This window comes from Oncorhynchus masou, chromosome 18 (genome assembly GCF_036934945.1).
Source record: "Oncorhynchus masou masou isolate Uvic2021 chromosome 18, UVic_Omas_1.1, whole genome shotgun sequence".
NCBI lineage: Eukaryota > Metazoa > Chordata > Actinopteri > Salmoniformes > Salmonidae > Oncorhynchus > Oncorhynchus masou.
In genome coordinates this window covers 62,452,453-62,738,195 of record NC_088229.1, presented here as the reverse complement: position 1 = coordinate 62,738,195, position 285,743 = coordinate 62,452,453, and the positions used below count along the sequence as shown (strand labels likewise).

Sequence of the window (285,743 nt, the reverse complement as noted above, 5' to 3'; positions counted from 1 at the left end):
ACACTCGCACAAAGTGGCAATGTATGGATGGGTACATACATTAGGTGCTGGCGAGAACCCATAGCTAAATTCATGCGGTAGAGTGTGTCTAGTAAGCAGATAAAGACGGACAACAAAGCCTGAGATAGATGAGATTCAAGGTGTTGCCCAATGCACATTGCTGTGTCAGCTACACTCTTAAAAAAGGCTTTCAAAAGGGATCTTTGGCTACACCCATCGGAGAACCCATTTTGGTTTGAGGTAGAACCCTTTTGGGTTCCTTGTTGAACCTTCTGTGTAAAGGGTTCTACATTTAACACAAATGGGATTTTACCTGGAACCGAAAGGGTTCTTCAAAGGGTTCCCATGTGGGGACAGCCGAAGAACCCTTTTAGGTTCTAGATAGCACCTTTTTTTCTAAGAGTGTAGCATCACAACAAGGTGGGGGGAAAGGAGGAGTATGGAAGAAAACAGAAGATCGGGGTCAAGCCAAACGAAGACATAATGATCGGTGAATATCAGAGGCAGCGAAGACAAGCAAAGATAATCAAGACCAAAAAAAGAAGAAAGTAAAATGAAGACAAGTAAAGAGGATTAACCTTTGCCCTGGATACACTCCCACAGTCCCCACGCTGACAGAGAGCTCTCCCTCCTCCTGTTGAGCTCTGGGCTGAAGGTGAGTGTCTTCATTGGAACGTGATGAGAGTTTGCTGGGATGGCCTGGCAGCTGACCATGACAGAGCTTACAGACTCCAGCCCCCTTACTGACAATCACACACACACACACACCATAGACAGCCTGTAGGGCCCCACACCTTTCATCTCAGAATGTAGAGAATATTGCAGAAGGTAGGCAGTGAGGAGTATGTTTCTACCAAAAGGAGGGTTTTGATATTGTTTTTGTGTGAGTCTGACAAACAGTCAAAAGGCAAAAAGAGTGTATACGTTATCACTTACATCCAAACTTGGCACAGGACAAAATGTAATATTCTCTCACTGCTCTTACAAGCGATCACATGTGACACAGTGCCATTGTCGACTGGCATGTGTGTACTTTCATGCACATGCATAGTGCAGACTTCCTTACCAGCTTCCCCAATCTAATGGAACCACACCGTTAACAGAACAACCCGGTGTGGTTGCTGCAGTACCACTCCTCTCTCTTTCTCTAGCCCACTGTCCTCTGTGTCAGTACTGTCCACTTGACAATCAGACGTGCTGAGATGTGCCGGCGTTGGAAGACGTATTACAGGGTTAAATGTTGCGTAGCGTTTTGGTTACTGCGGCGAGTATCGGTCCCGGAGCAGCACTCTCAGATGGTCCGCCATCGGGACGGGGAAATATCGTCTGAGGGCACGGTTCCTGAAACCGCAGCGCCGTTTCTCACTGCAAATGGAGGAATGGAGACGGAAACCGCAAGCCTGCAGCTGTTCAGCTGGAAGAGAAAGGACACTTTTCTCAGTTTTAAAGGCAAAGTGTGTCAAATGGAGGCTTTTACGTCCAAAGTCTAAGAGCTCTGCTTCCTTAACCACACTTAGGGGTCTATTCAGTCAGACATCCACATAGCTGTTGTTTTGGCTAGTCGGAGGTGGAACTGGGTTAGAGCTTTCAAATCCACAAGTGGCTCCTGGCATTATACCTAAAGCGGACATTGCCATTAACTGCACGGAGTTGCATTAAGGGAAATCCCACGCATCCCAGACGAGTTCCAACACTGGAATGTGAGAAGTAATCTACACCTCCATTAGCCTGATAGAAATCCTCTTTTCATTTAATGATTTTAAATTTGAGCGTCATAATTTCTATATATCCTACACTTTCTCGTTCTGAACTTCTAACGTGAGTGGGACGGGTGTGGCTTCGTGACAATGATCAAGAGTAGCTGCTCACTGATTTTGACAGCTCCAACACAGTTCACCTCCGACACCGTCAAAACACTAGCTAGGTGGGTGTCGGCTATCGCAGGTTAAGCTTGATCTGATTGAATCTAGGCCAAAGTTACATAAATCTTTTTTTAGCCTGATAATAAATATTTCCATGTATTTGATGTTCTTACCCCACGTGTCAAGGGGAGACACTGGAGGAGTGTGGACATGGGAGGAGTGTGGACACGGGAGGAGTGTGGACACGGGAGGAGTGTGGACACGGGAGGAGTGTGGACACGGGAGGAGTGTGGACACGGGAGGAGTGTGGACACGGGAGGAGTGTGGACACGGGAGGAGTGTGGACACGGGAGGAGTGTGGACACGGGAGGAGTGTGGACACGGGAGGAGTGTGGACACGGGAGGAGTGTGGACACGGGAGGAGTGTGGACACGGGAGGAGTGTGGACACGGGAGGAGTGTGGACACGGGAGGAGTGTGGACACGGGAGGAGTGTGGACACTGGAGGAGTGTGGACACTGGAGGAGTGTGGACACTGGAGGAAATGGGGATATTGGATTTTAGAAAGGGATAATAGCCAGCATGTTATCCAATCTGTGTAGTATATTTGGCCATACATTGGAAAATATACAGCACTTATATTTGGGACCTCACGTCCTACCACAAATTGACATGTATCCAGGCCTCAGCGAGGTCATAGATAATACGATGCAGTCCATACAGTCTGGCGGTTTAGGATTCCATCTCTTCCTAATGATTGGCCTAATTCATGTGTATATTCTATGTTATTATCGTCCTCTCGTCTGGATGAACCGAATCTCATCCTCTATTTATTGACATGACTCTGCTTTCTCTTCCTGTCCTTCCCTCTCTTGGTTCCCGCGCATGCCCGGCGCATGTTAAAGACCAAGATGAAAGGGGTATATATGTTTGGTCATGCTCCATAACTGACAGAATAAAACAAACAGACTATCTACTCCTTGTTTAAACCATCCTTTTGCCAGACCTGTTTCAGCTGTGTGTGTGTGTGTGTGTGTGTGTGTGTGTGTGTGTGTGTGTGTGTGTGTGTGTGCGTGTGTGTGTGTGTGTGTGTGTGTGTGTGTGTGTGTGTGTGTGTGTGTGTGTGTGTGTGTGTGTGTGTGTGTGTGTGTGTGTGTGTGTGTGTGTGTGTGTGTGTGTGTGTGTTAGAGCTCTGCAAACAGTCCCAATCCTCCAACCCCCATCTTCTTGTGTGGGATTTGCCTTCTTTAAGGCTGGTTAGCAGGCTTCAATCAGACTAATCCAAATTCCCTATCCACCCAGCACATGGCAGACTATCAGATTCACTGTGATAACATCACATACAGTAGGATGGTTATACAGTGTTTTGAGTCTTCTGCAAACACGCGCTCCAGTTTGTACATACTTCAGCTGACTTCCTCAAGTGGTTAGTTTGGTCAGCACGGTGCCCAACATACCTGTAACTAAACACACACATCCTCAAATACCTCTGATGATGAGTTTAGGTGTGTGTGAGTGGTTTGGTTTTACTCTCCTTGTGTGTACCAGAAGTCCTCACAAGGAGAGTAAAAGTGGGGACATTTCGCCAATCCTCATAAGGAAAAAGGCTTTTTTAGGGTTAGGGTTACAATGAATGTAGGGGTTAGAATTAAGGATAGGGTCAGGGGTTAGGTTTAGGGTTAGCAGTTAGGATTAGGTTTAGTTTTAGTGTTAGGAGTTTGGGATTAGGGTTAAGGTTAAGGTTAGGTTAAGGGTTAGGGTTAGGTCCTGTGGGGAAAATAGATGTTTGGGTCCCCACAAGGATAGTAAAACAAATGTGTGTGTGTGTGTGTGTGTGTGTGTGAGTATGTGTGTTTGTTTGGCTTTTTTGTGGTTCATAGACCTACTTTGTAGAGACAAGTTGCCCGTCATTAATGAAAACATTCCATGGTTGCTATAGGGACTGTTTTGGTGGTGGGCTAGGATTCCACCATTCACTATCCGAAAAGATGAGTACTTTTCCTCTGCCACAAAGTAGACACGCTATCCTACAGTCCTGCAATACACTCCTGCAACATGTTCACATTTATGGTATACACACATTACATACATTACAATATTGTAATATGTTACAACACATTACAATAACGTGTTACAATAACGTGCCCAGCATACAACAATGATGCAGACTACTTACTTTTCAGGACCCAGTATTAAAAACTGAACAATACTTCACACCTTTAAAATCAGAATACACTTGCGTCACACACATCAATAAAATGCCCCAAAATTTGGAACAGAGACACACTCAAATGTTGAAACGCTAACGGATGCAGGTGAACATTTGCCAGTAAAGAAATATGAAATCTCATAAATTTTTTAAGAGAAAGCGAGGCCCCGCAGGCCCCTCCCTCTAATGGGGATGGAGGGTTTTTATTGGCGTGTTAAATGTGAGTGTCAGCCGAACAGTGGCGGCCCGTCCACAACAATACAAGGAAGAAACCTCTAGTGCATAATTGAATGACAACAGCTGATCAACAAGCGCCAGTCCATAGCTGGCTGCCTGGTTCCAAGCGTCAGCATCATTAGACGTGCATCAGTCACTCTCACTTCACTGAAGCCAGGACATCTCCTTATCGGAGAGCTTGTTGGGGCTCCTCATCGATCCATAATGGCAGACACATCGCCACCTGTTATGTTGGGACTGGAGCGACTGGGAACGGAATGAAGTAGGAAGTAAGTGGACATGGCAGTGTTCTGTGATGTTGGTCTCGCCAAGAGCACATTCTGTCCATGGCACACAGTGATTCATTTCCACCAGGGTTGTTTGATCCGCAGCCACAACAGCAACAACAGCCACAACAGCAACAACAGCCCAACAAGGCAAAGCAGGCAAGTCCCCAACACATCAAGTGGAACCCGATCTCTCCTGGCCCATCTCCAGGCTCATTAACCACTAACCAGGCAGCACATGCTGAAAGGCCCCAATTACTCGTCACCGATCCCTCTGCCCTTCCACCACACTGCCACTTGACCAGGAGACAAGTGTTTGTCCCGTATTAAAAACCCTGAACGTTTACAGAAAGTGTTTTCCACCAAAGTGAAATCATCACCATCTCACTCTTTTTTAACAGGGGAGGACATGACAATAAAAATTCTGGCCGATCGCTGTTCTTTCATCTGGACTGGAACTCTCATTCTCTCCTGTTAATTTCTCCATGGTGTTCAGACTCAGGGTCAGACACAGCGGCTTGGTGCATGGTTGGTTAAGGTCTGGCTGGGAGGCAGTCGAAGACAGATTTATGTAGTTTATGGAGCAGCTTTAGTCATCACTACATACAATGGAGTTGTTCCATGACTGTGATTGGAAAAGAAGGAGTCAATGAATCATAATAGATCACGCCATGCTAATGAACACTAGGCAGAGGTAGCCTACTATTCTAGAATTTTCCAAGGTCCTCTTATCTAATCTGACTAGATAGGCCTCCACTTTAATGCATAATGTATATTAGCTATGTATACAGATACATAGTTTTAGTACAAAACAGTATCACACACCCACATTGGTGGAAACAAGAGCTGGCATGACAAGCCATCTCGTTCACAACAAGAACCCACACACCGCATCGACACTACACCATCCCATAATGCTTTGTTATCCTCGTCTTATCCAAGCGTATTGTTGCCATGGGGACGTCTATATACCAGCCGGGCCTTTGCGTAAAGTGCGGTGAGTGTGCAGTCTGAGGGCATAGAGCAGAGGGGAGAGAGCCATGTACACTCTTAGAAAAAAGAGATCCAAAAGGGGTTCTGCGGCTGTCCCCATAGAATAACCCTTTTTGGTGCCAGGTAGAACTCTTTTGGGTTGCATGTAGAACCCTTCTGTGTAAAACACAAAAGGGTTCTACCTGGAACCAAAAAGAGTTCTTTAGGTTCTTTCTTCTATGGGGACAGCCGAAGAACCCTTTTTGGTTCTTGATAGCACCTTTACTTGTAAGAGTGTAGGACAGGACAGGATATGATACACAGACAGATGCAGTCAGGGATCTTCATGAGGTGACGACCTCGTGAAGCTGCTTGAGAGAATGCCAAGAGTGTGCAAAGCTGTCATCAATGCAAAGGGTGGCTACTTTGAAGAATCTAAAATCTAAAATATATTTTGAATTGTTTAACACTTTTTTGATTACTGCATGATTCCATCGGTGGTCTTCACTATTAGTCTACAATGTAGAAAATAGAAAAAATAAAGAAAAACCCTTGAATGAGCAGGTGTCCAAACTTTTGTCTGGTACTGTATATAATTATTTTTTTAAATGCAGGATGCAATATCATACGAAATGGATGACATAGTACACAATTGGATGACATAATACACAAGAAACAGGGACGGTTTGAGCTTGTGAGCACCACTTTCAAAACAACTGGCTGAAATGATCTAGACGTTCTGGAGAGTCAGGTACTGTAGACGGCTGGGACATGGACAAAGACGGCTTTGTTCCTCTGAGAAATGTGACACCTCGCCAAGCAGGAAGTTTGTTTTTCTGTTCCAGCTCTGAAATGAGGAATCAGAAGCCACAAATGAGAGTGGCGAAGACTGGAAAAGGGGAGAAGACGGGAGAGGAAGAGGCGAAGACTGGAAAAGGGGAGAAGACGGGAGAGGAAGTGGGGAAGACTGGAAAAGGGGAGAAGAAGGGAGAGGAAGAGGGGAAGACTGGAAAAGGGGAGAAGATGGAAGAGGAAGATGGAAGGGAAGAGAAAGGGGGAAGACAGGGAAGACAGGGGAGGAAGAGGGGAAGACTGGAAAAGGGGAGAAGGGGGAGAGGAAGAGGGGAAGACTGGAAAAGGGGAGAAGAAGGGAGAGGAAGAGGGGAAGACTGGAAAAGGGGAGAAGATGGAAGAGGAAGAGGGGAAGAGGGGGAAAGGGGAGAAGACAGGGGAGGAAGAGGGGAAGAGGGGGAAGAGGGGAGAAGAAGGGGAGGAAGAGGGGAAGAGGGGAAAAGGGGAGAAGGGGAGAAGACGGGAGAGGAAGAGGGGAAGAGGGGAAAAGGGGAGAAGACCGGAGAGGAAGAGGGGAAGAGGGGAAAAGGGGAGAAGGGGAGAAGAAGAGGGGGGGAGGAATAGGGGAAAAGGGGAGAAGGGGAGAAGACGGGAGAGGAAGAGGGGAAGAGGGGAAAAGGGGAGAAGGGGAGAAGACGGGAGAGGAAGAGGGGGAAGATGGGGGGAAAAGGGGAGGGGAAGGGGAGAAGAGGGGAGGAAGAGGGGGGGAAGAGGGGAGGAAAGGGGGGGAGAAGGGGGAGAAGACGGGAGAGGAAGAGGGGAAAAGGGGAGAAGGGGAGAAGACGGGAGAGGAAGAGGGGAAAAGGGGAGAAGACGGGAGAGGAAGAGGGGAAGAGGGGAAAAGGGGAGAAGGGGAGAAGACGGGAGAGGAAGATGGGAAAAGGGGAGAAGACGGGAGAGGAAGATGGGAAAAGGGGAGAAGACGGGAGAGGAAGAGGGGAAGAGGGGAAAAGGGGAGAAGGGGAGAAGACGGGAGAGGAAGAGGGGAAAAGGGGAGAAGGGGAGAAGACGGGAGAGGAAGAGGGGAAAAGGGGAGAAGACGGGAGAGGAAGAGGGGAAGAGGGGAAAAGGGGAGAAGGGGGGAAGAGGGGAGAGGGGGAGGAAGAGGGGAAGAGGGGCAAAGGGGAGAAGACGAGGAAGAGGGGAGAGGGGAAAAGGGGAGAAGGGGGGAAAAGGGGGAGAAGGGGAGAAGACGGGAGAGGAAGAGGGAAGGCGTGGAGAGGAAGAGGGGAAAGGGGGAGAAGACGGGAGAGGAAGAGGGGAAGAGGGAAAAGGGGAAAAGGGGAGAAGACGGGGGAGGAAGAGGGGAAGAGGGGAAGAGGGGGAAAAAGGGGAGAAGGGGAGAAGGGAGTGGAAGAGGGGAAGAGGAAGAGGGGAAAAGGGAGAGGGGGAGAAGGAAGAGGGAAAGAGGGAAGAGGGGACGGGAGAGGGAGGGGAAGAGGGGAGAAGACGGGAGAGGAAGAGGGGAAGAGGGGAAAAGGGGAGAAGGGGAGAAGACGGGAGAGGAAGAGGGGAAGAGGGGAAAAGGGGAGAAGGGGAGAAGACGGGAAGAGGGAAGAGGGGAAGAGGGGAAAAGGGGAGAAGGGGAGAAGACGGGGAGAGGAAGAGAAGAGGGGAAGAGGGAGAAGACGGGGAGGAAGAGGGGAAGAGGGGAAAAGGGGAAGGGGAGAAGACGGGGGAGGAAGAGGGGAAGAAGGGGAAAAGGGGAGAAGGGGAGAAGGGGGGAGAGGAAGGGGAAAAGGGAGGGGAAGAGGGGAAAAGGGGAGAAGACGGGGAGGAAGAGGGAAAAGGGAGAAGACGGGAGAGGAAGAGGGGAAGAGGGGAAAAGGGGAGAAGATGGGAGAGGAAGAGGGGGAAGAGGGAAAAGGGGAGAAGATGGGAGAGGAAGAGGGGAAGAGGGGGCGGGAAGCAAAAGGGGAGAAGACAGAGAGGAAGTCCTTCACAGGGGAGAAGGGGAGAGACGGGGTGGATGGGGAAGATGGGGGATGGATGGGGAGGGATGGATGAATGGAGGGGAAGATGGAGAAGACGGGAGAGGAAGAGGGGAAAAGGGGAGAAGACAGAGGAAGGGGAAGAGGGTACATAAGACCTGTAAGGTAGGGGAAAAGGGGAGAAGACGGGAGAGGAAGAGTAGGCATAATGGGAGGGGTTATGTACTGTAGAGTAGGAAGAGGGGAAGAGGGGAGAGGTGCTGGGCTGGCACCATCCTGTCTCAGGAATGTCCTTCACACTGACATGGAGAGATGGGTGGATGGATGGATGGATGGATGGATGGATGGATGGATGGCTGGATGGATGGATGGGTGGATGGGCGTTCATGATACCACACACACGGCACTGTACATAAGACCTGTAATGTACCTTCTGCTGCATTTGCTGTACAGTAGGCATAATGTGATTGGTTATGTACTGTACAGTAGGCATAATGTGATTGGTTATGTATTGTACAGTATGCATAATGTGATTGGTTATGTACTGTACAGTAGGCATAATGTGATTGGTTATGTATTGTACAGTATGCATAATGTGATTGGTTATGTACTGTACAGTAGGCATAATGTGATTGGTTATGTACTGTACAGTAGGCATAATGAGATTGGTTATGTATTGTACAGTAGGCATAATGTGATTGGTTATGTACTGTACAGTAGGCATAACGTCATTGGTTATGTACTGTACAGTAGGCATAACATCATTGGTTATGTACTGTATAGTAGACATAATGTGATTGGTTATGTATTGTAGAGAAAGCATAATGTGATTAGTTATGTATTGTACAGTAGGCATAATGTGATTGGCTATGTATTGTACAGTATGCATAATGTGATTGGTTATGTACTGTACATTAGGCATAATGGATTGGTTATGCATTGTACAGTATGCATAATGTGATTAGTTATGTACTGTACAGTAGGCATAATGTGAGTGCTTATGTACTGCATGTAGGCATAATGTACATTGATTATGTATTGTACACAGAATGCATGGCTGTGAAAGGTTGTGTTTGTAGAGAATGCATAATGTGATAAAGGTCATAAAGAAAACAAACAGTATTACATTCATTGTCACAGATGGAGACAAGCAGAAGCCTATGTTTGCAAGTGCAGACTGAAAGTCAGGACTGAGCACTCCTTTCTCCCTGTTCATGTACTGGATGTTTATTTTGCCTGCTCTAAATGGTCTGATCTTCCCAGTAGATGTACATACATCTGATGCAAGGGATCCTTCAACTCCTGTTCCTATAACTGCTGACTGCCTGCTTGGAGTCTGCCTGCTTGCCTGAAGAATGAGTGTGGAAGGATTTCAACATCCCCTCCCCTACACCTCATCTCATCTCATCCCCACGCCTCATCTCATCCCCCCCCTACACCTCGTCTCATCTCATCCCCACGCCTCATCTGATCCCCACCCCTACACCTCATCTCATCTCATCCCCACGCCTCATCTCATCCCCATGCCCCATCCCCTCACACCTGCCCCTATCCCATCTCATCCCCACGCCTCATCTGATCCCCACCCCTACACCTCATCTCCTCCCGCCCCTACACCTCATCTCATCCCCACGCCTTATCTGATCCTCCTGCCCCTACACCTCATCTCATCTCATCCCCATGCCCCATCTACCCCTACACCTCATCTCACCCCATCCCCACGCCCCCTCATCTCATCCCCACCCCTATGCCCCATCTCCTCCCGCCCCTACACCTCATCTCATCCCCACCCCTATGCCTCATCTCCTCCCGCCCCTAAACCTCATCTCATCCCCACCCCTATGCCCCATCTCCTCCCGCCCCTACACCTCATCTCATCTCTGCCCCTATACCTCATCTCACCTCATCTTTTCTGCCCCCCCTCCTGCCCCTCACCTCACTCCCTCCCTCCCTCCTTCTCTCTCTCTCTCTGAAGAGGTTGAATGTCCCGGATGTGCTGGTCCCCAGGCACCTGTCAGTGTTCACCCAGAGGGAGCGGAGTCCTGAGCCCAGAGTGCTCTAACTGATACCAGGTGACCTACAGGACCACAGGAGCACAGGACCAGCCCACCTGTGTCCTTCTGGGGCTCGCATTACACACAAAACCACATCCCTTTTGTGCTCGGCCGGCCCGCCTTTTATCTCTCTGCATGTACAAACACACACATAAGACCTGGGGTGCGCAGCCGTTCCACTCTCTTTATGAGTGCCGCACAAAAGAACATTGCTCAATTTATGACAATAGGATAGGATTGAGCCAAGCAAGTTGTGAGCATACCAACCCTTTTCCTGTTAGCATTCACAAGAGACACAGTCCTTCTAATCTAACTGGCTAACTGTTGTAGTGCACACATCTGAGCTGACAGAAGTCTCCCGTCCCTCTGTCTCCTTACAGGAGCTGATATGGCGGGCTTGTTTTAAATTTCAAGTGTTAATGTCACATGCACAAGTACAGTGAAATGCCTTTCTTGCAAGCTCTAACCCCAACAATGCAGTAATCAAAAACAAACAAATACTAAAAATAACAAGGTAGAAACAAAAACACACGAGATATAAAAATAAGAAGAACACGAGAAAGTAAGTAGGCATACTATGTACAGGGTCAGTTCCAGGGTCAGTTCCAGTACCATATTCACAATGTGCAGTGACACTGGCGTGGTAGGGTTCAATACTGTAGGTATAAGGGTAAGGTGACTCGGCATCAGGACAGAGAATAAACAGTGTAGCAGCAGGGTGTATGATGATTGTGTGTGTGTGTGTGTGTGTGTGTGTGTGTGTGTGTGTGTGTGTGTGTGTGTGTGTGTGTGTGTGTGTGTGTGTGTGTGTGTGTGTGTGTGTGTGTGTGTGTGTGTGTGTGTGTGTGTGTGTGTGTCTGAGTCAGTATGAAGGCATGTGCATATTATATGGGTGTGAGCGAATTAATTAATGTTTGTATCTATGTAGTAGGATAGATGGAGTGTTGCAATCAGAATCCATCCAACTCTACTTTGATGCTTAAAAGTGGTGGCTCATATATAGGCTACACCAAAACATGTTTTTATTTTTTACCCCTTTTCTCCCCAATTTCATGGTTCCCAATTGGTAGTTACAGTCTTGTCCCCTCGCTGCAACTCCCCTATGGACTCGGGAGATGCGAAGGTCGAGAGCCGTGCGTCCTTCAAAACACGACCTTGCCAAGCCACACTGCTTCTTGACACACTGCTCGCTTTGTTACACTCGTCGAAATGATCGGACCAAGGTGCAGCGTGGTAGGCGTAAATTTTGTCTTTATTAAAAATGAACACCTAAAAACAACAAAAGGAAAACGAACATAACGTTCGGTAGGCTACACAGAGCTGTACAAAAACAACATCCCACAAAACTAAGGTGGCAAAACAGGCTGCCTAAGTATGATTCCCAATCAGAGACAACGATAGACAGCTGTCCCTGATTGAGAACCATACCCGTCCAAAACATAGAAATAAAGAACATAGAGTTTCCCACCCGAGTCACACCCTGACCAACCAAACATAGAGAATAAAAAGATCTCTATGGTCAGGGCGTGACAAGCTTAACCCAGAATCCAGTTGCACCAAAATGTCGGAGGAAACACCGTCCAGCTGGCGATCGAAGTCAGCTTACAGGAGCCCGGTCCGCCACAAGGAGTCGCTAGAGTGTGATGGGACAAGGAAATCCTCGCCGGCCAACCCCTCCCTTAACCCAGACGACGCTGGGCCAATTGTGCAACGCCTCATGGGTCTCCTGGTCGCGGCTGTGATACAGCCTGGGATCGAACCCGAGTCTGTAGTGAAGCAGTGCCTTAGACCGCTGCGCCACTCGGGAGGCCACACACACTAAAACATTTAGTCCCATTCATACTGTATATAAAGTGCTGGTTCCTGTTTACACGAGAAACACTACATCAGGCCTGATCACCGCTGTGAGAACCCTCTTATTCTGTGTTCGTCCACCCATGGCTGCAGGGCTGGCAGTGAGGCTTAAAGTATGTACATATGACTCCTCCGCTTCACTGCACTGTGTTTTTAGAGCAAAGCCAAAGCTGGGTGTATGAAGGTGATGTATAGATATGGTCCTAGGTGTGTTTGTACGTGTGGGTATGGCTACGTGGTGTGTGTGTGTGTGTGTGTGTGTGTGTGTGTGTGTGTGTGTGTGTGTGTGTGTGTGTGTGAGAGAGAGAGAGAGAGAGAGAGAGAGAGAGAGGAGAGAGAGAGAGAGGAGAGAGGGAGAGAGAGAGAGAGAGAGAAAGAGAGAGAGAGGGGGGAGAGAGAGAGAGAGAGAGAGAGAGAGAGAGAGAGAGAGAGAGGGGAGAGAGAGAGAGAGAGAGAGAGAGAGAGAGAGAGAGAGAGAGAGAGAGAGAGAGAGAGAGAGAGAGAGAGAGAGAGAGAGAGAGAGGGAGGTATCCCTGAGGTGACGTGCTTTCTGATGAGTGTGTGTTGGGATTATGTGTGAATCAGTTGAGATTGTTTAGGAGGGAAAAGAGAAGAGCAGTGATAGTTAACTACTGCTTTTTCCCTACTTTTCTTAATAACCTCTGGAATCTCCCCATCCCGGATCCGGGATCGTGACTAAAGCCTCAGGCTCATTAGCATAACGCAACGTTAACGATTTCTGAAAATCGCAAATAAAATGAAAATAATGCGCCTGCTCTCAAGCTTAGCCTTTTCTTAACAACACTGTCATCTCAGATTTTAAAAATATGCTTTTGAACCATAGCAATTGACTAATTTGTGTAAGAGTATGCTAAGCTAGCTTAGCATTTTGAGTAGCATTTAGCACGCAACATTTTCACAAAAACCAGATAACCAAATAAATAAAATCATTTACCTTTGAAGAGACTCTCAGTTACATACCAAATGCGCAGTTTTTCCTGAAAGCGTCTGTGTGTAGGAGAAATCGCTCCGTTTTGTACATCACATTTGGCTACCGAAACGAACCGAAAATTCAGTCACCTACAACGTCAAACTTTTTCCGAATTAACTCCATACTATCGACCGAAACATGGCAAACGTTGTTTGGAATCAATCCTCAAGGTGTTTTTTCACATATCTCTTCATTGATATATCGTTCGTGGAAGCCTGTATTCTTCTCTAAATTCCATGGAAAAATACTTGCAGCTGACTTTTGAGCACCAATTTCGGCGCAGGACACCGGGCGGACACCTGGTAAATGTGGTCTCTTATGGTCAATCTTCCAATGATATGCCTACAAATACGTCACAATGCTGCAGACACCTTGGGGAAACGACAGAAAGGGCAGACTTACTCCTCTCGCATTCACAGCCATATAAGGAGACAATGGAAAACAGAGCCTCAAAAATCCTGCTCATTTCCTGGATGCCGTCTCATCTTGGTTTTGCCTGAGGCTCACGTTCTAGGGCACGCTAAGAAAATATCTTTGCAGTTCTGGACACGTCAGAGTGTTTTCTTTCCAAAGCTATCAATTATATGCATAGTCGAGCATCTTTTTGTGACAAAATATCTTGTTTAAAACGGGAACGTTTTTCATCCAAAAATGAAATTGCGCCCCTAGAGTTTCAACAGGTTAACCATCTTTTCTCTGTCCTCATGTATCTTTATAAAATGCAAGCACACTTCTGACTGCTCTGGTTTTCTAAGTCAAAAGGACAGGGTTGCTTCATGATGTTTCCATGATTTCTATCACCTACATTGGCTTGCGAAAGTATTCACCCACCTTGGCATTTTTCCTATTTTGTTGCATTTCAACCTGGAATTTGTATCACTTGATTATTGTAGAGTTTGTATCACTTGATTTACTCAACATGCCTACGACTTTAAATATGCAAAATATTTGTTATTGTGAAACAAACAAGAAATAAGACATAAAAACAGGAAACTTGAGCCTGCACCCCCCCCCCCCCACCCCCTGCAAGTCTCTTGGGGTATGCCTTTCTAAGCTTGACACATCTAGCCTCTGGGGTTTTTGACCATTCTTTAAGGCAAAACTGCTCCATCTAGTTGGATGGTTTCCGCTGGTGTACAGCAATCTTTAAGTCATACCACAGATTCTCAATTAGATTGAGGTCTGGGCTTTGACTAGGCCATTTCAAGACATTTAAAATGTTTCCCCTTAAACCACTCGAGTGTTGCTTTAGCAGTATGCTTAGGGTCATTGTCCTGCTGGAAGGTGAACCTCCGTCCCAGTCTCAAATCTCTGGAAGACTGAAACAGGTTTACCTCAAGAATTTCCCTGTATTTAGTGCCATCCATCATTCCTTCAATTCAGACCAGTTTCCCAGACCCTGCCGAAGAAAAACATCCCCACAACATGATGCTGCCACCACCATGGTGGTGTTCTTAGGGTGATGAGAGGTGATTTGCACCAGACATAGCGTTTTCCTTGATGGCCAAAAAGCTCAATTTTAGTCTCGTCTGACCAGAGTACCTTCTCCATATGTTTGAGGAGTCTCCCACATGCCTTTCGGCGAATTATTTTTTCTGGCCACTCTTCCATAAAGCCCATCTCTGTGGAGTGTACGGCTTAAAGTGGTCCTATGGACAGATACTCCAAACTCCGCTGTGGAGCTTTTCAGCTCCTTCAAGGTTATCTTTGGTCTCTTTTTTGCCTCTCTAATTAATGCCCTCCTTGCCTGGTCTGTGAGTTTTATTGGGTGGCCCTCTCTTGGCAGGTTTGTTGCAGTACCATATTCTTTCCATTTTTTAATAAAGGATTTAATGGTGCACCGTGGGATGTTCAAAGTTTCAGATATATTTTTATAACCCAACCCTGATCTGTACTTCTTCACAACTTTGTCCCTGACCTATTTAGAGAGCTCATTGGTCTTCATGGTGGTGCCCCTTGCTTAGTGGCGTTGCAGACTCTGTGGCCTTTCAGAACAGGTGTATATATAATGAGATCATGTGGCAGATCATGTGACACTAATTGTGTGACTTCTGAAGGTAATTGGTTGCACCAGATCTTATTTAGGGGCTTCATAGCAAATGGGGTGAATACATATGCATGCACCACTTGTTGTTGTGTTTTTTATTCTTTAGATTTTTTTGGGAAACAAGTAAACAATTTCATTTCACCAATTTGGACTATTTTGTGCAAGTGCACTACATGAAATCCAAATAAAAATCCATTTAATTTACAGGTTGTAATTCAACAAAATAGGAAAAACACAGAGGGGGGGTGACTACTTTTGCAAGCCACTGTATATTGGCATCATTTTCATTGCAATGGGGCTATGCAACTGGGATACGTGATCACTTCAATGTTTGACTGCTGTCTCCTCTCTGGTGCCTCTCACATTAGCCCAGGTCATTCTAGAAGGATACAATCTGATGACTCACACAGAGGGTTTGCAGTGATTATGATGTGATTACTCGCTCAGATATCATAGATGCAATGCCTGTTCAAACATGCAATAAGCCTACCCCAAATGCTCTTGGGAAATGTGGCTTCTGTATTCAGAAGGCTGTATAAACAATTTCTCTGTGTGTGTGTACTTTTGGACATCCTGAACTACAGTGAGATGTCTATTTGTATGATTTGAGGAAAGATGATTTGTAAGCCATAAAAGTCACCCCAGATTTGAGCTGTCATCTAAACGAGCACAAAATGATGACTGACGACCAAAGGACCTTAATAGGTATCATCATCACCAGCATGAACTCTATAGGCCCTACATAATCTGTCAATCACGAACAAACCGTGTGCGATTGCCATTGTTTATTGAATTTTGGTAATCTTCTTTCACATTGTAATCCTGGTTGACAGCTCTTTGCATTTCCCAACACTGTTTATTCAAGCGGAGCGATTTATCGTTCTGCAAAAACCTGTTTGTCTCCTCCGGCCCGCTGTAGCTCCTCCTGCTTCTACCAATGACTACTCTTCAGCAATCGCACTCCTGGGTTGAATGCCCGAGCCAAATGATGTCATCTGATTATAAAAGGAGAAATTTGTGGTTGTTTTCTTTTCCTGTACCGGTAGTAGTTTCTTTTATTGTTTTTAGTCTGAAGAGCCCACTTGGAGCCAAAACGTCTCGTCTGGCCCTTATCGATGACATCATAGTTTAAGTGTTTATTGGTTGATAAGTGCAGCTGTGTGGGAGGGCAAAGGCGAGCAGTTGGAGTCAGGACCAAGTTAAACTAGGTGGTGTAGCTGTCCTAATAATTGGCTACACTTTTCCATTATTATTTTGAACAGAAATCTGTCCAAAGTGATCCGGAAGACTCCCTGTGGAGAATGTAGGTGAATGAAAGCAGCTGAGAAGTAGGTTTATGGACCACACACACACATGCACATGCACACGCACACGCGCACACACACACACACACACACACACACACACCAAAATCTGGGGCCTAACTGGTGCAAAGTACACTGTGTATTCATCCACCTTTAATACATGGGGAGAAATCTGGTTAGTTTGAGTGGATTATTCCCCACCAGAGTTCCTTGTTAAAACAGGCCTGGGAAGGAGCAACAGGGGGAATAACATTGAGGTTGGGCATTTGGCAGCACTACCACAGACACTACACTGAAATACTACCACATGTGCCATTTGTCCACCATGACGCCACTGTAACGTGAAGACAACAATCATGCCTTCCGCAATCAAGGCTGTTGTCTGGTGACAATATCAAACCTAGATAGACAAAGACCTATATCTAAACCAGATAGCCTGATGTGTGCTCAAGAGGTTGCTTCATGAACAACAAATAATCCCAGATAAGGATCCGTCGGTGATGTAGTCTACCTCGCTACAGTGCCAGAGGGCATGAGTCAGGGTGTTGAGTGAGACAGTGAAGAATGAGCTCAGGTCAAGTTAGACAGACAGATGAACCTGATGAGGAGAGAGAGAGAGAGAGAGAGACATATGAAGGAACCTCTGTCTGTTACGTAGTTACCTAACAGGCTGTGACAGGTCAGCCTCAACAGGCTACGTGAGTCACTCACAACTCAAACGGCAGGTAGAACCTGTTGTAGCTGCTGTGGGGATAGGGTATGGTTGTACTCTGTTATACAGTAAAGTACACTAACCTTTAATTCAATGGGGAAAGATACTAGGAGCTTTGATAAATGGACCAATAATGGGTACACACAACATTAACACACTACTACAACATAAACACACACACACCCTTAGGCTATGCGTAATCCCCTGGACTGTGGCTATAAGCCCTGCTGACTCCAGGTGCAAGTCATGAGCTGGAAGTTGGGGAGATGGAGGAGGATGAGATGGAGGACGAGGTGGTGGAGGAAGATTAGGATGAGGAGGTGGTGGGGCAGGAGGAGGTGGTGGAGAAGGAGGAGGTGAAGGAAGAAGAGGAGGAGCTGAAGGAGGAAGAGGAGGAGGTGGTGGTAGGTAGGCAGGCTGTAGCAGCCACCTTGCCATGCCCAAACTTAGTGAGAAGCAGCCTGCGGTTCATAGACCTCCCTTATAATCTCCTCTCTCTCTTTCAGCAAAACAGACCTTTATTTAAGCAGGTTACTCTCGTTGAGCTAAACTATTTTTTTCAAGAGAGACCTGGATTGCTATATATTTCTATAGAGTAGTCTACTCTCAGGACTTAAACTACCCTGTGTAGAATGGCTCAGGTCCTCATCCAGGCATTTGCCCCAGCGACAGAAGGTATTTTAATTAATGAACTGTAAGTCCCTCTGGATAAGAGCATCTACTAAATCACTCAAATGTAAATGTAAAAATGTCCTAGACCTTCATACATGGCCCTCAGAGTCCTCCCATACGGCTGGATGAAAAATAGAGGATGGGAAACAGGGTTCGAGGAGATTTGAGGACGGCCCCATCACTCTTCCCCACAGCTGGACGACCCCTGAGTCTGCCTTTGGTGAAAGGTCATCCTCCTTGGGTCACCTGTTACATTAGCACTCCGCCTGGCCCACACACAGTGGGTCTCGGTGATCCCTGACCCCCCAGAATATACCTCTGACCCTTATCCATGCTGAATCATTAACCTGACACATCTTTGTTTACAAGAGCTAAGAGAAATAGTTGTCTTTCCTGTTCAGGAGGCGAAAATTAGACATTTACTGGTTGCTCCTTGTAATTACTTGGAAAATGCTTTTGTGTCTTGCTTTTTTGGGCAATTCCCCAGAAGAATTGATAGGGTGTAAAAATAGAAACACTCTTTCCTCACTCATTCGTATTTGTGTGTAGTCATATTTTCAACACGATTAACATTTTGTGAAAGGAAAGGTGTAATCCCATTGTCAAGTTGGACCCACTCCCACATGCATCCATTCATGACATTGGTGGAACTGGTCCAAAAAGCCCACATTCTGTTTTTATAAATGATAAGGAGTCTTCACAGTAGGCCTAAACATACTTATGTTTAATTGAGAAAAAATAGAGGGAGGATATAGAAAAATAAATAAAGAACTAGCATTGTATCCCATTCCAGTTCTGCATTGTTGTCTCTAGTACTGGCATATTTTATAATTACGTGTCTGGCGTAAGACACGGCAGGGCTATCCATTTAATCTGCCTATGTAAAGATAATACAATCCTGATTACATTGGGACCAGGAGGGAGAAGAAGGACACAACAGAGAACTGGTTGTCTGCTTGAAAGGAGAGGATCTAAGATACTCTTGTTTTTAATATTATTATGATTGAACTTTTCTCTTTATCTCCCATTTCTAATAAGCAGCTCGGAGCTCGAGTTACAAGCCGGAGAGACGGTCCAGGGAGATTTGGGGTCCTGCCGATAACGATCGGGGAATGCATCAGCATTCCAGGATGCATTTCAAACCATTCCTATTGGATGGATAAAGCCTCTCTTAAAAAAAAAAGGAATTATAGAAAAATCCCTGTCTTAATTTCTTCATGATTTCAATCAGGGCCTCTGCGACAGAGGAAAGAAGAGAAGGAAAAAATCAGAAAACACGAATACATAAGTAAGGTTTACACTGTTAGTCTATACTTGTCGTTTACGAAGGATGTGACAAATCAAATTTGATTTGAGGCCCTTCCCGCCTCTGTGACTGTTAGAACCCATGATGCGCTTGTCTGTTGTGTTTGTCTGACGTTCTGTGTTTTTTCTCTTTTGTTTCGTTCCAGAAAGTTGCGCATCATTCCCCTTCCACATTGGCTTGAGGGGAAAAACACCTCGGAGCATGCAAGCAGAACGGATGGGTTTATTGGTTTTAACCAGGAGTCAATCACACCGAGTAACATGAGCCCAGACAAGGCGCGGAGGCTCGATTGCGAGGACACTAAACGCTGGAAAATGTAGGGAGGGGAAACACCATCTCCCTACTTCCAAACGTCTGATAATCCAGCACATGCTGCTTACTAAAGGGATACTTAGGCTTTTAAGCTTCTTTGTCATTCCCATCCGAGCTTACAGAGTTGGGCCAGGAACATCAAGTCATGTTCATTTTAGTCTGCTGATCCTGAACAAACCATTGTGGGGATGGGAGAACGGCAGTGCTGGGGACTAGTTGTCAGATTAGACAAGTGGAATAAGACACACTCTCAAAAAGAATGATGCGGCTCAACTACTCATTCGCAGTTTTAATTCTGGGCATAAAGATTGGACTCTGTTCTGTATGTGACCAATGTCAAGTCATAAACACATGACAAACCTGTCCGTAACAAACCAATCAAATGTTAAGTTTGACACTTCAGAAAATATTGTATGACTACCTTTGATCATCTTTTCAATGTGCACACCTTTCTCTCTGCATGAGCACATCACGGCACCATGGAAAAATCCCAACCATGCAAGCAGGTGCAGACAAATGAAGATCAGTGCCACACATTGTTTAATCGCGGTTGCCCTCTGACTGTTTGTCTTTCTGTTTCCAATGGGAAGCCACCCTGGATAATGAACCTAGCAAATAGTGATAAGCCTGGGCCAGAGATGATAACAACACCTAACCAATCATACACAGAGATTATCCCTACCCATGACCCCGCAGGCAAATGTGACCTCTATTTCCTTGGCACTGATAAGGTGGGAGAGCTGCGGGACTACTTCTCTCTCTTTCTCTTCCCTCCTCTCTCTCTCTCTCGCTCTCCCAGTCTCTCTTTCCGAGTGACAGTAAAGTGGAGTGGAGTCTAATGTATGACTGCATGGTGAGGGCACTGATACGGACACCAGTATCATGACAGGCAAACAAACTGTTTTAGCTATTTTTATCTAGCTTGTCGCTCACTGACTTCTAAACATAAGAGATGGCTATAATATAAATTATTATTATAATGATTATTCCTTGACTACGATAATACCCACTGTAGCAGTAGGCTACTTCAGCACAACGTTGTCTCAGGGCAGTTTGCATTATTCTGTAAGTAAATCAGTGACACTCCATTTAGTATGATATGTTGTGTTACGTTGCATTATGAATGGAATAGTGGTCGCACAAGGTCATACGAATTAGAGGACGTACACACTGAACCAAAATATAAATGCAACATACAACAATTTTAATGATTTTACTGAGTTACAGGAAATAAGGAAATCAGTCAATTGAAATAAATTCGTTAGGCCCTAATCTTATGTGTTTCATATGACTGGGAATACAGATATGCATATGTTGGTTACAAATACTGTCCCACTGCTCCTCAGTGGCTGTACGATCCAGAACAGGCTCACATTTTTTAATTTTTATCATTTTATTTTACCTTTATTTAACTAGGCAAGTCAGTTAAGAACAAATTCTTATTTTCAATGACGGCCTAGGAACAGTGGGTTAACTGCCTGTTCAGGGGCAGAATGACAGATTTGTACCTTGTCAGCTCGGGGATTTGAACTTTCAACCTTTCGGTTACCAGTCCAACGCTCTAACCACTGGGCTACCCTGCCGCCCCTACATGTCTGGTGAGTATCCAGGCCATGGAAGAACTGAGACATTTTCAGCTTCCAGGAATTGTGTACAGATCCTTGCGACATTGGGCTGTGCATTATCATGCTGAAACATGAGGTGATGGTGGCAGATGAATGGCGCATCTATGGGCCTCAGGATCTTGTCTCTGTATCTCTGTGCATTCAAATTGCCATCAATAAAATTAAATTTTGTTCGTTTTCCGTAGCTTATGCCTGCCCGTACCATAACCCCACCGCCACCATGCGGCACTCTGTTCACAACTTTGACATCAGCAAACAGCTCATCCACGCAACGCCATACATTCTGTCTGCCATCTGCCCGGAAGAGTTGAAACCGAGATTAATCCGTGAAGAGCACAGTGGCCATCGGAGGTGAGCATTTGCCCACTGAAGTCAGTTACGAAGCCGGACTGCAGTCAGGTCAAGGCTCTGGTGAGGATGACAAACACAAATGAGCTCCCTGAGATGGTTTCTTACAGTTTGTGCAGAAATTCTTTGGTTGTGCAAACCCAGATTTTCATCAGCTGTCTGGGTGGCTGGTCTCAGACAATCCCGCAGGTGAAGAAGCCGGATGTGGAGGTACTGGGCTGGCGTAGTTACCCAAATTCTCTAAAACAACGTTGGAGGCGGCTTATGGTAGAGAAATTAACATACAATTATATGGCAACAGATATTCCTGCAGGCAGCATGCCAATTGCACACTCCATCAAAACTAGAGACATCTGTGTCATTGTGTTGTGTAACAAAACTGCACATTTTAAAGTGCACTTTTATTGTCCTCAGCACAATGTGCACCTGTGTAATTGTTATGCTGTTTAATCAGCTTTTTGATTTGCCACACCTGTCAGGTGGAAAGATTATCTCGGCAGGAATGTAAACAAATTTGTGCACAAAATTCGAGACAAATAAAATAAGCTTTTTATGCATATGGGACATTTCTGGGAACTTTCATTTCAGCTCATGAAACACTAGACCAAAAATGTACATGTTCAAATCAAGTCAAATCAAATGTTTATTGTCACATGTGACATTTTTGTCACAGTTGTAGAAATGCAGTAAAATACTTACTTACAAGCCCTTATTAACCAACAATGCAGTTTTAAGAAAAATACCTAAAAAGATAAGAAATAAAAGTAACAAATAATTAAAGAGCAGCAGTAAACTAACAATAGCAAGGTTTTCAGTCATAAGAGATGGTAGCAGCAACATTATGTACAAAATATTTACAAAAAATACAAAAATATTTGGTTAAGAGCCCATGAAACGGCAGCCGTCCTCTCCGGCCCCACCTTTTTTAATGTCTTTTTTGCATTTATATTTTTGTTCAGTATAGTATCATAAGTCTTACCTGGTCACATAATAGCATACATATTGGGGTCATCAACTATATTCAGCGGCTGGGTGATATTTTACTGAGAGTATGGTCAGGGGGCCGGAACATAATTACAAATCATTTGCAGACTGCAAATTGACTGCAAGAATTCCAAACAAATGTAATATTTGACTGAAAGATTTCAAACCTTGCTAACATTTGTATACAATTCCATATTTATCTCTATTATGAGTAGGAATCCATTGGAACAGATTTCCAATATTAAAATCACATTTCTTTGGGGGGTGAAGTGGCAAATAAAAACCATCCATTGGCCACAAGTTGGGGAACCCTGATGTATAGTATTATAGTATGTAAGGTAAAATGACATAGCAGGTTAGTTAAAATGACATAGCAGGTTAGGTGAATTGACATGGCAGGTTAGGTAAAATGACATGGCAGGTTAGGTGAATTGACATGGCAGGTTAGGTAAATTGACATAGCAGGTTAGGTGAATTGACATGACAGGTTAGGTGAATTGACATGGCAGGTTAGGTGAATTGACGTAGCAGGTTAGGTGAATTGACGTAGCAGGTTAGGTGAATTGACATGGCAGGTTAGGTAAAATGACATAGCAGGTTAGGTGAATTGACATGGCAGGTTAGGTAAAATGACATAGCAGGTTAGGTGAATTGACGTAGCAGGTTAGGTAAAATGACATAGCAGGTTAGGTGAATTGACATAGCAGGTTAGGTAAAATGACATAGCAGGTTAGGTGAATTGACATGGCAGGTTAGTTAAAATGACATAGCAGGTTAGGTGAATTGACGTAGCAGGTTAGGTGAAATGACATAGCAGGTTAGGTGAATTGACATGGCAGGTTAGGTGAATTGACGTAGCAGGTTAGGTGAAATGACATGGCAGGTTAGGTGAATTGACATAGCAGGTTAGGTGAATTGACATGGCAGGTTAGGTGAATTGACATGGCAGGTTAGGTAAATTGACATAGCAGGTTAGGTGAATTGACATGACAGGTTAGGTGAATTGACATGGCAGGTTAGGTGAATTGACATAGCAGGTTAGGTGAATTGACATGGTAGGTTAGGTGAATTGACGTAGCAGGTTAGGTGAAATGACATGGCAGGTTAGGTGAATTGAAATGGCAGGTTAGGTGAATTGACATAGCAGGTTAGGTGAATTGACATAGCAGGTTAGGTGAATTGACATGGCAGGTTAGGTGAATTGACGTAGCAGGTTAGGTGAAATTGACAAGGCAGGTTAGGTAAAATGACATAGCAGGTTAGGTGAAATGACATAGCAGGTTAGGTAAAATGACATAGCAGGTTAGGTGAATTGACATGGCAGGTTAGGTGAATTGACATGCAGGTTAGGTGAAATGACATGGCAGGTTAGGTGAATTCACATGGCAGGTTAGGTGAATTGACATAGCAGGTTAGGTGAATTGACATGGCAGGTTAGGTGAATTGACATGGCAGGTTAGGTGAATTGACATAGCAGGTTAGGTGAATTGACATGGCAGGTTAGGTGAATTGACATAGCAGGTTAGGTGAATTGACATGGCAGGTTAGGTGAATTGACATGGCAGGTTAGGTGAATTGACATAGCAGGTTAGGTGAATTGACGTAGCAGGTTAGGTGAAATGACATGGCAGGTTAGGTGAATTGACATGGCAGGTTAGGTGAATTGACATAGCAGGTTAGGTGAATTGACATGGCAGGTTAGGTGAATTGACATAGCAGGTTAGGTGAATTGACATGGCAGGTTAGGTGAATTGACATGGCAGGTTAGGTGAATTGACATGGCAGGTTAGGTGAATTGACGTAGCAGGTTAGGTGAAATGACATGGCAGGTTAGGTGAATTGACATAGCAGGTTAGGTGAATTGACATGGCAGGTTAGGTGAATGTGGCAGGTTAGGTGAAATGACATGGCAGGTTAGGTGAATTGACATGGCAGGTTAGGTGAATTGACATGGCATAGCAGGTTAGGTGAATTGACATGGCAGGTTAGGTGAATTGACATGGCAGGTTAGGTGAATTGACATGGCAGGTTAGGTGAATTTAGGTTAGGTGAATTGACATGGCAGGTTAGGTAAATTGAATTGACATAGCAGGTTAGGTGAATTGACATGGCAGGTTAGGTGAATTGACATGGCAGGTTAGGTGAATTGACATGGCAGGTTAGGTGAATTGACATAGCAGGTTAGGTGAATTGACATGGCAGGTTAGGTGAATTGACATGGCAGGTTAGGTGAATTGACATAGCAGGTTAGGTGAATTGACAAGGTTAGGTGACATGGCAGGTTAGGTGAATTGACATGGCAGGTTAGGTGAATTGACATGGCAGGTTAGGTGAAATTGACATGGCAGGTTAGGTGAATTGACATAGCAGGTTAGGTGAATTGACATGGCAGGTTAGGTGAATTGACATGGCAGGTTAGGTGAAAGGAAGGTTAGGTTAGGTTAGGTGAATTGAGCAGGTTAGGTGAATTGACATGGCAGGTTAGGTGAAGCAGGTTAGGTGAATTGAGCAGGTTAGGTGAATTGACATAGCAGGTTAGGTAAATTGACATAGCAGGTTAGGTGAATTGACATAGCAGGTTAGGTGAATTGACATAGCAGGTTAGGTGAATTGACAGGTAGCATGGCAGGTTAGGTGGTGAATTGACATGGCAGGTTAGGTGAATTGACATGGCAGGTTAGGTGAATTGACATAGCAGGTTAGGTGAATTGACATGGCAGGTTAGGTGAATGACATGGAAGGTTAGGTGACATGACATATTGCAGGTTAGGTGAATTGACATAGCAGGTTAGGTGAATTGACATGGCAGGTTAGGTGAATTGACATAGCAGGTTAGGTGAAATTGACATGACAGGTTAGGTGAAATGACATGGCAGGTTAGGTAAAATGACATAGCAGGTTAGGTGAATTGACATGGCAGGTTAGGTGAATTGACATGGCAGGTTAGGTGTTAGCAGGTTAGGTGAATTGACATGGCAGGTTAGGTGAATTGACATAGCAGGTTAGGTGAATTGACATGGCAGGTTAGGTGAATTGACATGGCAGGTTAGGTGAATTGACATAGCAGGTTAGGTGAATTGACATGGCAGGTTAGGTAAAATGACATGGCAGGTTTGGTGAATTGACATGGCAGGTGAGGTGAATTGACATGGCAGGTTAGGTGAATTGACATAGCAGGTTAGGTATATTGACATGGCAGGTTAGGTGAATTGACATAGCAGGTTAGGTGAATTGACATGGCAGGTTAGGTGAATTGACATTGCAGGTTAGGTGAATTGACATGGCAGGTTAGGTGAATTGACATGGCAGGTTAGGTGAATTCACATGGCAGGTTAGGTAAATTGACATAGCAGGTTAGGTGAATTGACATGGCAGGTTAGGTGAATTCACATGGCAGGTTAGGTAAATTGACATAGCAGGTTAGGTGAATTGACATGTAGGGTAGGTGAATTGACATGGCAGGTTAGGTGAATTGACATGGCAGGTTTGGTGAATTGACGTAGCAGGTTAGGTGAAATGACATGGCAGGTTAGGTGAATTGACATGGCAGGTTAGGTGAATTGACATAGCAGGTTAGGTGAATTGACATGGCAGGTTAGGTGAATTGACATAGCAGGTTAGGTGAATTGACGTAGCAGGTTAGGTGAAATTGACGTAGCAGGTTAGGTGAAATTGACAAGGCAGGTTAGGTGAATTGACATAGCAGGTTAGGTGAATTGACATAGCAGGTTAGGTGAATTGACATAGCAGGTTAGGTGAAATGACATGGCAGGTTAGGTGAAATGACATGGAAGGTTAGGTGAAATGACATAGCAGGTTAGGTGAATTGACATAGCAGGTTAGGTGAATTGACATGGCAGGTTAGGTGAATTCACATGGCAGGTGAGGTAAATTGACATAGCAGGTTATTTGAAATGACATAGCAGGTTAGGTGAATTGACATGGCAGGTTAGGTGAATTGACATAGCATGTTAGGTGAATTGACATAGCAGGTTAGGTGAATTGACATGGCAGGTTAGGTGAATTGACGTAGCAGGTTAGGTGAAATGACATGGCAGGTTAGGTGAAATGACATGGAAGGTTAGGTGAAATGACATAGCAGGTTAGGTGAATTGACATAGCAGGTTAGGTGAATTGACATGGCAGGTTAGGTGAATTCACATGGCAGGTGAGGTAAATTGACATAGCAGGTTACTTGAAATGACATAGCAGGTTAGGTGAATTCACATGGCAGGTTAGGTGAATTGACATGGCAGGTTAGGTGAATTGACATAGCAGGTTAGGTGAATTGACATGGCAGGTTAGGTGAATTGACGTAGCAGGTTAGGTGAAATGACATGGCAGGTTAGGTGAATTGACATAGCAGGTTAGGTGAATTGACGTGGCAGGTTAGGTGAATTGACATGACAGGTTAGGTGAATTGACATGGCAGGTTAGGTGAATTGACATGGCAGGTTAGGTGAATTGACATAGCAGGTTCGGTGAATTGACATGGCAGGTTAGGTGAATTGACGTAGCAGGTTAGGTGAAATGACATGGCAGGTTAGGTGAATTGACATGGCAGGTTAGGTGAATTGACATAGCAGGTTATGTGAATTGACATGGCAGGTTAGGTGAATTGACATGGCAGGTTAGGTGAAATGACATAGCAGGTTAGGTGAATTGACATAGCAGGTTAGGTGAATTGACATAGCAGGTTAGGTGAAATGACATGGCAGGTTAGGTGAAATGACATGGAAGATGAGGTGAAATGACATAGCAGGTTAGGTGAATTGACATAGCAGGTTAGGTGAATTGACATGGCAGGTTAGGTGAATTCACATGGCAGGTTAGATGAATTGACATAGCAGGTTATGTGAATTGACATGGCAGGTTAGGTGAATTGACATGGCAGGTTAGGTGAAATGACATAGCAGGTTAGGTGAATTGACATAGCAGGTTAGGTGAATTGACATAGCAGGTTAGGTGAAATGACATGGCAGGTTAGGTGAAATGACATGGAAGATGAGGTGAAATGACATAGCAGGTTAGGTGAATTGACATAGCAGGTTAGGTGAATTGACATGGCAGGTTAGGTGAATTCACATGGCAGGTTAGGTAAATTGACATAGCAGGTTACGTGAAATGACATTGCAGGTTGGTTAGGTGAATTGACATGGCATGTTAGGTGAATTGACATAGCATGTTAGGTGAATTGACATAGCAGGTCAGGTGAATTTTATAGCAGGTTAGGTGAATTTATATAGCAGGTTAGGGGAATTTATATAGCAGGTTAGGTGAAATGGGTGAAGTTTAGAATAAGTGTTAAGGCAAGGGTGACCTAAAATGCTACAGTTGTCCCGCGATGCAACACACAACCTTTGGATTGCTATACAGTCGCAGATTGCTCCCACGCATATTCCCTGACCGACCTCCCTATTTTAATCTCTGTCTAAAGTAACTAGACCATTAGTAGGTATCATACGTCTTGGAGGTGCTCAGGAATACGTAAAGTAGGTTTCGTATAGCTCTGAAACCAGGCTATTCAGCAGGACTTATCTGACACTCGATCCTCAGTCCCTCACCATTGAATGTTGTCAACACATATCACGGGACCAGCTTGCGTAACCAAGGGAGACAGAGCTTAAAACTCCGCAGACATCTGAATCCTCCTCATCTTCAGCCTTCACCAGCTATTTTAACCGTAAAAGGTCAAGCCACTAAACACTGTGCGTTGAGTCATCGTAAAATGGAAAGTTCTAGTTTCCTTTTTCTTCTTCCCTAAATGAAGAACAAACTGAAGAAAATAACGGAAGAAATAAAGAGGGCATTTGTCATCATTTCCCCCTGCCGGCGACACTGGACAGAATGAGAAAGTCTGGCGGTAGCTCTGGACGTGCTGGTGCATCTTAAACACGGCTGTGGTGTCGCTGTAGCCCACTCTTGTGCACTGGTCTGGGGATAGATCAAGTGAGGTTGTGCCCTGTGGAGGTAATGGATGGGGGCCAGGAGGCAGGATATCTGGCCAGTGTAGAGGAACCTGAGTGTGGACTGACTGGGCTCTTCCCTGAGCTATTCGTTACCAAGAGACAGCTACACACCCTGCTAAATGAGGCCTGACCACCAGTCTGAGGTGAATGTGTGTGTGTTTGTGTGTGTGAGTGTGTGTGTATGTGTGTGTGTGTGTGTGTGTGTGTCCATGCGTGCCTCGGTGCTTGTTTATGTGTGTGTGTGTGTGTGTGTGTGTGTGTGTGTGTGTGTGTGTGTGTGTGTGTGTGTGTGTGTGTGTGTGTGTGTGTGTGTGTGTGTGTGTGTCTGTGTGTGTGTCTGTGTGTGTGTGTGTCCATGCGTGCCTCGGTGCTTGTTTATGTGTGTGTGCGTCATCTCAGTATGTTCACTGTGAGAGTGCTGTGTCCTCCACACTCATTAAAGTCGACAGCGTGTACCAACCCCAAAACCACTGGACACAAACAGCGACTATTGATGTTCAGGAATCGCAATTGAGCTCATTACATTTTCCACAATGACAACGTTGTTTGTGTGTCATTAGAATACGTGTGCAGGGCTCGTTTTTATTTGGAAATGTCTCTGGGTATTCTCTCATGTCAGGTCCTGGGTACACTGCTGTGAGGTGGATTTCCAGAAATGGCAATAATTTGGTCATAACTGACAGAAAACAGGATTGTTGAGGACACGGCGGTTACATTAATCTATACAAAAAAACTATTTGGAATCTTACACAGATTAAAGTTAGTGGTATGGGGTCAGTACGTGTTGCTTCTGCAGTATTTCTCCGTGTGTGGCTGGTATTAATAAGTCAATTAGCCATGGGTTAAAACTGAACATTCCCAGAGAATGCTTCCCAAAATAATGATTAAACAGATTGGCATATTACTTCCACTGGCAGACTTACTGTTACTACACAGCTTTCAGTTCGCTATAATGAAAAATAGAATGATGCTATATTCTCTCCTTCTATCCCTTCTCCCTTTTCTATTCCATCCTTCTTAGTAGTTCTACACCTCTATATTCCGTCTCTCCTCCCTCTCTGTCTCTCTCTGTCTCTTCCCTCTACAGTGCCTTGCAAAGTATTCATCCCCCTTGGCGTTCTTCCTATTTTGTTGCATTACAACCTGTAATTACATTTTTTATTTGGATATCATGTAATGGCCATACACAACATAGTCCAAATTGGTGAAGTGATTTTTTTTTTAAATGACTTTTTTCAAAAAATAACAAAAATAAAAAACAGAAAAGGTGTGCATGCATACGTATTCTTTGCTATGAAGCCCCTAAATCAGATCTGGTGCAACCAATTACCTTCAGAAGTCACATAATGAGTTAAATAAAGTCCACTTGTGTGCAATCTAAGTGGCACATGATCTGTTACATGATCTCAGTATATACAGTTGAAGTCGGAAGTTTACATACACTTAGGTTGGAGTCATTAAAACTCGTTTTTCAACCACTCCACAAATTTCTTGTTAACAAACTATAGTTTTGGCAAGTCGGTTAGGACATCTACTTTGTGCATGACACAAGTAATTTTTTCAACAATTGTTTACAGACAGATTATTTCACATATAACTCACTGTATCACAACTCCAGGGGCCAGAAGTTTACAAGTTGACTGTGCTTTTAATAAACAGCTTGGAAAATTCCAGAAAATTATGTCATGGCTTTAGAAGCTTCTGATAGGCTAATTGACATCATTTGAGTCAATTGGGGGTATACCTGTGGATGTATTTCAAGGCCTACCTTCCAACTCAGTGCCTCTTTGCTTGAAATCATGAGAAAATCAAAAGAAATCAGCAAAGACCACAGAAAAACAAATGTAGACCTCCACAAGTCTGGTTCATCCTTGGGAGAAATTTCCAAACACCTGAAGGTACCACGTTCATCTGTACAAACAATAATACGCAAGTATAAACACCACGGACTACGCAGCCGTCATACCGCTCAGGAAGGAGAAGTGTTCTGTCTTCTAGAGATGAACGTACTTTGGTGTGAAAAGTGCAAATCAATCACAGAACAACAGCAAAAGACCTTGTGAAGATGCTGGAGGAAACGGGTACAAAAGTATCTAGATCCACAATAATACAAGTCCTATATCGACATAACCTGAAAGGCTGCTCAGCAAGGTAGAAACCACTGCTCAAAAAACGCCATAAAAAAAGCCAGACTATGGTTTGCAACTGCACATTGGGACAAAGATCATACTTTTTAGAGAAATGTCCTCTGGTCTGGAGAAAAAATAATACAAAAGCTTGGCCATAATGACCATCGTTATGTTTAGAGGAAAAAGTGGAGGCTTGCAAGCCGAAGAACACCATCTCAATCGTGACGCACCGGGATGGCAGCATCATGTTGTGGTGATTCTTTGCTGCAGGAGGGACTGGTGCACTTCACAAAATAGATGGCATGAAGATGTATGAATATTATGTGAATATATTGAAGCAACATCTCATGACATCAGTCAGGAAGTTAAAGCTTGGTCGCAAATGGGTCTTCCAAATGGTCAATGACCCCAAGCATACTTCCAAAGTTGTGGCAAAATGGCTTAAGGACAAGAAAGTCAAGCTATTGGAGTGGCCATCACAAAGCCCTGACCTCAATCCTATAGAAAATTTGTGGGCAGAACTGAAAAAGCGTGTGTGAGCAAGGATGCCTACAAACCTGACTCAGTTACACCAGCTCTGTCAGGAGGAATGGGACAAAATTCACCCAACTTATTGTGGGAACCTTGGGGACGGCTACCTGAAACGTTTAACCCAAGTTAAACAATTTAAAGGCAATGCTACTAAATACTAATTGAGTGTATGTAAACTTCTGACCCACTGGGAATGTGATGAAAGAAACAAAAGCTGAAAAAAATCATGCTCTCTTCCATTATTCTGACATTTCACAATAAAGTGGCGATCCTAACTGACCCAAGACAGGTCATTTTTACTGGGATTAAATGTCAGGAATTGTGAAAAATGGAGTTAAAATGTATTTGGCTAAGGTGTATGTGATTTCTGACTTCTACTTCTACACCTGTTCTGAAAGGCCCTAGAATCTGCAACACCACCAAGCAAGGGGCACCATGAAGACCAAGGAGCTCTCCAAACAGATCAGGGACAAAGTACAGATCAGTGTTCGGTTAAAAGAAATGATCAGAAACTTTGAACATCCCACAGAGCACCATCAAATCCATTATTCAAAAATGGAAAGAATATGGCACCACAACAATCCTGCCAAGAGAGGGCCGCCCACCAAAAGTCACGGACCTGGCAAGGAGGGCCTTAATCAGAGAAGCAACAAAGAGACCAAAGATAATCGTGAAGAGGCTGAAAAGCTCCACAGTGGAGATTGGAGTATCTGTCCATAGGACCACTTTAAGCCGTACACTCTACAGAGCTAGGCTTTATGGAAGAGTGGCCAGAAAAAAGCCATTACTTCAAGAAAAAAAACAAGCAAACATGTTGGTGGCAGCATCATGCTATGGGGATGTTTTCATTGGCAGGGACTGGGAAACTGGTCAGACTTGAAGGTATGATGGATGGCACTAAATATATGGAAATTCTAGAGGTAAACCTGTTTCAGTCTTCCAGTGATTTGAGACTGGGACGGAGGTTCACCTTCCAGCAGGACAATGACCCAAAGCATACTGCTAAAGCAACTCTCGAGTAGTTTAAGGGGAAACATTTTAAATGTCTTGAAATGGCCTAGTCAAAGCCCAGACCTCAATCTAATTGAGAATCTGTGGTATGACTTAAAGATTGCTGTACACCAGTGGAACCCATCCAACTAGAAGGAGCTGGAGCAGTTTTGCCTTGAAGAATGGGCAAAAGCCCCAGTGGATAGATGTGCCAAGCTTATAGAGACATACCCCAAGAAACTTGCAGCTGTAATTGCTGCAAAAGGTGGTTCTACAAAGTATTGACTTTGGGAGGGTGAATAGTTATGCAAGCTCAAGTTCTGTTTTTTTGTCTTATTTCTTGCTTGTTTCACAATAAAAAATATTTTGCATCTTCAAAGTGGTAGGCATGTTGTGTAAATCAAATGATACAACCCCCCCCCCCCCCCCAAATCCACTCTCTGTCACTCTCTCTCTCTCTGTCTGCTCTCTCTCTCTTCCCACTATCTCTCTCGCTCTTGCTGTCTCCTCCTTTCTCTCTCTCTCTGTCTCCTCTTTCGTGCTCTCTCTCTGTCGCTCTCTCTCTGTTGCTCTCTCTCTCTCTGTCTCCTCCCTCACTTTCTCTCTCGCTCTGTCTCTGCCTACTATCTCTCTCTGTCTCCTCCCTCTGTTTCTCTCTCGCTCTGTCTCCTCCTACTATCTCTCTGTCTCCTCTCTCTCTGTCTCTTCCCTCTATCCTGCTCTCACACCACCGCCCCCTCAGTCTCTCTCCCTATTGATGTTAGTAATGAGTATGAATGGATCTCCAAATTCCCATGGCTGTCAGACTGCCCTCTAGCCCTCCTCCCGCCTCCTGATGTTTACTGAAAATAATAATTGACTTACTCTCCGCCTTATCATTCCACGCACCCTAATCTCCTATAGGTTCCCTTATGTAAACACACACTCAATCTCATTATATCTACTCTATGTGTTAATCATTCAGCAGCTACTGTATCTGAAGCTTTTCAGATTGACGTGACTACTTAGTGTTTATCTCTCCATCAGCCCCCGGGAGACACATGAATTATGTCATTCAGAAATGAATGACCACATATTCAACAACTGTGTACTGTTTTGCTGTTTGCTCTTGACATGAACAATTCTGAGCTCCACTGTGCTAGTGGAGTGGTTGTAAACACTGTGAGCCAGAGGCAAGAGGCAATGGAAAACAGAGGAAGAAGGGTTTGTGATGAAGTGTGCTAGAAACCTCAAAAGGTCACAGTTCAGACCCATGCATGATGCAGGGAGATGTAAAGTACGAAATAAAGAGAGAAAGAGACTGATGGAAAGAGAACCTGACAGCTCCTGAATCCCAATTCGTTCTCATAGACGACAGGCTAGCAGCAGGCTACAGTAGAATCGATTTCCTACAAGCAGTACAGTAACAGCAATAGCAAACGTCTACCTAACCTCTGAATCTAATATAACTAACGAGCCGGAGCCCTCTATGAGACATTCTCAGACAGTCTACGGAGGACAGACATGCTGTGTATCCATTAGTATGGTTCTGATGCCCCACTGAGGGAGTGGGTGAATGGGCTCATGGCATTGATTAGGTCCAGTTGTCTATCGGGACGGGAAGAGAAAGGAGGAACTCTCAATGCTCCTGGCCCAATTATATACCGTGGAGAGAGAGGGATGTGGGGAGGGAGGGGGATGGGAGAAAGGGAGTAGGGGGGAGAGAGATGGGAGATGGGAGAGAGAAAGAGAGAGAGAGAGAGAGAGAGATGGGAGATGGAGAGAGAGAGAGAGATGGGAGATGGAGAGAGAGAGAGAGAGAGAGAGAGAGAGAGACAGACAGACAGACAGACAGACAGACAGACAGACAGACAGACAGACAGACAGACAGACAGATACAGAGACAGAGACACAGAGAGAGAGAGAGAGAGAGAGAGAGAGAGAGAGAGAGAGACAGACAGACAGACAGACAGACAGACAGACAGACAGACAGACAGACAGACAGACAGACAGACAGACAGACAGACAGACAGACAGACAGACAGACAGACAGACAGACAGACAGACAGACAGAGACAGAGAGATTGAGCGAGAGAGAGAGAGAAAGAGCAAGAGAGAGAGAAAGAAAGAGAGAAAGAGCGAGAGACAGAGAGAGAGCGAGCGAGCGAGAGAGAGAGAGAGAAGTCATGAAGTCATAATGAAGAAGCTTCTCCATCCTGAATGGGGAAATCAATCATTTCCAGGCCCAGGGACATGTACTAGTCTGTGGCGACCTAAATGCCAGAACCGGACAAGAACCTCACTCCCTCAGCACACAGGGGGACAAACACCTCCCCCATCTGCCACCCTAGGCACAACTATGAAAACATAACCAACAAAAACGGGTCACAACTCCTGCAGCTCTGTCGCACGCTGGGTATGTACATAGTCAATGGTAGGCTTCGAGGGGACTCCTATGGTAGGTTCACCTATAACTCATCTCTTGGCAGTAGTACTGTAGACTACTTTATCACTGACCTCAACCCAGAGTCTCTCAGAGCGTTCACAGTCAGCCCACTGACACCCCTATCAGACCACAGCAAAACCAGAGTCTACTTGAACAGAGCAATTCTCAATCATGAAGCATCAAAGCCAAAGGAACTGAGTAATATTTAAAAAATGCTATAGATGGAAGGAATGTAGTGTGGAAACCTACCAAAAAACAATTAGGCAACAACAAATTCAATCCCATTTAGACAACTTCCTGGACAAAATGTTTCACTGTAATAGTGAAGGTGTAAATAAATATATTTGACCTCTCAGCTTGCCTATCAAATCTAAAAATGTCAAACAGAAACCTGAAGAAAATGAACAATGACAAATGGTTTGTTGAAGAATGCAAAAACCTAAGAAAGAAATTGAGAAACTTGTCCAACCAAAAACATAGACCCAGAAAACCTGAGCCTACGCCTTCACTATGGTGAATCATTAAAACAATACACTACGGAAAAAGAAGGAACAGCACGTCAGAATCAGCTCAATGTAATTGAAGAATCGATAGCCTTTAACCACTTCTGGGAAAATTGGAAAACACTAAACAAACATGAAGAATTATCCTATCCAAAATGGAGATGTATGGGTAATCCATTTCTCCAATCTTTTTGGCTCTATAACAAAAAACAAACAGCAAAAACATATACATGATCAAATACAAATCTTAGAATCAGCTATTAAAGACTACCAGAACCCACTGGATTCTCCAATTACCTTGAATGAGCTACAGGACAAATTAAAAACCCTCCAACCCAAAAAGGCCTGTGGTGTTGATGGTATTCTCAATGAAATGATCAAATATATAGACCACAAATTCCAATTGGCTATACTTAACCTTTTTAACATCATCCTTAGCTATGGTATCTTCCCCAATATTTGGAAGAAAGGACTGATCACCCCAATCCACTAAAGTGGAGACAAATTTGACCACAATAACTACCGTGGAAAATGCATTAACAGCAACCTTGGGATAATCCTCAGCATTATCATTAACAGCAGACTCGTACATTTCCTCAGTGAAAACAATGTACTGAGCAAATGTCAAATTGGCTTTTTACCAAATTATTGTACGACAGACCCCGTATTCACCCTGCACACCCTAATTGACAAACAAACCAAAACAAAGGCAAAGTCTTCTCATGCTTTGTTGATATCAAAAAAAGCCTGACTCAATTTGGCATCAGGGTCTGCTATACAAATTGATGGAAAGTGGTGTTGGGGGAAAAGCATACAACATTATAAAATCCATGTACACAAACAACAAGTGTGCGGTTAAAATATGCAGCACCTAGATCTTCTGCACAGATTCTGCCAGACCTGGCGCCTGACAGTAAATCTCAGTAAGACCAAAATAATGGTGTTTCAAAAAAGGTCCAGTCGCCAGGACCACAAATACAAATTCCATCTAGACACCATTGCCATAGAGCACACAAAACACTATACATACCTTGGCCTTAACATCAGGCCCACAGGTAACTTCCACAAAGCTGTGAACGATCTGAGAGACAAGGCAAGAAGTGCATTCTATGCCATCAAAAGGAACATCAAATTCGACATACCAATTAGGATCTGGATAAAAATACTTTAATCAGTTATAGAACCCAATGCTCTTTATGGTCGTGAGGTCTGGGGTCCGCTCACCAACCAAGAATTCACAAAATGGGACAAACACCAAATTGAGACTCTGCATACAGAATTCTGCAAAAATATCCTTAGTGTACAACGTAAAACACCAAATAATGCATGTAGAGCAGAATTAGGCTGATACCCACTAATGATCAAAATCCAGAAAATAACCGATAAATTATACAACCACCTAAAAGGAAGCGACTCCCAAACCTTCCATAACAAAGCCATTACCTACAGAGAGATGAACCTGGAGAAGAGTCCCCTAAGCAAGCTGGTCCTGGGGCTCGATTCACAAACACAAACAGACCCCACAGTGCCTCAGGACAGCAACACAACTAGACCCAAACAAATCATGAGAAAACAAAAAGATAATTACTTGACACATTAGAAAGAATTAACAAAAAAACAGAGCAAACTAGAATGCTATTTGGCCCTAAACAGAGTACACATTGGCAGAAACCCTGACCACTGCAACTGACTCAAACTTAAGGAAAGCTTTGGCTATGTACAGACTCAGTGAGCATAGCCTTACTATTGAGAAAGGCCGCCGTAGGCAGACCTGGCTCTCAAGAGAAGACAGGCTATGTGCTCACTGCCCACAAAATGAGGTGGAAACTGAGCTGCACTTCCTGACCTCCTGCCAAATGTATGAACATATTAGAGACACATATTTCCCTCAGATTACACAAATACACAAAGAATTTGAAAACAAACCAATTTTGATAAACTCCCATATCTACTGGGTGAAATTCCACAGTGTGCCATCACAGCAGCAATATATGTGACCTGTTGGCACAAGAATAGGGCAACCAGTGAAGAACAAACACCATTGTAAATACAACCTATATTTATGTTTATTTATTTTCCCTTTTGTTCTTTAACCATTTGCAAATCGTTGCAACACTGTATATAGACATAATATGACATTTGTGATGTCTTTATTCATTTAAGACTTTTACACCCTGACATAGACTGATAACCTGACATAGAGATTGTGGTTTGGTTCCTGTCATTCTTTCAGCTGGTAGAGTTTGTATGGAGCCCCTTTTCATTATACCCTGGGAGACCAATCAAAAGTTATCAGTAGCTCCATGCAGAGAGAAAAGAGGTCAATGTTACCCCCTCAACGTCTCCACATCCCAACCCCCATTCCTTCTCTCTCACTAACATCATCCACCTCTCTCCCTATGTTCCTAACATCATCCACCTCTCTCCCCCTAACATCATCCACCTCTCTCCCTATGTCCCTAACATCATCCACCTCTCACTCTCTCTCTCTTTATCCTTAACATCATCCATCTCTCTCCCTCTCTCTTTGTCCCTAACATCATCCACCTCTCTCCCCCTCTCTTTGTCCTTAAAATCATCCACCTCTCTCCCCTCTCTTTGTCCTTAACATCATCCACCTCTCTCCCCCTCTCTTTGTCCTTATCATCCACTTCTCTCCCTCTCTCATTGTCCCTAACATCATCCACTTCTCTCCCTCTCTCTTTGTCCCTAACATCATCCACCTCTCTCCATCTCCCTAACATCATCCATCTCTCTCCCTCTGTCCATAATAGCATCCACCTATCTCCCTCTCTCTTTGTCCCTAACATCATCCACCTCTCTCCCTCTCTCTTTGTCCCTAACATCATCCACCACTCTCCCTCTCTCTTTTGTCCTTAACATCACCCACCTCTCTCCATCTCTCTTTGTCCCTAACATCATCCACCTCTCTCCTTCTCCTTAACATCATCCACCTCTCTCCATATCTCTTTGTCCCTAACATTTGTCCTTAACATCATCCACCTCTCTCATTGTCCCTAACATAATCCACCTCTCTCCCCCTCTCTTTGTTCCTAACATCATCCACCTCTCTCTATTTCCCTAACATCATCCACTTATCTCCCTCACCCTAACATCATCATCTTTGTCCTTAACATCATCCACCTCTCTCCCGCTCTCATTGTCCCTAACATCATCCACCTCTTTCCCCGTCTCTTTGTCCCTAACATCATCCACCTCTCTCCCTCTCTCATTGTCCCTAACATCATCCACCTCTCTCCCCCTCTCGTTGTCCCTAACATCATCTATCTCTCTCCCTCTCTCTTTGTCCCTGACATCATCCAACTCTCTTCATCCCCTAACATCATCCACTTATCTCCCTCTCCCTAACATCATCATCTTTGTCCTTAACATCATCCACCTCTCTCCATATCTCTTTGTCCCTAACATCATCCACCTCTCTCCATACCTCTTTGTCCTTAACATCATCCACCTCTCTCCCTCTCCCTAACATCATCATCTTTGTCCTTAACATCATCCACCTCTCTCCATATCTCTTTGTCCCTAACATCATCCACCTCTCTCCATATCTCTTTGTCCTTAACATCATCCACCTCTCTCCCTCTCCCTAACATCATCATCTTTGTCCTTAACATCATCCACCTCTCTCCCCCTCTCTTTGTCCTTAACATCATCCACCTCTCTCCCTCTCTCTCTGTCCCTAACATCATCCACCTCTCTCCCTCTCTCTTTGTCCTTAACATCATCTACCTCTCTCCCTCTCTCTTTGTCCTTAACATCATCCACCTCTCTCCCTCTCTCTTTGTCCTTAACATCATCCACCTCTCTCCCTCTCTCTCTGTCCCTAACATCATCTACCTCTCTCCCTCTCTCTTTGTCCTTAACATCATCTACCTCTCTCCCTCTCTCTCTGTCCCTAACATCATCTACCTCTCTCCCTCTCTCTTTGTCCTTAACATCACCTACCTCTCTCCCTCTCTCTTTGTCCTTAACATCATCTACCTCTCTCCCTCGCTTTGTCCTTAACATCATCTAGACACTCTCCCTCTCTCTTTGTCCTTGACATCATCTACCTCTCTCCCTCTCTCTCTGTCCCTAACATCATCTACCTCTCTCCCTCTCTCTTTGTCCTTAACATCATCTACCTCTCTCCCTCTCTCTTTGTCCTTAACATCATGCACCTCTCTCCCTCTCTCTTTGTCCTTAACATCATCCACCTCTCTCCCTCTCTCTCTGTCCCTAACATCATCTACCTCTCTCCCTCTCTCTTTGTCCTTAACATCATCTACCTCTCTCCCTCTCTCTCTGTCCCTAACATCATCTACCTCTCTCCCTCTCTCTTTGTCCCTAACATTATCTACCTCTCTCCCTCTCTCTCTGTCCCTAACATCATCTACCTCTCTCCCTCTTTCTTTGTCCTTAACATCATCTACCTCTCTCCCTCTCTCTTTGTCCTTAACATCATCTACCTCTCTCCCTCTCTCTTTGTCCTTAACATCATCTACCTCTCTCCCTCTCTCTTTGTCCTTAACATCATCCACCTCTCTCCCTCTCTCTTTGTCCTTAACATCATCCACCTCTCTCCCTCTCTCTCTGTCCTTAACATCATCTACCTCTCTCCCTCTCTCTGTGTCCTTATCATCTACCTCTCTCCCTCTCTCTTTGTCCTTAACATCATCTACCACTCCCCTTATTTCCTCCCCCCCTCTCTTCCACTCTATTAATGTATCTTCATCCCTCCATCTTGCTTTGAAAATGACACTCAGCTGAGATCCACTGGGCTCTGAGAAGACATGATTTGGGGCTGCTAATTCCTGTTATGTGATTGGACACAGTCAGTAGAGGAACACGGTACTAAGAAAACTGCAAATCCTCCCCCTCCAGTCTCCCTCTCTCTTTCTTTCTCTCCGCACCTCTCAAATTCAAATTCAAAAAGGCTTTATTGACATAGAAAGTGCTACCACACAAATTGCCAAAGCAAACATAAGACATTCAAATCAACGATGTCACAGATAGATAATAATAATAGGAAAAATAATATTACTCAGTGAGCAATAATATTCTTTTCTCTCTCTCTGCATCGTTTCCTTTCTTCCTCACACTCTGTTCATTCCTCTTTGATGAAGGTCTGGGAGTACAGAGGAACCTGCTGCGGCCAGGATATCTCTGAATCACAAAGCACCATGGGAAGAGCAAACGGTTGTGAAGGGGTGTGTTTCTGTGTGCATGTGTGGGTCACGAGCACCTGTGTGTGTGTGTGTGTGTGTGCATGTACATATGGTATGTTCATAGGTACAGTTTGTTTGTATGCATACAGTACCAGTCAAAAGTTAAGACTCACTCATTCAAGCGTTTTTCTTTACTTTAAATTTTACATTGTAGAATAATAGTGAAGACATCAAACTATGAAATAACACATAAGGAATCATGTAGTAACCAAAAAAGTGTTAAACAAATCTAAATATATTTTATAGTTGAGATTCTTCAAAGTAGCCACCCTTTTCCTTGATGACAGCTTTGCACACTCTTGGCATTCTCTCAACCAGCTTCATGAGGTAGTCACATGGAATGCATTTCAATTAACAGGTGTGCCTTGTTAAAAGGTAATTTGCATTTTCTTAATGCGTTTGAACCAATCATTTGTGTTGTGACAAGGTAAGGTTGGTATACAGAAGATAGCCCTATTTGGTAAAATACCAAGTCCATATTATGGCAAGAACAGCTCAAATAAGCAAAGAGAAATGACTGTTCATCATTACTTTAAGACATGAAGGTCAGTCAATGTGGAACATTTCAAGAAGTTTGAAAGATTCTTCAAGTGCAGCTGCAAAAACCATCGAGCGCAATGATGAAATTGGCTCTCATGAGGGTCACCACAGGACTGGAAGACCCAGAGTTACCTCTGCTGCAGAGGATAAGTTCATTAGAGATAACTGCACCTCAGATTGCAGCCAAAATAAATGCTTCACAGAGTTCAAGTAACAAACACATCAACTGTTCAGAGGACACTGCGGGAATCAGGCCTTCATGGTCGAATTGCTGCAAAGAAATCACTACAAAAGGACACCAATAATAAGAAGAGACTTGCTTGGGCCACGAAAAACGAGCAATGACATTAGACCGGTGGAAATCTGTCTTTTTGTCTGATGAATCCAAATTCGATTTTTGGTTCCAACCGCTGTGTCTTTGTGAGACCCAGAGTAGGTGAACGGATGATCTCCGCATGTGTGGTTCCCACCGGGAAGCACTGTGGAAGAGGTGTGATGGTGTGGGGGGCTTTGCTTGTGACAGTCTGTGATTTATTTAGAATTCAAGGCACACTTAAGCAGAATGGCTACCACAGCCTTCTGCAGCAATACACCATCTAATCTGGCTTGTGATTAGTGGGACTATCATTTGTTTTTCAACAGGACAATGGCCCAACACACCTCCAGGCTGTGTAAGGGCTATTTTACCAAGAAGGACAGTGATGGAGTGCTGCATCAGATGACCTCACCTCCACAATCACCCAACCTCAACCTAATTGAGATGGTTTGGGATGAGTTGGACCGCAGAGTGAAGGAAAAGCAGCCAACAAGTGCTCAGCATATGAGGGAACTCCTTCAATACTGTTGGAAAAGCATTCCAAGTGAAGCTGGTTGAGTGGGCAAAGCTGCCATCAAGGCAAAGGGTGGCTACTTTGAAGAATCAAACATATTCAATGTATTTTGATTTTTTAACACTTTTTTTGGTTACTACATGATTCCATATGTGTTATTTTATAGTTTAGATGTCTTCACTATTATTTTACAATGTAGAAAATAGAAAAACATAAAGAAAAACCCTTGAATGAGTAGGTGTGCCCAAACTTTTGACTGATACTGTATGTGTTATGTACACCTGCCATACCCAAATATTGAATCTTACCTCTGAGATAATTCCCACCTGAATTAAATTTGAAAGCCTCCAGTCTCCCAGGCTGCACTGTGTAGCCACGTCGTTGATTTTGCTAAGATGTCACTCACCCTCAAACTTGTTTATGGCAAGCACAGCCATATCAAAATTTACAGGCCATCAAACTATGACTAATTCAAGTGAAGTACTCGCTTCCTTGCCAACCCAGCATCCCAGGGAAGGGTTGAAAGCGACTGGGTCATGATGTCATCAAGGAGGCCCCTGATCGGGCAATATGATCCTGGGTACAAATTATGTCACCTTTTGTTGGGCCATTCCATTCAGGGCTATGGAGCGGGAATGATATGCGTGCTACAGAGAGAAGTCATTTTTCTCCCCATGACTGGCGTGTGAGAAAACCCGCTGTGTTGTGTTGGGGGGGGACATGCTAATCAAACTACACAATAAAAATGCCATCAAACTAAGCTTAACCCCCTTGCTCAGCCCCCAGTGCTTTCTAATCCCCGCTCCCAAGTCTTGATTCCCCCACAATGACTATTCCTCAGCAGTATAGCAGGCTTTGAATATAGACCCCCCCACCCCCCTTAGAAACACACTGCATCGGAAGTGTCACAAAGTTGCTGTCGGTGGGAACAAAGAACTCCAAGGCACTAGGGTTCCGCCGAGGCCTTTTCTATTTAGACACGTGGAGGAATAAACAAAACGAAACAAAGGACTGCCCCTCAGGCACCGCTCCTTTACTTTCTCCCTCCCTCTCTCTCTCTCTTCTCTCCCTTAAAGAAAGGATAATCTGCCATAGGATGTGGCCACTTCACCTTTCTCCAAAGCATTTGGACGTAAACAAACATAACTTGTTATGGCTGCATCCCTTGTTCTCAATTTCCGCCTGAAGACATACCTTAATCTAACTGCCTGGAGCTCGGCCCCAAAGGCAAGGATATGCATATTCTTGGTATCATTTGAATGGAAACATTCTGAAGTTTGTGGAAATGTTAATTGAATGTAGGAGAATATAACACAGTAGATCTGGTGGAAGAAAAGAGAAAGAGCATACGTTTTCTGTTTTTTATTGTTGTAGCATCATCTTTCACATGTAATAGAATAGCCACACAGTCAGATAGGATGCTGGATATAATTTTGATGGATAACACAAGAGGGCAACTGTAGGTGTGCAACATTTCAGACTGATAACTTCAGGAATGGGTGAGCTACATGACATTTAGCATGAAGTCACCCAGGTGTCCCACACAAGTTGCCCAAATGTACCCAAGTGGCCGAATTGGTGAAATGACCTATAACTATATACAACAGTGCAAATAACTATATACAACATATTAAAAAGCAATTCTAACACACAAAAAAATGTATACATTTTTTTTTAAATATTAGAAAAAAATATTTAACCTTTGGAAGTCCTCTACACAATATTTTGCTGCCTTGTGCCATGTCCCATAGCAGTCTCTTTCTGATGTAAAGCAGAGGCAAACTGAACAAGTGGTGTAGGTGATGGGGACTTCATGCGACACAGAACACAACGACGCCTCCATGCTGTGCCCTTTTGGCCCTGAGGCACAGTCATGCCTGCAGTAATGAACTGTGGCATATGAACACCACTGGAGGCAGGAGTAGATGGGGCAGGTTGGCAACGGGGGCTCCCAGTCGGAGTCGCTATCACTGTGAAAGAAAACATTTAAAAAAATATTTGTATTGTATGAGCCTTTTATCATCACATAAAATAAACAGATATGTATTGTATAGAGCAGAAGGAACAGTCACTAAGGTGAAGTGCTGTTCCATTCAACTCCAGCCATTGTTGTGGGCCTGCCATCCCCCCAGCAGCATCCAATGGCTATTTCATATGGAAATAGAGAGGAGTAGCAGGCGCAGTGGCCATGTGTGTGTTTGCTGTTCTACTCCATTCCATTTGAATAAAAAATGGAAAATATATATATCTGACATGGAATATATATATAATATATATAATATATATATATATACGCACACATACACATACAAGCACACACACCCAAACAAGCCAACAACACACACACACACACACACACACACACACACACACACACATACACACACACAAACACTATAGCCAATGAGTAATTTACACTTTTCATTGCAAATTGAAAAATAATAATAATAATAATAATATTATATATATTTATATTTCATAAAACGGCATTAACACTTACCAGTCCAGAAGTACATCCTGTCCTTGCAGAAACAGCTCAATGTTTGAATCATAACTGTGTTCACTCAAAGATTCTTCAAACAAAAATCTGTCTCACTTTCCTGATCAATCTCTTCTATAATCTCGTGCAAATCTGTATACTTAGACTAGGACTTCGTTTTTCCTGATTTATTCGCTATGATGTCTTCAATGAAATCGTTGAAAAAAACACTTTCCAAAATACTACTTTCCAAAACACTGTTGTGCGTAACAAGCGTGACTGCAACTACTCTGACGGTCAATGACGAGAACGAAGTTTGTTACGCATGCGTTTACAAACAAGGGATGGTGGTCCAACCCATAACCATCACATACTGACGTTTACCTCAGCTCATTGGCTATCTACGCAGCTAGATTTCAAGAAGATCAGTGGTCATTGGGCAGAAATACAGTCAATCAACGAAGCTTCGCTCATATTATTGGTGCGCAATGTAGTCATTGCTCGTTGTCTTCAAATCAGTTCACTTCAGTCAATACTCCCCGCAAAAAAAACAATCAAGTTTGGCTGTGTTGCAAACATCCAGAGCATTGCACTGAAACCAACTATGACTAGATAAATAATTGTTTAGTGTGTGTAATTACGTTGAATGCTCCGTCAAAAGTTGATAGAGATGGAATTCAAGACACAAACGGTTTACAAAATGTTTTGTTTTAGGCTATGAAAATGGATTTTATCAAAGAAAACGGCACTTCATTTGATCACTGGGACCCTCAGGAAGAGAGATAAGAGCAAGATATCAGAATGTAAGTCATAATTTTACCTTCAGATGTGAATGTGTCAAAACTGTCATGGCGGAAAATGTTTGTTGTTGATGATCGCTCTTCTCAAACAAAAGCATGGCATTTGTCCTCTGTAATAGCTATTTGAAATCGGTAAACGTAGTTTGATTACCAAGATTCTAATCTTTTGAAGGATGTAAGACACTTGCATTTTCAAGAATGTTTAAATGTTACGACGTTGTATTTTTAGTTAGTCACTCAGAAATTTCCCCTGCTGTTGATCCCTGTACGGGGATTGCCGCCATAAGAGGATAATAATACTTCCTTCACCAGTGTGTTCTCCCTCTGAGCTTCAAACACAAGTGTGTCATCAAAAGTAGGTCGTCCTGATATCATATGTCTCTTGTCTGTTAAAAACAGACTACAATACAGCACCAATCAGCTTCTCCATGCTGACTTCTGGAGCTGAAAACCATTACATTTAGACATGGTATTTAGATGCTAAAATAGTTTCTCATGCCAGTTTACCAGTCTGGTACTGATGCCCGCGCCAGTTCCTTGAGATGCCAGTCTCAGTTACTGATCTAGGGGACGTCTGGCCAGTCTGTGGCGTCCTCTCTGACTGTCCACGCCGCAACACCCCTCAACACGACTGGGCTCTCGCCCTCACCACGGAGGGTATCAACTACCAATGAATGCGATGGATGATCGATGGATGTTGCGTCGGCGCCGGAGTGCGGTCCATCCAAGTCCCATCACCAGCCAAGTCCGCCCTTCCCTTCCCAACCATACCCCACCATCCATACCCCAGCCAAGAGGCAAGCCCAGGCGTTTTCCAACCCAGTGTACACTCTCCGTGGTGGGGCTGGGTCGGCAGCCATCTGGGCCTTGGCGCTGGTACTACCCAGAGGCTGGAGGTGGAGAAACATCCAAAGAAATACAAACCAGATGGGAATGAGGGATGGGATGGATGAGCAGAGAGGAGAGTGTGAGTCACTTTCTTTCAACTGGTTAATACGTCTCTCTTCCGGACTAAGGGGTAGAGGGGGGCGTCTTTCTTCACACCCTCTCTGTCCCACTCAGCTTTCAGTAGAGGGAGAGGCTTGGGGGTCTTGTCCTCACACCATTTCTTCATATCACGTCCTGCATCAAGAAGAGAGGGAGGAAGTGAGCAAAGCGACAAAAATACTCACGTCTGATGTCCTTCCGACATTTCAAGTCATTACCCTTCATTTGCCATTTCAAGTCATTACCATTTGTGGGTTTGGATGTTCTGCTAAATGTGTGCATAAAATCCCACAGTTAATCTAATGCCACCTCACCGCCAACAGAAACTTAATAGTCCCTGGTGTATCGTACAGTACTTGATGTACAGTTGTTTGTTTTGGATAAGTAAGGTAGCATCACCGTAGCTCTTTAAATACTCAGTTACTTCTTTGTGCAAGACAGGAGAGGAAAAGAGCTAGACTCCCAAACTCCTCTTCTTCCACCATGAAACACACATACATACACAAACGCAGACATGCACGCACACACACGTTACACACCAGGGCCGAATTGACTTCACGGCTGTCCTGTTTTCCTGCCATTACCATGGCAGAGTGTTTGTCACCGAGGAGGTGGCGGTGACCTGGGAGATGAAAGAAGGGATTAGGGAGGAAGCAGGAGAGAACAGATGTGTCTAGAGACCAGTCAGCACCCGCCTGCCTGCCTGCCTGCCTGCCTGCCTGCCCGCCCGCCCGCCCGCCAGCACTGGTGAAAGGAGGAATAAAATAAAAAATGATCCGCCACCACTCCTCCTTTCACTACTCCTCCCTTGTTCATCTCTCTTCCCCTGAGCACTCCTCCTTTCACTACTCCTCCCTTGTTCATCTCTCTTCCCCTGAGCACTCCTCCTTTCACTACTCCTCCCTTGTTCATCTCTCTTCCCCTGAGCACTCCTCCTTTCACTACTCCTCCCTTGTTCATCTCTCTTCCCCTGAGCACTCCTCCTTTCACTACTCCTCCCTTGTTCATCTCTCTTCCCTGAGCACTCCTCCTTTCACTACTCCTCCCTTGTTCATCTCTCTTCCCCTGAGCACTCCTCCTTTCACTACTCCTCCCTTGTTCATCTCTCTTCCCCTGAGCACTCCTCCTTTCACTACTCCTCCCTTGTTCATCTCTCTTCCCTGAGCACTCCTCCTTTCACTACTCCTCCCTTGTTCATCTCTCTTCCCCTGAGCACTCCTCCTTTCACTACTCCTCCCTTGTTCATCTCTCTTCCCCTGAGCACTCCTCCTTTCACTACTCCTCCCTTGTTCATCTCTCTTCCCCTGAGCACTCCTCCTTTCACTACTCCTCCCTTGTTCATCTCTCTTCCCCTGAGCACTCCTCCTTTCACTACTCCTCCCTTGTTCATCTCTTTTCCCCTGAGCACTCTCACTTTTGAGAGTGAGAAAACAGATTCGCTGAGTGTTGTGTAGATATGCAGGAGCACATGGGGCCCACCTGGAGGGCATATTTCCAGCCTGTCATAGAACAAAACAGAACAGATATAAAACCTCCATGTTAGCCACAGAGCCAGAACCTTTTCATGAGCTAGGTCTGGTATGTCAGTAGAGCAGGCGAGAGGGAGAGAGAGAGAGAAACAGAGAGAGAGAGAAACAGAGAGAGATACTGTAGAGTGTCAGGTCTTGGCCAGTAAATGTCATTGAAAGGAAGGAGAATCAAAGCCTGTGTCGTCTCCAACGTTAAACTCAGAGCACTCAAGACCAGCATCTCATTTCAAAGGATATCTCTTTAACTAATTCCATTAAAGCAATATGTCACCTTCTAAAAGGAGGTCAAATGTTTATCGGATTATGTGGTACTTTAGGTATCTTTGATTGATTGTTCTACAAATATGTGAAGTGCTAAATGATGTGCCATGATGATCAATGGATTACATGGTTAACTACGTCCTCATGTAAGTTTGAGGATTCATTGTGTGAACCAAAGGGTGACATCAGTTTGACATTCTACCGGTTCCTTACCGGAATTCCCTGTTGTTTAATTTGCTCCGGGCATTCTGACTCGCCAAGGCATTTGTTACGCACCTGAGAGATAGAAAAGAGAAATGATCCTTGATTAGAAATGATCCTAATCTTCGGGCATTGTCACATGCCTTTTTCTGAGAATCAAAAAGTATGAGCATGTGGTTTGTATTTGTTATTGTACTATAACTGTGGCCTATTGTGTGGATGACGACATCATGATTTAGCAATATCCAGAGCGTGAGAAAATGATCATGTTTAATTACAAAGTTGTTAATTTGGTTTACCGTCGAAAAAGCCGAGTGAAGGTCGAAAGAGTCTACCTCCATCCTGTTGTTCCCATTGTGCCCTCTCCCCATCCGAAAACAAAACAGAATCATCCAATGGCTTTCAGCAGTGCTAACCAGTTGCCCTGACAACCAATACAGCGTTTCCAAGAAAACGAGAAAGTGAGAGAGCACTTCACTCGAAGAACCCCCTGCAAAGCTATTCAGTCCAGGAGTTAGCCTGGTTGAGAAATATGCTAATGGGAAACAGCCCAGGGGTAAAAACAGGGACAAACAGAGTTATTTATCATGCTGCTAAATGTTCTAAGACAACTCTACATACTCCCCAGGAATGGTCTGTAGAGAGTTACAAAACAACAGCCTGAATTTAGGCAGAGATTTCACCCTTGACCCCTTTAGAACAGTGACTCAACGAGCGTCCAGTCACAGAAATGTCAGCAGCAAGCCTTCTGGCCCTATCTTGTACAACACCCAATGGTGCCAATCCAATCCATTGAGCTCTGTATTCATTTATATGGTTAAATCTGCCATGCTGACTCATTCCCATCAGGAGGCAAGCGTACTACGACAACGGCGAGTCAGTGTCAGTCCGACCAGAACCGCAGCTCCCTGCTCCCTCCCTCTCCCTCGCTGTGTGTACGGAGTGTCCTGTACTGCACTGTATTTATATACACGGAAGATCATTGCTCCCTCGGGACACACTGGCTGCGCCTCAAATAGAACCCTATTCCCTATATAGTGCCCTACTCTTGACGAGATTCCTGTGAGCCCTGGTCAAACGCAGGGCACTATGTAGGGGATAGGGTGCCCATTTGGGATATATTGAATCACTCACCAGGCTGATGGCTCTGGAGGGCAGCTTGCCGTCCTAGCAACCACCACCAATAAGAGTAAACCCAAGGAGAGAGCGTCTCAGACCGCACCCCCACCCCAGCCACCCCCGCCACCCCCGCCACAGCCAATCACAACAAACCAACTAACTAAAAACACAGCCTGTTTTGTACTTTATTTTTTGGGGAGGGATGTTCATTTCTCTCTCATGGGTAGAGAGGGTATTACATAAAACATCTGGTGCAACCAACTATTAGATAACTATCCCTGTAACATGATCCTACCCCTGAGATGCAAAGCTAGGGTCAGAATGATTTAACAGAGAGCGCAGTAGCATATAGCCCTCATCAATATCATCTTAAAAAGGTAAAAACATTCACACAGACCAGGGCGTGGTCACTGAGCCTTCTAGGAGCAGTACTCCACACCTCTACTGGCCCTAACCCCCCTGGCCCATAACCACCCTGGCCCATAACCCCACTGGCCCGAACCCCCCTGGCCCATAACCCCACTGGCCCATAACCCCCCTGGCCCATAACCCCACTGGCCCATAACCCCACTGGCTCATTACCCCATTGGCCCATAACCCCCCTTGGCCAATAACCCCCTGGCCCATAACCCCATAACCCCCTGGCCCATAACCCCCCTGGCTCATAACCCCACTGGCCCATAACCCCACTAGCCCATAACCCCACTGGCCCATAACCCCACTGGCCCATAACCCCACTGGCCCATAACCCCACTGGCCCATAACCCCCTGGCCCATAACCCCCTGGCCCATAACCCCACTGGCCCATAACCCCACTGGCCCATAACCCCCTGGCCAATAACCCCCTGGCCCATAACCCCACTGGCCCATAACCCCCCTGGCCCATAACCCCACTGGCCCTAACCCCACAGGCCCTATCTCACTGGCCTTAACCCCACAGGCCCTATCTCACTGGCCCTAACCCCACAGGTCCTACCTCACTGGCCTTAACCCCACAGGCCCTATCTCACTGGCCCTAACCCCACAGGTCCTACCTCACTGGCCTTAACCCCACAGGCCCTATCTCACTGGCCCTAACCCCACAGGTCCTACCTCACTGGCCTTAACCCCACAGGCCCTATCTCACTGGCCCTAACCCCACAGGTCCTACCTCACTGGCCTTAACCCCACAGGCCCTATCTCACTGGCCCTAACCCCACAGGTCCTACCTCACTGGCCCTACCCCATTGGCCCTAACCCCACAGGCCCTACCTCACTGGCCCTAACTCTAAGCCAACCCCCTGGACTAGCCCAGCTCCAGCCATGGCTAGATCCATATTCCATTTTCTTTGTTAAAGCAGTCATGTGAGATGTACACCCTGGTTCATGCAGCTTCCTGATAAAAATGAGATTTCTGCCCTGCTATTGGCTGTGCTCCTGTGTTCATGTTCATTGGGCTAGACTAAGTTAGACTGGGCAGTACTAGTGAGGTAAACCATAACAAGGCCTAATCATATTTGTCCAGGCCAGCACTGTCTCTCCACAGACTGAAGTCTACACTACACTACAGACGTCATACGCTCAGATTACTGTAACCATGTCAATGAGCCAAGCACCCTATCCAAACCACTTCCTAGTTTTGCTCACATGAAACACTGCTCCCCATTTGTTGTCCACTGCAACCAATATAGGAAATATGGACTCAAGTTTGATACATTTGCCAATGAACACATTTTCCCGACAATCCTCCTTCCCCTGCCGATACGAAACTAAGGCCAAACTGAAACTGAAACAGAGCGTACAACTGGATAAGAAAATGGGCTGCGAGTTTGTAAATTCTTCAACTTGGAAATGAGATTAACAAGCCTTTGGCTAAAACTGAGTACAGGAATGTGTTTGCTGGGTGCATATCAGGCCATTCTCTCTCTCTCTGTTATAGTGTGAACCTACTGTATACTGAATGTGTTGAGCTCAGGCTCTCTCTCTCTCTCGCTCTTTCTCTGTCAGCCTCTCTCTCTCTCTGCATTGTTACAGTATAAACCTCTATGGTAGTTTGCTGCTAGGTTCCGAGCAGGGCCTTGTCATTGCTCCTGATTAGAGGCAGACATGCTGGCTGACTATACAACTCCCAGCCCAGACCCAGTACACTGCTCCAGCTCACACCTCCAGTACTCCAGGGCCCCAGTACACTGCTCCAGCCCACACCTCCAGTAATCTAGGGCCCAAGTACACTGCTCCAGCCCACACCTCCAGTACTCCAGGGCCCCAGTACACTGCTCCAGCCCACACCTCCAGTACTCCAGGGCCCCAGTACACTGCTCCAGCCCACACCTCCAGTACTCCAGGGCCCCAGGAGACTGCTCCAGGGCCATGCACAGACATTCTGGGGGGCATATGCTCAACAACAAAAAAGGACACCCCCCCCCAAAGAACAGTCCTGCAACAGCCATCACAGATTTCTTGAGCAATTATTAAAAGAAGAGGGAAATCAGAGAACTGATGAGTAAAGTATTTAGCAAAACTATTTTGAATAAATGCTGCATTTACTAACAATGACCAACACAATTCCAGTCAAAAGAGAAGATGGTACGAAATACACTGTACTTTAACCTACCATGACTATATCCAACCCAACTCCATTTGTTGCCACTATCATGTATCCCTGTGGTTTTCAAAAAACGTTGGACCCGAGACACTCCAAAAAGGAGTTGTATAAAACTTGTGAGCCCCCGCGCACGCACATGCACGTGTTCACGCACTCGCACCATAGCTGTGCTAATTTAGCCTGTCATAGAGCTCGCCGGCTTGTAGTCCTAAAAATCTGGTTCGTTCAGCCGTCTCTATTGGAAATATTAATCGGGAAAGAATAGGTCTGAGGTTAACACAGGCTTAGGAGACATATACATTTTGTTCTACGAGATAATACCAGTCAGTAAACATGACCTTTATGAATTATGAAGCCTTAATGTGCTTTATGGGTTGACGGCCCCCCCCTTGGGTTGTGCCGTGGCGGAGATCTTTGTGGGCTATACTCGGCCTTGTTCCAGGATGGTAAGTTGGTGGTTGAAGATATCCCTCTAGTGGTGTGGGGGCTGTGCTTTGGCAAAGTGGGTGGGGTTATATCCTTCCTGTTTGGCCCTGTCCGGGGGTATCATCGGATGTGGCCACAGTGTCTCCTGACTCCTCCTGTCTCAGCCTCCAGTATTTATGCTGCAGTAGTTTTGTTCTGTCGGCCATGGGCTAGGGTCAGTCTGTTGAATCTGGAGTATTTATCCTGTCTGACATATCCAGTGTCCTCTGTGATTTTAATTTGACCATGTTCTTTCTGAAATCTTGGCGATGTTCTTTATCTCTCTTGGAGGACCTGAGCCCTCATAGGACCATGTTCCCTCAGGACTACCTAGGTTCTGGCCTTTCTGATTTTTCCTTGCTGTCCCCAGTCCACCTTTGATGTATCAGCTGATTTGCTGCTGCTCATAAGTTTCAAAAACTGTTCTGCCTGTATAACAGAAAATATAAGATCTCCAGCCGGGAACCCAGACCTGTTCATGTCCTATGAATGATAAATGTGCTACCTGTTTTTCATGCAAAACAGACCTGCTGTTACTTTTCAACTCTGAGCTAGAGACAGCAGGAGTGAGTTCAGAAAAACAACGACAAAAAATATACCATTTTTGTAGATATTATCAATGATTGGCAAAGGGGAATGTGCTCTGCACAGGTAGAGCCCTATCTGTGCACCTGCCTGCACTTCTCTGGCCCACTCCTCCAGTCCTCCACTACACTGCTCCAACAATAGCAGCCCAGCTGTTCAGCCCAGTGCTGCTCAGTCAGCCAACAGCAGATTGGCCAGGTATAGGGTCCACATCACACAGCACAGCATACACTTAACCCTTACAGCAGGATGGACTCTCTTATAAGGAGTGATTGAGACGAATACCGTACTAAACTGCATTAATAATGGATAATTATTCCACTCTCTCTCTCTCTCTCTCTCTCTCTCTCTCTCTCTCTCTCTCTCTCTCTCTCATCCACAACATTTTCCCTCTTTCAAATCAGGATGAGTTATGATGGTTAAATGTCAAACTTAACATCCTCACTAACATTCACACACCTCAACGTGTGTCCTCAAAGTGACATGTTCATGTAGACACACACACACACACACACCTAGGCCCATTATCAGCAACCATCACTCCTGTGTTCCAATGGCACGTTGTGTTAGCTAATTTATAATTTTAATAGGCTAATTGATTAGAAAAAACATTTGCAATGATGTTAGCACAGCTGAAAACTGTTGATCTGATTAAAGAAGCAATAAAACTGGCCTTCTTTAGACTAGTTGAGTATCTGGAGCATCAGCATTTATGGGTTCGATTACAGGCTCAAAATGGCTAGAAACAAAGAACTTTCTTCTGAAAATCCTCAGTCTATTCTTGTTCTGAGAAATGAAGGCTATTCCATGCGAGAAATTGCCAAGAAACTGAAGATCTTGTACAACGATGTGTACTACCCCCTTCACAGAGCAGCGTAAACAGGCTTTAACCAGAAGAGAAAGAGGAGTGGGAGGCCCCGGTGTACAACTGAGCAAGAGGACAAGCCTATACTGGTGCAAACTGAGACAGGAACAGGAACAATCACCCACGAAACACTCAAAGAATATGGCTGCCTAAATATGGTTCCCAATCAGAGACAAAGATAAACACCTGCCTCTGATTGAGAACCACTTCAGACAGCCATAGACTATGCTAGAAAACCTCACTAAGCCACAATCCCAATACCTATGAAAAACCCCAAGACAAAACACACCACATACCAAAACCCATGTCACACCCTAGCCTGACCAAATAAATAAAGAAAACACAAAATACTAAGACCAGGGCGTGACAGTCTCACTAAGCGCAAACCAGATGGGATGGCGCATCGCTGCAGAATGCTCTGGTAGCCATCCTGGTTAAGTGTGCCTTGCACCCCAGCAAAGCTGACATCAAGGCAAAGGGTGGCTACTTCAAAGAATCAAAAATATTAAATTTGTTGAACACTTTTTTGGTTACTACATGATGCCATATGTGTTATTTCATAGTTATGATGTCTTCACTATTATTCCACAATGTAGAAAATAGTTTTAAAAAATGAAGAAAAACTCTTGAGTGGGTGTGTGCAAACTTTTGACTGGTACTGTATATAAATAGTAAAGTAAAGTACAGATACCCCAAAAAAACAACTTAAGTAGTACTTCAAAGTATTTTTTACTTAAGTACTTTACACCACTGGAATCAGGTTAGGTAATGACAGACCATGTGGGGAGAGAAAGAATGAGAGAGAGTTGTCTGTCTCCAAACCCTGGCCTTAACAGCTCTGCCTGGGCACTAACTCCTGCAAACAGTTATTAGCCATTTAGCTAGTGGGCCCACATAATTACACAATCAGCCTGTGCCAGTGCTTTCACGCCTTTGATTGGCGGTTGGTAGGGGCTCTGCTCGTTAGGGATAAGTGGCTCGGTGTTTGTACTAATGCCAACCCAAGGAAGAGAGATGTGCCAATGCAGAAGAACACTATCCCAACCTCCCTGCATCCTTAACAAGCAATATGTAGAGCTATTAGACATTGGCATTTGAGGGTTGTATTTATGATGAAGTTCAGGGAATTTATGAGGTGTTTCTATGCCATTTTGCCACACTGTACGTAGGTCATTTCCTCTGAGTCCATTCAGAAACCCATACATTCATATTCCCAGCAGATATGTCACACAAACAGTCCATTGGGAGTCTCACACTATCTCCCCTGTAGTAATTTGACATTGATTCCACATACCGAGGAATGCTAGGAGGACCAGCCTCCTAGAGAGGGTTTCGCAATTAGTCTCAGTATTCCACACATCTGGAGATGTCCCTCTTTAGGGAATTATGTTTCTGGGAAGGAGCCTCACAAGCCTAGCTTCACATGCTTCTCCCAACACACACACACACACACACACACACACACACACACACACACACACACACACACACACACACACACACACACACACACACACACACACACACACACACACACGTGACTGCATAATGTATACACACATACAAATACACACACACATGGGCAGGGTTGGGGAGTAACAGGATTACTTGTAATCTGTATTGTAACAAATAAAATCTGTTACAAATCTGAAAAACTAGATGACTACTTCTAGGATTACCTTTAAATTAAGTAAGGATGTTTGAGAATTTTTTTTATTTATTTGACACCTTTTCTGTTTTCTCACTGACATTCAAATCAGCATTGAAAAAAAGCACGAGTTGAAGTTCATTCCGCCTGAGCGAGTCTGACCACAAGTCAGAGACCACTATGACAAATCACCAAATGCATCTGATGAATAAGCTTTTGTAGGCTACAGTCCAAGCTATGTCTTCCAATGGTGCGACTGCTGTCGGCATCCAAAGATTATCCACGCTTGGAGTTAAGGAGTTAAGCCTACGGGCTGGGTGATACAGATATCACTTGTTATTGATATGTGACTTGTTTCAGGAAACTAGGCATATGTTGTGCATCAATACTTCACAGGAGCGCCAGTTGAACATAAACTTTTTTTTATCAAAATGATTTTTTGGGCAGTAATGCGTGGCCATGGAAAAAGTCAGCAACCTTCCTGCTAGCCATGATTGGCTGAGATAATGAGGGGTTGGACATGCTGAGAGATGAGTTCGGAGTTTGGATTGGTCTGCCATGTAGAACGCTTCTATCTATAATATGAGCTGGTCAGTATGTGTAGGTAATCCTTTCTAACGTGGCTTGTTTGAAAGATATCATGTAGTAGAACTGCATAAATGTTGCTCTCCACTTTCTGGAGGACCAAGTTTTGAAATCAGTGGAATTATAGTATGATAGCTAAGGAGATGGAGAAAATTCTGGCATTTGATTGCAAATATGCAGACAGGGTCGAAAACAGAACACACAGAAGGCTGTTGTATAAAAAACCTGTACGGATTACATCTTCAATCTCAGGGCAACCATGGCATCCATGACAGAGAGAGAAAAGCATCCATCCATGTAGCTACATTTTCAGATATTATACGTTTCAATTTTTTTTCAGAAAGTAATTTTCATTTCAAGTTAAAGTGTACTGTTAGCATTTGAGGGTTGTATTTATGATGAAGTTCAGGGAATTTCATCATAATTTTTGAAACGTATAATATCTGAAAATGTAGCTACATGGATGGATGCTTTTCTCTCTCTGTCATGGATGCCATGGTTGCCCTGAGATTGAAGATGTAATCCGTACAGGTTTTTTATACAACAGCCTTCTGTGTGTTCTGTTTTCGACCCTGTCTGCATATAAACTGGCTAGATAGCTAATGTTACATGTATGATTTGTGTAGTAATTATTTGCATCTCAGAGACAGTTGCATTGCTAATTATAGCCTAATGTTAGCTATCTAACATTGAACCTGGTTGGTTAACTACCTGCAGATTCATGCAGGGTAGTAATGTTATGAGTTGGGATTATGGTTCATTGTTTAGTTAGCTAGCTCCATGTCTAAACAAAAGATTCCACTATGCAAGTAAATATTTCAATAGAATGTTTTATGATGTCCCTGCGAAAACTGTTGATAGACGTAGCTGGTAAATTCACTCTGGCTATCTACGTTGATTTCAGAGCAGTCTCGTCTGAGTGTGCCAGAGTGCAGAATACCTGATGAATTTATGAACGCTCAACACCTGTTGAATATGGACGGTGTCTGTAAACGTTGGCAAAAAAAGCGTAATTACATTTTTGCCAGCAGCCCAGTTGCAGTCACCAATGCTCTGGATAACACAAAAACAGCCTAACCAGCTCTGCCAGGGCGAGTAAAATGGTCAGAGTGAGATGTTGTCTGGAAGTAGCTAGCAAACTAGCCAACTTTAGCCAGTTAGCTTGGGTGCTTGACTGCTGTTGTTAAGTTAGAATGCTCGGATCAACCCTACTTTACGAACGGACAGTCTGACAACGCTCTGAATTTACGAACGGACAGTCTGACAACGCTCTGAATTTACGAACGGACAGTCTGACAACGCTCTGAATTTACGAACGGACAGTCTGACAACGCTCTGAATTTACGAACGGACAGACCACACTCCGGCACTCCAGATTAAATTTATGAACACACCCATAGTATAAACCAGCCTTTAGTCTTGAAATCTTTTTTTTGTTTAATACATAGCCTCATGTGAATCCTTAAAGAGATGGGTGGGGCTCGAGCTTAAGAGGGTGTGAATGATGCTGAATGGGTGTAGACAAAGAAGAGCTCTCCAGTAGGTACCAAACATTTAAGGTCCATTTTCTCAAAATCGAAGTTACAAAGCAGAATTACTTTCCCATTGTTCCTCAACTGTAGTATCTGATATACCATTTTCTCGCTCTGAGTCTCAACTTTTATCAAAATTTAAGAAATACAATTTAAATCATTGCTACATGAGACCAAATCGAGCTGGTCGGTCACATATCTACAAAGCGTATTTATGTGAATCACACTGCTGCAATCTCATTTAGCTAGGCCTATTTGCCCCTTGTGGATTTTGTGGATGGCTGTTCACAAATGTACAGTGTATGTGTATTTTAACCTAATAATGGTTGAATAGTAGAAGTTTAAGCTGCCTTTCAAATCACTGGTTTTGCCACCAGTGGACAGCCAGTGAAAAATGTGTATTTGCAACAGCTGCATAGTGCTGATCCCAGCCTATCTTCATAGACGTCTGAGGTAGTTCCTACTTTATAACAGTGCTGGGAAAAGTGCTCAATTGTCACACTTAAGTATAAGGACAAATACATTAATAGAAAATTACTCCAGTAAAGGTGAAAGTCACCCAGTAAAATACTACTTGAGCAAAAGTCTAAAAGTATTTGGTTTTAAATACACATACGTATCAAAAATAATTTCAAATTCCTTATATAAAGCAAACCCGACTGCACAATTTCCTTTTTAATTATTTTTTATTATGGACAACCAGGGGAACACTCCAATGCTCAGACATCATTTACAAACTAAGCATTTGTGTTTAGTGAGCCCGCCAGACAGTAGCAATGACCAGGGTTGTTATCTTGATTAATGCGTGAATTGGACCATTTTTCTGTCCAAATGTGACGAGTACTTTAAAAAATATATATATTGCTCAATCTAATTCGTAGTGATTTTAAAAAGTCCATAGACCTAATGGACGCACTTAGAGGGGAAATCTGTAGTTGCTACAGTACATCCATATTTTGACTTATAAATTAATGATATATGGACCCATTGATTCTTGAAGAATATAACTTATAAACACAAGCTTGTTTTTCCTCCAATGTTTGCAAACATTGTAAATGTAAACAAACACTGTACAGCCTCAACACATGGTTAAAACAATAATGTTGACATCATGGATGGTCAGTCCTTGGAGCTCTGTCTATTAATCTGAGAGTGGTTACATTTCTCCAGGCCCATCCCTCAGCTTTTGACTAAAACAAAGGCGGGGTTAGTTGCATTGTTATTGTTTCAACTGTGGGTTTGCCCTTTAAACAGCTGCCAATTATTGAGATATCAAAGTGTCACCAACAAAAACACAAACAATAGGCCTATAGAAAATGCAGCATATGGCATATATCTTTTACATGCAAGAAGCACTTTTTGGTAGTGCTCAAAGCATGCTATTCCATGAGAGCAGCATTTCTTTTTCAACTCGAAGCAATGAGCCCAATTAGTACTCCATGACAACAAAACCATAAACAACAGAGTAGGCTAATAAGTCCTTCATATTTCCAAGTCCTATTCTTGAAGATCAAGGGGTATTAAAATGAATCGGAATGACTGGAAATCTGACAGACTGGTTTATAATGTAAAGCTATAACCTAAATCGTATTATTATCTGTAGTAGAAAGCAATGGGTTAGAGTAAGCCTACATAATCAACCCATAAAGTAAAATGCAACATCCATTTATGGCCAGGGCTATGTATACTGTAACATTGATTTATCCTGCAATAGATGTCGTTCAATTGGTAATATACATTTTTGTCTTCTAATGCCTCGTAAGGGGAAAGTAATCTAAAAGTAACCAAAAGTAATCAGATTGTGTTAACGTATGGGAAAAGGAAAATAAAATGGGAAAAGTATGGGACAATAAAAAGTTACATTACTGATTACAATTTTAAACAGGTAACTAGCAACCATAACGAATTACATTTAGAACGTAACCTACCCAACCCGGCAAATGGGCGCACACACATACAGAAACACACACACATCTGCGTACATACAGTGTCTTCGGGAAGTATTCAGACCCCTTAACTTTTTCTACATTTTGTTACGTTACTGCCTTATTCTAAAATGGATTCAGTTGTTTCTTTCCCCTTATCAATCCACACACAATACCCCATAATGACGAAGCAAAAACTTTCATCCGACCAGAGAATCTTGTTTCTCATGATCTGAGAGTCTTTAGGTGCCTTTTGGCAAACTCCAAGCGGGCTGTCATGTGCCTTTAACTGAGGAGTGGCTTCCTTCTGGCCACTCTACCATAAAGGCCTGATTGGTGAAGCGCTGCAGAGATGGTTGTCCATCTGGAAGGTTCTCCCACCTCCACAGAGGAACTCTAAAGCTCTGTCAGAGTGACCATCAGGTTCTTGGTAACTTCACTGACATAGGCCCTACTCCCCCGATTGCTCAGTTTGGTTGGGCAGGGGAAGAGTCTTTGTGGTTCCAAACATCTCCCATTTAAGAATGATGGAGGCCACTGTGTTCTTGGGGATCTGCAATGCTGCAGAAATGTTTTGGTACCCTTCCCCAGATCTGTGCCTCGACACAATCCTGTCTCGGAGCTCTACGGACAATTCCTTCGACCTCGTGGCTTGGTTTTTGCTCTGACATGCACTGTCAACTGTGGGTCCTTATATAGACAGGTGTGTGCCTTTCCAAATCATGTCCAACCAGTTGAATTTACCACTGGTGGACTCTAAATCAAGTTGTGGAAACATCTGAAGGATGATCAATGGAAACAGGATGCACCTGAGCTCAATTTCGAGTCTCATAGCGAAGGGGCTGAATATTTTTGTAAGTAAGGTATTTCTGTTTTTACATTTTAATGAATTAGCAAAATTTCTCAAAACCTGTTTTTGCTTTCTCATTATGGGATATTGTGTGTAGATTGCTGAGGATTTTTTATTTTATTTAATCCATTTTAGAATAAGGCTGTAACATAACAACATTTGGAAAAAGTCAAAGGGTCTGAATACTTTCTGAAGGCACTGTATACACACATGCAAAATCACACAAACATGCACGACAAACACACGTACAAACGCACACATATGCATGCACACACACACGCACGCAAACACACACACTCACGCACGCACGCGCACCCCACCACACACACACACACACACACACACACACACACACACACACACACACACACACACACACACACACACACACACACACTTCTGATTACGAATTATACAGCTCTGGTACCAGCATGGTCAGAGATTAGAACATTTCATTAGAGCCAGATTCAATTTGATTAAATTGTTTCTTTTTTCCACAATTGACAAAGATGCAACAATGAATACATCAGGGGAAATCAAAGAAAACAGAGTTGTGATTTATAGACCACAATGACAAAGATGATGACTCCAAGGGGCTAGAAGCAGACAACAACACCAATACAACACCAAAACAACAACTTCTAGTGATCCTATGAACTTAACAGGCAAGCTCTCAGAGAAATGTATATTGCCTGAGTCCCTGGTGGTAAGATACACATGCACACATAGTGTCTGTCAGAGGCCTTACCACCTAAATTCCACTAATTTGAGACATTTTTGTTGCATTCCTATGGGGAAATTGTGTCTAATTCCATTGACAGGAATTGAAAAAGAATTGACCTCAACTCTGTAGTGTCTGTACTGTTGTGGTCTCTGGAATGCATGTTGCCCATAAGGAAGTATTGTACAGGGTTCAATGTTTCTTCACTAACCTTTCAGGTCTTTGAAATACACTGTTCAGCTCAGTCTCTCTGCCTTGAACATTGACCTACAAGAGAGAGGCCGGAGCCGTACTCTGATACAGAATCACAGAGATTACACAACACACACAAACCACAAACCCTCAACTCCAACCCTAATCCTAACCCCAGAGTAGAAAGATGAGAAGAGTGAGATAGAGCCAGAGAGAGAGTGAGACAGAGAGAGAGAGCCAGAGACAGAGACAGAGAGGGAGACAGAAAGAGAGAGACAGAGAGACAGAAAGAGAGACACAGAGAGGGAGAGAAAGAGAGAGAGAGAGAGAGTGAGAGAGAGAGAGAGAGAGAGAGAGAGAGAGAGAGAAGACAAAGCCTATTCTGGGTAAGGATGAAAATGAGTTCATGGATAAAATTCCAGACCCCAGATTTCTTGGAGAGACAAGAGCAGTGTTTAGCCAGGATTGTGTCAATATATCAAACCAGCCCAAAATACACCTCCAACCCCACTGCCTGTTTATTACCCGAGTCTGTGTTCTGACCACACATACACACACACAAACAAACACGGCTGCATGCAGGCGCACACACACACATACACCGCATTTATGTGCGCAAACACTCGCTCTAGCCAAATACAACCACTCAAATGTGACATCTACACAGAAATACACATGTTTCCTTGGAGACATAGGCTACATTCCACCCAGCAACCAATAAACACAACACACACATTGGCCTACTTCTGTCCTGCATTCTAGATCATTCCTCAAGATTCTTGTTTAATGGTATTATTCTACTGTAGTCCATTTACACTTTCTGGAGTCAAACCCTCAGCATGTTGCGAACACACACTACTTGTCAAAGGTTTGGACACACCTACTCATTCAAGGGTTTGTCTTTATTTTGACTATTTCTACATACATAGAATATTGGTGAAGACATCAAAACTATGAAATGACACATATGGAATCATGAAGTAACCAAAGAAGTGTATTTAATGTAGGTTGTCCCGCCCTTGTTTTGTGCGGGATTGTTTATTTTGTCATTCGTTTTGTCTGTCGGTGTTTTCTGTTTATTATTCTCCGGTTAGTCTTTATCCTGTGTTGGATATATTCACCCTGTCTGTATTTGGGTTGACCGTTGTTTGTTTTTGTTCACCGGAGAATAAACTTTATATCGCTATCTGCTCTCTGCGCCTGATTCCACCCACCTTGATTAGACGTGACACCTGGAATGCATATAAATTAATTTGTGGAATATCTTTCCTTCTTCATGCTTTTGAGCCAATCAGTTGTGTTGTGACAAGGCAGGGGTGGTATACAGAAGATAGCCCTATTTGGTAAAAGACCATGTCCATATATTATGGCAAGAACAGCTCAAATAAGCAAAGAGAAACGACAGTCCATCAATACTTTAAGAAATTAAGGAACATTTCTAGAACTTTGAACTATTTTTCAAATGCAGTTGCAAAAATCATCAAGCGCTGTGATGAAACTGGCTCTCATGAGGACCGCCACAGGAAAGGAAGACCCAGAGTAGCCTCTGCTGCAGAGGATAAGTTCATTACAGTTTCCAGCCTCAAATTGCAATCCAAAGAAATGCTTCCTGGAGTTAAAGTAACATACACATCTCAACATCAACTGTTCAGAGGAGACTGCGGTAATCAGGCCTTCATGGTCGGATTGCTGCAAAGAAACCACTACTAAAAGACACCAATAAGAAGAAGAGACTTGCTTGGGCCAAGAAACATGAGCAATGGACATTAGACCGGTGGAAATCTGTCCTTTGGTCTGATGAATCCAAATTAGAGATTTGTGGTTCTAACCGCCATGTCTTTGTGAGACGTAGAGTAGGTGAATGGATGATCTCCGCATGTGTGGTTCCCACCATCAAGCATGGAGGAGGAGGTGTGATGGTGCTTTGCTGGTGACACTGTCTGTGATTTATTTAGAATTCAAGACACATTTAACCAGCATGGCTACCACAGAATTCTGCAGCGATATACCATCCAATCTGGTTTGCGCTTAGTGGGACTATCATTTGTTTTTCAAAAGGACAATGACCCAACACACCTCCAGAATGTGTAAGGGCTATTTGACCAAGAAGGAGAGTGATAAAGTACGACTGGAGTTTATATATAAATGCCTAGAACATTTCAATTTTGGGGAATCTCTTATAAAATGGGTTAAGGTTATGTATAGTAACCCTAGGTGTAAAATAGTAAATAATGGCTACATCTCAGAAAGTTTAAAACTATCTAGAGGAGTAAAACAAGGTTGTCCACTATCGGCATATCTATTTATTATTGCCATTGAAATGTTAGCTGCTAAGATTAGATCAAACAATAATATTAAGGGATTAGAAATCTGTGACTTACGTATTGGATCACTAAAAAAAGCACATTTTACATTACCATGTAGTTTACCAATTAAATTGTCTGACGGAGATGTGTATACAAATCCCAAAAGAATTAAATGATTTCACTCCAATACATTTTTAGAGAAAGTTAGCAAAAGTCAATAAGATCTTGCTACCATGGAAAGGAAAATATCTGTCTATTTGTGGAAAAATCACCCTGATTAACTCCTTAGTTATTTCACAGTTTACCTATTTGCTTATGGTTTTGCCTACACCTAGTGACCTGCTTGATTATATGAACCAAAAAATATTACATTTTATTTGGAACGGCAAGCCAGATCAGGGCCTATTTATATAACGAATATGAATTTGGTGGGCAGAAATGATTAAATATTAAAGCATTAGACCTCTCACTAAAGGCATCAGTCATACAAAAGTTATACTTAAATCCAAACTGGTTCTCTAGTCAATTGGTACGAATGTCTCATGAACTTGTATGTCGACCCTGTATTAAAGAACATAAATGGTTAAGGAAAAGTGTGATAAATAAAAACATATACCAATTTCCTTTAAGGACCAAAAAACTGATTAGTTTAACACTTTTTTGGTTACTACATGATTCCATATGTGTTATTTCATAGTTTTGATGTCTTCACTGTTATTTTACAACGTAGAAAATAGTAAAAATAAAGAAAAACCCTTGAATGAGTAGGTGTGTCCAAACTTTTGACTGGTACTGTACATTGTGGGGGGAATTAGCATGGAGGCTGCTGAGGGGAGGACAGCTCACAATAATGGCTGGAATGGAGTGGATGAGATGGCATCAAACACATGGAAACCATTTAGCCTCAGGCCACCATTCTGACCCACGTTTCAAATTTCATGTTTTAATGTCACAAGTACAGTGAAATGCCTTTCTTGAAAGCTCTAAACCCAACAATGCAGTAATAAATATCAATTTAGTCCTAAAAATAACAAAGTAGAACAAAAACACACAATAAATAAAAAATAAGAAGAACATGAGAAAGTAAGTAAGCTATATACATAGTCAGTTCCTGGGTCAGTTCCAATACCATATTTACAATGTGCAGGGATACATTGATTGAGGTAGATATGTATAGGGGTAAGGGGACTAAGCATCAGGATATATGATACGTTAATCCCTTTAATCTGCTATACAATACGCTATTGGGCCTCATTCACTCTCACTGATTTTCTCCCACTGATGCACTCTCACTGGGTCCTAATAGGCCTCGGGAACACAGATCTAATGGGCCTGGGGAACACATCTGGTTCCGTGGGAGAATAGATATGTCATGACTAACAGGGTTCTGGTCTTAGTTCTGTGGGGGATAGATGGATGGTAGTTGAGATTATGGGCCCAGGAAAAGGCCTGGAAATGCAGATCCCAGATCTCCAAGCCCCAGTCCCACAGCTCCAAGCCTCATCTCCAGACCAGAGCTCCCTGGCCCTGTCCGGGGTGGGCCCACTTGCTCTCTCCATCTGGATCTAATCACGAGGGTTTGTCGTTGAGAATTGAATCAAATTAAAAAGTGTAATATTTAATGCGACACCAGATGGAAACGGATAGGGGAAAAGAGGCCCTGTGGTCAGTCTAATATCCCCCTCTGAAGACCGGGCCTGGAATTCCTGGAGGCATAGCCTGTGGAAATATGTATGCACACATATGGGAGAGGAAGAGAGGCAGGCAGGGAGGCACGAACGATGTAACAAGATTAGTCGGAGTCAGGACACAGGAGCAGGGGATTCTGAGATCTAGACTGTCAATCAAACCGCCTGCGGCCGGAGAAAGACAGGTCTACTTGCCGGACACTTCAGAGTACCTATAAGCACACAACAGCAGATACACACGGGTAGACACACACACACAAACAGACACACACACACTGTGTGGGCTGAGTTTGAGGTGATGTTTAGGACAGCTGTGGCTCAGGGGAAGCAACTCTTTCTTTTTTAGCTTTCATAAAAACGAAGACCAAGGCTAGAATTTCAGAGGGAGAAAGCGAGAGGTCGCCTGGACAATGAAATATAAAATAGCCAAATGTAATAATGTGATATTGAACCAACTTAAGGAGCAACGCTGGACGTAAATCAAAGGCCTGATGGGAAGGCAGGGGTTTCCAACACTCAACACCCAGTCATAATGACCTACAGTACAAATATTTCACTTGGACATTTTACTTGATGTATGTCAGTGCAGTGGAGCAGCTGGGTTGGGTCTCCATGGGGGAATTACTTGATTTCATAGGAATACAAGGCACACTTGATTTCAGAGAATACATCAATCAATCAATCAATCAACCAAATGTATTTATAAAGCCCTTTTTACATCAGCAGAAACCCAGCCTAAAACCCCAAACAGCAAGAAACGCAGGTGCAGAAGCACACACAGTACACAATATCAAGACTTTTGAGTCAAAATCTGTGGGTCTTATAGATGTTCTGGTATCTATGAGGCAGGATATCCTGTACTGTACTGGGTGGAATGAACGCTCTATGGGTTTCAGCGAGGGCCTGTGTGAACCAATAGGTACAAGAGGAGCGGAATGGAAGGTAAACTTGATTTGAGATACATGTATACTGTGCACACAAAGCAGGCCAGGACATGAGACAAAAATATGTGGGTCTTAAGAGATGTTATGTGTATCTGCACACAATGTGAGGGTCTACACACGACACTGAGTTGTGAGCGTGGTATCACAGGGAGAGTTGATGTGGATGTCTGCATTAGGAGCTTGCACAGTATATGGATTTTAGCATGTGAGTACCTCCCCATGTTATTTTAGCATGGTGTGAGAGCCTCCCCATGTGATTTTAAAATGTGAGTTCCTCCCCATGTGATTTTAGCATGGTGTGAGTTCCTCCCCATGTGATTTTAGCATGGTGTGAGTGCCTCCCCATGTGATTTTAGCATGGTGTGAGTTCCTCCCCATGTGATTTTAGCATGGTGTGAGTGCCTCCCCATGTGATTTTAGCATCGTGTGAGTTCCTCCCCATGTGATTTTAGCATCGTGTGAGTTCCTCCCCATGTGATTTTAGCATGGTGAGAGTTCCTCCCCATATGATTTTAGCATGGTGAGAGTTCCTCCCCATGTGATTTTAGCATGGTGAGAGTTCCTCCCCATGTGATTTACCATGGTGTGAGTGCCTCCCCATGTGATTTTAGCATGGTGTGAGTTCCTCCCCATGTGATTTTAGCATGGTGTGAGTTCCTCCCCATGTGATTTTAGCATGGTGTGAGTGCCTCCCCATGTGATTTTAGCATGGTGTGAGTGCCTCCCCATGTGATTTTAGCATGGTGTGAGTGCCTCCCCATGCGATTTTAGCATGGTGTGAGTGCCTCCCCATGTGATTTACCATGGTGTGAGTGCCTCCCCATGTGATTTTAGCATTGTGTGAGTTCCTCCCCATATGATTTTAGCATGATGTGAGTTCCTCCCCATGTGATTTTAGCATGGTGTGAGTGCCTCCCCATGTGATTTTAGCATGGTGAGAGTTCCTCCCCATGTGATTTTAGCATGGTGTGAGTTCCTCCCCATGTGAATTTAGCATGGTGTGAGTTCCTCCCCATGTGATTTTAATATGGTGTGAGTTCCTCCCTAATCAATGTGACAGAGGATGACACCAAGCTCTGAAGACCACCATGGGAGAAACATGGGACTGGGCCCAACTGGGTCACAAACACACAAACCCATTCACACATATGCTCACACACAATATACAGTTGAAGTCAGGAGTTTACATACACTTAGGTTGGAGTCATTAAATCTCATTTTTCAACCACTCCACAAATTTCTTGTCCAGTGGGTTAGAAGTTTATATACACTAAGATGACAGTGCCTTTAAACAGCTTGGAAAATTCCAGAAAATGTTATCATGGCTTTAGAAGCTTCTGATAGGCTAATTGACATAATTTGAGTCCATTGGAGGTGTACCTGTGGATGTATTTCAAGGCCTCATACTCAGTGCCTCTTTGCTTGACATCATGGGAAAATCAAAAGAAATCAACCAAGACCTCAGAAAAATAATTCATCCTTGGGAGCAATTTCCAAACGTCTGAAGGTACCACGTTTATCTGTACAAACAAGTACACAAGTATAAACACCATGGGACCACGCAGACGTCATATCGCTCAGGAAGGGGATGCGTTCTGTCTCCAAGAGATGAACGTACTTTGGTGCGAAAAGTGCAAATCAATCACAGAACAACAGCAAAAGACCCTGTGAAGATGCTGGAGGAAACAGGTACAAAATTATCTATATCCACAGTAAAACGAGTCCTATATCGACATAACCTGAAAGGCCACTCAGCAAGGAAGAAGCCACTGCTTCAAAACCGCCATAAAAAAAACTACGGTTTGCAACTGCACATAGACCGTAATTTTTGGAGAAATGTCTTCTGGTCTGTTGATACAAAAATACAACAGTTTGGCCATAATGACCATCGTTATGCTTAGAGAAAAATGGGGGGGGGTGTTTGAGATTAAATGTATTTGGCTAAGGTGTTTGTAAACTTCCGACTTCAACCTCCAACTTCGTGGCCAAAAGTTTTGAGAATGACACAAATATTAATTTTCACAAATCTGCTGCCTCAGTTTGTATGATGGCAATTTGCATATACTCCAGAATGTTATGAAGAGTGATCAGATAAATAACAATTAATTTTAAAGTCCCTCTTTGCCATTCAAATGAACTGAATCCACAAAAAAACATTTCCACTGCATTTCAGTGATTCTCTCGTTAACACAGGTGTGCGTGTTGACGAGGACAAGGCTGGAGATCATTCTGTCATGCTGATTGAGTTTGAATAACAGACTGGAAGCTTCAGAAGAAGGGTGGTGCTTGGAATCATTGTTCTTCCTCTGTCAATCATGGTTAACTGCAAGGAAACACGTGCCGTCATCATTGCTTTGCACAAAAATGGCTTCACCTTCTTCATATTGCTGCCAGTAAGATTGCACCTAAATCAACCATTTATCGGATCAACAAGAAGAGTGGTTAAATTGTTGTGAAGAAGGCTTCAGGGCACCCAAGAAAGTCCAGCAAGCGCCAGGATCGTCTCCTAAAGTTGATTCAGCTGCGGGATCGGGGCACCACCAGTACAGAGCTTGCTCAGGAATGGCAGCAGGCAGGTGTGAGTGCATCTGCACGCACAGTGAGGCGGAGAATTTTGGAGGATCGGCTGGTGTCAAGAAGGGCAGCAAAGAAGCCACTTCTCTCCAGGAAAAACATCAGGGACAGACTGATATTCTGCAAAAGTTACAGGGATTGGACTGCTGAGGACTGGGGTAAAGTCATGTTCTCTGATGAATCCCCTTTCCGATTGTTTGGGGCACCCGGAGAAAAGCTTGTCCGGAGAAGACCAGGTGAGCGCTATCATCAGTCCTGTGTCATGCCAACACTAAAGCATCCTGAGACCATTCATGTGTGGGGTTGCTTCTCAGCCAAGGGAGTGGGCTCACTCACAATTTTGCCTAAGAACACAGCCATGAATAAATAATGGTACCAACATATCTTCTGAGAGCAACTTCTCCCAACCATCTAGGAACAGTTTGGTAACGAACAATGCCTTTTCCAGCATGATGAAGCATCTTGCCAAAAGGCAAAAGTGATAACTAAGTGGCTCTGGGAACAAAACATTGATATTTTGGGTCCATGGCCAGGAAACTCCCCAGACCTAAATCCCATTGAGAACTTGTGGTCAATCCTCAAGAGGCGGGTGGACAAACAAAAAAACACAAATTCTGACAAACTTCAAGCATTGATTATACAAGAATGGGCTGCCATCAGTCAGGATGTGGCCCAGAAGTTAATTGACAGCATGCCAGGGCAGATTGCAGAGGTCTTGGAAAAGAAGGGTCAACACTGCAAATATTGACTCTTTGCATCAACTTTATGTAATTGTCAGTAAATGCCTTTGACACTTATGAAATGCTTGTAATTATACTTCAGTATTCCATAGTAACATCTGACAAAAATATCTAAAGACACTGAGGCAGCAGACTTAGTGAAAATTAATATGTGCGTCATTCTCAAAACTTTTGGCCACGACTGTACACTGAGTGTACAAAACATTAAGAACACCCCCCGATATTCATCTGACAAAGCCTGCTCTTTGAGTGAGTGAGTGAGTGAGTGAGTGAGTGAGTGAGTGAGTGAGTGAGTGAGTGAGTGAGCGGGTGAGTGAGTGAGTGAGTGAGTGTGAGTGAGAGTGACTGAGTGAGTGAGTGTGAGTGAGTGAGTGTGAGTGAGTGAGTGAGAGTGAGTGAGTGAGAGTGACTGTGAGTGAGAGTGACTGAGTGTGTGCCAGGACACATTATTTATGGTTGGCACTCTTTCAGCAAGCTTCCTCACTTTTCTACACCACATACAACACACAGACACAGACATAGGCCTATACATATTCACATATGAACAAACGTTTACTTTCTTTAACCGATCAACATTTTAAACTAAAGCACATTACAGACATTCACATGGGCATAAAACCATGCCTCACAAACCTGAACACAGCATCCTTATCTCTGAATCTGCATATAGAAACGACATCAGTTTACACACATGGCTAGTCTTGATGATGTCCAGGAATGTAATATATCTGTGACCTGGCAGGGCATGGTACAGTACAGGAGAACCCAATATGTAGAATCAACGGAGGACAGAGGGAGGAGAAGAGAAAGAAACATAGAATGCACTTGATCTCTAAGAACCAAGTCAATAAAGAGTGAAAGGAAGGCAAACACTGTACAGAAGTAATAACTGGACTGTGTGTGTGTGTGTGTGTGTGTGTGTGTGTGTGTGTGTGTGTGTGTGTGTGTGTGTGTGTGTGTGTGTGTGTGTGTGTGTGTGTGTGTGTGTGTGTGTGTAGAGAGGAAGGTTAAAAGCATGCAGACTCATACATTCCCTCGGTTCCATGAATAAAGCAAAAATATGCAACAGTATTTGCAGTGGATAAAAGTAGCAGGCAAATAACAGGTCTCTTTTTCAGTCAGTTCCTCGGTCTTCTCATGCTCAACTGGAACCTAACCTCGTTTACATGACACAGAAATAGGTTGAAACAGTAGTACTCTTGTCGCTCAATGTATCCACTCAAGCCAACACTAACCATACAAACATTAGGCTATAGCCATAGTTGAACAGGCGAAACCGTGGAGTTTAGCCGCACGGTATCCAGGGGGGACGAAAACGGGTGTCAGCGCTACTGTGGGGTTCAAAGGTTATACCCCCTAGACTTGACCCGGCTTGTTGCTGGGCAACAACATGTTGTTTTATGCGAGGTCTGGGGCATTGGGAGTCAGGTCATGTACATGGCTTAGCTTTACAAGAGAACAGGGAGAGATGTCTCACACCCCAGAAGCTTGCAAGCTGCCAAGGCAGAAAAATTAAAAAACTTTTTCAGCAAACATAGCTACACCCCTCCCTCACCACAAGAGGCAAGTCAGGCAACAGTTCCCGGAATCTGAGGAGAGAGAGAGAGAGGGGAGAGCGGGGACTATTCTCAATAATACCATTGGGTATATGTATTTACAGTGCATTCGGAAAGTATTCAGACCCCTTGACTTTTTCCACATTTTGTTACATTATAGACTCAATCTACAATTGAATAAATAAAAAAAGTCCTCATCAAACTACACAAAACAGGTTTTGAAAAATGTTTGCAAATTTATGAAAAATAATAAACAGTAATAGGTTATTTACATAACTATTCAGACCCTTTGCTATGAGACTCGAAATTGCGCTCAGGTGCATCCTGTTTCCATTGATCATCCTTGAGATGTTTCTACAACTTGATTGAAGTCCAGCTGTGGTAAATTCAATTGATTGAACATGATTTGAAAAGGCACACACCTGTCTATATAAGGTCCCACAGTTGACAGTGCATGTCATAGCAAAAACCAAGCCATGAGGTCGAAGGAATTGTCCATAGAGCTCCGAGACGGATTGTGTCGAGGTACAGATCTGGGGAAGGTTACCAAAACATTTCTGCAGCATTGAAGGTCCCCAAGAACACAGTGGTCTCCATCATTCTTAAATGGAATAAGTTTTGAAACCCAATGGTCACTCTGACAGAGGTCTAGAGTTCCTCTGTGGAGATGGGAGAACCTTCCAGAGAGAATCTGCAGCACTCCACCGATCAGGCCTTTATGGTAGAGTGGCAAGACGGAAGCCACTCCTCAGTAAAAGGCACATAACAGCCCGCTTGGAGTTTGAAAAAAGCCACCTAAATAATCTCATACCATGAAACCAAGATTGAACTCTTTAGGCCTGAATACCAGGCATCACGTCTGGAGGAAACCTGGCACCATCCCTACGGTGAAGCATGGTGGTGGCAGCATCATGCTGTGGGTATGTTTTTCAGCAGGTAGCAACGGGGAACTTGTCAGGATCGAGGGACAGAGAGATCCTTGATGAAAACCTGCTACAGAGCGCCAAGGACATTAGACTGGGGCGAAGGTTCACCTTCCAAATGGACAATGACCCTAAGCACACATCCAAAACAACACAAGAGTGGCTTCAGGACAAGTCTCTGAATGTCCTTGAGTGGCCCAGCCAGAGCCCGGACTTGAACCTGATTAAAAACATCTCTGGAGAGACCTGAAAATAGCTCCCCATCCAACCTGACAGAGGTTGAGAGGATTGCAGAGAAGAACGGGAGAAACTCTCCAAATACAGGTGTGCCAAGCTTGAAGTGTCATATCCAAGAAGACTTGAGGCTGTAATAGCTGCCAAAGGTGCTTCGACAAAGTACTAAGTACAGGGTCTGAATACTATGGAAATGTATTATTTACGTTTGTTATTGCAAAAGTGTCTTTAAAAAAAAGTTTTTGCTTTGTCATTATGGGGTATTGTGTTTAGATCGATGGGGGGGGGGGGGGGTAAATATTTAATCAATTTTAGATTAAGGCTGTAGTGTAACAAAATGTGGAAAAAGTCAAGGGGTCTGAATACTTTACAAATGCAGTGTATACAGAACTAAAGCTAGTCCTAGACCTAGTCTAACCCTATTTAAACCCTGAGATTACAAACAAAACCCCACCACTATAATTACTTAACCAATAAGTTAACCTCATAGGAAATACGAGCAAGCCATAGTTTAAAAATACTTGTATTTTGGACCAATAACATCATGTCGCAATAAAGTGCATTGATGCATGTCTTTCCTGTTCATGATCCCGGTAGGCCCTTACTGCTTGTCCACCCACTCACCAGACCATAGCCAGCCAAACTCCCTATGAGTCTTATGGGGAGACCAAGGGCATGGCCTCAACACTCAACTCACACACACAATATGTAAAAACAGAGGGATTTTTCCACTGGTGCATATACATAGAGATGGAGGATAGACAGGACTGACAGGTGATCTAGCTCAATCATTGCCACTCAAAATCAACACAAACCAAATCAGGTGTCAAAGTACACAAAGTCCCAAATTCCATTTATGGAGATTCACGGCCCTACATTGTCACTCCCTGACCTTAGAGAGCCTTTTTATGTCTCTATTTGGTTTGGTCAGGGTGTGATTTGGAAGGGCATTCTATGTGTTGTATTTCTTTGTGTTTGGCCGAGTGTTGTTCCCAATCAGAGGCAGCTGTCTATCGTTGTCTCTGATTGGGAATCATACTTTGGTAGCCTTTTTCCCCCACCTATGTTGTGGGATCTTGTCCTTGTATGTTGCTGGTGAGCCCTACAAGGCTGAACGTTTCATTGGTTGTCTCTTTCTTGTTTTGGGGTTATCATTAAAGAATATGATTAACCTACCCCACGCTGCATCTTGGTCTAATTCCACCAACGGCGATCGTCACATACACTCAACGGACTAAGGTCTCCTGGGCAAAGACTAAGCCTAGTCCTGCACTAAAGCTCAATCGATTTTTCCCCAATGAACAGGATTATTAGTCCAAAACTAAGCTTTATCTGTGTCCAGGAAACTGTCCCACAAAGACTAATGTGCCCTAAGACTAACTGCACTCCAGTGTGCTGTAAAGGTGTCTTGGCTCAGTGGAGACTCTGGCTTAGTCAACACCAGCTCCCTAGGAAGCTTTGGCCTGGGGTCTATACTGTAGGACTGTAGCATGGGGAAATGTGGGCATACAGGCACCATCAATCCAGACCCTATAAACCAATCAGCACTAGGAATAAAAGACTGAAAATAGTTACACAGGAGAAGTGATACAACATTCCCACAATGTTCCCAGCCAGGCACCACCTTCATATATTGTGTATATAGTTCCTCTCCTCCCGTTTTGTGTGGATATTGAAGGAGGCCATTTTATGGTAAATGAGAGCTGTATATATACTTTTTAATATTTATTTTTTTCACCTTATTTAACCAGATAGGCTAGTTGAGAACAAGTTCTCATTTACAACTGCGACTTGGCAAAGATAAAGCAAAGCAGTGCAAAAACAAACAACAACAGAGTTACACATACAGTCAATAACTCAATGGAAAAAGTCTATATACAGTGTGTGCAAATGAGGTTAGATAAGGGAGGTAAGGCAATAAATAGGCCATAGTGGCAAAATAATTACAATAAAGCAATTAAACACTGGAGTGATAAATGTGCAGAAGATGAATGTGCAAGTAGACATACTGGGGTGCAAAGGAGCAAAAAAATAAATGAAATAAATACAGTATGGGGATGAGGTAGTTGGATGGGCTATTTACAGATGGGCTATGTACAGGTGCAGTGATCTGTGAGCTACTCTGACGGCTGGTGCTTAAAGTTAGAGGGAGATATAATTCTCCAGCTTCAGTGATTTTTGCATTTCGTTCCAGTCATTGGCAGCAGAGAACTAGAAGGAAAGGCCGGCCAAAGGAGAAATTGGTTTTGGGAATGACCAGTGAAATATACCTGCTGGAGCGCGTGCTACGGGTGGGTGCTGCTATGGTGACCAGTGAGCCGAGATAAGGCGGAGCTTTACCAAGCAAAGACTTATAGATGACCTGGAGCCAGTGGGTTTGGCGGTGAATATGAAGCGAAGGCCAGCCAACGAGAGCATACAGGTCGCAGTGGTGGGTAGTATATGTGGCTTTGGTGACAAAACGGATGGCACTGTGATTGACTGCATCCAATTTGCTGAGTAGAGTGTTGGAGGCTATTTTGTAAATGACGAAGTCAAGGATTTATAGGATAGTCCGTTTTACGAGGGTATGTTTAGCAGCATAAGTGAAGGATGCCACTGCAACTGAACCAGACCCCCCTTTAGCAGTGAGGTAATGGGAGCCGCTACCTGACCAAAACCCCCGATAGCAATTGGCAAACCCTAGAAACCGCTGCACCTCCTTTACCGTGGTGGGAGTCGGCCAATTAAGCACGGCTGAAATGCGTTCACTCTCCATCTCCACCCCTGAGGTGGAAATGTGATATCCTAGGAAGGAGATGGACTGCTGGAAGAACATGCATTTCTCAGCCTTGACATACAGGACATGCTCCAACAGTCGACTAAGCACCTCGCGCACCAAGGACACATGCTCGGCGTGTGCAGCGGAGTATATCAGAATGTCATCGATATACACCACTACACCTTTCCCATGCAGGTCCCTGAAAATCTCATCCACTAAGGCTTGGAAGACTGATGGAGCATTCATCAACCCATAGGGCATTTTTTATTTTATTTTACTAGGCAAGTCAGTTAAGAACAAATTCTTATTTTCAATGGCGGCCTAGGAAGAGTGGGTTAACTGCCTGTTCAGGGGCAGAATGACAGATTTGTACCTTGTCAGCTCGGTGATTCAAAAACTTGCAACCTTTCACTTACTAGTCCAATGCTCTAACCACTAGGCTACCCTGCCGCCCCATGACGAGGTACTCATAATGCCCTGAGGTGGTACTGAACGCCGTCTTCCACTCGTCTCCCTCCCGGATACGCACCAGGTTGTAAGCGCTCCTGAGATCTAGTTTCGTGAAGAAGCGTGCCCCGTGCATTGACTCAATCACTGTGGCTATGAGAGGTAGCGGGTAACTGTACTTCACAGTGATCTGGTTTAGGGCTCGATAGTCAATACACGGGCACAATCCTCCCTCCTTCACAAACTTGAGGAGGCGGGTGAAGTGGAGGAGCGAATTTACCCCTGATGCAGAGATTCGGTGACATGTGACAGGGGATAAACGCAACTCATAGGAAGTGTGGCGTCTACCTGGAGGTTTTTCGCACAATCCCCTGTCACATTTCTCAATGGTAATTGAGTCGCCTTCTTCTTGGAGAAGGCGAGACCCAAATCGGAATATTCGGAGGAAATGTGCATGGTGGAGACCTGGTCTGGACTTTCTACCATAGTAGCACCAACAGAAACACATAAAAACCTCCCGGAGCTCTCTCGCGACCACCCCGTGAGAGCCCTCCGTTTCCATGAAAAAGTGGGGTCATGACAAGCTAACCAGGGTAGGCCTAGCACCACGGGAAACGCAGGAGAGTCTTGTGACCCCCTGCGTCACCATGCCCAGGAGAGCGGTGGCCTCCCTGATTAACCCTGACCCTATTGGTCGACTGTCTAAGGCGTGAAATGGGAATGGTATACCTACTGGAACAATGGGGATTCTTAAACTATGGGCGAATGATCTGTCTATGAAATTCCCAGCGCACCTGAATTGAGCGCCTTATGCTGGGAATGCGGGGAAAACTCGGGAAAAGTAACATGCAAAAACAGGTGTGCAACAGAAGGCTCTGGGTGAGAATGGTGCCGGCTCACCTGGGCTGACACCAGAATGCCCTGGCTGCTACCTCCACCCCCAGAGGAACCAACCCGACACCGAACGGGAGTGTGACCTCTGCCACCACAGATGGGGCACGTGAAGGAACCTCCTCTGGTCTCCACGAGCGCAGCACCTCCCAGCTCCATGGGTATCGGAGCGGTGGTGCTGGGGGATGGAACCGACAGATCCCGATCTGGACGTCCGCGGTTAGCCAGCAGGTTATCCAGCCGAATGGACAGGTCCACCAGCTGGTCAAAGGTGATGGTGGTGTCCCTGCAGGTCAACTCCCGACGGACGTCCTCGCGCAAACTACAGCGAGTGGTCGATCAGGGCCCTGTCGATGCGTCCAGGGTCCGAAAGTCCATCGTGAACTCCTGGGTGCTCCTCGTCCCCTGCCTCAGGGGGAAGAGAAATCCTTGAAGTGGTCCACCACCGCATCTCCTTCTCCCCACACAGCGTTGGCCCACTCCAGAGCTTTCCCCGAGAGGCACGAGACGAGGGCGGACACCCTCTCACGGCCAGAGGGAGCCGGGTGAACGGTCGCCAGGTGTAAATCCAGTTGCAGCAGGAAACCCTGGCAGCGGGCGGCCGTCCCATCATACTCCCTGGGAAGTGCGAGACGAATCCCACTGGAACCGGGTGCAGAGGGGGTGAGTAGTGGAGATCCCTGTTGTACTGGTGGGGGTGCTGGGAGGACTCTCTGTCTCTCCCAGCTGTCCATCGTCTGGACGACACGATCCATGGTGGTGCCGAGATGGTGAAGCATCGCTGCGTGCTCCTGGACGCACTCCTCGACTCCGCTACCAGGGGTACCTGCTCCTGCTGACTCCATAATTCGGAGGATGTGGAATTCTGTAAAGGAGTGCATAACTGGCTGCAGGGAAGTCAGGCTCAGGAGAGCAGAAATGGGTAGCAAACAGAGCCCTTTATTGAGGCAAACAAAACACGGCACTCAGAAAACTTAACACACACGGGTTACAATAACCCGGCGCAAACCAGCCTGGAGTACACATACATTTACATATAACAATTCCACACACAGACATGGGGGGAAACAGAGGGTTATATGCAAGACGAGTAATGAGGGAATGCAAACCAGGTGTGCGGGAAAACAAGACAAAACAAATGGAAAATGAAAGGTGGATCGGTGATGAATAGAAGACCGGTGACGACGACCGCCAAATGCTGTCCGAACAAGGAGAGGGACCGACCTTGGCGGAAGTCGTGACAGTAGGATAGATATGGGTCTGTAGCACTTTAGGTCTAGAGTGTCTCCCCCTTTGTATAGGGGGATGACCGCGGCGGTTTTCCAATCTTTGGGGATCTCAGACGATAAGAAAGAAAGGTTGAACAGGCTAGTAATTTTTAGAAAGACAGGGTCTAGATTGTCTAGCCCTGCAGATTTGTAGGAGTCTAGATTTTGCAGCTCTTTCAGAACATCAGCTATCTGGATTTGGGTGAAGGAGAAATGGGGGAGGTTTGGGCAAGTTGCTGTGGGGGGTGCAGGGCTGTTGACTAGAGTAGGGGTAGCCAGGTGAAAAGCATAGCCAGCTGAAGAAAAATGCTTCTTGAAATTCTCAAATATCGTGGATTTATTGATGGTGACAGTGTTTCCTAGCCTTAGTGCAGTGGGCAGCTGGGAGGAGGTGCTCTTATTCTCCATGGACTTTACAGTGTCCCAGAACTTTTGGAGTTTGTGCTACAGGATGCAAATTTCTGTTTGAAAAGGTTAGCCTTTGCTTTCCTAACTGCCTGTGTATATTGGTTCCTAACTTCCCTGAAAAGTTGCATATCACATGGGTTATTCAATGCTAATGCAGTACGCCACAGGATGATTTTGTGCTGGTCAATGGCAATCAGGTCTGGAGTGAACCACGGGCTATATCTGTTCCTGGTTCTACATTTTTTGAATGGGGCATGCTTATTTAAGATGGTGAGGAAAGCACTTTTAAAGAATAACCAGGGATCTTCTACTGACGGAATGAGGTAAATATCCTTCCAGGCTACCCGGGCCAGGTCGATTAGAAAGGCCTGCTCGCTGAAGTGTTTTAGGGAGCGTTTGACAGTGATGAGGGGTGGTCGTTTGACCACAGACCCATTACGGACGCAAGCAATGAGGCAGTGATCGCTGAGATCCTGGTTGAAGATAGCAGAGATGTATTTGGAGGGCAGGTTGTTTAGGATGATATCCAAGAGGGTGCCCGTGTTTACAGATTTGGGGTTGTACCTGGTAGGTTCATTGATAATTTGTGAGATAGAGGAAATCAAGCTTAGATTGTAGGATGGCCGGGATGTTAAACATGTCCCAGTTTAGGTAACCTAACAACACGAGCTCTGAAGATAGATGCGGGGCAGTCAATTCACATATGGTGTCCAGCGCACAGCTGGGGGCAGAAGGTGGTCTATAGCAAGTGGCAAATGTGAGAGAATTGTTTCTGGAAAGGTGGATTTTTAAAGTAGAAGCTCAAATTGTTTGGGCACAGACCTGGATATTAAGACATACCTCTGCAGGCTATCTCTTCAGTAGATTGTACTCTGCCCCCATTGGCAGTTCTATCTTGTCGGAAAATGTTATAGTCAGGGATGGAAATGTCAGGGTTTTTGGTGGCCTTCCTAAGCCAGGATTCAGACATGACGCAGACATCCGGGTTGGCAGAGTGTGCTAAAGCAGTGAATAAAACAAACTTAGGAAGAATGCTTCTAATGTTAACATGCATGAAACCAAGGCCTTTACAGTTACAGAAGTCAACAAATGAGAGCGCCTGGGGAATGGGAGTGGAGTTAGGCACAGCAGGGCCTAGATTAACCTCTACATCACCAGAGGAGCAGAGGAGTAGGATAAGGATATGGCTAAAGGCTATAAGAACTGGTCATCTAGTACGTTCGGAACAGAGAGTAAAAGGAGCAGGTTTCTGGGTGTGTTAGAATAGATTCAATGTTCAATGCATAATGTAGAGACAAAGGTATTTGTAATAATGACAATTACAACAATACTGAATGAAAACCTATTTTAACTTAATATAAAACATCAATAAAATCAATTTAGCCTCAAATAAATAATGAAACATGTTCAATTTGGTTTAAATAATGCAAAACAAAGTGTTGGAGAAGAAAGTAAAAGTGCAATATGTGCCATGTAAGAAAGCTAATGTTTAAGTTCCTTGCTCAGAACATGAGAACATATGAAAGCTGGTGGTTCCTTTTAACTTGAGTCTTTAATATTCCCAGGTAAGAAGTTTTAGGTTGAAGTTATTATAGGAATTATAGGACTATTTCTCTCTATACCATTTATATTTCATATACTTTTGACTATTGGATGTTCTTATAGGCACTTTAGTATTGCCAGTGTAACAGTATAGCTTACGTACCTCTCCTCGCTCCTACCTGGGCTCGAACCAGGAACACAACGACAACAGCTACCCTCAAAGCAGCGTTACCCATGCAGAGCAAGAGGAACAACCACTCTCAGCGCGAGTGACGTTTGAAATGCTATTAGCGCGCACCCTGCTAACTAACTAGCCATTTCATATCACATCGTTACACCAGCCTAATCTCGGGAGTTGATAGGCTTGAAGTCATAAACAGCAGCACTGCTGGCAAAACGCACAAAAGTGCTGTTTGAATGAATGCTTATGAGCCTGCTGGTGCCTACCATCGCTCAGTCAGACTGCTCTATCAAATCATAGACTTAATTATAACATAAATAATTAATATTAATATTAATAAAAACAAAATTTGAGAGAGCACTGACCCTGGTGCTAGAGGGGGTATGCAGCTGGATTGAATGTTTGAAGGGGTACGGGACTATAAAGTGTTTGGGAATCACTGTAAGATGATAGCATGGGGACATGAAGACGGAAGGGAGGAGAGGGTGTGTGTGTGTGTGTGTGTGTGCGTGCGTGCGTGCGTGCAGGCATGCGAGAGAGAGAGAGAGCATCATGGGAGCTAGCGTGTCACAGAATAGTCCTAGCCGGCCAGACTGAGGTAGGGAGTTCCCAGCAGGTTAATCTTTACACTGAGGCTGACCGGGGGAAGGTGGGGTGAGGGAGGAGGGTTACTGTGAGTCATAAGGTTCCTGACTGTCATTAACATGTTACCGAAACCAACCCTGACACACAAGCATGACTGTGACACTATCCAGAGTCACACACACTCACCTAACAGAGTTAATTCTGAAACACACATAAATACAAGGTTGACTGTACTTTTGACTGAACACACATAGGCAAACATGTTGTAGACGTTCAACATAGCAGTTTGGCTACTGTACAAGGAGAGCCATCCATTACTATGGAACATCCTTCACAGACTCTATACAGTCCAAACACAATGCCAAAATATATATGCTACTATGATGGTGGTCAAGTGCATTAGTCTGTTATTCTAGCTATATGGAGATATCGGTTCATATTGTTCTTGCCTTCGGAAGCAGATGTCAGAATCTTTCAACACGATGGATGTAGACATAGCCAATGGACATTCAGCAAGTGGAATCTCAGGAATTAATTATTTCTTGCACTTGCACGCTCGCAGGAAATACTAAACCCCTAAGGTGGAGCAGAGTAGAGTTTCTGGGTTTGCCCTCTGGGCTTGCATGGTAGGCAAATAGCCCATCAGTCAGTATGCGAGTCCTGCCGGACCACAGAGCTGCTAAAAGACATTTTTATTTAGTCTGCTCCCCACACTTCTCTTTCCTTATTATGTAGAATCACGTAAAAAGTCTTAGGGAATGTCACAAAATGGCACCCTTTTTTCTATATAGTGCACTACTTTTGACTAGAGCTCTATGGAGACCTATGAGTCCAGGTCAAAAGTACTATATAGGGAATATATGGTGCCATTTTGGGACACCCACTTAGAGGAAAAAAACGTCAGAGAGGGAGTTTGGCATCTTGATTGAAGGACTACTTTTCTTGGAGTGCATTCAGAAATGTCTCGCTTTTCCTTTTGGGTGTTTCAAGTTCCAGCTGTTGTCTTTAGTAAGCATTTATTCAAATACTTAATCATAATAATAACAGTATTAATCGTTGACGTCAATAAGAATTACATGTAAATTGGGGCAAATTATACTGGGTGTCGAAAGTGGAGACTACTGAATACACCGTTTTTGACTGACTTGAGAAAACAACATAAAAACACTGGAAAGCAACTTTTCCCAGAAAACTATTTGCTTGCTCAATTGCAAAGCTTCTATTTTCCTTCAATAAAGTATGCCAGTCTCTAATAATTGATATCACAGTGACTGAGTCCATTGATGATCACTGAACCATGGAACGATTACCTAAATATAGTAACCTGTCGTGTTTAATGGAACAATTACCACTGATATTAGTAGGGTGGGGCCAGAGAGGGGAAAAAAGAATGAGACCAGGAAGTATAACGTTAAGCAATGTTTCGCCATGTCACAATGACACATGGAAACACATACTGTACCACCTATGCAAACCTAATAGCACAAACATACTGTATCACAAACATGACACACTTGCCTAACCACATAACCGTCAGACAAAGCCAAAGTCAAATCTTTTCAATCAATAACATTCACCACAGTGTTACTAAGCTGATATTGTGCACAAAGGCAATGAATAGTCTGGACACCATCTGATTCAACGTGTTCCTCTTTCCATACTGATGTAATACAGTACATACGCTCCTGATGATGTGAATTAAAATGCAACCCAATCTGGCTGGTGTCCCCAGTCCACTTCCTGTTTGGTCATTGATCTATGCTTATCTTCTCTTCCTCTGAAGCCCAGATGAGCCCCAGTTACATAGCTACCCAGAGACCGTCTGGATATTACAAGATGGAGCCGTACTGGATGGCCACCGTTTTGCATGCTCTGACCCAACTTTGCTATTTTGTGAATTTGGTGTTTATTTGGAATTTTTTTCACTAAATGTAACAGCTATTTTTCCTTACAACCGACAATAACTCCAGAATATCAGATTGGCAGGTACTTACCTCAATTGCGTTTTCTACTTTGACTCATCTGCCCTGGGCTCTCTGTGTAATTCCAACCCATTTGTCATGCTAACCAAGAGGAACCGCTGGCATCACAGATGCAATAGAGGGGGGGGGGGACCCTGGTGAGATGAAGGCGAAGGGAAAACCAGCCACCTCCACTCTCCATTCTATTGGCCAATGTACAGTCACTTGATAATAAGATGGATGACCTCTGATCGTGGATTCGCTACCAACGGGACTCTCAGAATTGCAATATTTTTTGCCTTTCAGGAACATTGCCCCCCCCCCCCCCCCACGGCTATCCAACTCGATGGATTCTCCATTCACCAGGCGGACAGGACAGTGGAGTCTGGGAAATCAATGGGGGGAGGGGTTTGCCTCTTCATCAAAACCAACTAGTGTGCTAACTCCAGCACGGTGGAAGTGTCGACCCACTGTTCACCCGTCTTGGAATACCTGATGGTCAAATACTGACCCTTCTACCTCCCGAGGAAGTTTTCAGCTGTTCTCGTGATTGCTGTATACATTCCACCAGCAGGTGCTTAACGAACTGTACAAGGCTATAAACATGCAGGAAATCCTACACCAAGAGGTTGCCTTTCTGGTTACCGCGATTTTAATTCGCCGTCACTAAGACACGTGATGCCCAATTTCCATCAACACTTCTCCAACACAACTAGGAGCGATAAAGTCCTAGACCACTGATATTCTACCCACAAGCAAACATACAAGGCCCTCAGATCATGATTCCGTACTCTTGCTGATTCCATACTCTTGCTTCCTGTTTACAAGCAGATGCTGAAACAGGAATTACCTGTGATTCGCTCTGTTGAGAAATGGCCACCAGAATCAAAGGGTAGGCTTCAGGACTGCTTTGCTAGCGCTGATTGGAATATGCTTCGAGACTCTGCCGATAACATCGACGAGCTAATCACATCCGTCAACAGCTTCATTAGAAAACGCATCGACGATGTTGCACCCATGGGGAGGGTTCGCTGCTTCCCCAATCAAAAGCCCTGGATTAACACCAAGGTTGGCGCTAAACTAAAGAGCAGGGCTACCGCACACAGTGCTCCCGCTGACAACCCTGATGCTACGGTCAAATAAAGGAAAAAGTACAAGAAGGCCCGTTATGACCTATGCAGAGTCATCAAATGAGAGAAAGGACAATATAGAAATAAGGTGGAATCCTATTACACAGGCTCCAACACCTGTCGCACGTGGCAAGGGCTACAGTCTATTACAGATTACAAAGGAAGACCCAACCGTGATCTGCCCAAATATGCCTCTCTACCAGACAAACTCAATGCATTTTATGCATGCTTCGATAATAACAACAACGTTGATCTCGCTCCCTGAGGCGACATGAGAAGGGTCTTTAATCAGGTCAACACTCGCAAGACCACGGGCCCCGACGGTATTCCAGGGAGCATTCTCAGAGCATGCGTAAAACAGCTGGCAGGCATATTCACTGGCATTTTCAACCTCTCCTTGTCCCAGTCCCCAGGTTTTAGGATGACCACCATCATCACTGTTCCTAATAATTCTAAAGTTTCTAAAGTTTTCATGTCACAATGACTACCGCCCTGTTGCTCTCACTTCTATAATCATGAGGTGCTTTGAGAGGCTGGTTACGGCACACATCAACTCCATCATCCCAGACAACCTAGACCCACTCCAATGTGAATACCGCCCCGACAGACCCGTAGATGACACAATGCTCTCCACACTGCCCTCACCCACATAGATAAGAGGAATATCTATGTGAGAGTGCCATTCATTGACTACAGCAAGAGCTACCGGTGCATCAATTCTGACACCAACAGGCTCTTGAACAGCTTCTATCCCCAAGCAATAAGACTGATAAATAGCTAATAGCTACATGGACTATCTGAGTTAACCCTGTATCTTTATTGACCTATTATTTTTTGTCTCTATGCACACTCACAGGGCCCTACCCACACACACACACACACACACCATCATCTGCTCACATGTACATAATATGCACATACATTTATACTGACTCTACACACATGCAAACCCACTCACTGTTTATCTTATATCCTGTTGCCTAGTCACCTTACCCCTATACATAGCTACCTGCATCACTCCAGTATCCCTGCACATTGTAAACATGGTATTGGAACTGATCCTGTATATAGTATGCTTACCTACTTACTTATTGTGTTCTTCATATTTCTTGTGTGTTTTTTCTAGTACTACATTGTTATTGATTATTGCATTGTTGGGGTTAGAGATTGCAAGAAAGGCATTTCATTGTACTTGTGCATGTGACATTAAAACTTGAAACTTGTTTTACTAGAAAACGGGGGGGGGGGGTTGGAGAACATTTGTCGAAAGAAGAGAGAAAATGGATAGAAGACATGAAAGGGGAAAGTAGTTATCTTCAGTCAATAGCGCCTCCTAGAGCAGAATCAATCCCCCCCCCCTGTCCCCGTCACACACACACCACACACAGCTACACAGCATGGCAGGATGCCATCCATCTGCACCATTCTCCTTAGCTGTGTTCTCTCCCTCTCTCCTGGATTGTGTTCCTCTCACACACCCTCCCTCCTCCCTACCTCACTCTCTCTCACCATCTACATCGACTTGTTCTCTATCAACCAGCATAATCCATCTTCCACAACAACATTCAATTCCTTCACCCACACCACCCTTGTCCCCACTCCTCCAACATCACAGGTATATATCTCTCCCAGCAATCCATCCTCCAAACCTGCAAGCCTTATTCACAAAGCGGCTCAAAGTAGCAGAGCTGATCTAGAATCAGTTCTGCCCTTTAAGTCATAATGAATACAAGGTCTTCTTTCCACACATAGGAGGTGGTGTAGAGGTTAAACCGCCTCACAATGGCTATTGGCCTGCGCTATGTGGAGTGCTATGCTAGCATGTGGCCAGCGTGTTACACCATGCCAATGGAATGCCCTCATATCAGAGAGAGATTAAACACAAAACAAATTACAAAAGGAGCAGCCGGAGCACTGGGAACAGAAGAAGAGAACAAAAAGAAGCATTTTGGTGTGACAGTTTGTTTACGAAAGAGGTCCGTCACCAACCAGTGGGCACAGACGTCAGTTTAACGTCTAGTTTTGATTTACATTTGGTTGAGTTGTTGGGGGGAATGACATGTGGTCACCTTCAATGTTCTCTACTGGTGGGCGACTCAAATCACGAGGGGAACAATTCAAATCCCCCCATTTAGAGTGACCAAGTCACAAAGAGAGGGACTGAGGGCGAGAGAGAGAGAGAGAGAGATCGAGAGAACGAGAGGAAAAGGAGAAAGACAGGAAGTAAGAGAAAGCGTAAATGAACACAACAGAGTGATAGAGAATGGGTTTAATGGAACATTATGGAATCCATTCAGCGCTAATGGCTGGCAGTGATTCCAGACGAGGCATGTTCTGACTGGCTGTTCCTTTCAATGGTTAGGCCCCAATTAGGACTAGCAGTCTAGCGTTAGCACATCCGTCACATCACTGGTAATTACCATTGTATTACCATTGTATTACCACAGAGGCTAACGTGACGCTCCATCTGTCCCTCTTCCAACGTCGTGATCAATAAGCAGTGGAGTGACGCGTGGACTGATGGTACAACATTGACTAAAGAAACGTTAATGTTCTCCAACCGTGGAAGGAAAAAACAGGCCCGTTGCGTTTAACTATGTTGGTGAGAGTCTGTTAGAAATATGTAAGCCTGTTAAATCCAAATCAGTTGATGTGATTCCATGAGTGGGGAAAAATGGGAGTGTATTCTGATGTCTTAAAATATAAAAACTATATAAGTGTTGTGCTTTATTGCATGGTAATAATGTCAAATAAAGTCAATAAAGTGATTAGAGAGAGTTTTGTTTAAATCTACGGATGATCTAAGGCAGGGATGGGCAACTCTGATAGTGGTGGGGGCCAGATGAAATCTGAAATTACGTTTGTTTTTGTTAGTTTCCTGCAATTCTACACATTTTCCCATAGAGCAGAGATAAATATTTGCAATTTTATAACAGATTTCATGCAATTCCACTCATTTGCAGTTTGCAGTTTTGAATATGATAACTGAGTGAGGGTGACTGACAAAATCAGTGGGGCTCCCGGTCGGTAATTTGACCATGATTACTACAAGTTTAGATAGCTAACTTACCAATCATTTGGGGGGGGGGGGCTGATATGGACTAATTGGGTGACTGTCAGTGACTGACATAACAAGAGAAATACTGCTGATACACAAGCACATTTTGAAACTGCACCTTGTGTACTCTATAATTGACTATTAAAATCGAACATATCATAAAGGCATACCAATGACTGAACAACGGTATCAAGTTGATAACTTTCAACTGCACTGACAGTTGATGAAACCCCATACTGCATGATGAAACACACAAATACAACAGATTAGATGTCATATGGAAAGATCAACCTCTACAGTATTGGTGGGTCCCCCTCGAGACGGTTGAACTAACGTAGGCAAATGCGATTAGCATGAGGTTGTAAGTAACAAGAAAATTTCCCAGGACATAGACATATCTGATATTGGCTTAAAATCTTGTTAATCTAACTACACTGTCCAATTTACAGTAGCTATTACAGTGAAAGAATACCATGTTATTGTTTGAGAAGAGTTATGAACTTGAAAAGGTATTAATAAACCAATTAGGCACATTTGGGCAGTCTTGATACAAAATGTGTAACAGAAATACAATGGTTTATTTGATCAGTCTTAAAACTGTGCACATACACTGCTCCCATCTAGTGGCCAAAATCTAAATTGAGCCTGGGCTGGAATGATACATTATGGCCTTTCTCTTGCATTTCAAAGATGGTACAATTTTGATTTGATTTTTATGAATTTTTCTTTGTATTATCTTGTACCAGATCTAATGTGTTATATTCTACTACATTCACTTCACATTTCCAGAAACTTCAAAGTGTTTCCTTTAAAATAGTATCAACGACATGCATAGCCTTGCTTCAGGACCTGAGCTACAGGCAGTTAGATTTGGATATGTCATTTTAGGTGAAATTGAAAAAAAGGTTCTGATCCTTAAGAGGTTTTAAAAACATACTCGTCGAATAGATGTGTTTTATATGATATTACCTCTTCATTCATATTGAAGCCATGACTCCAGAACTACTCAATACCACAGAGAGCTCAATGCTTCTCAAAGCTAAACAGTTGGCCTTCTTGCTCCCAATCTCTTAATTTTCCTCCTTTTCATTTCCAGAGCTCCTGAAACAAGACGGCCAAAATCCTTAACAGTCCTTAACTCCACTGCTCTCTCTGTCATATCTGATGCAGGCAGAGGGCCAAACCAAGCACGAGTGGGTGGATGCACCACAACAGGCAAGGGGATATCTCACTATCACACACACCTCACAGAGTCTCACACACACCTCACCGAGTTCTACACCAGCTATTTAATGGGTACCCACTTTGGGAACGCTCCCCAACACTTTGGGAACGCTCCTCAACACTTTGGGAAAGCTCCCCAACACTTTTGGTAAAGCTCCCCAACACTTTTGGTAAAGCTCCCCAACACTTTGGGAACGCTCCCCAACACTTTTGGTAAACTTTTCCCTGGTGCCCTTTTTGACCCCAAAGAAATCACAGTCTGATGTTCCCCCACACCTTTTTAGACCTTCTACTTATTTTCCCTCTCGCTCTCTCGATGTCGTTCCTCTGTGTGGCAGAATGGAGGTGACTGACTACAACAACAAACTAAAACAAACTATATCATCGCTATCATAATATCGAAAACTCAGAACTAAAATCTTGCGTGTTAAGTTGGCCGGATGTTCTCTGGGTGGTGGACCATTCTTCATACACACGGGAAACCCAGCAGCTTTGCAGTTCCTGACACAAACCAGTGTGCCTGGGACCTACTACCATACTCCGTTCAAAGGCACTTTGTCTTGACCATTCCCCCTCTAAATGGCGCAAATACACAAACCATGTCTCAATTGTCTCAAGGACTAAAAATCCTTCTTTAACTGGTCTCCTCCTCTTCATTTACACTGATTGAAGTGGATTTAGCAAGAGACATCATAGCTTTAATCTGGAGTCATCTGGGCAGTCTATGTCATGGAAAGAGTAGGTGTTCTTCATGTTTTGTACACCCAGTGTCTGTGGATCAGATGTGGTCCTACCGCACATGTAGCGTCAGCTGCAGCTGGTGGAAGAGGAAAAGGCTGTTAATTGGAGTCTCACTCTGGAGGCCCGAGGTTTAAATGGTGCAGCACTCAGAGTAAAGGGTTAAACTGAACCACATGCACACACACTCTCATACACGCATTCATTCACACAGGCAGTAAAGCAATCCAAGGTCAGGATGGGTGACATTTAAAACACTGGCAATCCAGGCCTGTCATTCTGTTTCCTCTCTCTATCATTCTGTCATCTCTCTCACCCATTTCTCATTCCTCTCTCCCTCCTATCTCTCATCCATTTCTCTTGTCCTCTGTGTTCTCAGACCCGGCTAAACGTCAGGTGTATTTGCATTAAGGCATAATTCACATTCTTTGAGTCATTTTTCTCAGTTCCAGGCCAGTGGTTTAGTAAAATACCTCAGATATATTTTTGTGGTTTTAAGTTTCTATGTATTCACCCCAGTCGCTAAGGTTTCAGGCCCTCTGTTGCTACGGTTCCTAGCCCTCTGTTGCTACGGTTCCTGGCCGTCCTGGGCAGTTACAGGCAACTTTGTGAACATTAGGCCTGTTTGTGGTGGCACAGGTTGGAGAAAAGGAGAGAACTGCCTGTCTTCCCTCGCTCCCTCTCTCCTTTTCTTCCTCAGACAGCTGAAAAAAAGATGTACGTGCAGGTGGCCGTTCTCAACTAGTACTCAATGCCAACCCCTTAGGCGAATACACACACACAGGTACAACTGCATATCTGGCATTGTCACAGTTGATAGAGCAATGAGGAAATGCCTGTCTGTAGTTTGCACTCGGTTCGATTCTTAGCGGCCAGATGGGTCACACCTTCCAGAGTGACCTCTCCAGCACGTCTCTGATCTCTTATTGTCGTTTGTCTTTCTGCGCTTCGCTTTAGAGGCTCTGGGCCCCAGGCATGCCAAGCTCACCCCTCAGATTCTTCTCTGCGTTGTCAGCTGCCAACAAGCTGTCAATCACTTACCAGCCCCCGCCCCCTTACTCATGTCACATCAATATTTGACAGGAAGTGAGATTGTTGAGAGTGTGTGTGTCTGGAAGGGGAGTGTATGTGCATGTGTGTGTGCGTGTGCGTGGTGAAGCTTATTTGTGTACGCGTGAGTGTGTGTGTTTGTTCCCTATGCTGTGCCAACGGTTGCATGTGTAACTGTTTATGTGTGCTCCTCGGGGGTTGTGTGTATACATACACATGCAGTGACTCTGTGGTGTGACATCTAGTGTTCATTTGAAACAAGAGGATTAATCAAGGGCATCAAGCAAGATTCCTACAATCTCCAAACCTCCATGCACACGTCTGTCTTCCAATAGTGCATTTGTGTGATGGTTGCAAAAGAACATATATGAATTCATAGACTACTTGAGAAAAATGAATGCCAGGGAATGTATCTGGTCTTTTCACAGGTGAGTTTCTGGTTACCACAGCATAAACAGAATAAATGGGATTTGGGAGAAGTTTGGAGGTGTGGGAATGTTGAGGGAGAGCTCCTTCTCCTCCGTTATAGGACGGGAGTGTCTGGGAGTAGAAGAGGCACCACGTGATCCTCTCCAATCACAGACAACACTGACCACACGGTTTACACACGCCACTCAGTTTACCCGTTTCCACGACAACGTCAAAAGGCATCAATTGTTTCATCTGCTGTGAAGCTGTCATTGATCATTTGGGGCTCGCGCTCACTTGGGCCAGTAATTACCCGTTAGTCTTCCAGAACCCCCTCGCCGTCGCAGGTCAACAGACTATCAGTCTTAAAATGGCCCACCGATCCTCATGGTCAGACATATGACGAGTCATGTACCAGCTAGCGTCTTATTCCGAGCCAGCGCTCTACTCAGCTCAAATAAACAGGCCTATAGCATATCAAACATACCAGATCACATTCTAGCTGCGACCACAGGGGCATGTTTGTTTTGATAGCACGCTAGGCCATGGATAGACAAATAGGCCATATTGCAAATGCTCTGTCTGATGGGAGATTAATGCGGCATAAATATGACAGATAAATATGTCATGCTATTTTTTTTTTATTTTTTTTTTGCTGGAAGCACATTTTGAAAGACCGCAGTGGCTTTGGGGGCTGAGACGGCGTGGAAGCCAGAGAGCATAACAACCCTGTAACTAATGTCTTATTATACACAGAGAAACAAAAGGAGAGTGATTTCAACATGCTGATCCTACGCAACAGAAAGAGATGAGAAATAGGCTACAGAGAAAAGAGAGATGGGCAGAAGACCTGTAGGAGAGGTAAAGAGGTGAAGAAAGAGAACAATAACGGAGACATGGGTTTCAAAGGGGCAAGACTTAGAGGCAGAAACATGTTGAGTCAATCTTACCACAGAAGAAGCAAGTCAAGGTAACATATCACTGAATTGTAGGACATAGAATATGAACAGTGGAATATCACAGTGTATCATTCCAGTCGACCCTGAACAACAGCAAGGCACCAGGCAATCCTACGGGATGATGATGTCATCAGAAGTGGCCCATGCTGGAGACGGGAGGTTTTCAGTGCACACATAGTGTTGATGAAGACTTACATAAGGCTCTTTGACAACTAGGCCTCTTCCTAACAATGTCCCTTTATCGTCCGCTATCCCAACATCTCACCCAAGTCTAACCAACAGCCTGTGTGGGACAGATGATTGGGAGAGGAACAAGTCTCTCTCTCTCTCTCCCTCTCTCCCTCTCCCAGCCTTGGCCAAACATCTTAAGAACACAAGACTTAATGGAAGCAAATATCCACTAATTGTGCCACGACATCTATCTCCCAGCCAGACAGTAATAAAGGAGAAAACATTAGTGAAAACACAGCGGTGAAATCACCCATAATAATAATAAGCCAAAGACGTTGACAGCGAATGCTGGAGCACCACACAACTGTAAAATCACCAGGGCTGCGAGATTTCCCCTTTTCCCTCCTCCTCGCCACCCACACAAAGCGTGAAGAGAACTTAAGGGTAAATCAAAACAGTGCGGTACAGTATGTGGCATACGGGGGTTGCTAACGCTAACGCCCTGGTACCATGGCCTGAAGCCCTCAAATCTCTCCCACAACAGAGAGCAAAGTTCACATGAATTGTTGTGTGTGTATGTTTCTGGGTGTAGTGTGTGTGTGTGTGTGTGTGTGTGTGTGTGTGTGTGTGTGTGTGTGTGTGCTGAACTTTAACTATCCTCCACTGGTCTTTCTGGGTGGAATGCTCCACTGAACTACCCACGCTGCATAGCTTCAGTGGATGGACCGCTGTCATGACAACATCCCGGTGACGCTCATGGTCAACTTAGCAAGAAAGAAATATTGTCGACATCCCTCAAGAATGCAGCCTCTCACCGAGCCTCCATTTCACACAAGTCGTTCCTCATCCAACAAGATCAGAAGCATCCGAAGCTTACATAACATGCATCGTAAGAGCATATTAGACGAGGGACAGGTATTGTCCTGACTACCTGAGGGAGGCTCTTTAATACCATCAGGTTAGCAGATCAGTCTGGCCCACAGATCTGTCCTGTAGCCTGGTTCAAGATCTGTTCGTGCTGTTTGGCATACAATGATCATGGGAGTTGTCAGGACTGCACAAACTGATCTGGGACCAGACTATGTGCAGGCGTACTGGTAGAGAGGAAGGCAGGGACTCAAGCAATGGCAAATAGTGAGTTTCCAGGTGGCACTTTCAGAAGTGTGTTTGATTTTGTTAGTATGAAAAGGCTGCTACTGTATCTAGTAAAGTCTCCATTACTGATGCCCCAGCTAGGTGATTAGGTTCTGAGTTCAGGATGGTGTATACTTGGTGTACAGACATGTGGAGAGACCAACTGCATCATACCTGCTGTATTTTCAAAGTTATATATCTTGAAAACTTGATTGCTGACATGCAAAATATTTTGAGACTATATCAACAATGCACTACTGTAGCAAATACCAAAAGATACCTCTACAAACCCAGACCCATGGTCTGTTGTACGCACCAGCTGCAGACAAATACTGTATGCGAGAGACAGTGAGTGAACGATTCATCAGGTGTCTTTGATTAATGCATGATTGTAATTGTGCTCAGGTGTGGCACTAGCCCATGCCTGCAGGCACACATACACTCTCATGCCCTCACCTGCATTAGCCAATCAGAGTGTTAGTCACGTAGGCACCTCTGTGCTGAGCCCACAAGCACAAACCAGTCACAGACAGTGGAGCAGGGCAGAACCATGCCAAGCCTGCTACTCCAAACCCCCTCCCTCCCTCCTTAATTCCTCTGTTCCCCCCACACACAGGGCATGGTTGTTCACGCCACTGTTCATTAAAATGAGCTCAGTCTCTGCAACCTACTGTATATTCACACACCTGTATGTTCACTACCATTCAAAAGTTTGGCGTCACTTAGAAATGTCCTTGTTTTTGAAAGTAAAGCAACAACAAACAATGCCCATTAAAATAACATCAAATTGGTCAGAAATACAGTGTAGACATTGTTAATCTTGTAAATGACTATTGTAGCTGGAAACGGCTGATTTTTAATGGAATATCTACATAGGCGCACAGAGGCCCATTATCAGTAACTATCACTCCTGTGTTCCAATGGCACATTGTGTTAGCTAATACAAGTTGATCATTTTAAAAGGCTAATTGATCATTAGAAAACCATTTTGCAATTATGTTAGCACAGCTGAAAACTGTTGTTCTGATTAAAGAAGCAATAAAACTGGCCTTCTTTAGACTAATTGAGTATCTGGAGCATCGGCATTTGTGGATTTGATTACAGGCTCAAAATGGCTAGAAACAAAGAACTTTCTTCTGAAAGTCATCAGTCTATTCTTGTTCTGAGAAATGAAGGCTATTCCATGAGAGAAATTGCCAAGAAACTGAAGATCTAGTACAACGCTGTGAACTACACCCTTCACAGAACAGAGCAAAAGGCTCGAACCAGAAAAGAAAGAGGAGTGGGAGACACCGGTCTACAACTAAACAAGAGGACAAGTGTCTAGTTTGAGAAACAGGAGTCTTTTCTTCACTGTTGACGTTGAGACTGGTGTTTTCCAGGTACTATTTAATGAAGCTGCCAGTTGAGGACTAGTGAAGTGTCTGTTTCTAAAACTAGACACTCTAATGTACAGTTTTCAGCTGTGCTAACATCATTTCAAAAAGGGTTTTCTAATGATCAAATAGTCTTTTAAAATGATAAACTTGGATTGGCTAACACAACGTGCCATTGGAACACAGGAGTGATGGTTGCTGATAATGGGCCTCAGTATGCCTATGTAGATATTCCATTAAAAATCTGCCGTTTCCAGCTACAATAGTTATATACAACATTAACAATGTCTACATTGAATTTCTGATCAATTTGATGTTATTTGAAATGTATTTTTTTTGTGCTTTTCTTTCAATAACAATGACATTTCTAAGTGACCCCAAACTTTTGAACAGTAGTGTATATTACTGTGTGCTGATCCTCCGTTATAGGAAAACTAATGAACGAACACATGACGGTGGGAAGGTTGTATTCAGACAGAAAACGTCACACTACATGGGCTGATTGCTCTTCACAATCCTTTGAGTCAGACCTTCAACAAGGCACAGCAGAACAAACCCCATGTGAGACTGAGAACTGGTTAGGTGGAAAACTTCAGCAGGAGAGATCCACACAAAGGGGTTGTTGTCTTTCACTTCACCTCAAATCAGGTCACGGCAAACAGCAAAACTTCCTGTGTGGTTTTTAATCTCGGACCAATCGGCTCCTCTGTCTGGCCTGTTGCCATGGCTGCTGTTGATGTCGCTGGCCTGTCAGAGAACAAGCGCCCACGCTCCAGGAGAAGAAAGAGATGAAAGAGAGAGAGAGAGCGAGCAAGCGAGAGGGGACGAGAGAAAATGAGAAAGAGAGACAGACAGAGAGAGAGGGAGCGAGAGAGAGAGAGAAGAGAGAGAGAGAGGGGGGGAAGACATGTTCAGTCTTTTATCCTGGGAGAGGGAAGTATATGTGATATCTTCCACTAGTTATCAAAGAGGGTGGTGATGAAGAGGGGAATGTGAGCTGCTGGTATATGGTTGCCTCTATGAAAGAGCCCTCTGTAAAAAAGTGTGTGTGTGTGTGTGTGTGTGTGTGTGTGTGTGTGTGTGTGTGTGTGTGTGTGTGTGTGTGTGTGTGTGTGTGTGTGTGTGTGTGTGTGTGTGTGTGTGTGTGTGTGTGTGTGTGTGTGTGTGTGTGTGTGTGTGTGTGTGTGTGTGTGTGTGTGTGTGTGTGTGTGTGTGTGTGTGTGTGTGTGTGTGTGTGTGTGTGTGTGTGTGTGTGTGTGTGTGTGTGTGTGTGTGTGTGTGTGTGTGTGTGTGTGTGTGTGTGTGTGTGTGTGTGTGTGTGTGTGTGTGTGTGTGTGTGTGTGTGTGTGTGTGTGTGTGTGTGTGTGTGTGTGTGTGTGTGTGTGTGTGTGTGTGTGTGTGTGTGTGTGTGTGTGTGTGTGTGTGTGTGTGTGTGTGTGTGTGTGTGTGTGTGTGTGTGTGTGTGTGTGTGCGCACATGGGGCAAAGCCACCAGTTGCAGCGATCCCCTAACTAACACTTGGATTTTGGTAATCATGCACACATACAAAGAAAAGCAGTAATGGCTGTATAGCATACGAAGACGTTAGTGAACTACAAGAAGGTCAAAGGTATACCGTCACTGGCAGATGACACAACAAGTCAGCCCTAACAGGTCTTCCTTATGCCAGAAAGCAATCGGCCCTATAGTTGTTTCAGGGTGTCTTCATAATTTTGCCTCATGGGATGTCCTGTGTTGTATCCAAATACAGGTTGATATCCTCATTTGGTGCCAGCCTCTTCAGTTTAGCTGACAGAGCAGAGGTATAGAGACAGTATAGAGTTACGTCTACTTAGCCCCTACTCACTCTCACTGTGCGCTTAATTTACTTTAACGAGCTTTGTGTTCCTTTGATGTCCTACAGGGAAAACATATGGGCTAGTCTGAGCCAGGGAAGCGCGCACGCACACACACACACACACACACACACACACACACACACACACACACACACACACACACACACACACACACACACACACACACACACACACAGAGCCCGTTTTCTCCCTGAGCCCGATCTCACACACCCAGAAACTAGGCGATGGACATCCACTTCCCCAGGTAGAACATCCCTCCTGAAACACCAAGTTCTGATCCAATCTAGATAATACATCTGAAGCTACAATCCACCTCTAGGTCTTTGTTCTCTGCCTGACAGGCTGCAAGACCCAATCCTGCCATGCCTGCCCCCATCATAACTACTGCACCACCACAGGCCTTAACCAGTGATGTATGAAAACACACTGAAATGTCCTCTTTCCTTGTCTCCTTTACTTCGGGACCACTGATCTGAATAGATTCCCTCACTGATTCTGCAGGCCAACATGAGATCCTCCCTGGAGTCATTAGACTGCACACTGTTCCCTCCCCCATGTTGAGATCCAGTTTAGAATCTGCTAAATAGGCCAAGTAGGTAAAAGTCCCATTTTTGTGCAGAGATTTCGGCGAGACACGTGTCCTTGTGCGTGTGGAAGCGTGGGTACGTTTGTGTGAGAAAGAGAGAGAGAGGGTTATGGATCTCTTTCCATCCTCTGTTTGGCTCACTCCATGGGAAAGGTGTGTCACAGACTCCCAAGGCCTCTTGCCCTTTTCTCCTCCATTCCCTCGTTCCCCCCTTCCTGACGTCAAACACTAAAGCTGATTCCAAACCGCTTGTCTGGATGTGGCACTCTTTAACAACTCATGAGTCATGGGTCAAAGTGTCACGGACGCACATACACACGCTGCTGCTCAGTAACGATGCCAAAGCCCCTCGTTTTAACCAGTTGTGTAACACCAGTGGATATGTTATGAGTCTATTTTTAGCCCACTTTGGCCAGAACAGCCACATGACACAATGAAAACACCCTCCTCCTGATCTAACTAAAAGGTTTCACACTAAAAATAGACAGACTCAATTTCCTTAACCCAGAAAACAACTGTCCTCATGTGACATGATGTGCAGAATTTTTTTAAACACTCAGTGGCTGTGTCTCAATTGACAAGTATGTTGCCTTTTGAGGTGGCATTACAGGGCAGGAAGTTAATACTGACGTTTAAAGACATGTCCCATTCTCAAGGTTAAATGTTGCCTTCTTCAATTGGGCAATTTTTGAAGTCAGCAAATGTTTTAACTTCATCTGCATGACAACCTAGTTCATCCCATTCTGTGAAAACTCAGGAAAGGAATAACACAAGATCAAAGGCAGCTTCTGCATTTCTGATACCATTCTAGGCCCCTTTAACGGGATAAGGGGATGCTTTCTTCAACATCTGCTCAGTTACAGAAATAGACGGGGTAGATGTGACACGTGAGAGAAAGCCTTTAGTGTGTGTCCAAGGAAAACAGGGCTGTGATCAGAGAGAGAAGCTTCTCCGACTGGAGAGAGATGACCCCATGGGGTGGCAACGATGGCAGCGTCTCCACATGTCTTCTTCTGCCTGTTTCCCCCCTTCCCCCTCATCTGTTACCCCTCTGATGGTCTGATCACAGTGGAGGTGTACTGATCACAGTGTAGCCCAACTAAGATACACTGACCTACCGTCAAAAATAGCATTCTCTATGACCCACCTAAGTGTACCACATTATGAATAGGTAATATAAATACTATGCATTTTTATAGGCCGGGTGAGATTTTAATTGGCTGTGGGTGTGTTAGAAGGCACTATAATTCCATTATAAAACACATGGTTTATGTTCAGCTTTCGATGATTTTAAATTGCAAATGATGCACTGTGGTGTGAAAGTGGAAGGAGTTGATTAACATCAAATGAAAACCACGATGCCTATAATCCATGATAACCCAATTAAGACCATGTTACCCACCACAAATAAAGCTGAGTATCATACCAAGCACAGGAAGCACATACATGGGTGAAGTTTGAAATAACAAACAACCATGAAACAAACTAAAATGAAGTGTTGTTGTCTTGCCAGGTCACTTCCTGTGATCTTGGCTGTGGTGTCAAAAGTATCTAAACCAGGACATCTGGGAAGTTCTGCAGTGCGCGGGGTTTGATTTCGCTCTTTAGCGTGTGTGTGTGTGTGTGTGTGTGTGTCTACCCTTTCAGATATTCCCCAACTACCATCTCACTGTGGTCTATTTCCTCTCCAGCTCAGTACAGACTCCTAGGGGAGGCGAAGAGGGGGTTAGGGGGTTTTGGAGGATTTGGGGGAGGGTGGGGGGGCAGCGAGGGGCGGACACGGGGGTCCCCCAGGACAGCGGGGAGCGGAGGTACACCCCAGTACAGAGCTACAGATTAAAGAGACGTCGTGCAGCTTCCCACTCAGCAGCTCCATGACGCGGCTGATGAGGAAATGAAACTTCTGAAGAGCAACAGGACAGATCTGTCATGCAATCGAATGGAAGTTCTAGCCGCGCTCTCTTCAACTTAACCGTGTCCTGAGTGGCAGCAGAAAATGACTGACAGCATGTTATACGGCCTTATTATCTACTCAAGGATCAGGCGTGTGACTGTCTTCAACACATGCACAAAAGCAGAACATTGATATCAAGACGAATATACCTGAATTGGTACAGGTGAAAAATGCAATGCAGGTTGGCCTTAATAAACCTTGTTGAGGAGACGTGAGCAGGGATAAATTTAACCGCCTCAGTTCTCTCTGTTCCAACATGTACACTGTGTTCTGCAGGGGAGCCTCTGGCCCAAAACGTAAACACAGGAACATTATTTCTGTCAGACAACGCGGAAACATAAACAGCAATTTATCTCTACCTACGGGGTGGGAACATTCCATTATAGCTCTCTCCATCGTCCAACACACAGGGCCTTTCCCTTGTTACACACACATACATGAAACACAAACACACACACACACACACACACACTTTATCTGAGCATTGTGAAATCAAGTAGCACACACTGTAAGAACTTAATTGACTGATTGTCCCACTAAATACTTGGTTCTCATATTGAGGTTAGGTTTCAACAAAAAGTTACAGCACAGCTTTAATTGGAAATTAAAACAATAATTCACAAACACACACACACACATACACACACACACCCACACACACACACCCTGAACCAAGTTGTCATCCATTCCAGTTTGTTTTTACCACAGTTGCCCTTTAATGCCATTAGGTGTTAAATCAACGTGCTCAAGTTCCAGGGGAATTCCAACCGAGGTTGGGGAGATAAGGCTGAGATCCAGACCTTCTCTGACAGACAGACAGACAGATCTGTCCAGGCAGGTAACTATTCCGTCTGTTTATTTAAGCATGCCTTTGGCCTACCCGCAGATGACATGGAAAACTGTTCACTGGATCAGGTGAGAGGCTCTTCCTCTCCCTTGACAATGACAGAATTGTCCAGGGTTCTACATATGGCACAAGGGTTCAAAAGGGAGCCCATTTGACACTGGTATCAGAACTCTTGTCTGAGCCAGCCAACTGTACTCAGGCACTTGCTATCTAGTAAACCATGTCACACTAGTTCTGCAGACAGGGTAGATTGCAGTGGATTCATCCACTACCCCCATCCTAATGTCTATTTGCAGACCTCTCTTTCCTCTTCCCCTCCTCTCTGCCTCTGATATCCCTCTCTTCTTGGCCTGCAGAAGTCATTCCACAGGGATGATTTGTGCAGAGAGGCAGGCTGGGTAATTTGCATCCCAACAGAGCAGACAAGAACAGAACAGAGCTGAGCAATCAGCATGCCTCTCATTCAGACCAATCCTGGGCCACATCCTGTGCCAACACTTTACCATAGTAACCCGAGTCTCCATGACTGGGCATATCAGTGAGGCAGGGGTTGACAGCAGCAACATGAAGACCTGTGGGTTAGTCCAGGACACGGAAGCGACAGGGCTTAGGTAGTGAACTGAGGCCTGAGTAGCCACACTGAAGGGTGGGAATAAATGTACCCTGCTCTGACATCGCAAGAGGAAAGAAAAGGTGAGCTGATGTTATTACTTCTACTTCACCGGGGTCCCTGGAATCCGGGCTCCAACTCCTGAGGGCCAGCAAAACGGCTCTTTCTCACAGCCCAACCAAGACGCTGGGCTTTCTAGGTGAACAGGAAAGAGTAATTCATCAGAACTGCTATGAGCATAAGTGTGAGGAGGACAATCTCACTTAGAGCTGTGAATTATCGCGCTCCAACGCCAACGATGCCGGTTGCAAGCCCAGACTGGATCAGGAACGCAGTGAAACATTAGTTACTTAGCTATATCTTTGGCTTACACTCTCTGGTAGAAATCGAAATATGTGTATTACTAAAGCAAAGTGTGTGTGTGTGTGGTTGTAGTGGGTTATAGGGAACTACGCTTCGACATGGCATCTCAGCTTGGTTACTTGGTCATGAGAGAAGAATTCAGCTCTCTGATCCCCGTACACACAGATCTGCAGATCATTCCACTGGCATAAAGCACCGGCCCTATAGCGGTTTAACAGTGCTAAGAAATACAGCAATGTGCAAAATGCTGATTATTTTAACATTCTGCCCCAAAGCCATAAACTGCAGGAGAGTATAAAGGAATGTTGGACTTTGCTACACAGGCGCGTCTATCACAAACTTTAACTGGTCCAAAAAACTATAGCCGCAGCCAGCTCCATGAAAAAGGCACCACACACACACACACACACACACACACACACACACACACACACACACACACACACACACACACACACACACACACACACACACACACACACACACACACACACACACACACACACACACACACACACACCCCAGGTTAATGTTGTACAGCCTTACAGATCCATCTAAATGATAGCCTTGTGTATAGGACTTTGGTGTTTGGTGGGTAGTACAGAGTATAAGAAAGTAAACCACCCAAATTCCTCTCACACGCTTCGTCAGGAATCCAGCGAACAGGCGGAGGGGCGGCGGTGGGGGGGAGGAGAGGGGGGGGTGCACTCTGCTCAACTCTCTCCGAAGCCAGGGCATAATTTGTATTGTTCTCAGTATGATATGAATACAGAGTGTACCATGCAGAAAAGAAGAACGAGGTCACCAATCGACGGCGATGTTAACCCTTCGAATAGACACACAGACCAGACCACACAGGCCCAGGGGAGAAAATCACAGCAAACCACAGATACTCTCAGTACAAAGCGGGAGGAAGAAAACAGAGTGTTGTAAAAGCTCCAGAGAAGACACTAAAGGAAGAAGAAAAGAGGGGAGAGCATCAAAGAAGATGCTGCTTTCTTACGCTATGTAGCCCGCTTTCTTACGCTATGTAGCCCGCTTTGAGGTCTGAGGGAAACACTTCATCACTAACATGCATTATTTTCCTTATTAATAATATTTGAACATTGAGGACATCATTAAGACATCAAGAGGACATCATTAGGACGGGGACAATTAGCTACGAGGGGCCAGCTCTTAAAGTAGGGGCCAGGGCCCCAAAAATAAATGGTCATTAGGGCCATTAAGTCTATCCCAAGGGCCCCGCTCTCTTTAAACACATTGAAGAGAGGGGAGAAAGTGTTCTGTTCATCCTCAGAACCACTAAAACATTTAAGAGAGAGTTAGAGGCAGAGGGAAAGAGAGGGAGACAGAGAGAGAGAGACAGAGAGACAGAGAGAGAGAGAAAGAAAGATAGACTGTACACTCTCTAGCTACCCACTTAGAGCCGGGTCGGCCTTGGGTGTCTCAGAAGTGGAAAGAAATGAAGAGTGTTTCTTTTATTGTTTGTTTTTCTAGCACTTTGTGTTATTCTGGTTCCCTCTCTGTTCTCTCTGTCTTTACGTTACATAATGAGGTCCATCCATCCCAATTAGGAGGTGTTGCTTCCTGACGAGGAGTGTGTTTTGTGGGTGAGGGGAGGGGAGGGGGGGAGAGAAGGATGGAGGGGGGACTTGGTTTTGTGTTGTTCTTCTGAGAACTTTTTTAATTGTGTATAAAAGAAACGGGTGTGCTGAGCATCAATCATTAGCTCATACAATTATCAAGAGGGGTAAAGCTAACCCAACTTCCCCTAAGGATTACACTATGGATTCGGTATGCAGAGCAACTGTGGTTCATCAATCTGGATGAACCCCGGGCAAAACCAATCAATCTACTCCTCATGAAATATGACAGTAAACCCTCAATTCAGTACTTTCAGCTTCCCTAGCTAGTCCCCAAAGAGAAACACAGAGACTACTCCACACACGCACGTGCACAAACACAACACACACACACACACTTCTCTCCCTCTGTCACACATGCGGAGCTGGTGCTTTTGTTTTGGAAGGAAGAGGGGTTAATAACTTGCACTTCTCAATCAGAAACATCTTTACTGAGTTTCTCCCCCCTCTCTTTTCTCTTTAATTCTGGGGGAGGGAGGCAGGAAGGGAGAGAGTATGGGGTTAACTCTGTGTGTCTCAATGGAGAACAGCTGCTGGGTGCGGGCCAGAGATAGTTCCACTTGGCTAGAGAGAAGACCAGAGACCCCCTGGGGAGGACAGGAGAGAGGAGAGGAGCTAGAACGATATAATAGGAGCGGGAAGGAGATGGAGGGGGTAGACAGATAGAGCAGGAAAGGAAAGAGAGGAGAATAAGATGAGGATTGGGGGGGAAAATAGAAGTGCTTAGTGGTTCCCATAAACAGGACCTGGTTCAACAGATGATGGGAGCCTGAGAATATCACAACACAGTGGAGTGATTCAAAAACACACAACTTCATGCGCTAGCAGAGGACTCACAAACAGTCATTGAAAGAGACCGATACTGGGATATCAACAGAAAATAACTTTACGAGCATACAGCAACATAACTGCCAACAAACGACCAAACTCAAACAACAACATGCATCATGAGTCTGTAAAAATGTTTTTTTTTAAATAACCCCCCCAGAGCAAGAGGCACTGTGGGAACATGTTTGGTAGCGAAGCATTCTGGGTAAGGACACAAACATGTGTCAAGGCTCACCTGGGTGATTTACTACACTGGCAGTTTCTCTCCAGTCAATCAGGCTTGTTAATGCTTTAACGAACTGGCTGTCAGGACATGATGAGTTGTGTGTGACACCGCAGGAATGACACCTTATGTAAACAGCCCCTTCTCGGATATAGGCTAGGATCAGATAGGGGAGGGAGTCGTTCATAAAGGCGAGTGGTGATGATGAATTAGTGCAGCATGGTTCTGGGGTGTTACAGCTGTTGTCTGGTTTTGATCAAAAATGGATCGTGTTGCCAACGATGCAGACAACACCATACTTTTTGGATTGTTCCTCTTGCTGTTCATAAGAGTTAGTATCTAAATAGGACTATGTATCTGGCAATGCTGGAATCTGTAAGTTGGGTAATAAGGCCAGAAGACCGTTTTGGCTGGGACTGTTAACCCACAGCTACACGCGTTATCTGCATTGACCCTTTATGCACTAACTCTTTGAACTCATCACGAGCTGTTAAGTTTGTTTCTCCTGTTGCCCAATCACTTTATCCCTACCTATATATACATATATACCTCAATTACCTTGTACCCCTGCCCATCGACTCGGTACTGGTACCCCTTTTATATCGCCAAGTTATTGTTACTCATTGTGTATTTATTCCTTGTGTTATAATTTCTCGATATTTCTATTATCTCTCATTTTTTCCCTCTCTGCATCATTGGGAAGGGCCTTAAGTAACCGTTTCAGAGTTAGTCTACACCTGTTGTTTACGAAGCATGTGACGAATAAAATTTGATTTGTAACCCACAAATCCCAGTCTTCGGTGATTCTTTAACCACTGGGCACTTCATGCACTGAGCGTTGCTTCCACCCGGTGGTCAACGGGAGTATAACCTCTTTCCTGCAGTACTCTGTGACCAACTCTAGCACTTCCTGCTCCATTTCTAACCAATCTGGGGACAAGGAGGAGTTTGTACCATACTGCTTATACCTGTCAAGTCATTTCAGAACTATTTCAGGTGGCTCTTGGGTAGCGTTTCCCAAACTCCGTCCTGGGGACCTCCTGGGGACCCCAGCTGATTCAAATATTCAAAGCTTGACGATGAGCTAATTATTTGAATCAGTTGTGTAGTGCTCGGGCAAAACCCAAAATGTGCACCCAGGGGAGGACCCAGAACCGACTCTAGGGGTAAGATTTGGAATTAGGCAGTAGCCATCTGAACTCAAATGTGTGTGTGTGTGTGTGTGTGTGTGTGTGTGTGTGTGTGTGTGTGTGTGTGTGTGTGTGTGTGTGTGTGTGTGTGTGTGTGTGTGTGTGTGTGTGTGTGTGTGTGTGTGTGTGAGTGCCCACCTGTGCAAGCATGCAAACGAGCGTGCATAAAATCTTCAAAGTTGGATGTTTGTAACTTTCGATAATGCATTTCTTCACTATAAAGTTCTACAATAAAACCAAACCAAACCAAAATATCTCACCAGGTGGTGTGGATAGCCAGATCACTAAGGACTTAACATAGTCTACACAAACCTGCAAAGTTGTGAAGAGAGCATGCCAGCGCCTCTTCCCCCTCAGGAGGCTGAAAAGATTTGGCATGGGTCCTCAGATCCTCAAAAGGTTCTACAGCTGCACCATCGAAAGCATCTTGACTGGCTGCATTACCGCTTGGTATGGCAATTGCATGGCCCTTGACTGCAAAGCACTACAAAGGATGGTGCGAACACCAATGTACTTTACATCACTGGGGCCGAGCTCCCTGCCATCCAGGACCTCTATATCAGCCGGTGTCAGAGGAGGACCCTAAAAATGGTCAAAGACTCCAACCACCCAAGCCATAGACTGTTCTCTATGCTACCGCACGGCAAACAGTACCGGAGCATCGGCCCTTGGACCAACAGGCTCCGAGACAGCTTCTCCCCCCATGCCATAAGACAGTTAAATAGTCAGACTGCTAAATAGTCAATGAATGGTACTCAAATTATCTACACTAGACTTTATATACACACACACACACACCACTGTCACTCCCACACACATTCAAACAGCACATCCTCACACACACACACTTTAACACCATTTGCTGATGCTGCTCTGATCTTTGTTTTACTTTTATTAACTTTCCTGATGCCAATTCACTTTACTCTGCCTTCATGTACATATCTACCTCAAGTACCTTTACACATTGATGTGGTACTGGTAGTCCCTGTATATACAGTTGAAGTCAGAAGTTTACATACACCTTAGCCAAATACATTTAAACTCAGTTTTTCACAATTCCTGACAATTAATTGTAGTAAAAATTCCCTGTCGTAGGTCAGTTAGGATCACCACTTTATTTTAAGAATGTGAAATGTCAGAATAATAGCAGAGAGAATGATTTATTTCAGCTTTATTTCATCACATTCCCAGTGGGACAGAAGTTTACATACACTCAATTAGTATTTGGTAGCACTACTTTTAAATTGTTTAACTTGGGTCAAACGTGTCGGGTAGCCTTCCACAAGCTTCCCACAATAAGTTGGAATTTTGGCCCATTCCTCCTGACAGAGCTGGTGTAACTGAGTTAGGTTGGTAGGCCTCCTTGCTCACAAACGCTTTTTCAGTTCTGCCCACAAATTTTCTATAGGATTGAGGTCAGGGTTTTGTGATGGCCACTCCAATAACTTGACTTTGTTGTCCTTAAGCCATTTTGCTACAACTTTGGAAGTATGCTAGGGGTCGTTGTCCATTTGAAAGACCCATTTCCGACCAAGCTTTAACTTCCTGACTAATGCCAGGAAGTTAAAGGCTTGCAAGCCTCCCCCTTTTTCCTCAAAACATAACAATGGTCATTATGACCAAACAGTTCTATTTTTATTTCATCAGACCAGAGGACATTTCTCCAAAAAGTACAATCTTTGTCCCCATGTGCAGTTGCAAACTGTAGTCTGTCTGTTTTTATGGCAGTTTCGGCGCAGTGTTTTCTTCCTTGCTGAGCAGCTTTTCAGGTTATGTCGATATAGGACTCGTTTTACAGTGGATATAGATACCTTTGTACCGGTTTCCTCCAGCATCTTCACAAGGTCCTTTGCTGTTGTTCTGGGATTGATTTGCACTTTTCGCACCAAAGAACATGAATCTCTAGGAGTCTGAACGCGTCTCCTTCCTGAATGCCATGATGACTGCGTGGTCCCATGGTGTTTATACTATCGTACTATTGTTTGTACAGATGAACGGCATACCTTCAGATGTTTGGAAATTGCTCCCAAGGATGAACCAGACTTGTGGAGGTCTACATTTGTTTTTCTGTGGTCTTTGCTGATTTCTTTTGATTTTCCCATTTTGTTAAGCAAAGAGGCACTGAGTTTTTAGGTAGGCCTTGAAATACATCCACAGGTACACCTCCTGACTCAAATGATGTCAATTAGCCTCAATCAGAAACTTCTAAAGCCATGACATCATTTTCTGGAATTTTCCAAGCTGTTTAAAGGCACAGTCAACTTAGTGTATGTAAACTTCTGACCCACTGGAATTGTGATACAGTGAGTTTTTTGTGAAATAATCTGTCTGAAAACAATTGTTGGAAAAATGACTTGAGTCATGCACAGAGTAGATGTCCTAACTGACTTGCCAAAACTGTAGTTTGTTAACAAGAAATTTGTGGAGTGGGTGAAAAATGAGTTTTAATTACTCCAACCTAAGTGTATGTAAACTTCCGACTGTAGCAAAGGGAATGCTCCTCAGAGGAGGAAGGGGAGGAACCATCCTCCTCAGTGAATTTCAAAAAATATATATTTTTAAACATTTAAAAAGTTATCCTTTTTAGATAAACCTACACGAAAATATAACCACGTCACAAAAAAAAACACTGTTTTGCAATGAAGGTCTACAGTAGCCTCAACAGCACTCTGTAGGGTAGCACCATGGTATAGCCGGAGGACAGCTAGCTTCTGTCCTCCTCTGGGTAGATTGACTTCAATACAAAACCTAGGAGGCTAATTATTCTCACCCCCTTCCATACTTACACAGTAATTATGACAACTTCCGGAGGACGTCCTCCAGCCTATCAGAGCTCTTGTAGCATGAACTGACATGTTGTCCACCCAATCAAAGGATCAGAGACTGAATCTAGTACTGAAAGCATAAGCTACAGCAGGCTAGCACTGCAGTGGATAACATGTGGTGAGTAGTTGATTCATAGAGAGAGAAAAGACAATAGTTTAACAGTTTTGAACAAATTCATTTCTTCCAAAATGAAGAAGCAAGATAGATTGTCATTTTCTTTCACTTTCAGTTTCACTTACTTAGTTAGGAAATGCAGCTAGCTAGTTTAGCCTACTCAAACACCCTGCTCAAACAGAATGATGCTGTGTTAGCTAGCTGGCTATGACTTTACAACACAACACTGGAACTCTTCCAAGTCAAGGTAAGCTTTGGTTTTACTAATTTATTGCCACCAGGGCCCGAATTTACCTGAATTTGTCCAATGGAAACTCTCTTTTGCAACTGTTGGACGAATGTTTACACCCTGTCTCAGCTAGATGCAGGCAAGAGTGTGCAAGGCGGTATTGAATTTGTCACTGACTGTCCATATGTCTGCCACCTCAAATGTTCTCTCGACCTGTGTGCACCTATGTTGTAAACTTTCATTCATAGGCTAGGTTGTAGCAACCTCATGATGGGTATAGGGGAAATGTTTGTATCGTATAGTAGCCTAATCCTATGAAATGTTACATTGAACTGGGTGAATGGAATATGAATGACAGTCATCTAATATGCTGTAATACAAAATTGTTCTCCCTCATCTTAAACGATACTGACCACCACTGGCATAGCTCCGTTCGAGTGTATTTTATTTTATTCCTCGTGTTAGTTAGTATTTCATTTTGTATTATTATCTGCATTGTTGGGAAAGGCTCGTAAGCAAGCATTTCACTGTGAAGTCTAGACCAGTTGTATTCGGGGCATGTGGTTAATACAATTTTATTTGATTTAGTACACACTAGTGGTGGTGACCAAGACGGTTATTTTCCCTCTAATATAAAAATGCCTTGCTGCAGTACTAAGTCATCACCATGAGGTGGGGGTATATGACCATGTTGGGCATCTTGTGGTACATTGAGCGGGATCTTGGAGACTCCAAGATGTTGTAACCCGTTTAAACCACAAGGTGTCAGCAGAGCCTTTACTACAGACATGACAGATGCACCTGTACTTCAACAGGTAATAAATACACACACACACACACACACACACACACACTACATGTTATGTTTCACTGTTTTGGTCCACTGTTTTGTTCTAAAGGTCAATGTAAAGGTCTAATAAAGATTTACTTCATCACATACTGAACAGATCAGTTGCCAAACATAAGGACACCATTCAATGAACATCCCAGTGGAGGGAGAAGACAAAGGCCATTCATAAATGACATTCCACACCGAGAACATCACCCACATTGAACAAGTGGCCTTGGCTCCTCCAGGAGGAAAACAGCTCCTGCTCCCCAGCCGACACAAACCCACGGGGGGGGGCAGGCTGAGTCAGGAATCCCTTTACCAGGTCTGAAGAACATTTTCCCATCATTACAAGTTTGTTTATTTCACTGTTGTTGCATTTGAGGGGGCTAGCCGGAGTGCCAGTCTGTTTGTTCTAACATGTCAAATCCTTTGGACCACTTTGATCCAACAACAAACATTAGAATTATATGTCATTCAAGTTTCATTTATTACAGCCATTACAATGAGCACATCCTCCTATAGGTCCTCCCACCAGCCTCCTATGACATTATAAGGCTCTTTGGAACTTTGATCCAACAACAAAAATTAGAATTATATGTCATTCAAGTTTCATTTATTACACCCATTTGGCTCCTATAGGTCTCCCAAGCCCCTATGACATCCCCCCTCCCCTGTCAAATGGCAAGTGACAGCTTCTTACAGCCTTGCAGGAAACCATCTGACAGGAAACATGACTGATCAACCCAACATGACTGAAACCCTGACATTTTCATGGTTTCAGTAAGGCTATCACAACTAATTCAGGCAATACCATCTGAATTCCCATAAATGTACACATTTCAATAATAGTGTGAACCCTTGTCAGAAGGACATGAAATGAAATCACATAAACTATCCTCCCCCAGGGGTAATTCTGTGTCGCGTTTCATAATTAACAGCAGACATCTTGACATTGTCCATAAAGATAAATTGAGGACAAATCTCCGCTGCTTAGACAGACAAATGTCCGTGCGTAACACTAACTCTGCATTCTGTTTCCCCAGGCATGATCTACAAACAACACACAGACTCCGAATAAGTAAATAAATAAACAAACAGTAGCTTATAAACAATATCATCAATGACTTGAGACCATTTTTATAAGTGATGGGCTCACAGCTTCGTCACATTTCCTCCCCCTTCTGACGAAGCAGAAAGTGCAGCGGAGAAAGATTCAGCAAAGCCGGGGTTGAGCACACATTTTCAAGGACAAGAAGTCCACCGATAATAAAGCCCATCTCATGAGGAAATAATAGTGCATATCTGTCCATGGGTGGTAAAAAGGTACAGCACACACTGGTAGTAGAATGTAGCCTACACCGTCAAAAAGTACAATGGCTGCACTAGCCATTCAGGAGAAAAAAGGGAGCAGGAGAGTTGAAGGGTAGTATTTACTTGAGTCGGTAGGTAGGCCCTCCAAGGCTGGAGAAAAACACCGTTGGCTAGCCCATCTGATCTGACGACAGTGGCCACATCAGTAGGGAGACGATTTGGGACGTCAGGCCCAGAGCCATGGTCGCTTTCCAGACAGAACCAGCAGTACTCCTACTCCGCACACTCAAGATGACAGGAACGTGGCTCCCACCCTGGTGAGATGTCGGGTCCCAGCAGATGCAGCAGGAATCTCTGGCCCCTGAAGCACTCCTCCTCGAGGGTCAGCAGGGTAGAGCTCCCCCAGCCATCAGGGAAACTGCACCCCAGGGCGTCAACCAGGAAAGGGGTGGCCTGCAGCTGGAGCCACTCCCAAAAGGTAGTCCACTTCGTCCAATGTCCTCCATCACCTCAGTAATAGCCGCCTCCATCGACGGCTCAGGCCCCAGCGGCTCCTCTGCTGGAATGGGTAGGCAGCGCACCAGCTTGGGTAGATCAGTGAGGAGGCAGACAGGAGGTAGAGTGCTCACCCAATGTGCAGGAGTTCCAGGATTCTCAGGATAAATATACACTATTTATAAATATATGCAAAATGTACAAATTAAAGAAAGACTATACAGTGCATTTGGAAAGTATTCAGAACCCTCGACTTTTTCCACGCTTTGATACTCTACAGCTGTCACGTGTGCTCCCTCTCCCGGCTTCTAGGTCACCAGGCTTGCTCATTATGTCGCACACCTGGCACCATCATTAGTGCTCCCTCTCCGGCCTCTAGGTCACCAGGCTTGCTCATTATGTCGCACACCTGGCACCATCATTAGTGCTCCCTCTCCGGCCTCTAGGTCACCAGGCTTGCTCATTATGTCGCACACCTGGCACAATCATTACGCGCACCTGTTAGTCGTCAGGCTCACCTGGACTCCATCACTTCTCTGATTACCTTCCCTATACATGTCACTCCCTTTGGATCCTTCCCCAGGAGTCATTGTTTCTGTTCCAGTGTCCTTTGGATCCTTCCCCAGGAGTCATTGTTTCTGTTCCAGTGTCCTATCTGTGCGTTTTTCCTGTTTTCCTGTTTTGTTATGTTACATTTATTCATTAACACTCACTCCATGAACTTTCTTCCTGACTCTCAGCGCACAAGTTACAACAGCCTTATTTTAAAATGTATTAAATTGTTTATTCACCTCATCAATCTACACACAATACCCCATAATCACAAAACAAAAACAGGTTCATTTATTTTTGCACATGTATAAAAACAATACTGTAATATCACATTTACATAAGTATTCAGAACTTTTACTCAGTACTTTTTTGAATTACCTTTGGCAGCGATTACAGCCTCGAGTCTTCTTGGGTATGACGCTGCATGTGTGGCACACCTGTATTTGGGGAGTTTCTCCCATTCTCTGTAGATACTCTCAAGCTCTCACAGGTTGGATAAGGAGCGTCACTGCACAGCTATTTTCAGGTCTCTCCAAAGATGTACAGTCGGATTCAAGTCCAGGCTCTGGTTGGGCCACTCAAGGACATTCAGAGACTTGTGCCGAAGCCACTCCTGCTTTGTCTTAGCTGTATGCTTAGGGTCGTTGTCCTGTTGGATATTGAACCTTTGCCCCAGTCTGAGGTCCTGAGTGCTCTGGAGCAGGTTTTCATCAAGGATCTCTCTGTACTTTTCTCCGTTCATCTTTCCCTCGATCCTGACGAGTCTCCCAATCCCTGCCACTGAAAAACATACCCACAGCATGATGCTGCCACCACCATGCTTCACTGTAGGGATGGTGCCAGGTTTCCTCCAGACGTGACGCTTGGTATTCAGGACAAAGAGTTCAATCTTGGTTTCATCAGACAAGAGAATCTTGTTTTTCATGGTCTGAGAGTCTTTAGGTGCCTTTTGACAAACTCCAAGCGGGCTATCATGTGCCTTTTACTATGAAGTGGCTTCCGTCTGGCCACTCTACGATAACGCCTGATTAGTGGAGTGCTGCAGAGATGGTTGCCATTCTTGAAGGTTCTCCCATTTCCACAGAGGATCTCTAGAGCTCTGTCAGAGTGACCATCGGGATCTTGGTCACCTCCCTGACCAAGGCCCTTCTCCCCCGATTGCTCAGTTTGGCCGGGCGGACAGCTCTAGGAAAACTTCTTCCCCAGATCTGTGCCTCGACACAATCCTGTCGTCTCCGGGCTCTATGAACAATTCCTTCGACCTCATGGCTTAGTGCATGTCAGAGCAAAAACCGGCAACTGTGGGACCTTATATAGATTGTTGAACCAAGATGGCGTAGCAGTTCAGACGTCTTTGTCTTCGTCTTGTCGTGTCCTGTGTATATATATATTTTTTTCCTTCGTATAGATTTTTTAATATTTTAACCTTAGTTTCAACATACTCTCTTGCAACCCGCCTCACCCAATGTGGTATGGATCTGCTATTTTCTGTATTTTAGACCCGGAACCCCCAACAGAAGGTAGCCAGCTAACTAGCTACTAGCTAATAGTCAGTTAGCCACGGCTAGCGGTCATCAGCTAACCTTAGCCTGGTCAACTCCTGCCAGTCTGCACAGCGCATTTCAACCCAGAGCTTACCAGATTGCTCTTTCACCATCTCCGGTTTCCTACCGCAAGCTCTGAGAACCTTTTCACCTGGATCATCACAACTAGCTAGCTGCAATCCGAGTGGCTACCCCCCTGGCTAACATCTCTGTCCCGAAGCAAGCACCAGTGAGCCAGGAACTAGCCTCGTGCTAGGCCCAGCCCCTGGCTAGCTGAAGAGGTCCATAAGCCACTCCTTGGGCTACAATACATATTTTGCCAATTGGCCAGGACCCCTTTTACTGCCGAAATGGAGCCCTGCCGATTCCACCACGACTGGTCTACCAGTGTAAACCACCCGAGGGATGTCAACAGGCTCCTCTGTCACGACGTCCCCTGACGGCCCATCCACTAGCCTGCTAGCCACTAGCTGTCAAGAGCATGTCGGACTGCTAGCTGAAGAGGACCATCAGCCAATTTCTTGGGCTACAATACCTATTTTGCCAAATTGGCCTGGACCCTTTTACTGCCTACACGGAGACCTGCCAATCCAACACGACTGGTCTGCCAATGCAAGAAACTCCAGCCCTGCTCAATATGCCTTAGCTAGCCCTTTTGTTTCACCTCCCACACATGCGGTGAGCTCACCTGGTATAAATGATGACTCTAGAGACAAAACCTCTCTCATCGTCACGCAATGCCTAGGTTTACCTCCACTGTATTCACATCCAACCATACCCTTGTCTGTACATAATGCCTTGAATCTATTCTTCCACGCCCAGAAACCTGCTCCTTTTACTCTCTGTTCCAAATGCACTAGATGACCAGTTCTTATAGCCTTTAGCCATACCCTTATCCTACTCCTCCTCTGTTCCTCTGGTGGTGTAGAGGTTAATCCAGGCCCTGCAGTGCCTAGCTCCACTCCCATTCCCCAGGCGCTCTCATTTGTTGTTTTCTGTAACTGTAAAAGCTTTGGTTTCATGCATGTTAACATTAGAAGCCCCCTCCCTAAGTTTGTTTGATTCACTGCCTTAGCACACTCTGCCAACCCGGATGTCTGCGTCGTGTCTGAATCCTGGCTTAGGAAGGCCACCAAAAATCCTGAAATTTCCATCCGTAACTATAACACTTTCCGACAAGATAGTACTGCGAAAGGGGGCAAAGTTGCAATCTACTGCAGAGACAGCCTGCATAGTTCTGTCATACTATCCAGGTCTGTGCCCAAACAATTTGAGTTTCTACTTCTAAAAATACACCTTTCCAGAAACAAGTCTCTCACCATTACCACTTGTTATAGACCACCTTCTGCCCCCAGTTGTACCCCAGACACCATATGTGAATTGATTGCCCCCCATCTATCTTCAGAGCTAGTACTGTTAGGTGACCTAAACTGAGACATGCTTAACACCCTGGCCGTCCTACAATCTAAGCCAGATGCCCTCAATCTCACACAAATGATCAATGAACCTACCAGGTACAACCCCAAATCTGTAAACACGGGCACCTTCAGATATCATCCTGACCAACCTGCCCAATAAATGCACCTCTGCTGTCTCCAACCAGGATCTCAGCGATCACTGCCTCATTGCCTGCATCCGTAATGGGTCTCCCTAAAATACTTCAGCGAGCAGGCCTTTCTAATTGACCTGGCCCGGGTATCCTGGAAGGATATTGACTTCATTCTGTCAGTAGAGGATGCCTGATTTTTCTTTAAAAAGTGCTTTCCTCACCATCATAAATAAGCATGCCCCATTCAAAAAATGTAGAATCAGGAATAGATATAGCCCTTGGTTCACTCCAGACCTGACTGCCTTTGACCATGCATATCGCATAAGCATCGAATAGCCCCTGCAATATGCAACTTTTCAGGGAAGTTAGGAACCAATATACACAGGCAGTTAGGAAAGCAAAGGCTAGCATTTTCAAACAGAAATTTGCATCCTGTAGCACAAACTCCAAACAGTTCTGGGACATTGTAAAGTCCATGGAGAATAAGAGCACCTCCTCCCAGCTCCCCACTGCACTGAGGCTTGGAAACACTGTCACCACCAATAAATCCACGATAATTGAGAATTTCAATAAACATTTTTCTACAGCTGGCTATGCTTTCCACCTGGCTATCCCTAACCCAGTCAACAGCCCTGCACCCCCCACAGCAACTTTCCCAAACCTCCCCCATTTCTCCTTCACCAAAATCCAGATAGCTGATGTTCTGAAAATGTTGCAAAATCTGGACCCCTACAAATCAGCTGGGCTAGACAACCGTCATTCATCACATTCTTATCGGCAGACTCAACAGCCTTGGTTTCTCAAACGACTGCCTCGCCTGTTTCACCAACAACTTCTCAGACAGAGTTCAGTGTGTCAAATCGGTGGGCTTGTTGTCCGGACCTCTGGCAGTCTCTATGGGGGTGCCACAGGGTTCAATTCTCGGGCCGACTCTTTTCTCTGTATACATCAACGATGTCGCTCTTGCTTCTGGTGATTCTCTGATCCACTTCTATGCAGACGACACCATTCTGTATACTTCCGGCCCTTCTTTAGACACTATGTTAACTAAACTCCAGACAAGCTTCAATGCCATACAACTCTCCTTCCGTGGCCTCCAACTGCTCTTAATTGCAAGTAAAACTAAATTCATGCTCTTCAACCAATCGCTGCCCACACCTGCCTGCCTGTCCAGCATCACTACTTTGGACGGTTCTGACTTAGAATATGTGGACAATTACAAATAACTAGGTGTCTGGTTAGACTGTAAACTATACTTCCAGACTCACATTAAGCATATCCAATCCAAAATCAAATCTAGAATCAGCTTCCTATTTCACAACAAAGCATCCTTCACTCATGCTGCCAAACAAACCCTCGTAAAACTGACTATCCTTGACTTCGGCAATGACATTTACAAAATAGCCTCCAACACTCTACTCAGCAAATTGGATGCAGTCTATCACAGTGCCATCTGTTTTGTCACCAAAGCCCCATATACTACCCACCACTGAGACCTGTTTACAGGCCTCGTTGGCAGGCCCTCGCTTCATATTTGTCACTAAACCCACTGGGTCCAGGTCATCTATAAGTCTTTGCTAGGTAAAGTTCCGCCTTATCTCAGCTCACTGGTCACCATAGCAGCACCAACCCGTAGCACGCGCTCCAGCAGGTATATTTCAGTTGTCACCCCCAAAGCCTATTCCTCCTTTTGCCGCCTTTCCATCCAGTTTTCTGCTGCCAATGACTGGAACGAATTGCAAAAATCACTGAAGCTGGAGACTAATATCTCACTCACTATCTTTAAGCATCAGCTGTCAGAGCAGCTCACAAATCACTGCATAGCCCAACTGTAAATAGCCCATCCAACTACCTCATCCCCATACTGTTATTTATTTATTTTTGGCACCTTTTCACCCCAGTATCTCCACTTGCACATTCATCTTCTGCACATCTATCACTCCAGTGTTTAATTGCTCAATTGTAATTACTTCGCCACTACGGCCTATTTTTTATTTGACCTTTATTTAACTAGGCAAGTCAGTTAAGAACAAATTCTTATTTTCAATGACAGCCTAGGAACAGTGAGTTAACTGCCTTGTTCAGGGGCAGAATGACAGATTTGTACCTTGTCAGCTCTGGGATTCGATCTTGCAACCTTCCGGTTACTAGTCCAACGCTCTAACCACTAGGCTACCTGCCGCCTCATTTATTGCTATTTATTCCCTTTACCTCCCTAATCTTACCTCATTTGCACACACTGTATATAGATTTTTCCCCCCTATTGTGTTATAGACTGTACGTTTGTTTATTCCATGTGTAACTCTGTGTTGTTGTTTGTGTCGCACTGCTTTGCTTTATCTTGGCCAGGTCACAGTTGTAAATGAGAACTTGTTCTCAACTGGCCTACCTGGTTAAATAAAGGTGTGTGCCTTTCCAAATCATGTCCAATCTATTGAATTTACCACAGATGGACTGAAATCAAGTTGTAGAAACATCTTAAAAGTGATCAATGGAAACAGGATGCATCTGAGATCAATTTTGAGTCTCATAGCAAAGGGTCGGAATACTTATGTAAATAAGGTACTTCTGTTTTTGCTTTGTCATTATGGGGTATAGTGTGTAGCTTGATGAGGGAAACAATGTAATTAATCAATTTTAGAATAAGTCTGTAATGTAACAAAATGTGGAAAAGGTCAAGGGGTCTGAATACTTCCCGAAAGCACTGTATATACAAGGCTCAAAGGATTCTCTTTCAAGGCTTTTTGCTCTGGCCTGCATAACCCTCTCTCCTCCCTGTCAAATGACAGCCTCTTATAGCCTTGTAGGAAACCATTTGACAGGAAACATGACTGATCAATCAACAAACATGAACATGTTTTAAACAAGGCAATAAATCTAAATTAACACATCCAGGTTATACCATCTGAATTCCCATGAATGTACACGTCAATAATAGTGTGAACATTTGTCAAAAGGACATGAAATGAAACTATACAAGCTGTCCTCACCACGGGGATAATTCCCAGTGTTGTGTGTGTACAGATAAAATTGCTTATCTCCAATAAATCTGTTTGACACTTGATAGCTGACCAAGCCATGCAGCGCCAGAACCCTCGCCAAACACAAGCGACAGGAGGACTCTTAAATGACTTGCACAAAGATTTACAATTATACGGCATAACATTACAGAATTAACGTAGGACATCTTGACATAATCTATAACGATACATTGCGGTACAGACAAATTACCACGCTTAATAATAACCCTGTATTCTTTGTTGCCACTGTCACGTGATCTACAAACAATACGTCTCGGAATGAATAAATAACTAAACAAACAGTATAAACAACATAATCAATAACAGGCTCACAGCTTTGTCACAAATAGGGAAAGTGATTTACCTGTAAGGCCACTTCAAAATTATGTTCTTGCCACGTCTTATCCAGGTGTGCCATTTTACAATCCAAAATCGAGTTTCTTCTTACATTAAGCAAAGGGCCGTTATGTGGCAAGTTGTAAAAAATGCGCGTGTTGACATCCACCTGTGTCATTGATGCTGATGCGTTCTATAGTTATAACCCAACTCCTGGGAAACTGTCGCCAATGGGTCCGCGGGATATGAATATCCATAAGCATGGTGAGTAAAAAGAGATCCAAGTAGGATGTCAACATCTAAATGTTGAACCTCAAGCATGCGTAAATCGATCCACAGCTGAACATAACTCGATATATAACTCCATAACGCACAGCACGCACATCTGGCCGTGGGTCAAGGGATATGCTATCCAATGAGATCCAACAGTCAACGAACCACGGAGCAGATGCCGACGAAACCTGCTTAATTAATAAACATCGATTTAAACCGTATAAATCCGTTGGTGTGGATTAAAAGTCCAGTCAGTTCGTTGCGATGCCTTGTTCGACTGTAGCATGCTCCTGCAGTTTGGAGTGTGGTTTCTCATGCATCTCTACAGTTCCAGAGAGTCGCTTCTCACGCGGTGAAAGCAGGCACGAGTGCCAATTTATGCTTGATCCGAAAATGTATTCGGAGGCGTCGTATGGATATTGTGATGCAATCGCGGAGTCTCCAGAGGGACCCAGAGGCCAAATTGAGCTCCGTACCGCATCACCAAGCGCCTCTCAAATGTAACAATGTGGAGGGCTACATATAGCTCCGCATTGAAATTATTGGGTGGTGGTAGGTGAGGGCTGGAGGTCCAGCATAAACACAAACTCACTTCCTTGATAACAGCCCTGCGCTGCTCAGCGAAGCGCAAGAAGTATGAATGATCTAACTTCTGCAGATTGACCATGTAGCGCCTTTAACTGAGCCATGTGGAGAGCTGCTAACCCAAAGAATTCGGGCAGTGGCAGATGGGATATGTCCCCACCCACAACAATTTGTTACTCCAACAGTGTCCCCCAAGGTGAGTAAAACACAGAATTCTATTCAAAATGTGCAAATTTGTCCCGGTGATGCAAGTAAGTAGGCTTTTTTTCCTGTATATTCCTGGTCTCGCTTCAATCAAAATGAGCAGAATTTAGCAATAACACTAACGCTAGATCCAATAGGTCCTTCTCTGCCTGAAAGCTCTGCTCGCGGTCTTACATCACCTCGAGGTATCCCTGCCTGTAGGCATGCTGTTATTTTTGGACTATTTTAAGTTACTAGCACGCATAAACTCGGCTTGGCTAAGGAGATGAGCGGACCTTTCCATAGAATGGACTGGATGGGTGTGGGAATTGTACATAAAAGGGCCAATCAACGGGAAGCCAACTGTCACAATCATGTCGGAAATAATTAATTCACAATCACTGCATCTCAGTTGGGCTCCAATCACCCATTTTTAAGCATATGCTACAATATTTAAATGCATTCGTGAGAGATTATAGTTGTTTTATACAGCATATTGTCTCTTTATATTTTTTCTTGCAATAGACACATACGCAACTTTAAACTGCGTTATATAAGCAGTTATAATTTCCAGTTGTTCCATTATTCGGGTTGGTTCCCTGTGTTCATGTATATTTCCAAGACGCAGAAAAAAGCTTGGGAGTCAAACTGCCAGATGTTTCGGTTCCACTCAATGTTTATGTCCACACCGCGTTTTCCCTCCTACACTCACACCTGGATTCGCTCCAGTGCGCCCCAAGCACCTGAACTCCACGCGATCCTGTAGAGATGCAGGTACTTGATCACGCTCTTCTGTGAGCAGGGCTGAGCGGTTACGGAAAGTGTGCTCACACGGCGTTGCGTGACTACAGGTCGGGCCGGGGAACACAAAGACATTGTTCAGTGTGTGATCAGTTAGTCTGTACGCCTCTCCAGTAACACAGCAACATTCCTTTGGCGTTCCTCAGCCTCCCTCTCCCGCCACAACTGCACAGGCTGCTGCTGAGGGTTAAGCAGGGAAAGCGAAAGTGATGTTTTTGTATTTATGTGTTATGGTGGTTCCAGCCATTTGTGTGGTTTTCTATATTTAACAACATGTCAGGGAGGAATTAGAAAGGAAACCTTAGAAACATTAAAAACAGTGACTACAAATGATTCCTATTCACCAAGTCACTATGAGAACATGACATAAATCGATCAACAAATGTGTGTCAGAAGAACCCACTACTCGAGGAATTACTGAGAGATCTCAAGTCTTCATGATCACGTGTTTTAGGGTTTCGGGACACCACTTTCTATCTCTCTGGTTTCTCTCTTTCTCTCTGTCCTGTCTGTTTTTCTCCACGGACACAAGGGCTCATTCAGAGGCTGGAGAACAAATGTTTCCTTATGTAGCCTTGCTGTGAGGGATGCCAGCAACGGAGGCAACACAAGAGAGGCTGCCCTCCTCTGCTTTTTTCTCTCAGCACACTACAGCCCTTCAGCCTGGCTGGCTGCCTGCACGACTGGGGGCACTCAGGGCATAAACTATCAGAGAGCAAGATAAAGTCAAACAGCTTTATACAGAGACTTGAGGGATACATTGAGCTCTACCTGGGGGAGCTGTAGTTATCTATCTTTTGTCTTTCATTCACACTCTTTGTCTCTTTCTGGGTCTATCTGTGTCTGTCTTTCACTAATATGTGTGTGTGTGTGTGTGTGTGTGTGTGTGTGTGTGTGTGTGTGAGAGAGAGAGAGAATGAGTGAGTGAGAGACTGACAAACGCACGCACGCACGCACACGCACACAAACACACACACAACGGATGGTCAGTGTTTGTGATAATGAGTTCTTAAGCATTATCCTCTGCAGTCCAACTGATGCAGCAGAGGCTATAAAATGTACATAGGCTGACGCATGGGGTTTGTCCATCTGCATTTACCCCATTGGACACAACATCCTGACTGTTATTATTATACCATGGCATTGTTGAATACTTGTTTCTGATTGGCTTGAAGGGCATTCTAGAGGGTGCATTATTTCCCTATAACACACAGTAGATTTGAATGCTTGAATTCTATGGCTATATTTCATTCTTACATGTTCTATGTTTGAGATGCTTTTGAAAGCAAAAGTCGAATGAAAACAATATTGGAATTGTTGAATTTGATTTTCATAATGGCAAGCTAGGACTGATGGTTTGGTTAGCTAAACGAGCAAGTCTGGTTGTTTGGTTACCACAGCAACTACTATAGCTATCTAGTAAACTTGCTAGCGACTTCAGTGTATGTTGAACACATTTCCACCTGCAAATGAACACCTTTCTAGAGGTGAATGTGTTAAATTATAGCCATGGTATAAATAATCAACTCAGGGTTCTATGTATTCTCTGGGATAAAATGCAGCTCTGTGGGAGGTCAGTTCCACACCTTCCAGGTCTTTCATTATTTTCCATAGAACACAGCCCCTCGTTGATTATCCCTTACTTATTTAAAAAATATATATTATTCACAAAAATGGTTGATTTTTAGGGGGTTTCTATTACAAAGTATGTTATTGGCCTTTTAAAGACACCATTGCCACTTTAAGATCTCTATTGGAGAAGTGGGTAGATGCATCTCAATATGGTGACTGGAGTAATGGGCGAGTGGGCGTGTGGAAAGTAGAGGACGCGTGGAAAGGCAGTGGTGGAAAAGTACCCAATTGTCATACTTGAGTAAAAGTATAGATCCCTTAATAGAAAGTTACTCAAGTAACAGTGAAAGTCACTCAGTAAAATACTTCTTGAGGAAAAGTCAAAGTATTTGGCTCTAAATGTAGTTAAATATCAAAAGTAAACATAACTGCTAAAATATACTTAAGTTTCAAAAGTAAAAGTATAAATCATATCAAATTCCTTATATTAAGTAAAGCAGACAGCACCATTTTCTTGTTAAAAAATTACATATAACCAGGGGCACACTCCAACACTCATATCATTAACAAAAGATGCATTTGTGTTTAGTGGGATGATCACGTGTTCTCTTGATATGTCTGTGAATTGGGCCATTTTCCAGTCCTGCTAAGCATTCAAAATGTAACGAGTACTTTTGGGTGTCAGGTAAAATGTTTATTTATTCATTATTTTCTTTAGGAATGCAAGTGAAGTGAAAGTACAGATACCCAAAAAAACAAAAAACTACCTAAGAGGTACTTTAAAGTATTTTTACTTAAGTACTTTACACCACTGTGGAAAGGAGTGGATGTGTAGAAAGGAAAGTAGTTGGGCGTGTGGGTGTATCGAAAGCACTATGCAATAGGTTTGACTGATTTGATTCAGCTTTGATTTATTCCTTCCATTTCTTACGCAACAAACTGACGATTGTTTTATTTTTGATTAAAAGTATCGATGATGGGTGTGCTGTTGCTTAATGCCAGCAGCTACAGAACACTGTTTGATTTGAGTAGCACAGTGGTGTGCGTTGTCGACTTTCATTCCGTTCATCTGACCATCGGAGTATCAGCAACAATCACGCATGTCAGTTCAGTGCACACAGCGTGGCAGAGAACGCATCACATTTGAGAATACATTTATTTGGGAATATATTTCGTCAGACATGCTGCTGTCTGTATTAGGCAATGCCATGACTCAGGTATTAGGATCTATCACTGAAATCTCCCCTTTGTCTGAGCATGAGAGAAAGAGAGCGAGTCAGCCGTTGCGATGCAGCCTTCATAAAGGTAGTATTGTTAAGTTGCGTGCGAAGCTCCTGCTTTGAGCTTTGGGTCTCCGCCCACTCTTGTTCACCACATACATATTTTTCTTCTTCTTTTACATCTTCCCCTTTCTTTCAGCTACAGGTAAGCATTTGATGTCCGCACGCAATCCCTGGAGTGTCTCCTCCCCCGTTTCGCCGTTTGACTCCTCCTCACGCACGCACACATTGTCCCAGGGCATGAGTAAGCGCCTATCAATAACGTCTACTGTCATTGGTGGACGCTGTAGCCTTCCAAGAGACCATCTTCAGAGCTAAACTATCATTCCTTTCTTGACACCCTCTATCTGATTGAGACAATACCTTATTTGAGATACTCTGTACTCATCCACTCACTATCTTCCCACACATTAGCTATATCTCTCATGCCCCCTTACCTCACGGTATCCCACTTTTAGCACCTACCCAACATCCTTACATCATGCTTTAATCAGCACTCTCCTACTGTAACAGTGCTGTACTGTTCTTTGCCTTTGGAGTGGCTTTTTCTGCCATTATTTGACCGCTCTCCAGACCAGATTGTTAGCAGACTGCCTGTGGTCAATGCTCCCCACTGTTTTCCTCGTACAGGACTATGAACCAGAAGGTTGCTATTCGAAACACAAAGCAAAGAAAGGGTCCCTTCTCTCGGATCCTGTGTGCGAGCGAGAGAGAAGGGAGCGAGAGAGAGAGAGAGAGACCAAGTGAGTGTTTGTATCTGTGTGTGTGTGTGTGCGATCCATGCCTGTGGCTTACCTCTCTCCAGTGCCCAATAAAGTCAGGAGAGATGTCCTGCCTTTACCAATCTCTGCCCACAGCGAGGTGGGCATGTTCGCCGCGGGCGACGCTGGCACAGGGCGGCTGTGAAAGGGGTTCTTTGTCCTCTGCAACAAGGTGTGTTTCCTGAACTGGCATTCCGACTCAATAAGCGACTAAACCACGTCTCGCCTCTCCCTATCACACTCATCAGTTTCACAGCTCAAAAGACAAACAAATAGGAGAAAGAGGGAGCGAACCCGCACTCGCATACATCTCTCTGTGTGTGCCAGTCGACTAGCTGCCAGGTCCTAGGCTTACAGTTGAGTATTGTTACACAAGGATGGGTCATGGTTCAGGATACTGCTACAGTGTCATGGTGTAGCACTCTGAACCTGCGTGGACAACGTGTATACATAGCACATTTATACACTTCTGAGAGCCCCTTGGCTTGTGTTTGACCTCAGAAACGTCGCCATTCCATAGACTCGTGAGGGAAATAAAAATGTTGTCGCTGTTAAACGAGCGGGTAGAGAGCGGAGTCAAGAGAGAGTGAACTATGGCTCAACTCGAGACCAGGTCTCCGTCAGAGTAGGTCTCACTTCTCAACACGGATTCTCTCCAATGAGAGCTAAGGACAGAGAGGAGAGAGAGAGAGAACAGATGACAGAGTCAGAGAGACAGAGAGGCCCAGTACCTAGACTTGTAGACTTAACCCTTACTGTACTTTACCATCTCTCCACGGTCTCATGTCTACTGTTCATAGCACTGGCCAAACACACACACGTCCTGCCAACACGGAAGTGCAGTGTGCACTCCATTGTAACTGTATGAAAACTGTACATTAGTACCTTCAGAAAGTATTCATACCTCTTAACTTATTCCACATTTTGTTGTGTTACAGCCTGAATTCAATTCATCTGCATTTGGCGATGTTCTCCCATTATTCCTTGAAGATACCAAAATTGTACTAAGCTAACATTTGAAATTGTTTTAAGATGGTCATACCATAGATAATTGAGCTATTTCATTTAGAATTTTAGAACCCCTTTAGGTATACAGTAAAAAAAAGAAAAGAATAAGGAATAAGGTTTTGTCCTAAATCTAGGAGATATAAGAAAGCTCAGGAAATATACACTGCTCAAAAAAAGTAAAGGGAACACTAAAATAACACATCCTAGATCTGAATGAATGAAATATTCTTATTAAATACTTTTTTCTTTACATAGCTGAATGTGCTGACAACAGAATCACACAACAATTATCAATGGAAATCAAATTTATCAACCCATGGAGGTCTGGATTAGGAGTCACACTCAAAATTAAAGTGGAAAACCACACTACAGGCTGATCCAACTGATGTAATGTCCTTAAAACAAGTCAAAATGAGGCTCAGTAGTGTGTGTGGCCTCCACGTGCCTGTATGTCCTCCCTACAATGCCTGGGCATGCTCCTGATGTGGTGGCGGATGGTCTCCCAAGGGATCTCCTCCCAGACCTGGACTAAAGCATCCGCCAACTCCTGGACAGTATGTGGTGCAACGTGGCGTTGGTGGATGGAGCGAGACATGATGTCCCAGATGTGCTCAATTGGATTCAGGTCTGGGGAACGGGCGGGCCAGTCCATAGCATCAATGCCTTCCTCTTGCAGGAACTGCTGACACACTCCAGCCACATGAGGTCTAGCATTGTCTTGCATTAGGAGGAACCCAGGGCCAACCGCACCAGCATATGGTCTCACAAGGGGTCTGAGGATCTCATCTCGGTCCCTAATGGCAGTCAGGCTACCTCTGGCGAGCACATGGAGGGCTGTGCAGCCCCCCAAAGAAATGCCACCCCACATGCTGGAGGATGTTGCAGGCAGCAGAAGGTTCTCCACGGCATCTCCAGACTCTGTCGCCTGCTCGGTGTGAACCTGCTTTCATCTGTGAAGAGCACAGGGCGCCAGTGGCGAATTTGCCAATCTTGGTGTTCTCTGGCAAATGCGAAACGTCCTGCACGGTGTTGGGCTGTCAGCACAACCCCACATGTGGACGTCGGGCCCTCATACCACCCCAATGGAGTCTGTTTCTGACCGTTTGAGCAGACACATGCACATTTGTGGCCTGCTGAAGGTCATTTTGCAGGGCTCTGGCAGTGCTCCCCCTTGCACAAAGGCGGAGGTAGCGGTCCTGCTGCGGAGTTGTTGCTCTCCTACGGCCTCCTCCACGTCTCCTGATGTACTGGCCTGTCTCCTGGTAGCGCCTCCATGCTCTGGACACTACGCTGACAGATACAGCAAACCTTCTTGCCACAGCTCGCATTGATGTGCCATCCTGGATGAGCTGCACTACCTGAGCCACTTGTGTGGGTTGTAGACTCCGTCTCATGCTACCACTAGAGTGAAAGCACCGCCAGCATTCAAAAGTGACCAAAACATCAGCCAGGAAGCATGGAACTGAGAAGTGGTCTGTGGTCACCACCTGCAGAACCACACCTTTATTTGGGGTGTCTTGCTAATTGCCTATAATTTCCACTTGTTGCCTATTCCATTTGGACAACAGCATGTGAAATTTGTCAATCAGTGTTGCTTCCTAAGTGGACAGTTTGATTTCACAGAAGTGTAATTGACTTGGAGTTACATTGTGTTGTGTAAGTGTTCCCTTTATTTTTTTGAGCAGTGTATTTATATATACAGTCCCAGTCAAAAGTTTAGACACACCTACTCATTCAAGGGTTCTTCTTATTTTTACTATTTTTCTACATTGGTGGGAGCAGTATCACGTCAGGTTATTTTTGTATTTTAGCTTTTTTGTAAAGTAATAGTAAAGACATAACTATGAAATAACACATATGGAATCATGTAGTAACCAAATATATTTCATATTCTCTCAACCAGCTTCATGAGGAATGCTTTTCCAATAGTCTTGAAGGAGTTCCCACATATGCTGAGCACTTGTTGGCTGCTTTTCCTTCCCTCTCGGGAACCACACATGCGGAGATCATCCACTCACCTACTCTGCGTCTCACAAAGACACGGCAGTTGGAACCAAAAATTGACAGATTTCCTCCGGTCTAAGGTCCATTGCTCGTGTTTTTTGGCCCAAGCAAGTCTTTTATTATTATTATTGGTGTCCTTTAGTAGTGGTTTCTTTGCTGTAATTCGATCAGATAGGCCTGATTCAAGTAGTCTCCTCTGAACAGTTGATTTCGAGATGTGTCTGTTACTTGAACTCTGTGAAGCATTTATTTTATTTTGGGCTGGTAACTAATGAACTTATTCTGCATGTACAGTAATTCTGGGTCTTCCTTTGGTAAGCGCTTGATGGTTTTTAATGAGAAACTTTCAAAACATTTTCCAAAATCCTTCTGCATAAAACAGAGGTACAGTAACATCCCCAGCCGGGTCTTCCTGGTGTGTTTCCAGTTTCAATAAATCCCACCAGTCTGCTGTTCCCACATGCTTGATGTTCCTGTTCCCAAGAAAGCTTTAAACGAACCGCCCTGCACTTGGAGAAGTGCTTTGAGAGACTAGTCAAGGTTACCTTGACCCACTCCAATTTTCAAATAGGTCCAAACGATGCAATCTCAACCACACTGCCCTAACCCATCTGGACAAGAGGAATACCTATGTGAGAATGCTGTTCATCGACTACAGCTGGCATTTTCGACCCCGCCCTGTGCAACTGGGTACTGGACTTCCTGACGGGCCACCCCCAGGTGGTGAGGGTAGGTAACAACATCTCCTCCCCGCTGATCCTCAACACTGGGGCCCCACAAGGGTGCGTTCTGAGCCCTCTCCTGTACTCCCTGTTCGCCCACGACTGCGTGAACGCCTCCAACTCAATCATCAAGTTTGCGGACGACACAACAGTGGTAGGCTTGATTACCAACAACGATGAGATGGCCTACAGGGAGGAGGTGAGGGCCCTCGGAGTGTGGTGTCAGGAAAATAACCTCACACTCAACGTCAACAAAACTAAGGGGATGATTGTGGACTTCAGGAAACAGCAGGGAACACCCCTATCCACATCGATGGAACAGTAGTCAGCACGTTTAAGTTCCTCGGCATACACATCACAGACAAACTGAATTGGTCCAGGAAGTTGAAGAAATTCGGCTTGTTTCACAAACTTCTACAGATGCACATCGAGAGCATCCTGGCGGGCTGTATCACCGCCTGGTACGGCAACTGCTCCGCCCTCAAGTAAGGCTCTCCAGAGGGTAGTGAGGTCTGCACAACGCATCATCGGGGGCAAACTACCTGCCCTTACACCACCCGATGTTACAGGAAGGCCATAAAGATCATCAAGGACATCTACCACCCGAGCCACTGCCTTTCACCCCGCTATCATCCAGAAGGCGAGGTCAGTACAGGTGCATCAAAGCTGGGACCGAGAGACTGAAAAACAGCTTCTATCTCAAAACTGTTAAACAGCCACCACTAACATTGAGTGGCTGCTGCCTACACACTTGACTCAACTCCAGCCACTTTAATAATGGGAATTGATGGGAAATTGTAAATATATCACTAGCCACTTTAAACAATGCTACCTTATATAATGTTACTTACCCTACATTATTCATCTCATATGCATACGTATATACTGTACTCTATATCATCGACTGCATCCTTATGTAATACATGTATCACTAGCCACTTTAACTATGCCACTTTATTTACATACTCATCTCACATGTATATACTGAGATACCATCTACTGTATCTTGCCTATGCTGCTCTGTACCATCACTCATTCAATCCTTATGTACATATTCTTTATCCCCTTACACTGTGTATAAGACAGTAGATTAGGAATTGTTAGTTAGATTCACTGCATTGTCGGAACTAGAAGCACAAGCATTTAGCATTTCGCTACACTCGCATTAACATCTGCTAACCATGTGTATGTGACAAATAAAATTTGATTTGATTTTTTGATTTGAATTGACTGTGTGGTGGTTCATTTCTTTACCATCAAAAGAGGAGAGACAAAGTTACCACACAAGTTAGTTATACTTACACTAAATCATTAATAGTGAGAGCTTTGCAATAGCAATGCTCGACAAATGCTCGACAAATCACAGTTTCTGATGATCCGTTGAAAAGCGACGAGACAAAAGTACAAGTTCTTTTCAACCAAGATACACACCTTTCAACCTCCATGACGAACAAAATATATATAGAATGGGTCACAGGGTTAAGATTTGTATGAAAGTTACCTATAATACAAAGCAGACAGCATCTGCTGTCAACCGTTTTCATTTTATAGACCAGTGTCTGGCCCTCCGACTCCAAACTGGAACCATCTCTGTCTGGTACCATATAGAACAGAAACATTAACCCATGCTCTGGAATGCTCTTTAGGTTTCATCACCCAAAGACATAGGCCCATCCTCAGTATAAAACACACACACAATATCTATAAAAAAATACTCTTATGTCGAATAAAACCATTTTATGCAATAAAAGTATTATAACAATCTTGCAATTTCTCTCTCACAACTGACCTTCATCAAAGAAATTATGGACTTTCGTTTCTCTTTGCTTATTTGAGCTGTTATTGCGATAATACGGACTTGGTCTTTCACCAAATAGGGATATCTTCAGTATACCACCCCTACCCTTTCACAACACAACTGATTGGCTCAAACACATTAAGGAAATAAATTCCACAAATTACCTTTTGTAGAGCAAATCGTAGAACACCACCGTGTTCATGAGACTCCCGTTTCCATAGAGTGGTCATAATATTTTGTACGCCATTCGGACGCTACATATGTTTTCGTGAATTAATGTTTTCATGAATGTGGTGGATTGAGATGCCGTCCATGAAAAAACCCTGATATCTTTACCTTAAACTGACTGGTTTATATGAGGATTCTTTGATTGTTATTTATATTGACGCACTACTGTGTCAATAAACTCTTAAGGATTAAGTTAGATGGGCAGCGGCGGTGAATAGCAATCTTCAAGTCTTTCCACAGATTTTCATTGGGATTCAAGTCTGGCCTTTGGCTGAAGCCATTCCAGCCTTGGTTTGGCTATATGTTTGGGGTCATTGTCCTGTTGGAATGTGAATCTTCACCCCAGCCTATGGTCGTTTGTACTCTGAAGCAGGTTCTCATCAAGGATTTGTCCGTATTTGGCTCCATTCCTTGTTCCTTCTATCCTTATCAGTCTCCCAGTCCCTGCCGCTGAAAAGCATCCCTATAGCATGATTCTGCCACCACCATGCTTCACGGTAGGGATGGTGTTAGACAGGTGATGAGCTGTACCTGGTTTGACCACATAATATTTTTGCCTTATGATCTGTTTTTCACTTGCCTTTTTGCAAACTTCAGGCGCACTGTCATGTGGCTGTTTCTCAGGAGAAGCTTCCGTCTGGTCACTCTCCCATAAAGCCCAGATTGTTGAAGTGACGTAGAGACTTGTCCTCCTGGCAGGTTCTGCCATCTCAACCAAAAAACTCAGTATTTCTGTCAGAGTGGTCATTGGGTTCTTGGTCACCTCATTGCCCGGTTGCTCATTTTGGTCATACGGACAGCTCTAGATATGGGTAGTTCCATATTTGTTAATATGTCAATGGTGGAGATCACTGCGCTCTTGGACACTCAATTTGAGAGTGTCGTAGCAAAGGGGAGTGAATACTTGTGAATGAGATATTCCTGTATTTCATTTTCAATAAATGTGCAAACCTTTCTAAAAACATGTTTTACCTTTGTCATTATGGGGTATTGTGTGTAGACGGGAGAGATTTTAAAAAAAAACATTTTTTTTTACACATCAGGTTGCAACACAACAAAATGTGGAATAAGTCAAGTGGTATGAATACTTTCTGAAGACACTGTATGGATACTTCTGAGTATAACTCGTGTTTTTATACACATCTTCCAATGGCATCAAAGCATGATTTACAAGGACCTTTAAGTTATTACATGTCTTTTCAGTTAGGCTTGGACCCTGTGCAGTAAGAGCACAGCTGCATTACGGTAAAGGTCTACAGTACAATATGTTAATGATTCCAGTGAATCGTGAGTCAGTGGGGCGGTGACTGAACCAGGGTGGACACCTCTAACTAACAACGGAGAAAAACACATAGTGGAATCAGTTTTGGTTTATTACATCATCACCACATCTCTCTCCATGACACTTTCCCTTGGGAATGGTTCTATCCAGGCCCCTCCAAGAATATAATCAGGCAGGGAGACCTGAGGGGTATATACCGCGACGCAGGATCAATGAGTTAGCCAGCTAACTTGGATAAACAACCCAAAATAACTATTGATTTTCTGTTTCATTAAGTAATCTAAGTTAAGATATGAGTTAAATCAGACCATGCCCGTTTCAGGCTAATCAAACACATTTTAAAAATAATAATTTATGCAAGTTTACTGGCTAAATCATTGATCCTGCTTTGTAGTATACTCCTCAGGGTTCATTTCAATCAAGCGTGTCCGAGTAAGAGTGCTGATCTAGGATCATTTTTACTTTTTTAAATCACAATTAATAAGATTACATGAACGGGGGGGGGGGCTGATCCTAGATCAGCACACCTACTCTGAGACGTTGTCCCATACATAGCTGTAAGGCCAGAAGGTCTACAGTACAATAAGGCCAGAGGGTTTAGAAGCCCCCACCAAACTCCAGCAGTACAGTACAATTCATGAACATACAAATTAACAAGCAAAAAGGAGGTTGCATCTGGGTTGTGTAGCTAGCATTGCATTTGGCTAGCTGCAATATCTCTCTTTTCACAAACATGTCATATTAGTAATTTATGTCATTTCACCTGTAATGATAACTGAATGTCATATTATAATAATGTAATAACGCAATATGAATGGAATGTGTATGCCGTAGTTGAGAAAAAGATAAGGAGAAGCTAGCTGTAAAATGTTGCTATTCACATTCTCTTCATCCACACCACATTCCCTTCATCCAAACACACACAATGGCCAGCCTGAGGTTGATAGAGAATGTATGCGAGAAAAAGCTAAATAAAGCAAGGAAAAAAACAGACGGAACCACTTGGTCATTTAAATGTTTGATAATTGAGGAAGAAAAAAAAAACATTCCATCCTGAATGAATCAGGGTGTGCACCATTTGTAAATACATTACATCATAATCCGAGCAAAGATCCTTCTCAAGGATCAGGCAAGCCGACACATTCAGCTGGTTATTTGTGACATATCTGTAGACACAGATCCCTGTGTTTCCTTCGGTGACCATAACTAGCCTTCAAAACACAGTCTTGAGGTCCAACTATGGAGTGGGCTGACAGCTGGAGCCAAAATGGACTTAGCCCTTAGAGGTGTAAACTCAATTACACACACACACACTCCATAAAAATCTATTCAAAATCAACTATCAATTTTTCATACATGGCTGTCTCAGTACCAGTCTAAACTAGTCATACAAACACCACTTTTCAAGTATCATCACATTTTATAATAAGGATCCAGTATCCCAAAAAACAACAACCAAATTCACAAAATGTCAAAATAAAAATAAATACAACAAAAGCAAGCAATTAGAGAAGGCAGATTTGGTCCCTTTTTTCCCCAAGGTCTGGCGATTAGCCGTGACATCATTCTCTGACATCAGCGAGGTGTTCTACGTGGAGGTGAGGCCTCAGCCCAGCCCAACATCAAGTGACATCATCACTACAAAGCCCAGGATGGAGGTCCAGGAAGCCAACTTACCGTTCCCACTTCAAGACAATATACGTGGACAGTGTTAATCAATGTTGGTGTATTTATACAGTACTTCAATCATATGCAATACATTGAGACACAGAGATAAGCCGAGCACATGGAAATCTGTCAGGTTACTAAAACACACACAGACCCTAAACATGCTAGCAGGCACACACTTCACAGTGACAGTGGACCCGCACAAGTCAAAAGGACAGCTCGTTCCCTGTCTCACTTCTTAAAGAAAACAACACGCCCAGGGTTGTGAAAACCATAACATTCCAGGGGGACAGTGTCGTTGCTCCGCTCCCACTCTACCTCCTCACGGCTCACACTAACACAAAGACAGCGACTGATCGAGTCCAGCTCAGAGTCACAGAGCTATGAACAACTACTGTACGCACAGAGTTGGAACCAGGGTAGAAAAATCTGTTAATGGACAGTATCAGTCAAAAGTTTGGACACACCTACTCATTCAAGGGTTTTCCTTTATTTTCACTATTTTCTACATTGTAGAATAATAGTGAAGACATCAAAACGATGTAATAACACATATGGAATCATGTAGTAACCAAGCATTTCGCTACACTCGCAATACCATCTGCTAACCATGTGTATGTGACCAATACAATTTGATTTGATTTGAAAAAGTTAAACAAATCTAAATATATTTTATAGTTGAGATTTTTCAAAGTAGCCACCCTAAGTATGGATGACAGTTTTGCACTCTCTTGGCATTCTCTCAACCAGCTTCACAGTGTAGTCACCTGGAATGCATTTCAATGAACAGGTGTGCCTTGTCAAAAGTTAATTTATGGAATTTCTTTGAAGCATCTAAAAACTGTAAAATATAATTTGATTTGTTTAACACTTTTTTGTGGTTGTTACTACTGGATTATATATGTGTTACTTCATAGTTTTGATGTCTTCACTATTATTCTACATGTAGAAAATAATAAAAAAATAAAAACCCTTGAATGAGTAGGTGCATCCTAACTTTTGACTGGTACTGTATTACTAGGAAACATTGTTCCAGTGTTTTCTTAAGGGTTGGACATGGACTAAGCCTTGACTAAGACATGGGTTAGGAGAGCACAGTAAAACATAACCTCTCTCTACACACCTGAGTTGAGCCTCTGGGATGATGTCATCAACCACCACATACACCATAGCCCCTGCAGCGAATGCCAGGGCGTACGGCAACAGTGGTTCTGCCAGCACCACGGCAACAGCTCCTAGCAACCCGGCGATTGGTTCTACCATTCCACTGAGCTGTCCGTACCTGAGAGAGGAGTTAGTCAAAACCGTAGATAGTGCCTTTTATGTCCCCTTCAGTCATTGGCTGTCAAACAAAAACAATTATTTTTATATACAGTTTAATATACAGGAAGTATTCACACCCCTTGACTTTTTCCACATTTCGTTGTGTTACAAAATGGGATTAAAATGGATATAATTGTCATTTTTGGTCAACGATCAACACAAAATACTATAATGTCAAAGTGGAAGAAAATGTAGAACATTTAGGAAAAAATGTATGAAAAATAAAACACATATCTTGATTCGATAAGTCTTCAAAGCATCCCATCATCTGGTGAGTCTTCTGCCCTCCACAGACAGGGGGTTAAGGGACTGTACGGGGCTCTGCTGGCTAAAACTAGAAGCTATTCCTGGAGATACAAGGCTGATTTGCCCCAAACATAACGCTTTGTATTCAGGACAAAAAGTTAATTTCTCTGCCAATTTGTTTTGCATTATTACTTAAGTACCTTGTTGCAAACAGGATGCATGTTTTGGAATGTTTGTTTATTCTGTTCCGGCTTCCTTCTTTTCTTTCTGTCGTTTAGGTTGGTGCATTTTTTAAATTGCACATCTACCAATTGGTACCCTTCTTTGCGAGGCATTGAAAACCTCCCTGGTCTTTGTGGTTGAATCTGTGCTTGAAATTCACTACTTGATTGGGGGACCTTACAGATAATTGTATATGTGGGGTACAGAGATGGGGCATTCATTCAAAAATCATGTTAACCACTATTATTGAACACAGAATGAGTCCACGCAACTTATTATGTGACTTGTTTTTACTCCTGAACTGAATTTACAAACATAATTACACACATTATGGGGTATTATTGTGTAGATCAGCGCCACAAAATCTAAATTGAATCCATTTTAAATGCAGGCTGTAACACAACAAAACGTGGAAAAAGTCAAGGGGTGTGAATACTTTCTGAACGCCCTGCCCTGTGAGTTAAGGTGCAGAGAAACAGTGATGATCATGTGGAGATACTGTTTGGATATTAAGAGTTGGTACTCACCAGAAGGCTTTCCATGTGGACATCCCTGCACCTCGCAGAGGGAGGCTCACCGCAAGGCCCTCTGGGAAATTCTGGATCCCTATGCCAATGGCCAAGTTCCTGTGGAACACATGATAACACTTTAGAGGACACCACTTCTTAGATCATTGTCTGGCCTTTCAGATGACATTTCTTATTGCCCTAATCAATGGTCGCTCATTGACATTGGTTTAGAGGTCTAAATGGGAGAGATTTCAGAGCGTCGAGATTGCATGTGAAGCATTACATTCACTTTAACCTCGCTGCTTCAAGAGTTGGAGATGTATCGTGGCTACGTGTGGTAGACGTGTGGTTGGAGGGTGGGCGGGTGGTTGGTTGGTTAGCGAGGAGGAAACTGTATTTGAATGATGTACAGTACATAACACGGGGGGAAACTCTTATTTTGCTGCTGGCAGTTTCCGGGGTCAGTTAAAAGGCAGTCGTGCTCAGTCTAAAGAGTCAGCACTGGAGGAAATTGCCATCACAATAAAACCGCAGACTATGGATAGGGGCTCATTCTCAGGACAGGAAATGACTTGGAAACAATTGCTAAGGAGACACACGAGGAGTCAGTTGGATATGAAGAGTTGGGAGAAAATGCATACTGCTGAACAATTAGAAGAGAAGAAACTCAAATCTATTCAAAACAACAACACATCACTCATGTCACCCCATCCTAGGCCCTCCGGAGCGTCAATAAACTGAGGCTAACAGCACACTCCTGTCCACACTATTAGCAGCCAGGGTGGTAATTCAAAGACATGCTCATAAGTGGTGTTAGTGCTCCTCGCACTCCACTGCATCCTTGTCGGACCGCATTAGTTCCCAGGGGGCAAAGAACTCAGCAACACCACACACGGGTGTGTTTGGGAGGAACGTTTTAAGTTTCCTCTCTCCCTGTGAACCACTGTAACAGGCACAGAGTCAAGAGCCTGCCCCTGGAGAGAGAAGATTAATGACAGCTAGTCACGGAAAGGTTTACAGCAGTCACTGCCTGCGGGGGGGGGGGACAGAGAGAGAGAGAGAAAGAGAGAGAGAGAGGGAGAGAGAGAGGAAAATGTGTTTTCAACGCACTAGAAAGAGTGTTTGTGTCAAGGAAAGAATGGGGATACAATGACAGGGAGAGAATCCAGAAAAAAATTAAGAGAAGGCTGGAATCCAGAACGATGGAAGGACGACAGAGAAGAACATCTGGGCCACATGAGACAGAGAGAGGAGGAAAAAGAAAGAGGAAAAAGTGGATAGAAGAGAAGAAGGAGAAGTCTGGAGAGAGTGAGGGAGTAGACCCTGTGGGGTGTGGTTGAAGTGAACCCAGTCACTGGTCACATGGGGGCTGTGTTGGCAGGAAACACCTTTGTATACAGTACTATTTCATAAATCTGAGCTACATTTCCCCATTACAGCACAGCAGAACAGGGATAATGCAGCATAATGCAGTAATAGTAAGTTGCATGCTAGGCTAGTAGACCAAACCCTACGGGCTAGGCTACTATACACAATACAGTTAGGCTAACATGTAAACAAGGATATGACCATGGGGGCAGCCATTCTGGATGGGCCACATGACCATTGGATTGTGTAACAACAATCACCTGGAGAGAGAGCTAGACAGAGACAGACCAAAGAGAAGGCTGGAGTATTGGAACGATGGAAGGATGGAAGAGAGAAATATCTGGGCCGCATGAGAGAGGAGACCGAGAAGGAGGACAAATAAAGAGAAAGGGGATAGAAAAAGGAGGTCAGGAAGTCCTGAGTGAGTTAGGGAGACCCTGTGCCTTTGGTGTGGTAGAGGTGAACCCAAGTCACCCAGTTCTGTTTCCACTGCTCGTCACATGGGGGCTGTATTGGCAGGAAACACCTCCTTAAACAGTACTAATTAATACATGTGAGCTACATTTCCCCATTACAGCACAGCAGCATTTCATGGCAGCTATGTTTGTTCAGCTGCGGCATCAGGACAGGACTGGCCCAGAACAGATGGAACCACGCCTGTCCAGTCCTCAGTACTGAGGGAGGGAGAGAAAGAGAATGAGAATGAAGAGAATGAGAAAGAGGGAGAGAGAGAAAGAGCGAAATAAAGCAGGTATTGCACAGTGGTAATACATTAATAGCGATGTTGTGCTTTGGCCTGCTAGCCTAGTGTGCTAACTTACTGGTACTGCAATAAGCTGCTAGTTGGCCCTGTTCCTATGGTGTGCTTGGTTATCCTCTGCATATAGTGTGCTTTTCCATTGTGCTATGGTTATATTAGGCTATGTTAGCCTGCTAGCCTTAATAATGTAACACTGTAGGTAGCAGCATATCATAGCACATTGCTATAACGTAACACTGTATATAGCAGCATATCATAAGCACATTGCTATAACGTAACACTGTATATAGCAGCATAACATAGCACATAGCTATAAAGTAACACTGTATACAGCAGCATATCATAGCACATAGCTATAACGTAACACTGTATATAGCAGCATAACATAGCACATAGCTATAACGTAACACTGTATATAGCAGCATAACATAGCACATTGCTATAACGTAACACTGTATATAGCAGCATATCATAGCACATAGCTATAACGTAACACTGTATATAGCAGCATAACATAGCACATAGCTATAACATAACACTGTATATAGCAGCATAACATAGCACATTGCTAGAACGTAACACTGTATATAGCAGCATATCATAGCACATAGCTATAACGTAACACTGTATATAGCAGCATAACATAGCACATAGCTATAACGTAACACTGTATATACCAGTGCTATAACCACTGTGTAATACCTGCTCTATTTCTGTCCATTCCAAAAACAGTAATAGTTGACATTGGCAATATGTATGGACCACTATCACTTCCACTTCTCATTGCCAATGTTGTATGTGCCCGTTAGGCGCAAAAGTGTGTTCTGTACATCTGTCTCCTACTTGTCATTCAGCCTTCTAACCCGAGGCCCCAGGCCAATTGTTCTATTCCAAACTGACACCTCTTTCAGAGACTACCAACCAACCAACCAACAGGTGGCACTCTTTTTCAGTCTTAAAGATACAATCTGCAATATTTACAACTGTTCACATTTTTTTTTTTTTAAGTCAGTTAAGAACAAATTCTTATTTACAACGACGGCCTTGTTCAGGGAGGAACGACAGATTGTTTTACCTTGTCAGCTCGGGGATTTGATCTTGCAACCTTTCGGTTAGTAGTCCAATGCTCTAACCACTAGGCTACCTGCCGCGTCAACGGTCATCTCATCTCAGTGATTGGTCTGTTTGAAACCTCCACAACATTGTTTTAGACTATTACAATTTACTAAAGAACAGTTGCAGATTTCTCACGGTCTTGGGCAGCATCGGTTGAAATGACTTGCTACGTGGCTAAACTTATCTGACCAAATGTTCTCTCAAATCTTGGGCTTTAGTTGAATTGATATGTTCCATGATGAACCGGTCTCACGTAGCTCTACCTAGGATGTGTGTGTGTGCGTATAAATAGGGGGACTGAGCATCATCAACTGCATCATATCTTAAGAGGCATTGTTTCAGAATGAAGGGTGCTGTAGCTCTGCTGGTGTTGCTGTTCTGTCGGTCTGGGTCACGGGCTCAGGGAGGGAGTGGATGGCTCAGAGAGAATGACATCACTCAACAGGGTCACAGCACAGGCAGAGAGAGCATAGTGAGTGGAGTTCAGTGCGCAGAGGGACTGAAGCTACTGTCACGACCGACGAACGCAAACCCACCGGACATGACTGCTTGACTGAGGTGCAGAAGCTGAGAGAATATGTCCTGAAGCTTTGAGAATATGTCTTGAAGCTGAGAGAATATGTCTTGAAGCTGAGAGAATATGTCCTGAAGCTGAGAGAATATGTCCTGAAGCTGAGAGATATCGTTTCAGAGGAGCGAGACAAGCTGTGAGTTATGGAGGCAAGAATGACAGCAACCGAGGGCTAGGTAGAGAAACTGAAGAAAGAGAATGCAGGAAACTCATTTCCCCTTACTGGGTGTATGAACAAGATTTTATATAGACTGTCAAAATGAACGGCTTTCGTTTCCATTAACGGCTTTTGTTTCAGGCCAAGGAGCTGAAATGTTAGCCATAGGTGCCAGAGTGACAGCCAGCGAGAGAGAGGTGGAGGAGCTGGAGAAAGGAGATGTGGTGTACATGAGGCTCCCCTCAAAGAACCAGCTATTGGATAGAGATTATAATCACAATATCTTTAGTGGCTTCCTGATCTTCCCTATGTGAGAACGTCAACTGATGTAATGGTCTCAGGTGAGTCTGTACTGTAACACCCTCTTGGAGACCAACGCTCCTCTTACTACAACGAATAAAGCATTAAAAAGCAATAATACGGTGTATGTGTTGTTCCTTTACAAATGCATTGTTTACAAATACTAAAGTAAAACAACTTGGCTCATAAGGCACTAAGTTGTATTCTTCCAGAATCAATGAGTCTATAATATCATTCATTCATTGATATGACCATTGAAGAGTTGAAGATATCTTTAAGAGTGCCACCTGTTGGTTGGTTGGTAGTCTCTGAAAGAGGTGTAGAATGGTTTAGAATGGAACAATTGGCCTGGGGCCTCGGGTTGGAAGGCTGAATGACCAGTAGGAGACAGATGTACAGAACATACTTTTACACCATAACAGGCACATACAAAATTGGCAATGAGAAATGAAAAGTGGATGTGATAGTGTTTTTTGTAATAGACAAATAGAGCAGGTATTGCACATGGGTAAAAGTCTAATAGCGATGTACTATGTTATCATTCATTTAGGAATAGTGTACATTTAAAAAATAAAAACAACATGATATGTATTTCGAATATCCGGATATCCATATTTTAGGGGGGATATTATTGGAATAGCGAAATCATTTCAAATGCCCGACCACTACGTCCGAGTCGTCCCTGTGAGAGAACATTCTGAATGCGCAATGAATGCTATAATGATAATCTCAGGTGAAAAGTCTGTATTGAAAGACCCTCTTGGAGATCCAAACGCTCCTCTTGCTACTATTAATTAAACATTACAAATCAATTATACTGTGTGTGTGTGTGAGAATTGTTCACAAAAACAATGTGTACAAAAAGTTAAACAAATGTGTTGTAACATGGGTATGAGAATAAGGTACACAACATGACCAAATGTATGTGAACACCTGCCAACATCTCATTCCAAAATCATGCATTGATATGGAGTTAACGGCCTCCACTCTTCTGGGAAAGAGTTCCACTAGATGTTGGAACATGCTGTGGAGACTTTCTTCCATTCAGCCACAAGAGCATTAGTGAGGTCGGGAACTGATGTTGGGCGATTAGGCCTGGCTCGCAGTCGGGGTTCCAATTCATCCCAAAAGGGGTTTGCTGGGGTTGAGGTCAGGGCTCTGTGCAGGCCAGTCAAGTTCTTGCACACCGACCTTGACAAACCATTTCTGTATGGACCTCGCGTTGTGCACAGGAAGGATTGTCTTGCTGAAACAGGAAAGGGCCTTCCCCAAACTTTTGCCACAAAGTTGGAAGCACAGAATGATCTGGAATGTTGATGAATCAAGGAATGTTTTTTTGCTCTACTGAAAGTGATTTACTTTGAAAACTTGACTGCTGACATACACAACTTTGGTGGATTTTATTAAGAGTGGACGAATGGACAAAACACCAAAACAATGTGAGTGTTGTATTCCTCATGTGATCAAGTGAAAAGTTGCACATTAAAGGCCCAGTGCAGTCAAAAACGTGAATTGCCTGCATTTTATATATAGTGAACAAAAATATAAACACAATATTCAACTATTTCAAAGATTTTACTGAGTAACAGCTCATATAAGAAAATCAGTCAATTGAAATAAATAAATTAGGCCCCAGTCTATGGATTTCACCTGACTGTAAAAACAGATATGCATCTGTTGGTGACATATACCTTTAAAAAAAAAAAAGAAGGGGCGTGGATCAGAAAACCAGTCAGTATCTAGTGTGACCACCATCTGCCTCATGCAGCGCGACACATCTCCTTCGCATAGAGTTGATCAGGCTGTTGATTGTGGCCTGTGGAATGTTGTCCCATTCCTCTTCAATGACTGTACAAAGTTGCTGGATATTTTTAGCTTTCAGGAATTGTGTACAGATCCTTGCAACATGGGGCTGTGCATTACCATGATGAAACATGAGGTAATGGCGGCGGATGAATGGCACAACAATGGGCATCAGGATCTCGTCACAGTATCTCTGCGCATTCAAATTGCCATCGATAAAATCCAATTGTGTTCATTATCCGTAGCTTATGCCTGCCAATACAATAACTCCACTGCCACCATGGGGCACTCTGTTCATAATATTGACATCAGCTAACCACTCGCCCACATGTTGCCATGCAAGTGGTCTGTGGTTGTGAGTCCGGGTTGGACGTGCCTCCAAATTCTCTAAAACGACGTTGGAGGCGGCTTATGATAGAGAAATTAACATTAAATTCTTTGGCAACAGCTCTGGTGGACATTCATACTGTCAGCATGCCAATTGCACACTCCATCAAAACATCTGTAGCATTGTTGGGTGTCAAAACTGCACATTTTAGAGTGGCCTTTTATTGTCCCCAGAACAAGGTTCACCTGTGTAATGATCACACTGTTTAATGAGCTTCTTGATATGCCACATCTGTCAGGTGAATGAATTATCTTGGCAAAGGTGAAATGCTCACTAACAGGGAAGTAAATACATTTGTGCACAAAATTAGAGAGAAATAAGCTTTTTGTCTATATGGAACATTTCAGGGATCTTTTATTTCAGCTCATGACACATGGGACCAACACTTTACATGTTGCATTTTCATTTTTGATCAGTGTATATTTCCACACTATGAGGATGGAATATTACTGTCACATTGTGAAAATTATGATAATGCCTTTTTAGTGTAAGAGCTGTCAGCTTGCTTTGGCCTGCCTGGTGATGTCACCAGGATAGAAATGATGTAATAGACCAATAAGTAAGAGAGTTCCAAACCGCTCTGCCAATAACAGCTCGTTTTCAGTGTTCCCCTTCCCACTCAGACCACTCCCAGACAGTCCTATCAAAATTCTTGCTTGAGAAATGTCTATTTTTTCAGGAAGCTATTTTGGTTCATTTTTTTTACAATTTTAATTGAAAACAATCACAGCAAGGCATTTCATTTTTACCCAGAAATGATTTGATAATGATGTATAAAAAAAAGCTGCATTGGACCTTTAACTGCTCTGCACTAGCTGATGTAGAACTTCTACCATGCAAAAATACATTGACAAACTGCAGAGAAATATAATATAATTTACTAAACAACAGTTGGACACGTCTCATGGGTCTCAAACAACATAGATACAAAAAACTAGCTATGTGGTAAAAACATTTTATCAAATGTTATCAAAAGCCCTTGGCTTTAGCTAAACATATTCCATTGAGGACACGTATCTCGTGTAGTGCTACCCGCCGAGGTGTGTGTATATAACACCCTCTTGGAGACCCAACGCTCCTCTTACTACAATGAAGAAAGCATTAAAAATATATATAATACTGTGTATGTGTTGTTCGTTCAAAGACACTGTTTACCACATTATATTGTGGGTTATGATGGGGTAAGACATTGGTAGTTGATGGTACTTTCTTCAAGAATCAAAATGGGTCGACATTAGGGCTGTGGCGGTCATGAAATTCTGTCGGTCTGTTACTGTCATGCAAAAGTATACCGGTCTCACTGTCATTCAACATTAATTAACATAATTGTGAATGATACAGATACTGATGGAGGGACAGTAGCGTCCTGAGTACCAGGCCATTAGGACTTGCTTACCGCCCCAATAGGTCCACAGACAACAAAATCGCAACCAATCTGGACAATCTGGACAAGAGGAATACCTATGTGAGAATGCTGTTCATTGACTACAGCTCAGCATTTAACACCATAGTACCCTCCAAACCCGTCATCAAGCTCGAGACCCTGGGTCTCGACCCTGCCCTGTGCAACTGGGTACTGGACTTCCTGACGGGCCGCCCCCAGGTGGTGAGGGTAGGCAACAATTTCTCCACCCCGCTGATCCTCAACACTTGTGCCCCACAAGGGTGCGTTCTGAGCCCTCTCCTGTACTCCCTGTTCACCCACGACTGTGTGGCCACGCACGCCTCCAACACAATCCTCAAGTTTGCAGACAACACTACAGTGGTAGGCTTGATTACCAACAACGACCAGATGGCCTACAGGGAGGAGTTGAGGGCCCTCAGAGTGTGATGTCAGGAAAATAATCTCACACTCAACGTCAACAAAACAAAGGAGATGATTGTGGACTTCAGGAAACAGCAGAGGGAGCACCCCCCTATCCACATCGACGGGACAGTAGTGGAGAGGGTAGTAAGTTTTAAGTTCCTCGGCGTATACATCACAGACAAACTGAATTGGTCCACCTACACAGCAGAGTGGTGAAGAAGGTGCAGCAGCGCCTCTTCAACCTCAGGAGGCTGAAGAAATTCGGCTTGTCACCAAAAGCACTCACAAACTTCTACAGATGCACAATCGAGAGCATCCTGGCGGGCTGTATCACCGCCTGGTACGGCAACTGCTCCGCCCACAACCGTAAGGCTCTCCAGAGGGTAGTGAGGTCTGCACAACGCATCACAGGGGGAAAACTACCTGCCCTCCAGGACACCTACACCACCCGATGTAACAGGAAGGCCATAAAGATCATCAAGGACAACCACCACCCAAGCCACTGCCTGTTCACAACGCTATCATCCAGAAGGCGAGGTCAGAACAGGTGCATCAAAGCTGGGACCGAGAGACTGAAAAACAGCTTCTATCTCAAGGCCATCAGACTGTTAAACAGCCACCACTAACATTGAGTGGCTGCTGCCAACACACTGACACTGACTCAACTCCAGCCACTTTAGTAATGGGAATTGATGGAAATTGATGTAAAAAATGTATCACTAGCCACTTTAAACAATGCCACTTAATATAATGTTTACATACCCTACATTACCGAGAGCTTCTGATCAGCGGGGTGGTGGCACCGGGATCCTCATCTCTCCCAAGTGGTCATTCTCTCTCTCTCCCCTTACCCATCTGTCTATCGCCTCCTTTGAATTCCATGCTGTCACAGTTACCAGCCCTTTCAAGCTTAACATCCTTATCATTTATCGCCCTCCAGGTTCCCTCGGAGAGTTCATCAATGAGCTTGATGCCTTGATAAGCTCCTTTCCTGAGGACGGCTCACCTCTCACAGTCCTGGGCGACTTTAACCTCCCCACGTCTACCTTTGACTCATTCCTCTCTGCCTCCTTCTTTCCACTCCTCTCCTCTTTTGACCTCACCCTCTCACCTTCCCCCCTACTCACAAGGCAGGCAATACGCTCGACCTCATCTTTACTAGATGCTGTTCTTCCACTAACCTCATTGCAACTCCCCTCCAAGTCTCCGACCACTACCTTGTATCCTTTTCCCTCTCGCTCTCATCCAACACTTCCCACACTGCCCCTACTCGGATGTTATCGCGCCGTCCCAACCTTCGCTCTCTCTCCCCCGCTACTCTCTCCTCTTCCATCCTATCATCTCTTCCCTCTGCTCATACCTTCTCCAGCCTATCTCCTGATTCTGCCTCCTCAACCCTCCTCTCTTCCCTTTCTGCATCCTTTGACTCTCTATGTCCCCTATCCTCCAGGCCGGCTCGGTCCTCCCCTCCCGCTCCGTGGCTCGACGACTCATTGCGAGCTCACAGAACAGAGCTCCGGGCAGCCGAGCGGAAATGGAGGAAAACTCGCCTCCCTGCGGACCTGGCATCCTTTCACTCCCTCCTCTCTACATTTTCCTCCTCTGTCTCTGCTGCTAAAGCCACTTTCTACCACTCTAAATTCCAAGCATCTGCCTCTAACCCTAGGAAGCTCTTTGCCACCTTCTCCTCCCTCCTGAATCCTCCTCCCCCTCCCCCCTCCTCCCTCTCTGCAGATGACTTCGTCAACCATTTTGAAAAGAAGGTCGACGACATCCGATCCTCGTTTGCTAAGTCAAACGACACCGCTGGTTCTGCTCACACTGCCCTACCCTGTGCTCTGACCTCTTTCTCCCTCTCTCTCCAGATGAAATCTCGCTTCTTGTGACGGCCGGCCGCCCAACAACCTGCCCGCTTGACCCTATCCCCTCCTCTCTTCTCCAGACCATTTCCGGAGACCTTCTCCCTTACCTCACCTCGCTCATCAACTCATCGCTGACCGCTGGCTACGTCCCTTCCGTCTTCAAGAGAGCGAGAGTTGCACCCCTTCTGAAAAAACCTACACTCGATCCCTCCGATGTCAACAACTACAGACCAGTATCCCTTCTTTCTTTTCTCTCCAAAACTCTTGAACGTGCCGTCCTTGGCCAGCTCTCCCGCTATCTCTCTCAGAATGACCTTCTTGATCCAAATCAGTCAGGTTTCAAGACTAGTCATTCAACTGAGACTGCTCTTCTCTGTATCACGGAGGCGCTCCGCACTGCTAAAGCTAACTCTCTCTCCTCTGCTCTCATCCTTCTAGACCTATCGGCTGCCTTCGACACTGTGAACCATCAGATCCTCCTCTCCACCCTCTCCGAGTTGGGCATCTCCGGCGCGGCCCACGCTTGGATTGCGTCCTACCTGACAGGTCGCTCCTACCAGGTGGCGTGGCGAGAATCTGTCTCCTTGCCACGCGCTCTCACCACTGGTGTCCCCCAGGGCTCTGTTCTAGGCCCTCTCCTATTCTCGCTATACACCAAGTCACTTGGCTCTGTCATAACCTCACATGGTCTCTCCTATCATTGCTATGCAGACGACACACAATTAATCTTCTCCTTTCCCCCTTCTGATGACCAGGTGGCGAATCGCATCTCTGCATGTCTGGCAGACATATCAGTGTGGATGACGGATCACCACCTCAAGCTGAACCTCGGCAAGACGGAGCTGCTCTTCCTCCCGGGGAAGGACTGCCCGTTCCATGATCTCGCCATCACGGTTGACAACTCCATTGTGTCCTCCTCCCAGAGCGCTAAGAACCTTGGCGTGATCCTGGACAACACCCTGTCGTTCTCAACCAACATCATGGCGGTGGCCCGTTCCTGTAGGTTCATGCTCTACAACATCCGCAGAGTACGACCCTGCCTCACACAGGAAGCGGCGCAGGTCCTAATCCAGGCACTTGTCATCTCCCGTCTGGATTACTGCAACTCGCTGTTGGCTGGGTTCCCTGCCTGTGCCATTAAACCCTACAACTCATCCAGAACGCTGCAGCCCGTCTGGTGTTCAACCTTCCCAAGTTCTCTCACGTCACCCCGCTCCTCCGCTCTCTCCACTGGCTTCCAGTTGAAGCTCGCATCCGCTACAAGACCATGGTGCTTGCCTACGGAGCTGTGAGGGGAACGGCACCGCAGTACCTCCAGGCTCTGATCAGGCCCTACACCCAAGCAAGGGCACTGCGTTCATCCACCTCTGGCCTGCTCGCCTCCCTACCACTGAGGAAGTACAGTTCCCGCTCAGCCCAGTCAAAACTGTTCGCTGCTCTGGCCCCCAATGGTGGAACAAACTCCCTCACGACGCCAGGACAGCGGAGTCAATCACCACCTTCCGGAGACACCTGAAACCCCACCTCTTCAAGGAATACCTAGGATAGGATAAGTAATCCTTCTCACCCCCCTTAATGATTTAGATGCACTATTGTAAAGTGGCTGTTCCACTGGATGTCAGAAGGTGAATTCACCAATTTGTAAGTCGCTCTGGATAAGAGCGTCTGCTAAATGACTTAAATGTAAATGTAAATTACTCATCTCATATGTATATGTATATACTGTACTCTATATCATCTACTGCATCTTTATGTAATACATGTATCACTAGCCACTTTAAACTCTGCCACTTTGTTTACATACCCTACATTACTCATCTCATATGTATATACTGTACTTAATACCATCTAGCCTATGCCGTTTCTGTACCATCACTCATTCATATATCTTTATGTACATATTCTTTATTCCTTTACACGTGTGTATAAGGTAGTAGTTGTTGAATTGTTAGGTTACATTACTCGTTGGTTATAACTGCATTGTCGGAACTAGAAGCACAAGCATTTCGCTACACTTGCATTAACATCTGCTAACCATTTGTATGTAACATAAGATTTGATTTGAGTACCAGGCCATTAGGACCTGATGGAAGGACAGTAGAGCCCCGAGTACCAGGCCATTAGGACCTGATGGAAGGACAGTAGAGCACCAATTACCAAACCATTAGGACCTGATGGAGGGACAATAGAGCACCAAGTACCAGACCATTAGGACCTGGTGGAGGGACAATAGAGCACCAAGTACCAGACCATTAGGACCTGGTGGAGGGACAATAGAGCACCAAGTACCAGACCATTAGGACCTGGTGGAGGGACAATAGAGCACCAAGTACCAGACCATTAGGACCTGGTGGAGGGACAATAGAGCACCAAGTACCAGACCATTAGGACCTGGTGGAGGGACAATAGAGCACCAAGTACCAGACCATTAGGACCTGGTGGAGGGACAATAGAGCACCAAGTACCAGACCATTAGGACCTGATGGAGGGACAGTAGAGCCCTGGCCATGACCCAGTCTGTAATACCTACATGTTTCAAGCATACCACCATATTCCCTGTGCCCAAGAACGCCAAGGTAACCTGTCTAAATAATTATCGCCCCGTGGCACTCACATCTGTAGCCATGAAATCAGATCCTCAAAAACATCTGCAGCTGCACCATTGAGTGAATCTTGACTGGCAACTGCTTGGCATCCAAACGCAAGGCACTACAGAGGGTAGCGCGTACGGCCCAGTACATCACTGGGGCCGAGCTCCCTGCCACACACATAAAAATATAGAAAAATGCCCCTCCCTTTCTCTCCCCAATTTTCGTAATATTCCATTATTAGTAGTTACTATTTTGTCTCATCGCTACAACTCCTGTACGGGCTCGGGAGAGACGAAGGTCGAAAGTTGTGCGTCCTCCGAAACACAACCCAACCAAGCCGCACTGCTTCTTAACACACCGCGCATCCAACCCGGAAGCCAGCCGCACCAATGTGTCGGAGAGAACACCGTACACCTGGCGACCTTGCCTAGCGCGCACTGCACCCGGCCCGCCACAGGAGTCGTTGGTGCGCGATGAGACAAAGATATCCCTACCGGCCAAACCCTCCCTAACCCGGATGACGCTAGGCCAATTGTGTCGCCCCACGGACCTCCCAGTCGCGGCCGGCAGCGACAGAGCCTGGGCGCGAACACAGAGTCTCTGGTGGCATAGCTAGCGCTGGGATGCAGTGCACTAGAACACTCAAGATTGCAGAAATGTGAATGGCCTCAAAAAAGGTAGAATCTAAAATAAAACTAAACTGACCGTCTGCTGAGGAAGCTATTGGAGGAGCGCAAGGAAAGAGAAGACAGGAGTGTCGAACCATTTCTCACCTATCAGGACAGGCATGCTTCACGCATGCACACACACAGGCCCTTGGATGGCTGTCTAAATGATCTCGGCCCAGTCTATAGAAATGTTACGCCCAGCATTGGGAACTAACAGCATTGGCTGTGGGGCCTGTCAGGGGGAGACTGTACAGTACACTGAAAATCTACTGCCAGACACACAAGTCCTTCTTAAAATAATGCCTGTTGAGTGACTGTGCAAATGTGTTATAAGCAGTGGGAATTACAGCGGATCAAACATCTGTCAGCTGCTTTAAGAGGGCCTGAGTACCGTAGTGGAACCTGACTTCATAAAGACACTATTCTTGTGCTGTGTGAGGGAAAGAGAGCCGAGTGGTTAGTGAAGGAGTGAAACACCATGCGTTGGGGTAGCAAGCCCCCCTATACCTCCCTCTCATTGACATCTGTAATAACGGAAGGATTTGGCTGCACTCCGGCCCTCATAGCCACCTGTGTGCGTGCGTGTGTGTGTGCGTGTGTTTGTTTGTGTGTGTGAAATGGCATAGGGGACGATTCAGTTCAATTGGCTGACACAACACAGTGCAAGCTCCGCCCACCACTGCCACCTCCAATAGAAGAGCCCGGATGCAGCTAGTCACAATGACTTTGATCTCTGCTCCAGCAAAACCATCCAGCTAACAGGAAGAGCATGAGCTCAATGTTACAGAAATATCAAAGGTTTTCACAGTAAGGCACGATTCTGTTTTGATTCCATATCTCATGCCAAATAGTATAGTACTTTTTCCATATTGGGTTCATTATGACAGCTATATTATGACTAGACTGTAGTCTGAAAACAGCCCATTTCTGCCCTGGCCAATCCAGGAGGCAGAGAGAGAGTTAGAGACAGAGGCAGAGAGGTAGGCAGAGAGAGAGAGAGGGAGAGAGAGTGGCAGAGAGAGAGAGAGGCAGAGAGAGAGAGAGAGAGTCAGAGAGGCAGAGAGAGAGAGAGAGGCAGAGAGAGAGAGAGAGTCAGAGAGAGAGAGAGAGAGAGTCAGAGAGAGAGAGAGAGAGAGGCAGAGAGAGAGAGAGAGAGAGAGAGAGAGAGAGAGAGAGGCAGAGAGAGAGAGAGAGGCAGAGAGAGAGAGAGAGAGGCAGAGAGAGAGAGAGAGGGCAGAGAGAGAGAGAGAGGCAGAGAGAGAGAGGCAGGCAGAGAGAGAGAGAGGCAGAGAGAGAGAGAGGGGCAGAGAGAGAGAGGGGCAGAGAGAGAGAGAGGGCAGAGAGAGGCAGAGAGAGAGGCAGAGAGAGAGGCAGAGAGAGAGAGAGGCAGAGAGAGAGAGAGAGAGAGAGAGAGGCAGAGAGAGAGAGAGAGAGAGAGAGAGGCAGAGAGAGAGGCAGAGATGCAGAGAGAGGCAGAGAGAGAGGCAGAGAGAGGCAGAGAGAGGCAGAGAGAGAGAGAGTCAGAGAGAGAGAGAGGCAGAGAGAGAGAGAGGCAGAGAGAGAGAGAGAGAGGCAGAGAGAGAGAGAGAGGCAGAGAGAGAGGCAGAGAGAGAGAGGCAGAGAGAGAGGGGCAGAGAGAGAGAGAGGCAGAGAGAGAGAGAGGCAGAGAGAGAGAGAGGCAGAGAGAGAGAGAGAGGCAGAGAGAGAGAGAGAGGCAGAGAGAGAGAGAGAGAGGCAGAGAGAGAGAGAGGCAGAGAGAGAGAGAGAGAGGCAGAGAGAGAGAGAGAGAGAGAGGCAGAGGCAGAGAGGCAGAGAGAGGCAGAGAGAGGCAGAGAGAGAGGCAGAGAGAGAGGCAGAGAGAGAGAGGCAGAGAGAGAGAGGCAGAGAGAGAGAGAGGCAGAGATAGAGAGGCAGAGAGAGAGTGGTGCTAAACCCACCAAGCTCAGAGGGGCTCTCTACTGGGGAGGGGCGGACCTCTGCAGACCCCAGAGGACTGAGCCAACAGCACAGGAATGCTGTGGTTTGGACCACTCTGTGTGTGTGTGAGTGTGAGTGTGTCAGGGTTCCTGTTAGGAAAATGTGGCACAGGACATTTGACCAGCAGCATTTTAATTTACCGGACCCATATGCATTGGGGTGCGTAACCTGATTATGGCATCCAGCCACAGTGCTCAGAACGACATAAGATGAATTACCACAATCTACATGTAATTTAACAGAACATGCAAGTCAAGGATGCAGTGGCGTGTGTCCTCACCGAATTCTGATGCTCACTATGAAGATGTTAGAATAACTGTCCACATTGACTTTCCTCAGCCGACGAGACGAGTAACAAACAGAAAAATCACTAGCCTATGTCAATCTACGATCCCCCATAATAGAAAAGTTGACCTCTTCTATTGGTCAGCTTGTCGTTCTGGGCTAGTTTCCCGATAGCGAATGAACATAGGCTAACGAGTGTTTTAACGATGCATCTTTCCTATAACGGCCGAAGACGTAACATGCAATTCCCAAAACACAACGCAGAGAGAACGTTTGCTAAGTGCTTCGTTGGAGCATGTGTCAATAGTGTACTGGTTGTATGAATCAAAAGAAAGGGAGTGCTACTCTCGGATCAGCCTTCTCTCCTCAAATCTTTGGCCGGCATTAGATTGAGCGTTTTGAAGTGCAACGTTAATTATAATGGTTTTTGGAAACAGTTCAGAGATTTAACGATGCTCCTACGAAAGGTTCTAACGATGAACATAGCCTTAATTAATTAAGATGACTTTGGGAAACCGGGCCCTGTGCAAGAAATAGACTCTGGGACAGTTGTGGAACAACTGATCCACAACAGATCCAAATTCAAACAACCAGTACATCAAACAAACTTCAAAAAGAATTGAGGATGAGGCAATACATCCGAAACATTTAGCAAAAAATGTTTCTAAACGAATATTTCTTCACATTATAGCTATGCAGCAATGCACGCACAGCAGGAGGCTACACGCAAATGTTGGTTCCATAATGTGATTAGCGGAAAACACCATTGTCAAAAAGCTCACTCCCCCTGCAAGCGGTTTCATGTGACAGTTGAAAATATCTGTTTGAAATGTTGAAAGATGGGAGATCTGAAGACGCAACAGCTAGCATGGGTTGCTAATATGACCAAAATGGTGCCTTTGGCTACTGGACAATGAAAGAAAGAAAGCGGATTTAGAAACAATAGAACATGATAGAAAGTCCTTATAAAATAATTGCATCCACGTATATAGAAATGGATTTTGGCTCGGCTACTTTGAAACAAGGTAAGACATGCATGGTAATATGAAGTTAAACGTTCAGCTTTCGAACAATTAAGTATATGTTTGCAAAATGCTTATTGCCTTCAGCTCACATTGCAAAGTGGTGATTGACGCGCTAAAGCCTGCCTATCGCTACTTCAATTACCAGTTGAAAAATAAAAAATAAAGTTATTTTTAAGTCATGGCCATCAAAACCTATTTTAACACGTAATTGAGTTTATAATGGTTGCACAATAATTGGGCTTATAAAATAATGTCTCACTCCAGCAGGAACAGGAACATGCAACACCTCTCACGCTTTGGCTTAAACTAATCTCTGTATCTGTATTCGTTGCACATGTAATAAATAAGATGCATTACGACAAAATAAAATACACACGCACCAATTTAGCTCCTTCTAAATTATGCAAATTTACCTATAGACCAGGGATCGACTAGATTCAGTATCAGAACAATTTTTTCTTGAGCGGATGGTCGGGGTGCTGGAACATAATTACAAATCATTTGTAGACTGCAAATTGACTGCAAGAAGACCAAACAAAAATAATACTAAAACATAATAATTTCAAACCTTGCTTAAATTCTCTATTATGCGTGGGAATACTTGGGAACAGTTTTCCTAAATTAAAATCACTTGGAACGGACACCTGAGAGAACATTGTATTATTTCTTTGTACTCCCTGACGAAGGAGATGCAGACGAAACGCGTCGGATTTTTAAAACCTCGTTTCTATTGAACATGCCATACAAATAAAGGCGTTTTAATTAAGTATATGAAGAGTGTCTTGGTCCTCCTTTCTTTTTGAGTTCCAGTGTTGTGTTGGATAGTGATAGCCAGCTAGGCAACATAGCATCATTCTGTTTGAGCAGGGTGTTTGAGTTTGCTAAACTAGCTTGCTGCATTTGCTAGCTAAGTAAGTGACCCTGAAAAAAAAAAATGAAATTCGGTCTCTTGCTTCTCCTTCATTTTGGAAGAAATTAATTTGTTCAAAACTGCTTCTCTGTCTCTGGGTCAACTACTCTCCACATTTTATGCACTGCTGTGCTAGCTAGCTGTAGCTTATGCTTTCAGTATTAGATTCATTCTCTGATCCTTTGATTGGGTGGACAACATGTCAGTTCATGCTGCAAGAGCTCTGATAGGCTGGAGGACATCCTCTGGAAGTAGTCATAATAACTGTAAGTCTATGGAAGGGGTGAGAACCATGAGCCTCCTTGGTTTTGTATTGAAGTCAATGTACCCAGAGGAGGACAGAAGCTAGCTGTTGTCCAGCTATACCATGGTGCTACTCTACAGAGTGCCATTAAGGCTACTGTAGACCTTCCTTGCAAAATAATGTGTTTTAATCAATTATTTGGTGACGTGATTATATTTAGTATAGTTTAATCTAAAAATTATAACTTTTTAAATTGTTCTCCCTTCCTCCTCTGAGGAGCCTCCACTGTCATCCTCGGAGGCTCATGCATTATTTATAAATTAAATATGGAGTATCAGTGGTGGCCACCGGGTGGTAGCAGCACACAGCAGAGAGCCGGGGCCCAGACAAAGCAGAGCAGCCAGGCACAAATACGGGCTGTTTTGTCCTCCTCATCCCCACAGAGTAAACAGTGCTTTCTTAACGGGAGGAACAAGTGATGCTCCTGTCTACTGACCACATGGTATGTGGAGGAGGATTATGATGACACACACACACACACACAGAGAGATAAATGCACGCACACATCAAATCCCAGGCTCTTATGACCGAGACCTAAAGCAAGGGCATCTGATCGTGGTCGAACCATTAACCAGATGTGTCTAAATCCTAAAGGAGCTGTGGGCTGTGGCCATAAACATAGGTCACATTAACCAATAGTGTAGACTCGGGCCTGGGTGATATGGTGACAAAGGTGATATCTACATAGTGTTGGAACACAGGTATGGAAGGCAGTTGTGGTATAAGTCTCTGTTTTCTTACCTGGCACTCTCAAATGTGGCAGATGAGGTCTTTCCTATGGCTCCAAACCCTACACCCACAGCCAGGCCCTCTGCAAGAGAACACACACAGCCATGGAGGTTAAAATATGTGTGTGTTTGTGTATGTGAGAGAGAGACAGCCAGAGAGAGAGAGAGAGAGAGAGAGAGACAAAGACAGAGAGAGCGCGACAGAGAGAGAGCAACAGAGAGAGAGAGCAACAGAGAGAGAGAGCAACAGAGAGAGAGAGCAACAGAGAGCGAGAGCGACAGAGAGAGAGAGCGACAGAGAGAGAGAGCGACAGAGAGAGAGAGCGACAGAGAGAGAGAGCGACAGAGAGAGAGCGACAGAGAGAGAGCGACAGAGAGAGAGAGCGACAGAGAGAGAGAGCGACAGAGAGAGAGAGCGACAAAGAGAGAGAGCGACAGAGAAAGAGAGCAACAGAGAAAGAGAGCGACAGAGAGAGAAAACGGTAGAAAGAGAGCGGTAGAGAGACAGATAGGTAGAGAGAGAAAGACAGATAGGTAGAGAGAGAAAGACAGACAGAGGGAGAAAATGATAGAAAGAGAGCAGTAGAGAGACATAGGTAGAGAGAGAGAAAGACAGAGGGAGAGAGCGACGGAGAGAGACAGAGGGAGAAAACGGTAGAAAGAGAGCAGTAGAGAGACATAGGTAGAGAGAGAGAAAGACAGAGAGCGAGACCGAGAGAGACAGAGAGAGACAGAGGGAGATTGAAAGAGCATGGACAAGTGAGAATAGGTAGGGAACGGTTATAAAGAGCTGGTGAGTCAGAAAGTACAGTCTGAGTTTTTCGAGCTGCTTGGCTGCTTGGCTCATCAACCAGAATGAATAAGAGTCCACATCTATATTGAGTGTACTATTGAGAGTAAGAAGAGGAGGAAGGCAGAAAGAGAGAGACAGCTCTCCGTCTTCTCTGTCTACTGAAGGAAAGACGAGTAACACCCGCAGCAGGACAGACAGGATCCATGCCTCCAGGCTATTCACAATGATGTGTGTTAAAATATAATAGATTTATCAATGAATGACTTTGATTTCCTACTCTTATCCAATCTAATTCTCTCACTATGAGCGGCTGGGTGCGTGCTGGGTGTGCGATATAGTCTTGCACGAGCACCCACTCTCTCTCTCACTTACGCTGGTGTGAGCATGAAAGCACACACACACTTGTACCAGCAACCAACTCCCTCTAATTGGACACAGCAGCTTCCAGCTGGGCATCTCTCTCCCTCTTTCCCCTCTCTTCTTCCTCACTTCCTTCCCCCTTTCATTTTTAATACTTGGATACAAATACAGCTGAAAAGGCCACAGGTTAGACTGACAGCCGAACACAAACACAGGTAATGATACTCCTAAAGGTCTGTGTGTGTGTGTGTGCGCGCGTGTGTGTAAAGCCTGGCTGAAAAACACACACAGAGCTCCATACTTCAGCCCCTGCACTGACTGGTAGCCTCCACCATCAGTGACAAATGCCGGAAGCTCGCTCTCTCTCGCAGAAAAACATGAAGCCTGCAGGAGTACTGTATTAATACCACCTATAGGTCCTAGTAGACTATAGTATTGTATATGGAATTAAGAATATATAATATGTGGATGAGTAATTTTAGAGCGGCATAGACTAAGATACAGAAGAACAGAACACAGTATATACAAATGAGATGAGAATGCAAAATATGTAAAAAAAAAAATCATAAAAATAATAATAATAATAATAATAAAGTAAAATGACCTGTGTTCCATTTATAAAAGTGGCCTGTTATTTCAAGTCTGTGTGTATAGGACAGCAGCCTCTAATGTGCTAGGGATGGCTATTTAACAGACTGATGGCCTTGAGATAGAAGCTGCTTTTCAGTCTCTTGATCCCAGCTTTGATGCACCTGTACTGACCTTGCCTTCTGGATGATTTGGGATGAACAGCTCGTTGTTGTCCTTCACTATCTTTTTGGCCTTCCTGTGACATCTGGTGCTGTAGGTGTCCTGGAAGGCAGGTAGTTTGCCCCCGGTGATGCGTTGGGCAGACCGCACCACCCTCTGGAGAGCCCTGCGGTTTCGGGCGGTGCAGTAGTCATTCCAGGCTGTGATACAGACCGAAAAGCATGCTCTCAATTGTGCATCTGTAAAAGTTAGTGAGAGTTCTAGGTGCCAAGCCACATTTCTTCAGCCTCCTGAGGTTGAAGAGGTGCTGTTGCACCTTCTTCACCACACTGTCTGTGTGGGTGGACCATTTTACTGTTTGTCAGTGATGTGTACGCCGAGGAACTTGAAGCTTTCCACCTTCTCCACTGCAGTCCTGTTGATGTGGATAGGGGCGTGCTCCCTCTGCTATCTCCTGAAGTCCACGATCATCTCCTTAGATTTGTTGACATTGACTGAGAGGTTATTTTCCTGGCACCACACTCCCAGACCCCACACCTCCTCCCGGTATCGTCATTTTCGGTCAAGCCTACTACTGTTGTATCGTCAGTTAACTTGCTTATAGAGTTGGAGGCGTGCTTTGCTACACAGTCATGGGTGACCAGGGAGTACAGGAGGGGGTTGTACATGCACCCTTGTGTTGTTTCCTACCTGGACTGCGCATGCTCTGAGGATGCGGCTGGGAATGCCTGGCGAGGGTTAACACACTTTAATGTCTTACTCACGTCGGCCACGGAGAAGGAGAACCCACAGTCTTTGATAGAGGGCCGCGTCGGTGGCACTGTGTTGTCCTCAAAGCAGCCATTAGCCGTGGTACATTGGCCGTATACCACAAACCACCCTACTTTCAGAAAATCTGACCACGACCCCTGTGGTCAGTTTTGCTTAAGTATAGCATAGTTACAGTGCATTCAGAAAGTATTCAGACCCCTTGACATTTTCCACATTTTGTTACGTGTCGTGTCTTTGGCATCATTCAAGTGAAGACTTTTCTTTATTCTCTGTAATTATTATTATGTGATTAAACTAATCATGTGAATGTAATTAATTAGTAAGTTGGGGCACTAAGGAAAATCTTCAGATTACAAAGTTGTAATTTTCCTAATATATCTCTTCAGATATATAAATATCTGATCAATTAGTCTTCTAATTAATCAATTATTCTTTACCTCACGTTAGTCTCATTCCAAACGTCGTAAATTGTTGGTTATCTGTACGAACCCAGCCTTTACTATGAATCATCCATACACCAATTGGCTTAATCATTTATTTACTAACTAATAGTTCGCAAATAGTTTAATCTTAACTCATTCATTTTATACAATAACTAGACGCAAACCTCATAACGCAGGCTCCTGTATAAACATAGTTATGGTAATGTGGCTGTATTGTCTTTCTTGAGGTCACAAACATGAAACAAAACGGACCGGGTCGTAGCTGGCTTCTCCACAGACCATTTACACATTCTCCAAAACATGGATATTGTTCAGTTCTCAAGTTCTGTGATGTAGAAGAAGTTCCTTTGTTCTACTGTGAAACTCTCTCCCTCTATACTGCCTGGTCAGAGTGACCTTCGCTTGCCTGAACAAGCTTGGTCCTTCTCCCCCGATTGCTCCGTTTGGCCGGGCGGTCAGCTCTAGAAAGAGTCTTGATGGTTCCAAACATCTTCCATTTAAGAATGATGGAGGCCACTGCTTTCTTGGGGACCTTCAATGCTGCATACATTTTTTGGTACCTTTCCCCAGATGTGTGCCTCGACACAATCCTGTGTCAGAGCTCTACAATTACTTCGACCTCATGGTTTGGTTTTTGCGCTGACATGCACTGTCAACTGTGGGACCTTATATAGACAGGTGTGTTCCTTTTCAAATCATGTCCAATCAATTGAATTTACCACAGGTGGACTCCAATAAAGTTGTACAAACATAAAAAGTGATTTCAGTGTTTTATTTTTAACACATTTTCAAAAACTTAAAAACCTGTTTTGCACTTTGTCTTTATGGGGTATTGTGTGTAGATTGATGAGGCGGAAAAACAATTTAATAAATTTTAGAATAAGGCTGTAAAGTAACAAAATGTGGAAAAAGTCAAGGGGTCTGAATACTTTCCGAATGCACCGTATATTCACAAGCGCTCCAATGTATACATGTTTTGAAAGCTTAAAACAAGCATTTCATAAATGTAAATGTTCCTATGTTGTATTCCTATGACTAGCGAAATATTGGTGATGAGATAATATTTTGTAAAAAGGTGGCCTATTTTAGCACGCACAGTATCTGGATTTTCCCTTTTTCTACTGCAGCTTCATTTTAGTTGAGTCATTTAGCAGTTACTCTCATCCATCACTCTTATAAAGAGTGACTTATAGGAGGATTTAGCGTAAAGTTCCAGATTTTTTCAAGTAGTCTGCTTGGGATTTGAACCAGTAACCTTGGTTATTGGCCCAACGCTTTTAACTGCTAGGCTACCTGCTGCTCTGTAATAGACTGGTACTATGTAGTCAGCTAGCTAGCTATACATATTGCCAGCCATACATATTGCCAGCCAGCAAATAAATAATTTAGCTAATAAAAGCAGAATCTAATTTGTGTTAATAAGCTAACCCCATCCATTTTTTGTCATAATGGTATTTGGTCCTATTATTATGGCAGGGGTCAAAGACAGGCAGTAGTGAGAGTGAGAGAGCGTCACCCATGCTGAGGCAGGGAGAGGACGAACAGATCGTCAGGTGAGATTTTCAATTATAAGGCACTATCAGTTCAACTCCTCATCTTTGCTGACTAAGTGCTATAACAAATGTTGCCTACATTTGGATTTAATTTGGTTGTCATGGTAGGGGCCAGAGTGAGAGGGAAGCGTGGTGAAGGGTACACAAAGAATAATTGTTTTTGACATTAACGGGCTCAAATCAACCAGAACCGCTTTAGCCAACATCCGCACAGAGCTGGAACTGGGTTAGAGGTGTCAAATCCACAAGTGGCTCCCGGCATTACACCTAAAGTGGACATTCCAAGCTTCACTAAAATATCTCATGTTGAGGGGCTTCATTCCCATCAGTGCTTTCATGTCAAGTCAAGAGCCATCTCACCCCATCATCCCATTGTGTGATTTACTAACGAGCTCTTTAATCATTGGTAATTGGCGTTTTTTTGGTTGGGGCAGGTGATGAATATTCCCTCAGACTGAAATACATACGATATTCAGATAAGGCCATTACGGATGCGTAACAGATCCATTTCAGTGGGAGGACCCCACTCTCCATCAGTTTCAATCGGCTGCTCTGGCATGGGCATGTTGGTGCTGGAGGAGCCATTAAAAACTCAGGCAGGGGGAGTAATACCTTCATTTGTCACCATATGAGACATTAGGAGGGGTGCTGCCTGGAGGGAGGATCAGTCTCTAGCGTCACAGTGCCACAGAGAAGGCTGTGAGTTTGATGGGGCGGAGGGGGTTGGTCTTTCCCATGTGGGAACCATATTTCAGTAATCAGCTTTCTACAGCAGTGTTAATCAAGTACATGCCTCGAGGACCGCAGGGGTGATCAGGGATAGATTTAGACCAAAAATATAAAGAATTGTATACTATTCCAAGACATATGCCAAGCTTTTTGAGAATTTGTACAGTACCAGTCAAAAGTTTGGACACCTACTCATTCAAGGGTTTTTGTAGAATAATAGTGAAGACATCAAAACAATGAAATAACACATATGGAATCATGTAGTAACCAAAAAAGTGTAGATTCTTCAAAGTAGCCAGTGCTCCTTGGGATGTTTAAAGCTTGGGAAATCTTTTTGTATCCAAATCCGGCTTTAAACTTCTTCACAGCAGTGTCTCGGACCTGCCTGGTGTGTTCCTTGTTCTTCATGATGCTCTCTGCGCTTTTAACGGACCTCTGAGACTATCACAGTGCAGGTGTATTTATACGGAGACTTGATTACACACAGGTGGATTGTATTTATCATCATTAGTCATTTAGGTCAACATTGGATCATTCAGAGATCCTCACTGAACTTCTGGAGAGAGTTTGCTGCACTGAAAGTAAAGGGGCTGAATAATTTTGCACGCCCAATTTTTCAGTTTTTGATTTGTTAAAAAAGTTTGAAATATCCAATAAATGTCGTTCCACTTCATGATTGTGTCCCACTTGTTGTTGATTCCTCACAAAAAAATACAGTTTTATATCTTTATGTTTGAAGCCTGAAATGTGGCAAAAGGTCGCAAAGTTCAAGGGGGCCGAATACTTTCGCAAGGCACTGTAATTTGGCTTGAGGTCGGGTGATTGCGGAGGCCAGGTCATCTGATGCCGCACTCCATCACTCAAATTTGGACAAAAGGACAGATTTCCACCGGTCTAATGTCCATTGCTCGTGTTTATTGACCCAAGCAAGTCTCATCTTATTGGTGTTCTTTATTAGTGGTTTCTTTGCAGCAATTCGGCCACGAAGGCCTGATTCACACAGTCTCCTCTGAACAGTTGATGTTGAGATGTGACTGTTACTTGAACTCTGTGAAGCATTTATTTGGGCTGCAATCTGAGGTGCAGTTAAATCTAATGAACTTATCCTCTGCAACAGAGGTAACTCTGGGTCTTCCTTTCCTGTGGCGGCCCTCATGAGAGCCAGTTCCACCATAGCGCTCAATGGTTTTTGGGACTGCACTTGAAGAAACGGATTGACTGACCTTCATGTCTTAAAGTAATGATGTACTGTTACTTATCTTTACTTATTTGAGCTGTTCTTGCCATAATATAGACTTGGTATTTTACTAAATAGGGCCATCTTCTATATACCACCCATACCTTGTCACAACTCAACTGATTGGCTCAAACACATTAACATGAAAAGAAATTCACCTGGAATGCAAATTAACAGGGCACACCTGTTAATTGAAATGCATTCCAGGTGACTAACTCATGAAGCAAGTTGAGAGAATGCCAAGAGTGTGCAATGCTTTCATCAACGCAAAGGATGGTGACTTTGAAGAGTATAAAATATAAAATATTTTTTACATTTTATTAACACTTTTGGTAACTACTTGATTCCATATGTGTTATTTCATAGTTTTGATGAATTCACGATTATTCTACAATGTAGAAAATCATTTTTTTTACGTTTAAAAAAAAACTTGAATGTACAGTGGGGCAAAAAAGTATTTAGCCAGTCACCAATTGTGCAAGTTCTCCCACTTAAAAAGATGAGAGAGGCCTGTAATTTTCATCATAGGTACACTATGACAGACAAAATGAGGAAAAAAAACAGAAGATCACATTGTAGGATTTTTATGAATTTATTTGCAAATTATGGTGGAAAATAAACTTCTGTTATTGACCAAATACTTATCTCAATACTTTGTTATATACCCTTTGTTGGCAATGACAGAGGTCAAACGTTTTCTGTAAGTCTTCACAAGGTTTTCACACACTGTTGCTGGTATTTTGGCCCATTCCTCCATGCAGATCTCCTCTAGAGTAGTGATGTTTTGGGTCTGTTGCTGGGCAACACGGACTTTTAACTCCCTCCAAAGATTTTCTATGGGTTTGAGATCTGGAGACTGGCTAGGCCACTCCAGGACCTTGAAATGCTTCTTAAGAAGCCACTCCTTCATGGCCCGGGCGGTGTGTTTGGGATCATTGCCATGCTGAAAGACCCAGCCACGTTTCATCTTAAATGCCTTGTTGATGGAAGGAGATTTTCACTAAAAATCTCACGATATATGGCCCCATTCATTCTTTCCTTTACACGGATCAGTCGTCCTGGGCCCTTTGCAGAAAAACATCCCCAAAGCATGATGTTTCCACCCCCATGCTTCACAGTAGGTATGGTGTTCTTTGGATGCAACTAAGCATTCTTTGTCCTCCAAACATGACGAGTTGAGTTTTTACCAAAAAGTTATATTTTGGTTTCATCTGAACATATGACATTCTCCCAATCCTCTTCTGGATAATCCAAATGTTCTCTAGCAAACTTCAGACGGGCCTGGACATGTACTGGCATAAGCAGGGGGACACGTCTGGCACTGCAGGATTTGAGTCCCTGGCGGCGTAGTGTGTTACTGATGGTAGGCTTTGTTAATTTGGTCCCAGCTCTCTGCAGGTCATTCACTAGGTCCCCCCGTGTGGTTCTGGGATTTTTGCTCACCATTCTTGTGATCATTTTGACCCCACGGGGTGAGATCTTGCGTGGAGCCCCAGATCGAGTGAGATTATCAGTGGTCAAATGTCTTCCATTTCCTAATAATTACTCCCACAGTTGATTTCTTCAAACCAAGCTGCTTACCTATTGCAGATTCAGTCTTCCCAGCCTGGTGCAGGTCTACAATTTTGTTTCTGGTGTCCTTTGACAGCTCTTTGGTCTTGGCCATAGTGGAGTTTGGAGTGTGACTGTTTGAGGTTGTGGACAGGTGTCTTTTATATTGATAACAAGTTCAAACAGGTGCCATTAATACAGGTAACGAGTGGAGGACAGAGGAGCCTCTTAAAGAAGAAGTTACAGGTCTGTGAGAGCCAGAAATCTTGCTTGTTTGTAGGTGACCAAATACTTATTTTCCACCATAATTTGCAAATAAATTCATAAAAATCCTACAATGTGATTTTCTTGAAGTGTACCTATGATGACAATTACAGGCCTCTCATCTTTTTAAGTCAGAGAACTTGCACAATTGGTGGCTGGCTAAATACTTTTTTGCCCACTGTATATATACACGGAGGATACAACCATCCCAGCTCTGCAGATTTTGCTGCAAAGAGACAGAATCATCAGATCACTTGTTTTGGTATGTATATATGTAGCTTGTTTTTGGTCAAACTTTTGACTGGTACTGTAAGTTTGTTGGCTCACTAGCAACATTTAACGACAGCGAGTAGGTGAGCGCCTGGCATTGCTATTACCATGTTGACAAGGCGAGTGGAGAGACTCTTCAGACTCTTGTGCCATTCAGCGACAAACTGAACAGCCTTGTGCTTAGGGGAAGTAACCACCTTGACATTTGATGTGTCATACATGACAGCAAAATAGAGGGTTTGTGGATCTAATTCCATTATGGATGGTCTACTACTGGGAAAGGTGCAAAGTTCAACTTGACTTAAGTCCCATGGTTGATAGAACTATTAGTAAGAGAGTGGGACTTTACAATAGATCAACGTGCTCTGAGCAGTGGCCACTTTGCTAATACGGCTAATCTGCTAATCTTGTGATACTCTAAATGCATTAAATACCGGCAGGTAAGTGTGTGAGAGTCACTGTGGAAGCGACATTTAATAGCATCCAGTCAATCATCATTATCATTTTTGTAATTTATTACAATCCCCAGTCAACGAAAAGATGGTGTCCCATTCTCTTCGAAAAGCCTTCACACTCCTGTCATAGCGCTGTCGCTAGGCTATCATAAAAATGTCACGCTGTCACCATAAAGTGTCAGAAACTGCCATCAAACTGTCATACGGCCGTAATTATTCTGTTATAGCGCCGTCTTCTTGCCTCTACATTATAAGTGTTGACAAGGTCAGAATGACTACAGAAATAGCACAACATCATCTAATTGCCAGGTCAGAGTTTGGTCTGTGTGCTAGAAAAGGCTTGCCTGACGACCCATCCTGATTTTCATTCCGCTGCTCTATCGATCGCTCGACACATTGTCTGAAACTGCCATCCTTGAAATCAATGAGGGGCGTTGTACAAAACAAATTCATCAGCGATTGGATCGTCTCCAACCAATCAGACTATCATAGTTGGATAACGTCATCATGTAGGCTGGCTCAGGCCCAACCCAGCGGTTTCTGGGACCAATCAGAGTGGTCAGAATGTGTTCACATTCTACAAGATGTCTGGAAAGAAACACTAGTGGGCGTGGTGTTTTGGCCCGGTGGATGGGTTGTCAGGTTAAGAAAAGATTGGAGTTGGCAAAGAAGTGTGTAGCGAAGAAAAATGGTTTGGTTACAACATCTCTAATTAGCTAGAGAGTTGGAGAGAAGCCGGCAAACAGACATGTGCATCTTCAAAGCAGTAGAGAAAAATTGCCCGTAATAGGCAATATGCCATTCTAGGCATGTTAAAATGGCTGAGGTAGCCGCAAAAAGATGCCCTAATGCATCAGCTATGAGGGGATACAGAAATAATGAATTATAATGGTTTCCTATCAGCTCTCATCATTCCAATCCCTCATCACTCCAGACTCCTTTTCTAGGGAGGGGTTTGATTACCATTCCTAGTATGCAGAGGCACACACACAGACAGACACACAGACAGACAACAAAAACACTCTTCCATGTACAGTAATTAACTTCGCTCTCGGCTTCCTGTGTTCTCTCTCTGTGTTCAAAGTTTACTGTATTTAGTTGATGTTGAAATTGAAGTTTGCTGGTTTTCGCTCAAGCCCTGTCAAAACGGCTGTGTATGTGTACGCTCAAGCACAGGCACGTGCACACACACAGTCAGCATGGAAAACAGAGGCGTAGAGGAATATGGGAGAGAATACTACCGAGTCAAGACAAATGATCTACAACTGTATCTAAATATGCCTCTTTCAGTGTAAGTTAGAGTAAACATGAGGACATGGCTTGGAGATAAAGGGAAGTGGACACGATACTAGGATTGGGCGGTATACCGTACATACCGTATACCGGGGTATTTGGAAATAGCCACATGATGGTTTTTCAATACCGTCGAAACTATTTCTTTGAGGTTTTTCAATACATTTGAATATTTGCAGTCAACTTGTGCAATGCTTTATGAGATAAAGCAGATTGCGTTCATTTCACCGGTCACATTATGAAGCTTACCGTAGTTCACCAGAACAGTTCAGCCAGTCACACGTGTTTGTCTGTTAATAGCACAACGGGAGAAAGCTGGAGCAGGTGAGTCCAGCTGGCTATTGACAGGGGTCGCGTATTATATTGAAAGTCAAGTGTTTTATTTGCTTCAATAGAGTGATCAGAGACGTGCAACTATAGTTATCCTTCACAGAAAATACATTAGTGCAACGAATTCGGCAGAAAATTGCTTCATTTTCATCAGATGATGACAAAAGTACAACGCTGTTTGCCTGGCAGCCAAACAAGTAAATGAGCTTACAATGAAAAAGCAAGGTTTTTTTTTGCAAAAAGACCATCATATGGCCATCATATTTGTAATGTTTAGGCCTATCATAGAAAGAATATAGCCAGCTACATTTCCTACTGTTTTGCTTCAAGTTAATCATGCACTATACTGTAAAAAAATAGTCTGGTTTCACCGAGAAAAGTACCAGGGAAAAGTAGCTTACACATCAGTCAGAGAGCTGTCTGCTGAATGCCCAATCATGAAGTCTTATCTGAGTGGAGAAGTAAAACTGAAGTACAAATTTAGTCTGATGCCGAGCAGAAATTACAATAAGAAGCATTTTAGATCTGCGTTTACAAAATGCAGCAAGATATAGTTTTTTTTTTCCTGAGTGAAAGAAATGCAGAATTAACACGACCCCTAGTTTAACTTGCTATCTAAGTAAGTGGCTGAAGTAATACCTTTCTGCCGTGTTTGAGACGTCAAAGCCCTTCGGATGACTTATTTATACAGCTGCCACAGCCATCTTGATTTCCTTGCATTTTTTTTATCCTCTCCATTCTTGGCCCGTCTGCTCCTCCCCATCTTCTCTGAGCAGGCAGGCCCGTTGCCCTAGCGACTCCACACACACAGCAGGTAGACAGACATACTGCTGGAGAGCCAGTACTTTGTTCATTTGCACAATGTATCTTGTTCACATTTGCTTGTTAAAGTCCGAACTCGCCACATTCGGTAGCGCCTACCTATATATGAATACAGTTATGAGTTATATTACTTGTCTTTGCAATTCATTTACTTTTGTTCGCGCTCGTTAGCAAATTTAGCTAGCAGCCGCCATGGAATTCATTATTCATTATTAATTCATTATGCTAATTTTGTTAGCATTATGGTAATAGACGCCCAATGGGCTTTTTTGAGTTTTTGGCACCCCCTTGTGTACTAAGCCTGATATACCATAAATCCCGGGGTGAGAGAAAGACGGAGCTAAATCCCCAAAGCTCTCGTAAACATGACTACAGATTAAGCCGTACAGTGAGACTTCAAAGAAAAGGCCGCAGGCTGGGCGATAGTGAATCTACAGAACCAGAACGAGCTCATTTGGAGTCTGGGCTCATCCTCTCTCTATCGGTCTTTACCTCCCCTCTGCTCGCTCTCTCACTCCCTTTGATGGGATGTACTGACACAGAACCTATTCATTTGGCTCCTCATAATATTTTGTTAGGCTAGAATGCTCATTGTGAGTGTGATGTTGGAGGAGAGGGGGGAGTGTGTGTATGTGTATGTATGGGTTGGGGGTTGTGTGCATGCATGCATGCGAGGGTGATCCGTATTCACCGCCACTAGTCTTCAGCTGTCAATCACATAGCCAACTCTGTCAGTAAAGGCTTGGTAGCTCTCTACGCACACACGAGCACACAAACCTCTCAGGGGAGGGACAGCTAGCAGCATAGCTTGGTGGTCTCAATGTGGGAAAGTTTAACAGGGGACTGGTGAAGCCTTCCTATAGTCAGTTACCAAGCCATTCTTTCATAACTAATAAGCCTCAGAAGGGTTCTGTTCATGTCAGTCCAGTTCACACCAGCAGTCCACACCAGCAGTCCAGACCAGCCGGGATGGGGAAACACTATACCAACGCAATGAACAGCCAGCCGTCTGGTCTGTCTGTCTAGTAAATGGTGCTGGATCGGAGACTGGGAAAATGTGATCAATCAACAGCTCACAGCTGACACGTACGGGAGCGCTCACATGCATAATTTTACACCCTGAGGATTAGCGTGATAGCATTAGCATGTGTACAAACAAACTACTGGTCCCCAAGTCCTCTCTCTCTGAGCCATCGCATTGCCTCACTGATCATCAGAGACCTCATATTTGCACGTACAGGACAAGCTAGTTAGGCCTCTATTTACCAATGTGAGCTGTGGAAACACATTTAACAGCTTGAAGGCCTATACTCTCACTCCAACAAAATCAAAACTGAATGGACACGTTGTAGCCTGAATGCTAGGCAGGTAGCCTAGGGGTTAAGAGCGCTGGACCAGTAACCGAAAGGTTTTTGTTTGAATCCCTGACATGACTAGGTGAACAATCTGCCCATGTGTCCTTGAGCAAGGCACTTAATGCTAAGTCTCTCTGGATAAGTGCGTCTGCTAAAGGACTACAATGTAAATGTATGATAACATTGTGATATACCAGGTTCACAATGTGTAATGATATGCCTGTATCTGCACTGTAATTGTCACTACGGGTGTTGTTTCAAATGAATGCATTTCACCAGCTCTGATATCCCGTCACCCCTATAAAACTACACTGAATTGACGCCTTGTAACATGTCCTTGTCATGAAAACATGAAGATAAACCAGGTTAATGATGTGTCTGTATTGTCAATAGTGTATTGTCGCTACGTGTGCTGATTCCGATGACTGTATTTCACCAGGCATATTCATATGGATCAGCGTTCATCCGCACTTCCTGGAAAAGACCTCTCTGGGGTGTAATTCCCCCTTCGTACAGACCTAGGATCAGCTTCCTCTCCCCGAACCCTAACCTTCACCACAACCGGTTAAATCTTAAAACTGAGAAACCCTACACACCCAAGATCAGTGTGTAGGGGCAACTTCACCCTGCACGCCACAAAACTGCATGCACATCCATTCACGTCAGGTTAGACTGCCAGTGAACACAGGAATCAATGAAACTTTTCACTCTTTGGACAGTTTTTTCCCTCATCCATATTTCATTAACACATGTGGACATGATATTGACGTGTCACCATTCCAAATATACAGTACCTGGGCTTTAGCTCTTTTTGTGTGTGTCTAGGACACACATGTATCATTTCAAGCCCCCCAAAAACACATTTCAAATGATAATATCCCTAAATGTATAGTTTCCCTGTTCTCCAATCAAGTATTGGCACCCAGTTCAGCCTTAGATATAGATATATCTCACTCCTGTGTGGCTCAGTTGGTAGAGCATGGCACTTGTAACACCAGGGGTTTCATTCCCATGGGGGACCAGTACAAACAAATATGAAAATGTTTGCATTCACTACTGTAATTGGCTCTGGATAAGAGCATCTGCTAAATGACTAAAAATGTTTTTAAAGATACATATATATTCCTCCTCAACTATTGAACAATGACCCAACAAGGAAATGAATCCATCTTTCCATTTGTACATTCTCCCACAGCGGGAATTATTCATAGAGCCCGCATGAGCTGTCCCCCGCAACTCATGTGCACACAAACATGCACAGCCCCTATTACGGGGATGCTCCTGCCTCCAAAGCCTGTGAAATCTAAACACATGCGCTGAAGACAACAGGTGTAGTAGACCTTACCGTGAAATGCTTACTAACAAGCCCTTAATTAACAATGCAGTTCAAGAAATAGAGTTAAGAATAGTCACACTCATGGCCTCTGAAATGACCTCTGAAATCACTGCTGCAGATACATCTTACTGCTCCCTCTGAGGCGTAGCTTCAGCAATATGGTGAAAATGTCACAAAGGCAATCTGTCACCGTATTTCTGATTCCTAACAACCTAACCTATCCGATTCAGATGAACATGAATAACCTAGGGAAATATGATAGGGGCTAGTGGCTAGGAGCTAGTGGCCGGGGTTGGTTTGGGACTGAGCATTACAGACTGGGCTGTGGTGGGTTCTTCTTCTCACCTGGGATGTTGTGGATGGTGATCGCCACGATCAGGAGGATGATGCGCCTCCATCTGCTTCCAGTTTGCCCTGCCCCTTCCTGTTGCCGGCTGCCCACTTCCTGTCCCTCGGAATCTGAGGAACCAGCGTCGACGTGGGGGCCTTTCCTCCTCTGGTACACGTCTCCTCCGTTCTCAATCTTGTCTGTAAGAAAGACAAGACACAACATTTGGACAACATTGCAACAACATACAGTTCTTGCCAATTAAGCAATCTTTCAGATTTGTGTACAAGTAAGCACAATTAGAAGATGATTACGCAATGGTAACCTTTTTTCAGAAAATTGGGCTCTAAAATTCCAAGTGAGACAAAGGTCTGATGAGAAGCTGACATAAAAACAGTTACAATTAATGGAAAGCAAGTCTAACTAACGTAAACTCGCCCCATTCGGTACATATGTGCGCAACCGCGACATTCAAACGAGGCTGACATCAAAATCTGGGGTGTGAACTAGGTTTCTATTCAAGCGTTGATTGACATGGTAATGGCTCTACAGTATTGAAGAAAAGTTGAGGAAAGCTGTACATTACATCGTGTCATGGCGTAATGTGCAGCATGCATAAAGCAACTAATTCTGTCTTACAGCCTCTCTCCACCAGGTGTAGCACTTCTCTCACCATTGTAAAAACAAGAAAGGGACAGGGTAAGGGGGGATACCTTGTCATTTGTTTTGCATCATCACTGCAAGCTATCATGACTCTCAAAAGCCGCTTTTTACTTCTGAAGATCACTTTGGCACTGCCCTAAAAATCTGATTCAAATTCGACACAAACCTTCAAATAGGTATATAATGACACATGATGTAAACTCTTTACAGTGTTTAATTTACATTTTAGAGGAGATAAGTTGGACAGATCGAGGAAAAAAGCTGTTTCCCCACACGACATCTCTCCTTCTCACTATTACGCAATAGGTTTCGCTTCCCCACCCGCCATTTTTAAAAAGACCCCGACGGAGCTCATTGCCTTCTTGAATCATGCAGAGATGGGCATTATGAAGGGTCTTGTCTTTGATATTGTTGGAAAGGGGAGAAATTGTGCTTTACAAAGTTATTGATATTACAGTTGATCTGGAAGTACTACGTTTTTTGGGCGCTAAAATAGGGTCAATTGTACGGACCAGCGCGATGTACAAAAGTGAGTTAGTTCACCTTAATTTACAAACAAGTTACATGCCAATATTCCCTCATTTCAATCCCATATGAATATATTGACAGAATAACACATGACATCAATGGAAATAGACAACAACAAGTGGATGCAATTGTTTACTCTTAATACCACCTGTTAACTCTGTTTGACCTGGGCCTCTTTGGGTCCATTGATTGACTGGCTGATCGGTAGATGGCTGCATTAAATGTGTTGATACTACAGAGACAATAGTCTATTCTAATCGAAACACACTCCCACAGTACAGATATATTGCAGATTAGGGGGGACTGAGCCAGTGGTGTAAAGTAACTAAGTAAAAATACTTTGAAGTACAACTTAAATATTTTTTGAGTTATCTGTATTTTACTACTTATATCTTTTTTTACACTACAGTCGTGGCCAAAAGTTGTGAGAATGACACAAATATTAATTTCTACAAAGTTTGCTGCTTCAGTGTCTTTAGATATTTTTGTCAGATGTTACTATGGAACACTGAAGTATAATTACATGCATTTCATAAGTGTCAAAGGCTTTTACTGACAATTACATGAAGTTGATGCAAAGAGTCAATATTTGCAGTGTTGACCCTTCTTTTTCAAGACCTCTGCAATCCGCCCTGACATGTTGTCAATTAACTTCTGGGCCACATCCTGACTGATGGCAGCCCATTCTTGCATAATCAATGCTTGGAGTTTGTGGGGTTTTGGTTTGTCCACACGCCTCTTGAGGGTTGACCACAAGTTCTCAAAGGGATTTAGGTCTGGGGAGTTTCCTGGCTATGGACCCAAAATATTGATGTTTTGTTCCCTGGGCCACTTAGTTATCACTTTTGCCTTATGGCAAGGTGCTCCATCATGCTGGAAAAGGAATTGTTCGTCACCAAATTGTTCCTGGACGGTTGGGAGAAGATGCTCTCAGAGGATGTGTTGGTACCATTATTTATTCATGGCTGTGATCATAGGCAAATTTGTGAGTGAGCCCACTCCCTTGGCTGAAGAGCAACCCCACACATGAATGGTCTCAGGATGCTTTACTGTTGGCATGATACAGGACTGATGGTAGCGCACACCTGGTCTTCTCTGGAAAAGCTTTTCTCCGGATGCCCCAAACAATCGGAAAGGGGTTTCATCAGAGAAAATGACTTTACCCCAGTCCTCAGCAGTCCAATCCCTGTACCTTTTGCAGAATATCAGTCTGTCCCTGATGTTTTTCCTGGAGAGAAGTGGCTTCTTTGCTGCCCTTCTTAACACCAGGCCATCCTCCAAAAGTCTTTGCCTCACTGTGCATGCAGATGCACTCACACCTGCCTGCTGCCATTCCTGAGCAAGCTCTGTACTGGTGGTGCCCCGATCCCACAGCTGAATCAACTTTAGGAGATGGTCCTTGCGGTTGCTGAACTTTCTTGGGTGCCCTGAAGCCTTCTTCACAACAATTTAACCGCTCTCCTTGAAGTTCTTGATGATCCAATAAATGGTTGATTTAGGTGCAATCTTACAGACAGCAATATCCTTGCCTGTTAAGCCCTTTTTGTGCAAAGCATCGATGACGGCACGTGTTTCCTTGCAGGTAACCATGGTTGACAGAGGAAGAACAATGATTCCAAGCACCACCTTCCTTTTGAAGCTTCCAGTCTGTTATTCGAACTCAATCAGCATGACAGTGATCTCCAGCCTTGTCCTCATCAACACTCACACCTGTGTTAACAAGAGAATCACTGACATGATGTCAGCTGGTCCTTTTGTGGCAGGGCTGAAATGCAGTGGAAATGTTTTTTTTGAGATTCAGTACATTTGCATGGCAAAGAGGGACTTTGCAATTAATTGCAATTCATCTGATCACTCTTCATAACATTGCCATCATACAAACTGAGGCAGTAGACTTTGTGAAAATTAATATTTGTGTCATTCTCAAGACTTTTGGCCACGACTGTACATTCCTAAAGAAAATATTGACTTTTTATTCTAATACAGACAGAAATATTGTCCAATTCACGCACCTATCAATATAACGTGTCTTTATCCCTACTGCCCTATCTGGGGGACTCACTAAACACAAATACTGTCTTTTTAAATGATGTCGGAATGTTGGAGTGTGCCCCTGACTGACAGTAAATAAAAAATAAACATTCATCCCATCTGATTTTTTAAATATAAGATACTCCAGTTGTTCTTTGTACTTTTACTCAAGTATAACACTTGAGTACTTTTTATGTGGCAGGTAGCCTAGTGGTTAGAGCGTTGGGCCAGTAACCGAAAGGTTGCTGGATCAAATACCCTAGCTGACAAGGTAAAAATGTGTCATTCTGCCCCTGAACAAGATAGTAAACCCACCTGTTCCCCGTTAGGCCATCATTGTAAATAAGAATTTGTTCTTAATACTGACTTGCCTAGTTAAATACAGGTTAAAAAAAAAAAAAAATCCACCACTGCACTTTAGTACAATTAAAACCAGATACTTTCAGACTTTACCCAAGTAGTGTTTTACTGGGTGACTTGAGTCATTTTCTTTTACGGTATCTTTACTTTTACTGAAGTATGACAAGAGTACTTATTCCACCACTGATTGGACCTAAACATTTATTTTGTTGTCTTATAGCCACCACCAATGCCTCTTTCCCCTATTCCCCCCCCTCCAACACTAATAAAGTCTTCAGAGCAGTGAGCCAGACGAGCAGAAGGCAATGTGGCAGCTATGCGTCATCAGTGTAGCACTAATAGACTTTTGATTACTCTTGGTAGTGGGTGTCCTTTTAAATCAGCTAAACTAAGATGACTTACTCGAACAGGAATGTTATTAGTTACTATTACATAAGTTACGTGAGTAGGGGAGATAAATAATGAGAAAAAGAGAGCAACTGGAAACAGATGAAGGATTCAGATGAACAGATGAACAGATGAAGGATCCTCAGAAGGATTCATGTCAGCATGGCTCTGTGCCCCCTAAGTGGGGTGTAGCATATTCCCATATGGGGACATTAGGGCGGGTTACCCTAGCATATGAGCCGGAGAAACGCATTTGCATGTGGCTGCCAAGAGACGTCCACTGTGCTCGGGTGCCCACTTCTCTGGCTCTCATCTTGAAATTAGACTGGAAGTGGTCGGGAGACATGGTTGAGTGTGTGTGTGTGTGTGTGTGTGTGTGTGTGTCAGGGGGCTGATTGGGTCTGGAACCCATCACAGTAATCAATCAGCCAACCTCTTTAGAGTAGAAACAAATCTATTCTATCACTAACCTACTAATCTCTCTGATCACTGGGAATAAGGGTCAGGAACACACGCGCACACAAGTATGCGCACACAAACACACACACAAGCTTCATTGAATAGGGAACAGAGGGACAAAGACCCCACTTACCCACCTACACTGGGGAGAAGGACAAGATGACAGCCATGGTTTAGGCTACTATTACACAGGTACAAGAAGGTCTAACCCTCCTTGTGTAAATGCTCTCTTAGGAAGAAAATACTGGGATAAATGAGAGCACTTAGATCACCATGTTCTATCCTTACATATAGATTATTTGAGCTCAGAGTACATTTAGGCCTATTCATTTTATTATGAGTTGCTAAGGAAGGAAGGTAGGTAGGTAGGTAGGTAGGTAGGTAGGTAGGTAGGTAGGTAGGTAGGTAGGTGGGTAGGTAGGTGGGTAGGTAGGTAGGTGGTTGGGTAGGATAATATTAAAAGCTAAGGAGGAAGTACCAACCAGAGATAGTAGAAAGTGATTCCCTCTTCACTTATCTGAAACTTAGTGTAGGAAGCATCAAGTTTTACTCACTAAAGTAACAAAACAGTGTGGTCAAAGACTTAATAACACAGCTTACTTATTTCTAGATATCTTCAAAACTACCCACAATGCGCCCTTTCTCAACATCCTATGGAAAATCTACTCTCTGTTAGCCAGCTTGAGTTGGCTAACGTTAGCCACTAGCCATGCAGACTAAGTGTTGGCCATGGGGAGCTAAAAATCCACCATTCATGAGGTATGATGTAAACAACCAATCAGATTCCCCACACGTGAGGGCCGCATGATCTCCGTGAAGTAGGATACCAGAGTTTTTCAACCTCTTTCCCCTCAACTGACTGAGTGTTGTGATCATTTCCCTCTGCCTGGAGCCTTCCTCCGATCGTAGTCTTATTGTTGACTCTTTCCCCTCAACTCCTGTGCCCACTGCCACCTCTGGATTATTGCCTACTTTTAGATTTATCTCACTATAGCTAGACTAATTAGCAGTCTAGGCTAGCTTGCAGGCTAAAATAACTAACTTTAGCTGACTGGGTTGCTGGCTAAGATAACGGCATTTACCAGTAACATTATTTGATAACTGGTTAGATGGCATTATTTATTTCCAAACTTTGGTTTACTTTAATGTAGCTGTAAGATATGCAGTGCTATCAACACCTGAGTCAGCCAGTTGCTAACGTAACATTAACAGGCTGGTAGGGTTAATGTTAGCAGGCTAGTTGGCTAGAAACCTTGTAAACTGATTTGTAACAATACATACATAAAGTATTTGCTTAAAAGTTGGCAGAACATTTGATTGAAACCAGTAGTGAAACCGATTTGGTTAAATTTGAAGTTATTTCTGTTGGAGTTTACAATATAGTGTATAGTCTGGCTTGCCGGGTCCTCCATATTACGTCACACCTCGCAAAAACATTTTCTGGCATGAATCCGGCATTCTGTTAGCTTTTATGTAATAACTTGAAAGACAAAAGAGTGAGGTGTAACATTGCATTGGGACTATCGATGGGTATACTAATGCAAATCCATATCTTAAGTTTATGCTATCTACCCTTTAAAGGGGTTACATGTGAAATACAGCACTCTCTTGGAAACTAGTTGAATTGCAAACTGACTTACTGTAGTCTGAATATATATATATTTTTTAAATCCCCCCCTGGATTTACTTCCCATCTTCAGAAGTTTAACTTGTGTGTCTTTACTTTCAGTTTTGAACACCAGCTTGGTTATTGAAAAGATATTTAACAGCGAATCAGATTGTACAATGATTCCCGACACTATACATTACTTTGTTTTGTCACAAACTGAAATGAGGCGAACATTTTACAATTTTAGCATCCATGGAATGGCCGAGCAAATTCTACTGCCATTGTTGATTCTGCTCGTGAGGAAATGACCATCTCCAGACGCTGAGGGCTCATCAGGAGTGTGTGTGCTGAACGTCCCTGTGTATTCTATTCGGTTTGATTGCCAATCTCTAGTACAGCTATTTTACCTGTCAATCACTTTGAGTGACAGATCAGTGGGACGTACTCAACGGGAATATTAACACTAGTCTCTCATTCTGACCTTGACCGTGTGCACACACTCTAATGACTCAAAAAACAAGATTTTGTTCTCCACAGGCTAATGTGTCACGTATTACAAAGTAAATGGGGTGGTGGTGGGGGGGGGGGGAAAGACACAGACACTTGACAGGGGTTCAACCACATTTAGGCAATCACTGCTGAAGATAGTGACTTTTATAACAGACCTCAAATCATCTCTCCAGGCTTACCGTGGCTGTCATCTTATCCTTCTGCCTTGACAATAACACACATACACACACCTGAGATCCATTTTGAAACAAGCTTCTCCTACGCACGTACGCTTCACTGAGTGGGAAATGGAGAGACAGAGACCCCACCACCCCGTCGACACCAGGTAAAAGGAAAGTAATCAGGGGTCTACTCAGCTGTGGTTTAGCCTACTCGTGCATACTTATGAAAAGGGTCTAACCTTCCTAATTGCTCTAACATGAATCGCTTTGTGGACACAGAGCGATGATGATACGTGGAGGGTGATCAAAGTGAACAAACATTATCCACGTGCGAGATGCACGAGAGCTGCCCCGCCTGGATAGAATATCGCCCAGCGTCTCCAGCTTCATTGAAAAGAATGGACCACGCAGTCCTCCGTTTTATATACGTAAAGCGCTTCACAGTTGCAATGACTTCTCATTACTACACTGACACACTTTCCATTGACACATCGCCATAGAAACGGTTAGAGACTCTGGTGTTGTGTCCAGGCCAACTTTGGGAACGGATAGAAATTGAAGTAAACCTGCTGTTTGCCTTTTGCCCTATTTGGTGTTATGGGTTATACACTGTCCCTGGCACTGTCGCTGCATAGGCCTAATAACGCATGTATATATGATGTACATTTAGCACCCACACTGGATCTCTCTATTGCTACCATTGTACCTAACACCTTCAGGCTGATTGAGTGAGTGCCACAACAGTCTCTCCCTACTAAGAGATGAGTCTAAGAGAATGGAGAGGTCCTTGCTAAGTACAGTGCCTTCAGAAAGTATTCACACCCCTTGACGATTTGCACATTTTTTGCTAATGCCAGAATTTAAAATGGATTAAATTGAGATTTCGTGTCTCTCATCTACACACAATACCCCATAATGTCAAAGGGGAATTTGGGTTTTTAGAAATGTTTCCAAATAAATTCAAAGTGAAAAGCTGAAATGTCTTGAGTCAATAAGTATTCAACTCTTTTGTTATGGCATAAATAAGTTCAGGAGTAAAAATGTGCTTATCAAGTTACATAACTTGCATGGACTCAACTTGTGTGCAATAATAGTTTTTAATAGGATTATTAAATGAGTGCCCCATCTGTGTACCCCACATACACAATTATCTTTAAGGTCCCTCTGTCGAGCAGTGAATTGAAAGCACAGACTCAACCTATGGGTGGCAAAGAGGGGCACCCATTGGTAGATGGGTAAAAAACAAACAGACATTGAATATCCTTTTGAGCATGGTGCAGTTATTCATTTTATACTTTAGATGGTGTATGAGTACACCCAGTCACAACAAAGATACAGGCGTCCTTCCTAACTCAGTAGCCAGAGAGGAAGTAAACCGCTCTTGGATTTCACCATGTGGCCAATGGTGATTTTAAAACAGTTTGAGTTTAATGGCTAAGATAGGAGATAATCGAGGATGGCTCAACAACATTGTAGTTACTCCACAATACTAACCTAAATAACAGAGTGAAAAGAAGGAAGCCTGTACAGAACAATAACAAATAAAACATGCTTCCTGTTTGCAATAAGGCACTAAAGTAATACTGCAAAAAATGTGGCAAATTCATTTTTGTCCAGAATACAAAGTGTTATGCTTGGGGCCAATCCAACTCAAAACATCACTGAGTATCACTCTTCATATTTTCAAGAATGATGGTCATTGCATCATGTTAGGGGAAGGGAGTTTTTTTTGTTGATAAAAAAAAACAACTGAATAGAGCTGGTTCAGTCTGCTTTCCAACTGACATTGGGAGAACAATTCACCTTTCAGTAGAACAAGAACCTAAAACACAAGAACAAAAAGACTAAAGAGTTGCTTACCAAGATGAAATTGAATGTTCCTGAGTGGCCTAGTTACAGTTTTAACTTAAATCAGCTTGAAAATCTATGGAAAAACTGGAAAATGTCGTCTGGCAATGATCAACAAACAACTTGCCAGAGCTTGACACATTTTTGAAAGAATAATGGAGAATTACTGTTATCTACATTGTTTAATTTACCATGACTAAAAAAAGCCACAACTCAGAGCCTGATTCCTCTCTAGGTTTCTTCCTAGCCACCATGCTTCTACATCTTCTTTGCTTGCTCTTAGGGGTTTTAGCCTGGGTTTCTGTATAAACACTGTGTGACATTTGCTGATGTAAAATGGCCTTTATTAATACATTTGATTGATTGATTGAAAAAAGTCAAGGCGTACGAACACTTTCTGAAGGCACTGTATGTAGTTTTTAAAGGAGATACTTAGGATTGATCTCCAATCATCTCCTTTCGTAGGCTACACACTATCCTACAACTCACTTGTTTGCCATTTGGAAAATAAACTGCCCACATGAACATACTGCTGCTCTCCCTCCTTTTGTTTGCCCGCTACCCATCCTTGCTTTTCGATTCCTACCTTGTCTTCTTCCCTCCTTCTCTCCCGGTCTTCCTCCCTCTTCCAACTAAAGCAGACAGCTTGACCTCCTGACCCTAAATCAGTCTCGCCTCATCGCTCGGCTGCCTGTCTGTTATTACCCTCCTAATCCTCCTCCTCTTCGTCACACTCTGGCTCCGCCACACACAAACAATGTGCTATATTTTACAGTGAAGGCTGCAGCAGAAGCAAAAACCTTGTTGGCAACTCTTTCGCCCACACGCGCACCTAAGTGTGTGCGATTGGCGAGGGAACAGGGCGTGTGCGTTAGTGGCTCCTTGGCGAAACTCGAGAACGCTCTCATATCTCTTCTGTGGTGAAACTCGTGAAGGCTCCCAAATCTTTTCTGTGGTGAAACACACAAAGGATTTCATGTCTTCTGTGGTGAAACTCGTGAAGACTCATATCTCTTCCGTGGTAAAACTTGCGAAGGCTTTTGGGTCTTCTGTGGTAAAACTTGTTTAAACCTTTCTGAACACTCATATTGGTTCACTTATGCCCCCCCCAAAATGAGTTCATATGGGTAGAATCAAACCCCCGAGCTGACAAGGTACAAATCTGTCGTTCTGCCCCTGAACAGGCAGTTAACCCACTGTTCCTAGGCCGTCATTGAAAATAAGAATTTGTTCTTAACTGACTTGCCTAGTTGCCTAAAAATAAATAATGTATAAAATAAATAGAAATGTGCTGCATTCGTTGCCTTCCTTTTAGACAGAATAAATAAAACAGGGTTGGGTCAATAACTTGGAAAATGCCATCCATAAGCCTACTAATACATTCATTAATAACGTGCACAAAGACAATTTATTTCAACCTTGTTAAAGTTAATTTTCTTTCAATTTATTTTGACCTTTATTTAACTAGGCAAGTTAGTTAAGAACAAATTCTCATTTTCAATGACGGCCTAGGAACAGTGGGTTAACTGCCTTGTTCAGGGGCAGAACAACATATTTTTACCTTGTCAGCTCGGGGATTCAATCTTGCAACCTTTCGGTTACTAGTCCAACGCTCTAACCACAAGGCTACCTGCCGCCCCAAATGGTCAACATACCACGGTTAAGGGCTGTCCTTATGCACGACGCAACGTGGAGTGCCTGGATACAGCCCTTAGCTGGGGTATATTGACCATAAGCCACAAACCCCTGAGGTGCCTTATTGCTATTATAAACTGGTTATCAAACTAATTAGAGCAGTAAAAATACATTTTTGAAATATACCCGTTGTATACGGTCTGATATACCACGGCTGTCAGCCAACCAGCATTCAGGTTTCGAACCACCCAGTTTATAATGACCGATAGCCTATTGATATGGACTTTACATAGGCTAACAGTTGCCTTTTTTATATATGAACAGGAGAGGGAAACATGATTAAGTGTCCAGACTAACTTTTTGTCACATATTGGGGAGGTCAGGGTTCAAGGATTCCGGGGTCAACACCCTTCTAGGGTGGTCCGGAGGCATTTCTTTAAAAAATAGCTGAGAATTTCCTGATAATTTGGTCCAATTATTTGATTCTCTTTTTAGTCCCCATTTGGACTAATCTTCCAAGAGTCCTTAAAAATTAAAAAACAATTTATAATACGAAAACATTTTCACATATAAACACACAAACATACATAATATACTAACATAATGACCCAATCAATACTCAATGAAAAATCAATATTTTTTTAGATTTACTATGGTCCCACAACATTTCTATGTATAATATTTAAATGGTTTTAAAATAATGTTGGAATGTATATATTGAAAGGTTTCTGGTTTGCTCAGTTAATTTATTCCATTTCTTTATTGCTCTAAATCAAAATGTTCTTTTGCCTATTTCTCTTTTCTGACTGGATAACACATAGATGGTGGACAATCTATTCCTAGTATTTACGGAATGTCTGTCTCTTACCAACTGAATACCGTTGTGAATAGAACATGGCCGTTTTAAATGATGTATATTGTGAAATAAAATAAGCATGTTTTTTTAAATTATCTTATCGATTGATGACCAACCAAGAACATTGCGCATGACTGCAACAGAAGAACCATTTCTCCACCTTAAAACAAATCTTGGTGCTTTGTTCTGTGCAATCTGCAGCCTCCTAACTTCACTTGATGATGCATTTCCCCAGACCACAGAACAGTAGTTCACCTGACCCTCAATTAATGCTTGTGTTATTTGCATAAGAATTTTTCCTGGTAAATATTTAGCTATCCTTCTGATTATGCATGCTGTTTTCATATATATATATATTTTTTTACATAGATTAGTTATTTGAGACGACCATGAAAAGCAGTTGTCTAGCTGCACTCCCAATAGTTTGGTTTCTGCCACTTCTTCAATTTGTACTCCTCCCATACTTAATTGTATCCCATGCTGTTTTGGCCTTTTCCTAGTGGAACAGACCAACATAACTTTGGTTTTCTTGGTGTTTAAAACAAGTTTGTTCTGGCAAACCCACTCCCTGATATTCTCCAAATCTCCTTGTAAAGCTTGCTGTACACTTCAACTATGACAGACAAAATGAGAAAAAAATAATCTAGAAAATCACATTGTAGGAATTTTAATGAATTTATTTGCAAATTATGGTGGAAAATAAGTGTGTTCAATAGCAAAAGTTTCTTAATACTTTGTTAAATACCCCTTGTTGGCAATGACAGAGGTCAAATGTTTTCACACACTGTTGCTGGTATTTTGGCCCATTCCTCCATGCAGATCTCCTCTAGAGCAGTGATGTTTTGGGCCTGTTTCTGGGCAACACGGACTTTCAACTCCCTCCAAAGATTTTCTATGGGGTTGAGATCTGGAGACTGGCTAAGCCACTCCAGGACCTTGAAATGCTTCTTACGAAGCCACTCCTTCATTGCCGGGCGGTGTGTTTGGGATCATTGTCATGCTAAAAGACCCAGCCACGTTTCATCTTCAATGCCCTTGCTGATGGAAGGAGGTTTTCACTCAAAATCTCACGATACATGGCCCCATTCATTCTTTCCTTTACACGGATCAGTCGTCCTGGTCCCTTTCCAGAAAAACTGCCCCAAAGCATGATGTTTCCACTCCCATGCCGCCCGTGCAGACAGTTATCTCCAGATTGAACAGAAGGGGAATTTTTTTATTAGATTTCCACGTGGACGTCGACTCTAGTTATACAAGGTGGGGCTGGTTATAACTGTTTATTCATTTCTCTGTCTCTGTCTCCCGCTACGCATCTCCATCTCCCTCTCCGCATCTCCCCTCTCTCCCTCTACGCATCTCCCCTCCCTCCGCATCTCTCTCCCCTCTCTCCCTCTCTCCCTCTACGCATCTCCCTCTCTCCGCATCTCCCTCTCTCCCTCTACGCATCTCCCTCTCTCCCTCTACGTATCTCCCCCTCTCCCCTCTCCCCGTCTCTCCGTCTCTCTCTCTCATGGGAGTGGAAACCGACACACACTTCACAGTAGGTATGGTGTTCTTTGGATGCAACTCAGCATTCTTTGTCCTCCAAACACGAGGAGTTGAGTTTTTACCCAAAAGTTATATTTTGGTTTCATCTGACCATATGACATTCTCCCAATCTTCTTCTGGATCATCCAAATGCTCTCTAGCAAACTTCAGACGGGCCTGGACATGTACTGGCTTAAGCATGGGGACACGTCTGGCACTGCAGGATTTGAGTCCCTGGCGGCGTAGTGTGTTACTGATGGTAGGCTTTGTTAATTTGGTCCCAGCTCTCTGCAGGTCATTCACTAGGTCCCCCTGTGTGGTTCTGGGATTTTTGCTCACCATTCTTGTGATCATTTTGACCCCACGGGATCTTGCGTGGAGCCCCAGATCGAGGGAGATTATCAGTGGTCTTGTATGTCTTCCATTGCCTAATAATTGCTCCCACAGTTGATTTCTTCAAACCAAGCTGCTTACCTATTGCAGATTCAGTCTTCCCAGCCTGGTGCAGGTCTACAATTTTGTCTCTGGTGTCCTTTGACAGCTCTTTGGTCTTGGCCATAGTTTGGAGTGTGACTGTTTGAGGTTGTGGACAGGTGTCTTTTATACTGATAACAAGTTCAAACAGGTGCCATTAATACAGGTAACGAGTGGAGGACAGAGGGGCCTCTTAAAGAAGAAGTTACATGTCTGTGAGAGCCAGAAATCTTGCTTGTTTGTAAGTGACCAAATACTTACTTATTTTCCACCATAATTTGCAAATAAATTCATTAAAAAATCCTACAATGCGATTTTCTGGATTTTTTTCCCTAATTTTCTCTGTCATAATGGAAGTGTACCTATGATGAAAATTGCAGGCCTCATCTTTTTAAGTGGGAGAACTTGCACAATTGGTGGCTGACTAAATACTTTTTTGCCCCACTGTAGATGGACTGTTTCCTGTCAGTTAGATATGCTACCTCCTTAAAACCAGAATGCATTCATCTTGTCAAAATTATTTCAAGATCCACTAAATCAAATGCTGCACTGAAATCTAAAAATAGTACAGCCACAAACTTGCCATTATCCATAGCACTGGTCAGTCATGTCAACCAATGCAGTGGTAGTGGAATGGTTTTTGCGATAAGCATGCTGATTGGCTGTAATCAGATCATTCTTTTCCATGTACTCCCATATTTGTCTACTCACAATACCGTCCAATATCTCACTGAGTGTAGGGAGTAGACTAATTGGTCGACTATTGGCAGGAGTAATGGGTTCTTGCTCTCTTTGGGAATAGGACACAGTTTCGCATGCTTGCAAACATCCCCTTTTCCAGTGACATATTAAATATGTATCTCAGTGGAACTGCAATCTGGGGAGCAGCACAGCGAAGCAAAAAATTGTCCATAAGACCCATAACCTGTAGATTTACCATCAGGTCATGACTTCAATAGGAGTAAAAGAGCAGGTTTTGTTGCTCATAATATGATCAACAATCCATTGGACAATAGTTTGTTTGGAACAATGTATATTTACATTGTTGCTCAGTAAATTAATTTTCTTTGTAAATAAAATGCAAAATGATTGGCAATATCAACTGGTTTTGTTATTATTCTCCCATCATCCTCCACACTAGATGGGCATGATGAGATAGATGTACCAAGTAAACCCTTAACTGTGTTCCATACCTTTTTACAATCATTTTTACAATCAATAAAAGCATTGTTGTAAAAAAAATTTTTTTCTTTCGATTCAATTTAACTGCATAATTACGTAATGTTCTATAATTCTGTTAATCAATTTCTAATTTTGATTTGGCTGCAAAGACTTTTGCCATATTACTTTGAGAAAAAGCCTCACCCAGTTCATCATCAATCCATGGAGATGGACGAGCACCAACTGTACTCTTTATTATAGGGGCATGATGGCCCATTACCTCAGTGAGCAAATCAATAAAACATGCTGTAGCGTGATTTAAATCATCCTCTCGATAAATCAGCTCCCAGGGTACAGCAGCCAAATCATTTAGAAATAGCTCATGATTAAATGTTTTAACATTTCTCTTGACCACAATCCTAGGGAGTTTCTTTGGAACCTTGGTATTCATGGTTATGGTCACAATATTATGGTCTGTCCAAGCCCACTGGCATTGATCTGGCTTTTAAGCATTGCAATGGTATATTACAGAAAATCAGATCAATGCATGTGTCTGAACGATGACCCAACTTAATTGATGATCAAGTAGTATCCGTAACCATTTGTTTCAAACCACAGTTCTCGGCATATATCTCATCAATTTTGTTCTATTCAAATTATTGTGATCCTTCCAATTTATATTAAAATCACTCAAGATAAATACATCTCTGTGGCCTGGTCAAACCCAGTACATAAGTCATCCAAATAGGACACCTTAGAGCAAGGAGGTCTATACACACATCCCACCAATATGGTGCCTGGTGAGGCAGATGTCCTTGAGTCCATGCCTCTATTTGACTTACATTAAGGTCATCCCCCCTCTTAAAAGCTATGTGATTCTGAATGTACAGTGCTCCACCCCCACCATTCCTATTCCTGTCCCTTCTCAGTAGACTATATCCATGAATGTTCATTTGCCCATCATTTACAGACGGATCGAAATGCGTTTCGGTCAAAGCCAAAATATAAATATTATTGATGTTGACCAAATTATTAGGTATTTTCTGCATATGCATTGTTCTTTCAAAGGCCAAACCCACCGCTGGTGTGCATGACCAAAGAACTTTATTTTCATGTCATCTAACCACAGCACCACCTGGAGTTTGCTAAACGAAATTGGCAGTTGGATTGGAACCGGTGCTATGGTCATTGGTGGGTTTGGCCTTTGAAATAACAATGCATATGCATCATCCCTACAGTAAAATATGGTGGTGGATCTTTGATGTTATGGGGCTATTTTGCTTCCACTGGTCCTGAGGCCTTTACTAAGGTCAACAGCATCATGAACTTTACCCAGAAGCAGGACATTTTAGCCCAAAAACCTGGTTGCCTCTGCCAGGAGGCTGACACTTGGCCGCAAGTGGATCTTCCAGCAAGACAATAACCCCAAGCACACATCAAGATCCAGAATGAAATGGTTAACTGGCCACAAAATCAGTGTCCAGACTTGAAACATGTGGTTTTAAATGAAGAGGGCAGTCCATAAGCGCAGACGAAGGATATCAACCATCTGGAAGGATTATATATGGAGGAGAGGTCTAACAACCCTCTCAATGTGTTTTCCAACTCATAAAACAGAAAAAGGCTCAGTGCAGGTACATTTACATTACATTTAAGTCATTTAGCAGACGCTCTTATCCAGAGCGACTTACAAATTGGTGAATTCACCTTCTGACAGGTACCTTGCAATGTGAGATATTAAAAGCTATTGAAAACTGGGGTATCAATCATTTGAACCCTGTTAAACAAAGTCTCTTTCTCTGATCAATTGCATTAGTATAAAATATCAATTTTGTTTAGCATACAATATAGCTCGGTATTTGAATGATGTATTTTATACAGTCATTTTTGCGCCTCTTTATCAAGGGTGTCAATCATTTCAGACCCCACTCTAGCGCTCAGCTAATTAACACATCACTGCAGGGTGCCTTCATGCCTCTGCCACCTCCACAGGAATGCAGTGAAGCTTAAAATCATAAAAACATTGTTTGCGTGCCTGTTATGCTAAATTGGTGTAGTTAGCTGAATGTTGACATTACTCGCCCGCCACCAGCAGCCAAACAGCTTACCAAACATTCAGCATTTGCCCACCTCTTTGAATAACACTACATCCCTACACCTAACTCCCCCCAATCACCCCTCTTATTCCTAGTTATGTGTACATATCTAGCTCAATTGCCTCGTACCCCGACACATGGACACAGTACTGGTACCCCTTGCATATAGTCAAGTGCTCGTTACTCATTGTGTATTTATTATTACGTGTTTTACTTCTCTATTATAGACTCAATTATATTTTTCTCTGCATCATTGGGAAAAGGCTTGTAAGTAAACATTCTCACTGTTAGTCCACACCTGCTGTTGACGAAGCATGTGACTAACACATTTTAATTTGATTTGAAAATATAAATAATTTCCACCCTCCACCTTGTGACGTACATTCTTCAGTCACACACTACGGCCCCTCCCTTCCCTCAGAGCACCCAACCTCCAGTTATCATCTTCCCTAATATAGTTCCACATGCCTTTACACAACCTACAGAAGCAGTTAAAAAACAGAATTCCCTCCCCCAACCTCTCACCTGACGTATCCCTGTCCTATACCTCCCCCCCTGCGCACGCACACACACACACACCCTCCCCAAGTTTCCATTCTTATTACCAATCCCCATCCCTGTGTCTTTAATAGAGACAATTAGAACCCATCCTTTAACTTTTGCCTGTAAGTATCACGTTATGACCTTAAATCACAAACTCAACAACCAACTTTAGTTTCTTGGTTACTAGCCATTTTCGATCTTATTTTTTTGATTGGGGAGCATTAAGCCAACCTGGGAAAAGTGCAGTGGGAACCAAATGCTGTGATGTTTTTGACATGTATCTTGATTCCCAGTGGAAGTGAGGCACTAAACAGAATAAATAATGTATCCTTATAAAGGAGGAGAGTTGTTATTTACTCAGTATGTGTGTCTCTCAGAGTGTGTCTCTCTCAGAGTGTGTGTCTCTCTCAGAGTGTGTGTCTCTCTCAGAGTGTGTGTCTCTCAGAGTGTGTGTCTCTCAGAGTGTGTGTCTCTCAGAGTGTGTCTCTCAGAGTGTGTGTCTCTGAGTGTCTATGAGTGTGTCGCTATGAGAGTGTCGCTATGAGAGTGTCGCTATGAGAGTGTCGCTATGAGAGTGTCGCTATTCTTTCTCTCCATTCAATTTAAGTGGCTTTATTGGCATGGGAAACGTGTTTACGTTGCCAAAGCAAGTGAAACAGATAATAAACAAAAGTGAAATCAACAGTAAACATTCCACTCACAGAAGTTCCAAAATAATAAAAGACATTTCAAATGTCTTATGTCTATATATTGTAATGATGTGCAAATAGTTAAAGGACAAAAGGGAAAATAAATAAACAAATATGGGGTGTATTTACAATGGTGTTTCTTTCTCACACTCTCTCTCTCACACTCTCACTCACTCTCTCTCACTCTCACTCACTCTCACTCACTCTCTCACTCTCACACACTCTCACTCACACTCACACTCACTCACTCACACACACTCTCACTCTCACACACTCTCACCACACACTCTCACTCTCTCACTCACACACTCACTCACACACTCTCACTCTCACACTCACTCTCACTCACTCTCACTCACTCTCTCACTCTCACTCACTCTCACACTCTCACTCTCTCACTCACTCTCACTCACTCTCACTCACACACTCTCACTAGGCCAACACAGGGACACATCTCAGCATCCAAGGTTTGTTTGAGTATAAGTATGTGTGTTTGCCTTTGTGAATGTGTATTTCTCAGGGTGTGTGAGAGAAAGACACACACTCTCAAGACAGGACAAAGCATGCTCACTCCACACACAGAAGCACTTGGGATACAGTGTAACTCTCATTAATACAGTGTACATAGTCTATTAGTACTGTGTGCTCAGTGTACATAGTATTATTAGAGACTCCTCTCCTCATAGTCTCACACTCTACAGTGGTACTAAACACACTCTCTCCTACTCGTGGTAATAAACTACAGTCTCACTCTCTCTACTCTCACTCTAACTCTAAACTCACTCTCACTCTCACTCTCTACTCATCTGGTCAACATAGGCTAACCAAACTGTGGACAAGGCATCATACTGTGGTAATAAACTAGTGTCATAGTCTAATTGTTTGTACATAGTCTATAATACTGTGTGGTAATAAACTACAGTTACATAGTCTGAATTAATATTTGCAATAAAACAGTGTACATAGTCTATTAGTACTGTGTGGTAATAAACTACAGTGTACATAGTCTAATAATACTGTGTACATAGCCTATTAATACTGTGGTAATAAACTACAGTGTACATAGTCTATTAGTACTGTGTGGTAATAAACTACAGTGTACATAGTCTAATAATACTGTGTACATAGTCTATTAATACTGTGGTAATAAACTACAGTGTACATAGTCTATTAATACTGTGTGGTAATAAACTACAGTGTACAAGTCTATTAATACTGTGTGGTAATAAACTAGAGTGTACATAGTCTAATAATACTGTGTGCATAGTCTATAGTATATTAGAGTGTGCATAGTCTACTACTGTGTGGTAATAAACTACAGTGTACATAGTGTCTAGTCTACTAATACAGTGTGCATAGTCTACTAATACAGTGTGCATAGTCTACTAATACAGTGTGCATAGTCTACTAATACATGTGTGGTAATAAACTGCATAGTCTACTAATACATAGTCTACTAATACAGTGTGTAAACTAGTCATAGTTATTATACAGTGGTAATAAATACAGTCATAGTCTATTAATACAGTGTGGTAATAAACTACAGTGTACATAGTCTATTAATACTGTGTGGTAATAAACAGTGTACATACTCACTGGTAATAAACTACAGTGTACATAGTCTATTAATACAGTGTGGTAATTAATACAAACATAGTCTATTAATACAGTGTGCATAGTCTATTAATACAGTGTGCACTAGTCTATTAATACAGTGTGCATAGTCTATTAATACTGTGTGGTAATAAACTACAGTGTCATAGTCTATTAATACAGTGTGCATAGTCTATTAATACAGTGTGCATAGTCTATTAATACAGTGTGCAAAGTCTATTAATACAGTGTGCATAGTCTATTAATACTGTGGTAATAAACACAGTGTGCATAGTCTATTAATACAGTGTGCATAGTCTAGTCTAATACAGTGTGCATAGTCTATTAATACTGTGTGGTAATCATAGTCTAATAACACAGTGTGCATAGTCTATTAATACAGTGTGCATAGTCTATTAATACAGTGTCATAGTCTATTAATACAGTGTGGTAATAAACTGTGCATAGTACATAGTCTATTAATACAGTGTGTAATAAACATAGTCTACTAATACAGTGTGCATAGTCTACTAATACAGTGTGCATGTCTACTAATACAGTGTGCATAGTCTACTAATACAGTGTGCATAGTCTACTAATACAGTGTGCATAGTCTATTAATACAGTCACATAGTCTCAGTGTAGTCTATAGTCTATTAACTACTACACTGTACATAGTCCATTAGTACTGTGTGGTAATAAACTACAGTGTACATAGTCTATTAATACAGTGTGTTAAACAGTGTACATAGTCACTAATCACTAGTGTGGTAATAAACTAGAGTGTGCATAGTCTAATAACACAGTGTGCATAGTCTACTAATACAGTGTGCATAGTCTAATAATACAGTGTGCATAGTCTAATAACACAGTGTGCATAGTCTATTAATACAGTGTGCATAGTCTATTAATACAGTGTGCATAGTCTATTAATACAGTGTGGTAATAAACTAGAGTGTGCATAGTCTACTAATACAGTGTGCATAGTCTACTAATACAGTGTGCATAGTCTATTAATACAGTGTGCATAGTCTATTAATACAGTGTGCATAGTCTATTAATACAGTGTGCATAGTCTATTAATACAGTGTGCATAGTCTATTAATACAGTGTGCATAGTCTATTAATACAGTGTGCATAGTCTATTAATACTGTGTGGTAATAAACTAGAGTGTGCATAGTCTAATAATACAGTGTGCATAGTCTATTAATACAGTGTACAAAGTCTATTAGTACTGTGTGGTAATAAACTACAGTGTACATAGTCCATTAGTACCGTATGGTAATAAACTACAGTGTACATAGTCTATTAATACAGTGTGGTAATAAACTACAGTGTACATAGTCTATTAATACAGTGTGCATAGTCTATTAATACAGTGTGCATAGTCTATTAATACTGTGTGGTAATAAACTAGTGTGCATAGTCTAATAACACAGTGTGCATAGTCTATTAATACAGTGTGCATAGTCTATTAATACAGTGTGCATAGTCTATTAATACAGTGTGCATAGTCTATTAATACAGTGTGCATAGTCTATTAATACAGTGTGCAAAGTCTATTAATACAGTGTGCATAGTCTATTAATACTGTGTGGTAATAAACTAGAGTGTGCATAGTCTAATAACACAGTGTGCATAGTCTATTAATACAGTGTGGACAGTCTATTAATACAGTGTGCATAGTATATTAATACTGTGTGGTAATAAACTAGAGTGTGCATAGTCTAATAACACAGTGTGCATAGTCTATTAATACAGTGTGCATAGTCTATTAATACAGTGTGCATAGTCTATTAATACAGTGTGGTAATAAACTAGAGTGTGCATAGTCTACTAATACAGTGTGCATAGTCTACTAATACAGTGTGCATAGTCTACTAATACAGTGTGCATAGTCTACTAATACAGTGTGCATAGTCTACTAATACAGTGTGCATAGTCTACTAATACAGTGTGCATAGTCTACTAATACAGTGTGCATAGTCTATTAATACAGTGTGCATAGTCTATTAGTACTGTGTGGTAATAAACTACAGTGTACATAGTCCATTAGTACTGTGTGGTAATAAACTACAGTGTACATAGTCTATTAATACAGTGTGGTAATAAACTACAGTGTACATAGTCTATTAATAAGGTATGCATAGTCTATTAATACAGTGTGCATAGTCTATTAATACAGTGTGGTAATAAACTAGTGTGCATAGTCTAATAACACAGTGTGCATAGTCTATTAATACAGTGTGCATAGTCTATTAATACAGTGTGCATAGTCTATTAATACAGTGTGGTAATAAACTAGAGTGTGCATAGTCTACTAATACAGTGTGCATAGTCTACTAATACAGTGTGCATAGTCTATTAATACAGTGTGCATAGTCTATTAATACAGTGTGCATAGTCTATTAATAATAGTCTATTAATACAGTGTGCATAGTCTATTAATACAGTCATAGTCTATTAATAGTGTGCATAGTCTATTAATACAGTGTGCATAGGCTATTAATACAGTGTGCATAGTCTATTAATACAGTGTACATAGTCTATTAATACTGTGTGGTAATAAACTCCAGTGTACATAGTCTAATAGTGTACATAGTCTATTAATACAGTGTGCATAGTCTATTAATACAGTGTGCATAGTCTATTAATACAGTGTGCATGTACAGTGTGCATAGTCTATTAATACTGTGTGGTAATAATAAACTACAGTGTGCATAGTCTATTAATACAGTGTGCATAGTCTATTAATACAGTGTGTAGTAGTCTATTAATAGTGTGCATAGTATATTAATACTGTGTGGTAATAAACTAGAGTGTGCATAGTCTATTAATACAGTGTGCATAGTCTATTAATACAGTGTCATAGTCTATTAATACAGTCTGGAAGTCTATTAATACAGTGTGCATGTATATTAATAGTGGTAATAAACTAGAGTGTGCATAGTCTAATAAACAGTGTGCATAGTCTATTAATACAGTGTACATAGTCTATTAATACAGTGTGCATGTACATAGTCTATTAATACAGTGTGTAGTGTGCATAGTCTATTAATAATAGTCTATTGTACAGTGTGCATAGTCTAAACTGTGTGGTACAGTGTGCATAGTCTAATAATAGTCTGCATAGTCTATTAATACAGTGTGTAGTCTATTAATACATAGTCTATTAATACAGTGTGCATAGTATATTAATACTGTGTGGTAATAAACTAGAGTGTGCATAGTCTATTAATACAGTGTGCATAGTCTATTAATAAGTGTGCATAGTCTATTAATAAGTGTGGTAATAAACTGTGCATAGTCTATTAATACAGTGTGCATAGTCTATTAATACAGTGTGCATAGTCTACTAATACAGTGTGCATAGTCTACTAATACAGTGTGCATAGTCTACTAATACAGTGTGCATAGTCTACATAGTAGTCTAATAATACAGTGTGTGTCTACTAATACAGTGTGCATAGTCTACTAATAGTGTAAGTCTACTAATACAGTGTGCATAGTCTACTAATACAGTGTGCATAGTCTCTAATACAGTGTGCATAGTCTACTAATACAGTGTGGTAATAAACTATTAATACAGTGTACATAGTCTATTAGTACTGTGTGGTAATAAACTACAGTGTACATAGTCCATTAGTACATAGTAGTGCATAGTCTAATACAGTGTACATAGTCTATTAATACTGTGTGGTAATAAACTACAGTGTACATAGTCTATTAATACAGTGTGCATAGTCTATTAATACAGTGTATAGTCTATTAATACTGTGTGGTAATAAACAGTGTACAGTGTGCATATAGTGTAGTCTATTAATAGTGTGTAATGCAACTATTAATACAGTGTGCATAGTCTATTAATACAGTGTGCATAGTCTATTAATACAGTGTGCATAGTCTATTAATACTGTAATAAACTAGTAATAAATTAATACAGTGTGCTAGTTAATAACTATTAATACAGTGTACATAGTCTATTAATACTGTGTGGTAATAAACTACAGTGTACATAGTCTATTAATACAGTGTACATAGTCTATTAATACTGTGTACATAGTCTATTAATACTGTGGTAATAAACTACAGTGTACATAGTCTATTAATACAGTGTGTAGTACTGTGTGGTAATAAATAGTCATAGTCTATTAATACAGTGTGCATAGTCTATTAATACAGTGTGCATAGTCTATTAATACAGTGTGTCTATTAATACAGTGTGCATAGTCTATTAATACAGTGTGCATAGTCTATTAATACTGTGGTAATAAACTAGTGTGCATAGTCTATAACACACAGTGTGTACATAGTCATAGTCTATTAATACAGTGTGCATAGTAATTAATACAGTGTGCATAGTCTATTAATACAGTGTGTATAGTCTATTAATACAGTGTGCATAGTCTATTAATACAGTGTGCATAGTCTATTAATACAGTGTGCATGGTCTATTAAAAGTGTGCATAGTCTATTAATACAGTGTGCATAGTCTATTAATACAGTGTGCATAGTCTATTAATACAGTGTGCATAGTCTAATTAATACAGTGTGCATAGTCTATTAATACAGTGTGCATAGTCTATTAATACAGTGTGCATAGTCTATTAATACTGTGTGGTAATAATACAACATAGTCATTAATACAGTGTGCATAGTCTATTAATACAGTGTGCATAGTCTATTAATACAGTGCATAGTCTATTAATACAGTGTGCATAGTCTATTAATACTGTGTGGTAATAAACTAGATTGTGCATAGTCTAATAAGTGTACATAGTCTATTAATACAGTGTGTACATAGTCTATAATACTACTGTGTGGTAATAAACTACAGTGTGCATGTACATAGTCTGTGGTAATAAACTAGAGTGTGCATAGTCTAATAATACAGTGTGCATAGTCTATTAATACAGTGTGCATAGTCTAATAATACACATAGTCTATTAATACAGTGTGCATAGTCTATTAATACAATAGTCTATTAATACAGTGTGCATAGTCTATTAATACAGTGTGCATAGTCTATTAATAGTGTGCATAGTCTATTAATACAGTGTGCATAGTCTATTAATACAGTGTGCATAGTCTACTGTGTGGTAATAACTACAGTGTGCATAGTCTAATAACACAGTGTGCATAGTCTATTAATACAGTGTGCATAGTCTATTAATACAGTGTGCATAGTCTATTAATACAGTGTGCATAGTCTATTAGTACTGTGTGGTAATAAACTCCAGTGTACATAGTCTAATAATACTGTGTACATAGTCTAGTAATACTATTAATACTGTGGTAATAAACTACAGTGTACATAGTCTATCAGTACTGTGTGGTAATAAACTACAGTGTGCATAGTCTAATAATGCTGTGTGCATAGTCTAATAATGCTGTGTACATAGTCTAATAATGCTGTGTACATAGTCTAATAATGCTGTGTACATAGTCTAATAATACTGTGTGGTAATAAACTACAGTGTACATAGTCTAATAATACTGTGTACATAGTCTATTAATACTGTGGTAATAAACTACAGTGTACATAGTCTATTAATACAGTGTGGTAATAAACTACAGTGTACATAGTCTAATAATACAGTGTGCATAGTCTATTAATACAGTGTGCATAGTCTATTAATACAGTGTACATAGTCTATTAATACAGTGTACATAGTCTATTAATACAGTAGTCTATTAATACAGTGTGCATAGTCTATTAATACAGTGTGGTAATAAACTACAGTGTACATAGTCTATTAATACTGTGTGGTAATACAGTGTGTCATAGTACAGTGTGCATAGTCTATTAATAAAGTCTATTAATACAGTGTGCATAGTCTATTAATACAGTGTGCATAGTCTATTAATACAGTGTGGTAATAAACTAGTCTATTAATACTGTGTGGTGTGTACATAGTCTAATAATACAGTGTGGTAATAAACTACAGTGTGTACATAGTCTAATAATACTGTGTACATAGTCTAATAATACTGTGTACATAGTCTAATAATACTGTGTACATAGTCTAATAATACTGTGTAGTAATAAACTACAGCGGACAACACACTTTTCAAAACACCAGCTCAAAGGGGTTAAGGTTGAAATGTCTTCCACAAACATCTCCTTCTCTCATTGTGGTCCAAACGCGATGGTACCTGGACAAAGGCTGTACCTCATGTTGCATTGACTATCAAGGCCTTTTGAGTGGAGTAGTGTCTTGGCTCCATGTCAATTCTGGATGTTAACTTTCATCATGCATCTCAGAATGATGATTGTCGCCAAGCAACAATCAAGACATGACAACAGTAGGTCGGTACGTATGCCATCTACTCAGGATGGCCAGTGACTCACAAACGTACAAATACTCACACACTTGTGTGCAGAAACGCATGTTACATGGACGCACACTCGCTTGCGCACACACGATCACCCTTGAACACACCAACGCACGCACACACATTTCTGAGTGAACAAGCACACACACACACGCGCAAACACACCACATGCTGGGCAGACGAAGGAGGGACAGAGCTGAGCGATACTCCCATTGTGTGTCCTGTTCCTGTGAATGGGACTACAATGTGTTGTGTAATGATAAGGGTATACAGAACCCCACTGGGCCCCCGTCCCCTCCTGTAAAACCTCATCTACGCAAAGAAAGAAAGAGAGAGAGAATGTGAAGAGGTATTACAGAGAGGGGAAAAAAGAGTGACAAGAGAGTGAGAGAGAGCAAGAGAGCGAGAGAGCGAGAGAAAGAGAGCGAGAGCAGAGAGCGAGAGAAAGAGAGCGAGAGAAAGAGAGCGAGAGAGAGAGCGAGAGAGAGCGAGAGAAAAGAGAGCGAGACAAAGAGAGCGAGACAAAGAGAGCGAGACAAAGAGAGCGAGACAAAGAGAGCGAGAAAGAGACAAAAGAGCGAGACAAAAGAGAGCGAGACAAAGAGAGCGAGACAAAGAGAGCGAGAGAAAGAAAAGGCGAGAGAAAGAGAGCGAGAGAAAGAGAGCGAGAGAAAGAGAAGCGAGAGAAAGAGAAAGAGCGAGCGAGAAAGAGAAAGCGCGAGAAAGAGAGCGAGAAGAAGAGCGAAAGAAAAGAGAAAGAGAGCGAAAAGGACAGAAGCGAGAAAAAGCGAAAGCGAGCGAAAAGAGAGCGAGAAAGAGAAAAGAGCGAAAAGGAAGAAAGCGAAAGGGACAGACAGCGAGAAAGAGAGCGAAAGGGACAGACAGCGAGAAAGAGAGCGAAAGGGACAGACAGCGAGAAAGAGAGCGAAAGGGACAGACAGCGAGAAAGAGAGCGAAAGGGACAGACAGCGAGAAAGAGAGTGAGAAAGAGAGCGAAAGGGACAGACAGCGAGAAAGAGAGCGAGAAAGAGAGCGAGAAAGAGAGCGAGAAAGAGAGCGAGAAAGAGAGCGAGAAAGAGAGCGAGAAAGAGAGAGAGAAAGAAAGAGTGAGAGAGTGAAAAGGACAGACAGCGAGAAAGAGAGAGAGAGAGAGAACTAACAGTCTTGCATGGATACAGAAGGTGCATTATTGGCTACAATCCTGTGCCCGCCTTTGCCTCTTTGTAATGGGTAGGACATGTGAGGAGCAAATCATATTGAGACTGTTTGCTAATTCAACAGGAACATAAATCAATTGTATAACCAACATCCTTCTGGCTGCTTCACAGATCTGTGTTTGTTTTATAACTCTCCTTATCTGCTCCTGGGTGCTGTGACCAGAAAGTTCTCCTCAATTCAGACTGTCCCTTAATGCCACTGAGCATTCTGGGTTGGTTGTCTCCTCAACAACATGCAGAGAGGGAGGAGGAGTCCCACTCCAACCTTTCTCCTCTACTCTCGTTTCAGTTAATCTCACCTGCCAAGTCACCCGCAAACACTCAGACATAGACCACAACTCACGCACAGTGAGCTAAAATACCAACCCGACAACCTGAAAAATCTTCAAAAATCTACTTGTTACATAATGGAGTGGGATAGTAGGTAGAAATCAGAGACAGTACTGCTCTTCTTCTTAAGACATAAGATGATACGGTTACATAAGATGATAATTAAAAACCAAGATTTGGCATTAGTGTTGTGTTTACCCCCCCCAGTCCCTACTCGGTCAACACTGAGGTGACTATCTTATCTCTTGCCCTAAATGGTGTGACCAAAACAAGTCTGGAGAGCCTGTCCTGTTAACAACTCTTAAAGAGAAGAAGGGTAGCTGTGCTTGATGTACTGGAATGGGACTTAATCCTTAAAAAGGGACAGCTCACTTCTTTGAAGTTTCTAAATAACCAGCAAACACACTTTTAAAATGGTTTGGAGGAAACAACGACAGCCTGCCAAGTTTGAAAAGAAGTTAAAACCACAAAAAAGTGAACCATCCCTTTAAGATGTAGCCTTCTCTTTTAACCCCTTTACAGAAAAGAAGCAAACACGCGGATCATCACAGCGAGTGGCTTTGATTCTCTCCAAATACAGAGTGAATTATTCATTAAGTCTCATGCATAAAGTATGAGGGATATACAGTGGGGTCCGAAATTACTCACACCCTTGATAAAGAATGTAAAATAAATACATTGAAATACTGAGCAATATTGTATGCAAAAACATAAAAAATATGGAGACCAGCAGAGCTCGACTGGCTTCAAACCATTGGGATTGTAGCTACATGATGATATAGGGTTCACTGGCTTTCCCAATCTGCCTTGGATATTGATATATGGTTGACAAGACAGTCAGTTACAAGCATGTGAAGCAGCCCTTCGCTTGTCACAAAAAAAGCAATAATTAAATCAAAACATTATGCATGTGATTGGTTAGTGTCAACATAGGCAATACGTACCGTCCACATTCATATACCACACAGTTTTCGATAAAAAAAAAAAGTTGCTGTTGGTTGGACTTTGGGTTTTCTGTGATGGCTAGGAAAGGAATCACGGTTAAACAGGTAGGTAACATTAAACACTAAGAGAAGAACCCAGGAAGATAATCAACAGAGAAAACCCCAATCACAATTCACGATCTGAGACGGACCAATCAAGAGAGAATAGGGGAGAAGGGGCAGAAGTAGCATGGGGAGGAGGAAGCACAGAAGATAACAAGATACCTGGACTCATCAGTTCTGTCTCAAAACTACTCTCAAAAGTTACATTCACAATGCGTATACAATGTTTGAGGAGTGTGTGTGTGTGTTTCACTTCATATTGCTGAGGGAGTATTTGATGAGCAACCTATAGGAGGATAGGTTATTGGCCATTTGGATTTCAACCACACATGGAGGGATTTTTCAGCCACACGCAGATCATTTTTTTCTTAATAAGCTTAAAATGTATTAAACTTGTCAGAAAAAAAATTCTATCGGCCATTGATATAGTTAGTTTTACTCTCATTATTAGTCGTCCACTGGCTACCTCACGTTTTTAGGATATTCAAACACCTTTGAGATGGAACTCCGTTAGATTCAACTCATGGTTTGATCGGGAGAAAGCCATAATTGTAACAAAAACTCGATGAAAGCGTAGCCTAACCCAAATTCATATTCATAGCCTATCGGTTGGAGAAAGGGAGAAGGGAATATATACGTTTTTTTAAACAGCAAGACACTAGATAGTTAAGGAGCATTATATATATGTAAATAGGTTTAGGCTATAAGGCCCATGTATCCAAGACAGACAGACAGAGAGGGAGAGAGAGAGGAGAGCTTTTGTGCTGCTTTGGTGGAATTCTCCACTCTGTCTAGCCTAAATCTCTCTCTTGCATTCTGTATATAACATATTTATAGAAGCATGCTGGCTGACACCACACACACACACTGAACATACAGTCATACACTACTGAGTAATCCGGGCTAAGGCGATTCACTAACACCAATCAGAGTAGAGCAAACTGCCCCACAGTGAAACCATCACAGCAGGTTGTGGAGGGTAGAATACAAAAGTATGTGGACACCTGCTCGTTAAACATCTCATTCCAAAATGATGAACAATTTATTTTTATTATTATTCATTATTAAACAATTACGAACAAATGTAGAATTACTGATGCTAGCATTGGATGTGCTCGTAGAAGCAGAACAACTTGTGTCGTCGACAGGTGCAGGTGTCGTTCTGCTGGTAGTAGCAGTACTACCAATAGAGCTGGTATGTGTCTCTGGCCTTACTTTTTTCGAGCAGGTTCGCGCAATGCTGTACCCCCGGAGGCATTGCGCGTACCTCCGTTTGGGAATACCTGCACTCGATGATGGGAACATTGCTTTGGGGCCTTGCATCCATTCAGCCAAAAAAACATTTGTGAGGTTGGGCACTGATGTTGAGGGATTAGGCCTGGCTCGCAGTCAGCGTTCCAATTCATCCCAAAAGTGTTAGATGGGGTTGAGGTCAGGGTTCTGTGCAGGCCAGTCAAGTTCTTGCACACCGACCTTAAACTATTTCTGTATGGACCTTGTTTTGTGCACTGGGGCATTGTCATGCTGAAACACAAAGTTTGAAGCACACTATCGTCAAGAAAGTCATTGTATGTTGTAGCATTAACATGTCCTTTCACTGGAACTAAGGAGCCTAAGGAGCTGAACCATGAAAAACAGCCCCAGACCATTATTCCTGATCCACCAAATTTTACAGTTGGCACTATGCATTCGGGCAGGTGGCGTTCTCCTGGCATCCGCCAAACCCAAATTCGTCCGGCAGAATGCCAGATGGTGAAGCGTGATTTGTCACTCTACTGCTCCCGAGTCCAATGGCGGCAAGCTTTACACCACTTCAGTCAACGGTTGGCATTGAGCATGGTGATCTCAGGCTTGTATGCAGCTGCTCGGCCACACACAAGGACATACCATTTTTACGCGCTGCTCACTTCAGCACTCGGCGGTCCCGTTCTGTGAGCTTGTGTGGCCTACCACTTCACTTGAAAGTCACTGAGCTCTTTAGTAAGCCATTCTACTGCAAATGTGTGTCTTTGAAGATGCATGGCTGTACACTCGATGTTATACACCTGTCAGCAACGGGTGTGGCTGAAATAGCTGAAATAGCCAAATCCACTAATTTGAAGGGGTGTCTACATACTTTTGTATATAAACACAATGTACCTTAGGATGTCTACATCCACATTGATAAAGAGGGAACTGCTTCAATATGTGCTCCAAATCTACATACTGTAGGGATGCTTTGAGCAATTACACCTGACGGTAATGAATGTGAATTTACCACAGGAGTTAGACTGAGAGGATCAAGAAAACGGTTCATGTCACCGCCGCTGACGAGTCCTTTTAAAACGAGGGTCGTGTTCCCGATTTAATCCATCTGCGGTCGGTCAATATGCTCATTATGGTCAACATCCAGCTGACATAACTGTGACGCGCTGCACATCCCCTCTAAATACAGTGCATGTCACATATCCTTCCCCTTTCTTAACGTGTCTGTCATCTCAACTTAAAAACATGGCCTCCCAGAGTGACTTCAACCAGGCTCTGGCCGAACAACTGCAAGACACGCATCATCATCATCAGTGGACGCATGGCTGGAGTGGATCCCTGTGACAGTACATGAGGGAGGAGGGGGTCACAGTAAATGATTCACCCACTGTATATTCCTATAGTCTAAATTAAATCTTTCCACTTGTTTGGCTCAGTGAATTAACCAAACTGAACACCATGCGCAGGGATCAAGTTAATAATCGCTGCCGGCTTCACTATTATGCAAGCCATTAACGTCCCGAACGCTGAATCAAACCAAAGCTGTAAATGATTGGCACACCAACCATATCCTATTTTCTGTTAGTATATTGTCACAGTATTGATAAACCCGTTCTCAATATCCATCTAAACCAATTCACGATGCCTATTAACATAGAGAATGTGAAAATTGGCTATTAAATCTAAGAGTTATTTTGCCCTATGCTCTGAGACTCTAATTGTGAGTAATGTTTTGTGTCGTAGGGGGGCGTATGCGTTTATGTTTCGAAATAAATAAATAAAACCAGCAGAAAAACATCAAACAAAGAACACCGGTGAGATGATTCAAGCGCCACAGGAAGCCAGTAGATATTGATTGGTAAGATGAGAAAGAAGAGAAAGGAGAGAGCGAGAGGAATATCCAAGAGCAAGCCATCAGAGAAATGAGACTCATGGTTTTAAATGGTTTTTCTGTTGAGTCCCTGCCATAGGTTGTTTGAGAGGTAGATGGGGGAGGTTGTTGATAATGATGTGGGTATATGAAGGGCGGCTTGCCTGAGAGCGGTCCTGCTCTACCTATCCTGATGGTCATCTCATCTGAGGCTGGGAACAAGAGGTCCTCCTCCTTGGCCAGTTTGGAGTCTGGGGACAGGGCCAGGGCGGTGTGGGGGTCCACTCCTACACCCTAAAAAAACACAGGGAGTTAAACATTCCAATTTATTTATCTAGGTTATAGAGAATGAGAATATAGACCTGACCAAGAGGAGACAGTGGTACTGCACTCGACACACAGTCAGTGAGAAATAGTTTGGTATGCATGAAGGTTTATAAAAACCTTCTTATGATCATTTTATTAGAGGGTTATTAATTCATGTGCTGCTTGTCAAATTCATTTGTGGCTGTTGGACATTTCCGCCAACCCAAACGAAAAACCGTTACACAACCAAATACGATCAATTCAGTCCGGAACAAAAACAAACATTAAAAGAAAAAATCATTTGAAAATCAATAATTGATAATTTGTTATGTACTTATTCAGACTTATTTAAAGCCCATTCACACCTGCATTTTGAAGACGCTTTAAAGGCAGGTAGAGAAAAACAGACAGGTTTTAGACTATAGGTGCCTTTATAGGTTCCCCTTCAAATAGGCTTTGTCCCCTATCTCAGACTTAGAAAAAGTTGGATCTTAGTTATAAGTATAAATGTTAGCGCAATGGCGTAGTCTATAGGTATCTACTAGCATGCTAGCAGATAGACTTCAAGTCATTGCACTATGGGTAAAGCTAGTTAGCATTGGCTCGGGAAACTACCTCTAGCTTCCTTCATACCGGACACAGAGACATCCACAAATTCACCTGATTCTGGGGACTCATTGCTAAAATCCCCTAGTATCCCTTTAAAGGAGGCCGTAACGTTCCCATTAAAAAGTAATATTATATTAAGATGAGCTGTTAAACTCGACGGTAAATGTACCTATCAATAATCATCAAAACATCCATAAAACTGTGAGATCCTACTACACTGGAACAAATCACAATCTGTGGTTGTTGTTTTTTGCCTGTAAAACCCTAATGGTATTCGGCGCTTAGCCTTTACAGTTTTACAATTCCGTTCATTTTTTGATGATATTTGGGGCTGCTCTTGTTTTTGGAGAATGATCATTTCTGCCAGGGGAGATGAGGTGGCAAAAGTAAAAGAGCAGCATTGGGCGAGAGGAGCAGAGATGAATCCGCTCGGTAGTCTTGGCTTGAATGTGAAATGTTGTGAGACTGCAAAACCCCCTCAAACAAAATCAAGCCCATTTGGGGATTGAGCGAGACCACTTATTGCAGAGCAGCCTTTAAAAAAATGGCCAAAGCGGAGGGATGAGGGATTTGACATCAAGTTATACATAACTATGCTTAAATATAATTATTGTGTGTGTGTGTGTCCGTGCGTTAATGCACACATGCATGAGTGTGTATGTGTGTGTGTGTGTGCCTTTTTAGGATTGGAGATGTGCCTCCCCAGAGGGCGCAATTAACCCCAGTGGTCCCCTTCAGCAGCAGACCTGACAATCTCATCAACAGGAAGGGCTTACAGTAACCGTTAAACACCGCAAACAAGGACCTGGCTCTGATTGGAGTGCTCAAATGCACTCTTGAGTGTCTGCAGCTGCAGCACGGGAGCACAGCCAGATTACACCAGTACTACACCCTGGCTTGTGTCTCAAATGCCACCCTATTCCCTGTACAGCGCACCACGTTTGACCCCTATGGGTAGTGGACCATATAGGGAATAGGGTCCCATTTGGGACGCGTCCCTAGTCCTTCTCCAATGACATCAATGACATTACCTCTGGCTGGCTGGCTTGCTCTGAGCCCGGTTAAACAATACAAACATTGACTGAAACAATGGTGATTGCAGCATTCTCTCTGTTTACTGGTCTAATAACACACTGAGGGACTGTGAGGAGTGTTTCTGTTACTGTGATGTCTCCCCAGATAGTCGTTTCATATTGAGGTGAGGTAGAGTGTGATGAGTAGTGGGGGGGATGGACTAAGTACCTCTCTCACAGGAGAACTAAACCCGTCCAGGTTCAACACAAACCCTGTGTGTGTGTGTCGGTATGGGTGTGTGTGTGTGTGTGTGTGCGCGTTTAGGCTGTGCATGCTTTTTTGCTGTGTTTCAGTAGGAAAAATGGAAGTGTCCAGTCTGTATCCAGTAATTACATTTATGCCTTGGACACATTCAGCAGGCGTCGCAGTAGTGAGTGGACAACCGTATGCATTACAGTGTGTACGCACTGTCCTCTTATCATACACCGGCAATCCATTTTCACCTGTTACATTTCTGTTTACTTTCACAACTCTGGCTTCCCCAAAATGATAAGAAATGAAGAGATAAACAACGTGCTCGACTCCACCTTATATAAACGTAAATCCTCGTACACAATCTACAGAACAGAAATAGGACAGCACTCCAGTAAATAAAACTGAAATGGACATTTATTTTGCCGCACAAACGTTTCGGGTATGAGCCTTTCTTCAGCGTGCAAGGCAATGGCAATCAAGGTCACAACAACAAGACCTCACACGTGTGTGTGTGTGTGTGTGCGCGTACGTGCGTGCTAAGAATAATTGGAGGTGACAACAGATCAATCCCAACGACAGAGAGGGCCGATTTGGGAATTTACAGTCTGGGAGACCGCACACAATGCATCATGTTTGATACAGCTCATCTGTGGTCCATCACATCCAATGTCCAATATCCACTGTAACATTTACACAGGGAGCGGAGAAACTCTCTGGGGAGGAGATGTTGTTATGGCAGAGAGATGAAAAATGATGGAGAGAGAGAGAGATGGAGAGGGAGAGAAAGAGAGAAGATAGAGAGTTCTTGGTGATGGATTGCTTGTCCTTGAATCCTCAATTTAAGCTCTAATCCCTATGAAGTGGACCAAAGTGAATTCTTCTTTATGTCAACAACTGTTGTCAGAGGTTGCTTCTTTATAGTCCATTCTCACTATCCAGCCACTGTCTGAATAATTCAGAACATTCCTCAGAGTGTGCCTGACAAAATGACGCTAGAGAGTATGTATTATGATAAACATTTGCTTGATAAACGAGACGCTAGTGAGTACACTCCTTATAAACATCCCGCTAGTGAGAACACAACTTAGTCCAATTTTGCAGCTGTGTTGTTGTCAACTGGGAGTGAAAATAAAGATGTGTCCCTTGGGCCAGATGGTGTTTTAATTATCCATAAAGGCCCCATCAATCCATTCGTTAAGGCACCCTCCTTCATCCAGCAGATATTTAATTGCTCTGGAGTGAGATGTATTCATCACAGCCCCTGACCCTGCTGTTGGGAAGCTCAGTGTGCGTGCGTTTAGATCGGTATGCAATACGAACCTGGATTCAACCAATCCATCATTGGAGTATTGAAGGAAGCTACACGGATTTGCTACCTGTCCCTGATCTGTCAACATATATCCATGGTTAGCTCTTAGCGTTCCAAATGTCACACAGTCTCAAATCCAAATGTCACACAGTCTCAAATCCAAATGTCACACAGTCTCAAATCCAAATGTCACACAGTCTGATCATCACTACACATCTCTCTCATCTTTCTCCTTGTCAATTATCTGACTCTTATACCTTATTATTCTAACTCTTTCTGACTATACCTTACTATTCTCACTCTTTCTGACTTATCAGACCCTTATACCTTACTATTCTCACTATTTCTTGGGAGTCGATACGTAGGCCTTCATGTTCTCTCTTTTATCCCCGAGCTCTTCCTGTATACACACTTATCCCTGGCATCATTTGAAGTGGAGCACAGAACAACATGGCATCAGAACCAATACCTCTCTGGAGTGGCCGGCTGAGAAACACAAAGGTTCCTGACTCATTGATATTGAGCACTGAGCTCTCTGATGTGACCAGGGATATAGGGGGGGGGTTGGAAAGGGTGAGTGTAACCTACTGGTATTGAATCTTTGATGTCAGCATTCTGCTTTGAGACGTCAAGGATCAACATCTGTGGGAAAATGCATCCTACTCTGGGTACATAGTGGAGTCAACTCTAAGTCTATTGGGGCGGCAGGGTAGCCTAGTGGTTAGAGCGTTGGATTAGTAACCGAAAGGTTGCAAGTTCGAATCCCCGAGCTGACAAGGTACAAATCTGTCGTTCTGCCCCTGAACAGGCAGTTAACCCGCTGTTCCTAGGCCGTCATTGAAAATAAGAATTTGTTCTTAACTGACTTGCCGAGTAAAAAAATAAATAAAAATTAAAAAGGTTAATGATAATAATTAACCTATAATTATAATAATTATTTTGCAAATGTATTAAAAATACAAAAATAAACAGAAATACCTTAAAGAAAAAGGTCTGAATACTTATGTAAATAAGACTCAAAATTGAGCTCAGGTGTATCCTGTTTCCATTGATCATCCTTGATGTTTCTACAACTTGGAGTCCACCTGTGGTAAATTCAATTTATTGGACATGATTTGGAAAGGCACACACCTGTCTATATAAGGACCCACAGTTGACAGTGCATGTCAAAGCAAAAACCAAGCCATGAGGTCTAAGGAATTGTCCAGAGAGCTCCGAGACAGGATTGTGTCGAGGCACAGATCTGGGGAAGGTTACCAAAACATTTCTGCAGCATTGAGGGTCCCCAAGAACACAGTGGCCTCCATCATTCTTAAATGAAAGAAGGTTGGAACCACCAAAACTCTTCGTAGAGCTGGACGTCCGGCCAAACTGAGCAATCGGGGGAGTAGGGCCTTGGTCGGGGGGAGCGCTCAAAACCTCAGATGAGGGCGAAGGTTCACCTTCCAACAGGACAACAACCCGAAGCACACAGCCAAGACAACACAGGGGTGGCTTCGGGACAATTCACTGAATGTCCATGAGTGGCCCAGCCAACGCACGGACTTGAACCCGATCAAACATCTCGGGAGAAACCTGAAAATAGCTGTGCAGTGACACTCCCCATCCAACCTGACAGAGCTTGAGAGGAACTGCAGAGAAGAATGGGAGAAACTCCCCAAATACAGGTGTGCCAAGCTTGTAGCGTCATACCCAAGAAGACTCGAGGCTGTAATCACGGCCAAAGATACTTCAACAAAGTACTGAGTAAAGGGCCTGAATACTTATGTAAATGTGATATTTCCAGTTTTTTTTTAGTTTTTTGTTATAAATGTTCAAACATTTCTAAAAACCTGTCATTATGGGGTATTGTGTGTAGATTGATATGGGGGAGAAAAAAACTATTTAATCAATTTTAGAATACGTCTGTAACGTAACAAAATGTGGAGAAAGTCCAGGTGTCCGAATACTTTGACAGCACTGTACATTAGTAATGGCGATACAGACATGAACTGGACATCAACTACTCTGGGACCGACTGGGAGAAGCAGAAATAGTCACTGACAGTGCCTACAAAATATATGGGCTTTGCGAGGAAGACGTGATGTGTGAACTGTGAAAACGCAGGTCAAATACCAAGAAACACCAGACTAGCATTGGTTAGGAGAGCTCTAATTGGCAGTGTGGTGTGTTAGCCCACACATCAGAGATTGAGCCCCTGCTTATAGCATTGCTCTGTTCTAAAAAGATGATTCCCAGAGGCCTGATAGGTCAAACCCCACACCCAAAGGGTCAGGAAGAGGTTATGCAGCACACCACACAGGGCAATTACTACTGGAGGATAGCGTTTATAGACAGCTCACACAAAGCCAAGGGACGGTAACTGTATTATACAAATGCATTCAAGCAATGGAGTAATGTGTGTTTCTCAGCTTTCATCCGTGTGACTCATTATCATGCAAATTGCTGGACGAACGCGTTGTCTCCTTTAGCAAATTATGGGTCGTTTGGGCGATGGGGAGGGGGGGGGGGGTTCAACAGATGACATTTAAAAACAATTCTGCCTGACAACCAAGGGATGAGTGTAATGAGGCAAGGCCATGCCCTCTCCATTACCTCCCAGTAATCATATTAGCATGCAAATACTGTATATGCACAGGACAGTAGTGTGGGCCTCACCAGCCTAGGACCCACTGGGAGACCAACAGGCTCAAAAATATATATATTACTTTCCAACTGTTGCTCATATCTTTCAGCTTTAGGAATGAGAATGTGAACAGCTGCACCAGTGAGATAAGGATCAAAACTAAAACTCATGGGGGGGGAAAAGTGACAGTTCCGGTTGAGGATAATATGAAAAAGGCAGCGAGACCGGAGCTCATTAACTTATGATTATTTTGTATAGATGGAGACTAGTGTCCACAACACTGATACTTAAATGTGTGGGCAGCAGGTAGCCTAGCAGTTGTTGTGTTGGGCCAGTAACCGAAAGGTCGCTGGTTTGAATCCCAGAGTCGACTCCGTGGAAAAAATCTGTAGATGTGCCCATGAGCACGTCACTAATTGGTCTGTAAGTCACTCTGGATAAGAGTGTCTGCTAAATGACTAAAATGTATAAATACACACACACACACACACACACTCCCTCTTGCACACACAACCACCATATACGTTGCTGCTACTATTTATTATATTTCTCGTGCTGCTCAACCATTTTACACCTAATTGTATGCATATAGACCTCATCCAGACACATCAGGGCTTCTAACTGTAGAACCCAGTTCCTACATCTGAATATAAAAATGGATTTCATCAAACAAAACTATGCTACATTTTTATCTCTGGAACCCTCAGGATGACAAATCAGAGCAAGATTACTGAATGTAAGTACATTATTTACCTTCAGAGGTGAATGTATCAAACCAGTTGCCGTGATAAATGTTGTTGTGCACTCTCCTCAAACAATATCATGGTATTTTTTCACTGTAATAGTTACTGTAAATTGGACTGTGCAGTTATATTAACAATAATGTAAGCTTTCTGCCCATATAAGACATGTCTATGTCCTGGGAAATGTTCTTGTTACTTACAACATCATGCTAATCACATTAGCACACATTAGCTCAACTGTCCAACGGGGTGGAACACCGATCCCGTAGAGGTTATTAAACCAATCAGCATACAGGATTAGACCCACCCGTTTTTAAATAGTGTGTATTCTTGTGTTCTTTCTCGACTGGACTTTACACGTTTTTATATTGATACTGCACTGTTGAGGAAGAGCTTGCAACAAAGCAATTAACTGAACTGTACCGTTTACACCCGCTGTATCTTGTGCAGATGAAATGAGTGCAGATAGAATGGCCTGTCCATCCCTTACCATATTAGAACTGGACAGTAGAACACTTGGCCCTGCTTAGACAGCTTGATCTTGGTCCTCACACCTTGAGGTGTGAAGGAGCAATCTAAACTCAATATCTGGTAAGAAGATGGTAGGGGTATTTGCAACCACTAAGAGGCAGAGAACATGCATAGAGTTAGTTTACTGAGTTCCAGTCCATATAAGGAAATTAGTCAATTGAAACAAATTCATTAGGCCCTAATAGATGGACTTCACATGACTTGGCATGGGTGCGACCACCCACTGGGGAGCCAGGCCCTGCCAATCAATGAGTTTTCCACACAAAAGGGTGTTATTACAGACAGAAATACTCCTCAGTTTCATCAGCTGTCCTGGTGGATGATCTCAGGCGAAGATGCCGGATGTGGAGATCCTGGGCTGTAGCATTGTGTTGTGTAACAAAACGGCACATTTTAGAGTGGCCTTTTAAATGTCCCCAGCACAAGGTGCACCTATGCAATGATCATGCTGTTTAATCAGCTTCTGCTGATGCTCATGCTGTTTAATCAAATTTTTGAGAAATAAGCTTTTTGTGCTTATAAAACATTTGTGGGAGCTTTTATTTCAGCCCATGAAACATGTGCCCAACACTTTACAATATTGCGTTTATATTTTTGTACAGTTTATCACGCAGTGTGGACGTTCCACAGGGATGCTGGCCCATGTTGACTTCAATGCTTCCCACAGTTGTGTCAAGATAACTGGATGTCCTGTGAGTGGTGGACCATTATTGATAAACACAGGAAACTGTTGAGAGTGAAAAACCCAGCAGCGTTGCAGTTCTTGACACACTCAAAGCAGTGCGCCTGGCACCTACTACCATACCACGTTCAAAGGCACTTAAATCTTTTGTCTTGCCCATTCACCCTCTGAATGGCACACATACACAATCCTTGTCTCAAAATTGTCGAGGCTTAAAAATCATTCTGTAAATCTGTCTCCTCCCCTTCATCTACACTGATTGATAAGGGATCATAGTTCATTGTTAATGTGACCAGTGATCAATGTCTCTATATACATGGAGCAGCGGTCTCGAAGGTGCCGGGCAGAGAGCTGGGCGGTAGCTGGCTATTAACAGTGTCTTTAGGTGCCGGGCAGAGAGCTGGGCGGTAGCCGGCTATAAACAGTGTATTTAGGTGCCCGGGCAAAGAGCTATTTGGGGCGGCAGTTAGCCAAGTGGTTAGAGTGTGGGGCAAGTACCGAAAGGTTGCCGGATCAAATCCCCGAGCTGACATGGTAAAAATTAGTTGTTCTGCCCCTGAACAAGGCAGTTAACCCACTGTTCCCCGGTAGGCCGTCATAGTAAATAAGAAGTTGTTCTTAACTGACTTGCCTAAAGGTTAAATAAAAAGAATATACAGTATATATATATATTTTTTTTTAAACAATGTCTTTAGTTGCCGTGCAGAATACTGGACGGTTGCCGGCTATTGACAGTATGGAAGCTGTTTTTCAGTCTCTCAGTCCCGACTTTAACACAACCACAGTGTCTCTGTCTGCTAGATTGTGACAGGGTGAACTGGAGTGATGGGAGGGAAAAATCATTCCAGTTACATATTGGGATATCATTCTTTTACGATACATCGTTTCGTTTTGACAATATCGCAATATAATTTGAGCTAGTTGGCTGTACCTGCACCAAAACTCAAATATGATTCATTTTAAGCTTGGTTCTCCAGCTTCTTTCTAAATAGGGAGTCAATTGGTTTTCAGCACTTTTACTTCCATGACGATCAAAACTCGAATAGCAATAAAATCACAGATTCTAATCGCAAAACATATAATTGTGAGAATCACAATACATATTGTATCGGCGCCTAAGTATCATGATAATATCGTATTGTGAGGTCCCTGACAACTCCCATTCCTAGAGGACAGGCTGTGGTTCGAGTGGCTGAGGTCATTGATGATTTTCTTGGTCTACGACACCAGGTACTGTAGATAACCTGGAGGGCAGGCAGTGTGCCCGCAATGATGCGTTGGGCTGACCGCACCACCCTCTGGAGGGCCATGCGATTGCGGGCGGTGCAGTTGATGTACCAGGCGGTGACGCAGCATGACAGAATGCTCTCAATGGTGCATCTGTACAAATTCATGAGTGTCTTAGAGGCCATGCAGAATTGATTCCGCCTACTGAGGTTGAAGAGGTGCTGTTGCGCTTCTTCACCACTGTGTCGGTACAGTGCACACCAAGGAACTTGAAGCTTTTCAACTGCTTCACTGCAGCCCGTCGATGTGGATGGGAGCCTGCTCCCCCTGCTGTCTCTTGGAGTCCACCATCAGCTCCTTGGTTTTGTTAACGTTGAGGGAGAGGTTATTTCCCTGGAACCGCTCCGCCAAGGCACAAACATCCTCCCTGTAGGCTCGTCGTTGTCGTTGATCAGGTCCTACCACTGTTGTGTCATCAGAAAACTTGAGAGATGGAGTGGTGCATCGCCACGCAGTCATGGCTGAACCGGGAGGACATGGGTGAGGGTGCTGAGCACACAACCCTGGGGGGGCCCACCATGTTGAAGATCGGCGTGGCAGAGGTGTTGTTGTCTACCCTCACCACCTGTGGCGACCTGTCAGGAAGGCCAGAATACAGTTGAACTGACTGGGTGATAGGTAACTGAACTGACTGGGTGATAGGTAACTGAACTCAGTGACTTCGCTTGCTTGGGTACCGGAAACAATGGTGGACAGCTTGAAAAAAGTGGGGACGACAGACTCGATAGAGAGACCATGTCCATAAACACTCCAGCCAGCTGCTCTTCGCTCTGAGGACGGGGTTTTGGATGCCGTCCATGCTGGCAGCCATGCAAGGGTTAACACGCTTGAAAGTCCTACGTCGGCCGCGGAGATTGAGAGCAGGGCCCCCGCCGTGTGCTCTCGTTCTCTGCCGGCGGCTTTTTGTTACTCTCCTCAAAGCGAAGGTATTCAGCTTATCTGGAAGCGGGGGGTGGGGGTTGGTTTTCCCCTTTACAATCTAAAGTCCCTGCCTCATCCTATGACCTATACAGACAGGGGTTGTGTGCAGTGAGCTAATCTAAAAATCAGACAGGCTTTAGCAACACAGGAAGATGGAGAGAGCGATAAAGAAAGAGAAAGAGAAACAGAATGAGGGCGAGAGAGGATGGGAGAGGTGCACCTGGACCAGTGCAGCTCGATAGCCACGGTGTCGAGCTTAATTTCAGCACTGGCGGGAGGCTGGGTTGATATTTGCTCCACCGCCCCAGGCATATTCTATACAGAGATTATACATTTCTGTGATTAAGTATTCATATCCTGCAGGGGGGGGGACATCTATCAGGGACGGACAAGCGTGTTGAACCGGCAGTCAGAAAGGGGAAGGAGAAGAGAGAGACGCAGCAGAGAAACTTTAGCTACAAAGGTTCTACCAATAAACATTGCATTGGACTAGTGAAGCCTGAGCTCCAATTGGCTTTGGCATGCAATCTGTTACCGCTGCGCACCACCCAGGAACAATGTGCACTCATTGCATGTGTTCATCACACGTGGCTGGAAATGAGTCGAGAACACATTCCAGTTCATATAAATAGAACAAAGACTAAAGGCCTATAGACATTATATAAAACACTATATTTGTCTGAATTTAATTGTCATTCCTAAAGAACACCTGTTGTCTTCTTAACAGCTACAGCCCAGATCCCTAAGGACAGCCATTCCGATGGATGATGTCACACTGCCCAGGATCTCTGTAGGCACTAACAAATCCACCTGTTGAGACAGCCAGCCAACAACGACTGCTTCCTGCCCTCGAAATACATGAGCGAAATGTGCCCAGATGATTGTTGCTATTCACACTCCACCATGCCACCCGGTCTTTCTCACAGAGAAATTAATGGCATGTCTGATAACTATAATGAGTGAGGAAATGGATGTGGCTTTGCACATTAAGGGATGAACAAACACACACAGACGGCACATAGACACAGATACACCAACACATGTGCAAGAATGTACTTCATTCCTAGTCCTGCAGCTGCTTTCTGTACCACGCAAACGCATGAGCAAGCCATATTAGAAAAATGTGTTCCATGGCCTTTAACTATACTCCTTATGATGATTTATCTGTTGCAGTGTTGCACGATACCATTGGTAAAAAATGTGTTTCTTATAGGTAAAGCGGCATGAGGTGTGAAACTAGTTTCTACTTATAATACCAGATGCATCAAACCACCACACACACACACACACCTAACATAACGTAAAAATAAAGATATGATATATGAGGCAAGGCAAGACACATACAGTGGGGCAAAAAAGTATTTAGTCAGCCACCAATTGTGCAAGTTCTCCCACTTAAAAAGATGAGGCCTGTCATTTTCATCATAGGTACACTTCAACTATGACAGACCAAATGAGAAGAAAAAAAATCCAGAAAAAACACATTGTAGGATTTTTAATGAATTTTTTGCAAATTATATCTTTTTCAACCACTCCACAAATGTATTATTAACAAACTATAGTTTTGGCAAGTCGGTTAAGGACGTGGTGTCGTCGGTTAAGGACTTGGTGCATTACACAAGTGATTTTTCCAACAACTGTTTACAGATTATTTCACTTATAATTCACTGTATCGCAATTCCAGTGGGTCAGAAGTTTACATACACTAAGTTGGCCATGCCAATAAACAGCTTGGAAAATTCCAGAAATTATGTCATGGCTTTAGAAGCTTCTGATAGCCAAATTTACATAATTTGAGTTAATTGGAGGTGTACATGTGGATGTATTTCAAGGCCTACCTTCAAACTCAAAGCCTCTTTGCTTGACATCATGGGAAAATCAAAAGAAATCAGACAAAAATTGTAGACCTCCACAAGTCTGGTTCATCCTTGGGAGCAATTTCCAAATGCCTGAAGTTACCACGTTCATCTGTACAAACAATAGTACGCAAGTATAAACACCATGGGACCATGCAGCTGTCATACCGCTCAGGAAGGAGACACGTTCTGTCTCCTAGAGATGAACATACCTTGGTGCGAAAAGTGCAAATAAATCCCAGAACAGCAAAAGTATCTATATCCACAATATAACGAGTCCTATATCGACATAACCTGAAAGGTCACTAAGCAAGGAAGAACCCACTGCTCCTAACCCACCATAAAAAAAGCCAGACTATGGTTTGCAACTGCACATGGGGACAAAGATCGTATTTTTGGAGAAATGTCCTCTGGTCTGATGAAACAAAAATATAAGTGTTTGGCCATAATGACCATTGTTATGTTTGGAGGGAAAAGGGGAAGCTTGCAAGCCAAACACCGCCATCCCAACCGTGAAGCACGGGGGTGGCAGAATCATAATGTGGTGGTGCTTTGCTGCAGGAGGGACTGGCGCACTTCACAAAATAGTTGGCATCATGAGGTTGGAAAATTCTGTGGATATATTGAAGCAACATCTCAAGACATCAGTCAGGAAGTTAAAGCTTGTTCGCAAACGGGTCTTCCAAATGGACAATGACCCCAAGCATGCTTCCAAAGTTGTGGCAAAATGGCTTAAGGACAACAAAGTCAAGGTATTGGAGTGGCCATCACAAAGCCCTGATCTCAAACCTATAGAAAATGTATCGGCAGAACTGAAAAAGCATGTGCGAGCAAGTAGGCCTACACACCTAACTCAGTTACATCGGCTCTGTCAGGAGGAATGGACCAAAATTCATTCAACTTACTGTGGAAAGCCTGTGGAAGGCCACCCCAAACATTTGACCCAAGTTAAACAATTTAAAGGCAATGCTACCGAATACTAATTCAGTGTACGTAAACTTCTGACCTACTGGGAATGTGATGAAATAAATAAAAGCAGAAATAAATACTATTATTATTCTGACATTTCACATTCTTATAATAAAGTGGTGATCCTAATTTTCACTAGGATTAAATGTCAAGAATTGTGAACAACTGAGTTTAAATGTATTTGGCTAAGGTGTATGTAAACTTCTGACTTCAACTGTACGTAGCATAGGCTAACCTAACTTACACAGCATAGACTAAAATACAGTACATCATGCATAGACTAACATACAGTGGGGCAAAAAAAGTATTTAGTCAGCCACCAATTGTGCAAGTTCTCCCACTTAAAAAGATGAGAGAGGCTTGTAATTTTCATCATAGGTACACTTCACCTATGACAGACAAAATGAGAAAAAAAAAATCCAGAAAACCACATTGTAGGATTTTTAATGAATTTATTTGCAAATTATGGTGGAAAATAAGTATGATGACAATTGCCCAGCAACAGCCCCAAAACATCACTACTCTCGAGGAGATCTGCACGGAGGAATGGGCAAAAATACCAGCAACAGTGTGTGAAAACCTTGTGAAGACTTACAGAAAACGTTTGACCTCTGTCATTGCCAACAAAGGGTATATAACAAAAGTATTGAGATAAACTTTTGTTATTGACCAAATACTTATTTTCCACCATAATTTGCAAATAAAAATTCATTTAAAATCTTACAATGTGATTTTCTGGATTTTTTTTTTCTAATTTTGTCTGTCATAGTTGAAGTGTACCTATGATGAAAATTACAGGCCTCATCTTTAAGTGGGAGAACTTGCACAATTGGTGGCTGACTAAATACTTTTTTTGCCCCACTGTACATAGCGTAGGCTAGCATACACCATGCGTAGGCTAACATACACCATGCGTAGGCTAACATACACCATGCGTAGGCTAACATACACCATGCGTAGGCTAACATACACCATGCGTAGGCTAACATACACCATGCGTAGGCTAACATACACCATGCGTAGGCTAACATACACCATGCGTAGGCTAACATACACCATGCGTAGGCTAACATACACCATGCGTAGGCTAACATACACCATGCGTAGGCTAACATTCACCATGCGTAGGCTAACATTCACCATGCGTAGGCTAACATACACCATGCGTAGGCTAACATACACCATGCGTAGGCTAACATACACCATAGGCTAACATACACCATGCGTAGGCTAACATACACCATGCGTAGGCTAACATACACCATGCGTAGGCTAACATACACCATGCGTAGGCTAACATACACCATGCGTAGGCTAACATACACCATGCGTAGGCTAACATACACCATGCGTAGGCTAACATACACCATGCGTAGGCTATTCGCAAAAATAAGTGAGATTTTTGCATTCGGTCTGTGAATGTTGCCCATCATAATCCATTAGATCAGGTGTGTGGGTACACAGTCTTTGATGAGAGTCAAAATTTGGAAAAGACATGAAGATCTATACGGAGGGTATAGAAATACCTCAAAACCACAGGCCCCTTGTTTCACAGTATGAGCTGGGAGCTGAAAAGGGCACGAGAACAATATGACAGTATGTGTGACATTGATCCATGTGGTCACAGGATGCACAATGAGCGGACCAGCGCATGATTCCCTAGGCCTATGTCAAAGGAATGTTTAACAGTATGGCATGGGTTCTTTTCTAAAGTTATCAAATAGCGTATAGTATACCAGTCTTGTGGATAAGGAGCGCCACGCTCTTGATATGTGGTGCTCACTGCTCCTCAAATATAAATATATAAAAATAAATAAAATAAGCAGAGATTTCCTGACCACTTCTTAAGTCGTTCTGGATAAGACTGTCTGCTAAATGACAAATGTAAACAGGACTTTGATTTTGGTACCTTGCAACACGGTGTTGTCCACAGCTTTCGTCCACAAGCATCTGGAGATTAAAAGCACTCCTTCTGCAGTGTCCCGACAAAAAGTGCATGGTCAAAACAGAATTCAACAACTTTACTACTCTGAACCACACAGGTCAAATCCACGTCCAAACCCAGTGGACAAACAGATCTGGCATTTTGTTCCTTCATTCCAACAACATATCTATGGACAATGCAGGACCGTACAGTTGAGACCAAGGCTATTCGCAAAAATAAACGATATTTGGATGAGCTGTCCCATCCAGGTCATTGTCAATGATGTGAGAGTTTGTGAAGTTTGAGGGCTGTTGGTGGATCTCCACTGTCTCCAGCTCCATCACTCTGCCCTGTAGGGTGAGGTGGAACAGTGACAGGTTGGAGCCCACAGTGGCATGGTGCAGGGCGGACAGCAACTCTGTGTGCCCCCGCAGGTTGGTTCCCGAAACACAGGCCCTCACCTGGAACCACACTGGCCCAGCGTGTCCTACCTGACCCTCCAGCCTATCTCCCTGTCCGACACTGAGGACTACCTCTGTCTGGCTTCCCCAGCTGACTACCGTGATCCAGACTCAAGGACTAGCCGGGCCTCTGCAGCTCTACGTGACCAGAGAAAGAAAGCCCAGTGTTGAAGAACTGTCTGGAAGATGACGTAGACGCACGGCCTCAGTGTTGTCATGGACTTCACTCGCATTGTCCTGTTTGTTGCGTTCACCTTGGTTGTTGTAATTCTGACTACCGGTTGGATTCTACTGGCCAGAGGAAGAAGGACGAGTCCACCAGCGAGAGGGTCAGAGGGGGGTGGACCCTCTCCCTGAGGAAAGGGTGAGGAGGAAAAGCTTCAAGATCTGTATGAAGATGTGATGCTGTACTAATGCACTGCTTAGCAGTATTCTGTGGTCTATAAAATAAAACTGGTTCCGGCCATACAATCTGATTGATCAACGTGTGTTCTAACTGCGCTCGCTTAGCCTAACTCCTTTGACTGCATCACATCAATACCAATAGGCTAACTGCCATGACTTGTTGCTTCATCACTGAATGACTCTCTCGGAAATGTTGAGCAGATAAAACCGTCAAGTGTTGTTTTGTAGCCATTATTGATCAAGTACACAGAAAGTCTGGGTGAGAGTACTCTTCGTGTTCTCATGTTGATATCAAATAACATGGTACGTTTGCCAGATCATCTGAATTTGTGACACTTAACTTAAATGAAATGCATATTATAATCAGTAGCAGGAATTGGACTCTAGATATAGGCTTAAAATGTAAACATCGTAAAAACTTATTTTAAACACACCTCTGAACGTATTACTGAGAGGAGTGGGATTTGAATGATCCTGATAGCAATGGATTCAAATCTCACAGGTTTCCTGTTCCTGGTTTGTGAGATAAGCCCAGCAGAAGATGAAGTCCCTGAGCCACGTACATGGTTGGTACTGCAGTTGATATCACTACCGAGACTCCCCCATACATCACCAAGCACACAGGGGTTGAGGGGACATTACTCAGTATTGCAGATGCTGAGAATTCAGTTTGCTGCACACAGAGTGTACAAAACATTAGAAACACAATAGGTGTAGATGAAGGAGAGGAGACAGGTTAAAGAAGGATTGTTAAGCCTTGAGACATGGATTGTCTATGTGTGCCATTCAAGAGGGTGAATGGAGAACACAAAATATTTAAGTGCCTTTGAACGGGGTATGGTAGTAGGTGCAAGGCGCACCGGTTTGTATCAAGAAGTGCAACGCTGCTGGGTTTTTTCCACGCTTAACTGTTTCCCGTGTGTATCAAAAGGTCATCCAGCCAACTGTGGCATTGGAGTCAACATGGGCCAGCATCCCCGTGGAATGCTGTCGACACATTGTAGAGTCTATGCCCCGACGAAATGAGGATGTTCTGAGGGCAAATGGTGTTCCTAATGTTTAGTATACTCAGTTTATGTACATGTACTATAACAGAGAAACTGTTGGATAACTCATTGAGCAAGACCATCAGATCCAGCGTAAGACTCCCAGCCCAGTCAATTACAGGGTGAAAGAGCAGCTGGACCCTGGGTGCTGGACAGAGACGAGGGGGTGTGTTTGAGGTCTGTGGTGGTACCGTGGGACCCCTCTCCACAGCAGCCTCCCAGACCTTAGCCCAACTGGCCAACAAACAGCATTTAAATCCAGACAAACCACATGGGAAAAGCTACTGTGTAAGGACAGGTCTCTGGGGTACCACAGAGAGATGGAGAGAAGGCGAGAGGGAATGAGGAGTTTGGAAAGCCATGAGCAGGGGGACAAAGTGAGAGAGGGATAAATACAAGGCCAATTGTGCCATTATAAACAGTTTACCACAGTAATCATTAAAAGCACTTCATTATACTTAGCCCTTTGACAGATGGGTCATGGTCTTAAAAAAAACTCTTTAGATAACATGGAATCCCTTGAGACATGATGGGGGGGTCACAGAGGACAACATGTTTAACCTTTGACCTTGCTAAGATTAACTTTATTTTCACTAAGGAGAATAGCATTCAAATCAAATAGGCCTGCTGTACGTACAGCTGAAATCATAAATTAACATACACTTAGGTTGGAGTCATTAAAACTCGTTTTTCAACCACTCCACAAATGTATTGATAACAAACTATAGTTTTGGCAAGTCAGTTAAGGACATCTACTTTGTGCATGACACAAGTGATTTTTCCAACAATTGTTTACAGACAGATTATTTAACTTGTAATTCACTGTATCACAATTCCAGTGGGTCAGAAGTTTATACACACTAAGCTGACTGTGCCTTTAAACCACTTGGAAAATTCCAGAAAATGATGTCATGGCTTTAGAAGCTTCTGATAGGCAAATTGACATAATTTGAGTCAATTGGAGGTGTACCAGTGGATGTATTTCACGGACTACCCTCAAACTCAGTGACTCTTTTCATGGGAAAATCAAAAGAAATCAGCCAAGGACTCAGAAAAGGAAATTGTAAACCTCCACAAGTCTGGTTTATCCTTGGGAGCAATTTCCAAATGCCTGAAGGTACCACGTTCATCTGTACAAAAAAAAGTACGCAAGTATAAACACCATAGGACCACACAGCCGTCATACTGCTCAGGAAGGAGACGCGTTCTGTCTAATAGAGATGAACGTACTTTGATGTGAAAAGTGCAAATCATTCCCAGAACAGCAGCAAAGGACCTTGTGAAGATGCTGGAGGAAACCGGTACAAAAGTATCTGTATCCACAGTAAAACGAGTAACCTGAAAGGCCGCTCAGCAAGGAAGAAGCCACTGCTCCAAAACCGCCATAAAAAAGCCAGACTACAATTTGCAACTGCACATGGGGACAAAGATCTTACTTTTTGGAGAAATGTCCTCTGGTCTGATGAAAAAAATAGAACTGTTTGTCTATAATGAACATTGTTATGTTTGGAGGAAAAAGGGGGAGGCTTGCAAGCCGAAGAACACCCTCCCAACCATGAAGGACGGGGGTGGCAGCATCATGTTGTGGGGGTGCTTTGCTGCAGGAGAGACTGGTGCACTTCACAAAATAGATGGCTTCATGAGGTTGGAAAATGGTGGATATATTGAAGCAACATCTCAAGACATCAGTTAGGAAGTTAAAGCTTGGTCACAAATGGGTCTTCCAAATAGACAATGACGTATTGAATCACTAAACAAATATAACTTTTACATTTCCCTGTAGTTTTCCAATAAAATGGTCTGAGGGTGAAGTGGACATGCTCGGTACTCATATCCCAAAAGAAAGAAATGATCTCACTGCAATACATTTTAATAGAAATTAGCAAAAATGGATAAGATCTTGCTATCCTGGAAATTAGTGTTTGTAAATTCAATCTGGAGTGCCAGAGTGCGCTCTGGGCGTTCATAAATTCACAGCGATGTCAGATAGAAAAACGATCTGAATTTACGAACGGACTATCGTAGTGCTGGACTCTCGCTGAGGAGTAGGGTTGATCTGAGCATTGACCTCACAACAGCAGTCAAGCACCCAAGCTAACTGGCTAACATTTGCTAGCTACTTCCAGACAAAAATGAGAGAAGGCCTCACTGACCATTTCACTCGCCCTAGCAGAGCTGGTTAGGCTGTTTTCATGGTGACTAACTGAGCAACAATTTAATTAAGCTTTTTTTGCCAACGTTTGCTGACAGAGGCCATATTCAACACGAGTTGAGCGTTCGTAAATTCGTAAATTCGTTAGTTATTCTGCGCTCTGGCACACTCAAGACAGTCGTGCTCTGAAATCGGAGTAGATAGGAACGTAAATTCACTCTGGCAAACTCGTATCATATCCCTATCAAGTCATATCCCAGTTTAACTATTTGCTTAACCCTTGTATGGTGTTCAGGTATGTGTGACCCATTTTCAATGTTTTCAAAAATAAAAATGATACAATGAATTATCTTTTTAACCTGAGACTCATTGGCCTTGGCTCATTTTCTGTGAACAACATGTAATATAACAAATTTTCATTGAGCACACACTGTGCACCCCCCTACACACTTATATTACATATGTGGTGTTCGGGTCCACTATTTCAACATAGCACCAAAAACCTGTCCGTCTACCTGCCTACCCTTTTTGGTGTGTGAAACTATACAATGTCTTGCGGGAACCTACACAATGTTATTACAATGCATTATTTCGATACATTGCAGTAAAAATACAGTATTTTCCCACACTCTACCCCAGACAAGTGCAAATTTGGGGAGGGATACAACAAATAAAATAGCTTTGAATGTGGCTCCTTACCACAATCAATCAGTATGGCAAAAATAATCTCTGCTCAGAGAGCAGAAGTTATTTTTGCAGAGAGAGAAGCTAGTGTGGAAGGAGCGTGAGTTGACAGTGACTTGGCAGAAGACGATGACCCTCAGCCAGCCCCAGGACCAGCCTGTCAGCAGCCAGCCCCAGCACCAGCTTGTCAGCAGCCAGCCCCAGGACGAGCCTGTCAGCAGCCAGCCCCAGGACCAGCCTGTCAGCAGCCAGCCCCAGGACAAGCCCGTCAGCAAACAGCTCATCAGCAGCCTGCAGGAGAAAAATGGAAGTCAGAAAATTGTGAAATTGAATGGTCTTCTTGCCCAAGGAATGAGCCACCCCGCATGGCTGCCAATGTGATAAGGATGCAACCAGGGCCGATGCGGATGGCGGTTAGGACATGACGTCTTCTGTTGAACTGTTCATCACAGACACCACCCAGAAAATCATTCTGGACTGCACTAATTTGGAGGGAAGGCATGTTTTTGTAGCGAGAATCTTTTTTTACATTTTAGGGGTGGATCAGCTTAACATTGCGGAATGCATACTTTGGAGTTCTTATCCTTGCTGGTGTTTTCAGATCCAATGGGGAATCCACAGAATCCCTGTGGGATGCAGAAACTGTCAGAACTTTTCTGTGCAACAATGTCTCTAGAAAACGTCCACACTATTTCTTGGAATATTCACTTCGATAACCAAGACACCAGACCAGCTCGCCGGCAGAGAGACAAACTAGCTGCAATCAGGTCAGTGTGGGACAAGAGGGTGGACAGGTTTCCCCTGTTCTACAACCCTGGGCCCAACAGTACTGTTAATGATTATGCCATCTTGGGGCCCCTGCCCCTTCAGGCAGTACATAATGTCTAAACATTACGTACTCGCAAAAAATGGAATCAAGATCCGGGCTGCCTGTGATGCTGCTTCATGTGCGTGGAACATGCAAGTGTAAACAGGGAAGCCAGATGGAGGAACACCTGAGAAGAACCAAGGGATGCGGGTTGTCCTGGACATGACACAGGGACACTGTAGCCACAACATCACATGATAACTTCTTTAATTTGCAGGAGCTCCTCAAGAGGAAGCTGACGATGGTAGGAACAGTACGAAAAAACAAGCCAGAGGCCCCACCTCAGCTGTTGAATACACAGAACAGGCCTATCACTTCCTCTATGTTTATGTTCACGGTCGACACATCCCTAGTGTCCTAAGAAAGGCAAAAATGTGGTACTCATGAGTACACTGCATACGGATGGGAAAATCTGTGTTCAGGAACATAAAAAAACAGAAATCATAATGGATTACATTGCCACAAATGAGGGATGGACCAACTAGACAAGCTGGCGACTGGCTAAAGCTGCAAAAGAAGAACCCTACGCTGGCCACTTGTGATATTCTTCAACATCTTGGACAACTCCGCGTACAACTCGTTTGTCATCTGGATGGCGTTGAACCCAGATTGGAACAGAAGGAAGTTCCAGAGACAGCTTTTTCGAGGAGATGGGCAAGGCATTGGTAAGACCTCAAATCCAGAGGAGGCAACATATCAGAAGGACCACAACTACATGGATATATTGCAGCCTTCTAAATTGCAATGTCCATAGTGTGAGACGCCAAAGACAGCGCTACAGAGAGGCAGGACGGACAGTGGATCTTGATCGCAGTGGCAGACCACGTGTAACAACACCTGCACAGGATCGGTACATTCGAACTTCAAACCTGCGGGATAGGTACAGGATGGAAACAACTGCCCGAGTAACACCAAAAACGCATAATCCCTCCATCAGTGCTCAGACTGTCCGCAATAGGCTGAGAGAAGCTGGACTTGCAGGCCTGTTGTAAGGCAGGTCCTCACCAGACATCACTGGCAACAATGTCGCCTATGGGCACAAACCCACCGTCACTGGACCAGACAGGACTGGCAAAAAGTGCCCTTCACTGATGAGTCACGGTTTTGTTTTATCAGGGGTGATGGTTGGATTCACATTATCATCGAAAGAATGAGCGTTACACCGAGGCCTGTACTCTGGAGCGGGATCGATTTGGAGGTGGAGGGTCCATCATGGTCTGGGGCGGTGTCTCACAGCATCATCAGACTGTCCGCAAAGACAACATGCTCAGTCTCAATGCTGTGCATTACAGGGAAGACATTCTCCTCCCTCATGTGGTACCCTTCCTGCAGGTTCATCCTGACATGACCCTTTAGCATGACAATGCCACCAGCCATACTGCTCGTTCTGTGCGTGATTTCCTGCAAGACAGGAATGTCAGTGTTCTGCTATGGCCAGTGAAGACCCCGGATCTCAATCCCATTGAGCACGTCTGGGACCTGTTGGATCGGAGGGTGAGGGCTAGGACCATTCCTCCCAGGAATGTCCAAGAACTTGCAGGTGCCTTGGTGGAAGAGTGTGGTAACATCTCACAGCAAGAACTGGCAAATCTGGTACAGTAGATGAGGAGAAGATGCACTGCAGGACTTAGTGCAGCTGGTGGCCACACCAGATACTGACTGTTACTTTTGATTTTGATCCCCCCCCTTTGTTCGGGGACACATTATTCCATTCCTGTTAGTCACATGTCTGTGGAACTTGTTCAGTTTGTGTCTCAACTGTTGAATCTTGTTGTGTTCATACAAATATTTACACATGTTAAGTTTGCTGAAAAAAAACACAGTTGACAGTGAGGACACACACACACACACACTGCTCAAAAAAATAAAGGGAACACTTAAACACAATGTAACTCCAAGTCAAATCACACTTCTGTGAAATCAAATTGTTCACTTAGGAAGCAATACTGATTGACAATAAATTTCACATGCTGTTGTGCAAATGGAATAGACAACAGGTGGAAATTATAGGCAATTAGCAAGACAACCCCAATAAAGGAGTGGTTCTGCAGGTGGTGACCACAGACCACTTCTCAGTTCCTATGCTTCCACTTCTTTGGTCACTTTTGAATGCTGGCGGTGCTTTCACTCTAGTGGCAGCATGAGACGGAGTCTACAACCCACACAAGTGGCTCAGGTAGTGCAGCTCATCCAGGATGGCACATCAATGCGAGTTGTGGCAAGAAGGTGGGCTGTGTCCGTCAGCGTAGTGTCCAGAGCATGGAGGCGCTACCAGGAGTCAGGCCAGTACATCAGGAGACGTGGAGGAGGCCGTAGGAGGGCAACAACCCAGCAGCAGGACCGCTACCTCCGCCTTTGTGCAAGGAGGAGCAGGAGGAGCACTGCCAGAGCCCTGCAAAATGACCTCCAGCAGGCCACAAATGTGCATGTGTCTGCTCAAACGTTCAGAAACAGACTCCATGAGGGTGGTATGAGGGCCCGACGTGCACAGGTGGGGGTTGTGCTTACAACCCAACACCGTGCAGGACGTTTGGTATTTGCCAGAGAACACCAAGATTAGCAAATTCGCCACTGGCGCCCTGTGCTCTTCACAGATGAAAGCAGGTTCACACTGAGCACGTGACAGACGTGACAGTCTGGAGACGCAGTGGAGAACGTTCTGCTGCCTGCAACATCCTCCAGCATGATCAGTTTGACGGTGGGTCAGTCATGGTGTGGGGTGGCATTTCTTTGGGGGGCCGCACAGCCCTCCATGTGCTCACCAGAGATCGCCTGACTGCCATTAGGTACCGAGATGAGATCCTCAGACCCCTTGTGAGATCATATGCTGGTGCGGTTGGCCCTGGGTTCCTCCTAATGCAAGACAATGCTAGACCTCATGTGGCTGGAGTGTGTCAGCAGTTCCTGCAAGAGGAAGGCATTGATGCTATGGACTGGCCCGCCCGTTCCCCAGACCTGAATCTAATTGAGCACATCTGGGAAACCATGTCTCGCTCCATCCACCAACGCCACGTTGCACCAGACTGTCCAGGAGTTGGCGGATGCTTTAGTCCAGGTCTGGGAGGAGATCCCTCAGGAGACCATCCGCCACCTCATCAGGAGCATGCCCAGGAGTTGTAGGGAGGTCATACAGGCACGTGGAGGCCACACACACTACTGAGCCTCATTTTGACTTGTTTTAAGGACATTATATCAAAGTTGGATTAGCTTATAGTGTGGTTTTCCACTTTAATTTTGAGTGTGACTCCAAATCCAGACCTCCATGGGTTGATACATTTGATTTCCATTGATAATTTGTGTGTGATTTTGTTGTCAGCACATTCAACTACGTAAAGAAAAAAGTATTTAATAAGAATATTTCATTCATGTTATTTTAGTGTTCTCATATATATATATATATATATAAAGGGAACACTAAAATAACACATCCTAGATCTGAATGAAATATTCTTATTAAATACTTTTTTCTTTACATAGTTGAATGTCCTGACAACAAAATCACACAAAAATTATCAATGGAAATCAAATCTGCTTTTTATGGCGGTTTAGGAGCAGTGGCTTCTTCCTTGCTGAGCAGCCTTTCAGGTTATGTCGATATAGGACTTGTTTTACTGTGGATATAGATACTTTGTACTGGTTTCCTCCAGCATCTTCACAAGGTCCTTTGCTGTTGTTCTGGGATTGATTTGCACTTTTCGCACCAAAGTACGTTCATCTCTAGGAGACCGAACGCGTCTCCTTCCTGAGCGGTATGACGGCTGTGTGGTCCATAGTGTTTATACTTGCGTACCCTTGTTTGTTCAGATGAACGTGGTAACTTCAGGCATTTGGAAATTGCTCCCAAGGATGAACCAGACTTGTGGAGGTTTACAATTTCCTTTTCTGAGTCCTTGGCTGATTTCTTTTGATTTCCTCATTATGACAAGCAAAGAGGCATTAAGTTTGAAGGTAGGCCTTGAAATACATCCACAGGTTGTCGTGGAAATTTCCTCTATTTACCAAATGATGAGGGAGCAAACCACACACACAAGTCAGAGTTAGTTATCAAAGTCCATCTTTAATTATGTGAGCTCTATCACAACCCTGTGACTCTCAGATCAATTCAGTGTCTATCAATGAATTCTCTGAGAGTCCCTTCTACATTGAAAACTGAGAGCCTTTAATAGCAAAAAAACACACATCGCTAGACAGCATAGACATAATTTATCGTTCGGCTATGCTCTCTTCTCAAACTCAGAACCATAAATCAATCCTCCATATCAACAGGCATATATCAAATCCATCCTATCTTGACAAGATCACAGAGACACACTGACTGGCACACAGACATTGAGGAGCCAAGAGATACACGCTTGACCTCTCTCCGGCCCAAGCAACTTAGTCTTGACATAGAACAGATACTGCAACCCCGCCACAGTATTATACAAAAATAACATTGTGATGAGAAGTAACTTACAAACATATTGATGAACACTAAAACATCTTACCAACCAATTCTGATTATTCCACAACAAGGTACACCTCCAATTGACTCAAATTATGTCAATTTGCCTATCAGAAGCTTCTAAAGCCATGACATAATTTTCTGGAATTTTCCAAGCTGTTTAAAGGCACAGTCAACTTAGTGTATGTAAACTTCTGACCCACTGGAATTGTGATACAGTGAATTACAAGTGAAATAATCTGTCTGTAAACAATTGATGGAAAAATAACCAACTTGCCAGAACAATAGTTTGTAAACAAGACATTCTGTAGTGGTTGAAAAACGAGTTATAATGACTCCAACCTAAGTGTATGTTAACTTACAACTTCAACACACACACACACAAATACACTTAGAAAAAAAATACATATGGGGGATTGGAAATTATGCAGACAATTACATTGGACGCCACAATCGATCTTCAATATTAAAGCTGATCTACCCCCAAGCTAGATCAGTCAGCCTATTATTTATGGTTACCATCAAATGGCTTCTCTATTCATTTTGCTTCCTTGTTAACAGCATAGAAATGATGTAGGCGAAGCATGTGTTCCTTCTCATCAAGTCTGAATTGCAATTATCTGCTCCAATTTTGAAACCAAATAGGCCCCCCTCAGTGCAAACGTTGAGAGGGATCGTCTAGTTTAACTGCTCCAAACAAATGACAAATCAGTTTTTTCAAAGCTATTTAGCATTAATAAGCACATCACCCACTCGCAATCAGGGTGGAGAGGGGTTTGACTGACAATTTAAAAACCCTCAAGTGGATGCCTTAAATATATATGAGTGAACGACCAATGAACTACTCTAACATTTTCAGCATCTAGCCATCTCAAGAGGCTGAGCTCGTTGTCATGGCACCGGTTGCCGAGCAGTGGTCCTCTAAATGCTGTGACTGCTCATATTTGATCTCTTTCAAAAACAGCTCAAGCATAACCGTACATCGGCTGGGCCTGGGTCGACTCCGTATGGTATAGACCCAAAGGCTGCCCAGGGGATCTATGGATTGTCAAAGCACGAGTAGACAAAGAAAGATTCACTTTAAAGCTCATTCCCCCTATGGCCGATTACTCCACCGAGTCATAATGCAGTTGCCATGGTAAGACGCTCTAAGAACAGTGCGCCTCAGACCATTACAATGGCCATGGGCTGTTGGTCATAGTGAACTGGCGTGGAAAGACAGGATTACCACACAAATAAAAAGTGGTTATCAGTTGGAACGAGACGTGTATGTATTCACGGGTGAGCTCCACAGAGAATCCCATAGTCGAGACTACAAACATCCAGCCCGATCAATTGTGATTAACCCATCTGTGCCTTTGAGAACCTCGCACCTGAGCTTCTGTTGCTTCCTACACGCGGAGCCACTTGGAAACCCTTTGTCGATGAAATACAGACAAGGGAAGGGTTGTGAGGGGCTGTACTGAGGCTTGTTCCAAACAAAAGCCCACCCGGCCTCCAGTGTTAGTCATTGTGTGGCAGTCATTACATAAATGCAGAAGGTGATGGCAAGACGCAAGAGCAGGGCTACTCAGAAGTCCACAGTACCTCGGGTTTACTTTTGCACCTGGTAGCTCCCTTGATTTGTTTTCATTGATTAGCCAGGGTGAGAGTTCTCACCAGGGGCCTCATTTATAACCATTGCGTAAATTTAACTGAAATTATCTGCATGAGCGATTTCTGAAAAGATACAAAAATATTGAGATTCATAAAACTTGGTGCGCACCCCACACACACACACGTTTTCCCGAAATCTGACCTGTCGTGAACAAGCATTATAACTCCACTTGAAAAAACGCCCATACTTTGGACATATTGGAATTAGGCCGAGGCAACATCTAAGGAAATAGCAATACAGTACATGGCGAAGTTGATCAAATGTCTTTGGAGGTGTTGGAAGAATGTTTTCTTTTGCAGGGATATTTGCTGTTTCTGACCATGTCTGACAGACAAAAACAATTGCACATTAATATGCACATGGTAAATTGTACAGTGGTATGGCTACCTCTGGAATATGAACACACCATGGCCAAAACAAGCTGAGGAATTATGGCACATATATTATGTTAATAAATGAAATATTGTCTATGACAAATGTTATATTACAGTATTCAGATGTAGTAGCCAACAAACGTCAGTGGAAAAGATTAACCTTCTGATCTACCGTTAGACTGCGCTTCGGATAAAAGAGAGAAAAATACTTGAAATAGCTTATCTATTTACTTCTGTGAAGTGGTTCCAATTAAATGAGAGATGGGACAAATGGTTGACTATGTGCCTAACTGAGCGGACACAAAGTCGCCACAAGCAGCCAGCATGCTTGTCTGCTGTGTTAGAGATGGAGGAGAGAAACAGAGGCCCAACATTAATTATAGAAGCAATGTGTTCTTAGAACAAGGCAATACTCAGAGCGAGAGCCAGAGAAAGAGAACAAAAAACAGCGAGAAAGAGTGAGAAGAGAGAGAGCGAAGAAGAGAGCGCATGATAGACAATAGACAGATAACAGGAAGAGTTAGAAGACATCCATCTCAGGTGTTTTTTCGGTTCCCCAAATGGACACGGCTGTGACCAAGAGCATGGTCTCAGCCCAAGGATTAACGAGGCTACAAGGGGCTGTAATTGTAGTCAAACAGAAACGCCCATCAGGCGCTCGCGGGCAATGCATTCCATTAGCCCATAGGTGACGAGAGAATGAAAAGCACTTCCCCCAGTGTTTTCCATAAGCGCGGGCCGTCGGCTAAATAGCCGATAAGACTCATTGTAAGCTGCTTTTCCAACTTTTAAATTAACTTCTTTCCATTTAAAAGTTTCAATTCGCTAGTCAGAAGTCAGTTTAGCCTTCTCCCGCTAGAATGAATGATATGCATCTTCAAGTGATAGGGTGCCTGTTCGTCACAAAATGAGCGATGACAGAGAAACAGTGCTGGTTTGTCAGTCTGCGGTATGCGGCACATTCATTTATTTTCTTTTGCGAGTTTCAGAGGCATATACAGACACCGATACTACGCGCATAGGCTACTTACTGTGCTTTGATTGACGACCGAACAGCAAGTGTTGACTAGTTTATAAAAGGTGTAGAACTGACTGAAGAAAGTCAATCTGTGCTATTCATAAAACATACAACGTAGTTCTACAGTATACGTCGATGGTATCGCATCAGAACAAGTAAACCAAAAGATGTTGTTTGTATTTTCCTAGGACTCAAAGCCCATGTTGATACTTGCCAGCGACCCCTAAAGTGATCTTCAGTAGGGTTGCACATTTTGGGGGATAATTCAGAGGTGAAAACATTCCGTGGGAATTAACGGAAATATATGCAAATTCATATAATTTAAATGTAGATGTTTTTGCATTAGATATATTTACCATATATGGAGACAGAAACATAAACCCTTTACCTCAAAAGTAGACAATTGCAAATGATTAAATCCTTCCAATAGAAATATAAAAAACGATTTAGTTACAAATTGAACTTTAATTAAATGAGTTGACTCTTTACATGGGATGATTTCACTGAACAACAGAAGGGAATATTGAAAGATACCCAATGATCCATCGCATCTCCCAAAAATGTTTTCAACATGCATCTGTAAAATGAAACAAAAGCTTTGGTTGTCTTCCTCTCAGGATTCCATGTCTTCCCCCTGGACCTCCTCATGTCCACCTCTTGAACATCAGACTCTGAGGCCACATCTTCCCTGTCACTTTCCAACCTTGTTGAGGATGGCTCGTTATCAGGCTCAAAAAGCCTTAAATTTGCCCGGATGGCCACCAATCGTTCAACCGTTGTATTGGTCAGCCTGTTGCCTGCTTTGGTGTGTGTGTTCCCAAACAAGGACCAGCTGCGCTCTGAGGCAGCTGATGTTGGTGAGACTTGGAGGATGATGGTGGCAACAGGGGAAGAGCCTCAGATCAGCAAGATCAACAGACTGCCAAGAACAGGCTAAGGTGTCGAGACACGGTAGTGATGACACCATAGGCCTTGTTGCCTGCATACTTGTGGTCTAACATGTATGCTGTAGCGTGTCTTCACATTTTTTGATGTATTTCAGAACTGCAGTTTCCTCTGCTAGGAGCAACAGTGAAGTGGGCAGGGCAGTACGGATTTCTTCTCTTACATCTACAAGCAGAGTCTGAACATCCGACAGGATAGCTGGCATTGTCTCACTTAATCCGTGCAATGGCTACTGATCTAATACTTTCCGAATGCAGTGTATGTACATGGAACATTAGAGGGAGCCATAATCCCATTAAAAAGGAAGAAAAAAAATGTTGCCAGATTTTCATTTGGATGATAAGGAGCATCTGAAATTTCAGTAAGGGGGTTTTGGAAAAGTGTTTCTCATCATTTACATCCAGTAGTAGAGGTGTAGCAATTATTGTGAAAAATAACCTACCACTTAAGGTGATGAATTGTGTGAAAGATACATTTAGTTGTTATGATTTAATTAAAGGTAATTTACAAGGGCAAAAAAAATCCAATGAATATTTACATCCTGCCTGCCCACTCCCCGAGTTCCTCAAGGTATTTCGACACTTCTCAGAATTAAAAGCTCAGATAATGCTGCGGTTGGAGGATATTTTAATTGTTTAACCCCCTTATTGACAAGTTTCCCAGGAACATAGCTTCATCCTGTCCTCAAGCTAGGTTGCGTTAAAAGCTATTTGTGACCTTTCCCCCTTCCATCCCTCCAACAGAGAGGTAACCTTTTTCTCTGCACCACATGGATGTCAGACTTGAATATATTGCTTTTTATGCACAAGACATCTTTGCAGCCTGTTTTATCTGCTAATATAGGAGGCATAGTCATATCTTATCACTGAGGTGATCCTGGGAATGCAAATTCAAAGGGTCACCAAATCCATCAAGACACTGGAGATAGAACACAACCATTATTAAAGACCATACATTTACATCATATTTTATCAGAGTTCAAAAAAAATTCTCTAACTCCCAATCAACAGATAACCCCTCGCTACTTTGGGAAACCTGTCAAGTGTACGCCAGGGATTGGATTATGTCATACTCAGCCACTAAGAAGCTGAAAAAAAGTGAAAAAGCGTTCAGAGGGTGACTTGGCAACTAAAGAGAAGGACCACATTGAATATTTCCAATCCTGCCCTGTTAAAGGAAATAGATCAAGTTCTCAGATCAACGTGGGACTCTTTCCTAACACAGGACGCTGAAAATAACATTGATTTGTCAGGAAAACATTGCGATTAACCAGGAAAATGATGGCGCCGACAGACGCCGATAGACATGGCAGCTCTGCTTCTAGCTCCTAAGCAACTTTTTTTTTGGTGTGTTATTTCTTACATCATTAGCCCATAACTTTTTTTGTATTATAACATACAGCCGGAAATAACATTTTGATATCAAAGTTGGCGGTAACTCACAAGCTTTTACGACCAGGAATACGAATTGGCTCCTTTGTTTGTACCCCCCAGGGCAATTGAACTTATCAAAGAGGTTGCTCCAAGATGCCGCCAAAACGCCTCGTCCTATTCAGGAGGCGTGCACACCATCCACCGCTTCAGAGTATATTACTCGCTAATGTTCAGTCTCTGGACAGTAAAGTAGACGAGCTCAGGGCAAGGATCTCCATCCAGAGAAGCATCAGGGACTGTAACATACTGTTTCACAGAATCATGGCTCTCTCGGGATATAGATTCCCCGTCCATACAACCAGCTGGGTTCTCAGTATATGGCGCAGATAGGATTAAAGATCTCTCTGGGAAGAAGAAAGACATGGTGTATGTTTCATGATTAACTACTCATGGTGTGATTGTGAAAACATACAGAAACACAAGTTATTTTTGTTCACCCCGACCGGTTCAGATCACGATTTTGAGTCACAGGTTAAATCATTTTTTGGGATTAGCTAAAAAATAAAAAAAAGACAATATAATGAATTGCTTTCCATTTATTCCTTAAAGAACACTTAAAGCAAGGAACTTTTCAAAGTTGTCTCTTGGCTGAGTTGGCTCCCATCGCTGACATAAAATGTGTGGCCATGCTCAATGTATTTCCATGATCATTCGGCTTTCTTGTCGCACAATGTCTACACACCGTAATGGTGTTGTCCACCACCCTTATTTGACAGGGAAGCCAAAATTCTCCCATAAATGAGACTTAAATGAAGCGGGAGGCTTTTCCAGTTCTTCAGCTCCTCCCACTAGCCATGGCTGTCACTGCTCTTATTTCTTCTTTGCTTTTTGCGACGCGAGCATCCAGGATTGATTCGTTGGGATTCAACATGCCCCTTTAATGTGAACAGTACACACAAAATAATAAATTACTATCATTTCAACTACTGTCCGTTACACAACTATAAATTACTATCGCCCTGTAGCACTCACTTCTGTCATCATGAAGTGCTTTGAGAGGCTGGTTAAGAATCTTATCACCTCTGCCTTACCTGACACCCTAGACGACGTCAATTTGATTACCGCCCCAATCGATCCACAGACGACGCAATCACACTGCACACTGCCCTACCCCATCTGGACAAGAGGAATACCCATGGAAGAACGCCGTTCATTGACTATAGCTCATCACTAAGCTTGGGGCCCTGGATCTGAACCCAGTCCTGTGCAAGTGTGTCCTGGACTTCCTGACGGGCCGATCATGGACTTCAGGAAACAGCAGAGGGAGCACGACCCGATCCACATCGACGGGACTGCAGTGGAGAAGATGAACATCTTCAAGTTCCTCTGCGAACACATCACTGACAATCTGAAATGGTCCACCCACACAGACAGTGTGGTGAAGAAGGCGCAACAGCGCCACTTCAACCTCAGGAGGCTGAAGAATTTCGGCTTGGCTCCTAATACCCTCACAAACTTCTACAGATGCACCATTGAGAGCATCCTGTCAAGCTGTATCACCGCCTGATATGGCAACTGTACTGCCTGCAACCTCGAGGAAAACAATTCTCTCACAGTGGGTTAATGACAAGGTGCCTTCTATTAAAGATTGGCATGCGATAATATTTGAAAGGGATCCATTGGAATAGTTGACTTATACATTACATTCTAAAAACAGATCAGTTCCACAAAGTGTGGGAACCCGATTTATCAGCTTTTATGCTGAAAGGATTTTCTTAAAATGGTGGTTGTTTACTTCTCAGGATTACATTTTACAATCCATGTATTGGACCTCATGCCTTTATTTAAACTAAGGTTTCGTGTCTGCTCATGTTTTTGTTAATCCTTGTTACTGTATCTCTTAATGTGGAAGAGAACTGTGAAACTCCAATAAAAATACTATTAAAAAGGAGGACCAAGGCACTCTTCATATAATTCATTAAAATGCCTTTATTAGTATGGCATATTCAATAGAAACAACGTTTTTTTTAAACCGACGCGTTTCGGCAGCATGGCCTTCGTCAGCGAGTACAAAAAAAAGGAAATACAATGTCCTCTTTTGAACAGCTTTTCCAATTAGCCCTAATTGGAAGAGGGAGTGGTTACACAATTGATTGGACACACCTGGTAAGCAATACTATACACATTAAAAGGTGAAATACTGTAGCGAAGTTAACATAAAAAAACAACTCCAAGCTAGAAGTATATGACTGGGAGAAGTGTCAAGAATAAGAAAGCAATATATAAGTACATTGATGACTTTATTAAGCCTTTTCTGACGTCACTCCCAGCCCATCTTCAAGACACCACAGATGTGTTGAATAAAATGAAGGAATTGAACAATATAGGTGCAGCTTCCTTTTCAGTCCCCATGGATGTGGAGTCTCTATACACCACCATTGAACATGAACAAGGTTTGGCAGCTATGCACCATTTCTTGAGCATCCGACCTGAAACTTTTTTTGTACTCGCTGACGAAGGCTATGCTGCCAAAATGTCGTTTTTTTTGTTTTTAAACGTTCTATTGAACATGCCATACTAATAAAGGCATTTAAATTAATTATATGAAGAGTGCCTTGGTCCTCCTTTCTTTTTGATGACCGATTTACCCCTTTTACCAAAGAACACCTTCTGTCTACTAAAATGTACTATTGTGTACCTTGGTAGCGCTTCCCTTCCTCCTCTTTCTACTAGTTAAAAATACTATTACGTTTGTGAAAGGGATACGTCGGGATTTTGGCTGCACACAGAGACATAAAAATGGTGGCCACAGGTGCATCTGACTGGTGAAGTAGATAAAGGGCTTCATTGCCAAAATCCAGAAGCGACCCTTTAACTTGCACAAGATGCATTTGAAGTTGCATGTGATCGTATCCACTGCTAGATAAACAAAGATTTTGGGGGAAACTGTATCACACCTTTCATGACACGGCAGGGAAATAGGAAAATCATTGCAATCTGTCAACATTAAAATTATCATAAAAAAGTTTCCTACTGATTATTTGGCTTTGTTTTTAAATTACATCGTATTTACAAGTCACTATAATGCACTTTTGTGAAAATCATAATCGGTGCCAACACATTTAGAATGTTCAGTCAGCAGCACGTCTTCAAAACAATATTGTGAATAAAACGGGCAACCCATGAATAGCCTGTCTCAATGGAGAAATGAATAAAAAGGTGATCCTTATCATCATCTCTCACCACATTATGCAGAGAACTGGGGAGCCACTGAGTTTGTGAGCTGACATTTAAAAAAAGGTGGATGACTATTCAGAGCAACAGAGGAAGGAAAAACACAGACTGGCATGTTGCAGATCACTGGTCCGAGGTGTGATATTCAGTGTGCACAATGAGTTCTGTATACAGCGCATTAATAAACAAAGCCGTCAGCAATGCTGCCGACCGCCAAAGACCTGCTGCATGATGCACGACGGAAGCTTTCCCTTCGTAAAAAAAGACTCACACCACTGAGATGTAGCATGGACTGTAAGCACGTACACACACATACAAGAATTCATTCACCACACACACACACACACAACGACAAAAAAAACGCGAGAGACACAATCTTCGCTCATTTCAATAAATCAAAAGCCCTGCGCTCCTAAGTGAGACCAATTTATTCCTCTTCCTAACCTGAGTCTTACGTTAAAGCTACCCCCTCAAACCAGCAGATGAAACGGACCGGTCAGCCAATCTCCTTGAAGATCACTATTCTTACGTTGCAAACAGCTTTTGTTCGTACTGCAGGAATATAATTATTCCTCAAGGTCTCATTCAGTGTGTGTTTGTCTCCCTCTCTTCATCTACTACTCTCAAAATGAGAGCCCTTGGTGGCGGCCTTCTCTGTCCTTGAGGGGGAAGCTGATCCGGATAAGGGAGGTTCCTGTTAGTATCGAGACACACTGACGGCGATACCTGGGCGGTGGAAGTGGACTGATGGCGTTTTTTAATGATGGCGGCGCAGGAAAAGGCTGGTTCTAATGCCAGCAGACGGAACATCATTAATGCAGTAGATCACATCCTAAAACTTGACACACTGCAGGGGGAAAGAGCCACCGCACCGGGCCTGTGCTGAAGACATCTAAACGCCCGGGGCCAATTAGTTACACCTCTCACTTGGCCTCTGCCTGGAGATGGAGCTGGGGGCCGCTACTCACAGACACACACTGAATAAGCCCACTGTGGGCCCATAATGCTTAGCGACAAGGCCCCATGGAGACGGCAGCCCAGCTTGGTGCTGTCTGGCAAGACAGAGAAAATCAGCTAGCTAGATCCAACATTCATAATTGCAAATCACTTTGTACCGAAACATGAAGCCATGCCATTAAGTGTGGTATCTCCATACACTTTCCATCCCTATGAGATGATAACAGAGGACTCAGTCCAGCGCCCACTCATAAAACATAGATTACAGCCATTCCAGGAAGCTGGGGTGTAATACTGCCAATGGGAAAACATTACTTATTCAAGAAAATAATCAATCACAGCGACTCCATTCAGATAATATATTAATGGTACGGGGAGAGGAGGATATGTGGAGCCCCTAACAAGTCATTGATCTAAAGCGCTGGTAATATGGGAGAGAGAAGACAACACAGAGCACCATGGGTTACACCTTGATCACACCGACAGTGCTATTGCGCAAAATGGTACTCGGCATCAACTGGATGTGTGTGCAACGAAAGTTCAACATTCACCTTCTACCATTTCTGTCAAGCCGTCTACGCATGCAGTTTAACGCACACGTTGGATAAATACACTGTACGCAACACACAGAATGCACTTCAACTACCTCTGCAACGCAATGCAAAAAACAAAGGAATGTACTTCTGGTGTCCTGAAATGCAGTGGTGGAAAAAGTACTCAACTGTCATACTTGAGTAAAAGATAACTTCATAGAAAATTACTCAAGAAAAAGTGAAAGTCACCCAGTAAAATACTAGAGTAAAAGTCTAAGTCTTTGGTTTTAAATATACTTAAGTATCAAAAGTAATTGGAATTGCAAAAATGTAATTAAGTATCAAAAGTATAAATAATTTCACATTCCTTATATTAAGCAAACCAGACAGCTCAATTTTCTTGTTTTTCTTTTATTGACAGATAGCCAAGGGCACACTCCAACTAATTTACAAACAAACAAAGTGTGTTTATTGAGTCTGCCAGATCAGAGGGAGTAGGGATGACCAGGGATGCTCTCTTGATAAGTGTGTGAATTGGTCCATTTTCCTGTCAAAATGTAATGAGTACCTTTGGGTGTCAGGGAAAATGTATGGAGTAAAAAGTACATTGTTTTCTTTTGGAATGTAGTGAAGTAAAAGAAGGCCATATTAATAATAAAGTACAGATAACAAAAAAAATACTGAAGTATTACATTCAAGTATTTTTACACCAATGCTGAAATGTAAAGACGCTGTCGGTGTGATCGAGGCGTTACAGCGCCAAGTCAAGAAACTTGGTTAGAAGGAGAAAGATAGAATAAAAACGGGAGACAAGAAATTGCTTGTTTGCTGCCATTCACTGCAGCAGATATCCCAGAGTTATCTGCAGCACATATCCCAGGGTATCGCAGCTTCCATGAAGTTTCATTTAAGACCTTTTTAATGCCACTTGGAATGCCATTTAATATCAATTTTGAGGCCTGCGCGCACCACACACCTGCAAATTTTACCCTCCGGAAATGATCCCATGTTGGCAAAATGTATATTTTTAACAATGGCTCTTTCAAAGACTATAGCCTACATGGCTCATATTATCAGGCAGGTGTGCTATTTTAGCAATGAGCATTCTCCTGGAGCCTAACGGACATAGTAGCATAGTGGCTAGGCTACAGAAAACTGTATGGGTTGCCCATCTGCATTTGTTTATTCTACTCCAATGGGCTAATCATTGGCTAGATCACAAACTAAGCGTTCAGAATTTTTGCTTAGATACCAATACCAACTATAATCATACTCAATACCACTGAAAAAAAATCAAGTAAAACATACAACGCTGTTACTGTATAAAAACAAGTGGTCAACTCGCCATCTGGAGAGGTAGGCCACAGGGTGTGCAGGCTTTTCAATCAGCACTGCCACGTCAACCAAATACTTTGTCTTTATAAAATAATTACCTCATTCAATAAATCAGGGATCAAATGCCTAAGGTGGGTGAGATTTATTTTTTATTTAACTAGGCAAGTCAGTTCAGAACAAATTCTTATTTTCAATGACGGCCTAGGAACAGCGGGTTAACTGCCTGTTCAGGGGCAGAATGACAGATTTGTACCTTGTCAGCTTGGGGATTTGAACTTGCAACCTTTCGGTTACTAGTCCAACGCTCTAACCACTAGGCTACCCTTAGCTAACTAAGATGTTTATCTATTTGTAAGGTTAAAATATTCAGTGTACAGTATAGGAGCTTCTTGTCAATTAGGCTATTCTAAAAACTTTGTCAAAATTACATGGCCAGTATTGAATAGAGGATAATCCGACACTGTTTTACAATTGGAGTATGCAACTGCACACTTTGCCCGTGTATCAACTATTTGTTGGCTATTTGTGGTTAAAAACTGGGGCGGATTGGCCATTTGGCAAATGCCAGATGGGCTGGAATACTTCTTTGTTGGGTGGCATGGTGGAAAAATGTTAACTTTTACATGGCCTGAGTTACCACTGGCTGACATTGGACATCACCTCTATAAAATAATTTTCGGTTGTTAAATGAAACAAAACATTATTTATAAAAAGCAAGCTATTAATGTGGGCTGGTGTGGATAAAATGCCAGCGACTAATTATTGTCCTAGTCCGCCCCTGGTCATACACAAGTGCAGGTGTAAAGTTATTTTAGGACATCAGACATGACAAAAACATTAACGCATGCTAATAGCTAAATAGTTAACTAGCGAAATTGTTAACTCAGAGCCATTTGTATTGCTAAATTACAGCCTAATGTTAGCTAGCTAACATTGAACCTGGTTGGTTAGACACTTACAGATTCATGCAGGGTTGTAACATCATGAGTTGGGATTATGGTTCATTGTTTACCTAACTAGCTAGCTAAAACTCCAGTGTGCAAGGAACCATTTCAGATGCGTTTGTAAATTCAGTCTGGCCATCAACTCCGATTTGAGAGCACTCTCGTCTGAGTGTGCAAGAGCACAGAATAATTGATGAATTTACGAACGCTCACTCGCTGAAAATGGCCGGTGTCAGTAAAAGTCCGCAGAAAAAGCATAATTAAATTGTTACCAACAGCACAGTTATAGTCACCAAAGCTCTGGATAACATGAACAGCCTAACCAGCTCTGCTAGGGCAAGTAAAATGGTCTAAGTTTGGGTGGGGGCTAAAGCTTAAAAGGGTGTGAACGATGCTGAATAGGTGTAGACACAGAATGCCTCTTGTGTAGGTACCAAAACATTTAAAGGCCATTTTCTCAAAAGTGAGGTTACAAGTTCATCAACTTTCAAAGCAGAATTACTTTCCCATTGTTCCTCAAATGCATTTTGTAGCTCTGGGTCTCTGCTTTTATCAAATGTAAAAAACACCATTTCAAATATTGCTACATAAGACCGAATCAAGGCGATCGGTCACATTTTACCTGCTGCACAAATGTCTCTCCTCTCACTCTCCTCTGGCAACGGCCCACACACAAGTGATGCACACACCATGACTTCTCCATGATTTTCATTGCTGACCAAAAAAGTGCTATAAATGGGCAAGTAACTAAAAAGCAATAATTCAACAAATGTGCAAACCCGGCTAGGCTCGCTTTGATCTCAAACACCACATCTCGCTTGAAAGACCACTCACGCCTGTCAATGCAGGCCTACAATAATTATACTCTGATGGGCTCTACAGAGATTGGGAGGACAGTATGCAAAACATTGCGTCGGATCCAATTCTGATCGGCCTAATTGTTTGACATGGTGATTTTTGCGTGATTTATCTATATTCTGCACGTCCAATAATTTGGTTGTTGAGCCTCGAGTATTATTTGATGTTTTCTTTTTTTGTAACAATTACGCAGCAGCACAATGTAATGAAACCCCTGTCGTCATCGCAATCACATTTTTTAAGACCTGAAAATTGAATTTGAGACATTTTAAGACTTAAGGCCTTTAAAAATCAGATAAATTAAATTAAGACTTTTTAAAGGACACCCCATATCCACATCTAAGTGTGTGTGTGTGTGTCTGTGTCTCACAGCAGTAATGAGTGGTGTGTGTAACTTGGGCTATGAGTGGAGTGAGATATGAGAAAATTAAAGCTTTCATTAACGATTCTCACTGGTAATAAAGGCTTTACAAAAGAGCCTAGAGAGAAAAAGGTTAACAACCACGGCTCTTAGCGAACGTCTAAGGTAGACTGTTGAGTGTGCAATATCACTAAACACACCCATTCAATCCATTATCATAACTAACAGACTCGACACATTAAGATTAGAATCAACAACGTCAGTTATTACATGGACCTCATCTTCAAAACAGAAAAACATTTTCTCTCTCTCGTTCTGCCAAAGCACGTTCCAAAAGAATAAAGATATTTCAAATGTCACTGTGCAAATAAGAGGGAAAATAAATCAACATAAAAATGGGTTGTATTTACAATGGTGTTTGTTCTTCACTACTGTGATGGAATTTCAAAATTGGGTTTGTCATCCTACAAGAAACTTGGTATAAAGGAGACCCTCCAGGTTACAGAGACCTGGTAGCCCCATCCATCAAACTACCAGGTGTGAAACAGAGAAGAGACTCAGGGGTATGCCATTTTGGTATAACTCATAACTAACTCACTCAAAACAGGAACATTTTACATTTGGCTAGAAATTCAAAAGGAAATTATTTAAACCAAGATAAATTTCCTCCTGTGTTCCACCTACAGCTGAAGTCGGAAATTTACATACACTTAGGTTGGAGACATTAAAACTCGTTTTTCAACCACTCCACAAATGTATTGTTAACAAACTATAGTTTTGGCAAGTCGGTTAGGACATCTACTTCGTACATGACACAAGTCATTTTTCCAACAATTGTTTACAGACAGATTATTTCACTTATAATTCACTGTATCACAATTCCAGTGGGTCAGAAGTTTACATACACTAAGTTGACTGTGCCTTTAAACAGCTTGGAAAATTCCAGAAAATGATGTCATGGCTTTAGAAGCTTCAGACATCATTTGAGTCAATTGGAGGTGTACCTGTGGATGTATTTCAAGGCCTACCTTCAAACTAGTGTCTCTTTCCTTGACATCATGGGAAAATCTAAATAAAATCAGCCACAAGTCTGGTTCACCATTGGGAGCAATTTTCAAATGCCTGAAGGTACCACGTTCATCTGTACAAATAATAGCATGCAAATATAAACAACATGGGACCATGCAGCTGTCATACCACTCAAGAAGGAGACGCGTTCTGTCTCCTAGAGATGAACTTACTTTGGTGCGAAAAGTGAAAATCAATCCCAGAACAACAGCAAAAGGACCTTGTGAAGATGCTGGAGGAAACAGGTATAAAAATATCTATATCCACAGCAAAACGAGTCCTATATTGACATAACCTGAAAGGTCGCTAAGCAAGGAAGAAGCCACTGCTCCAAAACCGCTATAAAAAAGCCAGACTACAATTTGCAACTGCACATGGGGACAAAGATCATACTTTTTGGAAAAATGTCCTCTGGTCTGATGAAACAAAAATAGAACTGTTTGACCATAATGATCATTGTTATGTTTTGAGGAAAAGGGGGAGGCTTGCAAGCCGAAGAACACCCTCCCAACCGTGATGCACGGGGGTGGCAGCATCATGTTGTGGGGGTGCTTTGCTGCAGGAGGGACTGGTGTACTTCACAAAATAGATGGCAGCATGAGGTAAGAAAATGATGTGGATATATTGAAGCAACCTCTCAAGACATCAGTCAGAAAGTTAAAGCTTGGTTGCAAATGGGTCTTCCAAAAGGACAATGACCCCAAGCATACTTCCAAAGTTGTGGCAAAATTGCTTAAGGACAAAACAGGCCTACAAACCTGACTCAGTTACACCAGCTCTGTCAGGAGGAATGGGCCAAAATTCACACAACTTATTGTGGGAAGCTTGTGGAAGGCTACCCGAAACGTTTGACCCAAGTTAAACAATTTAAAGGCAATGCTACCAAATACTAACTGAGTGTATGTAAACTTCTGACCCACTGGGAATGTGATGAAAGAAATAAAAGCAGAAATAAATCACTCTACTATTATTCTGACATTTCACATTTTTAAAATAAAAAGAGGTGATCTGACTGACCTAAGACAGGGATTTTTTACTAGGATTATATGTCAGGAATTGTGAAAAACTGAGTTTAAATGTATTAGTATAAGGTGTATGTAAACTTCTGACTTCAACACTAAATATCCCCCCACTAGAATCCCATACTTTAATGTAGACGGCTTCTCCATCCTGGAAGGGGAAATCAATCATGTCCAGACCCAAGGACATGTACTTGTCTGTGGCAAACTAAATTCCAGAACTGGACAAGAACCTGACACCCTCAGCACAGATGGGGACAAACACACCTACTATACATGGAGGTGACAGCATTCCCTCCCCCATATGCCCCCCTTGGCACAACTATGACAACACAAACAACAAAAACGGGTCACAACTCCTGCAGCTCTGTTGCAAGGTAGGCTTCAATGTTAGGCTTCGAGGGGACTCCACCATTAGGTACACCTATAGCTTATCTCTTGGCAGTAGTCCTGTAGACTACTTTATCAATGACCTCAAAAAAGCTGCACTTTCCTTGAATTATTTGTGGGTGTGTAATCGTGTGCGTCTCATATGGTCATCAGGAAGTGAATCTCAGTTTCCACATTTTGTGGGCAGTGTGCACATAGCCGGTCTTCTCTTGAGCCAGGTCTGCCTAAGGCTGCCTTTCTCAATAGTAAGGCTATGGTCACTGAATCTGTACAAAGTCAAAGATTTCCTTAATTTTGGGTCAGTCACAGTGGTCAGGTATTCTGCCGCTGTGTACGCTCTGTTTAGGGCCATATAGCATCATAGTTTGCTCAGTTTTTCTGAAATTTATTTTCAATGTGTCAAGCAATTATCTTTTTATTTTCTCATGATTTAGTTGGGTCTAATTGTGTTGCTGTCCTGGGGTTCTTTTCTGGATTTTGATCAATTGCGGACACCAGCCTAATTCTGCTCTGCATGCATTAGTTGTTGTTTTACATTGTACATGGAGGATAAGTATGTAAAATTTTGTGTTCCTTTTGATGGCATAGAAGGCCCATCTTGCCATGTCTCTCAGATCGTTCACAACTTTGTGGAAGTTAACTGGGGCGCTGATTAGGTTGAGGTCTGTATAGTTTTTGTGTGCTCTAGGGCAACAGTGTCTAGAGGGAATTTGTATGTGTGGTCCTGGCAACTGGATCTTTTCAAATCAAATCAAATTTTATTTGTCACATACACATGGTTAGCAGATGTTAATGCGAGTGTAGCGGAATGCTTGTGCATCGAGTTCTGACAACGAGTAATCTAACCTAACAATTTCACAACAACTACCTTATACACACAAGTGTAAAGGGATGAAGAATATGTACAGTGCCTTGCGAAATAATTCGGCCCCCTTGAACTTTGCGACCTTTTGCCACATTTCAGGCTTCAAACATAAAGATATAAAACTGTTTTTTATTGTGAAGAATCAACAACAAGTGGGACACAATCATGAAGTGGAACGACATTTATTGGATATTTCAAACTTTTTTAACAAATCAAAAACTGAAAAATTGGGCGTGCAAAATTATTCAGCCCCTTTACTTTCAGTGCAGCAAACTCTCTCCAGACGTTCAGTGAGGATCTCTGAATGTTCCAATGTTGACCTAAATGACTAATGATGATAAATACAATCCACCTGTGTGTAATCAAGTCTCCGTATAAATGCACCTGCACTGTGATAGTCTCAGAGGTCCGTTAAAAGCGCAGAGAGCATCATGAAGAACAAGGAACACACCAGGCAGGTCCGAGATACTGTTGTGAAGAAGTTTAAAGCCGGATTTGGATACAAAAAGATTTCCCAAGCTTTAAACATCCCAAGGAGCACTGTGCAAGCGATAATATTGAAATGGAAGGAGTATCAGACCACTGCAAATCTACCAAGACCTGGCCGTCCCTCTAAACTTTCAGCTCATACAAGGAGAAGACTGATCAGAGATGCAGCCAAGAGGCCCATGATCACTCTGGATGAACTGCAGAGATCTACACCTGAGGTGGGAGACTCTGTCCATAGGACAACAATCAGTCTTATATTGCACAAATCTGGCTTTTATGGAAGAGTGGCAAGAAGAAAGCCATTTCTTAAAGATATCCATAAAAAGTGTTGTTTAAAGTTTACCACAAGCCACCTGGGAGACACACCAAACATGTGGAAGAAGGTGCTCTGGTCAGATGAAACCAAAATTGAACTTTTTGGCAACACACCATCCCCACTGTCAAATATAGTGGTGGCAGCATCATGGTTTGGGCCTGCTTTTCTTCAGCAGGGACAGGGAAGATGGTTAAAATTGATGGGAAGATGGATGGAGCCAAATACAGGACCATTCTGGAAGAAAACATGGAGTCTGCAAAAGACCTGAGACTGGGACGGATATTTGTCTTCCAACAAGACAATGATCCAAAACATAAAGCAAAATCTACAATGGAATGGTTCAAAAATAAACATATCCAGGTGTTAGAATGGCCAAGTCAAAGTCCAGACCTGAATCCAATCGAGAATCTGTGGAAAGAACTGAAAACTGCTGTTCACAAATGTTCTCCATCCAACCTCACTGAGCTCGAGCTGTTTTGCAAGGAGGAATGGGAAAAAAATTCAGTCTCTCGATGTGCAAAACTGATAGAGACATACCCCAAGCAACTTACAGCTGTAATCGCAGCAAAAGGTGGCGCTACAAAGTATTAACTTAAGGGGGCTGAATAATTTTGCACACCCAATTTCAGTTTTTGATTTGTTAAAAAAGTTTGAAATATCCAATAAATGTCGTTCCACTTCATGATTGTGTCCCACTTATTGTTGATTCTTCACAAAAAAATACAGTTTTATATCTTTATGTTTGAAGCCAGAAATGTGGCAAAAGGTCGTAAAGTTCAAGGGGGCCGAATACTTTCGCAAGGCACTGTACATAACGGCATAGGCAAGATGCAGTAGATGGTATCGAGTACAATATATACACATATGAGATGAGTAATGTAGGGTATGTAAACATTATATTAAGTGGCATTGTTTAAAGTGTCTAGTGATACATTTTTCCAATATTAAAGTGGCTGGAGTTGAGTCAGCCTTCTGGATGATAGCTGGGTAAACAGGCAGTGGCTCGGGTGGTTGTTGTCCTTGATCTTTATGGCCTTCCTGTGACATCGGATGGTGTAGGTGACCTGGAGGGCAGGTAGTTTGCCCCGGGTGATGCGTTGTGCAGACCTCACTACCCTCTGGAGAGCCTTACGGTTGTGGGCGGAGCAGTTTCCATACTAGGCGGTGATACAGCCCGACAGGATGCTCTCGATTGTGCATCTGTAAAAGTTAGTGAGTGCTTTTGGTGACAAGCCGAATTTCTTCAGCCTCCTGAGGTTGAAGAGGAGCTGCTGAGCCTTCTTCACCACGCTGTCTGTGTGGGTGGACCAATTCATTTTGTCCGTGATGTGTACGCCGAGGAACTTAAAACTTACTACCCTCTCCACTACTGTTCCGTCGATGTGGATAGGGGGGTGCTCCCTCTGCTGTTTCCTGAAGTCCACGATCATCTCCTTTGTTTTGTTGACATTGAGAGTGAGGTTATTTTCCTGACACCACACTCCGAGGGCCCTCACCTCCTCCCTGTAGGCAGTCTCGTCGTTGTTGGTAATCAAGCCTACCACTGTTGTGTCGTCCGCAAACTTGATGATTGAGTCGGAGGCGTGCATGGCCACGCAGTCGTGGGTGAACAGGGAATACAGGAGAGGGCTCAGAATGCACCCTTGTGGGGCCCCAGTGTTGAGGATCAGTGGGGTGGAGATGTTGTTACCTACCCTCACCACCTGGGGGCGGCCCGTCAGGAAGTCCAGTACCCAGTTCCCAGGGTCTCGAGCTTGATGACGAGTTTGGAGGGTATGATGGTGTTAAATGCTGAGCTGTAGTCGATGAACAGCATTCTCACATAGGTATCCCTCTTGTCCAGATGGGTTAGGGCAGTGTGGTTGCGATTGCGTCGTCTGTGGACCTATTGGGGCGGTAAGCAAATTGGAGTGGGTCTAGGGTGTCAGGTAGGGTGGAGGTGATATGGTCCTTGACTAGTCTCTCAATTCCGTCATAACGAAGTGCTTTGAGTGATACGGGGAAGTAGTCGTTTAGCTGAGTTAGCTTTCTTGGGAACGGTAACAATGGTGGCGTAATATGCGTCGTGAGAAGTTAGAATAACAATGATCCAGGGTTTTACCAGCCCTGGTAGCACAATCGATATGCTGATAGAATTTAGGGAGTCTTGTTTTCAGATTATCCTTGTTAAAATCCCCAGCTACAATGAACGCAGCCTCAGGATGTGTAGTTTCCAGTTTACATAGAGTCAAATAAAGTTTGTTCAGGGCCGTCGATGTGTCTGCTTGGGGGGAATATATGCGGCTGTGATTATAATCGAAGAGAATTCTCTTGGTAGATAATGCAGTCGACATTTGATTGTGAGGAATTCTAAGTCAGGTGAACAGAAGGACTTGAGTTCCTGTATGTTGCTATGATCACACCATGTCTCGTTAATCATAAGGATACACCCCGCCCCTCTTCTTACCAGAAAGAACAGCTGAACAGCTGAAAACTGCTGATCTGATTAAAGAAGCAATATCTGGAGCATCAGCATTTGTGGGTTCAATTGCAGGTTCAAAATGGCCAGAAACAAAGACCTTTCTTCTTAAACTTGTCAGTCTATTCTTGTTCTGAGAAATTAAGGCTATTACATGTGAGAAATTGCCATACAATGTGTACATCTCCCTTTACAGAACAGAGCAAACTGTCTCTAACCAGAATAGAAAGGAGTGGGAGGCCCCAGTGAACAACTGAGCAAGAGGACAAGTACATTAGTGTCTAGTTTGAGAAAGACGCCTCACAAGTCCTCAACCAGCAATCGAACCCACAAATGCTGATGCTCCAGATACTCAACTAGTCTAAAGGCCAGTTTTATTGATCTTTAAATCAGATCAAAATTTTTTAGCTGTGCTAACATAATTTCAAAAGGGTTTTCTAATGATCAATTAGCCTTTTAAAATTATAAACTTGGATTAGCTGACACAACGTGCCATTGGAACACAGGAGTGATGATTGCTGATAATGGGCCTCTGTACACATGTAGATATTCATTAAAAAATCTGCCTTTCCAGATACAATAGTCATTTACAACATTAACAATGTCTACAATGATTTCTGATCAATTTTAGGTTGTTTTAATGGACAAAAAATATGCTTCTCTTTTAAAAACGAGGACATTTCCAAGTGACCCTAAACATTTGAACGGTGGTGTATCTTGAAGAGGGTGGGACTTAAGCTGCATCCCTGTCTCAACCCACAACCCTGTGGAAAGAAATGTGTTTGACAATTTTATCCGCACACTTGTTGCTTGTGTGCATTGATTTTATCATGTTGTAAGCTTTTTTCCCCCAACACCACTTACCATCAATTTATATAGCATGCCAAATTGATTCAAAAGCTTTTATTAAATCAACAAAGCACAAGAAGACTTTGCTGTTGTTTGGTTTGTCAAATAGGGTGTGCTAATTTGATATTTGCTCAGTGCATTGTTTTCACTGAGGAAATGTATGAGTCTGCTGTTAATTCTCCCTCTCCCTGTTCCCCCAAAGTGTCTGCAATTCTCATCCATGGCTGCACAAACATAATTAATCACCATGCCTATTGGCCACAGTATGAAAAGGCTGCTGAGACAGATAGGCAAGCAGACCTGCCATCACCCCTGCTGTCGTTCCAAGTGACCCGGCCCTTTGATGGAGTCAGATGGGAGAGCTCATTACGTCCTTTAGGGGTGGACAGGGAAGCAAGCACTGCCTGCTGTGTTAAAACAGGCTGATTAATTCAGGTCACAGTTTAGTAATGAGGTCAGTTTTACCATTTCATGAAATTAATAAAGCCTATCTAGCCTCCACAAACAAACCTGTTGAAATATCCCGATTATGTTACAGGCTATCCAAGCAACACCTCATCTCAGGGTATCCCCATCACAATAATTAGCACTATAGTCAACCTACTCCTCTCACAAATCACATTCTCTCTTGTTAGGATTGTCTTCTGAAAACGGCTAATTCTTACTGTGGGTTCTGTAACCACGGTAACACGCTGTGTCCCTCTCGGAGGTTGTGGCTGGAACCCGGGCCCACCCGTAGCTCTGCCTCCTCACCAGGAGTCCTGCAGAGCTGAGAGTCTTGGTATTTCAGAACATAAGGCTGTTTGTTATAGACCTAATGGCTACACCTGCACTGTATGACATTATACTAGGGCCCAGAAGAGTGATGTATACATTTCATTTTTAATATGACAACTAGGCTAACAAAGCAAGTTATGCGTTTTTCATTCAGATGTTACTTATTCATCTTTAGGTTCCGTGGTTGCCAACCTTGGGTTATTTACTCCTGCCAATTTAATATTTAATTGTTTTTGTGTGTACACATTTTACTTCAAACTTAATGTAGCTTATCAAGTCTCGATTGTAAATATCCTGAAATCCTATCCCGAAAATGCTAACCTGGACAATTAAACCAACTTAATCAACCTGCTTCAATATCCCAGAGCTACTCACTGATATTCTTAGGAAGTTTTCAACAGATGCGGACACCCATTACTTTGTCGTTGCCAGAGGATGCCAGAAGACGCCTAAGAGGGAAGCGAGCAGGTCGTAACTCCCGGGATATTCAAACTATTGTTGGAAATAAACTCTCCTCTGAGCGCCCCATGAACTTTAAACAATGCACTCCACCAAAACTTAATTCACATCCAGACCACCACCCACAAGAACCCAGGACAATTTACCAAGCGAAAAGCCATCCGTCGTGAAAGACATTTTATTCTAACCAGACTGCTCATCTAAAAAAAGAAAACCCAAAACAGTGGCACAGACAAACAGGTGGCTGGAATGAAAAAAGGACCCTCTCTAAAAATCAATATTCCTGACTATGTTCAAAACAACAAAGTTGGAATAGCAAATCAAATTAAAACAACCGGATGACTCAGGTCAGCCAATCACTAACCCCCGTGGACACAACAACCCTATCAGCCTTCCTACCTATCCCGCAGCCTCTCCCGGAACTCAAACCCAGGGAGGTGTATGATAAGCCGCGTGTGGTAAAAATCAACAAAGCCCCCAGCCCCGACGGCGTGCCACAGCGGATCCTACAAGAATTTGCATGCAGCGTCTGTGACATCCTCAATTCTTCACTCCAGCTAGGTGAATTCCCCTCCCAGTGGAAAGAAGCCACAGTCCTGCACATCCCCAAGACCCACCCTCCGTTGGTCAACTAGCTACGGCCAATATCTCGGACACCACAACCACCAAAATTGCTGAGAACGTCGCTGCCACCTGGATGAAAGAAGACAGTTTGGAAGCCGACCAGAAAGATCAAGTTCCCACACACTCGTTACCCTCCTGGACTGTTTATACAAGCAATCAGACATCCCATCACCCATAACCACCCTCATCACCACTGACTTTTCCAAAGGCATTTGACAATTTATTTATTTTGAAAAACAAATCGACCACCACCGTAACCATTGAATGCCTAATCCAACGGTGTCAGACCTGCCCTCCAAGCAGCCAACAACAGGTACGCTACCAAGACAGTCTCTCAGACTGGCGGGCAGTGTGGCTCAAGGTACATCCCTCTCATCTTCCTTGGGGTCATAGACAGTGTAGCCCGGGATGCTGACAATAGGTGGCAATATGTTGCTGATCCAAATCTGGTCCACACGTGTACAACAGGAAACATCAGCACACCTCAGCAGGCCCTGAACAACTTTGACACGTGGGTTCATGTAAGCAGAATGTTACTGAATCCTGCCTCTCCGGATCGAGGGCCAGAATCTCAAAGTGTGTGATAGTGTGAATATTTTAGGGGTAATTGTACAGGAGGACTTACAATGGGGTGAGCAGGTTGTTACTATGGTAACCAAGAGCAACATAAAACTTTTCTCCTTCGCTGCCTTAAAAAGGTTTGATTTGTCACAGGAAGACCGGATGAGCATTTACACAGGCAACATACGCCCCACCCTGGAGAATCCCGCTCCAGCATGGCACAGCCCACTGACCCAGGCCCAGTCTGATGACCTGGAGCATATTCAAGAGAGAGCATGCCGCACCATCCTAGGAGAATAATCCAGTTATATTCAGGCACGTCAGACCCTACCCTGGCTTCATGAAAGAACAGACACAACTCTGCATCGACTTCGCTGTCAGCTTCAGTGACTGGCTACCCCCCTGACTCGAACCAAAGCGACAGGCAAGAACATCGCCGCCAAAACAAACTGACCATAACAAAGTGTAGAACTGAACAGTACATGAAGTCAACAATCCCACATTTCTGCTCATTGACTAACGAGTCACTTTAAGACTACAGGACATGATCGATGTACATTATTTTTTACTCTTAATTTTTTTATGTGTTGCTCTTATCCATTAAATAGGTTGTATGCTCATGGATTACAGTTTGTATTGACTGCTATGAGTGTAAAAAATGTCATAAAAAAACAGTTGGTTAAGATCTCAATTTTCCTTTCAAATAAATGACCAGAGAATGTGTTGCAAGATAAAGGAGAAGCTTTCAGTGGTCTCTAGGTGTAGTCATGGGTATTCATCAAACGCTGGGGTATAAATATTCTGAAAGTCAACACTGACGGTGATCAACAGGGTACTATCGTAAATACGGGCAACAATGATTTGGCCTAAACATTCTGACCATTCATTTTCAGAAGAGACAGGCACCCGAGAGACGGCAAACATGGAAGATGTAATCTGTTTGAGGGGCTGAACATGTTGGCATTGTTACACTCAGCCCTTGCTGTGGATGGGAACTAATGTTATCTCCCATGATGCAACACTCCCATTGTGAGGGGCAAAATCCTGTGACCCGATTTGTAACTTGTGCACAGCTGTGATTGCCATGGATACCACTAGACATGGGGTAATTAGTGTGCTTATTACACAGGTGTGATAAGAAGCTAACATCATAGAAACTCCAGTCAACCCAGCTACCTGGCTGGATAGCTTAATCAAGTCTAGAAGGATGTTCTTTTAGAGAGGAGAGGTGTGCAGATGTGCAATGCACAAAATAGCCTGAGAATAAGATGCAGGCCTAGCTATTGTTTGACCAGGTCCAGTTAAGTCAGTAGCATCTCCGTGACAAAGAGCTTGCCTTCAGATACTGAGATACTGTGCCTGGTCCTATGACACTTAATCCTGCAACAGCTTGCTCCACCGTCACCCAACCTCCTGACGTTTGTTTCCCCTTATCCTAGAGACGCTGCCGGCACGCAAAAGACCGGGACTAGGGAAACTGTAGCTTTGATAGGGGAGAGAAAGCGAGAGAGATAGATGCAGAGAGTTCCAGGAACAGGGCAGCGCTTATCACCAGGTTGAAGGGGTTCATCAAGGGGTTGACAGACTCGGGCGATGCTGCTGCTAGGCTAGCACTGCCTTCTCTAGTGTTCTGCTCTTCCCTCTCTCATTCAAGGCCCAGTGTTTGCTTAGGAGCCAGTAAAAGTGACACCAGCAGCTGTCCAAACAACCCGGTCCGACCCCCAATGGGGGCACCCTGGCCCCCCGCCAAGACCCCACATCTCCCCCTCCCCATTTCTACGCTGCTCTGTCCTCCCACTGTCCACACTAGGTAAACTAGAGGAGATTAGTAGGAGCAGGAGGAGAAGGTAGAAGAGGTCGAGAAAAAGGAGGAGCAGCAGGAGGGGGAGGAAGAAGATGAGGAGGAAGGGGGAAAGGAGAAGATGGTGAGGACCACTGTAATGATTTGTGATTATGTCTAATCACTGTGGAAGAATGTGGGGTGTTAGAATAGTTTAACAAATGGCATACTTTCAGTTTAGCTTACTTCAATTGACCACCAACTGCATCCTACTTACATTTTTGATAAATTGATCAGTGGTACTCCCACTGAGCTAGTGCAGAACGGAAACCACTGTATTTAACAGAATCAAGTAACCTAATTTCCCATCTAAATGGGAGCATCCACTGCCATGTAAAAAAATAGGTTGTTGTGACTTGGTGAAGCAGAAAACCTGTAATTGCCTGAGTGATTACACTTAAATGGGCTTCAAACCACTCTCTCACGGCACTACTGTCTGAAAAGACCAGGCCAGCAAATTGTGGCTTATAACTCTCTCCCTCCATCCCTTATCCTGTACTGCCTATACCACATTTCCAACAGGTAGGCCTATATTACCTGTGGTTTATGCACAATTTAAACAGTGTATTGAGGCCAATTTTTTAGGCTATTGAGTTTGACATGGCATGTCAGAGTGCTATGTATGTGTGAAGAAATATCCTCTCCGGGAGGCTGCAGCAGGACTCACCAGAGCAGGCATCATGAGGTCAGCCAGGTACACGAAGGCCGCTCCCAGGGCGAAGCCCACCGCCACGGGGACAAAAGCAAACGAGCCGTACTTCCCCGAATCCTCCGCCATGTCTATGGCCGGAGCCAGCAATGACCAATAGGACGCCGCCAACATCACCTGAGGGAGAAGCAAAAAGGAAGTCACAGTTAGTGGGAATTATTATCTGCTGTTTTCAGTGAGTCAGCCTTCAACTCCGAGTGGGGACGTTCAGTTGGCGTCAAAACACCACAGTGTTCACCAAAACAGAAAGACGATAGAAAAAGTCCTTGGAACGGGGATGTTGTGGAATGATTAAGGTGACCGCATTCCCTCAGAAACATTTGGAATGAGGGCATGAATTGAATGCAGTAACACAAATAACGAAAGGGGGCAGAGGGCAAAAAATAAACAACGCCTTTAAAATTGAAAAAAGGCCTGAAGAAATCTTGCTAAAGAGATAAGACTCTCCAAGTCTGCAACTGTGACTCAGTGGACAGTTTCCTTTGGGGTGTGAATTTTGAGTGGACAGTAACTGGAAGGGAAGCACAATTCTCCTAGACTTCGTCACTGGAGATGTCTCAGTTTACCCATGGAAGATTTGATTTCACACACACACACACACACACAGCCACCCAATAGTCGCCTGGAATATGTCACACACACACACACACATATGCCTTGGCACTTTCCACAGTACACAGGGGTGGATGATTGAATAATGCACACACACGTCTGGGGTTTCGGCCCTCACACTCCCCGATGGCTCAGGAGGAGCGAGTGTGTACACCGTACTGTTCAGTTCAAAGGGAACCTCCACAAAAGCCGCCAACCTCAGAGCATCCAACACACTACTTCCCAATAGCTTGATCAAAGACTCATTAATTCAACCTTCCACTAGGGCACAGCAGAGGAATAATGAGAAGCAAAGCCCACGGAGAGGAGTGTGTGTTGAGTTTCGGTCTCACCGATGGCATTATCTCAGCTCCTCTGGGAACAAGAAATAATAGCATTGGATAGCACCCATGGCAAAAACAGGATTGGTCACCAGCCGACTCGCTTCAGGCAACGGATTAAGACCTAATTCGGAGTCATCAATACGACTTGTTTGTTCATAGTGCCACCGGTACCGGCAGTGGGCTCAAATAATGTCCCTATTTAAAGACTGTTCGCAGGCAAGGACATTGCAGTGGTCCTATAAAAACACACATCCCATCATGCACTTCTCTGCCTAATAAGGTGAGGCTTATAGGTTGATTAGAGGTTTGTGATCATGTTAATTACCCTCAAACTGGAACAATTATCATTTACATGCTAAAACACACGACACAGCTGCACTAGTGAGAAAAGGCAAAGCAATCCCTTGTGTGGAGCTCACTAATGTACTGACTGCACATGTACAATATGGTGAAGGCTGACAAACAACCATGGTATGATTCATATCATCTGACTTCATGCACCCCACGAGCTGCTACCAAAATAACTCAACACTTAGTATTGTCATTCCATGCGCATTGCCCTTCGTACGCATTTAGACAGTGAAGCTACCATTTTACGTCTCTTTACTCCAGCATTTTTGAATTTGAGATCAAATGTTTCATATGAAGCGACAGTTTAGAATGTCACTTTTTATTTTATGGTATTTCATACATTTATTTTTTACCGTTTAGAAATGTACTTTAAATATCTAGTCCCCCTCATTTTGGGGCGGCAGGTAGCCTAGTGGTTAGAGCGTTGGGCCAGTAATCGAAAGGTTGCTGGATCGAATCCCAGAGGTGACAACGTAAAAATCTGTCGTTCTGCTCGAGAACAAGGCAGTTAACACATTGTTCCCCGGTCGGCAGTCATTGTAAATAAGAATTTGTTCTTAACTGACTTGCCTAGTTAAATAAAATAAAAGTATTAAAAAAATTGATAATGTCGTAAGTATTTGGACAAAATTCAAGTCGTCAAAAGTTTAGTATTTGATCCCATATTCTAACACCCACTGACTACATCAAGCTAGTGACTCTACACACTAGCTGGATGCATTTGCAGAGGGGGATATTTTAAGATAGTCTTTGAAGAGGTAGTGTTTCAGGTGCATTTGGAAGATGGGCAGGGACTCTGCTATTCTAGCTTCAGGGGGAAGCTGGTTCCACCATTTGGGTGGCAGGACTAAGAAGAGTGAGTGGGAGGTTCAAGAGACCAGAAGCTGGCAGAACGAAGTGCTCGGGTTGGGGTGTAGGGATTGAGCAAAGCCTGAAGGTAGGGAGGGGCAGTTCCTCTTGCTGTTCCGTAGGTAATCACCATGGTGGATGCGAGCTTCGACTGGAAGTCAGTGGAGTGTGCGGAGGAGCGTGGTGACATGGGAGAACTTGGGAAGGTTGGACACCAGGCGGGCTGCAGAGTTCTGGATAAGTTGCAGTGGTTTGATGGCACAAGCAGGGAGCCCAGCCAAAAGGGAGTTGCAGTAGTCTAGACGGGAGGTGACAAGTGCCTGGATGAGGACGTGCGCCACTTCCTGTGTGAGGTAGAGTCGTACTCTACGGATGTTGTAGATCATGAACCTCATTACTTTGATGTTGCAGAGAACGACAGTGTGTTGTCCAGGGTCACGCCAAGATTCTTTGCACTCTGGGAGGGCGACACTGTGGAGTTGTCAAACTTGATGAAGAGGTTTTTGAGCGGGCAGGCCATCGCCGGGATGAAGAGCATCTCTGTCTTGTCGATGTTGAGCTTGAGGTGGTGGGTCGACATCCAAACTGAGATATCTTAACTAACAAAAGTGGCCACATCTCTCACAAAATCTGATCATAAATTAAATTACGGATAATTATAAGGGAGCAGGAGAATTTGAAAATTGGCTACAATAATTACAAGGACTTTTCAAGCACCAAATTGAGGATTTTCAAGCTTGGCTATTCCAGTACTCGAAATTCAAGTTGAAGTAGGCTACTTCAAGCCCCTTGTAATGTTTAAAACTGCAGGACTAACATGGAAAACAAAATGTATGTTATTTCATTACCAGATCATGTTGCGATTATGCCCACTAGGCTATGTATGCTGAACAAAAATATAAACACAACATACAAAGATTTAGTTACAGTTCATATCAGGAAATCAGTCAATTTAAATAAATTACGCCCTAATATATGGATTTCGCATAGAGTTGATCAGGCTGCTGATTGTGGCCTCTGGAATGTTGTCCCAGTCTTCTTCTATGGCTGTGCGAAGTTGCTGAATATTGGCGGGAACTGGAACACTTGGTTGTACACCTCGATCCAGAGAATCTCAAACATGCTTAATGGGTGATGTGTGGGTGAGTATGCAGGCCATGGAAGAACTGGGACAGTTTCAGCTTCTAGGAATTCTGTACAGATCCGTACAACATGCGGCTGTGCAATATCATGCTGAAACGAAAGGATGGCTGATAAATGGCACGATAACGGGCCTCAGAATCTCATCCCGGTATCTCTGTGCATACAAATTGCCATCGATAAAACGCAATTGTGTTCGTTGTCCGTAGCTTATGCCAGCCCATAACATAACCCCACCACCACGGGGTACTCTGTTCACAATGTTGACATCAAATCAAATTGTATTAGCCCCATGCGCCGAATACAACCTAACATTGAAGTGTTTATTTACAAGCCCCTAACCAACAATGAGTTTTAAAAAATATGAATAAGAAATAAAAGTAGTTAAAGAGCAGCAGTAAAATAACAATAGCGAGACTATATACAGGGGGTAACGGTCCAGAGTCAATGTGCGGGGGCACCGGTTAGTCGAGGTAGAGTTATTAAAGTGACTATGCATAGATAAAGACAGAGTATCTGATGATTAAATTACTGAACAAATCATTTTAAAATGGAACTGTAACGAAGTAAACTTATACTCTATTTTATTATATCTGATTAACAATATGAGTTCATAAGAAGGGATTGTGTGACACGGACAAGGAATAATTAAAGTTAATGAACACCATTCCAACCAGGCAGAAACTAATGGGTTGTGGATTAAGTAAGCAGATAGTTCAACCATAAGGTAGTTAACCTGACGAAACTGAGCTCTGGGGTTTTTAGATAAGGAAGTGAGTGCATTCCTAGGTTCTCTGTAAATTAGAACTGTCAGCTAAGTGGTGATCGATAATGTTGGGGGGTCAAAAGTTAATTTGGTTATGTTGTGTGACCTGTGAGTGTGTTAGTAAGTAAGAATGAACTATTAACCTCACTTTGTCCAGGTCGAGAGGAGGGGTTTCTGTTAAGCAATGAAATTATGTCATGTTATTGTATATAAACTGTTGCTCCTGGTAAAGTGGCAGCACGCTCCGGGAATAAATTCTGTTACCTATTATTGAAATGGCTGGTCTCCGTCTATTTTATGTAAACAAGAATCTTACAAATTCTCATAAAATAGATTAAGGGTTTTCAATTAATGAAAACACATTGGCATAATTAAATTACAGTAACAGTATCCGCTGCGTAAAAGGGGTGGGGGGCAATGCCATTTAGTCTGGGTAGCCATTTAAATAGATGTTCAGGAGTTTTATGGCTTGGGGTAGAGGCTGTTCAGAAGTCTCTTGGACCTAGACTTGGCACTCCGGTACCACTTGCCGTGCGGTAGCAGAGAGAACAGTCAATTGACAATTTTTTAGGGCCTTCCTCTGACACCGCCTGGTATAGAGGTCCTATATGGCAGGAAGCTTGGTCCGGTGATGTACTGGGCAGGACGCACGAACCTCTGTAATGCCTTGCGGTCGGAGGCCAAGCAGTTGCCATACCAGGCAGTGATGCAATCAGTCAGGATGCTCTCAATGGTGCAGCTGTCGAACCTTTTGAGGATCTGGGGACCCATGCCAAATCATTTAAGTCTCCTGAGGGGGAATAGGTTTTGTAGTGTCCTCTTCACAACCTTCTTGGTGTGCTTGGACCATGTTAGTTTGCTGGTGATGTGGACACCAAGGAACTTGAAGCTCTCAACCTGCTCCACTACAGCCCCGTCAATGAGAATGGGGGCGTGTTCGGTCCTCCTTTTCCACAATCATCTCCTTTGTCTTGATCACGTTGAGGGAGAGGTTGTTGTCCTGGCACCACACAGCCACGTCTCTGACCTCCTCCCTATAGGCTGTTGGTGATCAGGCCTACAACTGTTGTGTCATCAGCAAACTTGATGGTGTTGGAGTCGTGCCAGGCCGTGCAGTCATGAGTGAACAGGGAGTACAGGAAGGGACTGAGCACGCACCCCTGAGGGGCCCCTGTGTTGAGGATCAGCGTGGTGGAAGTGTTGTTACCTGCCCTTAATGCCTGGGGGCAGCCCATCAGGAAGTCCATGATTCAGTTGCAGAGGGAGGTGTTTAGTCCCAGGGTCCTTAGCTTATTGATGAGCTTTGAGGACACTATGGTGTTGAACGCTGAGCTGTAGTTAATGAATAGCATTCTCACATAGGGGTTCCTTTTGTCCAGGTAGGAAAGGGCAGTGTGGAGTGCAATGAAGATTGCATTGTGTGTAGATCTGTCAGGGCGGTAGGCAAATTGGAGTGAGTCTATGGTTTCTGGGATAATAGTGTTGATGTGAACCATGACCAACCTTTTTAAGCATTTCATGGGTACAGACGTGAGTGCTACAGGTTAGTAGTCATTTAGGCAGGTTACCTTAGTGTTCTTGGGCACAGGCACTATGGTGGTCTGCTTAAAACATGTTGGTATTACAGACTCGGACAGGGAGAGGTTGAAAATGTCAGTGAAGACACTTGCTAGTTGGTCAGCGCATGCTCGCAGTAGACGTCCTCGTAATCAGTCTGGCCCTGCGGCCTTGTGAATGTTGACCTGTTTAAAAGGTCTTACTCATATCAGCTGTGGAGAGCGTGATTACATAGCCGTCCGGAACAGCTGGTGCTCTCATGCATGTTCCAGTGTTATTTCCCCCGGAGTGAGCATAGAAGTAGTTAAACTCATCTGGTAGGCTCGTGTCACTGGGCAGCTCTTGGCTGTGATTCCCTTTGTCGTCTAATGGTTTGCAAGCTCTGCCTCATCTGACAAGCGTCAGAGCCGGTGCAGTATGACTCAATCTTAGTCCTGTATTGACACTTTGCTTGTTTGATGGTTCGTCGGAGGGAAAAGTGGGATTTCTTAAAAGCTTCTGGGTTAGAGTCCTGCTCCTTGAAAGCGGAAGCTCTAGCCTTTAGCTCAGTGCGGATGTTGCCTGTAATCCATGGCTTCTGGTTATGGTATGTACGTACAGTCACTGTGGAGACGACGTCATCGATGCACTTATTGATGAAGCCAATGACTGACGTGGTGTACTCCTCAATGCCAAAGGAAGTATCCCAGAACATATTCCAGTCTGTGATAGCAAAACAGTCCTGTAGCTTAGCAACTGCTTCATTTGACCACTTTTTTATTGACCGAATCACTGGTGCTTCCTGCCTTATTTTTTACATGTAAGCAAGAATCAGGAGGATAGAATTACGGTCAGAATTGCCAAATGGAGGACGAGGGAGAGCTTTGTACACGTCTCTGTGCGTGGAGTAAAGTTGGTCTAGAGTTTGTTCCCCTCTGGTTACACATTTAACATGCTGGTAGAAATTTGGTAGAACTGATTTAAGTTTCCCTGCATTAAAATCCCCGGTCACTCGGAGCGCCACCTCTGGGTGAGCGTTTTCCTGTTTGCTTATGGCAGAATACAGCTCATTGAGTGCAGTCTTAGTGTCAGCATCGGTCTGTGGTGTTATGTAGACAGCTTTGAAAAATACAGATGAAAACTCTCTAGGCAGAGTGTGGTCTAAAGCTTATGAGATACTCTACATCAGACGAGCAAAACCTTGAGACTTCCTTAGATATCATGCACCAGCTGTCGTTTACATTATTGCATAGTCTGCCCCCTTGTCTTACCAGACACCACTTTTCTATTCTGCCAATACAGTGTATAACCAGCCAGCTGTATGTTGATAATGTCATCGTTCAGCCAACGACTCCATGAAGCATAAGATATTAGTTTGATGTCCCATTGGTAGTTTAATCTTCCTCGTATGTTGTCAAATTTTATTTGCCAATGTTTGCACGTAAGTTAGAAGAACAGAAGGATGGGCTACGAATTCTCAGAAGGCCGCCTGACCTTCATCCCTTTTTTCTCCGTAGTCTCTTCATGCAAATGACAGGGATTTGGGCCTGTTCCCAGGAAAGCAGTATGTCGTTCATGTCGGACTCGTTAAAAAAAAAAAAAAAAAAAAGCTTCTTCCAGTTCGTGGTGAGTAATCGCTGTTCTGATGTCCAGAAGTTATTTTCGTTCATAAGAGACGGTAGCAGCAACATTGTGTACAAAATAAGTTTCAAACAACGCAAAGTGTACCTTGTGGGCGAGCGGTTTGTTGATGTGCACACGACACCATACAACACCTGGTCTGTGGTTGAGGCCGGTTGGACGTACTGTTAAATTCTCTAAAACAAGGTTGGAGGTGACTTATGGTAGAGAAATTAACATTCAATTTCCTGGCAACAGCTCTGGTGGACATTCCTGCAGTCAGCATGCCAATTTCACGCTCCTCAACACGTGAGACATCTGTGGTATTGGGTTGAGACAAAACTGCACATTTTAGAGAGGCATTTTATTGTCCCCAGCACAAGGTCCAGTTCTGTAATGATCATGCTTGTTTAATCAGCTTCTTGATATGCCAGGTGGTTGGATTATATTGACAAAGGAGAAATGCTCACGAACAGGGATGTAAACAGATTTGCACACAAAATCTGAGAAAGAAGCTTTTTGTGCGTTTGGAAATTTCTGGGATCTTTGATTTTATAAAACATGGGACCAACACGTTATATGTTGAGTTTATATTTTTGTTCAGTATAATTTGTTGTTATTATATCCATAACAATTCATAGGAATAGCGTTGGGTGTTGTGCAATAGTCTATCCTACACAATTGCGAACAGTGGAGTCCGTGTCCAACCCGAGGCACAAAAACATATGGAAAACAAGCTCTTTACCTTGATGCGTGGTCTGTTAAATCTAACGAGACCCTGCTGTAAATCAAGCAGATAAGATGATCAACATCAATTCGCAGGGATATTAGATCCAACCACAGTCTTCACCAGCGTAACGAATGAGACACCAAACTATTCTTGACATTACTCACAAACACCTTTTTCCCAGCACTTGGGCTGTTGTTGCATCGCATGCACTATCACCAAAGCTGTTCGTCACTTGACTGTTATTCAGAAAATTTGAACGATGTGTGAAAATAATCACCAAATGCACATTCAACAAGTATCAAGGTAAGGTGATTCTTTTGGTTAAAACCATTAGATTTCTGCAATCACATACATTTTGGGGGATTTGTGTGCCTATGAAAACTGTTTTCACCCCGTAACATAAGGAGACTCAAAATTTTACATAGTTACACTGCATTTCTGAGATCTCTATACAAAAAAACTGTCAGAGACATAGATCCAGGATTCTTACAAGGTCCAATGTCTAATTGAACTACTTAATGCATAATATGTGGTAAAAAAAGGCAACTAACACTGGCATAAATGCAACGACAGAAAAGTAATGTTTTATGTCACACGATTTTTGACAAATCCGTTAAGACACCAACCATAAGAAAGGGTTAAACATGTGTTTTCAATAAAATAGGTAATTTTCTTGAATAGATCTAGACTCAGCAAAAAAAGGAAACGTCCCTTTTTCAGGACCCTGTCTTTCAAAGAGAATTCGTAAAAATCCAAATAACTTCACAGATCTTCATTGTAAAGTATTTAAACACTGTTTCCCATGCTTGTTCAATGAACCATAAACAATTAATGAACATGCACCTGTGGGAACGGTCGTTAAAACACTAACAGCTTACAGACGGTAGGCAATTAAGGTAACAGTTATGAAAAATTAGGACACTAAAGAGGCCTTTCTATTGACTCTGGAAAACACCAAAAGAAAGATGCCCAGGGTCCCTGCTCATCTGCGTGAATGTGCCTTAGGCATGCTGCAAGGAGGCATGACGACTGCAGATGAGGCCATGGCAATAAATTGCAATGTCCGTACTGTGAGATGCCGAAGACAGCCCTACAGGGAGACAGGACGGACAACTGATGGTCCTCGCAATAGCAAACCACGTGTAACAACACTTGCACAGGATCGGTACATCCAAACATCAAACCTGCGGGACAGGTACAGGATGGCAACAACTGCCCGAGTTACACCAGGAACGCATAATCCCTCCATCAGTGCTCAGACTGTCCGCAATAAGCTGAGAGAGACTGGATTGAGGGCTTGTAGGCCTGTTGTAAGGCAGGTCCTCGCCAGACATCAATGGCAACAACGTCACCGTCTCTGGACTAGCAAAAAGTGCCCTTCACTGATGAGTCGCGGTTTTGTCTCACCAGGGGTGATGGTCGGATTTGCGTTTATCGTTGAAGGAAAGAGCGTTACACCAAGGCCTGTACTCTGGAGCGGGATCGATTTGGAAGTGGAGTGTCCGTCACGGTCTGGGTCGGTGTGTCACAGCATCATCGGATTGAGCTTGTCATTGCAAGCAATCACAACGCTGTGCGTTACAGGGAAGACATTCTCCTCCCTTATGTGGTACCCTTCCTGACATGACCCTCCAGCATGACAATGCCACCAGCCATACTGCTCGTTCTGTGAGCTATTTCCTGCAAGACATGAATGTCACTGTTCTGCCATGGCCAGCGAAGACCCCGGATCTCAATCTCATTGAGCACGTCTGGGACATGTTGGATCGGAGGGTTATGGCTAGGGCCATATATAACAATTATTGGATTGGATTAGGAGGACCAAACAATTACAAAGGGGAAAGAATCTCAAACATAGCCAGCGATAGTATCTGGTCATAACGGGAAGAAAATCTACTGACTCATACTTCCAATAATGGGCTGAAAATAACCCAATGAGTATCAAATAAATAAGATGGCCTTGGTTACATGGCCACAGAGATGACAAGTGTCTGCACAAAGAGACTCATTTCTATCGTTTCAATTAACCCACTGTGGTATCGTTTAACAACATTACTCCGGCCTCCCCTGAACTCAGCTGCCAATGAACTACCTCTGTGCTCCATCCAGAGAGCACCAACCCCAACCTGAACCCCAGCTAAAAAGGTGTGAGATTGGTTGGTCACACCTTATTTGAATGACAGTCTTCCAGTCCTCAGTGTTGTATCTAAACCACATGATCTTGGGTGAACTCAACTAGATGGACACTTGTAGACTGTCACACTCAACGCCAACGCTCTTTAACCACCCTAAAGACTTACTGTAATCAGACCTCTCCCTCGCTCTCATATAGAGGTAGTCTAATAACCTAATTTATGACCTATAGCCCAAACTCTTAATTCATCTTATTAATGGGTGTGTAATGTGTTAACATCTTACAGGCTGGGGCTCTGAGCTATTGGCTGGGTTTGTCTGACATTGCATATTTATCCAATTATTACGCTCCGGTTTTTTTCCAAATGGAGCCACCAGGTTTAAACTTAGCTTCTGGAAGACAAAAAGCCTTGATTTGTTATTGATGACAGCCATTATTCCATCAACGGCTGGATGCGAGAGGCAAGCTTCAACAGGCAGCTCCGTCAGTCAGTCTGTCCGGGGGAGTGATTAGTTCTTCACAATATGGAGTTGTTTTTTTGTGTTACCCTGACTTCCTTCCTGCTGCATCAATTATTTAGAAACCTAGTCTCGCTCTCAGGTTTTGGGGACTGAAAAAGTGAACACGGAGGCTTTTCGTTGACAACTACCATTATCAGCAACTGAGGCTCCACTGGCAATGGCAGAGTAACCTGTAATTATGACTTGCCCAGACATTTTTCCTCACCCTGGGTGGAGGAAAGAATGCACATCTCCACAGTATATCTGGGGTCAATTATAGAACTCAGATAAGGTTTTAGGGACTGAACAATGAACACGCTCTTCCTCATTGCCTTTCATCAAAGGGGCTCCACTAACGATGATGACACAGTCACCTGGTTGAACAAATAGATATTTTCGCAATTATTATTTCAATGTGATGTTCTTCTTCACCCTGGGTGGAGGATAAATGGGGTCAATTAGATGTATAAATCTGGGGTCAATTGCTCAGTCAGTTACACCACACAGCAAAGAGGTCTCCTTGTCATGGAGGTCTTGGCAAGAAATAGATGATTGGGATGGAGTCACCTGTTGCTCAAGGACAGAAAGTAGTCTGAAGTCTGTCGCGGCATAAATCAGTCCCCTATTGGTAATATGGCTCTGGTCTCCCTGGGTCGGACATCTGAGGAAAATTGACAATTCCACCTGAGCGTTTAGCTGCTAATTACAGTGTCTTAGACTTGGTCTGGGGTCCGGAGACTAGGGAGACGTAGGCTGTATTAATTTCCCCCAAGAGATCTCGCGGCCTTATGGTTAACACAAAAAAAGCCATCAGAGAAATTGAGCTGCGACAGTGGAGTCCTCGAGATTTTGAAGCATGGACGACCTTCCTGTACGATCCGGAGCCGAGCGTCATTTCTCTATCAGCCTAAGGTCTCAACAAGCATCAGGTATTAAGGTGAGAATAATGGATGCTAGTTTCAGAGGTTTGATACACTGATACAGTGTTGTGATGTAGCTATGAAAATAGGTTTGATCATTGGCATTGTCACTGGCTATCACAAAGATATCATTCTCTTTGAACAAACACTTGTGTTTTATGACTGAGCTGCACATAGCTTGGTTGCCACGTTGATCGCACTTCAGAGGGCATGATACAGTGCCGTGAAAGAGATCTCTACTTTTGCATATTTTGATACTAAATGTTATCAGATCTTCAACCAAAACCTAATATTAGATAAAGGGAGCATGAGTAAACAAATAACACAACATTTAAACTTGTTTACATTTATTTCAGAAATAAAGTTATGAAACACCCAATGCCCCTGTGTGAAAAAGTAATTGCCCCCTTACACTCAATAACTGGTTGTGCCACCATTAGCTGCAATGACTCCAACCAAACGCTTCCTGTTGTTGTTGATTAGTCTCTCGCGTCGCTGTGGATGAATTTTGGCCCACTCTACCATGCAAACCTGCAGTAACTCCACGGCATTTGTGGGTTTTCAAGTCGGCAGTGTAGCCTAGTGGTCAGAGCATTGGTCTAGTAACCGAAAGGTTGCAAGTTCAAATCCCCGAGCTGACAAGGTACAAAATCTGTTGTTCTGCCCCTGAACAGGCAGTTAACCCACTGTTCCTAGGCCGTCATTGAAAATAAGAATTTGTTCTTAACTGACTTGCCTAGTAAAATAAAGGTAAAAAAAAAAATCTCAATTGTGGTTAGGTCTGACTAGACCATTCCAAAACTTCAAATGTTGTTACTTTTTTAGCCATTTTCATGTAGACTTGAGTGTGTGTTTTGGATCGTTGTCTTGCTGCATGATGCATCTGTGCTTCAGCTTCAGCTCACAGACAGATGGCCTGACATTGTCCTGTAGAATTGACACAGAGCAGAATTCATGGTTCCTATATACATACGGTTGCTGCAGGGAGTTCCATTCAGTCACAAGAGCATTAGTGAGGTCGGGCAATGATGTTGGGCAATTTAGCCTGGCTCGCAGTCGGGGTTCCAATTCAATTCATTCCAAAGGTGTTCAATGGGGTTGAGGGCAGGGCTCTGAGCATGCCAGTTAAATTCTTCCACACTGATCAACAAAAAATGGCTGTATGGACCTCGCTTGTGTATGGGGACATTGTCATGGTGAAACAGGAAAGGGCCTTTCCCAAACTGTTGCCACAAAGTTGGAAGCACAGAATCGTCTAGAATGTCATTGTATGCTGTAGCGTTAAGATGTCCCTTCACAGGAACTTAGGGGCCGAGCACAAACCATGAAAAACAGCCCACAGCCCCCGAACCATGAAAAACAGCTGCAGTCACCTGGAAATGCATTCCAGGTGACTACCTCATGAAGCTTGTTGAGAGAATGTCAAGAGTGTGCAAAGCTGTCATCAAAGCAAAGGGTGTCTACTTTGAAGAAAATCAAATCTAAAATATATTTTGATTTGTTTAACACTTTTTTGGTTACTACATGATTCCATGTGTGTCATTTCATAGTTTTGATGTCTTCACTATTATTCTACAATGTAGGAAAACCCTTGAATGGGTAGGTGTTTTTCTCCCTATTTAAGGTCCCACCAATCTCTTGTGATAGAGAGAGAAAGAGAGATATCCTCATTATTGTTGCGTTACTATTTTTCCTTTAGTTTATTGAGCACATTTGTATATACTTTTTTTATAACTCTGCATTGTTGGTTAAGTAAGCATTTCACAGTGAGTTCTACACCCGTTGTATTCGGCGCATGTGACAAACCAAATTAGTTTTTTTCATTTGATGATCACACCTGCAGGTGTGAACTTCCTTATAGCCAATGTCCACCTATCTATCTATACATCTTTACCATCGACCTCGTTCAACATCAATTGAAGAAAGGACATTCAGAATAGAGAAGCTTGCCTGCTGAGCAGTCTCAGTCATGGGTTATTTGAATTCTGTATGATATGTCAGTGCACATCACATCTCAGGATATTGCACAATTAGGCCTGGCAGTCAGGATTGATCTGGCTTCTGCATGTGGAGAAATCCATTTTTTTCAAAAGCATCCCTTATTTTATGGATACCCAAGGCTTTCCACTCTGTTCCACATCAACTATAAAAAAGGAACACACTGTGCATAATCCAGAGTTCAAACAGGCTATGCAATCTTGATAGCGTTTATGGACTGTTGTTTACTGAGGCGTGAGGCAGAAAAACCAATGACCTATATCACATTGTCTCTGAATAGGTCAAAGAATCCATTTCTATGCATTTTTTATGTAGGAGAAAACTGAAAGGACTGTTCAAGCCGCAAGGACCTGGTGTACGATAATGATCATGAAAATTCCATACTTTATTCGACATACGCCGACGATGAGCATTCTTGAAGCAATCGACATTGGTCAACAAACTTCAACAAAAATGTTGAGAACTTTGTTTTGTTTGTTGAACCTAACGAAGCCAATGGGTAATTAAGAAAAGTTACAGTAGTCTTCCTGGAAAAGTTATAACTTTGTGAACGGTCACGGATGTCTGCCTATCTGGTCCAGTAGTCTGCACATGTCCAAGTCTACAGCTATGCTAATTCGAGTCTGCCGGCATAACTTGGGAGTATCCGTGACCATAATGTATGTGAGTGTGAGATAGGTCTACACAATGACACAATGAATTTAATTCAGCTCGAAATGATCTGACATGTGCAATATCAATATTGCGATTCTCCTTTCTTTGACACTCCATTAATACAACAGAAACGAGACTACAGTACCTCCTCCAATGAGATATGCTACACTCCATTCATTTGCTCTCAACACGCACAGACAACTCTGACCAATCACATACTGGCCAATCACAAACATACCCGTTCAGAGCGTGCAGTTAGAGGCTGGTGAGGAGAGAAAGGGCTCAACCTCAGTAAACCTGGGAAACATGAGTGCTAACGATATCGATTTGGTGCCAAAGTAGAGCGCATCTTCAGTGGTGTGGCAGTTTTTCAGCTACAGGCAAAACTACACTGCTCAAAAAAATAAAGGGAACACTAAAACAACACAATGTAACTCCAAGTCAATCACACATCTGTGAAATCAAACTGTCCACTTAGGGAGCAACACTGATTGACAATAAATTCCACATGCTGTTGTGCAAATGGAATAAACAACAAGTGGAAATTATAGGCAATTAGCAAGACACCCCCAATAAAGGAGTGGTTCTGCAGGTGGTGACCACAGACCACTTCTCAGTTCCTATGCTTCCTGGCTGATGTTTTGGTCACTTGAATGCTGGCGGTGCTTTCACTCTAGTGGTAGCATGAGACGGAGTCTACAACCCACACAAGTGGCTCAGGTAGTGCAGCTCATCCATGCGAGCTGTGGCAAGAAGGTTTGCTGTGTCTGTCAGCGTAGTGTCCAGAGCATGGAGGCGCTACCAGGAGACAGGCCAGTACATCAGGAGACGTGGAGGAGGCCGTAGGAGGGCAACAACTCAGCAGCAGGACCGCTACCGCCGCCTTTGTGCAAGGAGGAGCACTGCCAGAGCCCTGCAAAATTACCTCCAGCAGGCCACAAATGTGCATGTCTGCTCAAACTGTCAGAAACAGACTCCATGAGGGTGGTATGAGGGCCCGACATCCGCAGGTGGGGGTTGAGCTTACAGCCCGACACCGTGCAGGACATTTGGCATTTGCCAGAGAACACCAAGATTGGCAAATTCGCCACTGGCGCCCTGTGCTCTTCACAGATGAAAGCAGGTTCACACTGAGCACATGTGACAGACGTGACAGAGTCTGGAGACGCCGTGAAGAACGTCCTGCTGCCTGCAACATCCTCCAGCATGACCGGTTTGGCAGTGGGTCAGTCATGGTGTGGGGTGGCATTTCTTTGGGGGGCCGCACAGCCCTCCATGTGCTCGCCAGAGGTAGCCTGACTGCCATTAGGTTCCGAGATGAGATCCTCAGACCCCTTGTGAGACCATATGCTAGTGTGGTTGACCCTGGGTTCCTCCTAATGCAAGACAATGCTAGACCTCATGTGGCTGGAGTGTGTCAGCAGTTCCTGCAAGAGGAAGGCATTGATGCTATGGACTGGCCCGCCCGTTCCCCAGAACTGAATCCAAATGAGCACATCTGGGACATCATGTCTCGCTCTATCCACCAACGCCACAGACTGTCCAGGAGTTGGCGGATGCTTTAGTCCAGGTCTGGGAAGAGATCCCTTGGGAGACCATCCGCCAACTCATCAGGAGTATGCCCAGGCGTTGTAGGGAGGTCATACAGGCACGTGGAGGTCACACACACTACTGAGCCTCATTTTGACTTGTTTTAAGGACATTACATCAAATCAAAATCAAATCAAATGTATTTATATAGCCCTTCGTACATCAGCTGATATCTCAAAGTGCTGTACAGAAACCCAGCCTAAAACCCCAAACAGCAAGCAATGCAGGTGTAGAAGGTTCCAGGTGTACATCAAAGTTGAATCAGCCTGTAGTGTGGTTTTCCACTTTAATTTTGAGTGTGACTCCAAATCCAGACCTCCATGGGTTGATAAATTTGATTTCCATTGATAATTTGTGTGTGATTTTGTTGTCAGCACATTCAACTATGTAAAGAAAAAAGTCTTTAATAAGAATATTTAATTCATTCAGATCTTGGATGTGTTATTTTAGTGTTCCCTTTATTTTTTTGAGCAGTGTATGTCAACCAAATGCAAGTGTTGTGCAAAAAGTGCCTCGTGGCGACAAGTATACGGAATAATTTGAAGAAGAACCATCCCGCACTTTATGACAATTGCATGGGGGGGACAGCACCAAAGCCACTCAGCCACCCATCTTAAACAGGCATGCCATTTTGCGTCGTCAAAAGAATATCTCGCAGTCACATAGGTGATAGCCAAAGACATGATTCCTATTTACACGAGTCAGCAAAGACGGCTTCAGCAAGATGATAGACACGCGGAACAGGATATACAAGATTCCATCTCGCACATATTTCTCCAAAGTCACCATCCCAACACTGTATAACAAAATGAAGGGAAAAGTTAACAGAACGTGTTGATTATTACGCGACGACAACAGACCTTGGGTAGAACAGGCGAGCCCTACAGTACAGTAGTTTGACAACACACTTTATTGATGAGGAGTTTCAACTGAAAGGTTGGTGCTTGCAAACATCACAGGCTACTTCCCCGGAGATCACACGGGAGAAAACGTCACTGGGGTTGAGAGAAGCTTTAGCCCCCCGGGGCCTGAATGAGGAGCAGCACGTGTGCATAACGATAACGGCACAAACGTGGAAAAAGCCATCGGATTGAACGACAAGCCAGACTCCAATGTTCTGTACACAGACTGCACCTGCATCAGTAGGCTACGCATTACATGTTAAGGCCATGTAAATGATTGAGCCTACAACACAACCATAAGCTTCTTATTCCATCTGAATGAGTATGTGCTGCGCTTATAGAACATTATATTTTGATGATCATGCTAAACATTTCTGTTTGTTATGTAGGTTTAATAATCCTATTGTTATATGTCTAACAATGTCAGAAACGATTTGTTTCATTTGGTTTTGCGTTCAGTTAGCACAGTATGTATCAATTCATATTAACTCATTTTAGTCACCCTGACACTTGTTTTTACCATGTCTGATGGAATTACCAAGTTTTCACCTAAGTGTAACCCTGCAATTAATTGACCATGTTCTACCTTTGTTGGCTTGTTAATACACTATAATGGCAAAGGCATATTCACAGTCGACCTAAATCAAACCAGGGTCGTGTGCAGTCACGGTAGTGAAGGATCTTCCCATAGACACCACAAGTTGAGCTTTGAATAGTTTATCCCTGCTTTCCTGTACAAGTAACACAAATCTGAAAACGTCGCGGTTTCAAACACAATGAGTAACAGTCTTTGTCGGAGCCTAAAAGGTCCGAGGACAATAAGCAGCCAATTTCAGAAAGTCCGTCTAGGCTCACGTACTCAGAATTAAGTTTATAAATACCAACGCAACACCAATTACTTGTTATTATGAACTATGGGATGTAGAAATAAACACAAGACACAATGAAGCGAGGCTAGCTCGATGAATTAGCTTTCTATGTTCTGTTTATTTTAGCCTATAGCAACTCTTCCAGCACAACATTCCATCACTCTGATGTTTGACAAGTGTGGCAGGTTATGCAAACTAAGCCCAGAGACCAAGAACTCACGGAAGTTGGAACTGATAAGGAACGAGACATGATTCATCTTTAGCACTAAAAAATATATATTGCCGTTTTATTCCCCATTTCATTTATTTCTATATATTTTGATTAATTACAAGGCGTTGAAGAAGATTAACATATTCTGCTCTTATCAGAATGTAATTCTCCTTCGCATGTGCTGGAATAACCACATTCCTCAATACTATGCACAGTCCTTGACTGCATTCTTTCTCCCACACTAGGCTTTGTATGCACCCAGTCATATCCACTGGAGTAAAATGCAAACGCATTGTAAGAATGTCCGTCAAACAACAATCCAATCATGCGAAGTCCGTGCGAAATTCATTCATTTCAAATTCAATTTTGCACCCAGTGGACCGTTACAATATCGCCTACTGTATCACGTCAGGTCATCAATGATTGTCCTGGAGGACAAGCGAGCTGCCACCAACTCCCTACCACCCACAGCAGCATCACACTCCTTACGGACAAACTTTGTCCGTGAAGGGGTTAAACCACCAAAGAGCGGCTCTACACCATTAGAGCGAGACCAGTTGCGCTTGGCCCGCGACTGGAAAATGCTAGCTGACATTGGCCGGCAACTTGTGTTTCCTCCGGAGATCGCAACCACCACCCTAAGACCTGACATGGTGCTCTGGTCCCGTTCACTCAATAAGGTCTTCATCATTGAGCTCACAGTACCCTGGGAAAACTCAGTAGATGAGGCTTATGAGCGAAAACATCTGCGCTATGCTGATCTAGCTGCCGAAGCACGGCATCATGGCTGGAACACAGAAGTCCGACCAGTGGAGGTGGGCTGCAGAAGTTTTGTGGCAACATCTACAACCAGACTGCTTAGAGACCTGGGAATTAAGGGCCAGAGCCAGCGTTCGGCAATCAAAGCTGTATCAGAGGCGGCAGAAGGCAGCAGTCAGTGGCTCTGGATGAAGAGGAAAGACCCCAGCTGGGCCCCGAAGTATGCGGTCAACAATGCTTGACTCAGGGAGGAGGACGCCCCTGCCATGCGTAGTCCCATGGGATGTTGGCTATCAACAACAAGGCAACTCCTATGACTAATTGGGAATGGGACGCAAGCGTAGGATTGATCACCCTGTCGCTGGCCGCCTTTGGGGAGGGTGTATAGTGTGAAAGGCCGAAACACCCTAGGAACCAAAGGTACACTACTGACGATGCGCTCCCCAAATTTCACCACGCTCACTGTTCATTAACTCTTGGAAGTGCTTGCACTAAGGATAGTAACATCTCATCCTGTGTTCTTGGAATCTGATTAATTACAAGGCGTTGAAGAAGATTAACATATTCTGCTCTTATCAGAATGTAATTCTCCTTCACATGTGCTGGAATAACCACATTCCTCAATACTATGCATGTTCCTTGACTGCATTCTTTCTCCCACACTAGGCTTTGTATGCACCCAGTCATATCCACTGGAGTAAAATGCAAACGCATTGTAAGAATGTCCGTCAAACAACAATCCAATCATGCGAAGTCCGTGCGAAATTCATTAATTTCAAATTCAATTTTGCACCCAGTGGACCGTTACAATATCGCCTACTGTATCACGTCAGGTCATCAATGATTCAATTTCAACCTCAGTTCTTTCTTTAGTGTCGTTTCCTACAGATGTCCTCTCTTAATTTGACCAGTTTCTCACAGCAGGAAAATAATCCTGCAGCAACAGGACATGTGAATTATTATGTGGATTACAATTAAGGGACATTTTTGTATGGGTTGATGCCATTTTCGTGAGGGAAAATCCAGTCTGAAATGTTATAGTGGAAATTATAATCTTTAGAAGCCTTTTTAAACCTCGGAGCCACTACACATTTGAATTTCCTGCAGTGCAGGATAATTCTCTGTAAGAAAAGAGTGATCAAATTAAGAGAACGCAAACATCTCTTTCCCATCTCATTCTGTTATTCTAGATGTTTCTTCTAGACAGGAACTTGTGTTTCTATAGACAGCTCCCTCCTTGGTCTAATGCAGATGCCTCAGAAGCCCCATTTCTCCTGAGCGAAGCAAAGGGAATGCCATGCATGACACCTGAATAAATAAAGGAACTTGGCCAACTCCTTACCTGAAACTAATCTCTCCCTCTCCATATGTAGTGTTTGTGGACACATACATGACATTTAGAAAATGCTAACTGACTCCGTGCCAAATTAGGTGGACGCCAGAAAGATGAAAATTGAATGTTGATGCACATACATAGCTGGCACGGGAGCTGGACAAAAAGAGAACAATGTCAATAAAATAATAAAAGGTACTGATTTCAGCTCCCCTAAACTTCAATCTCATATTTCTTATCTGCAGTCTCCCTCGTACGTTTTCTCTATTCATAGCTAGGGACATTGTTACAGTAGCGGTCACCTCTCTGGTATAGCCTAGTATCTATTTGTGACTCACCTACTTCTGACAATCCTTTCTACTATCTTTGAGGTCTGCTTTCATTAATCCTGATCCCCTCATCTCCCTGAGGGAGAGCTCACCTTTCCCCCATCCAGATTCCCTCATCTTCCTGAGGGAGAGCTCACCTTTCCCCCATCCTGATTCCCTCATCTCCCTGAAGGAGAGCTCTCCATTGTACTCAGGAGGTCTTTGTCTCAGGATCAATAGTCTCTTTAAAATTCCTCTCCACCCTTAGGCAGTCACGACTCCACACTCACCACCGACTGACTGCACACACCAGCATCTCTTAAATGAGCATCTGTAGGATAAGGATCTCTCTCCTTCACACACAAACACACAAGCGCTTGCTACCTGAGCCTCTAAAATAACGAGGAAATGCAACCACTCCAAAGAAGGCGACATAAACACAGTGGTGTTCTACTGTAAACTTTCTACAGATGCTTGTCTGAATACAGCCCTTTGGGTTGTGTCTCGTCTGCGGTTTATTTGTTATGACTGAAGAGACCAGTGGGACTAGTAACAACAGAACCACACTTCCTTCAACCTGCTCCCCTCCCATAGGGACCCACTCCAGAGTAAAACACAGCATATGACTTTGCTTGCCAAGACGAGCTAAATGTCTATGCCACGGTCCAAGATGCAAGACTTTACAGCCAAATGTAAAAGCTGGGAAGAGCAGCAGTAAAGATGGAGAAAGCAGAGAGGAATGGTACTGAACCCCTCAGCAAAAAACTATTCCCAGCGCATTTCAGGGACTGCGTGAGCTACCTGTGAGCATCAGAATACAAAGGAGTGAGGCAGTGGAGGAGCAGATGTCTACAACAGACTTTAATGAACAGACCCCCACTGCCTGTGAGAAGGTCACCATGAGGAGGAGTGACGAATGAGAGAGGCAGGTAGAAGCAGCTCTCGGCCTTGCCTCTGCATAGGGCAGGACTGGAGGATTGTATTTGCATTTTGCCTTGCAATGTTATTACTAAATTCCCTTCCAGTCCAGACACTCCTCAGTCACCACAAGCCAACTGTTACATTCTACTCTGATAGTACTGACAAATCAAAAATAGTCCTAAAGAGAAAAGTCCTAAAGTTAACAAGCACAAGGAAAAGTAGCTGGTACACAAACATACTCAAAGTTTGCAGCTTATTTTGAGGTATTTTTCTATACTCCGTGTAGGCTAATGGTTTAATTCATGTTCATAGTGATCAATCAATTGCTCCTTACATTCTCCCTCAAAAACAGCTCAGATCGAGACCATAGTTGGGCCCAGAAATAAAGCGAAGCCAGTTTAGACCGGAAACCTGAGTGTTTGATATCATCAGCTGATATTGGGGCGGCAGGTAGCCTAGCGGTTAGAGCGTCGGGCCACTACCCAAAAGGTTGCTAGATCAAATCCCCAAGCTGACATGGTAAAAAAATCTGTCGTTCTGCCCCCGAACAATGCAGTTAACCCACTGTTCCTAGGCCGTCATTTTAAATAAGAATTTGTTCTTAACTGACTAGTTAAATAAAGGGGGTTTGAACTTGCAACCTTCCGGTTACTAGTCCAACGCTCTAACCACTAGGCTACACTGCCGCAAATTATGGTGGAAAATAAGTATTTGGTCAATAACAAATGTTTCTCAATACTTTGTTATATACATTTGTTATATATCATTGAAGATGAAACGTGGCTGGGTCTTTCAGCATGACAATGATCCCAAACACACCGCCCGGGCAATGAAGGAGTGGCTTCGTAAGAAGCATTTCAAGGTCCTGGAGTGGCCTAGCCAGTCTCCAGATCTCAACCCCATAGAAAATCTTTGGAGGGAGTTGAAAGTCCGTGTTGCCCAGAAACAGCCCCAAAACATCACTGCTCTAGAGGAGATCTGCATGGAGGAATGGGCCAAAATACCAGCAACATTGTGTGAAAACCTTGTGAAGACTTACAGAAAACGTTTGACCTCTGTTATATACCCTTTGTTGGCAATGACAAAGTATTGAGATAATAAGTATTTGGTCAATAACAAAAGTTTCCACCATAATTTGCAAATTAATTAATTAAAAATCCTACAATGTGATTTCTGGATTTTTTTTCCCTCATTTTGTCTGTCCTAGTGTAAGTGTACCTATGAGTGGGAGAACTTGCACAATTGGTGGCTGACTAAATACTTTTTTGCCCCACTGTAACAACCGGCCAAGATCAGGAGTCCCATAGTGCGGCGCACAATTGTCCCAGTATCGTCCGGGTTCGAGTAGGATTTGGCAGGGGGGGGCTTTACTTTGCTCATCGCGCTATAGCGAGTCCTTGTGGCGTGCCGGGCGCCTGCAGGCTTCCGTGTTAAGCGGGCGGGTATTAAGAAGCGTGGTTTGACGGGTCATGTTGAGGGACGCAGGACTCAACCATCGCCTCGTGAGCACGTTGGGGAGTTGCAGCTGTAGAGCAAGGGGAACTACTACTTCAAGGTCTCAGAGCAAGTGACGTCACTGATTGAAACGCTATTTAGCGCGCACCGCTAACTAAGCTAGTCGTTTCACATCCGTTACACAGCGATGAGACAAATACAACAAACAAAAAATTGCAAATCAGATACCTAACTGTAAGGGAGGCAATGCGTCTGCCAAACTATCCCAGAAAGACAAGACTTCTTCTTATAAGGCAGTAGGCAATACCTTTGGAAAAGTCTCACCCTTCCTTTAGCTTTGAGGATTTTCAAGAAATGTTTGGAAAACAAAGAACGGAGTCTACCAAAACAACTCAAAAGACTGTCACATCTGACATCTGCTCGTACTCACATGTTGACAGATAGCAGAGAAACCCTGGGCTTGGAAAAAAAGAAAGGACAGGTGTGTGTATGTGTGTTCAAAAACATATTTTCTTACCCCAGCAGCAAAGCCCAGACTTCCATCCAATATCCGCTTCTGAAGAGGAGGGCAGAGAGAAAGGAGGAGTGAAGTCAAAACAAGGGCATCAACAATCCAATGTGATGTTTAGTTCAGAGCATTTCCATGGGAACGGAATTACACTGAGACACTGATTTTTCACTTTAAAATGTAAACCAAATAAAAACCATGTGATTTCAAAGTTTAACAAACCATATGACGCTATGCTCAATGACTACTTTTAAGAATTTTAACTAAAAATGTTACTAATACATATTTACAGGAAGAACTGTGCATATATGAAGTTTGGTAACAGAATAAAACTGAGGGATATTTTACTGTAATTATTTTACCAAACTTTGCATCTGCAGTCTTTCCAGTAAATGTTTAATAATTGTTTGACTGTGTAAATTGTTCCAAGTAGCCATTGTACCACCGTATGGTTTGTTAAACTTTAAAATCAATGTTTTTTTGTTTAACATACATTTTAAATAGAAAAAAATCTGAGTGTGTAATTTCATTGCCATGGAAATGCCCTTCACAAGGACAAAAGGAAAAAGAAAGGAAGGCATGTCTTCAAAGATATTGAACTTTCCATTTCTATGGAACTTGAACTTCTGAAGCCATTCAAATATACTGCAATTGATTTAGTGAAACGAAGGGACATATTGGAGTTCACACCAGGGACATGAACTGCATTTGTCTGCATATAGCAGTGTCACAATACAATAAAACATCATACAGCGGCAACACACAGAGAAACGTTGTACCAGTTCCTTACCTGTCGGCTGGAGAAGATGAAGACCAGGGCAGCCCCAGCAGCAGTCAGGCCCCAGGTGAACAGAGTTCCCAGCAGGGCCTGGGTCACAGGACTGTAGCCTGGAAGCATGGTGCCAATCTTGGGGACAGAGAGATGCACACAGTGGAGTGGAGCCGCACAGGATACTTTAGGTTGTTTTTTACGACAGTCACAGTAGCTAGCTAACTTGACGAATGTAAGGTACATTGTCAGGAAATCCCTGTAATATGAGTGCTCCAAATAACAGATCATTTTGTAGAACAAAGGCGTGTGTGCTAAATCCTGTTGGTTCAGGAATGCGACAGGGTGGCATGTTTGCAAATTACTGCCCAACCCCACAAGCGTCCTGCTTAGCTGTCTACGTAGCTAAATAAACTTGCTTGGCAAGCAAGAAGAGAAACATTTGCTAATGCCTTTCATTGCATTGTTACATCTTTATTTGTGTCCAACATAGCTGTCTCTTTTGGCTCTCTATCTGAAATCAATGTGCGTTGCTAGTATCATCCAAAGAGTTGGCCTAGCAGTATCCGACGACACTGTCAGATAACTTTGCTTTTGTTCGCTGCGCTGGTTGTGTTGCAACGAAACACGTGCTTTACGGCATTACCAAGACACATGCGTTATCCGGGGACAGATTAATATATTCTCATCTTGTTTTATGGTTTTAATTCATTAAATAATGTAAAAATACTTACTGTCACTTCTGGCACCGCAAATCGAATGTATTTACTTCCTACTTCCCTGTATACGTATCTGTGACAGGTTGAGGACTGCCCCCTCGCAAGATGCCATTGGCTATTCCAGCATTTGGAGGCGTGTAATTGTAATTTGATAAGCCAATAAGCCTTCGTTCACAAAGTCACAGCCAGTCAATGCCACTAACTTTTGACATCAATATTACAAATGGTGTTTTATGAATGTCATGTTAGATTTTTTCAAACGGATAATTTCCTGCATAGTATTATTTTGATTATTTTTTATTGATTTTGCATATCACACTATATAGCTTTTGTCAGGAGGTCATTTTTATTTACAATCTCTCATGTCTTGCCCAGCGGATGAGGTGAAGCAGTTTAGCAATGAAGCAGAAAATAGGTTGAAGTACCTCTGCATGGGACAGTTCAGGTAAGGTGACGTAGATACACCCCATGAAGTGCCTCTGTGAATGTAAGCTGTAAGCTATTTTTGAATGTCAATAGACCACTGACAATTTGCTAGGGTCTGTTATTTGCAATGGTCTGTTATTAATAGTCTGTTATTGTGCTTGAGGATTAGTAAGTAACCATTGTGATTATTTTCCTATATCAGCTTCAATATGTAAGTTGTCCCTGTGTTGGCAGTAGGGCCTTACGCAGATAAATTCCAAATGTTCCTCTCAATGAATGTACTCTCCCCACTGGGCACACACTGCTTTTCATTTTCAACTAACTAACTTTGAACCAACGTGGAATATAAGTTGAATTGACGTCTGTGCCTATTGGTTTACTCTAAGGCTTTAAACGTTCTCTTGCTGATCTGTTGTTCTGGATCTGCTTGGCTTAGCCTAATATTAACTGTAGGTCCATTATGATCCTTACCATGCATGACATAGCCAAAGCTGTCAGAGCTACCACCCACTTATGTGACACGTCATTGTGCAGACCAGCTCTCAAATGCACAAAGAGTGAGAATAATGCATGGTTCAGGATTTTTATGCCCTTGAAACTTCAAGACAGGCAGTGACTTTTCCTTATTGTTAATCAATAATGCTATAGTCCAGTTAAAGGCCCAGGGCAGTCAAAAACGTGATTTGCCTGTGTTTTATATGCATTTCCCCACTATGAGGTTGGAACTATACTGTGAAAAAAATATGATAAGGCCCTTTTAGAGCTGTTTAAAAATAGTTGCTGAAATTTCAACCTGTTTTGGTGGGATGGAGTTTTGACCTGCCTGGTGACATCACCAAGTGATAAATTACAGTGCCTTGCGAAAGTATTCGGCCCCCTTGAACTTTGCCTCCTTTTGCCACATTTCGGGCTTCAAACATAAAGATATAAAACTGTATTTTTTTGTGAAGAATCAACAACAAGTGGGACACAATCATGAAGTGGAACGACATTTATTGGATATTTCAAACTTTTTTAACAAATCAAAACAGAAAAATTGGGCGTGCAAAATTATTCAGCCCCTTTACTTTCAGTGCAGCAAACTCTCTCCAGAAGTTCAGTGAGGATCTCTGAATGATCCAATGTTGACCTAAATGACTAATGATGATAAATACAATCCACCTGTGTGTAATCAAGTCTCCGTATAAATGCACCTGCACTGTGATAGTCTCAGAGGTCCGTTAAAAGCGCAGAGAGCATCATGAAGAACAAGGAACACACCAGGCAGGTCCGAGATACTGTTGTGAAGAAGTTTAAAGCCGGATTTGGATACAAAAAGATTTCCCAAGCTTTAAACATCCCAAGGAGCACTGTGCAAGCGATAATATTGAAATGGAAGGAGTATCAGACCACTGCAAATCTACCAAGACCTGGCCGTCCTTCTAAACTTTCAGCTCATACAAAGAGAAGACTGATCAGAGATGCAGCCAAGAGGCCCATGATCACTCTGGATGAACTGCAGAGATCTACACCTGAGGTGGGAGACTCTGTCCATAGGACAACAATCAGTCGTATATTGCACCAATCTGGCCTTTATGGAAGAGTGGCAAGAAGAAAGCCATTTCTTAAAGATATCCATAAAAAGTGTTGTTTAAAGTTTGCCACAAGCCACCTGGGAGACACACCAAACATGTGGAAGAAGGTGCTCTGGTCAGATGAAACCAAAATTGAACTTTTTGGCAACAATGCAAAATGTTATGTTTGGCGTAAAAGCAACACAGCTCATCACCCTGAACACACCATACCCACTGTCAAACATGGTGGTGGGAGCATCATGGTTTGGGCCTGCTTTACTTCAGCAGGGACAGGGAAGATGGTTAAAATTGATGGGAAGATGGATGGAGACAAATACAGGACCATTCTGGAAGAAAACCTGATGGAGTCTGCAAAAGACCTGAGACTGGGACGGAGATTTGTCTTCCAACAAGACAATGATCCAAAACATAAAGCAAAATCTACAATGGAATGGTTCAAAAATAAACATATCCAGGTGTTAGAATGGCCAAGTCAAAGTCCAGACCTGAATCCAATCGAGAATCTGTGGAAAGAACTGAAAACTGCTGTTCACAAATGCTCTCCATCCAACCTCACTGAGCTCGAGCTGTTTTGCAAGGAGGAATGGGAAAAAATCTCTCTGTGCAAAACTGATAGAGACATACCCCAAGCGACTTACAGCTGTAATCGCAGCAAAAGGTGGCGCTACAAAGTATTAACTTAAGGGGGCTGAATAATTTTGCACGCCCAATTTTTCCATTTTTGATTTGTTAAAAAAGTTTGAAATATCCAATAAATGTTGTTCCACTTCATGATTGTGTCCCACTTGTTGTTGATTCTTCACAAAAAAATACAGTTTTATATCTTTATGTTTGAAGCCTGAAATGTGGCAAAAGGTTGCAAAGTTCAAGGGGGCCGAATACTTTCGCAAGGCACTGTACTTACTAGACCAATAAGAAAGAGATTTCGAAACCTCTCTGCCAATAACAGCTAGTTTTCTGTTTTCCCCTCGCCACTCAGACCACTCCCAGACAGTCAAAATTATTGTTTGAGAAATTGCTCTTTACTAAGAAGCTATTTTTGTTTATTTTTGACCATTTTAATTGAAAACAATCACTGTAAGGCAGTTCATTGTTATGCAGAAATGATTTGATATGGAGATAAAAGTGGCTGCATTGGACTTTTAACCAACTTTATTTGGTTTGTAATCAGTTGGCCTGAATGGTCAGGCTGTGTGGGTAGCATCGCAACGCCCTAGATTCCATTCTGTGGAAATCTTCTGACAATACACAGCAAAGAGGATGGAGGTAAGCTCAGGTCTCTAGTCATCCAGCTAAAAGCATTAAGTATTGTGTGTGTGTTGTCGAAAGTGCTTCACAGCTCTGCTTGAGTGGTCCATGCTGTGTTTTGATAAAGATGGGAGTAGAGTAAACGTAATGGCACACTGGAATTATTTTTCCACACAGACACAATGGAAATAGCCTCATTAAATCTTTGGCCTGTAAATACTCATGGTTCTTTAGTTTTTGCCTGACTGACCCCTAAAGTGATCATACGTCATTTATACAACTTCACAGCTCAACACAGCTCGACACTCTGACATACAGTACTTTTTGGTTATTTATTTACAAACGGCACATAGATTTCCTACTGTAAATGTTCAGATTTAGTTGATCATAAACCAACAGCTTTGCACTTACTTTTCTAAAGACAGCTAGAAAAAATGATATGTGAAATACAAGGCCTCTGAGAAACTCTGAACATTTAGCTCCATGAAACCGAATGCCTCTAGAGTAGTTTTATGAGAGGAAAACCAGCACCACTCTATGAAGTACTAACAACCTAAGCAGGTACTGAGACTACAAAGGCATTTCTCACTTTAAAGGACAAAGGCATTTGTCACTTTAAAGGGGCCTGTAAAAGGCCAGGCGCCAGGAGTTGATGGGTATGGGTAATAGAAAGTGAGAATTTAGGGAACATTTAGAATTTGAGATCTTCTCAGATACAGGAGACAGTGGATCAGACAGGTAAACTACCTTCAGAAACTCTTGACTTTTTCCACATTTTGTTGTGTTACAAAGTCGGATTAAAATGGATTTAATTGTACTTTTTTTTTTGGTCGACGATCTACATGAAATACTTTAATGTCAAGGTGGCGGAGAAATTCTAACATTTGTCAAATAAAAATCATAAGCAATAACAACCTCATATATCTTGATTATTTAAGTATTCAACCCCCTGAGTCAATACATGTTAGAATCACCTTTGGCTGTGATTACAGCTGTGAATGTTCCTGGGTGAGTCTCTGGATTGTACAATATTTGCACATTATTCTTTTTTAAATGTTTCATGCTAAGTCAAGTTGGTTGTTGATCATTGCTAGACAGCCATTTTCAAGCCTTAACATAGATTTTTAAGTCAAAACTGCCACTCAAGAACATTCAGTGTTGTTGTGCAACTCCAGTGTATATTTGGCCTTGTGTTTTAGGTTATTGTCCTGCTGATATTTGAATTTGTCTCCCATTATCTGTTGGAAAGCAGACTTAATCAGGTTTTCCTCTGGGATTTTGCCTGTGTTTAGCTCTATTCTATTTTATTTTTATCATAAACTCCCTTGTCCTTTCAAATTACAAACATAGCCATATTTTACATTTTATATTTTAAGTCAGTTAAGAACAAATTCTTATTTTCAATGACAGCCTAGGGATAGTGGGTTAACTGCCTTGTTCAGGGGCAGAACGACAGATTTTTACCTTGTCAGCTCGGTGATTCGATCTAGCAACTTTCGGTTACTAGTCCAACACTCTAACCACTAGGCTACCTGCCGCCCCATAACATGATGCAGCCACCACCTTGCTTGAAAACATGGTACTCTGTGTAGTGTTTTGTGATTTGCCTCAAACTTAACGCTTTGTATTCAAGAGATAAAGTTAATTTCTTTGCCACATTTTTTTTTCAGTTTTACTTTAGTGCCTTATTGTATGTTTTGGAATATGTTTATTCTATACAGGCTTCCTTCTTTCCATCTTCAGTTCTCTCCCAATCACAGCAATTAAACCTTGTAACTGTTTTAAAGTCACCTTTGGCCTCATGATGAAATCACTGAGAGGTTTCCTACCTCTCTTGCAACTGAGTTAGGAAGGGATATCAGTCTGCTTTTTTATTTTTACCCATCTACCAAATAGGTGCCTTTCCTTGCGAGGCTTTGGAAAACCTCCCAGGTCTTTGTGGTTGAATCTGTGTTTGAAATATTAATGCAACTTATTAAGCACATGTTTACTCGTGAACCTATTTAGGGTTGCCATAATAAAGGGGTTGAATACTAATTGACACAAGACCTTTCAGCTTTTCATTTTTATTCATTTGTAAACATTTCGAAAACCATAATTGCACATTGACATTATGGGGTATTGTGTGAAGACCAGAGACCAGTCTTCGAAATTGAATCAATTTTAAATTCAGGCAAAACAAAATGTGGAAAAAGTCAAGGGGTGTGAATACCTTCTACAGGCACGGTGCTGTAATTATGATGGTATTGAACGTTCCACCCGCCTGTACTACTTTAGCACCTGGACATGTTTGAAGTGTTGATGATTTCGTTCAAGTGTTGAACTCCAAGGTAACCTGCCTAAATGACTATAGCCCCGTAGCCCTCACATCTGTAATCACGGGCACATTTGGAAAAGAGACCTCAATATGTCTTCCCTGTCAAAATAAAGGTTGAATAATGAAGTGCTTTGAAAGGCTGGTCATGACACGCATCAACACCATCATCCCAGACACCCTGGACACACTCTAATTCGCACACCGCCACAACAGATCCACAGATGACGCAATCTCTATTGTGCTTTAGAATGCTGTTTCCCATCTGGACAAGAGGGAGGGAAAATGACTATGTGAGAATGCTGTTCATAGACTACAGATCAGTGTTCAACACTATAGTCCCCTCCAAGCTCATTACCAAGCTGGGGACTCTGGGACTGAACACCTCCCTCTGCAACTGTATCCGAAGCCACCTGACATTTACATAAGTATTCAGACCCTTTACTCAGTACTTTAAGCACCTTTGTCATCGATTACAGCTTGAGTCATCTTGGCCTGTATTTGGGGAGTTTCTCCCATTCTTCTCTTCAGATCCTCTCAAGCTCTGTCAGGTTGGATGGGGAGCATCGCTGCACAGTTATTTTCAGGTGTCTCCAGAGATGTTCGATCAGGTTCAAGTTCCTGCTCTGGCTGGGCCACTCAAGGACATTCAGAGACTTGTCACAAAGCCACTTCAGCGTTGTCTTGGCTGTGTGCTTAGGGTCGTTGTCCTGTTGGAAGGTGAACATTTGCCCCCAGGCTGAGTTCCTGAGCACTCTGGAGCAAGTTTTCATCAAGGATCTCTCTGTATTTTGCTCAATTCAACTTTCCTTCGATCCTGACTAGTCTTCCAGTCCCTGCGTCTGAAAAACATACCCACAGCATGATGCTGCAACCACCATGCTTCACCGTAGGGATGGTGCCAGGTTTCCTCCAGACGTGATGCTTGTTATTCAGGCCCAAGAGTTCAATCTTGGTTTTATCAGACCAGAAAATCTTGTTTCTCATGATCAGTCCTTTAGGTGCCTTTTGGGAACACCAAGCAGGCTGTCATGTGCCTTTTATTGAGGAATGGCTTCCATCTGACCACTCTACCATAAAGGCCTGATTGGTGCTGTGCTGCAGAGATGGTTGTCCTTCTAGAAGGTTCTCCCATCTCCACAAATGAACCCTGGAGCTCTGTAAGAGTGACCATCGAGTTCTTGGTCACCTCCCTGACCAAGGCCTTTCTCCCTGGATTGTTCAGTATGGCCGTGTGACCAGCTCTAGGAATGTTGGTGGTTCCAAACTTCTGCCATTTAACAATGATGGAAGCCACTGTGTTCTTGGGGTCCTTCAATGCTGCAGACATTTTTTGGTACCCTTCCTCAGATTTGTGCCTCGACACAATCCTGTCTCAGAGCTTTATGGACAATTCCTTTTACCTCATGGCTTGATTTTTGCTCTGACATGCATCGTCAACTCTGGGACTTTATATAGACAGGTGTGTGCCTTTCCAAATCATGCCCAATCAATTCAATTTAGCAAAGGTGGACTCCAATCAAGTTGTAGAAACATCTCAAGGATGATCAATCGAAACAGGATACACCTGAGCTCATTTTAGAGTGTCATAGCAAATGGTCTGAATACTTATGTAGATAAGCTATTTCTGTTTTTTATTTTGAATACATTTGCAAAATGTCATTGTGGGATATTGGGTGTAGATTGATGAGGATTTTTTAATTGATTTAATCCATTTTAGAATAATGTTGTTGTTTTTTTTTTATTGTTTTTTTTACCTTTATTTAACCAGGCAAGTCAGTTAAGAACAAATTCTTATTTTCAATGACGGCCTGGGAAGAGTGGGTTAACTGCCTGTTCAGGGGCAGAACGACAGATTTGTACCTCGTCAGTTCGGGGGTTTGAACTCTCAACCTTCCGGTTACTAGTCCAACGCTCTAACCACTAGGCTACCCTGCCGCTGTAACATAACAAAATGTGGAAAAAAGGGAAGAGGTCTGAATACTTTCCGAATGCACCGTACATATCTACCTCTAATCCCTCGTACCCCTGCACATTACCATACCATATAGCTACCTTCATTCTTGTGCATTTTATTCCTCTTATTTTTTGTTGGGAAGGGCTCACAAGTAAGCATTTCACGGTAAGGTCTACACCTGTTGGATTTGACGCATGTGATGAAAAAAAATGATTTGTTGGATGTGTTGATGTGTTTGTTTAGTGCCAGGTGGCTCCTGGGTCTGTGGGCTGTTGGAGTATTCTAGCTATCCATGTCTGACGGAAAACAGGACCCGAGACAATCACTCACCCTGCATTTTATCTGCCTGCCTACCGGCCATCTCTTTCTTTTTTTCTCTCTCTCTCGCACTCATTCTCTCGCTCTCCCCATGATGAATGAACTGCCACAGAATAAAGCCAATCAGAGAGAGAAGCAAAAGACAAAAGACGAAAAACAACTGCGGGAAAAAAAACAGGCCTCAATAACCAACAGGGGCTTCATTCCTGTCCACAGCTCATCCGTTATAGCCAGTTTAGAAGGTGGGTGGCCCTAGCGGGAAGTGGTGGGGTATGTGGCAGTGGGGGCTAGTTCAGCTCCGAGTGACCCCCCCCCAAACTGTGAGGGGAGTATAGGAGAGCAGAGGGGTGGGTTGGGTGAGACAGAAGGATGGGGTGAGGGTGAAGAGGAGAGAGGAAGAAAAAAAAAGAAGCTGGATTGCACTTTGTGGAGAATGTTTAGTTTAGTTATCAAAACAAAAGTATTGTAACAGATGGGGCTGGCTACACCTTGGAAACGGCATAACAGCGGGGCTGGGAGTGCCAAGGGAGCTTATTAGGCTTATAGGAGAGCCAGAGGGAGACTGATGGGGCTCGCAGCCGTAGACACGCACTTCAATGCTGCAGGGGAGATATAAAAGCCCTCTCACACACAGCGTCCAGCTTCACTGAAGTGCTCCATGTGACATGGGTGTGAGTTTCTTACCACAGAGAATGCTTCTTCCAGGACACCAAAGGACTCAGCTTGAAAGATTTTAAAGAAAAAAGAAACAGTTGGTTTGGACGGCATGTGACCACAGAAATTGCCTGTCTTTGAGGATGGATGTTTTCTTGGGCTAAGTAACAGACAGGTTTTTGGACTTGTTTTTGTCATGCTAATGGTGGACAGGTACTGTCAAGCTGTTTGCAGAGGAAAAGACAGAAATGTTTTTGAACTCGAACTGTTATTGTGACTTTTTTGCTACTTTTTATCAAGTTTTTCACATATTTTTTTAAATGATCCACAATTTATCCAAACCAAACTTTGAAAAACGGAAGTATTGAGCGAAGATGAACACCTCATTCACCTCAGAGACGTTTTACAATGCGGGGTCGATAGCTGACCCCACCACCAGATACCTGGACGAGGACATGTATCTGCAGGAGGATCTGGATGTGTTCAGTGTGACCATGGCTGTTCTCTACCTGGCTGTGTGCATCGTAGGGCTGGCCGGGAACACCCTGGTCATCGTGGCCATCTTAAAGCTGGACAAGATGGCTTCTGCCACCACGGTGTACATCTTCAACCTGGCCCTGGCCGACGGCCTCTTTATGGTGGGCCTCCCCTTCATCGCCATCCAGAATTTCCAGAACCACTGGGCATTCGGGGACCTGGCCTGCAAGCTGGTCATGGTCCTGGACGGCATCAACCAGTTCACCAGCGTCTTCTGCCTGACCGTGATGAGCATTGACCGTTACATGGCGCTGGTTGACCCGCTGCGGTTCGCCCGCTGGCGCACGCCCAGGCGGGCCAAGATAGTCAGCGGCTTCCTGTGGCTGTTCTCTCTGTTGCCTGTCCTCCCCATAACCATCCATTTCTCGGCTAGGGACGGCCTGTGTAACCTGGACCCCCAGGTGGCTTCCGACTCCTGGTGGCTGGCCTTCATCACCTACACATTTGTCCTGGGCTTTGCACTGCCCTTCCTGGTTATGATTGTCTCCTACACCGCCTTGGTGGTCACACTGAGGACCCACCACCACCAGGCCAGCTCCCCAGGCCAGGAGAGCCCTCGCCTGGAAACCCAGGTCACCAAGATGGTGGTGGCGGTGGTGCTGGCATTCGCCGTGTGCTGGCTGCCGTTCTACGCCTTCAACTTCTGCTCGCTGTACCATACGGACCTGGTGCTGACCTTCGCCAGGTGCTTTGAGTTCGTGGTGCTGTTGTCCTATTCCTGGAGCTGTGCCAACCCCATCCTGTACGCCTGCCTCTCAGAAACCTTCGGACGCCACTTCCTCACTCTTCTCTGCCCCACCAAGTGGTTTCCCAGTGTGCAATGCAACCCTGACACGGAGCGCTATGACCTCAATGATACAAGCGGGATGGGCAACAGTGCAGTGGCATAGAGATTCCTGAAAAACATTGGAAACTTTTTTATGTACACCAACTTTCCCTTTAAATGATGACATTTTATTTTGTCTTTGGACATGTCCTTTATATATAAAGGAGGTTGGTAAAGATTAGTGTGTTTTTCTATACAAGTGTTTCTACATACATTTCTGTCCAGCTGTTTTTCTACTGGATAATAGGTTTTCTATTTCTGCACCGCTCTGACTTGTTCTCTAATTTCATTTCTAATAAGGCTGCGGTGAGGCCCCGCTGCTCTATCACACCACTGTAATTCGATTTTCCATAACTAATTAAATGAGGAATAAATTCTGTGACAACCGGGAGACAACAACAGGTGGCATGTAAACAAGATGGTAGCAACAGAATGTGCCGCTGGCCAAGACAAAGAGCTCCCAGAAGACCCACAAAAGACATTGACTTAACACTTTCACATCAACTTTGTGTGGACATTTTCAGTGATGTCATGGAAGTCAGCTCAAAGACATTTACTTTATGGGAAATTCTTCCTACAGAACTGTTTGGGGTGAGATACAAAAGACAAGTAGAAAAGGTGTTTGGTTCATCCCAAGATTAGTCCTTTATCGAATGGTCATTGAGTAAGAATGTTTATACTGTAACTATGGATGGTTTATACTTATTAAAATGGAATAGAGTGAGGTTTTTCACGATAAAGGCAGATGAATGAAACATTAATTACTTTATGGGAACTTCATGATCGTGCAACTGATTCTTTATCAAGACAATGGACAAAGAAAATACAAGACAGAGATTGATGGCATAATCATCTTTATCATCATTATTAAAATCATAATCATCCCTGCCATCGTCATCAACTATTTTTGTTGTAGTTGCTTTCATGTTGCATTTAACGCCCAACCTATTGTCGTGTTAAATTAGTTTCACAATTTACAAATATTGTTTATGGATACGTTTTACATATTGCTGATTTGAATCTCACTTACTCACTACAGTATCATCACCTTTCTGTTTTAAATATTAAATCACACGAGAGAAAAGTAATTGATGGAAATTTGCATTGAAAACATATAAATCACAATTATGTGTTTTGTCTTCTTATGTTCATAACAAAAATTATTAATCTGTGAGGCTCAAGTTAAACTGCTTAGTAGCATGCGTGTCTGACTGTAGCCTACCTGGTATATAAACACTTGTGGTGGATTGATTGTGTGGTGAAGTCACATTATGAGAGAGGCTCTGACTAGGGTTGCAAAGGGAGGGTATATTACTGGAAACTTTTCATGTTTACCAGTAAACTACCAGAATGTTGGTACATTTTTCAAGGATTTTATGTCGTCTATCACAAGACATCTAGTGACCCTTTTTGGTACTTCAGATTATCACAGGTGTCTGTAATTATCTCTGGCCCTCTGTGTGGCCTTGTCACATGTCAAATTTATGAAATCATTGATTAAGTTGATTTTAAAATAAAAAAATTCAAAGCTGTAAAACATGATCCTAAATATAAACCTTAAATTTAGTGAATACCACTGATGTTTAATATGAGGGTTTCAGCATGAAATATCCTACATTTGAATTTATTTTACGATGTCATTATATATTGGTTGTCAATATTTTAGCATCAAACTGGTGGCAGTTGTGAAAAAGTCAATAGTTGGAAGAGTTGCAGAGTTAATTGAAAATAATGGCATTGTTGATTAGAGACTTTTAAATTAATTAGGTTATTTTCTCTTGAACCATACACTGTAGACTATTAGAAACTCATGGGTAATATGGACACAGATGAAATAATATATGAATGCCTTTTTAAAAAAAAGTTATTCAAGAATAAATTACCAAAGTTACGATAGATTATCTGTTAATTACCAAAATTACTGAAGATTCTAGTAACTTTTGTAAATTATCAGTAGCTTTGCAACCCTAATTCTGACCAATTCTCTGTTACAATTAGTGGTTCGCTGTGAAGCGTAGTCTGGAGCTGCTTTGAGTCTAAAGTGTAAGACCTGCTAACTACCCACTGGTTGAATCAACGTTGTTTCCACATCATTTCAATGAAGTTATGTTGACCCAGTGTGGAATAGATGATGAATTGACATCTGTGCCCAGTGGGTAGCGACTTGGGCTAGAGGTGTCTGGCAAGTGGACTATGTTTATGAGGCAATCATATGTGGAGCCGTTTACAGAAAGGTTTCAGAGGAGTTGACGTTCCACTGGCTATAAAATTGCTCCTTTTCAAGGGTTCACTGACAGATTTCAGATGAGTGTAAATTGTCGCTTATTTTTGTATGTTTTTTTAACAACCTCTTATTGCAAAGGGAAGATATTAAAAAAGATTTGGAAGCTTTCTGCCTGGCCATATTTGAGGGACAATGAGGAAGAAATAAAGTGAACCCACACAACTGGACTCCATAGCGGTCTGTGTGTATACGTGGGCCCCCAGCCCTCGGAGCTCGAGGTAAAGGGTTGACGGTCAATGACACATAGCCACGCTTGATCAATATCGAGGGCCATTGGGGGCATGTTTGCTTAATGCGTCATCATTCTGGGTTTGAACAACATGAAAGGGAGATAAAATTCTTGACTGTGACTCCAAGGTCGTATATGTGCAATTCTATGATGTGCAAGTCCATAGGAATTATGGGTATCTGAAATTGGGTCATTAGGGGTCACTGCGTTTAAAAGATAATCCTACACAAGGGTTATTTCTGCGAGATGCGATCCAACCCTGTTCAGTAATAGGAGCAGCTGCTAACTGTCTGTGAGAGACTGCAGTAAAGAAAAGTAATGGCCGCCATGGGAGTGTGGGTGGGAAATGAATCAATAAAGTTAAATTACACAATTTATGTCTGATAGGCTGTCAGCATGTCTTTATCAATAACTCTCTCAATCCCTCTCTCTCACACACAGACACACACACATCCCATTGGGCACAAACTGATTGAATCAACGTTGTTTCAACGTAAATTGTCAACATATTGTGCCGTGGAATCAACATGGAAAATACATTGGATTTTTAAAAAAAGTTCTCAACCAGGACTGTTTTCATATAATTTCAACTAGCATTGAAACAGGCAGTAAACATGTCGACAGCAGTAAACATGTCGTCCCCCATGAATGATGCAGCACTCACCCTTGGGCCAATTGAAACATTGCGTATGACTAACACATTTCAGTTAATTATT

The 285,743-nt window shown here is 43.4% G+C and overlaps 2 protein-coding genes and 1 long non-coding RNA gene across 9 annotated transcripts; 1 reads left to right on the top strand and 2 right to left on the bottom strand.

Moving 5' to 3' along the window:
* Window positions 1-43,029: 43,029 nt before the first annotated feature.
* LOC135505080 (uncharacterized) lies at window positions 43,030-121,977 on the bottom strand. Of its 6 annotated transcripts, XR_010450211.1 has the most exons (5): window positions 116,207-117,906; window positions 108,806-109,266; window positions 47,952-48,014; window positions 46,488-46,570; window positions 43,030-46,083 (listed from the first exon to the last, which is right to left on the bottom strand). It is a non-coding gene; the product is annotated as an uncharacterized LOC135505080 (long non-coding RNA). The 6 variants fall into 6 exon arrangements; XR_010450212.1 differs by lacking the exons at window positions 108,806-109,266; window positions 116,207-117,906 and adding an exon at window positions 121,668-121,977; XR_010450209.1 differs by lacking the exon at window positions 108,806-109,266 and having other exon boundaries at window positions 116,207-117,541.
* Window positions 121,978-128,748: 6,771 nt separating this feature from the next.
* Window positions 128,749-272,737, bottom strand: LOC135505079 (zinc transporter ZIP11-like). Of its 2 annotated transcripts, none has more exons than XM_064924151.1 (10): window positions 272,676-272,737; window positions 271,963-272,079; window positions 271,182-271,220; window positions 248,142-248,300; window positions 197,243-197,372; window positions 165,921-166,103; window positions 151,277-151,346; window positions 132,662-132,760; window positions 131,467-131,625; window positions 128,749-130,360 (listed from the first exon to the last, which is right to left on the bottom strand). In XM_064924151.1, the coding sequence occupies exons 2-10, from the start codon at window positions 272,068-272,070 to the stop codon at window positions 130,282-130,284; spliced, it is 1,026 nt and encodes a 341-aa protein (XP_064780223.1). In that variant the 5' UTR covers window positions 272,071-272,079; window positions 272,676-272,737; the 3' UTR covers window positions 128,749-130,281. The 2 variants fall into 2 exon arrangements, with proteins under 2 accessions (XP_064780223.1, XP_064780224.1); XM_064924152.1 differs by having other exon boundaries at window positions 197,264-197,372.
* An 8,129-nt stretch (window positions 272,738-280,866) lies between these two features.
* Window positions 280,867-282,578, top strand: LOC135503753 (somatostatin receptor type 5-like). Its single transcript, XM_064921894.1, has one exon. It carries the CDS (start codon window positions 281,526-281,528, stop codon window positions 282,576-282,578), a length of 1,053 nt encoding a protein of 350 aa, XP_064777966.1. The 5' UTR covers window positions 280,867-281,525.
* Window positions 282,579-285,743: the final 3,165 nt, after the last annotated feature.

Excerpts from the sequence above, each read along its gene's own strand:
- LOC135505079 (XM_064924151.1), bottom strand. The coding sequence starts at position 272,070 with ATGCTTCCAGGCTACAGTCCTGTGACCCAGGCCCTGCTGGGAACTCTG. Across the intron at positions 151,347-165,920 it reads CACCATCCACAACATCCCAG|AGGGCCTGGCTGTGGGTGTA; the intron begins GTGAGAAGAAGA and ends GTTCTCTTGCAG. Across the intron at positions 131,626-132,661 it reads TCCACATGGAAAGCCTTCTG|GTACGGACAGCTCAGTGGAA; the intron begins GTGAGTACCAAC and ends CTCCTCTCTCAG.
- LOC135503753 (XM_064921894.1), top strand. The coding sequence starts at position 281,526 with ATGAACACCTCATTCACCTCAGAGACGTTTTACAATGCGGGGTCGATA.